General features: G+C 42.2%; 5 protein-coding genes across 13 annotated transcripts; all 5 read left to right on the top strand.

The window, feature by feature from the left end:
* The first annotated feature begins 21,230 nt into the window (after positions 1 to 21,230).
* acvr2aa (activin A receptor type 2Aa) lies at positions 21,231 to 69,440 on the top strand. The gene is given in 12 exon segments (XM_046363099.1): positions 21,231 to 22,266; positions 41,627 to 41,849; positions 43,269 to 43,359; positions 43,361 to 43,382; positions 47,434 to 47,588; positions 61,098 to 61,241; positions 62,797 to 62,940; positions 63,243 to 63,388; positions 63,627 to 63,741; positions 64,317 to 64,455; positions 65,370 to 65,500; positions 66,149 to 69,440. Coding segments are annotated over 12 exon segments (1,560 nt in total). The 5' UTR covers positions 21,231 to 22,211; the 3' UTR covers positions 66,344 to 69,440.
* A 1,837-nt stretch (positions 69,441 to 71,277) lies between these two features.
* On the top strand, positions 71,278 to 128,394 carry LOC124043938 (methyl-CpG-binding domain protein 5-like). Of its 5 annotated transcripts, none has more exons than XM_046363100.1 (10): positions 71,278 to 71,622; positions 111,598 to 112,298; positions 114,204 to 114,306; positions 114,502 to 114,670; positions 115,344 to 117,566; positions 121,469 to 121,743; positions 122,781 to 123,827; positions 125,193 to 125,269; positions 125,381 to 125,456; positions 125,607 to 128,394. In XM_046363100.1, the coding sequence occupies exons 2-10, from the start codon at positions 112,189 to 112,191 to the stop codon at positions 125,667 to 125,669; spliced, it is 4,143 nt and encodes a 1,380-aa protein (XP_046219056.1). In that variant the 5' UTR covers positions 71,278 to 71,622; positions 111,598 to 112,188; the 3' UTR covers positions 125,670 to 128,394. The 5 variants fall into 5 exon arrangements, with proteins under 5 accessions (XP_046219056.1, XP_046219059.1, XP_046219060.1 ...); XM_046363103.1 differs by having other exon boundaries at positions 126,513 to 128,394; XM_046363104.1 differs by having other exon boundaries at positions 126,518 to 128,394.
* A 539-nt stretch (positions 128,395 to 128,933) lies between these two features.
* LOC124042908 (enhancer of polycomb homolog 2-like) lies at positions 128,934 to 143,523 on the top strand. 4 transcript variants are annotated; one of them, XM_046361043.1, is made up of 14 exons: positions 128,934 to 129,352; positions 132,348 to 132,507; positions 133,748 to 133,893; positions 134,074 to 134,280; positions 135,204 to 135,352; positions 137,769 to 137,898; positions 138,142 to 138,360; positions 138,479 to 138,562; positions 139,657 to 139,805; positions 139,968 to 140,290; positions 140,967 to 141,088; positions 141,286 to 141,436; positions 141,689 to 141,986; positions 142,171 to 143,523. In XM_046361043.1, the coding sequence occupies exons 1-14, from the start codon at positions 129,200 to 129,202 to the stop codon at positions 142,199 to 142,201; spliced, it is 2,322 nt and encodes a 773-aa protein (XP_046216999.1). In that variant the 5' UTR covers positions 128,934 to 129,199; the 3' UTR covers positions 142,202 to 143,523. The 4 variants fall into 4 exon arrangements, with proteins under 4 accessions (XP_046216999.1, XP_046217000.1, XP_046216998.1 ...); XM_046361044.1 differs by having other exon boundaries at positions 142,202 to 143,523; XM_046361042.1 differs by having other exon boundaries at positions 142,218 to 143,523.
* Positions 143,524 to 145,651: 2,128 nt separating this feature from the next.
* Positions 145,652 to 186,091, top strand: kif5c (kinesin family member 5C). Its single transcript, XM_046363105.1, has 26 exons — positions 145,652 to 146,249; positions 153,835 to 153,922; positions 154,036 to 154,109; positions 158,477 to 158,581; positions 159,150 to 159,198; positions 159,289 to 159,344; positions 159,503 to 159,590; positions 159,761 to 159,885; positions 160,074 to 160,178; positions 160,535 to 160,683; positions 161,046 to 161,194; positions 165,244 to 165,422; positions 165,948 to 166,016; positions 175,230 to 175,436; positions 177,041 to 177,187; positions 177,353 to 177,541; positions 178,579 to 178,696; positions 178,802 to 178,878; positions 179,151 to 179,260; positions 179,411 to 179,512; positions 179,667 to 179,727; positions 179,814 to 179,885; positions 181,397 to 181,501; positions 181,699 to 181,915; positions 182,147 to 182,326; positions 183,262 to 186,091. The coding sequence occupies exons 1-25, from the start codon at positions 146,124 to 146,126 to the stop codon at positions 182,317 to 182,319; spliced, it is 2,940 nt and encodes a 979-aa protein (XP_046219061.1). The 5' UTR covers positions 145,652 to 146,123; the 3' UTR covers positions 182,320 to 182,326; positions 183,262 to 186,091.
* Positions 186,092 to 186,212: 121 nt separating this feature from the next.
* On the top strand, positions 186,213 to 233,276 carry LOC124043941 (ly6/PLAUR domain-containing protein 6B-like). Of its 2 annotated transcripts, none has more exons than XM_046363106.1 (5): positions 186,213 to 186,417; positions 222,960 to 223,100; positions 223,248 to 223,346; positions 231,962 to 232,092; positions 232,261 to 233,276. In XM_046363106.1, exons 2-5 carry the CDS (start codon positions 222,977 to 222,979, stop codon positions 232,456 to 232,458), a joined length of 552 nt encoding a protein of 183 aa, XP_046219062.1. In that variant the 5' UTR covers positions 186,213 to 186,417; positions 222,960 to 222,976; the 3' UTR covers positions 232,459 to 233,276. The 2 variants fall into 2 exon arrangements, with proteins under 2 accessions (XP_046219062.1, XP_046219063.1); XM_046363107.1 differs by lacking the exon at positions 186,213 to 186,417 and adding an exon at positions 211,362 to 211,661.
* Positions 233,277 to 243,052: the final 9,776 nt, after the last annotated feature.

A 243,052-nucleotide genomic window follows, 5' to 3' on the forward strand; every position in this document is an offset into this window, starting at 1 on the left:
GGTGCAAACACTAAGACTGTAACGGCGTTCTTCGTTTGTCGAAAGAGAGTCGGACCGAAATGCAGCGTGGTTGTTACTCATGATCTTTAATGAAGGAAAACGGAACGATACATGAAATAACTCAGAAATACAAAAACAACAAACGGAACGAGAAACCTATTACAGCCTATCTGGTGAACACTACACAGAGACAGGAACAATCACCCACGAAATACAAAGCGAAACCAGGCTACCTAAATACGGTTCCAAATCAGAGACAACGAGAATCACCTGACTCTGATTGAGAACCGCCTCAGGCAGCCAAGCCCATACAACACCCCTACTCAGCCGCAATCCCAATAATACAAAAACCCCAATACGAAATATAACAACATAAACCCATGTCACACCCTGGCCTGACCAAATAATTAAAGAAAACACAAAATACTAAGACCAAGGCGTGACAAAGACCGGAACAATCACCCACGAAAACACTCACAGAATATGGCTGCCTAAATATGGCTCCCAATCAGAGACAACGAAAATCACCTGACTCTGATTGAGAACCGCCTCAGGCAGCCATAGACTAATTAGACACCCCACAAAACCCCAAGACAAAAAACACACCACAATAACCCATGTCACACCCTGGCCTGACCAAATAAAGAAAGAAAACACAAAATACTAAGACCAAGGCGTGACAGTATGAAGTTGGCTGGATGTCCTTTGGGTGGAGACCATACCCCGCTCAAAGGCACTTAAATCTTTTGTCTTGCCCCTTCACCCTCTGAATGGCACACATGCACAATCCATATCTCAATTGTCTCAAGGCTTAAAACTCCTTCTTTAACCTGTCTCCTCCCCTTCATCTACGCTGATTTGAAATGGATTCAATGGGTGACAGCAATACGGGATCACAGCTGTCAACTGTCATGGAAAGAGCAGGTGTTCTTAATGTTTAGTATACCCAGTGTATATAAAAACAAAGGGAAATAATGTTTTTGACTGATCTGCCCCTTTAAATGAAGCATGTCAAATGTCATGGTATAACCTTGTGTATAATAATATAACGTTGACAATTTAATTTAGACAAAGTGTTTTTTATTGTTAAAATCGCCCCCCCCAAAGAAATTGTCAAAAATAAAATGAATAATCTCATAAGTGTTCGAAAAGTAACGTCTGTTCGGATATTCGATTAACCGCGCCCATCCCTAAGTCCGATGCTATTTTCTTCCCCATAGCAGTGCTGATCTCTGTGAGGATGTTATTCTCATCATTGGTTATGTCTATTTTTTGCACACTCAGGTGTACTTGAAATGTCAAACTATAGGCTTGTATTGTAGGTTAGGGATTCAGGCGTAAGTGACAGATGTTCCTGGCCTTGTTGGTACACTTGTTTGTGCTGTAAAATCATGTAAAAGGTCATTTTCGTCTCTGTTAAATGGGGTCATAAAGACTTATGATGCGTTTCCTAAACATGTTTGATCAGGCCTCTCCAAACTCCACCTCATCTGCTTAATTTAATGAGCTGCTCAGAATCAACGAGTACATGAATACCTTCTAGATGGATGCCCTTTGCAGAGCACAATATCAGCAATCAGTATGTGTGTGTGTGTGTCTCTCACTCTCTCCCGTCCCCTCCCAGCCATCATGGAATGTGGAACACAGAACATTGTGATGGAACTTGAAGGACAATGAGTCCCATAAGTTAATTGACCTTGACTTTCAGTTAACGCAATTGCTTTCATGTCAGGTCATCCTTCTATTAAGAGAACACCATCTCAACTCTCGTTCTGCCTTTTCATTACTGGCTTTTTCTGTCTCCATCTCAACTGTATACCTCCTTATTATTTAATTCTCCAGTTTTCTCACCTTTTGTGCTTAAATGTGTCTGTAGACTTCACCTCATCAAAGTGCATGCATCTCAAGTGACACACAGCCAGTTAAAAGGAGGCACTAATAGGAATATGAACGGACACTATCAAACTGTTATTGAGTGCCTACGGTAAGGTAAAAATGGATGGAAAATGTGAAACCCAATACACTCTGATGTCAGGTGTATTGTATATCTCTCAGATATAGGACAGACCCTTAAAAACATACTTCCTTTTAAATCGATTTTTGTTGACTGAATAACAGATTCATTTCTATGGGCTAATAGCAATAAGGCCAAGTCAAATGTTTCATAAAATATCTGTATTTTATATATACACACCTACAGGGGTCTTCAAATTTGTTTTGTATCAAAACACTAACTGATCCTTGGTATGCCCATCTTTAAAACAATTTCATATGTTACCCCGGGCCATTAGACTCTAGGGGTGATATTAATCCAGTGATTGCCCTTATGCCCTTATGTACATTTACATTTACATTTAAGTCATTTAGCAGACGCTCTTATCCAGAGCGACTTACAAATTGGTGCATTCACCTTATGACATCCAATGTAGGAGGAGACCTGAGACTAAAGCTTTCCTTGCAGTTTTCACTACCATCATTTTTACATGCCAAGGACTCTACTATGGAAGTCAATGGTCATTAGCAGATGGAATGGCTGTCCTGCCACTGCTGTTTACTCTGTTTCCACTGCCCGACGCTCTGAAACAAAGGCTCTGTGAGAGCCCTCTGAATGAGTGTGACAAACATGCTAATGCTCACTACACTGCGGCTAGTCGGTCCCATTGAAAGGATTTAGTCCAGCGCTGGGGCCTTGGCTTTGTGTGAGGAAGGGGCCTTTTGGTCCTGGAGAATGAAAAGGATTCCCAGGGATATGGCACAAAGCGACCTGTCCATCAGACCAGCCCCACAGCACCATGGCAGCTGTCACCGCGGTGCCCTCTCAGTTTCAAAACAACATTAGAGATATTAAAGTTAGGCTCATTTGAATCATTTTGAATGGGAGGATATTCAAATACATTAAGCAGGCTATTCATGTTTAAGCGGGCTATGGCCAGGGATAAACACTGGTTATAGAACCGGGAGGAGAAGAGCTGAAAGCGAAAGATGAGAATTGTTTTCAAGTGCTTTCGGGAAACACTTCCCATTTTGAAACAATCCACAAACTGTCCTCAGCGGCGATGGCTAAATTATTGCACACAAACAGTGCACAAATACTATCTGGTTCCTGTTGCTCTGTATCATTATAACTGGTTTCAACTGGTGAGAAATTGACCCCTAATATGAGTAACTCCAGCACAGGGCCAGCTCCCCATGAAAATGTACCTCCCAATGAATCCTTCAGGAAAAGGAAGCAAGAATGAACAGAATGAATGCTTTGTCTCTGCATCAACGGTTTACTTCTTATTGTTTCAACATCCTTCCAGCTCTAAACTATGTATAGCATAAACCAGGAAATAGATTAGCAGTAATGATTCCATTTGGGAGCTTCTTTTCACAGACTAAACTGTGACCGTTACCCTGTATAGTATGTTTTCAGACGTGCTCCTCATATTCCCTGGCCCCTGTGTGGTGATAGGCTCTTTGGCACAGGGCATCACATTTCATTTGCATTTCTGATCGTGATCTAACCACGTAACTATTTGCAGACGCCACTGTACTCAAGATGGGTCCTTTTGATCACATAACGAAGATGGAGAATGTGATATCAGCCACTCGTAAAAAGAGAGGGCCATCATAAAAATGGTAGCAGTGTGGGAGTGTGGTTGTTCAATTGGGAAATGAAAGAGCTGTCAGTGAGCGATCCATACTGTTGTTTAACAGTTAAACTAGAGGCTAGTGTATGAGGACTTTATTTCATGCAACACATGCAGTAATAGTGGTGCTACTCTTAATGAGGGATGATGATGAAATACACTGTATGCTACAGTAGTTCCTTCCAACTTCGGTATTGAGAGATTTTCCCTTAAATAGAACACCTTAACTGACCTCTGTTCTGACCTTTTCTCACCCTTACATCTAGGTTGGCACCTTTTACACACCTCTAACAACAGAATTCTCTAATATGTATTTACAATGCAAGTGTTCTGTCACGTTCTGACCTTAGTTTTTTTGTTATGTCTTTGTTTTAGTATGGTCAGTGTGTGAGTTGGGTGGGATGTCTATGTTAGTTTTTCTATGATTTGCTATTTCTGTGTTTGGCCTGGTATGGTTCTCAATCAGAGGCAGCTGTCAATTGTTGTCCCTGATTGAGAACCATATTTAGGTAGCCTGTTTTCTATCGTGTTTCGTGGGTGATTGTTTTCTGTTGTGTGTCTGCACCAGCCAGAACTGTTTTAGGTTGTTTCGCTTTTATTTTTGTTATTTTTGTTATTTCCGTGTTCATTTGAATAAATATGAACACATACCACGCTGCACCTTGGTCCTCCTCTTCTCCTTCATACGATGACCGTTACATGTTCTTTTTCCATAGCACACACTAGAGGCAGATAAGCAATCACAACCTACTTTGCATGTTAGTTACCAGTAGTTTTGTGTATTTAGTCAAAGTTACACAGCTCACTTCAACACTGCTTCGGGCTAATTGGGCTTCTGTACATGTTCTAACCACAGTATAAACAGAACATGTTCTATCAGCTCTCATTGGCAAGTGTGTTCCTTCCAGATGGAGCTCTTTGATATGCAGTGCATTATTTCCATCTTATTGGAGCCGCCATCATAACGTTGACAAAATGGCCGTTAAAAGGATAGGCCTCAGTGTTTGCCGTGGTACAGGTTAAGCAGGGCTCTGAGAAATTACTATTTTAGCAGCACTAAAGTGGCTGGTGATCGATGGTGGAAGATGAGAGACGCCGATGCTGGCTACGCTTGAGAGTGACATTAGAGCAGCTTGCCAGAATGACTTTCCAGTGTGCAGGAGCTCCCACCAGGCAGATCTGGTATCTGGGTTCACATGAGGACATAAGGGGATAAGGGTTGTCACTGCATGAAGTCACTCAGTCAGTCACCACAAGTTCAACTGTAAGGAGAGATGCTACCATCTATCTTTTAGGTTAATCTGATATGAGACATTAGCAAGGACAGTGGCAAGATATCCTAGTGGTTTTATTGAAAACCTCTCCCCTGCCAAAGCTCAGTGTAAATCTGAATGAATCTGCTGTTTGCCCAGGAGTGCTTCCAAACAGGCGCCAGGAGGGTGATGCTCCTGGAGAGAAGTTGTCCAAAGTCCACCTCTAATAATAGATTTAGGGATAAAACGACCTCCCCTCGAGCACTCGCCTTGTGGACAGCTCCATATTCATGGGTGTGAAGAACTGTGGAAGGGGATGTGAACCTGAATCACACACAGTGTACACCTCTACTCATTGCCAAGGGTAATACACAGTGTACGAAACATTAGGAACACCTGCTTTGACCAGGTGAATCCAGGAGAAAGCTATGATGCCTTATTGATGTCACTTGTTAAATACACTTCAAATCAGTTTAGATGAAGGGGAGGAGACAAGTTAAATAAGGATTTATCCGCCTTGAGACAACTGAGACATGGATTGTGCATGTTTGCCATTCAGAGGGTGAAAGGGCAAGACAAAAGATTGACGTGCCTTTGAACGGGGTGTGGAAGCAGGTGCCAGGTGCACCAGATTTGAGTGTGTCAAGAGCTGCAAGGCTGGTGGGTTTCACGGGAAACATTTCCCCTGTCTATCAAGAATGGTCCATCACCCAAAGCATATCCAGCTAACTTGACAACTGTGAGTTAACATGGGCCAGCATCCCTGTGGAATGCTTTCGACACCTTGTAGAGTCCATTCCCCGACGAATTGAGGCAGTTCTGAGGTCAAAAGGGTGTGCAACTCAATATTAGGAAGGTGTTCCTAATACTTTGTATACTCAGTGTATAACCTACCAATATAATCTAAAGAAAATCATGCAAAAAAGGTAGATATAGCTAGCGTCGTCATCAACCTATAACTGCTCTATATATGTACTTCTTCTGATCCTGTGCTGTCATGTCATTTGATCAAGCAATTAACCCCTCTGACATTGAAATACCCAGCTAATGAGCTAGCTGGTCACCTTCTCATGAAACTTGCATAGGTGCCAGGCAGACAGAGTAACCCTCACTGAGCAGATCCACTGTCAGATCGTTACCTAACGACATTAGGGGATGGAGAAAACCCTGTCTGCCCTTCTACCACCCCCTTTAGCATATACTTGCCCCTCAAACGCATGGGAAGGGGGACAGGGCTCCTACCCTTAATCTAATACATTACATTTAAGTCATTTAGCAGACGCTCTTATCCAGAGCGACTTACAAATTGGTGCATTCACCTTATGACATCCAGAAGCTTAAAGCCCATAAGTGAACCATGCTGGCCTTCCCAAGTTACAAAGCTCAGGGTTGAAGCCTTACAGGGTGATTGTACATGATTACTGTAGAGGAAGAGGTGGAAACTATGCTGTTTTAGGCATCACTATAAACAAATAAGTTCAAAACTCTTGGGTGGTAAGTATATTGGATGGTACTCTGTTTTGAACTTTTCTGGACCCACTGTTGCTTTCCCTCTGACCTCCAAAGTCAAGCACAGAGGTACACATTGGAGAGTTCTCGCAAATAACAAACTGCTTGATGAAATAAAGTGGCTTTTTAATTACTGGAGAGAGGCCATTAGCTGCACCCACCCACACACACACACACACACACACACACACACACACACACACACACACACACACACACACACACACACACACACACACACACACACACACACACACACACACACACACACACACACACACACACACACACACACACACACACACACACACACACACACACACACACACACACACACACACACACACACACACACACACACACAGCTCAGGCTGGCACAGCAACTGCACCTCGATGGAAATACACACAGCAGGGAGCTCATCTCCCAGTCAAGAGAGGAAATTGAATTAAAAGAAAGGGCAAGATTCGAGAGGGAGAGAATTTCTTACCCTTTCAAACATTACAAAACAGTGTTCTGCTTTGTTGAAGTTTACTTTAGCTACACGTATTACTTGGAATTTAATTAAAATCTCCTCACTGTTTTGACAGTGGGGATGTATTTTCATACACACTGAACTTGATTAAGGAACTGGGGTGGTAGAAACAGAGAAGCTGAAGATAAACAAGGAAATATTTTTTACTTACTCTACTTATTTAACACAAAAGTAATTTGTATGCGATTGACTGTTGATTTTCCCCCTAGGAATTCCCTACTGCCCTCTAAATCCTAACAAAGCTTTTGTTTCCATCCTCCCTTGTTATTATCAAATTATTTTAAAGGATGTAGGCTAGGTCCCTGCAGCCTATACAGTATTTCTTCGACACAGACAACTTAACTTGTTTGTTACTTGAAATAGAGCTTAAGTCTACTCTTAGTTATTAGGAGAATCATGGCAAAAGTAAACAACCTGCTCTTGTGAAATGTCAGGCGGCAGTGGCATTAGCTCTAGCAAAGAACAAAGGCCCGTGACAGATGGGTTCAATGGGGGCGAAAGTGGGCGGAATGATTTTCTTTACATCGCAAGGATTTAGCAGTGTTGGGTCTAGCTGGTGTCACAGCGCCCGAACAAACATCAACTTCCTCCCCCAGCGTGTGTAGTCGCCCGTCAGAAAGTTTGATGACCAATGGCAAAGATAAGCACACAGGCTGCTGAAAACACAGACAGTATCGTGAGGTGTGGGGCGACAACACTGCATGACCTTTCACACATGCCTTTGTTTAGTCTATGTCATACTGTCACAACCACTCTACCCACTACTCACTGTTGTCTAAACGCTGTGGGAGGTCGGATTGAAGTTAACACAAATCAGGAACGTCACTAAAGTTAATTTGAAACTTCAGTCAAATAAAAATATCTTTCTCTGAGCAATTGTGTTAGTATCATATCATTTTGCTATTTTTTTAAGCATACAATATAGCTCAGTATTTTTATTATTTTATACAGCCTTTTTTGCTCATCTTTATCAAGGTTGCCAATAATTATGAACCTGACTATGTTAATTACTATAGTATTTTTGCAGAACACAACAATAAACGGATATGTTTTGTGACTATTCATTATCAGAGCTCTATTGACTAACCAAGGCCTTTACTACTTCGGGAGAACTTCTACAGCAGGTAGAACACCATAACGAATTCCGATCCCGTACAGATGTTCTAATTCCAATAGAAATCAACATGATGATGAAAGCCATGCAGTACTGGAGGAGTATGGGATAAGCATGTCCACCAGCAGGTGAATGCCTAGTGTGAGGAATTTATCGCCATGGCACTGCCTTGTCGTCTCTGTGCCAAGCTGCCAGTCCATGGCCACTGCCCCACTTGGCAGGAGCCCTCAGCTTTATATTTCAGTTTCGGGCGAACGGCTAAATCAAGAGAGCCGGATGGGAGCGGCCGTTAGGTTAACATCACTCCTCAAAGTTAAACAGGATGGCTTCCATGGTAAAGATTGATCTGAATACGATCACCTTCTTGGCATTAGCGTTATAGGCAAAAATGATCATGTTTTTTTCCTTTCTTTGGAATACTTGACAGTCCTCATCCACCAACTAGTGCACACACACACACACACACACACACACACACACACACACACACACACACACACACACACACACACACACACACACACACACACACACACACACACACACACACACACACACACACACACACACACACACACACACACACACACACACACACACACACACACACACACAAGCATGTGTGCAAATGTGTGTGCGCGTGCATGCACACACTAAGTTTTGTGATGAGTTTTTTGTATGCAACAGTGCCTTGACAGTCCTTGGACAACACAGAGACCATATATATATATATATATATATATATATATATATATATATATATATATATATATATATATATATATAGAGCACGGTTGTTGAAGAACACTCAATTGTTATATAAAGGCAGCAAGAACTCGGAGGAACAGCTTGTACCACAAGCTTTCATTTTAAATGCTATTCCTCTGCAACATCCCCTGAAGCAATGCTTGCCTGGAGAATAAGTCTCATAGGTTCCCCTAGCAAACAGAATAACTCACCACAGGCTGTACGTCTATGTGTGATGTGCATCTCTGCTGGAGTTCTGTTTACTGTGGGTTGCATAACATATGAAGAGAGAGGAGGTGGTAGGAAATGGGGCTCTCGAAATGGCTGCAGTGTTTGTGTTTATGAAACTCCAGATAAGGATTCCATCCTGTGTTTCTGCCAAGGGAATCAAATTAGAATGTCAAATTACAGGTCCAGCCTTTTATTCCTGGTAGGCCAAATAAGTTCATTTCAAACCTGGTTTCAGTAACTTCTATCAGTATCCTTGGTTTCGGGAGTGCTGGTGGATGACAAGGATTTACTTGTATCCATTTCATACACAGACCAAAATCTAACTCATTTACCATGCCTGCTTCTTTTAACCAGATTTTTTGTATATCTGAAAGGGTAGGGGTTAAAAAACATGATCAATTAAAACCCAGCTAAGTCCTAGTCATGAATCCTGCACTTACACAGACTCTTCTCTCTGAAATGGGTATTGTTGCAGTAAAGATGCTGAATGGTTTTATAAGTAATGGCCTCCTAAGGGCATTGAGACTTCCTGTTCTAGCAGGGTTAATGAAGTATGCTACACTATCGGATTATTCTGGGTTTCCTGTTTCTCAGTGAGATACGGGGGATATGAGGTTATGGGGGAGGGGATGCCAAAATATACATGGAAGAAACTTGATTTGCAAAATATTACAGGAAGTAGGCTACATTGAACTGGCCTTGCAATAAGTGCCTACCAGTTAGGCAAGTACAGTGTAGCCATTGGTACTGTACGTCATTGTATGTCATTAAAGCATGAGGCCCTCATAATCCCTGTAGAGCAACTAACTAGCATCAGCCATTGCCTTCGTTAGAATGCAGGCTAAGTCAAATACTACACCTTTAAAACATTAACACACACTGTACAGTCGTGTCCAAAAGTTTTGAGAATTTTCACAAAGTCTGCTTCCTCAGTTTGTATGATGGCAATTTGCATATACTCCAGAATGTCATATAGAGTGATAAAATGAATTGCAATTAATTGCAAAGTCCCTCTTTGCCATGCCAATGAACTAAATCCCCCCAAAACATTTCCACTCTATTTCAGCCTGGCCACAAAAGGACCAGCTGACATCATGTCAGTGATTCTCTCGTTGTTCCACAAGGTTGGAGATCACTCCGTCATGCTGATTGAGTTCGAATAACAGACGGGAAGCTTCAAAAGCAGGGTGGAGGTTGGAATCATTGTTTTTCCTCAGTCAACCATGGTTACCTGCAAGGAAACATATGCCTTATTAATTTTTTTGCACAAAAAGGGCATCACAGGCTAGGATATTGCTGCCAGTGAGATTGCACCTAAATCAACCATTTATCAGATCATCAAGAACTTCAAGGAGAGTGGTTCAATTGTTGTGGAGAAGGCTTCAGGATGCCTAAGAAAGTCCAGCAAGCGCCAGGACCGTCTCCTAAAGTTGATTCAGCTGCGGGATCGGGGCACCACCAGTACAGAGCTTGCTCAGGAATGGCAGCAGGCAGGTGTGAGTGCATCTGCACACTTAGTGAGGCGAAGACTTTTGGAGGATGACCTGGTGTCAAGAAGGGCAGCAAATATGCCACTTCTCTCCAGGAAAAACATCAGGGACAAACTGATATTCTGCAAAAGGTACAGGGATTAGACTGCTGAGGACTGGGGTAAAGTCATTTTCTCTGATGAGTCCCCTTTCCGATTGTTTGGGGCATCCGGATAAAAGCTTGTCCGGAGAAGACAAGATGAGCGCACCATCAGTCCTGTGTCATGCCAACATCAAAGCATCCTGACACCATTCATGGGTGGAGTTGCTTCTCAGCCAAGGGAGTGGGCTCACTCACAATTTTGCCTAAGAACACAGCCATGAATAAAGAATGGTACCAACACATCCTCTGAGAGCAACTTCTCCCAACCATCCAGGAACAGTTTGGTGACTTTTTACAGCATTTTACACCATGATGGAGCACCTTTCCATAAGGCAAACGTGATAACCAAGTGGCTCGGGGAACAAAACATCGATATTTTGGGTCCATGACCAGGAAATTCCCCAGACCTTAATCCCATTGAGAACTTGTGGTCAATTCTCAAGAGGAGGGTGGACAATCAAAACCCCACAAATGCTGACATACTCCAAGCATTGATTAGGCAAGAATGGGATGCCATCAGTGTGTGGCCCAGAAGTTAATTGACAGCATGCCAGGGAGGGTCAGCACTGCACCCATACGTAGAATGTATGCACACATGACTGTAAGTCGCTTTGGATAAAAGCGTCTGCTAAATGGCATATATTATTATTATATTATAAATATTGACTCTTTGCATCAACTTCATGTAATTGTCAATAAAAGCCTTTGACACTTATGAAATGCTTGTAATTATACTTCAGTATTCCATAGTAACATCAGACAAAAATATCTAAAGACACTGAGACAGCAGAATTGGTGAAAATTAATATTTGTGTCATTCTCAAAACTTTTGGCCACGACTGTATACATACACAGCAGCACTTGGTAACGTCAGGGAGGATATGAGATTAGAGGAACAGGGAGGCGTGTCACAGCTGCCCAGATCACACTGCAATCTGATGTCACCTCTATTCTCTCTGCCATCAAGCATGGCAGGCAGGTGCACCCACACACGCTCTCAACTTCCAATGGTGACAGAAAGTTTTGCATTGACAACGCACATTAAAACCAGTGCCAGATAATAACTGGCACACAATCTTTATCACAGCAATACTTCTCTAACCTATCATAATCCAAAACGGACTAAGTATTCTGTGGTTTTAATGTGATTTCATTGAAATATTGAAAAAAAGAAAATCCAACATCAAAATGTATGTAAATAAAAAACACATTTAATGTATTCAAATGTATGCCATTTTTAAACAGCAATAGCAAGTGAACTAGCTGAAGGGCGCCTACTGCAGCTCCCTCCCTCGAATGACTTGTCCTCTGATAATGATTCAAAATTAAAGAGGGTTTATGTTATGAACATCCCGCCCAGTAGTATGGAGGTATTAATCATGCAGGAATGGTGCACAAACAATCTTTGAAATAGTAATTGTATGCGTCAGGATAAAGTCTAGTTTATAGGCTGGCAGTAAGATAAGAAAGGACAGCTGTATTTCACTATGCCTAATTTGTCTTAGTGTGAATGAAAAAGGATATGCTTTTAACATGTGCCAAGGCGCAACATTAATGTGAATTAAGAGGACAGGGTATAATGTGATTTACTAGTGCTTAAACCAAGTGATTACCTACAGTTTGCACAAGAGCTAGGGAGAAGTAGGCCTCCGTTGAGTAAGTGTGTGGCTTAGCATTAAGTACAACATTGGTTAGAGGTCACATTTACATGAACCCAAAAGTGTAATTTAAAAAATGGAAATTGCCTTTTTAAAGTATTCAAATAAGATTTTGCAGATTGTCAAGGCACAGTGGTCATTTTGAGTGAATTAAACTTTGTACAATAGGGGCTAGGCTGCCTGGCAGAACCAAATCATGGGAAATGGTAGAGTAATTATCTTTACAGGAGAGAGCTATGTGTACACTCGCTCAAGGACGTTAGCAGCCTGACAGGGACGACACTAACAGATGCATCGCCTGTCTCCTGACATATGCCTGACAAATCACACAAACTCTTTGAAATACATTGGAATAATCTCTTGCACTTTTAGAACTTTGATTAAAAGCTAATGAGCTCACCCTGGGGGGAAATGCCTGGCACCTTTGGTATTCCTGTGATGCATAGACCCCCTTAAACCAAATAATTCCCATGTTTTAGTGGTGTTGGAGTGGTTTAGCGGATAGACTAATAGACTCATAAGTCGGTGGGGGGAGGCCTGCCTTAAGAGTTAGTGTTGGTCAGTAGTCCTTTGAGTTCAGGATGAGTTTCCAGCATGTTAATATTGTTCAAGAGAATGTCCACTCACTGTTTGGTTTGCTGCTGCCAAGCACAAGCTTAATTGAGAAAGTACAACATAGTTTTAACCATAATAGTCTTTATCAGGTATTAGGCCCACTGTAGATCAGACCTGATAAAGACCATTGCAATACCTGTATTTTAAATAGGCCTCCTTTCCCATGTTTAGATGTGGGCAAATTCTGGCTTTCTATCCTCTGTTAGTGTCCTTAATATCTCCACATGCTTACTGAAGCTTAGGTCACAAGCGCCAGGACTTTTCTTTGGGTCAACTTAGTGACCTGGCCTGTGTGTTTGCAGAAATAAGTGATGTCAATAGTGATGAAAATGTGACATTGCAGGGACCTCATTCAGGAACAGGTTACCTAATTCAAGAGGCAGCTCATGGAAAAGTTATGTTTACACCGACACTCATGTGCAGCATAGCATAGGCCATAGCTCAAATAAAATAACATGTATTAATAAAGCTATTTTTTACATCAAGTAGAATCAAGAATTCCTCAGGGCAGCTGTCTAAGCCCCTGACTTGTTTTCAATCTTTACTAATGACATGCCACTGGCTTCGAGTAAATCCAGTGTGTCTATGTATGCGGATGACTCAACACTATACATGTCAGCTATTACAGCGTGTGAATTTACTGCAACACTTAATGAAGAGCTGCAGTCAGTTTCAGAATGGGTGGCAAGAAATAAGTTAGTCCTAAATATTTCAAAAACTAAAAGCATTGTATTTGGCACAAATCATTCGCTAAACCCTAAACCTCAACTAAATATTGTAATGAATAATGTGGAAATTGAGCCAGTTGAGTTGACTAAACTGCTTGGAGTAACCCTGGATTGTAAACTGTCATGGTCAAAACATGTTGATGGAACAGTAGCTAAGATTTGTTCTTAACTGACTTGTCTCGTTAAATAAATACAAAAAATAGGGAGAAGTCTGTCCATAATAAAGTGTTTCTCTGCCTTCTTAAAACACTATCAACAAGGCAGGTCCTAAAGGCCCTAGTTTTGTCGCACCTGGACAACCGTCCAGTCGTGGGGTCAGCTACCACAAAGAGGGTCTTAGAAAAATTACGATTGGCTCAGAACAGGGCAGCATGGCAGGCACTTAAATGTACACGGAGAGCTAACATTAATAATATCCATTTCAATCTGTCATGGCTCAAAGTAGAGTAGAGATTGGCTTCATCAATACTTTTTTATTTTTGAGATGTATTGAGATGCTGAATGCACCAAGCTGTCTGTTTAAACTACTAGCACACAGCTCGGACACAAAAGACATGCCACCAGAGGTCACTTCATAAACCCAAAGTCCAGAGCAGACTATGGGAGGTGCACAGTGCTACATAGAGCCATGACTACATGGAACTCTATTCCACATCAGGTAACTGATGCAAGCAGTAGAATCAGATTTTAAAAACATACCTTATTGAACAGTTGAGACTGTGAAGAGACACACACACAGGCACAGACACATGATAACACACACACACGTACACATAGATTTTGCATTGGAGATACAGTACCAGTCAAAAGTCACAACACACCTAGTCATTTTTCTTCATTTTTACTATTTTCTACATTGTATAATAATAGTGAAGATTGGGTTGCTTCTCAACCCAACTGAGATGGGTTGGGATGAGTTGTACTGCAGAGTGAAGGAACAGCAGCCAACAAGTGCTCAGCATATGTGGGAACTCCTTCAAGACTGTTGTAAAAGCCTTCCTCATGAAGCTGGTTGAAAGAATGCCAAGAGTGTGCAAAGCTGTCATCAAGGCAAAGGGTGGCTACTTTGAAGAATCTCAAATATAAAATATATTTTGATTTGTTTAACACTTTTTTGGGAACTACATGATTCCATATGTGTTATTTCATAGTTTTGATGTCTTCACCATTACTCTACAATGTAGAAATAAAGAAAAACCCTTGAATAAGTAGGTGTGTCCAAACTTTTGACTGGTACTGTATCTACAATACAAAATCCATGTGTGCGTGTGTGCCCGAGGGCACACACTTAAAACTTCTTGTGGCTGGGGGGCAGTATTGAGTAGCTTGGATGAATAAGGTGCCCAGAGTAAACTGCCTGCTACTCAGGCAAAGAAGCTAAGATATGCATATTATTAGTGGATTTGGATAGAAAACACTCTGGCGTTTCTAAAACTGTTTGAATTATGTCTGTGAGTATAACAGAACTCTTATGGCAGGCAACAGCCTGAGAACAAATCCAACCAGGAAGTGGGAAATCTGAGGTTTGTAGTTTTTCAACTCTTTGCCTATCCAAGATACAGTGTAAATTTGGTCCGATTGCACTTCCTCAGGCTTCCACTAGATGTCAACTGTCTTTCGAACCTTGTTTCAGGCTTCTACTGTGAAGGGGAAGAGAATGAGAGTTGTTTCAACTAGAGGTCTGGCAGAAGGCCATGAGCTGATCATGCATGCTCCCGTGAGAGGTAGTTGCGTTCCATTGCATTTCTAAAGACAAAGGAATTCTCTGTTGAAACATTATTGAAGATTTATGTTAAAAACATCCTAAAGATTGATTCTATACATCGTTTGACATGTTTCTACGAACTGTAACAGAACTTTTTGATTTTTCATCTGGACCTAGTGCTCGCGCCTCATGAATTTGGATTTGTGAACTAAACGCGCAAATAAAAAGGAGATATTTGGACATAAATTATGGATTTTATCAAAACAAACATTTATTGTGGAACTGGGATTCCTGGGAGTGCATTCTGATTAAGATCATCAAAGTTAAGTGAATATTTATAATGCTATTTCTGACTTCTGTTGACTCCACAACATGGCGGGTATCTGTATGGCTTGTTTTTGTGTCTGAGCGCTGTACTCAGATTATTGCATGGTGTGCTTTTTCCGTAAAGTTTTTTTGAAATCTGACACAGTGGTTGTATTAAGGAGAAGTATATCTATAATTCCAATCATAACACTTGTATCTTTTATCAATGTTTATTTATGTTTCTGTAAATTGATGTGGCTCTCTGCAAAATCACTGGATGTGTTGGAAGCAAAGCGTTACAAAACGTAACATTTTGAAATCGGACACTGTGGTGGGATTAACAACAAGTTTATCTTTAAAATGGTGTAAAATACTTGTATGTTTGAGGAATTTTAATTATGAGATTTCTGTTGTTTGAATTTGGGGCCCTGCACTTTCACTGGCTGTTGTCATATCAATCCCGTTAGCGGGATTTCAGCCGTAAGAAGTTAATATGTTGTGAAAAGTATTATGAAATATAATGTAATGTACTATTTTCAACTGTATATGTTGCTGGACCCCAGGAAGAATAGCAGTGGGGGGATCCTTAATAAATACAAATACAAAAGTGCTTATACAGAAACCCAGCATAAAACCACAAACAGCAAGCAATGCAGATGTAGAAGCATGGCCAACCATTCAGAGGTCAAGAGAGAGGACGAGAGAGAGAGAGGTTGAGAGAGAAAGAGAGAGAGAGTCGAAAACAGCAGGTCCAGGACAAGGTAGCACGTCCAGTGAACAGGTCAGGGTTCCATCGCCACAGGCAGAACAATTGAATCTAGAGAAGCAGCAAGACAAGGTAGCACATCTGGTGAACAGTTCAGGGTCAGGGCAGGGAGGAAGGACAATTATACACTTATATATTATATTATATCAAATTGTTAATAACTGACATCCAAATGTAATTCATCATCACAACGCATTCATTAACCTGTTTTACATAATTCAATATAACATAGAAACAAACCTTGTAGGAATCCTTTCCTGACGTTGGACTTTCAATTTCACACTTCAAATGGAAAAGCACCTCAGTAGGACCTCAGTAGCACAGGTTATTGGCTACAGTATCTTGGTTTCATAATGCATTAATTAGCTCACATGTTACATCCATGTGCTCTAATTGGGCTGGTTGTCCTAATGAATAGGCTATAATAAATCAAATAAAATTTGTCGCATGCGCCGAATACAACAATACTTACAATGAAATGCTTACTTACAAGCCCTTAGCCAACAATGCAGTAGTTAAGAAAAATACATGTTAAGTAAAAATAGATAAATAAAAATAAGAAAAGTAACAAATAATTAAAGAGCAGCAGTAAAATAACAGTAGGGAGACTATATACAGGCGGTACTGGTACAGAGTCAATGTGAGGTGGCACCAGTTAGTCGAGGTAATTGAGGTAATATGTACATGTAGATAGAGTTAAAGTGACTATGAATAGATGGGGGGGTGCAAACCAAAACGTCTGGGGAGTCATTTGATTTGCTGTTCATGAGTCTTATGGCTTGGGGATAGAAGCTGTTGAGAAGCATTTTGGACCTAGACTTGGCACTCTGGTACCGCTTGCCGTCTGGTAGCAGACAGAACAATCTATGACTAGGGTGGCTGGAGTCTGACAATTTCTAAGGCCTTCTTCTGACATCACCTGGGATAGAGGTCCTGAATGGCAGAAACCTTAGCCCCAGTGGTGTACTGGGCCGTACGCACTACCCTCTGTAGTGCCTTGCGGTCGGAGGCCGAGCAGTTGCCATACCAGGCAGGGATGCTACCATACTCTCGATGGTGCAGCTGTAGGACTTTTTGAGGCTATGAGGACCATGCAAAATCTTTGCAGTCTCCTGATGGGGAATAGTTTTTTTTGTGCCCTCTTCACGGCAGTCTTGGTGTGCTTGGACCATGACACGTTGTTGGTGATGTGGACACCAAGGAGCTTGAAGCTCTCAATCTGGTCCACTCATTGAGAATGGGGGCGTGCTAGGTCCTCCTTTTCCTGCAGTTCACAATCATCTCCTTTGTCTTGATAACGTTTAGAGGGAGGTAGTCGTCCTAGCACCACACGGCCAGGTCTCTGACCACCTCCCTATAGGCTGTTTTATCGTTGTCGGTGATCAGGCCTACTACTGTTGTGTCATCAGCAAACTTAATGAAGGTGTTGGAGTCGTGCCTGGCCATGCATTCATGAGTGAACAGCGAGTACAAGAGGGGACTGAGCACGCACCCCTGAGGGGTTGAAGATCAGCGCGGCGGATGTGTTGTTACCTACCCTTACCACCTGGGGGAGGCCCGTCAGGAAGCCCAGGATCCAGTTCCAGAGGGAGGTGTTTAGTCCCAGGGCCCTTAGCTTAGTGATGAGCTTTGAAGGCAGTATGGTGTTGAACTCTGCGCTGTAGTCAATGAATAGCATTCTCACATAGGTGTTCCTTTTGTCCAGGTGGGAAATGGCAGTGTGGAGTGCAATAGAGATTGCATCAACTGTGGATCTGTTGGGGCAGTATGCAAATTAGAGTGGGTCTAGGGTTTCTGGGATAATGGTGTTGATGTGGGCAATCACAAGCCATTCAAAGCACTTCATGGCTACAGACATGAGTGCTATGGGTCGGTAGTCATTTAGGCATGTTACCTTAGTGTACCTGGGCACAGGGACTATGGTGGTCTGCATGAAACATATTGGTATTACAGACTCAGACAGGGAGAGGTTGGAAATGTCAGTGAAGACACTTGCCAGTTGGTCATCGCAGCTCGGAGTACACGTCCTGGTAGTCCGTCTAGCCCTGCGGCCTTGTGAATGTTGACCTGTTTAAAGGTCTTATTCACATCTGCTGCAGAGAGCGTGATCATACAGTCATCAGGAACAGCTGATGCTCTCATGCATGTTTCAGTGTTACTTGGCTCGAGGCGAGCATAGAAATAATTTAGCTCGTCTGGTAGCTTGTTGCACTGGGCAGCTGGCGGCTGTGCTTCCCTTTGTAGTCTGTAATAGTTTGCAAGCCCTGACACATCCAACGAGTGTCGGAGCTGGTGTAGTACGATTCAATCTTAGTCCTGTATTGACACTTTGCCTTTTTGATGGTTTGTCAGAGGGCATAGCGGGATTTATTAGAAGCTTCCGGGTTAGAGTCACGCTCCTTGAAAGCGGCAGCTCTACCGTTTAGCTGAGTTCAAATGTTGCATGTAATCCATGGCTTCTGGTTGGGGTATGTACGCACAGTCACTGTGGGGACGACATCATTGATGCACTTATGAAACCAGGGACTGATGTGGTGTAATCCTCAATGTGATATCAAAACAGTCCTGTAGTTTAGCATCTGCTTCATCTGACCACTTTTTTATAGACTGATTCACTGGTGCTTCCTGCTTAAATTTTTGCTTGTAAGCAGGAATCAGGATAGAATTACGGTCAGATTTGCCAAATGGAGGGCGAGGGAGAGCTTTGTACGCGTCTCTGTGTGTGGAGTAAAGGTGGTGTAGAGTTTTTTCCCTCTGGTTGCACATTTAACATGCTGGTAGAAATTAGGTGAAAATGATTTAAATTTCCCTGCATTAAAGTACCCGGCCACTAGGAGCACCGCCTCTGGATGAGCATTTTTCCTGTTTGCTCATGGCCGCATACAGTTCATTGAGTGCGGTCTTAGTGCCAGCATCGGTTTGTGGTGGTAAATAGACAGCTACGAAGAATATAGATGAAAACTCTCTTGATAAATAGTGTAGTCTCCAGCTTATCATGAGATACTCTACCGCAGGCGAGCAAAACCTCGAGACATCCTTAGATATCGAGCACAAGCTGTTGTTTTCAAATATACATAGACCGTCACCCCTCGTCTTACCAGAGACTACTGTTCTATCCGGCCGACACAGTGTTTAACCCACCAGCTGTATGTTATTCGGTGAAACATAAGATATTACCATTTTTAATGTCCGTTGGTAGGATATACGTGCTTGTAGTTTGTCTATTTTGTTATCCAATGATTTTACGTTGGCAAATAGGACTTATGGTAAAGGCGAATTACCCACTCGCCGCCGGATCCTCACAAGGCACCCCGATCTTCATCCTTGATATCTCTGTCTCTTTCTCCTGCTGTCCTGATTTCTGTCCTGATTTCTAGAAGCTATTTTCGGTCATAAGAGACAGTGGCAGAAACATAATGTACAACATAAGTTACAAATAATGTGAAAAAACAAACACAATAGGTTAGGAGACTGGAAAGCAGCAGTCATTCTCTCCAGCGCCATTGCATAACATCACCACCTGTGAGAAAGTTTTTTTTATCTCAACTTCAACTATATTTTTCATTTATCTGTTATTTTACCAGGTAAGTTGACTGAGAACACATTCTCATTTGCAACAACGACCTGGGGAATAGTTACAGGGGATGAATGAGCCAATTGTAAACTGGGATTATTAGGTGACCGTGGTGGTTTGAGAGCCAGATTGGGAATTTTAGCCAAGACACTGGGGTTAACACCCCTACTCTTACAATAAGTGCCATGGGATCTTTAATGACCTCAGAAAGTCAGGACACCTGTTTACGCAGGGCAGGGCAGTGTCCCTGATCACTGCCCTGGAGCATTAGGATATTTTTTTAGACCAGAGGAAAGAGTGCCTCCTACTGGCCCTCCAACACCACTTCCAGCAGCATCTGGTCTCCCATCCAGGAACTGACCAGAAACAACCCTGCTTAGCTTCAGAAGCAAGCCAGCAATGGTTTGCAGGGTGGTATGCTTCTGGAAAATATCATCTAGGTCTTATGAAATATAAAATTCCTAATGTGATAAGTAGATTCTGTAATAATAATGACATAACTCACTCATTGTTTGCGAAAAAATACCTTTCTGAATTGGCCTAGGCCTCCAAAATGGAAGACGGAGTACCACATTAACTAAATTTGGCCTATCATTGATAAAGGGGAATGAGTAAATATACAACATTGTGGTAATTGTTTAGGGAATTACATTAAATATCACTTGTAGGAGGTGTAAACAATAGTCCTAACTTACCTTTGTTTTTGCTTGTTCATTTTGTCCAGCTGTGACCACCAAATTATCTTCATAATAATTCAAGTGCACATAAGTGGTCTTATTAACAGCACAACACTTTTTGCTGACCAAAACCTGACATCTATCAAAAATATTTGAAATGTAAAGACTAGGATAGCTATGAACCCCCACGGCAAAAACACACGCGCCCCATCGCATTATTTGTGATCAAAAGGGGTGGAGTTCTTGTGGGAAACAATTACCAAAACTATAGCTCCTACGGCCTTGTCACAGAAATACAGTCATTGTATTGATCAGGGTATCTTCAGCCATCCCTTCATCGATACCTCTACTCGCGATACACTGGGCGTGTTTATTGTCTGTCAGTCATGGTCACAGAAAGAGAATGCCTAGGATTGGTAGAGCTGTAAAGCTGTGGCGCATAGTGCTATTTTTTCGCTCCCTATTGGCCATTATTGATGTCAGTCAAGACTTTTAGCCGCTTAGTGACAGATGAGTATGGAAAAAAACAAAAACAATCTGTGCAAGCAGCCATCTTGACTACAGTCCGCTCAGGAAGAAGGAATGAGAATTATATCGACTGGAGTCGGTCAAGGAAAACCTCAACATTAAACCAAGAAACCTCGACGAAAGAGACTAGTTACTTCTAACGGATTTATTTAGATTATTTAGTTTGTTCTCCTTTTCGTGAATGCCACACGCCTTGTTGCGTTATTTTCATGTTGTGGACAAACAGAACGCTTGGAATCCACACAGCCTTTGGTAGAATCTCTGGCTAATGTTTTCTCCAGCGTTAACTTTCCTTTGGATTGATCGCACGTGATTTGGGAAAAGAGGAATGTTGTTAGCATGGAGCACGCTTCCTGGAACAATTTTACAAGCATGTATCTTGGTCATTAAGGTGTAATTACACAAACTCTACCCATTGCATTGGAGCTATAACTAGTGAGGTAACCAGTAAGCAATTTTGGCAATCAAAAACTTATGCAAACCATAGCAGTCCAGCTGAAAGGTTATCGCTAGTTAGCTATCTAGTCGGACAGTTGCAACAAAGTAACAGTTTGTGATTATTTTTGCTAGGAGCTACTCTAGGCAATACATTGGTTCTAAAATGCGAAAATGTTGCATTATTGTGTGCGGAATGGATACACCATGCAGCAAGTGCACTAACCAGTAGCCAGACAAGCTATTCGTCGGTGTAATTTGGTATTTTTTTGCAGTAACTTTCTGCTGTATTTAGATCCATTCAAGACAAGTTATTTTTTTCTCCATATGATGCAAGCCATGTCACATCCCACAAGAATACAATAAACACCAAGGACTCTGATGTGGATATTTTAATGCAAACGTTTCTGTGACCCTACTCCATGTTGCTGGCATTGCAGCTCTTTCAATCAGGCAATCATCCGATGCATTTGCTGTAAAAAGGTACTCTGATAGGTTGGACGCTAATCCCTAGGATTTGTGACACCGGGATTTAATCGAAATAAAGGATTTGACATTTGATTTGAAAATGGGAGCAGCAACGAAACTGGCATTCGGAGTCTTTCTCATCTCATTTTCCTCAGGTGGGTATTAGATAGGAAACTGTTTTAAAATATCGACAATTGATTACGTTTTCAGGCATGCAATCAACATATCTTCACACGCATCGATATCACATTGTAGGTCTATGATAATGTTATAGTTTATCCTACTTCGTGCATGACAGAGCCTAGGCTACTGTCCCTGTTTGGTGTTCTCAGTGCTGCGGGTCATATGACGCGGGAACGCGATCGAATGTACAATATAGCTCTTGACACAGGACAGTTTTTCTGAATGGAACTGACTGTACACAATGTCCACTATTAGATTATTTTTAGCCCTATGTTAACATTCTATACAACCATAGCCATTTCTAGCCACTATAGTGAGATCAAATGGAAAGGGAGTTTACGTGGAGGAAGGAGGCAACGTTTGCATCAGATTGTGAGCATCTAGCTGTATATATAATGCATATGGTGCAATGATTAATGCAATGTGTGCTTTGCATGCTATGTCAAAATTGCTACATATTTTATGACAACCTGGACTCGGGGTTAGACGTAACATATTAAAGGTAAATCCGGGACGTAACAATTAGTATGATATGTTACATTTCGTATGATATGTATTGATTCGGTGATGTCCATCATCCATTTAATATATGTTACGAATTACAATTCATATGATATGTTACAAATTGGAATTCATACAATATGTTACGAATTGGAATTTGTAAAATATATGTTACAAATATGGCATATGACAATCCAATTTGTTGTGGCTAACGTTAGCTAGGTGGCTAATGCTAACATTAGCTGGGTGGCTAACGTTAGCAAGGCTAGGAGTTAGGTTAATGGGTTTGGGTTAGCTATCATGTTAAGTAGTTGCTAAAATGCTAAAGTTGCCTGTGATGAGATTCAAACATGCAACCTTTGGGTTGCTAGAAGTTCGCATTATAGGCCCACCCATCCACCCCGACCAAACAGCCTACTTTAATTTTTGCATTACTTTTCATGCGTAAGTTCCAAATATCTCTAATGGTCGCCCCAGTGGGAGTTTTTTAAATTTTTTGTTATTATAATGTCATAATGCACTCAGTTCCAAAATATGATTGTTACACAGCAGGACAGTTAACCCAAGCTGCCCTCATACCAAGGCACACTGCCTGCTAATTACAGGCTAGGTTTCAACTTTTAATTTCAAATGATTTTCTAACCAGTTTTATTTTCTAACAACAGTTTGAATATAGGTGTATTCCGTCTCCTCTTTAATTAATATAGAAGTAGACCATTTCACTGTTGCGGACAATTTACATATGAGGCTTTACTGAGTTGGATAAACTTTTTCCTCCCTGTCACATTTTCCGGCTGGTGCTGGCATTGCCTTCACTACTAATAACAACTTCGAACATCTGTGCGTTCCTTTCAAAGTAAGTGCCTTATTACGTTATCATTTTAGTTTCTGTATATCGTGTTGTCGTTTCTACTGTAGCATACCGTATGTACAGTTGAAGTCGGAAGTTTACATACACTTAGGTTGGAGTCATGAAAACAAGTGTTTCAACCAATCCACAAATTTGTTGTTAACAAACTATAGTTTTGGCAAGTCAGTTAGGATATCTACTTTGTGTATAACACAAGTAATTTTTTCAACAATTTTTTACAGACAGATTATTTGACTTATTTTTCACTGTATCACAATTCCTGTGGGTCTGAAGTTTACATAAGTTGACTGCTTTTAAACAGCTTGGAAAATTCTAGGAAATTATGTCTTGGCTCATTTACATTATTTGAGTCAATTGGGGGTGTACCTGTATTTCAAGGCCTATCTTCAAACTCAGTGCCTCTTTGCTTGACATCATGGGAAAATCAAAAGAAATCAGCCAAGACCTCAGAAAACAATTGTAGACCTCCACAAGTCTGGTTCATCCATGGGAGCAATTTCCAAATGCCTGAAGGTACCACATTCATCTGTACAAACAATAGTGTGCAAGTATAAACACCAACACTCAGCAAGGAGAAGCCACTGCTCCAAAACCGCCATTAAAACAAGCCAGACTATGGTTTGCAACTGCACATGGGGACAAAGATCATACTTTTTGGAGAAATGTCCTCTGGTCTGATGAAACAAAAAATAGAACTGTTTGGCCATAATGACCATCGTTTTGTTCGGAGGAAATTGGGGGAGGCTTGCAAGCCGAAGTACACCATTCCAACCGTAAAGCACGGGGGTGGCAACATCTTGTTGTGGGGGTGCTTTGCTGCAGGAGGGGCTGGTACACTTCACAAAATAGATGGCATCATGTAGGGAGGAAAATTATGTGGCTATATTGACGCAACATCTCAAGACATCAGTCAGGGAGTTACAGCTTGGTCGCAAATGGGTCTTCCAAATGTACAATGACCCCAGCCTGCTTCCAAAGTTGTGGCAAAATGGCTTAAGGACAACAAAGTCAAGGTATTGGAGTGGCCATCACAAAGCCCTGACCACAATCCTATAGAAAATTTGTGGGCAGAACTGAAAAAGCGTGTGCGAGCAAGGAGGCCTACAAACCTGACTCATTTACACCAGCTCTGTCAGGAGGAATGGGCCAAAATTCACCCAATTTATTGTGGGAAGCTTGTGGAAGGCTACCCGAAACATTTGACCAAAGTTAAACAATTTAAAGGCAATACTACCAAATACTAATTGAGTGTATGTAAACTTCTGACCCACTGGGAATGTGATGAAAGAAATAAAAGCTTTAAGAAATAATTCTCTCTACTATTATTTTGACATTTCACATTCTTAAAATAAAGTGGTGATCCTAACTGACCTAAGAAAAGGGAATATTTACTCTGATTAACTGTCAGGAATTGTGAAAATCTGAGTTTAAATGTATTTGGCTCAGGTGTATGTGAACTTCATGCATTCCGATTCTTGAATAGATTGTAATTGGACACATGATGTGTGTAAAATACTTTTATGAAGTTTGTACTGATTATGATGAGCTAATGCTAAGCTAATTGCAAGCTATGTGTGGCACCATTTTTGTTGACATCATACAATTCATTCTGGTTGTCACGTAATCTTTGCGACCAAAGATGTTATAACAAAATGAGGTGAAGTGATGGTTTGCTTCTCTTTCGAGTAAATTTCCGGAAGTGAATGGTGGAAGTGAATGATGGTAGACGACACTCCCCCCATCAACATGCATACTGCAAACTAGAGGTCGACCGACTATGATTTTTCAACACCGATACCGATTATTGGAGGACCAAAAAGGCCAATACCGATTAAATCGGCTGATTTTGATTTATTTATTTGTAATAATGACAATTACAACAATACTGAATGAACACTTATTTTAACTTAATATAATACATCAATAAAATCAATTTAGCCTCAAGTAAATAATGAAACATGTTCAATTTGGTTTAAATAATGCAAAAACAAAGTGTTGGAGAAGAAAGTAAAAGTGCAATATGTGCTATGTAAGAAAGCTAACATTTCAGTTCCTTGCTCAGGACATATGAAAGCTGGTGGTTCCTTTTAACATGAGTCTTCAATATTCCCAGGTAAGAAGTTTTAGGTTGTAGTTATTATAGGAATTATAGGACTATTTCCCTCTATACCATTTGTATTTCATTAACCTTTGACTATTGGATGTTCTTATAGGCACTTTAGTATTGCCAGTGTAACAGTATAGCTTCCGTCCCTCTCCTCGCTCCTCCCTGGGCTCGAACCAGCAACACAACGACAACAGCCACCATCAAAGCAGCGTTACCCATGCAGAGCAAGGGGAACAACTACTAGAAGGCTCAGAGCGAGTGACGTTTGAAGCGCTATTAGCGGGTGCTAACTAGCGAGCCATTTCACTTCGGGTTACACCAGCCTCATCTCGGGAGTTGATAGGCTTGAAGCTATAAACAGCGCAATGCTTGACGCACAACGAAGAGCTGCTGGCAAAACGCACGAAAGTGCTGTTTGAATGACTGTTTACTCGCCTGCTTCTGCCTACCACCGCTCAGTCAGATACTTAGATACTTGTATGCTTGTATGCTCAGTCAGATTATATGCAACGCAGGACACGCTAGATAATATCTAGTAATATCATCAACCATGTGTAGTTAACTGGTGATTATGATTGATTGTTTTTTCTAAGATAAGTTTAATGCTAGCTAGCAACTTACCTTGGCTTACTGCATTTGCGTAACAGGCAGTCAGTCTCCTTGTGGAGTGCAACGAGAGAGAGGCAGGTCGTTAATTGCGTTGGACTAGTTAACTGTAAAGTTGCAAGATTGGGTCTCTCGAGCTGACAAGGTGAAAATCTGTCGTTCTGCCCCTGAACAAGGCAGTTAACCCACCGTTAACCCAAGGTATATTATATAAAAATTAAAAAACTGCAAATCGGCGCCCCAAAAATACAGAGTTCCGATTGTTATGAAAACTTGAAATAGGCCCTAATTAATTGGCCATTCCGATTAATCGGTCGACCTCTACTGCAAACCTCATGTTATTGGTTGACCTCATTGGTTGACGTGAAAAAACAAACATGGCGGCGCGCACTACCCATCGATTTTTATAAAGTGTTTTACTAAATTATTTAGGTCACTGGTGAAGTGACCTGTGATGTGATTAATTGTAAATAGTAATTGCTATTAGCTAACTCATATTATGGTTTCTGTCAGCCGAAAGTTAGCTAAATATGACCGCTTGTGTTAGGTCACTCTTACTTCAGTTGGCGCTATGACTAATGTAGCCCACATTTTCTGGGTTTGGATGAGAATTGTGTTATGCTGTTGTTTCTTCTGTGAATGTCTGACCATTGCATCCAAAAATAAACTGCTCGCATTGAGGATATAACGTTGTAAATACTGTTTGTGCAAAAAAATGTCTGAAAAAACAGTGTCCTGTTCAAACGCTGACTGTTGCATCAATCGTAACTGGACTTTCTAAATAAGTGTTCTAATCACATCGCTTTGAGCGCACGCTGCAGGGACCACTGTAGAATGATCACACCTGTGTGTTCCTACATGTCAAAGGGTTAAGTAACCGGTCTCGTGTAACCATACCAAACGTAACACATCATACTAATTTACATTTACATTTACATTTAAGTCATTTAGCAGACGCTCTTATCCAGAGCGACTTACAAATTGGTGCATTCACCTTATGACATCCAGTGGAACAACCACTTTACAATAGTGCATCTAAATATTTTAAGGGGGGGGGGTGAGAAGGATTACTTTATCCTATCCTAGGTATTCCTTAAAGAGGTGGGGTTTCAGGTGTCTCCGGAAGGTGGTGATTGACTCCGCTGTCCTGGCGTCGTGAGGGAGTTTGTTCCACCATTGGGGAGCCAGAGCAGCGAACAGTTTTGACTGAGCTGAGCGGGAACTGTACTTCCTCAGTGGTAGGGAGGCGAGCAGGCCAGAGGTGGATGAACGCAGTGCCCTTATTTGGGTGTAGGGCCTGATCAGAGCCTGGAGGTACTGAGGTGCCGTTCCCCTCACAGCTCCGTAGGCAAGCACCATGGTCTTGTAGCGGATGCGAGCTTCAACTGGAAGCCAGTGGAGAGAGCGGAGGAGCGGGGTGACGTGAGAGAACTTGGGAAGGTTGAACACTAGACGGGCTGCGGCGTTCTGGATGAGTTGTAGGGGTTTAATGGCACAGGCAGGGAGCCCAGCCAACAGCGAGTTGCAGTAATCCAGACGGGAGATGACAAGTGCCTGGATTAGGACCTGCGCCGCTTCCTGTGTGAGGCAGGGTCGTACTCTGCGGATGTTGTAGAGCATGAACCTACAGGAACGGGCCACCGCCTTGATGTTAGTTGAGAACGACAGTTTGTTGTCCAGGATCACGCCAAGGTTCTTAGCGCTCTGGGAGGAGGACACAATGGAGTTGTCAACCGTGATGGCGAGATCATGGAACGGGCAGTCCTTCCCCGGGAGGAAGAGCAGCTCCGTCTTGCCGAAGTTCAGCTTGAGGTGGTGATCCGTCATCCACACTGATATGTCTGCCAGACATGCAGAGATGCGATTCGCCACCTGGTCATCAGAAGGGGAAAATTTGAGTGTCCCGGATTTACATTTGCTATGTTACGTCTAGTCTATGAGACCAGTCTTTTTATTCAGGAAGATTGTTAATGTGAGAATCCCCTCCACTAGATTATTTGAGTATTTCTGTGATGTAAGAACAAAATGAGGCTATATTTTACCGTATTTTGGTTGTTGATGTTTCAGTATAGGTTTGCTTATGAAGTGATTCTGACCTGGGCTCTGAAATCACAGTTGTATTGCCTGGATATTTTCTTATGTAGATAGGTACAGGTAAAATAAAGGAAATGCTTGACTAAATGAGGGATATAAAGTATATTAAGAGCAGCTGCTTCCACACAGGTGTGGTTCCTGAGTATATTAAGCAATTAACATCCAATCATGCTTAGGTTCATGTATAAACATGTGCCCAGTTGCCCATTATTTTGTCAACCATGGCTAGAAGAGATCTCAGTGACTTTGAAAGAGGGATCTCAGTGACTCTCAAAGGATCATAGGGGGTTTAAAGGGTGTGTTTCAGTCACCAGATCTCAACTAAATTGAACACTTATGGGAGATTCTGGAGCGGCACCTGAAACAGTGTCTTCCACCACCATCAACAAAACACCAAATGATTGAATTTCCCATGAAAGAAAGGTGTCGCATCCCTCCAATAGAGTTCCAGACACTTGTAGAATCTATGCCAGGCGCATTGAAGTTATTCTGGTGGCTCGTGGTGGCCGATCGCCCTGTTAAGACACTTTCTGTTGGTGTTTAATTGATTTTGGCAGTTACCTATACGTTCATGCATAGATACTGTATGGCATGTTATTTGCCTATCGTTATGCAAAGGCCTATATAATGATATGTTGTACAGTAGATTTCACTTTTGTTTTCTTTAACTGAACAACAACACAGATACTTCTTTTTCCGTTACATCCAAAAGAAAGCAGTTAGTTTGACAAAAATATGTTTTTAGATATTCCTTGTTGGCACTCCGTGTGTGTGTGTATGTGTGTGTGTGTGTGGCGGTTTTGTTTGAAACAAGGCAAATGCTGCTGGCATCTGCCCTGAGAGACATATGTCCTTAACACTCTGCACTCCAAAAAAACTCATTTGCACAGAGCAAGGAGAGGTGGGGGGCAAAGACTCAAGTCATCTCCTGAGTCAAAGCTTCATTTCATCTCCTGAGACAAAGCTTAATTTCCTTAGTATTAGGCAGAGTGCAGTCAGTGCATAGTAAACAGGGCCTAGCTAGGCCACATAACAGATGAGATTGAACTAAAGCAATCTACTCGCTTTACCTGAATGGGTTTCCCCCAAGCAGGACTTTGACCTCAACAGAGGGTAAATGTCAGTTACACAAACACCTCACCTCAATGCTACTTGATCCGCACCTGGCACACCGTCATGGCGGAGCTATGTTGATGTTATTTTGAGGAAGTGGTAAGTTTCATTGCTCGATTGCCTGGGTCGCAACGTTCTGCAGGTTGCAGATAGAAATATCACGAATAGAGCAGCTGACATATGTTCTACATAATATAGGCCTATTCCTGTCTGAACACTTCACAACACTGTGTCCTACTGATCACATCCCTTAAGTATAATGCTAGCGGTTTTGGAATTTTGGTGGCATGTTGATAGGAAAGGCCCCATGCAAAGGTTGTGGCATGGGCAGATTGCTTGTGCAAAGGATACCATAGCTGGATGAGTGCCTGGAGAACGGTTAATTACACTGCCCCTGTATCTTTTAAACTAGTTGTACATTTGATTGGAGGGAAGGAAGAGAATGTCTGCTGGGTTGTTGTCACACTTTCAAAGAAACTCTCTTGTCTGTTGAATTATGTCTTAATTTGCCAGTTTCTCAGAATTAAGTCCAGAATTAAATGTTTTGTTAAAAAGTAGTAAGGGAGTGCACGCACACATACTTTCTCACTTTCTCTCTCTTTCTCTATACAGGCTTATATCTATAGGCCTACGTCTCACACACTCACACACACACATCATGAAATACACCAACTAGACTATGGTGTGTTAAGTCATAATGCGTGTTCAAAGGTTTGCCAGAAAGGCCATGTTTATGGGCATTACCTGCTTTGCCCATAGGCATGTCAGACTAAGGCCAATGGGGCCCAGTCACACACAGCTGGCTCTGGATGGGGAGCCAGTCTGCGTCCCATATGGAACCGTATCCCTACTCCAAATGTGACCTTTTGACCTGGTCAAAAGTAGTGCACTATATATCGATTAGGGTGATATGTACATTGTAGTCTATAGAGGATTAGGGTGTGTTGTTTCCCTTTGGGGCTCAACATATGTTCTTATCTGTCAGTTGTACAACAAATAGGTTGTTGTTAATATTTGGTAAAAACTCAATTGGCATTTAAGGGGTTGGCTATGTTTTGTCATAGATAAGTTGTTATCCCCTTTGTTCTCCTGAAGTAGACCTAGACCGAGCAGACTTTTCAACAAATTTAGGCTTACCCAACCAAACTCTATGCACCATTGGGCTAACAACCAAGCAACGGGCATAGAAATTGAACTAGTTGTTATATTCTGAAGTGCTGTGACCAGCGTGTTTTTCTATGCAGAAAAGGTCCATTTCACTCATAGGCCTCCACTGTTTCATATGTAAATTTGATTCTGTATTGTACAACAAAAGCCCCAAAATCCTGCCCTCTCCTCTATCTTGAATTTTAAGCAGTTCCTCTCTTCGACTACAATTATCGCATTAGTCTACCCTTAGTGGCTCTTACAAGAGGGGCCCCTCAAAAGAGCGGAGTTAGAATGTGTACTGCTCATTACCAAAGGTTCTCTGGTCACATTAGGCAGCAACGCCCCTCATTGTGACGGCCTAACCTTGAATCCTGAGCAGGGGAATGGAGCAGCACCCCATTCCATTTATTGTTGCCTCCAAGCTAATGATCAAACAAAGTTCACCAGCCAGAAACAAGCTACAGTAGAGACAAGCTACGTTAGAGACTAGCTGCAGTAGAAACAAGCTAAGGCCTCCTTAAGCTACAGTAGAAAATGGTCTTCACAAAGATTCTGGGCATGAAACCAGCGACATACCTAGGGTTGAAAAAGTCTGGTAACTTTCCCCAAGTTCCCAGGTTTGACAGAAATCCTGGCTGGATAATTCCCGGAATTGGGATGGCATAAACAGGAAAACTGGAATTCTCCAACCAGGATTTCTGGAAAGTTACCGGAATTTTGCAACCTTACACATACCATATTTGTCCGTCTCCCCTTAGTGTCCCCCTCTGTAGGGTGATATTAGGTTGATCTCCTGCATCTTTCTACCCTTTACTGTCAGGTGTAACTCTGTGTACTGCACTGTACCTCACCATAATTACAGAAAGGTCTTTCCACCCCCATGTGCTCGCTATCCAAATATAATCTCTCTATGTGACCTGCCTCAACATGATTCATTAATGGCTCTCTGATGGAAGTTTGTCTGCCTCCGTATCACATATACCACCATAGAACCCCCATCTTGCGGTTAGATCGCTTCCTGGGGTTTGTTTGCTCTCTCCCTTTTCTCAAGAGTTTTAAAACTCAAAAAAATACCCACCGTATATCAGGTAGTGATCTCCAAAAGGGACGCTTGTCCGACAAAAGACCTGGCCTCTCAGTCAACAAAACGAACCACCATCCCACTCGTAGCATGCTAAAGAGTTGCCATAACAAATAGCAGACAGCGGTACGGGACCGGTTTGTTTGTTGTTTCTTCAGATCATTATCAGAACTCTTACAGTGTGCTCTGTGGGACAGCACTCGCTCGATGCAATCGACTGCGGATTTCACAAATGAAAAAGGTGCATGGATGACTTTTCTACAACTGGTTTGTTGACCTTTCTTTTAACACAGGTTCCATAACCGGATAAATACTTTGACCTCAAATTGGATTGTCTGACTTTTTTATTATCTTGCAGTGCTCACTGAGGTGGATTACAGAAACCAAGATGGTGTTGCAGGCCATAGCACTGTGCTTGAATGAATTATTTACATTCAACAGTTGTAACGGTGAAGTCAAAATTGTTCACTTTAAAAGGGCAAATGATTTGGAAATCATACAAATGCCTTGTTTCCCCATGGTTTGCTCCTCCATGCTCCTGTTGTTCCTCCTGTCAGAGAGAACATTCTGTTCTCATCTGTACTTAGAATAAGGCCCAAAGGAGCATGGAATTTAAAGCACTCATCAGACTCAACCTGCAGCCACCCATGGCACACACTGGGACCAAATGTAACACAACAGTTGGAGAAAACTTTCCTGTGTTTCTATGGAGAAGTGCTTTATGGTTTGGCATTCCAGGCTCATTTCACAAGAGGGAGTTTGATGTGACTCAAACTTAACTTTAGGGTACTTAACTCTATGGACTGCACTGGAGTAGCAATTACAGTCAATCATTATGCTAGTAATTAGCCCACCAACAGGTATGAAAGTGTCAAAGGGGTACTTACCCCAAACCCCCCATAATCAGCTGTCAGACTTTGGCATCCCGCCCTGTGTGTGTAAAGTCTGGGACCCCTTTAATAACAACAGGGTGCTGTTTTGAAAGGCCTCCAAAACTAAGCACAATAATACACACACAGAGACAAAGAGACACACACACAACTGCATATCCTGGAAATGCGGAGCCACAGAATATACACAGAAAGACAAAGAAATTGTCAAACTCGAATAGACGGAAAAGATCCCCCCCTCTCTGAAAACAAATGGCCCGTTCTAAACCCCATGTTGTTCATCAGACACAAAGACTGCAGACTGCAGGCCCATTCATTCATACTGTAAAACAGCTAAACACAGTGATGAAGTCAGATCCCTTAATCCTGGCTGGAATGTCTGTCCAGCTCCGGCACCCTCATTGGTCTCAGCACCAGTTTGCTGCTTATCACCAACTGCAAACAAATGTGATGTTGTGGACTCTAAAAGAAATCAGGGGGAAACAATCCAATTTTCACCTGAAAACAGTCCTGTTTTGTTACAGTTTACTTTGATAAACTATTTGGCCCCTTGTTTGTTCCCAGGAGTAACAATTAGGCCTAAATGTTCAGAAATGAGGTGAGTGCTATTCATGCAAATGCCATGATATTAATTGAAACTTTACTAGGGTGAAGAAAGAATGCACAAGTACTACACAGACTTCCATGTAGCCTACTTGTTTGGGTCGTTCCACCATTTCGGTCCCTTTTGAGATCTGTAGAAAAACAACTTTAGATTTCACCTAATTTTAACATTCTGTCAAAGAGCACGTTAAACTTAATAAAAATACAAAAAAACATGTTTTCCCATCTCAAGACGTTAAATTAAAAAAATACTATAAATAGTGCCTATTAACCTTTTCACCCAACAAACGGGTGTGATCATTCTACAGTGGTCCCTGCTCCTGCTGCGTATGCTCAAACTGGTGTGATTATTTAGAACGTCCAGTTTCGATTGACGCAACAATCAGCATTTGAGCTGGCCACACTGTTTTTTTCACAGAAACATTTTGCACAAACACAGTCCTTACATAGTTATGTCCAGAATGTGACCAGTTTATTTTTGGATACAATGTTCAGAGAAGTAGCTGTCATCCAAACACAATCATCCAAACCGGAAAATGTTACATTTGTCCTAACAATAACTGAGGAAAGATTGACGTAACACAAGTGGCCATATTTTAATTCTCGGCTGACAGAAACTAAAATATGAATTAGCTAATAGCAATTACTATTTATAATTAATCACATAACGGGTGAGCTCACCATTGATCGAAATAATTGAGTAAAACACTTTCTAGAAATCGAAAGTAATCCGACGATGGGGTAGTTTGTGCGCGCCACCATGTTTTTTTTTCTTCGCATCAACCAAAGATGAGAGTAGACAAGATGAGTTTTATCTGTTTATGGTATGCATGTTGAAGGGGGTGTGTCGTCTACGATCATTCACTTCCCTTCATTCACTTCCGGAAGTTTACCCTAAAGATGAGTGAACCATACCTTCACCTCATTATAACATATTTGGTCTGACAGATGTTTACGTAACACCTAGAATGCATTGTATAATGTTAACAAACATGGCACCACACATACACAGCTGGCAAATAGCTTAGCAGTAGCTCATTATCATCAGTACAACCTTCAAAAAAGTATTTTACATACATGCATACTGTATGCGCCAACGACAACACGATATACAGAAAATAAGGAACTTGCCTTGTATGTTGTAAAAGCGTTACATGGTTGCTTCCCGTATCATTTGCATAGTGCAGAAAATACCCGAGAGTTCAGGGGCCTTGCTTTAACAAAGTTAACCATTTTCACTGTAGTGTCCAAAACGTCTTTCCAGCTGTCAGACATTCCCTTGGCAGCAAGAGCCTCTCGGTGGATGCTGCAGTGTACCCAAGTGGCATGGGAGCAACTTCTTGCACGCGCGTTACCACTCCACTATGTCTCCCTGTCATGGCTTTTGCGCCATCAGTACAGATACCAACATGAGCAGCAGCTACGCTCGGCTGCTTGGCTGCATACGGACCGTTAGGGGAATTCCCACGAGAGAGTAATGGTTAATGTGATTGGATGTTATTTATTTGACTAGGCTACCTGTATTTGACATTGTGTTGTTATTATTTCGCTGAACACTAGATGGTTTAATTGTATTTTTGGCAGTGAAATGAGGCTACTCGGGCGAGAGAAAAAAACTCACCCAAATGTATAGCTCCATTGGAAAATATAAATGGACTGTTTGAAAATGTGAAGGAGAAAAAATTGCAACCAGGAAATGGCTGAGCAATTTCTGCATAATGTACCTTTTTAAAGCTAGTTTCCTGTAAATCCACACCTTTTGTCATAGGGCTGAGAAAATAATTGCACCTTCAAAGCAAATGTTTTGCAATTCTACACCATGGGGCTGAGAGACAATTTGCTTTTTTAATGCTAATTTAATGAAATGATACACATTTTTACCATGGGTTATGCATTGTTCCAATGCGATCTGAGTGACTCAAACATTATAACAAAATCAGTGGGGGCCCCATAACATTCAATTTTTTGAATTTTTGATTCTAACTATACTGACTATACCGTTTTTATTTTGGTGATTGTTAATTCTCAAAGATTATCTTCTTTAAAAATAGACTGTTCCTTTTTCTACATGCTTCATATCTGGATTTAGGTGTTTAAGTTTAAATAGAAAACGTTTTGCCACACCCCCCCCAAAAAATGTCTCCATTATTATTTTCTTAATTTTTTGTAATTATGTTTTTTTTGCAGTGGCACCCCCGATTTAGAAGCAGCGGTGCGCTGCTGCTAAATGCATATAGGGGAAACACTGTTTAAAATGCTGTTAAAATTCAATATTGATGTTGCACAATTTCTGTTAGGGGACTCAAAAGGCACTGATTTTGTGGAACAACCAACATAGCCTAGGCCAAATGTTATAGTTGATGAGGTTATCAAAGCCATAAGATGGGGCGGCTGATATCCTAGTGTTTAGAGCATTGGGCCAGTAACCGAAAGGTTGTGAAATCGAATCCCAGAGCTGACATGGTAAAAATCTGCTGTTCTACCCCTGAACAGGGCAGTTCAGCTACTGTTCCTAGGTCATCATTGTAAATAAGAATTTGTTCTTAACCGACTTGCCTAGTAAAAATAAAGGTCAAAATAAGATGAGTCATCTATTTTGATATCAGTAGTTGATTGTATGTGTGGATCTCTAAATACAAGCTATATTTATAACTGCACTTGTTTCACGTCCATGGGAGGAGTAGAGTGCCTGTTACACCCTGTGGAGATGGAGCACAAGAGAAAGTATCTTTGCTCCCCCCTTTGGCATAATTTCAAATCACATCCCCCTCCCACTTAATCCGGGTTGCCCAGCCTGCGCTGGAATGGACAAGATAATCAGAGGAGTCTGCCACAGACTTGATGAGCTGGCAAAGTTTTTTTTAAGCCATCTTGGTTGTGCCACCAAATCTGAGGAAAATGCCTACAGTATGACTCTTCAGTTGTTTAGAACCGGCACTTGGGCATTCTAATTGCATTGCTGTAGTTTTCAATTAGGGTTTTGAAAGATTATTTAGATATTCTGTCGACTTCCTGTTCGGACCAATGGATTAACCCCTAGTAAACCTGCTGCTTGTGATGAGGGCCAAATATTTTGAGGAGTATAGTATACAGCAGCTCCTATGATGGAAGAAGGTTTAGGCTAGGGGTTGTCTAGAGTGAGTCTATTCAAGCCTATTTGAGATTGTCAAGATGGAATGATGTTTATGTGTTGGCTCCCCGTCCATACAACATTGTCAAAGGTCCTGCCCAATCCAACTATCCCCCAGTAGTCAATAGACAAACTGACTTTTGAACAGGGCCCTTTTGTGATTTGTGCTGGCCCAGATCTGTAATCATGGTATTGGGGCTTCGACGAATGATGTGCATCTTCGGCTGTGCCTTCCTCCTCCTCCACCAGGCATGGATGTGACAGTAATTCCGGCAGATTCCCTGTAATCCTGATAATGGCGATTTGTGTCTCCGGAACTAATCCCCTGGATTTATCCCCACGAGGGGCAATTAGCAAATTAATTCCCCCCAAAAATAATTTTCTTCATCCATCCAGTCAGACACACCACAGCACCATTGGTTTTTTAAAGAGGCATTATGCTGTTTTTATTGTATCGTTTACACTTTTATGAATATGAATTAGGAAAATGGGTCTCTTCTTTGACTAGGGCCATGACTGAGTAATGAATTTGATGTGTTCAATGTAAGCAAAATGTCTTCATGTGGGCTATTTTGGAATGCATACAGTCAGTTAGAGATGGGCATTTGAATTGAATAATATATATATTTTTTTGGGGGGGGGTAGTCACACAAAAAAGACAAATGCCACAGGGTGCTATACCGCTATAACAGTAGCCTAGGCTAACAGCAACAGTGAAAGAGAAGTCTGATGTTTGCCATCATAAAACTGATTCTGTTTCAACATTTTTTGATGAGTGTTTTGTATTGATCTGTGTCAGGTCATGTGGACCTTCCGTTGGTGTACGCCTGTAGGCTAATCGCTGAGGTGGGGAAAATAGCATACTGTTGTCAGGGCTGACTGGAGGGCTACATGCAGTATGATAGTAAAATGCCTTTTTATATAAAATGCAACCCATAACCTATAGCCCATGAGAGAAAATTTGCTTGAAAAATCAAACAAATCACTTTGTCCGTCCCCAGAACTATAGGCTACATTTACTGTATACATCTGAAAACATTCTGAAAACAATATCAAAGCCACATAACGTCTGAAGCAGCAGTAGCTCAATGCACCGTAGGCTACATAGCTAAACACTACATTCAAATACAAGTTTGTTGTTTTATTAAAAGGTCCAATGCAGCCATGTTTATCTCAATATCAAATGATTTCTGGGTAACAATTAAGTACTTTACTGTAATTGTTTTCAATTAAAATGGTAATATATATTTTTTTAAAGCTTCTTAGCTAAATGCAATTTCTCATGCAAGAATTTTGCTAGGGGTGGTTTGAGACAGAGGCCTGTCTCAAATGTGTAATCTGCAAACTAGCTGTTTTTGGCAGAGAGGAGGGCAAACTATTTGTTATTGGTCTATTAACTTATCTAGTGAATTTATCTAGTGAAATCACCAGGTGGTCCAAAAATGCCATCCAGCCAAACAAGCAGAAATGTTCAAACAGCTCTTACACTAAATGTACATTATCATAACTTTTTCACAGTATTATTCCAACCTCATAGTGTGGAAATATATATAAAAAACAAGGAAATTACATTTTGGACTGCTCTGCCCATTTTAATTTAAGCATGTCAAATGTCATGTATATCTTTGTGTCTAACGATGTATCATGGATAATTTAATTTGGACAAAGATGTTAATGTTTAAAAATATATATATATATATAAAATTAATACTCTCACAAGTGTTTGAATACTGAACGTCTGTTCGGATATACCCGGATATTCGATTAACCGCACCCATCCCTAAGTCAGATGCTATCTTCTTCCCCATAGCAGTGCTGATCTCTGTGAGGATGTCATTCTCATCATTGGTTGAGGCAAAAAAAAATGTGAAGAAATGTTTGGGAATAAGTGTCGAAGATGTCCCATTGTCAGGATCATTAGTGAACAGACTGTAAACACATGGACAAACTGTGACCCCACAGAGGTAGCCTACAGTAAATGGTGTCTGTACTGTATGCCCAGTCCAGCTTGTTCAGCACAAGCAATTGTGGCACTCCAACTCATCCCCGGGCTTGTTTCTTCCTTGGCGCTAACTAGAGGATTGACCGATTATGATTTTTCAACGCCGATACCGATTATTGGAGGACCAAAGCAGCCGATACCAATTAATCGACCGATTGTTTAAAAAAATGATTTTTAATAATGACAATTACAACAATACTGAATGAACACTTATTTTAACTTAATATAATACATCAATAAAATCAATTTAGCCTCAAGTAAATAATGCAAAAACAAAGTGTTGGAGAAGAAAGTAAAAGTGCAATATGTGCCATGTAAGAAAGCTAACGTTTAAGTTCCTTGCTCAGAACATGAGAACATATGAAAGCTGGTGGTTCCTTTTAACATGAGTCTTCAATATTCCCAGGTAAGAAGTTTTAGGTTGTAGATATTATAGGAATTATAGGACTATATCCCTCAATATAATTTGTATTTCATTAACCTTTGACTATTGGATGTTCTTATAGGCACTTTAGTATTGCCAGTGTAACAGTATAGCTTCCGTCCCTCTCCTCGCGCCTCCCTGGGCTCGAACCAGCAACACAACGACAACAGCCACCATCAAAGCAGCGTTACCCATGCAGAGCAAGGGAAACAACCACCCCAAGGCTCAGAACGAGTGAAGTTTGAAACGTTATTAGCGTTTGCTAACTAGCTAGCCATTTCACTTCGGTTACACCAACCTCATCTCGGGAGTTGATAGGCTTGAAGTCATAAACAGCGCAATGCTTGACGCACAACGAAGAGCTGCTGGCAAAACGCACGAAAGTGCTGTTTGAATGAATGTTTACGCACCTGCTTCTGCCTACCACCGCTCAGTCAGATACTTAGATACTTGTATGCTTGTATGCTCAGTCAGATTATATGCAACGCAGGACACACTAGATAACATCTAGTAATATCATCAATCATGTGTAGTTAACTAGTGATTATGATTGATTGTTTTTTATAAAATCAAATCAAATCAAATTTATTTATATAGCCCTTCGTACATCAGCTGATATCTCAAAGTGCTGTACAGAAACCCAGCCTAAAACCCCAAACAGCAAACAATGCAGGTGTAAAAGATACGTTTAATGCTAGCTAGCAACTTACCTTGGCTTATTGCATTCGCATAACAGGCAGTCAGTCTCCTTGTGGAGTGCAACGAGAGAGAGGCAGGTCGTTATTCCGTTGGACTAGTTAACTGTAAGGTTGCAAGATCGGCCCTAATTAAATCGGCCATTCCGATTAATCGTTCGACCTCTAGCGCCAACAGTCTCTTTTACTCAACTTGCCTGACCAGTTTCCAGAACTCTGGCCCCTGGGCTCAGAGCATTCCATGTTTAGCTATCCTATGTTTAGTTGTCCCTCATAATTGATTGTCAGAACAAAACGGCACTGTAGGTCCCGACTCCCTTGTCCCTGGCCCTGTTAGATATGAGCGCGGAATGAAGAGACTAAGAGAAGCCCCTCTGTGTCTCAGGGGGCCCTTGGCTCTACTAACATGTGGCAGGTGACTTCTTTCTTTCTTCTCACTCTCAGGCTCTATCTTCTATGTCTCTTTTCCTGTCTCTTGCTGTGTCCCTGTCTCTGATTCTCTGTCCCTTTCTCTCTGTCTTTCTTTCCGTCTCACTCTCAAAATATCTCTTTGTACTTTTTAAATTATGCATTTCTTCTTTTTAATTAAGGATGTGTGTGTCATTTTACACCCCGAAGACAAAATGTGTTAAGAATAGACTTTACAATAGATTACGTAGGCTAAACAGTAGCATTTTATCCTATCGGAGCTGAATCAAGCCGGCAAGCCTATTTATAGAAAGCTCTCTAAACGGTTAGTTCTCCTATATTTGGCACACGTAGAGATGAGAGAGAAAGACCTTTGCATGTTCATTGGTTTGTGTCAGAGCCTCTCTTCCCTGCCTTAACAAGCAGAAGTGTCACCATTGTCAAACCACACCCACCATATCCTTTTGTTTTCAGTCACTGTTACCACTTGAGGTTTTGTCAGAGTTAACCATAACCACAACCTCATATTGTTGTGGTTTCTTAAACCATATGGCACTCTCAGGCAATGTTTTGAACTTTAAATTCAAAATCCTTTTTCCTGTTGTTTAGATAAGACTCAAGGATTATACTTAAAATATAAATGATTTTTGTCTAGCCTTTTTGGTGTTTGAAATGATATAGTGAATACATTCCTTAAGCAGTAGGGCCTAAATCTTATCCAGGGATGAATCAACCTGTGGTGCCTGGCGCCTCGCAGGTTCATGTTTATATTTTGAGTTCATTGTCATGTCTATGGCTCAGTGAACGAGGATAGGCTGACTATGCGTTACAGTACATTATTGGCAATTGTTTGATTGACTTGTGTGTAGTGTGCTTTGTACAGCTCGGAGCATACTGTCAATAGCTCGGAGCATACTAGCTGCAGACTAGAAGATTTCATGCCTAGGTTACTTCTCAAAATGGATGAGGTGAGGGTGCAGTGGGCTAAATGATTGTCATGTGTTGTGATTCAGTACAGTAAATGACATTCGACTTATTTCAACCCTGCTGATTCGGTTGAAAACGAGACTGTTCTCTCTGAATGGGAATTCTATCCCATTACCCTCCTGGACCTATCAAACATAATCATTAACAAATCATATCACAATCAGCCAAGGCCAGAGATTTTCCCACACAGAATTTGAAGACTGTGTGTGTCAGTTTCTAGAGGCACTCGAGTCATCATCACTGGTTAATTACAGGGCTGTGGTAAGGCTTCACACTGTGGAGGGAGGCTGGCTGATGAGAGATGGCTCTGTTCGTGATCACTGCAGCCCTGGAAGTGGCCTTTAATGCCTCCGTCCTGTAATTGTCCTGCAGTGAGTGGAGAGTTACTTCATCCGTGCATTGCTTCACGAGAGCAATAGATTAGTAGTAGATTAAAAGGACATATGATGTTACACTGTAGACAGGGCTGTCCCAAAATGAACTATGTTGATGTGCAGGACACAGTGGGCTTCTTTTATGTATTCATTCATGTCTGCGGTTTGGTGTTTGAACGCCCTTCAACCGATTCTAACCAAATGATTTATTAACACATTCACCTTACAACAGGAATGCTGTTCGACCTTCACCTCAAAAGTATTTTGATCTAGTGTCTCCATCTCTCTGTTCCTCAGGGGCTATCCTGGGCCGGTCAGAGACGCAGGAGTGTGTCCACTACAACTACAACCCCAACCCTGCTGCCATCCAGGAGAACCGGGGTAACCGCAGTGGCATCGAGACGTGTGCCGGGGAGAAGGACAAGCGGAGACACTGCTTTGCCACCTGGAGGAATGTGTCGGGAACCGTAGATATCGTCAAGCAGGGCTGCTGGCTGGATGATACCAACTGCTATGACAGGTAGGGCCTATTGCATCAGGTCTCTGTGGGGGTGGATTGGATAACATCTGTTACAACACGCCAATGACACACGGGGGAATAACTAAGTGTATCATTGGTGTTTTGCAATGGATGACAAATGTTATCAGTATAAATCAGTGAAGACGACTCTTATAGGCCTATCTAGTACCTCCATTCTGTGTGAGGACTTGGTCGTCCCATGAAGATAATGTGAAAGGTGTCGAATGTGGAGGATGAAAAATCATCATGAACGTGGTTCCTTGCAGGCTAGACATTTTAAAAAAAATGTCAACATTAGCAGTCTCAACTTGTTCTAACAGCTACACTACTGCGATAAACAATTGAGCTTCTTCAGGTAATTTAACATCTGCAGTGTTTTTTTAAAACAATCTAGGCCTAGATGTTTGCATATTGCACATTTGCCCTGAGAGCCAGAACAGACAGATCGAGATGGATGAAATGTTTCCTCACTCAGAGTTATATATATATATATATATATATATATATATATATATATATATATATATACCTGATGTTTAAGTGTAACACTTTAGCACCTCTTCACTTGTGTAAACATGTTATTGCTGTTAAGCTTTGCTCCCCCTCCATTCCACCAAATTGTGATGTTATCTGCCCAGCTATCCATCCAGCATGTCAGCTAGCGTTGCCAGAAACATTCTCTGTCATAGCGTGCGAGAACCCAGGCCCAGAAAGGCCGATTTACATGGCGGGTCTTGTCTTAGCATGCCGATGAACCCTTTTACCTTCCATCTGCAGTAACCAAATCGATGTGTTTTTGAAGTGTGGCATGCTGCCATGTGATTACTCAATGTAGAGCAATGTAGAGCAACAGGTAGCTCCGGCCGTGCGGCAACATACCAACGCGTGTATACTCTCCATGTAAACAACAGCCAAACGTTTTTTTCAAACATCGTTTGGAGTGAATACTGCTCATTTTGTTTCAGCTTGGGTTAATCAGCTTGTTTATCTAGTCAAGGATGTTTAGAGAACGGAGTGTAGCTTTGATATGGTTTAACTGCCATGGAATGTCAGTTTGCCAGTTAAATATAGAATTCATTCTTTTTTTCCTTCGTTTTTTGTTGATTTGACTGAGTTCCAAACGTACGAGGTGAAACACAAAAATACTTGTTTGCAGGAAGTAGCCTTCTGTACCTACAGCAACATGAACTACAACATCATATTTTTACATCCATTACTATTCCTGTAGAGCTCCAGTCTAAAGCTCAAGGACGGTTTCCGAAAGATCATATTTTCCTTAGATATACAATTGTAACCTAAAGAAACAAAATAAGTTGCAAAAATACTTTAGAAAAAGGGAAGGTTTGCTAAGCTATTGGGGCCTGAAGGGACCAACATTTTGCTACATTGTTATGACAGCATTGTCTCTCTCTTTTCCAGAACTGAATGTGTGGAGACGAAGGAAAGTCCAGATGTGTTCTTCTGCTGCTGTGAAGGAAACATGTGCAACCAAAAGTTATTCTACACCCCCCGACAACACACAAGCTGTTCAGAGTAAGTTGTGTGTGCGTATGCTTGTGTTTCTGTATGTAGTAACACCATATCAACTGAAAAATATGTTATGCTCAAATCTGACGTCCTTGCCTTTGTCCGAAGCGTGACCTTTTTGCTTTTGTTACGACATGAAACAAAATAAATAACACAATATGTTAGTCATCTTTATTCTCTCACATTACATAACGCTGATGCTCTGCATAACCGCTCTGCTTCGTCAAATCTGCTCCATATTCCGGGAAGTGTGCAGCGTGATGTGGTGTTCCTAGTTCCAGTGAGTGTGCAGTGAACTCCGGCATGTGCCATGGTGTGTCTGACCGTATCCTGTGTGGCTTCCTGTGTGTCATTCATCAGGGATTGCTGTATCTTTAAGATTAAAAGGGGATGATCTGTCCTCCTTATCCCCGTTGAGCTAACGGGCCTCACTGCTAAACAACCTCTTAGCAGGAGGAAGAATGCAGTGACTCAGAGGAGGTGTAGCTAGCTGGGTCTGGGCACACTGACATCAGCTTCCTCCATTGGTGCTGCTCGCTCTGCCAAGCAACAATCCTTCCTGGAAATCAATCTACATTCTTCCCGTAATTGTTGATTTAAAAAAAAAAAGATATATACTAATCTGAGCACATCCTCAAAGAATGCAGAATAGAAACATCTAATCAGACATCTCTTAATGTTCCTTGGTTCTGGAATTTCTTGGTCCTGGCAAAACATGTTTTTTATTACCACATCCTCAGTTGAGTATAAAGAACAATCTAATCAGTGATCAGAAATGCCTTAATGTTGTGGTTGGGTTACTCCTTTTCCTCTTGTGCTATTGTTGCTCAACAATTAACAGAATTGCCCTTTTCAGAATAGTCATATTAATTCATGGGGAAAACATTTGTGTGTTCTTGCATTGGAGTCAGATAGAGGTTATATAATAGCTACACTCACTGGTCATTTTATTAGGTACACCCATCTAGTACCGGGTCGGACTACAGAACAGCCTGAATTCTTTGGGTTGTGGCGTTCAGTAGTTGCTCAATTGGTGTCAAGGGACCTAACATGTGCCAGGAAAACATTCCCCACACCAGTACACCACCATTACCAGCCCGTACCATTGATACCAGGCTGGATGGGTCCATATGTGCTGCTTACCCCAAATCTTGACTCTGCCATCAGCATGACGCAAAAGGAACCAGACTTTGTTGGAACATGTTTTTCCAATCCTCAATTGTCCAGTTTTGGTGATCACATGCCCACTGGAGCCGCTTCTTCTTGGTTTTAGCTGACAGGAGTGGAACCTGGTGTCTGCTGCAATAGCCCATCTGTGACAAGGATCGAGGAGTTGTGCATTCTGAGATGCCGTTCTGCACACCACTGTTGTACTGTACCATTAATTGTCTGTTTGTGGGCCCGCCTGTGAGCTTGCACGGTTCATGCCATTCTTCTTCGACCTCTCTCATCAACCAGCTGTTTTCGCCTACCTGACCGCTGCGGACTGGATGGTTTTTATTTGTCGCTCCATTCTTCGTGAAAAGCCCAGGAGGGTGGCCGCTTGGCAGGTGCGCCGGATCAAGTATTCTGAAATACTGGCTCCGGCGCGCCTGGCACCGACTATCATACCACACTCAAAGTCGCTTAGGTCACTAATTTTGCCCATTCGAACAGTAGCTGAATGCCTGTCTGCCTGCTTTATATAGCAAACCACGGCCACGTGACTCAATGTCGGTAGTAGCAGTGCATTTTCATGAATGGGGTGGAGTACCTAATAAACTGGCCACTGATTGTATATTAAAGCTTTGGGTGGGGAGATGGGCTCTACTACAGTACATTAGGCATGTCTTTCTCCCTCTGCTTATTCAACTAAACACGTACGTATTTGCAGCAGTGACTAACTAGATGTGGAATTCCCTGGATATTTGGAATTAAAAGCTCGGTCGGAGCCTTACTATCATATTGAGCATGAGGCTCTGCACATGCTCACAGCTGCTTTTTTTAACCTAACCTCTCTGGGGATGAACCATGCAGGAGTGAATAGAAAGAGGGAGAGAACGGGAGAGAGCTTGACCTTCTGACCAGAGCGGCTCCATGCCTGAGTGGCGTGTACAGTGTGGTGATCCTATTGCCCTGGGGGCGAGGTGTGGGCGTGGAGAGCAGGGAGCACGCAGCAGGCAAGAGGAGGCATGTTGGAGAGTGGGGGGGGGGTTGGGTCTGATGTATTTTTCAGCTCAAAGAGGCTAATCCGGGTTCTTATCCCACTTGCAGCTAAAGTGGAGCACTGGGCAGAGAGCTGGGAGAGGGGGAGGGGAGCAATGTGTATAGAGGGGGAGGGGCATGGCAAGGGGGGGTTGTGGCAGGCAGGCAACAGCAGCATCACAAACATTGCCCCCTCTTTAACCACGCAATGTTACTGCCTGTTGCCAGTTCAGCTGAGGTCCCCCACATAGAGCAGTAACGATACACACATACACACACAGGATTTCACGCTGGCAGGCGAGGGAAGGGGTATCCACCGCAGCGGTGAAACGAGTCCGTGTTGAGATTACTGGAGCTGCTGCTTTGGCAACGAGTCACAATCAAATCTTATCTCTCTTTCATGAAGCCCTGTAAAGGGACTGTGCCAGGATGGGTGCCTGCGAACCAAACAGGCTTTAGACAGATACACTAACTCACTCAATCACCAAGCCTGTGGCTCCACAGTTAACAGGGCTACAAGATTAAAGCTAGTTTTTACTGAATCGTTAGGGATCAAATCATCGGACTTCAGAGTATGCTCTCTGTGGTCAGGTTTCGTGTGTGTGTGTGTGTGTGTGTGTTTGTTTAACTATTCTTGTGAATACCGGAAGTCCTCACAAGGATAGTAAAGCAAGGATAATTCGGACAAGTGGGGACATTTGGCCGGTCCCCACGAGGAAAAATTATATTTTAGACTTAGGTTTAGGTTACAATTAGGGTTAGACTTAAAGTTAGGGGTTACGGTTAGGAGTAAGGGTTAGGTATAGTTTTATGGGTTTGCTGTTTGCGATTAGGTTAGGTTAAGGTTAAGGTTAGGGAAAATAGGATTTTGGCTGGGAATCAATTATTTGGTCCCTACAAGGATAGCAATACAAAACAGTGTGTGTGTGTGTGTGTGTGTGTGTGTGTGTGTGTGTGTGTGTGTGTGTGTGTGTGTGTGTGTGTGTGTGTGTGTGTGTGTGTGTGTGTGTGTGTGTGTGTGTGTGTGTGTGTGTGTGTGTGTGTGTGTGTGTGTGTGTGTGTGTGTGTTAGAGCTGGGCGATATGGACAAAGCCCATATCAAGATAAATTGACTGAATTATCACAATGAAACATTAAGTTTATAACGATGTACACCAAAGTTATTTTGTTTTATTACATTACCCTTTAAACTACTACTATTACTTTGAATGTTGTAGCTATCAATTGTCCCATTAACAAGCACCCATATTAGCAAACGTATTTCATTTCAATCATTTCTCTAGTAGGTTATTTTTCTTAATGAACAATTTCAGCACTATGTCCACGATAAATGGTCGGTTTGGTCAGTTTATCATTCCAGCTCTAGTGTGTGTGTGTGTGTGTGTGTGTGTGTGTGTGTGTGTGTGTGTGTGTGTGTGTGTGTGTGTGTGTGTGTGTGTGTGTGTGTGTGTGTGTGTGTGTGTGTGTGTGTGTGTGTGTGTGTGTGTGTGTTTTTGTGTGCGCATGTGTGTGTGACTGAGAGCGAGATATCCTCTTGATTTAACCGTCACACTCATTGACACTAAGCCCAGATAGATTTGGCTGATTCCCAGCCCCAGAGAGACCCAGCTAGAAATGCATTTTATAAAAATGACATCAGCCAGCTAGAGTTGAGCCCATATCAGCCCTACATTATGAACACGGAGACCGCAACACATAACCCATTTTGTTTTTCACATTCTTGGCAAAGTTATTAACAAAATGCACTTTCAGCTCTCCTTGATTTTGAGTACATCCTACAATAGTCCTTTTGTCCAGGCGTAATCTAGATTGATCTCATTTTACTCTCTCTGTCTTTCTTTCACTCTCTTTCCCACGCCCTTTCCCTCCATAGCAACGTCGAACCCGGTTACGCCGAAGCCTCCTCTCTTTACCACCCTGATGTACTCGTTGGTGCCCATCATAGGCCTCACTGCAATCATCCTCTTCTCCTTCTGGATGTACCGCAATCACAAATTGGCATACCCGCCAGTCCTGGTGCCCACACAGGTAAGAAAATACACAGCACTAATGTACAAAACCCTCTTTAGTTGCAAAAACTGTTGTAGCTAGCTATGCAATGACTATTTGATAGACTAGCTACTGTATATCAATGAGAGTTGTTCTCATTTGAGTTCCCCTGTAGCTAGCATTTGATCTATGTTGGCTGGATGGCGGAAGCAAGGTATTCCAAGTGTCCACAGATATACCACTGTAGACGCAACACCTCTTTGTTTTGACTGTGGCCCGCTTTGTTGATAAACGTTTTTTTTCTCCATCATGACTAAAGTTTGTGAGAGCAATACTATGACTTTCAAATCACCTGTATGACACAGATCAGTTGCTATGAGTTGTATTTGTACTTGAGCTTGTGCTGTTGGTATCCTGAGAGTCTGTATTTGGCAACTGTGCTCATGTTCTCTTTTTTTCCCCCCTCCATCCCTTTTTTGGAAAATTTTCTGAGAAATTACACCTTTTCAGGAAATGTAGTTCCCTTGCTTTGATGGGACAGAAAGTTTACGTGATCTATCTGCCATTGACACACACACACACGAATGCTCACAAAGTAGCATGTGAAATCTCCATGAAAGCCTGGCTGTGCCAAAGCTAAGGCTCCGAATACTTGGCAGTTTGGCAGAAATGTTAGTACATGACGCACTCAAAGAAGTGAATTCTAATAACATAAGTCTATTATAATGTCTTCCATTGCCTCAACTAGCATCCAAAATCAGTGAACACAATGATTTCTGAAAAAAGGTCGATGCTCTTTCTTTACAGTATAGTACCTCTACCTTCTTGGAAGTGATAGGGATGCATAAAAGTATGGACACCTTTCACACATAGTCAGCTTTTTGGCATCAAGCCAGTGAAGCCATTCAAGTAGGCCACTGTATTCTGCTCATGTTGGAGTTAGTGGGGGCTGTGAAGTGGATGTGAGAAACCATGCTGTTTTTTATGTTCTGCTATCATCTTTATTTACCCAGCAGTGTTGTGGCTGTCTGTGTTCGATGTGTCCTTTCAGATTTGACTGAGGCTGTGCCACAGCTGCAACAGCAACAGGCTCAAGTTAAAGGACAACTCTGCCACTTTTAACACGTGGGTTGTTATTATGATGTATTTAGTGATGTCCTGCACAGTTTTAGTGTAATTTTCTGTTTTCATGACTGTTTAGTGATTAGCAAAACAGGAAATTGCTTCTCTGTTACGTTTTCAAGTAGGAGCTGACTAATACAAGAAGTTATGGACAGTCATTTTCAGCGATATATGTAACCCGTCTGTAGTTTTCTGATCATACTGGAACTCCCTGCTCTATGTTGCTCTGGTTGTCTGTCTAATAACATCTGTAAATATTTTTAAATAGACGGTCAAGAACCTATAGAATGATACTCTACATATACAAAAGTATGTGGACACCCCTTCGAATTAGTGGATTCGGCTATTTCAGCCACACCTGTTGCTGCCAGGTGTATAAAATCGAGCATACCGCCATGCAATCTCAATAGACAAATATTGGCAGTACAGGGCCTTGCTGTAGAGCTCAGTGAGACTTTCAACATGGCACTGTCATAGGATGTCAATTTCTGCCCTGCTCGAGCTGCCCCAATCAACTGAAAGTGTTGTTATTGTGAAGTGGAAACGTCTAGGAGCAACACCGACTCAGCAGCAAAGTGGTAGGCCTCACAAGTTCACAGAATGGGACTGGCGAGTGCAGAAGCGCAAAGTGCATACAAATCGTGTGTCCTCGGTTGCCACACTCACTGTCGAGTTCCAAACTGCCTCTGGAGGCAACATCAGCACAAGAACTGTTCGTCGGGAGCTTCATGAAATGGGTTTCCATGGCAGAGCAGCCTAAGATCACCATGCGCAATGCCTAGCGTCAGTGGTGTAAAGCTCACCGCCATTGGACTCTGAAGCAGTAGAAACGCGTTCGCTGGAGTAATGAATTACGCTTCACTATCTGGCAGGCCGACGGACAAATCTGGGTTTGGTGGATGCCAGGAGAACGCTACCTGCCCCAATGCATAGTGCCCACTGTAAATTTTGGGGAAGGTCATTTCCTGTTTCAGCATGACAATTCCCCCGTGCACAAGTGAGGTCCGTGCAGAAATGGGTTGTCGAGATCAATGTCGAAGAACTTTACTGGCCTGCACAGAGCCCAGTGAACACAAGGATAACGCTTTTTCTTTACAGTATAGTACCATACCAATCGCCCAACATTAGCGCCTGACCTCACTAATGCTCGTGGCTGAATGGAAGCAAGTCCTCGCAGCAATGTTCCAACATCTAGTGGAAAGCCTTTCCAGAAGAGTGGAGGCTGTTATAGCAGCAAAAGGGGGACCGACTCCATATTAATGCTCATGATTTTGGAATTAAATGTTTGACAAGCAAGTGTCCACATACTTTGGGTCATGTAGTGTATTTATAGTCAGCCTATTCCAATATTTTTCTGTTGTTCAAGACTCAAACTCCCATGATTCCATTCTACAAAACTATTCCCACAATCACCGACTGAAATTGCAGCTCCAGCAGCCATTGTGCCCTTTCCAAATGTGTTCTAATTGAATTACTTGTAAACGTCATACTTTTTAATAGTTCCAATAGGGCTCCAGTGTTGGATGGTAGCTTGGTCACTGAGGCTGTATTTGTCTGTTAGCGTAGAAAACACTTTAGCTACTTAGCTAGCTAGCTTTGCTGCACTCCCGAGTGGTGCAGTGGTCTAAGGCACTGCATCTCAGTGCTAGAGGCGTCATTTCAGACCCTGGTTCAATTCAAGGTTCTATCACAACCAGCCATGATAGGTCAGCGCACATTTTGCCCAGTGTCGCTAGGGTTAACAGATTAAGATTAAACTGTTATTTTGGATGCAGCAGTCAGGCTAGCTTGCATTCTAACTAGTTGAAGTTACTCTGTGTTATGGTGGGCGTAGCTAGCTAGTCAGAATCAACATAAAATGATATTGCAGTTTTTTGGTGACAATGACATGGACATATATTCAGCACGGCATTTATGCATGCATTATAATATATTTTCAACCCAAAAATAATGTGAAATGTACTTATATTTTATGATATAAGCAATATATTTAGACTAAACTTTCTTCTGGGCTTGATAGCCAGCTAGCTAAGTGGCTGACTAAGCTGAGCATTGCTTCATGGGTGACAAAATGCACCCTGGGAATCGTAGTATGCTGTAGACGAGGGCAGTACAGAAGCTTCAAAATGACAAAAAATAGGAATCGTGCAGTATGACTAACAAAAACTATAAAACATCAAAATGTGCATTAAATAGTAATGTATATACAGTATACTAACAGCATAATAACTGGTTATAAAGTGGCAGAGTTGTCCTTTACAGTTATGCCCATTTCCGTAAGTCAGAGGTCACATTGACACCTTCTGAGGTTCCTGGGGCGAGGGGCCCTCAACCTCTCTTTACAATGAGCCCGACTTCTCTGACAATGGAACATCAAGGCTGCTTTTAGAACCACCAAGCCCACTTCATGGGTTTTTATAATAGTCAGAAGACACAGATGGACATGCTGTACATGAGATACTATCTATCTTGGTATGAGTGTACAGTGTATCTGGTTAGGCCTCCCTATGATGTGATGTTTCTCAGTATGGCCTGGCCGTTCTATGCAAGTACAGTACCTGATAATCATTGGGGTTTAAAGTGTGTGTGTGTGTGTGTGTGTGTGTGTGTGTGTGTGTGTGTGTGTGTGTGTGTGTGTGTGTGTGTGTGTGTGTGTGTGTGTGTGTGTGTGTGTGTGTGTGTGTGTGTGTGTGTGTGTGTGTGTGTGTGTGTGTGTGTGTGTGGTCCTCGCCCACTCATCATCACCCGCACCACAGCACAGAACACTGAGTACAGGAAAGCGTTCGCTCCTTCGGAGAGGAGAGGGGGAGGGTTGGATTAATAATGCATGCTCTCGCTCTCTTTTCTTTCCTCCCTCACTCTCTCCCTCTGCCCGCTCACTCCGCTCTCTTCATCTCTACACCCCCCCGGTTATAAAAAGGCTTGCTGCACGCAGGTCAATGAGACATGCCTGAATTTGATCAATAACAAGCCATGTTTTCGTTAATGCTGGCTTCCCACACCCATACTGCAGCTCTCTCTTATCTACTGGACCATCTACACCAAGCAGGAGTCATATATATATATATATAGCTGCACATGAAGTGCTTTTCATGCCATGCATTCTTCCCCAACAAGTTGAGCTATGCATTTACACTATTCATGCTGGTCCATTACCATATATCACATCGATTGCACAGCAGCGACAAAGGAGAACCATGGTAAAGATTAACACTAAATCTCTGCATTGCGTGCACTATCGACTAGCTGAATGCTCACACACACAGTCTTGTTTAACTAACCTTGCGGGGACACAATTCATAACCATTCTAAATTCTATTTTCCCTATCCCTAACCCAAACCTCAAAACCATTCCTTAACCCTAAACCTAACTCTAACCCTAAAACTAACCATAACTCCTGTTGTGTCTGGACTATCATTAAATGTGAAGACTGTATATTATCAAATCAATTATCTAGGTTTAATTATTACGCGATTAACCTTTTTGGGATAGGGGGCAGCATTTTCACTTTTGGATGAATAGTGTGCCCAGAGTGAATTGCCTCCTACAATGTCCCAGATGCTAATATATGCATATTATTATTAGTATTGGATAGAAAACACTATGAAGTTTATAAAACTGTTTGAATGATGTCTGTGGGTATAACAGAACTCTTATGGCAGGCGAAAACCTGAGAAAAATCCAACCAGGAAGTGGGATATCTGACGTTTGTAGTTTTTCAAAGCTTGGCCTACCGAATACACAGTGTCTATGGAGTCAAGTTGCACTTCCTACGACCTCCACTAGATGTCAACCGTCTTCAGAAACTGGTTTGAGGATTCTACTATAAAGGAGGGGCTCTTGCAGAGTGTCTCAGGCTCGTGATGCGCGCTCCCGACAGAGTTAGCTTTTGTTCCAGTGCTTTTCTTCAGACATAGGAATTCTCCGGTTGGAACATTATTGATGTTTTATGTTAAAAACATCCTAAAGATTGATTCCATACATCATTTGACTTATTTCTTTCGACCTGTAACGGAACTTTTCGAGTTTTTGTCTGGACGAAGTGCTTGCGCGTCATGAAGATGGATTACTGGTCTGAACACGCTAACAACAAGTGGCTATTTGGACATAAATTATGGACTTTATGGAACAAATTAGTCATTTATTGTCAAACTGGGATTCCTGGGAGTGCCTTCTGATGAAGATCATCAAAGGTAAGTGAATATTTATATCTTTATATCTAACTTCTGTTGACTCCAAAATGGCGGATATCTCTCTGGCTGAATTGGGCTCTGAGCGCCGTTCTCAGATTATGCTTTTGCAGAAGAAAAAAAATGAAATTTGACACAGCGGTTGCATGAAGGAGAAGTCTATCTTTAATTCTGTGAATAACAATTGTATCTTTTATCAATGTTTATTATGAGTATTTCTGCAAAATCACCGGATGTTTTGGAATCAAAACATTACTGCACGTAACGTGCCAATGTAAACTGAGATTTTTGGATATAAATATGCACATTATCGAACAAAACATACATGTATTGTGTAACATGATGTCCTATGAGTGTCATCTGATGAAGATCATCAAAGGTTAGTGATTCATTTGATCTATATTTCTGCATTTTGTGACTCCTATCTTTGGCTGGGAAAATGGCTGTGTTTTTTTTGACTTGGCTATGACCTAACATAATCATATGTTGTGCTTTTGCTGTAAAGCATTTTTTAAATTGGACACGATGGGTAGATTAACAAGATGTTTATCTTTCAATTGCTGTATTGGACTTGTTAACCTGTCTAGGACTGGGGTTCTGCAACAGTGGAAAGTGCAGGGCGTCAAATTCAAAACAACAAAAATCTCATAATTAAAATTCCTCAACCATACAAGTGTTTTATACCATTTAAAAAATAAAATTATCGTTAATCCAGCCACAATGTCACCACCAAGCCACAGAATAAACACAGCCATTTTTTCCAGCCAAAGAGAGGAGTCACAAGTAGTTCTAAAACATGCAGTGATCGTGCAGAAAGCCACATTAATGTACAGAAATACTCATAATAAACATTGATAAAGATACAACTGTTATTTAGATAAACTTCTCCTTAATGCAACCACTGTGTCAGATTAAAAAAAAAAAAACTTTACGGAGAAAGCAAACCATGCAATAATCTGAGTACAGCCTTTAGACAACAAAGCAGCCAAAAACATACCGCCATATTGGGTAGTCAACATTACTCAGAAATAGCATTTTAAATATTCACTTACCTTTGATGATCTTCATCAGAATGCACTCCCAGGAATCCCAGGTCCACCATAAATGTTTGATTTGTTCGATAATGTCCATCAGTTATGTCCAGATATCTTCTTTTGTTAGGGCGTTTGGTAAACTAATCCAAAAGCGTGTTCAGGTCGCGCCGAACGTCGAACGAAAAGTTCCGCTATAGCCCGTAGAAACATGCCAAACTATGTATGGAATCAATCTTTATGATGTTTTTAACATAAAACTTCATTAATGTTCCAACCGGACAATTCCTTTGTCTGTACAAATGAATTGGAACGTAGCTACCTTTCACGTGAGCCCGCCAGACCGAGGCTGTGGCACTCTGCCAGACCAATCACTCAAAGAGCCCTTATGAGTCCCTCCTTTAGAGTAAAATCCTCAAAACAGCTTCTAAATACTGTTGACATCTAGTGGAAGCCTTGGGAAGTGAAACATAACTAATATCACCCTGTATCTTCAATGGGGGCTGAGTTGAAAAACTACAAACCTCAGATTTCCCACTTCCTGGTTGGATTCTTTCTCAGGTTTTTGCCTGCCATATGAGTTATGCTATACTCACAGACATCATTCACACAGTTTTAGAAACTTCAGAGTGTTTTCTATCCAATACTACTAATAATAATATGCATATATTAGCATCTGGGACAGAGTAGGAGTCAGTTCACTCTGGGCACGCTATTCATCCAAAAGTGAAAATGCTGCCCTCTATCCCAAAAAGGTTCATGTGTGAAAGTTACATATTTCTAACAAATATTTTTGAATTTCGCACGCTGCCTTTTCAGCTGAACTTTGTCGAGGGGTTCCGCTAGCTGGAAACGCCTACGCAAGAAAGATTAATGTGTGAAAGTGACATATTTCAAAAAAATATTTTTGAATTTCGCACCCTGCCTTTTCAGTGGAATGTTGTCGAGGGGTTCCGCTAGCAGAACGCCTGCCCTGGAAAGGTTAAACTAATCATGTAAATATTAACTAGGAAGTCGGGTCACCACGGGAAAATGTTTAGCATTAGAGTTGTAATTTCCCGGAATATAATTCTTCAGATATTTTAATATCTTATCAATTAGTCTTCCATTAATGATTATTAATTGCCTCATCAATTCTCATTACTGAACGTCACAAACCCTTGGATATCTGCATGAACCCTAGTTAAAATCATGAATCAAAGATATACAAATTGGTTTAATTATTTATTTACTAACTAACTAAATAAATAAATAATCACACAGAATTACATAACAAGCAAACAGTAGATATTGGTTACTAACAATGATAGAAAAGACTCTAGTGGGCTAAGCCGATATGACGGCTTGGTAGACAAAGGAAAGGGGTGGGGACTGAGAAAGAGTGGGAAAGACAAGATGGATTCACTACACATAGTGGATAATTATAATCATTGAAATGCTAATCCTTTGCACATGAACGGCCGCTCATTCGAGAATAATTGCAATGTATATATTTTTGCCCGTATGCCGTTTTTGTCTCTCCGTTGAAAACACTTGATCATCCTGTAGAGTTCATCAGAGTCTCTGGTTAACTTTCTCAGAAGTCACAATATATTTCGTGGTTATAGGTGGTTAGAATGGATACTTCAGAGTACCATTTGGAAATGTTATCATAGAATAGATGCTTCGGCGGTTGTCGGTATTCTCGTTCTAGACTTCTAGCTGCAGACTAGAAATTATACGTCTAAGATTTGCTCTTATTCTGTAGTGATCGATAGTCTATGAGTTTAACCGTTTTCAGCCGTGTAGCCAAAACTACAGCTGTATGGTCTCTGTGGCCTATAGAATTGTAGCCATTCCAACGTGGGGACTCCTGTCCCGGCGTTCTCTGACTTGTTCTTTGGTAGAGTTGTAGTTTAAACCATTTCACACACCAACGTCACCCGGCATGTTTTGGTCTGGTGTGAATTTTGTCAGGATTGGATTTTATACACTTCAGAGAAAAGGGCGGTCCATGATGCCGACTTAATGTCTATGCTCACGTGGTTGTGGTTACTGACTAGGTTAACTTTGTATGAAAACCCATATTTTCTCATTTAGAAGGTTAACATTACATCTTTTCACAAATAGTTTCATGTTGATTCACTTATGTTTCACAATATTTAGATGTAAACCTGACAGCTGGGAAATGTATCCTTTAAGAGATACAGTTGTGTGTTTCCCGTCCTTCATGAGATCACCAAATGAAACACACTCGTCATGACTGTCCCTTAAGTGTCCACGGACCATTCCCACATTCTCAAAAAGTAGAAATATTGTTTAATATTGTTCCCCCACTTTGGTGATTAGGAGTTTTGAACTAAGAGAAGCTCTTTGTTCTGTTAGACTCTCTCCCTCAATACTGCATGGCAGTTTCTACCAGGTATTTATGACCTGTCGTAAAGTCATAAAACTGTGGAGAGAGAGGGGGGGCTACGATCCTCCCCCCAGGGCAAGTCATGACACTCCTAAACCTAATTCTAACACAATTATAACCCCTAGAAAATAACATTTGACCTTGTAGGACTAACAAAATGTCCCCAGTTGATCACATTTTTGTTTGTTTACTATTCTTGGACACACACACACACACTGATTGGTCACTCCTTTGGTTTGCTGTTTGGCCAGGGCTCAACCTCCATTCCCGGAGTGCAATGTGATCCGAGAGGAAAAGAGCGGGATAAGAGAGGAGAGGAATGCTTGTTCATTATTCATCAGCCTTCTAAAGGCACCCTCTGAGTAAGCATGTCCTTCAGCGGAGAGGGAGAGGAGAGAGGGCGCAAGGGCTTTTAACCCTACTTAATGTCCTTCCAACACTTGCTTTCTCTCCACTACCAAGGTCTCACTGAAGTGACAGACAGACAAATCAAGCAGAGTGCACCTGTCTTGTCGTATTTCGCTTACTGCCACCTGGGACCTTTTAAGTCCTTGGTCAGCTTTATTTCACAGGCGTTACCATTGCTTGGAATTTTATTTTATACTCTTATTTATACTCTAGTCTTGACTCTCTGACATTCTCATGAGCTTTATGTCTTGTGCAGGCTCTTACGTGCTTGCACACACATACACATGCATCACTTGCTCGCTCACTCACACACTTACTGAGTCATACACACTCACTCAAATTCATTTACATGCTACAGTAGCATTTAGCTGCAGCAGTGCTGCCAGGGGTGTGTGTTTGTGCACATTTGCGTGCGCATGCTCATGTGCTTGTGAGAACAGTGTGTGCTCGCTTGGCGGTGTGTCAGGGGAGGGAAGGGACCAGAAGCGTAATCACACTCTCTAACAGCCATTGCGAATTCTGGGGGAATTGTTGGCAGCCACTGAAATGCTTACCGTCAACTTGTCATTTTTATAGCATCCTGGGGCTGAACACTCTGTCATATGCACACATAGCTGGGCTTGAAAACCTGGAGTTAGCAGTAGCCTATCTCTTCACACACACGCTAAACGTAGTGCCATTGTGACACACACCATTAGTATGTATGATTTACCCCGTGAGTACTGTTACTCACTCACTTCACCCCTATTGCCTTAGCCGTGAGTACTGTTACTTACTCACTTCATCCCTATTGCCTTAGCCATGAGTACTGTTACTCATTCACTTCACCCCTATTGCCTTAGCCGTGAGTACTGTTACTCACTCACTTCACCCCTATTGCCTTAGCCGTGAGTACTGTTACTCACTCACTTCACCCTTATTGCCTTAGCCGTGAGTACTGTCACTCACTCACTTCACCCCTATTGCCTTAGCCGTGAGTACTGTTACAAATCAAATCAAATCAAATCAAATTGATTTATATAGCCCTTCGTACATCAGCTGATATCTCAAAGTGCTGTACAGAAACCCAGCCTAAAACCCCAAACAGCAAGCAATGCAGGTGTAGAAGCACCTGGTGTGAGTTACTCACTCACTTCACCATTATTGCCTTAGCCGTGAGTACTATTAGTCACTCACTTCACCCCTATTGCCTTAGCCATGAGTACTGTTAGTCACTCACTTCGCCCCTATTGCCTTTAGCCAGTTGTGTGTGAATGGTGTAGGAATGAATTGGCTGGCGCTTCAATATGATGGTTTTGTAACGGGGTGTAAAGTAAAGAGAAATAGAAAGCTTTCTCAGGCAGACAGGCGGCCTAATGGACTCTCAGATGCTGTCGTGACTTGAAAACTTGGCTGCAGGTGAGCAGTGGAACTCAACGGTTGACTGGTTACTCATTCCAGATGTTGCTTTGTAAAAATGGCCCACTCCTGTTGTTCGCCTCCACAGCTTCCAGTGAACTGAATTGAGGTCAGTTGAAGGCATGGTTGACTCCCAGGACAAACCATGGTGTCCCTGATCCTAGGTCAGGTCATAACAAGGAGAGGAGTGGTGTTATATCCTTGGTCCATAGGTCATCAGCTCAATTGTCATTTATTTTGCCACTCTCTGTGCATCCATGTCTCTCATGCTGGAAATGTTGTTTTCTTTCCTTAACTAGCACGCCTTTCATATTATGATAGAGGTAAGAGAAGTCTCTCTCATTCAGCAATTGGCTACAATCTGTTCACTGAGGACTGTTTATTGGTTGGATTTGTTTTTGCATCTCTTATGAATATGATTTATCATATCCCTCAAGCCTGAGCCTGCCACCTCCTCAAATAAACTATCCATTTCTATTTCAGTTGTAACGGAGCACTGTATTTTACTTTCCTTAATGGTGTTTTATAGTGCACGGATATATGTTAAATCCACTGTCCTGCTTGGGATTCTGCAGCAGAGTCGAAGTGCATGGACCGATGCCTCAGTGGTTGGAACGCAAGAGACCGAGCATGCTATGAATGCAGCCAAAGAACGTGATGGTGAATTAATTGATATGGTGGCTAATATCAATGTGGGATGGAAGGGAGAGGTGGGAGAAAGGTGGCTAAGAACACACACAGACACAAAGTTACAGGCTTCTTAAATATAAAATAACCAAATAACCATTTTGAACAGAAGCAAACCACCACCTGCTGGTATGCTTTAAAACTAAGTCAGTACAAGGATAACCATTATCAATATCTTGTAAAGAACAGTATTGATTTGCCTGTTGAAGACAAAAGAATGACTCATAAAGATGATAAATGTTAGCCTCTCCGCCCTGTCCCAGCCTACAGGGACAACTGGACCATAAAATTGCATTGTTTTCATTTTTAGCAGTGCCTGTGCAATGATTGACACTTGAGAGAATGGAAATGTAAACATGACCTTGAACATTGTGAACACAGCTGGAGGTGCAGGGTGTAGCTGGAGTTAGGCCTGAGCTGCATGCTTTAGGCCAAGCCTATACATCCTGCCCTATATGTTTCCCTCTTTCACTTGGTGTCCCTCCTCCTTCCTGTTCCACCCGTTGCTGTCATTAATCAGTGTATTCTTTGTTCCCTTCCCGTTGTGGCTGTACACATACAGTAGCAATGTGCATGCAGGCCATTATGTGTACACCCCATGGGGAAAGACAGCCATTCTGTATAGATATAGAGGTTCACTACTTTCCTTGCTGTTCAACTCAACCATTAGAGGACAAATAATGAACACAATATTATTATGTGACCTGCAGGCTGTAGATATTGTGGTCCTTCAGGTCTGTGAGTGAGTTTTTTAAATTTTTAATTTTACCTTTATTTAACTAGGCAAGTCAGTTAAGAACAAATTCTTATTTTCAATGATGGCCTAGGAACAGTGGGTTAACTGCCTGTTCAGGGGCAGAACAGCTCGGGGGTTTGAACTTGCAACCTTCCGTTTACTAGTCCAACTCTCTAACCACTAGGCTACCCTGCTTTATAACTAAGCAGGGTAGCATGCTATGAATGCAGCCAAAGAACGTGATGGTGAATTAATTGATATGGTGGCTAATATCAATGTGGGATGGAAGGGAGAGGTGGGAGAATGGTGGCTAAGAACACACACAGACACAAAGTTACAGGCTTCTTAAATATAAAATAACCAAATAACCATTTTGAACAGAAGCAAACCACCACCTGCTGGTATGCTTTAAAACTAAGTCAATACAAGGATAACCATTATCAATATCTTGTAAACAACAGTAGGTAGTAGCAGAGATGTTCTGCTTTGATAAGAGGCCCAGAAACTCACCACCCCACACAGACAATTTACATGGGAAACAGACCATCGCTTCTGCTGACAAATGTTTTTTAGCTGATGGAAAAGGTCACCATTGGCCTATAGGTCCTGGTCAGAATCATTCACACACACAGCCATATGACCACCCCACCTACACCTCCAGACATAAACCCATAGGTTCAACATACAATAGTCTGTAGACCTACACCACATTCCGTAGACACAGAAAGGTTATGCTCAGTCAGTATTGCGACCAGAACACCCCGGTCTGTCATCAACATCATAAGCCTGCCTTTGTAGATCTCTTCCTTGATGGAATCAAGGTAAAGTTCTCTCTTTAGTACTGTCTGTAGCTATGAAGGATATGTCTATAAAACATGATCTATGGGTAGCACAGACCAGAGCTGTATAGACATGAAAGGCCCAGACTAGTCCATGTGAACTCCTAGTTACAGATCAGGAACTGTAGTCCCATTACTTTACCTCAAACTAGAAAATCAACCCACCTCTGTTATCTTTCAAAGGGGCTATTGACGCACCTGGACTGGTAGATCCTTTTTTACAGTACTGAGCCAAACCGAGCCAGAAAGAACCATGTGAAAAGAAAATATCCTAGCCAGCACGGTACGGTTTGACCCGGCCCTTTAGTGTGAATCAGGTACTAGATTCCTTACAGACCAGGACTGTGCATCCCTGTTGAATAATTACGTGCTGCAGTAGTCAGTCAGTCAGAGTAGTCCGTCCCCTGCTACTCTACATTAAGTAGGTCAGGCCTCATCCAGTAGTCCAGAGAGGAGACAGAGGTTGGTGATTAAGTTTAACAAGCTCACCACTTCCCTAGCCCCCATAAGCCCCTTCTGTCAAAGCTTCATAGCGCCCAGCCCAGCAGCTGCTCTAAAGTTTCCCTTTTCTTTGACTTGAGGTTATGGCCCAACCATTGACCGTGCTACACTGCAGCCATTTTGTATCTTAGTTCTTTAGTCACTGTAGTTTGCCGACATGCAAAGCGTTGCACTTGATGCTTGGCCTCTGTGTAATAAACAGTGAGGTTGATGTGTCTTTTTCTCTCCTCTCCTTTGTAGGACCCAGGGCCCATGCCCCCTTCCCCCATCCTGGGTCAGAAGCCATTGCAGTTGATTGAGATCAAAGCCAGGGGGCGCTTCGGCTGCGTGTGGAAGGCTCAGCTACTCAATGATTATGTGGCTGTCAAAATCTTCCCCATTCAGGTACAGTACTGTTAGCCACTAACTAACCACCTGCAGCAGAATGCAGGGCTAGGGGAGGGTAGCTTTCCCTGCTTCTTTGGGAGAGAGAGGAGAGCGTCATCTGCCTTAAAGTTCCAGGCCCTTACTAATCCTCCTGGGCTGACCAGCCCTTTAGCTTAGAGGCCAATCACTAAACCCACAGTGGCCTCGATTGACCACTAAGCACTAACTAACATAATGACAGAACATGCATACAGTAAGGTCCATAATTATTGACACCCTTTATAAAGATGAGCAAGAAAGACTATAAAATAAATCATCCAAATACTGAGCTATATTGTATACTAAGATTTTTTTTTTACATTATACTAATACAATTGCTCAGAGAAAAATATTTAGTTTAACAAGTAATGCAATTTTTATTTTTTTATTTTAATGACATGTGAAAAGAGCTCTATTTTCATCATCCATAGCACCAGTTCCAATCCAAGTGCCAATGCCGTTTAGCAAACTCCAGGCGGTACTATGGTCAGATGACTTGAAAATAGAGTTCTTTGACCACACGCACCAGTGGTAGGTTTGGTGTCGAAAAACAGATGCATATGCAGAAAAGAACCTCATTCCTACTGTAAAATATGGTGGTGGATCTTTGATGTTATGGGGCTACTTCCACTGGTCCAGGAGACATTGTTAAGGTCAACGGCATCATGAACTTTACCAAGTACCAGAACATTTTAGACCTGGTTAACTCTGCCAGGAGACTGAAACTTGGCTGCAAGTGGATCTTCCACCACGCCGATAACTCTTAAGCACACATCAAAATCCACCAAAGGTTAATTGACCACAAAATCAACTTTTTGCAATGGCTAGCTCAGTCTCTGGACTTGAACCCCATTGAAACCCTGTGGTTTGAATTGAAGAGGGTCATCCATAAGTGCAGACAAAGGATATCAAGGATCTTAAGATTCTGTGTAGAGGAATGGTCTAGGATCACCCCAATGTGTTCTCCAATCTCATAAAACATTTTAGAAAAAGCCTCAGTATCGTTATCCTCACAATGTGAGGGTGCTGGATAATTGAAAAACAGGGGTGCCAATCATGTTGACCCCTATCTGTTTTAGATAGATCGTTTTTTTGTATTACTTTTTAAACCTAATCTCTTTCTCTTAGCAATTGTATTAGGATAAAATGATATAATTTTCAAAAATATTGAGCATACAATATAGCTCGATATTTGAATTATTTATTTATACTGTCTTTTTTGGAAAGAAGTGGAGGGCACTGAACCAACTTGAGTCGAGGTGTAACTAAAAAATGCAATCATGATTGAAAAGGAAATGTCGCAGCACCCGCTCGTCTTTTTTGCTCATCTTTATCAAGGGGAACAATAATTTTCGACCTGACTGTATATTATACTGTTTTAACCAGTTAAATAAATGTTTTTTTGGCGTCTTTTGACAATTTGTTTACCCTACCAAATACTTTGCAATCTAATAATGAGGGGGAAGTCCAATACTCACTAGTTGTTATACATTTCACTTTGTAGTGAATCTGTGGCCTTGTTTGTCATCCTCAGGACAAGCAGTCATGGCACAATGAGTATGAAATCTACAACCTGAGCGGGATGAGGCATGAGAACCTTCTTCACTTCCTCGGAGCAGAGAAGAGGGGCACCAACATGGACATAGAGCTGTGGCTGATCACAGCCTACCACGAGAAGGTACAGCCCCCCCTGCTGGCCAAAGGACCACAGCACAAACACAAAGCACATTCAGCTGAACTCATTCAACGTTCTCATGCTAGAATTTAACAATTATCCCAATAAACATGTAGAAAGTGATGTTTCTTCCTAATTTTCAGAGAATACTTGAATGATTTTTTACCTATGTTGAATAAACATGCCCTCTAGTGGTTAGAAGTAGAACAATCAGCTGGCGTTATGTCAGACTGTTGTGGCATGTTGAAGGTGAGGCACATTGCTAGGTGCTGTTATATTAACTGGCTGTATGCCTCCATTTCCAGGGCTCGTTGACAGACTATCTGAAGGCCAACGTGTTGTCATGGAACGAGCTGTGTCACATAGCCCAGACCATGTCCCGAGGCCTGGCTTACCTCCATGAAGACATTCCTGGTCTGAAGGATGGACACAAGCCTGCCATCGCCCACAGGTCAGCTCCCTGCTCTTCTATCTTCCCCAGTCACCTATCCTATCTATCCTTCATGTTCTTGTCTTCCAATAAACCTATTATATTATATTATATTTCATTCTATCCACGTCCTTCCTCCATAAACAAAATATCTCTGCTCCCAGATATGATATAATATTATTGTAAGTGATGGGTAGCTTTCCTCTCCCATGTTGTCTGTTGTCTCATTGGTGTGTTTCTGTTCTTCTGTGAGCCACAGGGACATCAAGAGTAAGAATATCCTTCTGAAGTCCAACCTGACGGCCTGCATCGCTGACTTTGGCCTGGCCCAGAGGTTTGAGGCTGGGAAATCAGCTGGGGACACGCACGGACAGGTGAGTGATGGGATGTAGGTTGTGGAGAGACTGTCTGATAGGTTCCATGATGTCAAAATGACTAGATCATTCTACATCATAAAATCCACTTGTCAATAGTTGTGCTTTGTATTGCCTGATGCCAAAATAGACACTGTATTCCACAATTGACTGTAAACTGTCCAAAACAAGCATGACCATTGATTTATATTGATATCTGGCCTGCTCGCCTCCCTACCACTGAGGAAGTACAGTTCCCGCTCAGCCCAGTCAAAACTGTTCGCTGCTCTGGCTCCCCAATGGTGGAACAAACTCCCTCACGACGCCAGGACAGCGGAGTCAATCACCACCTTCCGGAGACACCTGAAACCCCACCTCTTTAAGGAATACCTAGGATAGGATAAAGTAATCCTTCTCACCCCCCCCCCCTTAAAATATTTAGATGCACTATTGTAAAGTGGTTGTTCCACTGGATGTCATAAGGTGAATGCACCAATTTGTAAGTTGCTCTGGATAAGAGCGTCTGCTAAATGACTTAAATGTAAATGTAATGTATATATCGAACAAATCAGTGTGTGTTTGTCTATCATTTCCAGGTTGGCACCCGGAGGTACATGGCCCCTGAGGTCCTGGAGGGGGCGATCAACTTCCAGCGGGACTCATTCCTGAGGATAGACATGTATGCTCTGGGACTGGTGCTGTGGGAGCTGGCCGCACGCTGCAAGGCTGCCGACGGTAAGAGCACACTCCCTTGAAGGACCATACATTAGGGGTGACCAATCCTTCTCCTGGAGAGCACGATTCTCTTCCAACCCTACTCTCAGACGAGCTACCCTACTGCAGGATTTAGTTCTAACTTTACTTGGCACCTTGATTAGCTGAATCAGGTGTGCACGTGTAGGGCTGGAGCAGAAGCCTGTATACCCAGGAGCTCTCCAGGAGGATTGTCCGCTAATGCCATAGTACTACCATCGTCCTGGACAAGGGCCACCACTGTCTAACCAGGGGCCAGTCGGTTGTTATGGATTTTGTCTGTCTGGTTCCATGGAACAGTAGTGACCTGGCCTAGCCTGGGTAGTTGTGTCGGTGGTCAGCATGTGGAACACTCTGTGGTTATCACTGGAGGTCAACTTGGAGTTAGAGCTTGGTCAGAGCAACTCACCGGCTCGGAGGGAGACCTCCACTGGTCAAGAGCTGTTATAGACTAGGTGGTTCGAGCCCTGAATGCTGATTGGCTGACAGCCGAGTTATATCAGACCGTATACCATGGGTATGACAAAACATGTATTTTTACTGCTGTAATTAGGTTAGTAACCAGTTTATGATAGCAATAAGGCACCTTGAGGATTTGTGGTATATGGCCACGGGCTGTATCCAGGCACTCTGCGTTGCGTCGTGCGTAAGAACAGCCCTTAGCCATGGTATATTGGCCATATACCACATCCCCTCGTGCCTTATTGCTTAATTAGACCACAGAAGGCATCAGCTCTGAATTCCTTATGAGAAACTCAGAGCACTGATTGAGATGACCACTGATTTATGTTCTTTATTAGCTCAAAGAAACTATTGTTATATTGATTGCATTTTGTTTTGTGAATGGGTCACTGTGGTGTGATGTGTGTGTAACATTGTGCTGTGTGTATGTTCAGGCCCAGTGGATGAGTACATGCTGCCGTTTGAGGAGGAGATTGGCCAGCACCCATCCCTGGAGGACATGCAGGAGGTAGTGGTCCACAAAAAGCTGAGGCCCACGCTCAGGGAGTGCTGGCAGAAACACGCTGTGAGTAGATCATATACGCTATGTATCTTAATCTATAATGTGACTGAAGGGGCAGTACAGTGACTACCACAAACTACCAAAACCCATCATCATGGAACAGTAAGGACATAGAGTACAGAGAAGCACTGCTGAGCAGAAAAAATAGCACAAATACTGAACAGCTTTTGACATTTACATTACAATGGGCTATTATAGCTCCATGTTAATTTCCCTGAATAAGCCCGTCTCTTCCTGCCATGGCCCAGGCCACTGCTTACCTCACCTGTTTATGTCTTGACTACGTTTAGCTAAGACGGTTTGTCTGAATCCCGACTGTCTACAGAGCATCCTAACTCGAGCCCAACGCAGACGCAGAGACTTATTGATCGGAGAATGATACCGTCTTTGTGGCCTGATTTCTCTCCCCCCCAGTCTAGAAGATAGCGGCCATTTCTGAAATGTCTGCTGAGTAGCCTCCTTCTCACAGTTTCTGCACTATTAGTGTCTCCTATCGAATCTGTGGATCTCTAACAGTAGATTAGTTAAGCTAATAGTGTCTGGTCTCTGTCCACCATGCTGCCACACGGGCCTCGTTTGCTGTGTGTCATTGTGCCCTTGTGTCGCAGAGGATAAACGTGTGTGCTAATGTGTGTGCTCTGTCCCTCACAGGGTCTGACCATGCTGTGTGAGACAATCGAGGAGTGCTGGGACCACGAGGCGGAGGCGCGCCTGTCGGCGGGGTGCGTAGAGGAGCGAGTGGTGCAGATGCAGCGCCTCAACAACGTCACTGCGCCCGAGGAGATTGTCACAGTTGTCACCATGGTTACCAACGTGGACTACCCCCCTAAAGAGTCCAGCCTATGACTAGGCGTATGAGTTAACACAGGACAGGAGAACAGACCCCACAGAGACTCACCTCCCTGAGCAGAGGGTCAAGACTCGTTCCACATCCGTCGCTGTGATTGTACACAAGGTGGCGGCAAAAATCAGTCAGTGGACCTAGGTTCATGGAGAACTATCCAGGTCTGAATTGGTTCCTATTGCATTTAGCTACAAGTGTGCCTAAAGACTTCCTCACGCCTGGGTCATTTTAAAATGGGAGGGCGTGATGGGAAAACAAACTAGCAATCATCTAGATCCCACACTGGACGCACCTTGACAATGGACAAAGTCATTTTAAAGTTGACCTTTTGGCTGATATTACAATTTTTTTGTAAAAGAAAGGAAAACATACTTCCTGGACTGACTTCAGTTTTTTCTCTAAGAAAAGGAGGAACAGGAGAGAAGAAGAATCCTGACACAAACACAGTTAATTTAATTTCAGTATAAAAAAGGGCAACTTGGTTTTTAAACACATTTGCTCTTTGTGTTTCTATGAATGACTATTGTAATGCCAATAAGAAACAGCTTCTGAATGTCTGTGTATCGCTGCTGTACATATATCAACAGAGAGAGAGAAAATAGCGTAATCAAGGTTATTTATCCGGACCTGCCTCACAGCATTTCTATAAAAATAACCATCAACCTCTTGAGTCTCTTAACAAGGTATACCTCAGTTTCACATCCTACAAATGATGTTTTCCTTCATAACACTAAAACCACTACAGGACATCGACATTCAGATGACATGTTTGGTATTGAAGCTTTTTCAAATGATGGAGTATGCCAACAAAAATGGCCATTCACAAATCAGTGTTTTTGCCTTGTTAAGTCCTTAGTTTGTGTATTTTATATGTTGCCCCAGCTATTCAAATGTGACTGTAAGCGTTGTTGTTAACATTTTTAGACCGTTTAAACATGTTGAGAAGAAAATCCCTGAAAATATGAATACATTAGAGAAAAAATATTTAAAAAGCATTTCCCTTATTAGATTTGCGGTGTCCACAAAATATTTAAAACGCATGTTTCCCCCCCCCCCCTTTTTGTCTATGTAAAAGTGTGTGACACTGGTGTCAGGTGTTCGAAACCCTCTATTGATTTTAAAATGAAATGTCTACAAACCGCTGTAACGGTATTGCTCTTTCTCCCTGCCCTGGTTGTAGTATTTTCTGTTTGTAGTCTGCTATTTCCATAATATTTCAATACGTCTCAGGAAGCACACATTACTCTATGACCCCGTCCTCTCTGCTTTTAGGCGCTGACTGATTCTCGTGCCATTATTTTGGAGACATCTTAGTCAAGGGGTACCTACATGAGGTCTTTACAGCTGGTGTGGTTTTCAGGTAGATGGCCATATAGAGGGGTTATTCAGATCATGTCAGGTGTTCTACATTACTAAAGTAGCCATCATGATCAAATCTATATGTGTTCCCCTTGAATCTTGTATTCCCCATCACTAACAGCATGTCCACCACTTTGGCTATGTGCTCCTTAGACAAGACATAAAAATATTAAAATGGCCAATTGCAGCTTTCAGATTCTAACCCGGAATATGTCCTGTTAGTAGTCCTATTGTACTCAAAACATTGGTGACTCAATTATATGCTTCTCTCCATCAGACATATTTTGTTATAGCCTACCACATAACATTCAGGGATATAGTAACACTACGCTTTTACTCAGTTAACTGTATGCAATCAAAGTTGGGGCTGACAGTGGCTTCTTGCCATGGCACCAACTTTCAATCCCTATGTAGCGTTTGTTTTTTAATCAATGAAATCAGCTGTTTTTTGTTTATTCTCTGACTATAAACCCGCACATCCTCTCTGGCAATAACTGTATGCCATCTCAATAGTACAATGATATGTAAGTTATGGATTTAAATTGGTCATTGCATCTGTAGGACTAAGCCTGTAGCTCGGAGGGTTTATGATTCTCTCACTCACTGACATCTATGCTACTCTTGCTATTCCTCTCTAACCTGAGCCACTGATTCAGGAGTGTAGATATGGGAAGCCAACAACAGAGGAATCTTCAAAAGCAGGGGAGACAGATTTGCAACTGCTGCCATTTTGGTATATACTTACTGTATTATCTGTAGCACTGGTGCCAAGGAGGAAAGTCAAATCCAATCTTTATGTTTCCATATTCTCCATATTTAAAAAAAAAAAAAACACTGCTGCTGTGCAAATGCTCCATCTCACTAAACAGATGCTCTCCCTCTGGCCTCAGATGGTTTCTAGGTTTATTTTATGTAAAAAAAACAAATAGTACATTACTTGTTTCTATGACACCATTATGTTTCTAAGGAGGCACACATTACATTTAGCCTACATTATACCCCCTTAAAAGCCAAACCCCTCTGACATTAGTAGATGACTGGATGGAAAATGCACAGTATGTACATATGAATGTTGTTTTAGATTGTGATTTTAGCATGATATTGTTTTATATGGTCTCAAGGCAAAAAATGAATAAAAAAAAATCCTTTCTATTGTTAATAATATTCACCCAAAATATTTTTGTTGTTTATTTTATATGTAATTGTATTTTACAATGGTTTTATTAATTTATGTCAAGGCCCAGATAATGCTAACTTCTCTTTCAGAAGAAGTATTGTTATTATATATCTTTATGCTAGTAAAGACTCCCTGGATTGGCTCATAATTTACCTCAGACAGACATCCTAGCTGTCACTCAACGTTCCTACAACATTGATCAGTGTTGAAGGCGAGTTGTATGGTGCAACCATAGACTTGTATAATTAACAATGTTGTGGGAATATGACCTGAGATATGATCAGCTATGGCGTTTTTATTTTCTATGTTACGGTGACATTACTTTGTCATCACACAATAGAAATTGTGTCACTGTTAACTGAGGTTTGTGTTATCTACCGATATTCTCACCACAAGCATAAATGGCCATCTTACAATCAAGATAAACATGCCATCTTTTCCTTTGTTTTGCAAGTATTTAACAAACAGTTTCAGGGCTTGGTTGGAAGTGATTGTTAAATATTGTACAGAATAAATTGTATGCTATTTCTCCCACTAAAATAAAGTATAGTGACTGCTCTGAACAATGTGTACTGTCTGTTTTTGAGGTTCTGAGTATGAAAACACAGGTACACTTACTCCCGAGTGGCGCAGCTGTCTAAGGCACTGCATCTCAGTGCTAGAGTACAGACCCTGGTTCGATTCCCGGCTGTATCACAACCGGCCGTCATTTGGAGTCCCATAGGGCGGTGCACAATTGGCCCAGCGTCGTCCGGGTTAGGTTTGGCCAGGGTAGGCATCGTTGTAAATAATAATGTGTTCTTAACTGGCTTACCTTCTAAAACAAAGGTTAAATAAATAAAAAAATATATACATTTTTTGTTGTTGTTGTAATATTCCTAGGAAGACAGGTTGCCTCCCACAATGTTAAAACTTCTTCAGGATCGGTGGGTCCCCTGTGGGACGATTGAGCTAATGTAGGCTAATGCGTTTAGCATGAGGTTGTAAGTAACAAGACAATTTCCCAGGACATAGACATATCTGATATTGGCAGAAAACTTAAATTCTTGTTAATCTAACTGCACTGTGCAATTTACAGTTGCTATTACAGTGAAATAATACCATGCTATTGTTTGAGGAGAGTGCAGTTTTGAACATGAAAAGTTATTAATTTACAAATTAGTCACATTTGGGCAGTCTTGATACAAAATTTTAGAACAGAAATGCAATGGTTCATCGGATCAGTCTAAAACTGTGTGCACACACTGCTGCCATCTAGTGGCCAAAATTTTATTGCACCTGGGCTGGAATAATACATTATGACCTTTCTCTTGCATTTCAAAATGATGGTACAAAAAAAGACTACTTTTTTTCCTTCTTTGTATTATCTTTTACCAGATCTAATGTGTTATATTCTCCTACATTCCTTTCACATTTCCACAAACTTCAGTGTTTCCTTTCAAATTGTACCAAGAATATGCTTGCAAATTGTACCAGTATATCCTTGCTTGAGGGCCTGAGCTACAGGCAGTTAGATTTGGGTATGTCATTTTAGGCGAAAATTGGAAAAAAGGGGTGGATCCTTAAGAGTTAACAATGTTAGTCTGGAATTTCAGAGACCACACTGTCCTGGGAGCATTGAAGAAGAGGCAGCAACATTAATCCAATGCTTACCCTCCACCTGTGTAAACCCATTAATGTGCATATGGCTGTGAATTAATGTTACAACTGTGCTGCTGATTTAGGATAGATTGTGAGAATAGGATGATTCGTGCAGTCTCTCATCTACCAAGCTGGCAGAATTTCTGATGCAGTGCTTAAGTACAGTATGAATGTGGTTTGGTAGATCTCAGCACCCTAGGGAGCTGGAGAGCTCCATCTGATCACTAGATGGCAGCAAAGCCCATTGCATCTCAGATTCCCTTTGTCACACCTTGGGCTGCATGAACATGAATTGAACATCCTGGGCCTGATACACTAAATATGTACGCACATCATTTACACTACCTATAGAAAATACAATAAGGCCATACATTGTGATAGAACGTTGTGGAGAAAATCTTTCAAACGAAATGCATTCAATGGATGCATTATGAACAGCTGTCTGGCAGTGATGTACTATAAATACAAACTAATCACAATTTATTCAATAATCAGAATATGCCTGCATTATGGAATGTATGCACCATAATACTTTCGAAGATACACGAATGTTTCATCATGTCTCCTGCTAAATAACTACATTTAAACTTCAATGGCATATGGACGTCCCAAGGATCTCAGATAGCACAGACCCTTTCTCTAAACCTTGCTTGCGCACCATTTACATTGTGTTGCATGGTGGGACACCTTTTTTCCAGGCTCCAGCTGTGGCGCATGCGCGATTTATCTCTCCCATATTTCTATTCCCAACAAGCTCGATAGAAATCGAGCAGTGGCACTTGTACGTGGGAGCGCATTAATCTTGATTTTCAAAGGAATAGCTAACCTGAACCTAGACTTATTTCAACATTTCTCAACACATAATCCTTAAAAGCTAAATGTGGACTATTTAAATGCAAGGCATGGTATTTGGGATATGCTAAAACCTTATTTCTGACTCCTGCCTCTCAGCAACAGACCTCTGCCTGGTCTCTGGCTGTCTCAATTTTGGCCCTGGCTCGACTCGACTGACATTTCTGCAAAGGGCTTCGGTTCATGGTGTTATTTTTACTAAATTCTCGGTTTGCTGGGTGTCGTTTTTGTCATCTGAAAAAGGTAACTAAGGTAAGAATGTAATATTAGTTTACAAATTTAAGATATATATTTTTGCAAACTCTACTGTAGCTGGTTAGCTAGCTAAATGGCTAGCTAAGTTAGCGACTAGTAGCACAACAAAGATGTGGGAAAAAACATGTATTCTGTCATGCAGGGACTACTGTTGAAGTTGTAGCTATCTTCACTAAGCGTGTTCTTGGCTGTGAAATTGTTCGTGCTGTGTTTATGTTATGTCATCGTCAATAACAGGGTAGTAAGCGTAGCCAGCAAGTAGCAAGCTCCTTAAGTAAAGGCAGCTAGGTAACTAACATTAGCTAGTAGCCCAATATGTACTCTTAAAGAGCCTACCGTTACTCCTTATTAAAAAGGTCCAAGGACCTTGTTATTTTCAGATGTAAACAGCCAAGTAGTCCATCTAAACGTGTATCTATTCTCAATTGCGATATGATTTTAGAAGCATAAAGCCCTTTACTTTCTTATCATATCAAAAATAATTTTACAAATGAAAAAAAAAAAAAAAACACTGTCACCAGTGGAGGCTGCTGGAACGGCGCATCAACACATGGAAACCGTGTGTTTGATGTATTTGATTCCAATATTCCTATCCAGTCAATACCACGAGCCCGTCCTCCCCAATAAAGGCACCACCAACTTCCTGTGCTTGGACATTGTTTCATCTGGCTTTATCACAGTTGCAGCCGATATTATTTTTCAGTGACGAAGTTTCTGGAGCATGCTAGATAGCAAGGTAATTAACACAGGTGGTCCCTTGGTCTTCGGTATGTCTTCTGTAAAGTTCTGTAACTTGGAGATGGGGCCATGTGGGAACACTAACCCTATAAAAGATGTGTCCATTTTAACGTTTATTTTATCGCTGATACTATCAAAACCGTATCGCAAGCCATGCGTGTTAATGTTCAGATGGAGCGTCTGGATTTAACACAACTCACACACACTTATGCTGTATTGTACTGTGGTTTCAGAGGAGTGTGGCACAGTAGTAATTTACCTGATTTTAATATCATTGTTTTCTGGATAGTCCTGGATAGTGATGACGATCTGTAACCGTTTGGGTTTTGTGCTGTTTGATTTCTAAACCAGATGAGTTTTCAAACGTAAGCATTTGCCCAATATCATGGTGGGCATGCATGATGTTGGATGCGTTGGAATATAAAGCATGGAGAAGGATACATTGTCAGCAGGATTATAGTAAAATTAGTTGGGGGAATTAATGTTTACGTTTCAAGTACTAAATGTTCAGTGAATGTGAATATATTTAGGTGGTTTAAATGATTAGCCTAACTTTGTAACTAACCTTGTAAAAGTTGACGGTGGCAAGTTCTATTCTGCTCCTAACTATGAGTGTGAGACATGTTTTCCATAATGTGCCCATTTTATGCATATACCTTCGAACAAAGAACACATCACATTTAGTGTTTCACCATTTATTGAGAATGGAGAGATGGCAAACATGTATCAGGCAGTATTTTAAGTATCTAAGTATAGTGTAACCTACCAATCTGTGTACACTGAACAAAAATATAAATGCAACATGCAACAATTTCAAAAATCTGTCAATTGAAATAAATTCATAAGGCCCTAATCTATGGATGTCACATGACTGGGCAGGGGTGCAGCCATGGTTATGCCTTGTAGCCCCCCCCCCTGCAGGTGAAGAAGCCGGATATGGAGGTCCTGGGCTGGGTTGTTTGGCTGGTAAGATGTACAGCCAAATTAATATTCAATTCTCAGGCAACTGCTCTGGTAGACATTACAGCAGTCAGCATGCACTCTCCCTCAAAATTTGAGACATCTGTGGTGATGTGTTGTGACAAAACTGCACATTTTAAAGTGGCTTTTTATTGTCCCCAGCACAAGGTGCACTTGTGTAATGTTCATGCTGTTTAATCAGCTTCTTGATATGCCACACCTGTCAGGTGAATGGATTATTTGGGCAGAGGAGAAATGATCACTAACAGTGACTCAAAATATTTGAGAGAAATAAGCTTTTGGTGCGTATGGAACATTTCAGGGATTTTTGAGTTCAGCTCATGAAACATGGGACCAAGACTTTACATGTTGCATTTTTAAATCTTTGTTCAGTGTATAGGGTTCTGCATTTTGGGAAATATTCAGAGGTGGGAATTAACGGAAATTAATATTAATTCCATTTAAATGTAGATGTTTTTTTACATTGGATATATTTACCATATCATATGTGGATAGAAACACAAAACTTGTCATAAGTAGATATACACTACCGTTCAAAAGTTGGGGGTCACTTAGCCTTTTACAATTATAAACTTGGATTAGCTAACACAACGTTCCATTGGAACACAGGGGTAATGGTTGCTGATAATGGTCCTCAGTATGCCTATGTAGATATATCATCAAAAATCAGCTGTTTCCAGCTACATTAGTAATTTACAACATTAACAATGTCCACACTGTATTTCTGATCAATTTGAAATGGACAAAATAAAATGCTTTTCTTTCAGAAACAAGGACATTTCTAATTGATCATTAGAAAACCCTTTTGCTATTATGTTAGGACAGCTGAAAACGTGTTGTGCTGTTTAAAGTAGCAATACAACTGGCCGTCTTTAGACTCGTTAAGTATCTAGAGCATCAGCATTTGTGGGTTCGATTACAGGCTCAACATGGCCAGAAACAAAGCACTGTCTTCTGAATCTCGTCAGTCTATTCTTGTTCTGAGAAATTAAGGCTATTCCATGCAGGAAATTGCCAAGAAGCTGAAGACCTCGTACAATGCTGTGTACTACTCCCTTCACAGAACAGCGCAAACTGGCTTTAACCAGAATATAAAAAGGAGTGGGAGGCCCCGGTGCACTACTGAGCAAAAGGCCAAGTACATTAGTGTCGAGTTTGAGAAACCGACGCCTCACAAGTCCTCAACTGGCAGCTTCATTAAATAGTACCCGCAAAACACCAGTCTCAACGTCAACAAGGAAGAGGCGACTCCGGGATGCTGGCCTTCTAGGCAGAGTTGCAAAGAAAAGGCCATGTCTCAGACTGGCCAATAAAAAGAAAAGATTAAGATGGGCAAAAGAATAGACACTGGACAGAGGAACTCTGCCTAGAAGGCCAGCATCCCGGAGTCGCCTCTTTACTGTTGATGTTGACACTTGTTTTGCGGGTACTATTTAAAGAAGCTGCCAGTTGAGGACTTGTGAGGCATCTGTTTCTCAAACTAGACACTCTAATGTACTTGTCCTCTTGCTCAGTTGTGCACCGAGGCCTCCCGCCTCTGTATGCCTATGTAGATGTTCCACAAAAAAATCAGCCATTTCCAGCTACAGTAGTCATTTACAACATTAACAATGGCTACACTGTATTTCTGATCAATTTGATGTTATTTTTTTAATGGACAAAAAATGTGCTTTTCTTTCAAAAACAAGGGAATTTCTAAGTGACCACAAACTTTTGAATGCTAGTGTAATTGCAATTGATTAAATCCTTCCAATATAAATAATTAAAAAACTATTTAGTTACAAATTGTACTTTAATTAAATGAGTTGACTCTTGCCGAAGAGTTGACTCTATACATTATTGAATGATCCCCAATGATTTATCGCATCTCCCCAAAACATTTTCGACATACTCTAGTATCTAAATGATACTCTAGAAATGAAAGCTTTGGTTGTCTTCCTCTCAGGCTTCCATGTCCTCTCCCTGGACCTCCTCAATGTCCACCTCTTAAACAACAGACTCTGAGGCATCATCTTTACTGTCACTTTCCAACCTTGTTGAGGGTGGCTCGTTGTCAGGATCAAAAAGCCTCAAATATACCCGGATGGCCATCAATTTTTCAACCCATGTATTGGTCAGTCTGTTGCGTGCTTTGGTGTGTGTGTTCCCAAACAAGGACCAGTTGCGCTCTAAGGCGGCTGATGTTGGTGGGATTTGGAGGATGATTGAGGGGAAAGAGCCTCAGATCCACAAAGTCCCTTCCACCAGGTGGCTGTGATATGTTGGCACGACTGCCACATTGCATCTCCATCCCAAAGCCCTTGGTCGAAAGTGTACTTCGCCAGACTGCCAAGAACCTTGCCCTCATCCAGACCAAGGTGGCGAGACACAGTATTGATAACACCATAGGGCTTGTTGATCTCTGCCCCAGACAGGATGCTCTTGCCAGCATACCTGGGGTCCAACATGTACGCTGCGGCGTGTATGGGCTTCAGACATTAAACATGTATGGAAACAAACAAATTAACATTCCTCAGTTAGCAGGCTCAAGCAAGCTAAAACCTATATGGTAGCAAAAACGAACTAGCAGAAATTGTTAACAAGTTAGAAATGATTTCAACACACTTTGCTGTAGGCTACCATTTAACCAGTTAACAAAAAATCATGTATGTCATATAAAATATATTCGCCCCACCCAGTATTGTAATCCAAAATTTACCAGAAAGCATGTAGTCATTGGCTCAGACTGTGTTGAAGTGTGGGCTCAATAGCATCTCATTAGTTTGCAAGATTTTGAGAATCAGTTGTACATGTGATGGAAGAGTGCACTGCACATGTGATGGAAGAATACACTCTGCAAGTAAGGGTTGCAATTCCATTGATTTTGGGATAGTTTTACCAAAATATGCCACAAGACCTAAAATTGCCTTGTGTATCCCACAAAATAGGTTAACTGTTAATTTAAGCAAAATTACCAGGCTACCCTGGGAACATTTCCCATTGAAAATGTCAGAAGAAAATCTGGAAATTTCCCGGACAGTTTCCCACCATTTGCAACCCTATCAGTGTATATAGAGCAGATTCCTAAACTCGATCTTTGGGTTTAGCCTGAGCCTCTAATGAAGACTGTAGAACTGTCATCAACGCATGCTTCAGTATCCCCCCCCCTCTCTTGTGGAGCATTTCTGTAACCAGGCCACATAGATGTATCAAAATGATCCCACCCTGGTCACCAGTGTAGCCCATGGATGTAGAGTGAGAGAAGTGCCTTAACATAAGGCAATTTTAAGATCATGTGGTCCAGAGATGAGAACTCTGCTATCTACGGCAAAAGCCTGTACTCCTGACAGGGACAATAGAATTTATCACTGCATGTTACAATAGTACCGTAATTTCCGGACTATAAGCCGCTACTTTATTCCCACGCTTTATACAAGATTATACAATGACGCAGCTAATTTATGGATTTTCCCTGCTTTCACAAGATTCATGCCGCCAAAAAACTGAGCACCGTCACATAATGTGACGTAAATCGAGCGCGCTCAAACTTCCCATCATTCTGATTACGGTAGTAATTTTGTCACCCTCATCATGGCAAAGACACGGAGAAATGCATATGATGCAGCTTTCAAGTTGAAGGCGATCGATCTGGCTGTTGGAAAAGGAAATAGAGCTGCTGCACGGGAGCTTGGCCTTAATGAGTCGATGATAAGACGTTGGAAATCAGCGTGAGGAAGTGACTCAGTGCAAAAAGACAACAACAGCTTTCAGAGGGAAGAAAAGCAGATGGCCCAAAGTATTTGCAGCCTCTCCACATCAGTGTAAATCGTGCATTTAAGGTGGCGCTCCTTGTTCAGTGGGAAGCTTGGATGACAAGTGGGGAGAAATCCTTCACTAAAACGGGCTGCATGCGAAGAGCAACTTATGGTCAAGTCTTCCAGTGGGTCCTGACAGCGTGGAGCATTGTCAAAACATCCACTATCATCAACTGGTTTCGAAAGGCTGGACTGCTGTGTGATGAAGGGGCAGCATGAGCTCAGCGGGGTATTTGCCTCCGGATGAAAGTGACGAGAGCGACAATGAAAACGATCCAACATTGGATGAAGCAATTCTGAGGCTATTCAACTCCGACACCGAAGGAGATGGCTTCAGTGGTTTCAGTGCACAGGAGGAGGAAGATAGTGACCAATGACTTTCTTGGTAGGCCACTGTTTAATTTTTGTTACAAGCCGTGTTTCGTTTAAAGGCTGTGTAAAGTTAATTTGTTTCAATGTACCGGTAGGCACCTGCGGCTTATAGACATGTGCGGCTTATTTATGTACAAAATATATATTCTTTTATAATTCAGTGGATGCGGTTTATATTCAGGTGCGCTTAATAGTCCAGCAATTACGGTAAATATAATTTGTCACCTCAACCTAATTCTCTATGGAATTTAGTCTTTGATATGCTCTAACAAGCATTGTTTGCATGGTCAACTTACACAAAGTTCTGACACAAACATTTACCCCTCCAGACATGTCTTTTCACAATCCCCAAATCAAGAACAAATTCAAGAAAGCATAACAGTATTTTATATAGAGCCATTATTGCATGGAACTCCCTTCTATCTCATATGAACATGAAATGAAAATGCTAAAGCAACACTTCAGCACAACGCCTCTCCCCTAATTTACCTAGATATTTTTTGTGTGTGTATTTACATGGAGGCTATGCGTGCAATAGGACCCCAGGAAGAGTAGCTGTTGCTTTCGCAAACAGCTATTCTAATATAATACCAAGCATGTATATCAGTAGTTGATGGGTCTTCAACTCTTAAAAATTCACTAGACTATGTAAGACAGGCTGTGTCACAACCGGCCGTGATTGTGAATGCCATAGGAAGGCGCACAAATTGGCCCAGCATCGTCTGGGTTTGGCCGGTGTAGGCCGTCATTGTAAATAAGAACTTGTTCTTAACTGACTTGCCTAGTTATATAAATACAATTAAACTAAAAAACAACAACCCAGAAAGAAAAGACAACAGGCAAATGCATGTGGTCTCAATGTCTAATAGTGACATTAGGGCTAGTTCAAACTGCAGTAGGATGGTTCTCCTCACAGGTGAGTGAATCATCTAAGCCAATGCTTGGTGAATAGCAATTGGTTGATATCTGGGAGCAGGAAACAGGAGAGGAGAGCTGAATAGATCATGGGAGACAAAAGAAGAGAGAAGAATAAATTAAAGAAATCATCACTGAAAAGGGTTGTAGTTGATGAGCTTGAAATCAACATCCTGACAGACTAAGAAATTACAACAGCTAGGATAAGGATAGAGGCAGGGTGCTCTGCAACCTACTTTAATTTAGCTACAGATAATGTGATATAACCAAATATTTTGGTATCATTACTGATTCTACAAGTTTACCTATATAAAAGCAGCCATAGATTCGTCAACTAACCTGTTATTGGCGATACTCTCTTCGTTCTCGATTCTGGAAAACAATTATCTTATCGACTGCCTTCAGAATGTATTCATACCCATAAACTTATTCCCCATTTTGTAGTTGCAGCCTGAATTCAATATGGTTAAATTAAATGGTTTTTTTTTCACAACCATTCATACCCCATAATGACAAAGTGAAAACATGTTTTTAGAAACTTTAGCAAATATATTGAAAATTAAATGCAGTTATAACTAATTTACATAAGTATTCACACCCCTGGCGGAAATTACAGCTGAGTGGGTATGTCTGTATCAACTTTGCACATCTGGATTTGGCATTTTTCTCCCATTCTTCATTACAGATTTTCTCAACCTGTATTAAAGGGTAACTTTCAACCCCAATTTCAGCCTTTGCCCAACTCCTTCAAATTTTCAGAAAAAATGTATTCAAGTGAGACGGGGGGGGGTTGCTCATAAATATACATTTTGGGGGTGGGTAATCATATATTTGTACCTCATCCCAACACTTTCTCACTAAACAATACTTACCACTGGCATGCTCATGCTCTGATAATACAATTATGTGCCTCGAGCAAATATTACTCTGGAAAGTTACAGTGGTATGGCACCAAGTTCCTGACATCTATCGCCACTCGTGGTGTAAGTTTGAATCCTCCATGGGACACAAAAATAATTGAAATGGGCCGCTAGGGGCGCCATGTGCAACTGACGTGTTTTCCGTTTGCTCCCGTAGTATTCTTAAAGTTTATGGGAATTTTGCAGCAAAATCATATTTATTTTCAAATATTAGTTTGGTGATCCTTTTACGTAATACCCAAGACTACTTTGCTTTCAAATGTCAGCATGTTGACGAAACACATAAGGCAAAAAACACGACTTTGAGAGAACCTGGCCTACAAGACCCATTTTTACCACTGCCGTCTAAGGGCCCAGATACTCACACTTTACTCGGGGATGCGGCTTTGCCAGGTGGCACTGAAATTAACATTCTCGAGGCCATCAAGCTACTACGCTCGGAGATAGTTGAGATGGAAACGGAGGTAGTTGCTACGATTGAGTGAAGTAGGGACCGCTATTCCCGGCCCGTCTATGGCTTTCTCCTGATGGAAAAGACTACACCCTTGATTCTCCGGAAGAGGCTATGGGTCCCATTCAACTCCACATCAAGAAGTCAAATCAAATGTATTTATGTAGCCCTTCGTACATCAGCTGATATCTCAAAGTGCTGTACAGAAACCCAGCCTAAAACCCCAAACAGCAAGAAATGCAGGTCTAGAAGAGGTATGTGACAGGGTCTACAGTCAATCACGGATTACAAAAAGAAAACCAGCCCCGTCACGGACCAGGATGTCTTGCTCCCAGGCAGACTAAACAACTTTTTTGCCCGCTTTGAGGACAATACAGTGCCACTGACACTGCCCGCAACCAAAACATGCGGACTCTCCTTCACTGCAGCCGAGGTGAGTAAAACATTTAAACGTGTTAACCCTCGCAAGGCTGCAGGCCCATACGACATCCCCAGCCGCACCCTCAGAGCATGCGCAGACCAGCTGGCTCGTGTGTTTACGGACATATTCAATCAATCCTGATCCCAGTCTGCTGTTCCCACATGCTTCAAGAGAGCCACCATTGTCCCTGTTCCCAAGAAAGCTAAGGTAACTGAGCAAAACCACTACCGCCCCGTAGCACTCACTTCCGTCATCATGAAGTGCTTTGAGAGACTAGTCAAGGACCATATCATCTCCACCCTACCTGACACCCTAGACCCACTCCAATTTGCTTACCGCCCAAATAGGTCCACAGACGATGCAATCACAATCAGACTGCACACTGCCCTAACCCATCTGGACAAGAGGAATACCTATGTGAGAATGCTGTTCATCGACTACAGCTCAGCATTTAACACTATAGTACCCTCAACTCGTCATCAAGCTCGAGACCCTGGGTCTCGACCCCGCCCTGTGCAACTGGGTACTGGACTTCCTGACGGGCCGCCCCCAGGTGGTGAGGGTAGGTAACATCTCCACCCCGCTGATCCTCAACACTGAGGCCCCACAAGGGTGCGTTCTGAGCCCTCTCCTGTACTCTCTGTTCACCCACGACTGCGTGGCCACACACGCCTCCAACTCAATCATCAAGTTTGCGGACGACACTACAGTGGTAGGCTTGATTACCAACAACGACGAGACGGCCTACAGGGAGGAGGTGAGGGCCCTCGGAGTATGGTGTCAGGAGAATAACCTCACACTCAACGTTAACAAAACTAAGGAGATGATTGTGGACTTCAGGAAACAGCAGAGGGAACACCCCCCTATCCACATCGATGGAACAGTAGTGGAGAGGGTAGTAAGTTTTAAGTTCCTCGGCGTACACATCACAGACAAACTGAATTGGTCCACCCACACAGACAGCATCGTGAAGAAGGCGCAGCAGCGCCTCTTCAACCTCAGGAGACTGAAGAAATTCGGCTTGTCACCAAAAGCACTCCCAAACTTCTAGAGATGCACAATCGAGAGCATCCTGTCCGGCTGTATCACTGCCTGGTACGGCAACCGCTCCGCCCACAACCGTAAGGCTCTCCAGAGGGTAGTGAGGTCTGCACAACGCATCACCGGGGGCAAACAACCTGCCCTCCAGGACATCTACACCACCCGATGTCACAGGAAGGCTATAAAGATCATCAAGGACAACAACCACCCGAGCCACTGCCTGTTCACCCCGCTATCATCCAGAAGGCGAGGTCAGTACAGGTGCATCAAAGCTGGGACCGAGAGACTGAAAAACAGCTTCTATCTCAAGGCCATCAGACTGTTAAACAGCCACCACTAACATTGAGTGGCTGTTGCCAACACTCTGACTCAACTCCAGCCACTTTAATAATGGGAATTGATGTAAAATATATCACTAGCCACTTTAAGCATTGCTACTTAATATAATGTTACCCTACATTATTCATCTCATATGTATACGTATATACTGTACTCTATATCTACTGCATCTTTATGTAATACATGTATCACTAGCCACTTTGTTTACAAACTATGCCACTTTGTTTACATACCCTACATTACTCCTCTCATATGTATATACTGTACTCGATACCATCTACTGCATGTTGCCTATGCCGCTCTGTATCATCACTCATTCATATATCTTTATGTACATATTCTTTATCCCTTTACACTTGTGTATATAAGGTAGTAGTTTTGGAATTGTTAGTTGATTACTCGTTGGTTATTACCGCATTGTTGGAACTAGAAGCACAAGCATTTCGCTACACTCGCATTAACATCTGCTAACCATGTGTATGTGACAAATACATTTGATTTTGATTTAGAAGCATGGTGGCTAGGAAAAAACTCTAGAAAGGCCAAAACCTAGCAAGAAACCTATAGAGGAACCAGGCTATGAGGGGTGGCCAGTCCACTTCTGGCTGTGCCGAGGGGAGATTATAACAGAACATGGCCAAGATGTTCAAATGTTCATAAATGACCAGCATTGGCAAATAATAATAATCACAGGCAGAACAGTTGAAACTGGAGCAGCAGCACGGCCAGGTGGACTGGGGACAGCAAGGAGTCCTCATGCCAGGTAGTCCTGAGTCATGGTCCTAGGGCTCAGGTCACCTGAGAGAAAGAGAGAATTAGAGAGAGCATACTTAAATTCACACAGGATGCCGGATAAGACAGGCGAAGTACTCCAGATATAACAAACTGACCCTAGCCCCCCGACACAAACTACTGCAGCATAAATACTGGAGGCTGAGACTTGCTCATTGATCAGCAACTGTTGCTTGCTAACTGTGGATAGTAAGTAAGTAGCCCACCTGTGGTACCACTATTTTTAGTTATAACTGTATTATTCCTGTTTGAGAGTTGGCGAACCCACTCAGGCTTATTTGATGTGATCTAATGTTTTGATCATCTAGTGTGCTTGCCTTAACACTGGCATTTTTATTTTATTGAATTAAGGGTTTACGTAATTCCTTTGTTTACGTATTCTCTCATTGACCCCAAAACATTTTTGGTTATTTGTTTACCACATCCATTTGTCTCGACCGAGTAAACCAGTAAATGTTCCGAGGCTACACGTTTTTGGGGGTTCTTCACTTCAATGTTCAAGGTTTTGAACGTCATTTATACGCAGCAAACTTTAAACATTGTACAGACATAGTTTTGTGGTCTTGGCTGTACGTTGTCACATCGTCCAACTAGACTATAATGTTTTAATTCATTGTTTTGGGTCGTTTTTACTATGTTCTTCTTACTTCAAATGAGAGGTTTTGGGTTGAGCCTTTATGTTTTATTTATTTTCTCTCTCAATACATGTTCTAATACTGGGAATATAATTTTATACAACTACAAGTGGTGCTTTTCTAATTTCGTTTGCACACGGGATTGACTTAAAAAAAACATGTATTTGCTGCTTGTTTCTCTAACAAAGAACGCTACTTTAAAAGGCTGTACTGTGGGTTTATCACCACACTCTCACAGACATACTGTGTAAAGAAAATATGTTCTATTTAGTCTTGTGCCTCATTGGGGATATATTGTCTGGGATCGGGGGGAGGAAGGAGGTTGAATTGTTCAGTTCTGATGTTGTCATTCTGTCTTTTTCCCAAGTGTCTTACACCGTACATTATTACTGAGACAATTTATCCTGGGGTTTTTGGGTATTCATTGCTTTTCCACTCTGTGCTCTAATGACAGGGTGGTATAACGGGAGTGCTCATGGTGGCCAAAATAATAATAATATATTTCATTGAACATCAAAGGGGCTAACAACCCTGTCAAATGTTGGAGGGTGCTGAGACATTTAAAGGGCAAGCTCGTATGTGTTCTCAATGGTGTCTTAACTCAATTTTACTCTCAGATAAGGAGTTTGTCCATTTCTTCTGAAATAATCTTATTCCTTATTAATTCAACCCCAGGTATGTCCTGCTCTTCCATATGGGAGTCCCTCAAAGCATACCTACTTGTCCAAATTCTACAGCCAACAAAAACAAATCTCACTCTTTGAGAACTGAGCGAAGCCATAGCTACAATGGTTGAGAAGCATGTTACAGATCCTTCCTCTGATCTATATAAAGAACGCCAGCTACTCAAATCTGAATTTGATGAGCTCTCTACCAGACAAGCTGAACAATTACTCTTACGAGCTCGATACAGTGTTTTGAGCAAGGCGACAAGGCCAATAAACTCCTTGCACATTAGATCTGTGAATCTGAGGCCTCAAGTTTAATCCCACAAATAAGGACCCTGTCTGGAGCTACCACAGTTAAACATAAAGAGATCAATTCAAACAGTTTTACTCTGCGCTATACACCTCAATCTCCTCAAGACTCTTTGTTGATTGATTTTTGTTCTTCGATGGTCTGAATATGCCTTCAATTGATAGACTCCCATGATGGTTTAGAAGAAGATTTTACACCTGAGGAGATTGCAACTGCAGTGTTCACAATAAAAAGTGGTAAATCACCGGGTCCAGACGGTGGTCTACTTTGCCCATTCCTGTCTCCCCCCCCACAAATCTTTATCAGACTTCAATTTTATTACTATTTAAAGCCAAAGGTTCCTCTGGAATGTGGATCTTTTGTAGAAAAATAGTCTATTTTGACTATTTTCTACATTGTAGAATAATAGTGAAGACCTCAAAACTATGATATCATACATATGGAATCATGTAGTAACCAAAAAAGTCTTAACCTCTTGCTCCCATCTAGACATCTGGAAATGCAAATGCGCTACGCTAAATGCTAATAGTACTAGTTAAAACTCAAACGTTCATTAAAATACACATGCAGGGTATTGAATTAAAGCTACTCGTTGTAAATCCAGGCAACAAGTCAGATTTTTAAAATGCTTTTCGGCGAAAGCATGAGAAGCTATTATCTGACAGCATGTAACACCCCAAAAGACCCGCAGGGGACGTAAACAATTCGCATAGTCGTCGCTACACAAACCACACAAAGTATAAAACATTCATTACCTTTGACCATCTTCTTTGTTGGCACTCATAATGTCCCATAATCACTATTGGGTCTTTTTTTCGGTTAAATCGGTCCATATATAGCCTAGATATCGATCTATGAAGAATTTGATAAACGGAAAAAAATAGCGTCTTATAACGTAACATCATTTATTTAAATTAAAAAAGTCTACGATAAACTTTCACAAAACACTTCGAAATACTTTTGTAATGCAACTTTAGGTATTAGTACACGTTAATAAGCGATCAAATTGGTGATGTATATTCTTTTGCTGTCCGTCTGGAAATAATGTCCGGGTAAATCTCAACCAAAATATCCGGTCGGAGACCTGAACAAATGGCTTGTCTCTTCTTCCTTTGACCAAGAAACAAAGCCTAGGCAAATGACAAGACTGTTGACATTGTGTGGAAGCTGTAGGTATTGCAACCTCAGCCCCATTTAATGTGGTTCGCCTTTATCAATGGGTTGAAGTGGCGGATGGATATATATTTCCATTTTCAGTGATCAGATTTTCCTGCGCTTTTCGATGAAACGCACGTTCTGTTATAGTCACAGCCGTGATTTAACCAGTTTTATAAACATCTGAGTGTTTTCTATCCACACATACTAATCATATGCATATACTATATTCCTGGCATGAGCAGCAGGGCGCTGAAATGTTGCGCGATTTTTAACAGAATGTTCGAAAATGTAGGGGGTAGGAGTAACAGGTTAAACAAATCAAAATATATTTGAGATTCTTCAATGTAGCCACCCTTTGCCTTGACAGCTTTGCCTTGACAGTTCCTTCGATGGTATGGTTTCTGCTTTGACATGCACTGTAAAATGTAGGACTTTATATAGACAGGTGTTTTTTTTCTAAAACATGTCCAAACAATTGAATTGGCTACAGGTGGACTCAAATCAAGTTATCGTAACATGATCAATGGAAACAGTGACACCTGAGGTCAATTTGAAGTGTCATAGCAAAGGGGTGTGAAAAACCTGAGAAATCCAAACAGGATGTGGAAAATCTGAGGTTTGTAGTTTTTGAACTCAGCCCCTATCGAATTCAGTGTGATATAGGTTATTTTGCACTTCCTAAGGCTTCCGCTAGATGTCAACCATCTTTAGAACGTTGTTTCCGGCTTCTACTGTGAAGTGGGAGCGAATGAGAGCTGTTTGACTAAGGGGTCTGGCAGCAGCCTCGTTCTCAGTCACACGCGTTCACATGAGAGGTAATCTCTCGTTACATTGCTTTTCTACAGACAATGGAATTCTCCGGTTTGAACATTATTGAACATTTATGATAAAAACATCCTAAAGATTGATTCTATACTTAGTTTGACAAATTTCTTCGACCTGTAATATAACTTTTTGAACTTTTCATCCGACTGGACCTGAATGCGCGTTTGGATTTGTTTATCTAACGCCCTAACAAAAGAAGCTATTTTGACATAAATGATGGACATTATCGAACAAATAAAATATTTATTGTGGAACTGGGAGTGCATTCTGATGATCATCAAAGGTAAGTTAATATTTATAATGCTATTTATGACTGTGCAACATGGCGGATATTTCTTTTGGCTGTTTTGGGCTCTGAGCGCCGTACTCAGATTATGCTTTTTCTGTAAAGTGTTTTTGAAATCTGACACAATGGTTGCATTAAGGAGAAGTTTATCTATATTTCAATGGAAAACACATGTATTTTCATCAACATTTATAGTGAGTATTTCCGTAACTTCATGTGGCTCTCTGCAATATTACTGCATGTTTTGGAACTACTGAACATAACACGCCAATGTAAAATAAGATTTTTGGATATAAATATGAACTTTACCGAACAAAACATACATGTCCTATGAGTGTCATCTGATGAAGATCATCAAAGGTTAGTGATTAATTTTAGCTCTATTTGTGCTTTTTGTGACTCTCTCTTTGGCTGGAAAAATGGCTGCGTTTGTCTGTGAGTTGATGGTGACCTAACATAATCGTTTGTGGAGCTTTCGCTGTAAAGCATTTTTTAAATCAGACACTGGCTGGATTAACGAGAATTGTATCTTTTTAAAATGGTGCCTAATACTTGTATGTTTGACAGATTTGATTTATGAGATTTCTGTTGATTTGGCTAGCATAACCCCAGTCCTAGACAGGTTAAATTACTGGATTTGGCTGTTACAGCTACACCTATACGGACTGGTGTATTAAATCGAGCGCACAGCCATGCAATCTCCGTATACGAACATTGGCAGTAGAATGGCCTTACTGAAGAGCTCAGTGACTTTCAACGTGGCACCATCGTAGGATGCCACCTTTCCAACAAGTCAGTTCGTCAAATTTTTGCCCTACTAGACCTTCCCGGTCAACTAATTGTTGTTATTGGGAAGTGGAACCGTCTAAGAGCAACAACGGCTCAGCCACAATGTGGCAGGCAACACAAGCTCACAGAATGGGAATGCTGAGTGAGTAAGCATGTAGCGCATAAAAATCATCTGTCCTCTGGAAGCAACGTCTGCATGAACTGTTCGTCATTAGCTTCTTGAAATGGGTTTCCATGGCCAAGCAGCCGCACACAAGCCTAAGATCACCATTTGCAATGCCAAGTGTCGGCTGGAGTGGTGTAATGCTCGTCGCCATTGGTCTCTGGTGCAGTGGAAACCCGTTCTCTGGAGGGATTAATCACGCTTCACCATCTTTCAGGCCGACGGATGAATCTGGGTTTGGCGGATGCCAGGAGAACACTATCTTCTCGAATGCATAGTTCCAACTGTAAAGTTTGTTGGATGAGGAATAATGGTCAGGGGCAGTTTTTGATGGTTCAGGCTAGGCCTGTGAATGGAAATCTTAACGCTACAGCATACAATTACATTCTAGACGAGTTTGTGCTTACAACTTTGTGGCAACAGTTTGTGGAAGCCCCTTTCCTGTTTCTGCATGTTACCCCCGTGCACGAAAAGGTCCATACAGAAATGGTTTGTCCAGATCATTGTCAAAGAACTAGACTGGTCTGCACAGAGCCCTGACCTCAACCCCATCAAACACCTTTGGGATGAATTGGAACGCCGACTGCGAGCCAGGCCTAATCGCCCAACATCGGCGCCTGATCTCACTAATGCACTTGTGGCTGAATGGAAGCAAGTCCCCGCATCAATGTTCCGAAATTACTGCGGGGGAGTCTGTTATAGCAGCAAAGGGGGGACCAACTCCATTTTATTGCCCATGAATTTGGAATGAGATTGTTTGATGAGCACATGTCCACATACTGACATACACAATATGACCAAAATGTATGAATGTTTTTGAGTCCTGCCCTGATGACTCTTATTAGCTTGATAGTTCTTGTCCTATAGATTTTGTGGTCTTAAATTGTTTCTTGGAATAATGATTGCTAATGTTCCCTGTCCCGGAATGACATGCTAGTGATAAAGCTAACTGCTCCTGCTACATAGCAACAGGTCTACTTGTTGTAGCTAGCTACATTAGTAAGGTTGCTTCATTAAGGTGCATTCGGGAAGTATTCAGACTCCTTGACTCTTTCCACATTTTGTTACGTTACAGCGTTCTAAAAATGGATTGAGTAGTTTTTTTCCCACACAAATCTACACCCAGTACACTTTAATGACAAAGCGAAAAAAGGTTTTTAGAAATGTTTGCAACTTTATACATACAAAAAGATACCTTGTTTACGTAAGTATTCAGACCCTTTGCTATTGTTAGCAGTTTATTTTATTCTTCAATAACAGACCCCAAAGCAAATCATGGGGAGAAAATATATTTATTCAAAGAAAACAAATCATAGTTTATGCTGGGAAGTAGATGGCAGATGTTCATTCTTCCCTGTCCTCAATGGTTTCTCCTCTGAACAAAGAGACAGGATGTAGTTTATAACCCAACCCTAGCCTGTGGTTGTTCAATTAGAATTCCTTGCATTAAAATTGGGCCAATGCTCAAATAACAAGTATCCCATTTCAGGCTCAATGTATAGGGGATTTGGACCATTGAGAACTTGCCACATGTAGCTATGAGTCCTGGACTGATTCCTCCCGTGTCCCTGACCCATTAATCTTCACTTCCCCATTACAGAAAAACAACTATTTCCATTGATCATTAATTCCCTCTTGACCTTTAGTCCTCTGCGTTGTGTATTTATCTTAGAATATTCTTACACTTCCCTTAGACCATTTAAAAAATATATATACTTAAAATGTATTTTCAGAAAACATGAAAAAATACAGGATAAATAACATTAGCAGGGAGCATAAAATCATTCCCATAAAACACCTTGCATTACTATAAAACACACAGGGCATATTTTACTTGCTGTTGCAGTAAGAAATATATTTCACACAAAGTTATAGAAAATAGGTATTAACAGGTTTAATGATGATGACCCTTACGATTCCTACCACAGCCTGTATTGGGAGGAAACTCACCCAAAAATATTTGTCTGCAAGACAATAATATTCAATCGTCCTATTGGCAAGGTAATCATTCAGAGTCCTTTTAAGAATGATCAGCTGTTCGTTTCCCCCCCCCCCCCCCCCCCGGTATCAGCCCCACATAGATAACTATTAGAGAATATGTTATGACAGTCTGTCGGTAGTGAGGAATTATTCTTCCGTTCCACTGGTTGATAAGGATGTCTAATGAACACTTCACCGGTGATCTTGTATCGTTTCATGTACAGGCCTTGGGTGAAGGGGTATTGCTGCAAATTCAGACGGTAGATTCTCATAACCTGTAATGAAGAAGAACAAGAAAAGTGAAAGTAACATGTCCTGGTTTCAAGAGAAATTGATATTTCACATATATTTCCCTAAGTAAGCACATTCCAATTTTCAGGAAAAAGTTGGACATTTCACCTAGATATCCCTAATATGATGACTGCGGTGTACAACATAGAAAGCGATCAGGTTCTGATCATCTTACTATACTTCTTCATCTGAGATTGGGCCCTGATTGATTAGCAATCAGTTCATTATTCTCCAGGCTCCGCTTTGTCATCAAAATGGACTATCTTGCAATGAGTGACATGTATCCATTGTGATTTTCCCTGGACTTTCACTGCTGACCTCGTTATAAGCAAAATTTTATAAGGACCTTCCCATTTTGGCCTTAATGTGTCTGTTACATTTTTTTTTGTTAACCGTCACCCACTGTCCTGGCACTACGTCATATCCCCCCTCGGGAGTTATTCCCCATGCCTCTACTGAATTAGAAAGTTGTATGCAATTGTTAAGCATTGTGTCATTCAAAGTGTACGTCTGCCTTTTTCAAATCTATGGTGCCTGGTTGACCTGTGATGACCTCAAACGGACTCAACCCTGTGGTTTTGTTATGTGTTGCCCATTGTCGTGTCTTTAGTAGCATTACCTGTGAAGACTTATTTTATCAAGTCAATTATATGTGTAAATATTATTACATGATTTAAACTAATCATGTGAACTTGAATCAACTAGGAAATCGGGGCAACACTGATTTTTGTTTTGTTTTATAGAGTCTCTGTTTCCTGAATTGACTTCAGATATTTTCATATCTTATCAATTAGTCTTCCATTAATGATTATTAATTGTTACCTTCCGTCAGTCTAATCTGAACGTCGTAAAATTCTTGGTTATCTGCAAAAACCATAGTTTACATAATGAACCAGAAATATACAAATTGGCTTAATTATTTATTTACTAACTAAATAATCACAGAAATACATATCAAACAAACAGTAGATATTGGTTACTAACAATGATAGAAAAATCCCTAGTGGGCTAAGCCAATATGACAGCTTGGTAGACAAAAGGAAAGGGGTGGGACTGAGAGAACGGGAAAGACAAATGGATTCACTACACACAGTCTATAATTATATTCATTGAAATGCTAATACTTTACACATGAACGGCCGCTCATTTGAGAATAATTGGTATGTATGAATGTATGTATGTATGTATGTATGTATGTATGTATGTATGTATGTATGTATGTATGTATGTATGTATGTATGTATGTATGTATGTATGTATGTGTGTGTGTGTGTGTGTATGTATGTATGTGTGTGTGTGTATGTATGTATGTGTGTATGTATGTGTGTATATATGTGTATGTATGTATGTATATTATATATATGTGTGTATATGTGTATGTATGTATGTATATTATATATATGTGTGTATATGTGTATATGTATGTATGTATATTATATATATGTGTGTATATGTATGTATATTATATATGTGTGTATATGTATGTATATTATATATGTGTGTATGTATATGTATATATATATATTTATTATTATTATTATTATTATTTTGCCCATATGTCGTTGTTGTCTTCTCTTTTGGAATCCTCAATCGTCCTATAGGGTTCATCAAATGTGCAATTTCCCACGACAGCCTCAGCCTCTTTCTGCACTCCAGGATTCCACCATTTGCCCACAAAATGATAAACTATCTTGTCCACACCAAGGTATCCCAAAGAGTGGCTCTGTGTCACCAAGTAGGGTAAGAGTGCCTTTGGCGCTACACATCTCAAGTTGTATTTGCACACACCTTCTTGATTGAGTTTGCACCCTGCAGCCATCCATTTTCACACTTCATATTTTGGTGCACTGCTTTGCGTGTCCTTAATATGTTGCAATGTATCCAATGTGTATTTCCTAATCAGTTTAGGGGACAGAGGTGTTCTCTTGGCAGCTCTGTCAGCCAAGTCATTACCTTTACTCTCGTCTGTAAAGATTTTTCCACGTGCTTTCATTCATTTTTTTAAATTGCAACTTGTCCAAGTAACTGGAGAGCATTCAGTAGAACCATCACCTTTGGTCCATTCTTCACAGGAGCTCCCAGTGATGTTATGAATCCTCTGTTTTTCCACATTCTTCCAAAATCATGGGTAATGCCAAAAGCATACCTTGAATCTGTGTAGATATTAGCTGTTTTTCCTTCCCCCTGTTTGCGTGCTTCTGTCAAAGCCACCAATTCCGCCACCTGTGCTGATGTTTCTGTAGGTAACATGCCTGTCACTATCACATTGCCCAATGTAGTGACTGCCCAGCCTGCCTTCCTCACACCCCCCTCCACAATGCTTGAACAATCTGTGTATAAGATAAACTCAGGGTTTTCCAACAGATTACTTTTAGTAAACCAATCAGAGCTGATCCAAAACCAACTCAGTCGTGTTCAAGTAATGTGGTATCTGGAGGAAATATCAGATTAGCTGGATTACATGGTGTGCCACATTGTATGATGATGTTAGGAGCCTCCAACACAGTTAACCACTTCTTCTAACAAGCAGCTGTTACCTGTGCAGCTCGATTCATTGTCCACAAAGTATGTACAGCATGTGGACACTTGATGGTAAGATGTTGGTTGAGATCAAGCGATGCCACCATCGACACAGCAACGTAAGTAGCCTGCATAGCTCAGAGAGGGACCCCATCCCATCCCCATCCAGTTTCTTCTAATAGTAGCCTACAGGTTTCTGGCAATCGCCATGGTCTTGTCAGCACTGAGGTCATGTAGCCATTTTTTTCAGCCACAAAGAGGGTGAAAGGTTGGCCTGAGTCCGGAATGCCGAAAGCCGGCACTGATGACATAGCTAGTTTAAGCTTGCCAAAAACCTCTTTCTGTTCTTCCGTGAAGGCTACAGAGTCTTTTGAATCAGGGTCTCCCTTGAGGAGGTGGTTAAGGGATTGTGCAATTTCAGCGAAGGAGTCCACCCAGCATCTGTTGTAGTTGCACAAACCCAAGAAGGAGCGAAGTTCTTTAACTGTAGTGGGCTCCTTGGCAGCAGTACGACATTGGCATCTCTTTTTCCCTGTAAGGCCAGTTGACCGAGATAGATAACCTGTGATTGCATGAGTTGGGCCTTATCAGGGCTAGCTTTATGGCCTTTGGCATGCAAGTGATTTTAGATCCTTGGCATGCGTTTCCTCATCTTCTGACGCTAACAATATATCATCAACATATTGAATGACAAAAGATTACATCAGAGGAAGATCTTAGATGTCTCCGCAATGCCTGATGGTAAATCGAATAACTATAATGAAGGCCCGTAGAAGTCCTAGTCCACTTGGGGGGGGTTGTCAGCCACCAGTGTAGTGAGCTTGGAGATGGCTTCATTTGCATTTCTGTAGTCCAGTGTCACTCGCCAGTAACTACTTGATTTTTTTTCACTGGGCTATTGGAGGTAGAATGTGTCTTTTCAACATTTCACATAGATCTCTAACCCCCCCCCCCCCCCCCAAAAGAAGTAGTGGCCATAGCTTCCTTGATAATGGGATATTGTTTTGTGCAAGGTGGGGCAACACCTATCAAGCACACTGGTTCCATATCCAAAGTTTCACACTCGTTTTTCTTCGTAGTCCAAATAGGATGGTTCTGAACTGTTGATCCCTACAGTTGTCTAATTTGCCACGTCTCCTTCCCTTCAGAAACGTTCAGTGTAGAGTCAAGTTGCATAATAACCAATAGACATTGATTATTGGTCACATACACATGGTTAGCAGATGTTAATGCGGGTGTTGCGAAATGCTTGGGCTTCTAGTTCCGACCATGCAGTAACATCTTAACAATTTCACAACTACTACCTTATGCACACAAGTGTAAAGGAATGAATAAGAATGTATACATATAAATATATGGATGAGCGATGGCCGACCGGCATAGGCAAGATGCAGTAGATGGTATAGAGTACAGTATATACAAATGAGATGAGTAATGTAGGGAATGTAAACATTATATAAAGTGTCATTGTTTAAAGTGACTAGTGATACATTTATTACATCCAATTTTTAATTATTAAGTGGCTAGAGATTTGAGTCAGTATGTTGGCAGCAGCCACTCAATGTTAGTGATGGCTGTTTAACAGTCTGATGGCCTAGAAGCTGTTTTACAGTCTCGGTCCCAGCTTTGATCCAGCAAGCTCTTCTGCTTAGCTTCTTGAAAGCTTCTTACATTTCTGACTCAGCATTGTGTTGTTGGGGCTATTGTCCTGTTTCCATTTTCCCCTAGACTGACCGTGCTTCTCCTGGCTATTCCTAATAAGAACACGTTTTCTTTTCTGACATTCTCCTTGACAGTGACCAGAAATCCTGCAATAATGACATACACCAGGTTTCTCTTCCGTTGAACGGGTAAGGTTGTTGGTTTTACTTGGAATCTGCACAACTCTGATAACAGCTGTTTTATTATGTTGATTGATTGTCTCTGTCCAGTAGTGACAGCCTGTCAATGATGTCGCTGTAGTTTTGTCTCTCCCAGTCAGTAGTTATGGAACAAATGTTTTGTGCAAATCATTGTGTATGGTTTGCATCAACTGATGTGTGATTGCCCCATTTTTGGAGGAGTTGAGTGCATCTTTATATTCCATGCCGGGTAACCCACTGTGTCTAACCATCTCTGCTCTGAACCTTTTTTCAAATTCAACAAACTGCTCTTTTGCTTTTTGGGCACATTTGGTTATCTATCCCCAATTGGTGGTTGTATTAGTCAGACCCTTAAGGAAAACATGTATGGCTCGCCATCCATCGGCCACATCTTGCTCTTCACCACTCACAGCTCTATAAACCTTTTCTTCAAGTATGCCAGGTTCATGGTTGTTCAAAACAAAGGCAAACAACTATAATGTAGAGTTTCTGATATCACTTTAAATGGTCCCATGTCTTCATACCCTCCCCCCCTTAAAATATTTAGATGCACTATTGTAAAGTGGCTGTTCCACTGGATGTCATAAGGTGAATGCACCAATTTGTAAGTCGCTCTGGATAAGAGCGTCTGCTAAATGACTTAAATGTAATGTAAATGTGGATGATTCAAATCCAACTGTTTTGGAGATGCTGATTTGTGTGTGATTTTGGTCACCGGGGGTTTGTCTTTACTCTGTTTAAAAGCCTGTGTTCTGGTTGGCCTAAGACATCATTTGTCACCTCTGTCAGAATCTGTTGACTCAAAGCCAGGCCGTGCTGACCAGATGCTTGAAACCTGATCTGCTTTGCGCAACTCAGCCTGAGGGTAGATTGAGGGAACAAAGGATCGACAGGTGGGGGCCAAGTCTGCCTTTATCACCCTTGCCTCCTGTAATTGTTGAATTTCGCCTTTAAGGTTTTTATCTGTTCACCTAGAGCCATCAAACTATCTCTCTGCAATGTCCTATCATGTTTATCAAGAAATAATTTCTCATCTCGTTTTCTTACTTTGGCTAATACAGTTAAAGACCATTGTGTCTTTTTTAATGAGTTCTACTTTTTTGTATGTATTTTTCCCGAAGCTTTTTGTATATCAGACAAATTACATATTGTCAACAATGACAGGATATTTATTTTATCTCAGAGTATTCTTGCACTGAGACTCAAAATTGAGCTCCGGTGCATCCTGTTTCCATTGATCATCCTTGAAATGTTTCTACAACTTGATTGGAGTCCACCTGTGGTAAATTCAATTGATTGGACATGACAGCTGTGTGCCTTCCCAAATCTATATAAGGTCTTTCAGTTGACAGTGCATGTCAGAGCAAAATCCAGAATTTTCTGTAGATCTCCGAGACGACATGATTGTGTTGAGGCACAGATCTGGGGAACGGTACCAAAAAATGTCTGCATCATTGAAGGTCCCCAAGAACACAGTGGCCTCCATCATTCATAAATGGAAGAAGTTTGGAACCACCAAGACTCTTCCTAGAGCTGGCTGCCCGGCCAAACTGGGCAATCGGGGGAGAAGGGCATTGGTCAGGGAGGTGACCATGAACCCCGATGGTCACTCTGACAGCGCTTCGGAGTTCCTCTGTTGAGATGGAACCTTCCAGAAGGACAACCATCTATGCAGAACTCCACCAATCAGGCCTTTATGGTAGAGTGGACAGACAGAAGGCGCTCCTCAGTAAAACGCACATGCCAGCCTGCTTAGGATTCACCTAAAGACTCTCAGACCATGCGAAACAAGATTCTCTGGTCTGAGGAATCCAATATTGAATTATTTGGCATGAATGCCAAACGTCACGTCGGAAGGAAACCTGGCATAATCCCTACGGTGAAGCTTGGTGGCAGCAACATCATGTTGTGGGGATGTTTTTCAGTGGCAGGGACTGGGAGAAGAGCATAGCAAAGATGAGCGGAGCAAAGTACAGAGAGATTCTTGAAGAAAACCTGTTCCAAAGCGCTCAGAACCTCAGATACACAACCAAGACAATGCAGGAGTGGCTTTGGGACAAGTCTCTGAATGTCCTTGAGTGGCCCAGCCAGAGTCTGGACTTGAACCCAGTTGAACATCTCTGGGGAGACCTGAAAATAGATGTGCAGTGACACTCTCTGTCCAACCTGACAGAGTTTGAGAAGATCTGCAGAGAAGCATGGGAGAAACTCCCCAAATACAGGTCTGCCAAGCTTGTAGCTTCATACCAAAGATTACTCAAGGCTGTAATCGCTGCCAAAGGTGCTTCAACAAAGTACTGAGTAAAGGGTCTGAATTCTTATGTATGTCATTTTTTTAAATATATACATTTGTAAATATTCTAAACCTGTTTTTGTTTTGTCATTATGGTATATTGTGTGTAGATTTGAGGGTGGGGGGGAACAATTTTAATATATTTTAGAATAAGGCTGTAATGTAACAAAATGTGGAAAAAGTCAAGGGGTCTGAGTACTTTCTGAATTCACTGTAAGTAAAGTTGGGAGTTATTTTACAGTCTGCATTGTTGGTTTCAATTTTCTATAACTAAATAGGTTACAAATATAACATACTTTACCCATGTAATCAGCTGTGTTTTGTACCTTCGATACGGAGAACGTGAGTGGCAGACGTGATCAGCAGAGAGGGTACCTGGATAGTACACAAGTTTTGATTGGTTTGCTGTTTAGTATTTGGTAGCAAACATGAAGTAAGTATTTTGAGAAAATAATTGACTTTGCCAACAAATGGATATGTGGTCGGAATAATAAACAAGTAAATATACATTATGTAAAAACCAGCGTCAACTGCAGGGCATATAGCACATTTTAGAAAGTTAACTTAATAGTTATAAGATATCTAGCAGGTAAAAAAGTTGTGACTTCCATACTTTAACATTTTCCAACGTACCAACAAACGGGTGTGATCATTCTACAATGGTCCCTGCAGCGTACGCTCAAACCGGTTTGATTAGAACATCCAGCTTCAATTGACCGAACAGTCAGCATTTGAGCTAGCCACACTGTTTTTTCACCAAAACATTTTGCACAAACACAGTCCTTACAAGGTTATGTCCTGAATGCAATATTCAGACATTCACCGAAGTAAAGACAGCATAACGCATTCATCCAAACTGGAAAATGTAGGTTACATTAGCTAGCGCTAACTGAGGAAATATTGATGTAACACAAGGTCATATTTAGACAAATCTTAGCTGACAGAAACCACAATATGAATTATCTAATAGCAATTACTATTTAGAATTCATCATATCACGGGTGAGCTCATTGATCCAAATTGAGTAAAACACTTTGTAGAAATGGAAAGTAATCTGACGATGGGTAGTTTGTGCGTGCCATTGTTTTTTTGTGTCAACTAAAGAGACAAAATGAGTTTGGTCTGTTTGCAATATGCATGTATGTCAACTACGATCTTTCACTTCCTGAAGTTTACACCGGAAGATGAGTGAACCATTCCTTCACCTCATTATAAAATCTTTGGTCTGTAAGTTGCTCTGGATAAGAGCGTCTGCTAAATGACTTAAATGTAAATGTAATGTAAATGTCTGACAGACGTTTACGTGACACCCAGAAATCATTGTGCAATGTCAACAAACATGGCACCACACGTAGCTGGCAAATAGCTTAGCATTAGCTCATTATCAGTAAAACCTTCAAAGAAGTATTTTACACGCATCATAGGTGTCCATTACAATCTATGCAATAATGAGAATGCATTATTTGCCACCAGTACTTGAAAACATGAATAGAACTGTAAATGCATACATACTTCATGCTACCGTAGAAACGACAACATGATATATACAGAGAATAATGCACTTACTTTGATAGGAAAGCATACATGTCCAAAGTAATTTTTTCGTTACAAATAATAAGTAAGGCAACGCAAGCGCCAGCCAGAAAATGTGTCAATTCGTGCAAGACTGTGCAAATGTCTTGATCAGCGGAAACATTAGTGAAGTGCGTGGGCTCTCTTCGAAGAGAGAAGTTTGTCTGGTTCAGTAAAGCCTCAGACATAAATTGCCCTCAATGCTGAAATGGGCTACTTCTATGCGAATTAATGAGCAGGTGGAACACACCTCAATTCAAACTGTTAGAAAATAAAACTTGTTAGAGAATAATTTGAAATTCACAAGTTGAAACAGTCTATAGATAATTAGCAGGCTGCGCATGTTAACTGTCCTGTTGCGTAACAATCACATTTTACAATACTCCGGTATACCCACCAAGCCTATTGGGAGGAAGTTTAACCTCTCATAGCACAACAAAAGGCTACATCCCACCGGACCGCTTATTACTTTCCCTGTTTCTTAAATCTTAAAAAAGGATGCAGAATCCTTTCCAATTATGGCACAACACAGCAAAACCAATTCAATGACATTCTGTTTATGGGAGATGTGGGAATCCTTCATGATACACAAGGCAGAGGTGCTCTTTCATACGTACCATGGAAACTAATGAAACTGAGGCTCTGCTGTCTGTTGATGGAAGGGTGTCTCAATGTAATCTAGTTAAAAGGTTTGACTCATTACCTCACTTGGCTTTATTTTCTGGGCAGATGGGCAGAATGCTATCATTTTGCCGTGATACAATGAGAAGATGCTTCAACCATGTTATTAGAATGGAGATGGCACTGAGTATTGCATTCCTAGTTGTCTCTACGGCTTTCATTTTGCTGTGGTAACAGCATCCGTTGACCAGTAAAAATGCCAATTAATTTACAAGTACCTCATAGGCAAGTCCCTTCTTGACCTCAGCTCACTCCATCTCCACTACCAATAGCAACCTGTGCTCTGGTAGAGATCACACTGGTCATTCCTTTGGCCGTCATTGATTCCAGTTTTCTGCCGCAAATGACTGGAATGAGCTGCAAAAGACCCAAAAAAACTTGACACATTCATCCCACCACACTCCTTCAAAAACATATTACCCGAACTGGGCAATTCCACTTTAAGAGACTCAGATTTTTCACTTTAACATTATGTGAACAAAAACCATTGATTGCAACGTTCAACAAATCATAACTCTATGCACAAGGACTACTTTTAACAACTTGCACTGAACATTTTTACAAAAACACACTTACTCAGAGTGCATATGTAAAGTTTGGTAACAGAATGATGGTAAGATCTCAGTTTGACCATGTTTACCAAGAACTTAAAAATCTACTCTGAAATAATGCTCTAAGATGTCCACAGAAAGAATGGGGTGTCCGCTATGAAATGAAACTTTAGAAAATATCTATTTTGGTTATTGATCTAGATTAAGTAAAGTGGAATAACACCTGGTAACAGAATGGGTCCCCGATCTGTACTATACAGAAATGGATCATTTGTGAATGTCATTCTCCATGGTTATACAGTTGAAGTTGGAAGTTTACATACACCTTAGCCAAATACATTTAAACCCAGTTTTTCACAATTCCTGACATTTAATCTTTGTAAAGATTCCCTTAGGTCACTTAGGATCACCACTTTATTTTAAGAATGTGAAATGTCAGAATAAGAGTAGAGTGATTTTATTTCTTTCATCACATTCCCAGTGGGTCAAAAGTTTACATACACTCAATTAATATTTGGTAGCATTGCCTTTAACTTGTTTATCTTGGGTCAAATGTTTCGGGTTGCCTTCCACAAGCTTCCCACAATAATTTGGCTGAATTTTGGTCCATTCCTCCTGACAGAGCTGGTGTAACTGAGTCCAGGTTTGTAGGCCTCTGTGCTAGCACACACTTTTTCAGTTCTGCCTACACATTTTCTATAGGATTGAGGTCAGGGCTTTGTGATGGCCACTCCAATACCTTGACTTTGTTGTCCTTAAGCCATTTTGCCACAACTTTGATTTGCGACCAAGCTTTCACTTCCTGACTGATATCTTGAGATGTTGCTTCAATATATCCACAATTTTCTTTCCTCATGATGCCATCTATTTTGTGAAGTGCAGCAGTCCCACCTGCAGCAAAGCACCCCCACAACAAGATGCTGCCACTCTCGTGCTTCACGGTTGGGATGGTGTTCTTTGGCTTGCAGGCCTCCCCCTTTTTCCTCCAAACATAATGATGCTCATTATGGACAAACATATCTATTTTTGTTTCATCAGACCAGAGAACATTTCTCCAAAAATTGCCATCTTTGTCCCCATGTGCAGTTGCAAACCGTAGTCTGGCTTTTTTTATTGCGGTTTTGGAGTGGTGGCTTCTTCCTTGCTGAGCGGCCTTTCAGGTTATGTCAATATAGGACTTGTTTTTACTGTGGATATAGATACTTTTGTACCTGTCCTCCAGCATCATCAAATCAAAGTTTATTTGTCATATGCTCCAAATACAACAGGTGTAGATCTTAGTTAAATGCTTACTTACAGGCTCTAACCAATTGTGGAAAAAAGGTATTTGATGAACAATAGGTAAGTAAAGAAATAAAACAACAGTTAAAAGACATACTACATACAGACATCGGTTAGTCATGCTGATTGAGGTAGTATGTACATGTAGATATGGTTAAAGTGACTATGCATATATGATGAACAGAGAGTAGCAGTAGCGTAAAAGAGGGGTTGGTGGGTGGCGGGGACACAATGCAGATAGCCCGGTTAGCCATTTGATTACCTGTTCAGGAGTCTTATGGCTTGGGGGTAAATACTGAAGCCTTTTTGTCCTAGACTTGGCAGTCCGGTACCGCTTGCCATGTGGTAGAAGAGAGAAGTCTCTACTAGGGCTGGGGTCTTTGACAATTTTTAGGGCCTTCCTCTGACACTGCCTGATGTAGAGGTCCTGGATGGCAGGCAGCTTTGCCCCTGAGGGTAGTGCTTTGCCGTCCGCACTACCCTCTGTTGTGCCTTAGTCAGAAGCCGAGCAATTGCCGTGCCAGGCAGTGATGCAACCAGTCAGGCAGGATGCTCTCGATGTTGCAACTGTAGAACCTTTTGAGGACCTCAGGACCCATGCCAAATCTTTTTCGTTTTCTGTGGGGGAATAGGCTTTGTCGTGCCCTCTTCACGACAATATTGGTGTGTTTGGACCTTTCTAGTTTGTTGTTAATGTGGACACCAAGGAACTGATGCTCTCAACCTGCTCCACTTCAGCCCCGTCGATGAGAATGGGGGCGTGCTTGGTCCTCCTTTTCCTGTAGTCCAGTCATCTTCTTAGTCTTGGTTACGTTGAGGGATAAGTTGTTATTCTGGCACCACCCGGCCAGGTCTCTGACCTCCTCCTTACATGCTGTCTCGCCGTTGTATCGTCTGCAAACTTAATGATGGTGTTGGAGTCGTGCGCTACCATGCAGTCGTGGGTGAACAGGGAGTACAGGAGGGGACTGAGCACGCACCCCTGAGGAGCTCCAGTGTTGAGGATCAGCGTGGCAGATGTGTTGCTACCTACCCTCACCAACTGGGGGCGGCCCGTCAGGAAGTCTTGGATCCAGTTGCAGAGGGATGTGTTTAGTTCCAGGATCCTTAGCTTAGTGATGAGCTTTGAGGGTACTATGGTGTTGACTACAGCTCAGCGTTCAATGAACAACATTCTCACATAAGTGTTCCTTTTGTCCAGGTGTGAAAGGGCAATGTGGAGTGCAATAAAGATTGCATCATCTGTGGATCTGTTTGGGCGGTATGCAATTTGGAGTGGATCTAGGGTTTCTGGGAGAATGGTGTTGATGTGAGCCATTACCAACCTTTCAAAGCACTTCACAAGGTCCTTTGCTGTTGTTGTTCTGGGATTGATCTGCACTTTTTGCACCAAAGTACGTTCATCTCTAGGAGACCGAACGCCTTTCCTTCCGGAGAGGTATGACGGCTGCGTGGTACCATGGTGTTTATATTGCGTACTATTGGAAATTCTGAGGTCTTGGCTGATTTCTTTTGATTTTCCCATGATGTCAAGCAAAGAGGCACTGAGTTTGAAGGTAGGCCTTGAAAAACATCCATAGGTACCTCTCCAATTGACTCAAATTATGGCAATTAGCCTATCAGAAGCTTCTAAAGCCATTACATAATTTTCTGGAATTTTCCAAGCTGTTTAGAGGCACAGTCAACTTCTGACCCACTGGAATTGTGATATAGTGAATTATAAGTGAAATAATCTAGTCTATAAACAATTACTTGTGTCATGCATAAAGTAGATGTCTTAACCGACTTGCCAAAACTGTAGTTTATTAACAAGAAATTGTTGAGTGTTTGAAAAACCTAAGTGTACTTAAACTTCTGACTTCAAGTGGCCTGCCTGCCTGCCTGCCTGCAATTGTGACCCACAGCCTCGATTCGGTCTTATGTAGCAAAATTTGAAATGGTCTTTTTATATTTTGGATACAATTTTGTTAATAAGGCACATGAAAGTTCACATGTTCCGGAAGAAAAAACACATTTTGAAAAGCAAAAAAGGAAACATGTTTTGCCTCTTGTAAGATAGTGGCGTCCGACCTACGCCTAGCTTCTTGAGACGGGTCACAAATTAACTAAATATTTAAACAAAACTAAATATAAAAGACATTAGTTGCCTAAATGTTTTCTAAGACCACCTTATCCAGTTTGACAATAAATCACAGCCTTAGCTTATTCCTATTTTTTTAGGATGGGAAAATGGTTAATTTAATTAATTTGACTCAATTTTATGTGCTCCTATGACATTCACATGTTAGCCTATTAATATACCTGCTCATGATTTAAGTCTGCTCTGTTGCCATTTTTTTGGCCAGTTATCGTGGTCTTTTCTCCAACCTACTGTGAATGTGTCTCATTGTATAGTTGATGTCACGCCCTGGTTGTAATATATTGTGTTTGTCTTCATTTATTTGGTCAGGCCAGGGTGCGACATGGGTTTATTGTGGTGTGTTTTGTTTTGTGGGGTTATCTAGCAAAGTATATGGCTGTCTGGAGTGGTGCTCAATCAGAGGCAGGTGTGTATCGTTGTCTCTGATTGTGAACCATATTTAGGCAGCCATATTCTTTGAGTGTTTTGTGGGCGATTGTTCCTGTCTTTGTGTTTGCACCAGATAGGGCTGTTTTGGTTTTCACATTTCATTATTTTGTATTATCTTCATGTATAGTTTTTCCTTCATTAAAATATCATGAATCATCATCACACTGCATTTTGGTCCGACTCTCCTTCACCACAAGAAAGCCGTTACAGAATCACCCACCACAACTGGACCAAGCGGCGTGTCAACAAGCAGCGAAAAGAGGAACGGACATGGGAGGATGAATTGTTCGGAGAAGGACCCTGGGATCAGCCTGGAGAATATCGCCGCCCCAAACTGGAGGTTGCGAGAGCTGAGAGGTGCTGGTATGAGGAGAAGCAACAGCGGCAGCAGGAGCAACCATATCGGGACTACACTACTTGGGAGGAAATAGACAGGTGGGCGGTCGACCCAGAGAGAGTGCCAGAGCCCGCCTGGGATTCGCTGGAGCAGTGCGAAGCAGGTTATCGGAGAATGGAGTTGGCGAAGCAGGTATGGCGGCGCGGACGGAAGACCGAGAGTCAGCCCCAAAAATGTATTGGGGGGGGCTCAGGGAGAGTGTGGCAGAGTCAGGAGTCAGACCTGAGCCAACTCTCCCTGTTTATCGTGAAGAGCCAAGGAGGAGACCAGAGCCGGTGTTAGAGGTGAGCGAAGCAGAGACTGTGAAGGAGTTAATGGGGAAATTGGAGGAGAGAGTAATGAGGGAGTTGCTAGTTTGGTGCTTTAGGTACGATATTCGTCCGACGGAACATGTCTGGGATTTGATGGCACCTGGGTCAGCGCTCCATACTCGTCCTGAGGTGCGTGTTAGTCGACTGGTGAAGATTGTGCCAGTCTCACGCACCAGGCCTCCTGTGCACCTCCCTAGCCTTGCACATCCTGTGCCAGTCCTGCTCTCAGGCTCTCCAGTACGCCTTCACGGTCCGGTCCATCCTGTGCCACCTTCACACACCAGTCCTCCGGTGGCAGCTCCCCGCACCAGGCTTCCTGTGCGTGTTCTCGGTCCAGTACCACCAGTGCCAGCACCACGCACCAGGCCTTCAGCGCGTCCCGCCTGTTTAGCGCTGCCAGAGCCTTTCTCCTCTCCTGCGCTGCCGGAGCCTCCCGCCTGTTCAGCGCTGTCGGAGCCTTTCTCCTCTCCTGCGCTGTCGGAGTCTCCCGCCTGTTTAGCGCATCATCACGCTGCATTTTGGTCCGAATCTCCTTCACTACAAGAAAGCCGTTACAGTTGATGAATTTGTACCTTTTGTATATACAGTGCATTCGTAAAGTATTCCGACTTCTTGACTTTTTTCACATTTTGTTATATTACAGCATTATTCAAAAAAAAAAATTCCCTCCTCAATCTGCACATCTCATCATGACAAATCAAAATAGTTTTTTTAGAATGGTTAACCCTCACCCCAGTCTGAGAACCTGCTCCAGAGCGCTCAGGACTTCATGAAGGATTTCTCTGTGCTTTGGTCTGTTCATCTTTGCCTCGACCCTGACTAGTCTCCCAGTCCCTGCCACTGAAAAATATCCCCATAGCTTGATGGTGCCACCACCATGCTTCACCATAGGGATAGTGCCAGTTTTCCTCCAGACGTGATGTGACACTTGGCATTCAGGTTAAGGAGTTCAGTCTTGGTTTCATCAGACCAGAGAATCTTGTTACTCGTGGTCTGAGAGACTTTAGGTGCCTTTTGGCAATCTACAAGTGGGTTGTCATGTGCCTTTTACTGAAGAGCGGCTTCTGGCCACTCTAGCGTAAAGGCCAGATTGGTGGAGTGCTGCATAGATGGTTGTCCTTCTGGAAGGTTCTCCCATCTCCACAGAGGAACTCTGGAGCTCTGTCAGAGTGACCATCGGGTTCTTGGTCACCTGCCTGACCAAGGCCCTTATCCCCCGATTGCTCAGTTTGGCCAAGCGGCCAGCTCTAGGAAAGTCTCAGTGGTTCCAAACTTCTTCCATTTAAGAATGATGGAGGCCACTGTGTTCTTGGGGACCATCAATGCTGCAGACATTTGTTCTTGTACCCTTCCCCAGATCTGTTCCTTCAACACAATCCTGTTTCGGAGCTCTACAGACAATTCATTCGACCTCATGGCTTGGTTTTGAATTGATTTGACCACAGATGGACTCCCAAGTTGTAGAAATATCTCAAGGTTGATCAAAGGAATACCAATGCACCTGAGCTCAACTTCGAGTCTCAGCAAAGGGTCTGAATACTTATCTAAATAAGGTATTTCAGTTTTTAGACATTTGCAAAAAAAATGTAAAAATCTGTTTTTACATTGTCATTGTGGGGTATTGTCTGATGAAGGAAATGTATTTTAATATATTTTAGAATAAGGCTGTAATGTAGCAAAATGTGGAAAAAGTCGAGGGGTCTGAATACCTTCCCAAATTTTGTTTGGGGTGGTATTGTGTGTTGTCCTGTTCACTGTTGCAATGTTATGCCATTTGGCCTGGTCATTATTCCAAATGAGAATTGGTTATCAATTTACTTATCTGGTTAAACAAAGGTGAAATAAATAAAAAATGTATGAAATAACATAAGGTTAATAGTTAGTGTTAGGCCAGTAACTGAAAGGTTGCTGGATCGAATCCCCGAGCTGACAAGGTAAAAATCTGTCTTTCTGCCCCTGGGCAAGGCAGTTAACCCACTGTTCCCCTGGCGCTGAAGACGTGGATGTCGATTATGGCAGCCCTCTGCATGCACCTCCCTGATTCAGAGGGGTTGGGTTAAATGCAGAAGACACATTTCAGTTGAATGCATTCAGTTGTACAACTGACTAGGTATCCCCCTTTCCCTAATGCTAGAGTTTTATGTAGCCTACATTAGGCCTCTGCTAAACCTTGGGAAATGTTTTAATGAATTCTACTGGTTCCCTTGAGGTAAAGAGTGTGTACTAGACTAACTTCTTTCCACTCTGACTGTGGCCTTGAAATCCTTCCAACCTCATACTTATCACAGACAGACTACTAATGTCCAGTAACGCGTCAGGCTGTCAGGTAAATGTAGCTGGCATGAGCCAGCAATGGAATTCCACCTTCTGTTTTTATAACCATGTGTCATTTGAGTCTGTCATTAAACATTGAAGCAGATTTCTGATTAGGCAGAGTGTGCCTGCTTTCCATTATTTTTGGCTAAGCTCTCAATGGTTATTAAGGGTTCATTACATTTTGTTCTACTATACTTGGTCAACCCTTTTTCTCATCTGGCATGGAATTGGATTGTTTGTTCACAATATCACAGGTAGAGATACTGTGTCCATGTACTGTGTCTCTGAAACTATACACTGACAAAATATTTGGAGCTGTTGAATCTACCACTGAGCCCTCCCACTCCCCCCTTTGGGACTGCTACCTTGCATCCAAGACAGACTGGCCTATTTTTCAACTCGCTCTGTTTCCCTCCAAGCTATGGAACAGTGGTGGAACACTAGAGAGCTATGCACTCTTTTGTGGGTGATTTATCATGTGTGGAGGGAGTAGTAGGCCCATCGGGCTCCACAAATGTGCCTTTTTGTTTTCAGGCCCACATACTATGTAGGGTAAAACATGGTATAGCCTCAAATTACACAAACATTCAATGTTTGTTGTACAATATTATTTCCATACTTGTGATTATATTGACATTGTGCAGGTTTCAGTCACACTGTGCCATCCTTTATTTTCACAGTTATCTAGGCTAGCAATCAGATCTGAATATTAGCCTTTGCTTTTCTTGGTTTGTCCTCTTTCAGACATCCCAAGGGTGACTGACTGTGCCACAGTTCTGACGAACACTGCTCTCATACATGGAGCAATTCTATATGGATGTGTTATGTGAATGCTGTACTCTGATTTAATACCAAGGCATTTGGTATTGGTATCTAGGCGAAGGAAGGAGCCCTAGCCTTAATTCCAAGCGTTTTCTGTGCACGCTTGGCTGTGTGGATGAGTCATCCGTCACAGGAAGTGCACAGCGAGTGTGATTCACACTCTCTGTAATGCAATACCAGAGTGCTGATGTTTATTTTGCCCCAGAGTTATGGATAAGTTGTCGGTATGACAGGCCAGGCGGCGAAAACCGAGCACTCCACAGTCCAGCAGACACAAAGGGCTATCGAGTGTTTCAACCCGTGGGCAGCCCATTGTCACCCTTACACTTTCAGCAAGGGAATTCACAATGTCTTTTTGGCCCAAGGTTTCTGATGGTTATGAGAGATATGAGACCGATTTGACCATTCATATGACAGTATCACAAGTATCCTGTTGAAATAAGAAAATTAAAAAATATAAAAAATCAAATACTATGCCCTCCAAATCCACCCACCTAGAAATGGCTGTGGTAAACAGAAAACTAATAAAGACTGCACAGTCCCCCTGTATATTACCATCTTGTTGCCACTGGTGATCTCATCATAAGGTATTGGCCCGTGGAGGGCTTGATTAAAAAGGGGGATGGGAGGAGGTAGATCGTCACCACGGCGAAGTGCCTGTCTAAGTATGAGTAAGCCCTATAGCGGTATTCAGAGTGACATCAGTGCCTGAAACGATGGCATCCATTATGATTTTCTAACCATTCACTCAGCATATACCCTAATACAGCTACCACTACAGTACTACTAAAACACTACAGTACTTCAAATTGCGTGTAAATTTGCATACGGATCCTTGTGTACACCGCCCCATCCCACCTAGCTCAGGGCCCTGGGTCTGAACTCCCTGGGCAATTGGATCCTGGACTTCCTGAGGGGGTGAGGGTAGGCAGCAACCCTTCCTCCATGCTTATCCCCAACAAGGGGGCCCCACAGGGGTGTGTGCTCAGGTCCTCCTGCACTCCCTGTTCACCTATGACTGCGTGGCTACGCACAACTCCAACTCAATCGTCACGTTTGGTGACGACCCGACAGTGGTAGGCCTAATTAACAACAACAATGAGACAGCCTACAGGGAGGAGGTTAGAGCCCTGGCGGTGACCGAAGAGGGAGCACGCCCTTATGCACATCAATGGGCCAAAAGCTTCAAGTTCCTTGGCGTACACATCACTGAGGACCTGAATTGGTCCCACCACACCGACACCATGGTCAAGAAGAAGCAACAGCGGTCTGTTCACTCTGTTACCATCTAGCAGACAGAAATGGTACGGGTGCATATGAGCCAGAACTACACTTACATTTTGATCATATAGCAGACACTTTTGTCCAGAGTGACTTACAGGAGCAATTAGGGTTAAGTGCCTTGCTCGAGGGCACATCGACATATTTTTCTCCTAGTCGGCTCTGGGAGTCGACCCAGCGACCCATTTGGTTACTGGCTCAATGCTCTTAAAGAGCAGGAAGCATGAGTTTTTCTCACCCATGTGGTCAAAGACTTGAGTTGTAGTACCATCTGATTACCCAGAAGTACAAACATAGCTATGTTTTTTGGTTATTACATATTTATTGACTTCCGGAAAACATCTAAACTACTCACAATGCACTATTTCTTGACGTCATATGGAGGATCTACTCTGCTACCGAGTTCATATTATGTGCTACCGAGCTCACTCAAGCTGGCTTACATTAGCTACATCCCATGCTATACACTGACTTTATGGCTGTGCTTTCTAGCGGGAACCCATTTGCATGGCATGCTCTGGTGCTTTCTTACCATTGGGCTCAAAACGAAAGAGAAAATCATACCTGCTTGCTCTCTATGTAGTACCTCATCTATTCTCCTTTTGATTTGTCAACTTTTCTGCATGTTCTCTGTGAAGTAGGCTATGGGAGATTTCTAACTTTTCTCAACTTTCCTTCGTGCTAGCGCACTAGCTGACTGACATCTGGATTCTATCCATTTTGTATTTTGGCCAGGTGAAGCACCCGCCTCCCCTTAGCTTTGGTAGCTAACTCAGCCTGCACTCGTATTTTGTTTTTAGTTTTAAAAGCACCAACCACCAGACATCTGGAAATGCAAATGCGCTACGCTAAATGCTAATAGTACTCGTTAAAACTCAAACGTTCATTAAAATACACATGCAGGGTATTGAATTAAAGCTACACTCGTTGTGAATCCAGGCAACAAGTCAGATTTTTTAAATGCTTTTCGGCGAAAGCATGAGAAGCTATTATCTGATAGCATGTAACACCCCAAAAGACCTGCAGGGGACGTAAACAAAATAATTAGCATAGTCGTCGCTACACAAACCTCACAAATAAAATATAAAACATTCATTACCTTTGACCATCTTCTTTGTTGGCACGCCTAGATGTCCCATAATCACTATTGGGTCTTTTTTTTTATTAAATCGGTCCATATATAGCCTAGATATCGATCTATGAAGACTGTGATAAACGGAAAAAAATAGCGTCTTGTAACGTCATTTTTTTAAATTAAAAAAGTCGACAAACTTTCACAAAACACTTCTAAATACTTTTGTAATGCAACTTTAGGTATTAGTAAACGTTAATAAGCGATCAAATTGATCACGAGGCGAAGTATATTCTTTAGCTGTTTGTCTGGAAATAATGTCCGGGTAATCTCAACCAAAATATCCGGACGGAGACCGGAAGAAATGCGCTGCCTTGCGTCTGTTTGACCAAGAAACAAATAGTAGGCAAATGACAAGACTCTAGACAACGTGTGGAAGCTGTAGGTATTGCAACCTCAGCCCCATTAAATGTGGTTCACCTTTATCAATTGGTTCAAGTCGCACATGGATATATTTTTCCATTTTCAGTGATCAGATTTTCCTGCACTTTTCGATGAAACGCACGTTCTGTTATAGTCACAGCCGTGATTTAACCAGTTTTATAAACGTCTGAGTGTTTTCTATCCACACATACTAATCATATGCATATACTATATTCCTGGCATGAGCAGCAGGGCACTGAAATGTTACGTGATTTTTAACAGAATGTTCGAAAAAGTAGGGGGTAGGAGTAACAGGTTAACTGACTTGCCTAGTTAAATAAAGGTTTAAAAAAACTGTGTACAAAACATTCAGGACTACTGCTCTTTCCATGACAAACTGACCAGGTGAAAGCGATTGATCCCTTATTGATGTTGCTTGTTAAATCCACTTCAATCAGTGTAGATGAAGGGGAGGAGACGGGTTAAACAAGGATTTTTAAGCTTTGAGACAATTGAGACCTGGATTCTGTATGTGTGCCATTCAGCGGTTTCCCATGTGTATCAAGAATGGTCCACCACCAAATGATATCTAGCCAACTGTCGAAATCATTGGAGTAAACATGGGCCAGCATCTCTTGTGGAACGCTTTCGACACCTTAAAGAGTTCATTCTCCGACAAATTGAGGCTGTTCTGAGGGCCTCATGGGGGAGTGAAAATCAATGTTATGAAGGTGTCCTTAATGTTTTGTACAGTCAGTGTAGCTAATATTCTTTGATAACTGGTTAGATGGCGTTATGCATTTCCAAAACTTTGGTTTACTTTAATGTAGCTGTAAACTAGGTGTTGATAGCAACTGGCTGACTCATTCCATGCTAACGTAACGTTAGAAGGCTGGCAGGGCTAGTGTTAGAAGCTTAGTTGGCTAGCTGGTTTGTAATAATACATTTATAAAGTATTGGCTTGTAAGATGGCTGAAAATAAATTGAAACGAGTAGTCATTGAGTGCAAAACATTTGGTTTAATTTGAAGTTATAGATTTGAAGTTATTTCTGTTGGAGTTTACATTATAGGGAATAGGCTGGCTTGCCGGGTCCTCAATATTACAACACACCGGTAAAAGCGTTTTTTGACATGACTTTCACTAGCCGGGCTACCTACCTGGTACTCAGCCCTGCTCAGCACTGCTCAGCCCAGCCCATTGAATGCTGGTTACCTCCTATTCTGTTTATATAATATATTCTCGACATGGCACATCCTAATATCCCTACTTCTGTACATAGCATTTTCTTTTCCAAATTATATACTGTCTATACACACCCCATATTGTGGATTTTCATCCATGCTCACTCTTATATATCTACTTAGGATTGTTGTTTCTTGTTTTCGGTTGATTATATATATATTTTTTATTTTATTTACGAGACATTGGAGCTAGTAACATAAGCATTTCCCTGCACCTGCTATAATGCCTGCAAGTCTGTGTACACTGACCAGTGAACTTTGATTTGACATTATTGGGTACTATGCAAATGTTGTGGAACGCCTGTGAGTCCTCACGAAATCCAGACAAAAACTCACCATATTTTGGGGAATTTTCACAATGTATTCAATAGAATAGTCCTTTGGAAGAAGGATATATATTTTAAATGTTTATGTTAAAGCATAATTGAGAAATAATTACTCAAGAGATTGTATATTTTGGACATCTGGGTGTGTTTCTCCATTAAGACTCCATGTTTCATCTGTAAATGCTACAAAGTAAAAATTGGTGTCATGTGACGCTTTACAGCTTGCTCTGTAATATTAGTAGTATTTAGATAAATAATATTAATTTATGAATATTGAAAAATATAAACATCTATATAAAAAATAATACAAATGTTTTAAATATATTGTTGAACATAATATACTCTATGGACATATCAAAGTTTGAGTGGGATCTCTGATAGTTTAAAAGTTATGGCCCATTTTATACAGATAAATTGTCATAGTAGGTAATGTAACCAACCACAGCCCTCCTTTGCGCATCCTGCAAATCACCAGCAGAGGGCATCTATTTTGAATCCATTTTCACATTCATGTAGGATATAAATTTATTCCCAAATGTTTTTGGAGTCAATTTGATCGTGTTACTTTTGACTTGTTTTACAGGTTGGAATATATGGGACAGTGTCTGCTCTTATCCGTTATCAACTCTGGGATGATGTCATGCTGACGGATCCTGCAACTATGAGTTCTAAGGTCGCAGCAGCTGCAGTTAGTGTCAGCCAGAACTCACGTCATCATATCATGACCAGATCCATCCAGATTTGTCCAATAGAAGATTCTGTGAACTGAAAGTGAAACGTCTCCATTGGTCTGTGAGAGAGGTAACTTGGGCAACTCTACTTCAAGTTCCCTCAGACCATTCATCCCAATGTCCCCAGGTCCCCCCACGACTACCATGGCCTCCTCACAAAGACTGATGAAAATGGGGTTTTAAACATGTCGGCAATAAACAGGATGGGGACGAAGGGCCTCAAAAGTCTGGTTCCACAGTGAACCTGTCCACGAAAGAGGCAGGCGACGGTGGGATTGGCAGTTGGCAGTTCCGGCAGCGAAGCTGTTGTAGCTCATCCTCTCTTGGTTGGTCAGTTTACTCCTGAGAGACCCCAGGATGACGCACACTAGTCTGAGCGCTCTGACAGACTTGTGATATCTCACATCGCAAGGGTGTAGTTGTGCGGACCTAAGGAGTGGACAATGAACAGAATCAAGAAGGTGGGGCTCCGTGCTGAGGGGAAGCCGCCCCCGGCTGAAGTCCCTATAGGTTGGCAGCGCAGAATCACCCACAGCGGGGTTGTCTACATAAGGTAAGACCTGCTCTACCTCTATTTAAACTAGCCTGTGGTCTCTAGTCTCCCCAATCGGAACTTAGGGTAATGAACTCTTTCCTTCTACAGTACCAATTTCTAATATACACCCAATTTTCTACTGCTCAATCTTTTCATGTAACTTACCATTTGATATGGTGTGTTTATTGAGAGAGAGAGAGAGAGAGAGATTGAGAGAGAGAGAGAGAGAGAGAGAGAGAGAGAGAGAGAGAGAGAGAGAGAGAGAGAGAGAGAGAGAGAGAGAGAGAGAGAGAGAGAGAGAGAGAGAGAGAGAGAGAGAGAGAGAGAGAGAGAGAGAGAGAGAGAGAGAGAGAGAGAGAGAGAGAGAGAGAGAGAGAGAGAGAGAGAGAGAGAGAGAGAGAGAGAGAGAGAGAGAGAGAGAGAGAGAGAGAGAGAGAGAGAGAGAGAGAGAGAGAGAGAGAGAGAGAGAGAGAGAGAGAGAGAGAGAGAGAGAGAGAGAGAGAGAGAGAGAGAGAGAGAGAGAGAGAGAGAGAGAGAGAGAGAGAGAGAGAGAGATGTGGCAATAGCAGGAACAGTGGCATCTAGAGGGCAAAACCTGGTACTTTCACACTAATTTATGGGGGGAAGCAAGTGACTTCTATGACAAATTTCTCTGAACAGTGGGAGGGGAAAACATCACCAAGCTCACTATGAATACATTAAATACTATGAATAACCAGTACTCCAAGCCGGAGCTTTATACTACTTGTCAAACATAGAGAACTGATAATGTACAACTCTGGGATGATGTCATGCTGACGGATCCTGCAACTATGAGTTCTAAGGTCGCAGCAGCTGCAGTTAGTGTCAGCCAGAACTCACGTCATCATATCATGGGGTTTGGTGGGTCCATGGGTAGCTTTTGTCCATTAATTTGGAATCCTCACGTCTTTGTTTTTGTTAAGATGTTCGGTCCAAATCGGATGACTGGTACTATGTTTATTGAGTAGTTTACGAATCCAACAAATTGAAATGGGCAATTTGTCTGCAATCAATTAACTTAATTTTTCAGGGATGGAATTATCTTTCAACAAAGTAATGTTGCAGAAATGCTTATCTGTTTCTAACTACAGAAACAATTTCAGATGAATCTTGGATAGTGGGTGGCAATCCTCTTTCTTGTGCTTTGTGAGGTGGAACGACTTGTCATATCTGTCTTTTACCCTAATAGGGCCAACCACAATAACGCAGTAGTCCATTACCTTTATTGAAAGGCAGAAAAAGTCACTTCTATCCATTTTCTGTCCATGGGGTTGAAGGGAAATGTTTCAACACCAGAGCTAGTCAAGCATAACACCTTCCAGAGAGTCTAATATTACCTCCCTCCCTCTTCATATGAAGTATATTCCCTCTCTGGTGGGCAGATCTGGGCTACATGGCCTTGAGGAGAAGAACGTTTGAGATCAGTGACTGTCTCAAACAGAGAAAATTGTCCTCTGAAAAACTATGAAATGCTGTCGGGAGCCATGTTTTATGGCACCATAATTCCACCCACCAGCTGCTTTTCTCTCCCTTTTAGTTTCATTGAGTTTGAAATGAATGTGTTTTTTTTTTCTTTCGAACCAAGCCTTTTAAGCTGATGGCACTTGTCATTATAAAGGTGAGCTGTTTTCATGGTATTGTGTTCCTCCTATGTTTTGGGAGATTTCCTTTTTTGCTGTGACTGACTACTTTATCCAGGTCATTTGATATAATTGAATGTGTATGGTTTAGTCCGAAATGGTACCTTATTCCCTGTATAGCGCACTACTTTTGACCAGAACCACTATAGATCTACTGTGGGAATAGGGGGGCATTTCAGATGAAAACTGTCTTTTGTTTGGCTGTGGTTGTGCTATGATGTTACATTAGTCACTCACAATCTCTCCAATTTCCACATTCCAGTCCCAGTGGCTTAGTCCTAGCCTGTCTGGAGCAGGTGAAGAGCTACCTGCTGACTGATGGCACCTGTAAGTGTGGCTTGGAGTGTCCTCTCATCATTCATAAGGTGAGCAGGCCTGAATGTGGGGCCAATCCTGGTAGATGGGGAATTTAAGTTCAAAGGAAAATGCACTACACACACTACTGAACACAAACACACTTCTTACTGTAGCCAGGACTGGAGGAGAGAGGAAGTAATACATGCATAGTGTATTGATAAGAGTAGGCACACCCAGACGCTAACATCTTTCACTCCCCTCAGATATTCAACTTTGACACCGGGGCGGCTGTCAAGCAGAGGACTGTTGAGGATGCCAGAGCCGATGCTAATGTCACCAAGCTGTGTATCCACAAGAGGAAGGTCATCACCGTGGCAACCCTGCACAGGAGCATGGAGTCACCACACCCCACTCTGGCCAGTGTTGGCACTGGTATGTGAAAGAAATATTGTCAATTTGAGATGCAACTAGCTCCCTAGGAAAGATCCATCCATTTGTGTGACTTATTGATTATGAAGTTCAATGTCTCATATCTGATCAAATTCTGAAATAGGCCTAAACACCAGTTATTTATGATATTTTGCATAAGGGTGTCATTTGATGATGAAAGCCAATGTCACTTAATGGCTTTTACTCTCTAATCGGTGTAACTTGATATAATGACATGACATTCTGTGCATTCTCAGCTAGTTTTGTTCTGTTTTAACATATTACCATATAGAAATTTTAAATTAAAGAGAATAACCTTATGACCTATTGAGACCAGCTCAGACAGAAATCATCTGCTCTGTGCAGTATTTTCACAGCAAAGGACTGCAGTGAATTGCTGCTCTGTCAGCATGTTATAAAAAAGAAGCGAAAATGTGACGCTGTCTGAAGAACATGCATACACATAATTTAGATTCAACTGTCTGCTTAGCTGCTGTTTTATGTTTTCTCTAAAGATTGGGTTTCTGTTGTCAATTCAGAACTGTTAATGGTTGATTTGTTTTGGGATTTTCTGTAAGGTCTGAATTGACGATGCTGAATTAATTACATATAATTATCTCATCTGAGATGATAAAAGTAATTTCAAAGATTGATACAAGTTTACTTTGCTTTGCAGGCGCTGCAGCTATGGGTCCTTTGAGTCATCAAGCAATAAGGAACAATATGCACAATGGTCCACCCAACTCTGTGGCTCTTGATGGCAGGAATCCCAACAAGACAGGAATGTCAGTTTCTGGTCAACAGTACTATAACCATGAACTGGATTCTCCCCCTCAGAGGGATCTGTACTTGGGGTACAGCAGGACAAGGCTGGGGGGCAGCGAACACAGTAGCCAACAACGGTCACCCTATCACAGCCGCCACAGTGTCCTGCTCAGCCCCTCCTCCTCCAATTCATGTTGCTCACAGCATTATGGTGATAGGGCTCCCTCCCCAAGGACTGAACCTCTGGGGAGTCCTGACCCCAATATGCTTGGTTTTCATGGAGCTTGCAGCCCAGGCTCTGTCCATATGAACGGTGATCGTTTTACCCATCTCTCACCACCCAGTATCCTGCACCACGGCTCGCCTTCGGCCTCCCAGCCCTCGTGTGTCATGTCAGGAAGGACTAATGTACCAAATTCCCCTGCCGTCAATGCCAAAAGCCTCAATATGCAGCCCTCCTGCAGCTTCCCCCACGACTTTCAACACAAGCCCCAGCCTGCATGCCACCCACAGTCGCACTTTTCCCTGTCTCAGCTCCCTCCCTGCATCCTGCAGAAAAAGCAGGTGACCTCTGAGAAGGACCCTCTTGGTATCCTGGACCCAATTCCAAGCAAGGCTCCTAGCCAGGGTCCCTTAGTGCCAAACATATCTGGCCTCCAACACAATGCCCAATCTCAGGTACCACCAATGAATGTAAACATCGCCCCTGCCAGTGTCCCTTTGCCCAGCAACCTGCCCTTGCCAACGGGGAAGTCTGGACCTGTTGGGCATGGCCATAGGGTCCAGCACCACCCTACCCTGTCATCCGCCTCATCCTCACCTATCATGTCCCCAGCACATATGGCCGGGCCTGTCCTCGCCAAGGTGGAGTCACCCCACCGCTCACGTTGCTTATCCAGTTCTTCTGAACATGGTAGCTTCGCTCACCCCACGAGGGGGCTCCAGGTTCCTTGTGGGGGTTCAAAGCCACTTCCCCGGTCCTCTCAGGCCTCCTTGGGGTCCCCTCGACCTGCAATGCTACAAGGTTCTGTATATAAAATGGACAAACTCAATCACTTGAACGATACCCCCAACCAACTGCCAGGGGGAATGAACATTGGTCTAAGCAGGCATGCCAACTCCATGTACCGTCCAGCTCCCGGATCTGATAGTATCCTTCAAAAGAATCACTCTGTAGGAATGCCCCTTAACCAGATGTTAGATCAGCAGAATCCTGCTTCCTTCCCAGCAAGTAGTCTTCTTTCAGCAGCAGCGAAAGCACAGCTAGTTAATCAAAAAAAACATACCGACAGCACATTGGGTGCAGGCGCAGAGGCTCGCAGTGGCAGCAGTTTGGGACACCCAGGGCTAGTTGGTGGAGGAAGAGGTGGGATCCTAGATGGACATAGCACTTTAAACCAGAGATATCTACCTAATCCTGGGCCGTTGGCGAGCGAATTTCAAAGCGGAAGAGCAGCACTAAGAGACAAACTCATGGGTATGGTTCAGCAAAGAGAGGCAAACCGCAAGCGCAAACTGTCCAGTGATGGCAGCAGTGGTGGCATCAACAATGACAGGGCTTTCGACGTGCTCAAGCATCCGATGGGTGGCTCTGGATCTAGTTCATCTAGCTTTCCAGAGACTTTGAGGAGAATGTTGCAGCAGGGTTGTTTGCCCCCAAACACCTCCATGGCCCAGCTACTCCAGTCCATGAGCCACCAAAGTGCCCACAATGGGCCAAGCCACGTGGGCCAAAGCCCGGCCAAATCTGGCAAATCTCCCTTCTTGGAGGAAGCTTTGCCTCAGATGTCGACTTTGCAGGGGCATCAAATCCAGGCCAGAGCGAAGATCTGTGGCTTCCAGAACATGAACAGTGATGGTCAGATTTCAGGCCAGGATCTAAACATGGAGCAGTTCAACAGGCCAATAAATCAAATGCAGGACCCCACCTTAACTGGAAACTTTGGGGTGTTGGGTTACAATGGTGGACAACATGCAGCCATGGGGTCGATGCAGGGAAACCCTCACCAGCAGCAGCAGCAGTTTGGACTTTATCAGAAACCATCCCAGGTGCAAGGCAACCCCCACTTCAGAGGCAGGGCAGGATTGCCTCCCATGATTTCCAATGGCGGGGTCCAAGCCCTCTCTGAGTCAGGTAAGCAGCTGTTTATCATAGATTTATATTATGTTTTAAGTCAATAGTCTCTATTTATATACATTATATACATGTGATAAAGCAAGGGCTGTAATGTGTGTTGTGCCCCCTTGTGGCGATCATTGGTAGTTTTTGTCTATTGAAAATAATTGGATATAGCCTACTTTATTACAATGATCCATCTAGATGTTTGGGGCCAAAAAAAACATCGTGAATTAGGCTACTACCTTACAAATATGAATATGACCATCTTTTTGCATGTAACTATTTGTCCTTGTCATTAAATTCAGTCTCATGTTGTTGCCGTCTTTGTCACTTGCGCTCTTTAAGCATCTTTCATCAAAGTGCTGACTGCAAAACATTTTCTGCTGCGCAGCCAAATGAAAGTGAGCTATTTAAAGCCAGCGTGCAAGACCTCTTTAAAGGCAAAAATGTTTTACAGGCAGGCAGACAAAAATGTTCAGATATGTTTTTCTACTTCTTTCTCACATCATACCTTATTTTTCCTGCTTTTTTGTTCTTGTTCTTATTTATTTAACCCATTTTCAGCTAAACTAAGTCATATTCTCAAACAATGATTTAACTTAAAGGATACTGGTGTGTTGTCACAGCACAGATCAACCCCCTGGATAAGCCTCGTTAAAAATAGTCCAGACCACAATGTGGCAGTAACTTTCTTAACATAAAACATCAATAAGCTTCCAACCGGAGAATTACTATATCTGAAGAAAAGCACTGGAAAAAGAGCTAACTCTGTCGGGAGCACCCGCCACGAGCCTGAGACCCTGCCAGACCACTGACTCAAACAGGTCTCATGAGCCCCTCCTTTATAGTAGAATCCTCAAACCAGTTTCTAAAGACGGTTGACATCTAGTGGAAGATGTAGGAAGTGCAACTTGACTCCATAGACACTGTGTATTCAGTAGGCCAAGCTTTGAAAAACTACAAATGTCAGATATCCCACTTCCTGGTTGGATTTTTCTCAGGTTTTCACCTGCCATATGAGTCCTGTTATACTCACAGACATCATTCAAACAGTTTTATAAACTTCATAGTGTTTTCTATCCAATACTAATAATAATATGCATATATTAGCATCTGGGACAGAGTAGGAGGCAATTCACTCTGGGCACACTATTCATCCAAAAGTGAATGCTGCCCCCTATCCCAAAAAGGTTAATAAGCGATGTTTGGCTTGTGTGCTGTAGATAGCGAATGTTAGCTAATAAGCAAGTTGTGCTACCTAGAATTTGTATTAAATCCTTTTTGATTCTAGCCACAACTAGATAACCAGTGTAGATAGCAACATTATTAAATAGCAAGGGATTTATTTCTGAATTAAACAACTGCCTGTTAGCTGCCGAGTGCCAGTGCAGTAGCTAGCTAGCTATCTTGTGCTAATTGTCAAATGGTGATGCTAATCATTTAGCTAACTTTAGTTTAGCTAGCAAGCGAACTGACATTGGTAGTATGGGGTAATGGTGAGTGAATTAAAGTATTTATTCATCTTGCTAGATAGATAGCTTGGTAAAGCATTTAGTGTTGTGTGCAATGTGCTGCACTTACCACCCCATTTGTTTCATATGAAGTGTGTGTGACTGCCTGGCTCATTTAGCAAGCTAACGTTTGCTAGCTAGCTAACTGATGAGCAAGTTCACATTTATCAAACTTAACAACAACAACAAAAAGTTCAAGCACAAAACGTATTATCTAGATGTAAAAGATGTAGACTTTCTCTAGAAAAAAAGGTGTATTATGCAGGTTTAATGTTTTAGTAAAAACAATATTGTTGAAAACGGGGTGGATTACACTGGGAAAAGTGCCCTCTTGTGTAATATTGATCTAATTGCTGAGATGGTTTGCTCTTAATGGTTTTAGGTGGTTGGGAGGATGAGTGGGATATAAACTCTGCCTCCAGATTAAAATACACCGAACAAACAAAAATATAAACGCAACATATAAAGTTTTATCCCTTGTTTCAGGAGCTGAAATAAAAGATCCCAGAAAATGTCCATATGAACAAAAAGCTTATTTCTCTCAAATGTTGTGCACAAATGTGTTTGCATCCCTGTTAGTGAGCATTTCTCCTTTGCCAAGATAATCCATCCACCTGACACATGTGGCATGTCAACAAGCTGATTAAACAGCATGATCATTACACAGATGTGGCAAGTTTTGAGGGAGTGTGTAATTGGCATGCTGACTGCAGGAATGTCCACCAGAGCTGTTGCCAGATAATTTAATGTTAATTTATCTACCATAAGATGACTACAGCGTCATTTTAGGGAATTTGGCAGTACATTCAACCAGCCTCACAACCGCAGACCACGTATATGGCGTTGTGTGGGTGAGCGGTTTGCTGATGTTCACAACGCTGACAGAGTGCCCCATGGTGGCGGTGGGGATATGGTATGGACAGGAATAAGCTACGGACAACGAACACAATTTGGATTTTATCGATGGCAATTTGAATGCACAGAAATACTGTGATGAGATCCTGAGGCCCATTTTATTTTTTAAGTTGTCTGTGACCAACAGATACATATTTGTATTCCCAGCGGTGAAATCCATAGATTAGGGCCTAGTGAATTTATTTCAATTGACTGATTTCCTCATATGAACTGTATACTTATTGTTTCTGTCATTTACTTTTTGGGTGATAAGTAATATGCAACGACTAGTCAGTATTTGCCCTAGGATTTCTTTCAGCATCGGTGTCGAGGGTAGCTAAATGAATATAAGGGGAATCACTGCAGGTAGTGGCATCTAGTCTAGATACATTCTCTTAGCTCTAGTTTGATGTACGCAATGGCTTGGGATTGTTGTGATTGCAAATAGCCGGCAGTAGCACAAGAAAAGGGAAATAATATATTTGAATTGGGACTCGTGAGCTGCACTCCACTTGAATGGAGCATTCATTTCCTTTTGATATGTGCACTTATCAGGAGTCAAATGTATCTAGACAGCTGAGCCTTTAGTGTAGACTAATTACATTAGGGGGATCTTGTATTTTATGCACTTTCACAGTAATGTCAAAAAAGTCACGAGCGAGCTACCAGAAAGTAGAGAGCGTTTACCCTTACAGTGAGAGCCACTCATCCATAAACATGGGATGCATTTCTGTTTCGATACAGGAGCTCCACACAAATGATCACATTCACTTCGTGTCCAAGCTCTGTGGATTCAGGAAATGTCCTCCGAAACCGTCAGTTAGCGGATCATGGTGGCTACTGGCTACTTTGTTGAGGTTTGTCAACCGTTTTTGTGAAATGAACCTTTATTTCAAAAGCATTAGAATCCTAATTTTGTTACTCACTGCTACTATTGGCTACTTCTCCTGTTCTACACCATATCCCTTGCTGACGATGTTGAGGTAATGTATGGATATCTATCTATGGCTGGGCTTCAAGAAGTGTACATCCAAGATTTATATACTCATAGATTTTTCTTGATTTAAGAGTCAGGAGCAATATCTTGTCTGAAATACCTATAATTGGCCTGAGGTTTCAGTCTGTAGTCAGGGAAGCCCAACTGAACCACAGTTAACCACAGTTGACCACTTTGGTTTACATTTCAACAACATAGTCTTCTTTATTTTCTCACTTATCTTGTATGTTTCATTTTACTGTCTTATTTGTTCAATCAAGTCCTCACAAATCAAGGGAAGTAAATGGGAGTAAACTTTGGGCAAAACTACTTTTTTTTAAAACTTCCACACTATTCTCTCTTACTGTCCCTTTGGTTTGCTTATCTTTGAAAAAACTCAATTAGCTTGGAGTGGTGTTGTCCTCATGATCAGATCTTCCTCTACTCCCGCTCCCTCACTTCACTTTTCATTCTCGCACCTTTCTCACGCCTCTCCTTTCTCTCTCTCTCTCCTTTCTCTCTCTCCCTTTGTGCAGGTGAGGTCAGTAGTTCTCTGAGCTGTGAGCTGAGGCAGGCCCGAGAGGAGAGTCTTCAGTCTCTCATCAGGAACAGCCAGGCCCATACACTGCAACAACAGAGACTGCAACCACTTGTTCAGGGCCAATATCAGGGTCTGGCCCAGGGTCCTGGTCAGCACTACATGCAGGGCCAGCAGCAGCACAGATTCCAGTGCCAAGGCTCCCACCCTGATGCCCCTCTCCCTGATGATGCCTCCTCCAACCCCATGAACAGCCTCCTTCAGAGCTTCCAGGTCAGTTTTTTTCCAGTTCAAGCCCCAAAATAATTGTGGTGACTTTCTGTGTATTTGGATGTTTGTTTGGCAGTTTAGGGATGTTTATTGTTTATTTCCATTCAACATTTCTTGAATGACGTATGAAAAAAGTTACCACTGGGCTGACGGAAACATGAAATGCCGGTACAATTTAAAAAATGCCAACAGACAATTTGTTTGTTTGACATGGTGGGACATTTTTGTGTTGGAAAAATATATTATGTAATAATAATAATAATAATAATAATATATGCCATTTAGCAGACGCTTTTATCCAAAGCGACTTACAGTCATGTGTGCATACATTCTATGTATGGGTGGTCCCGGGGATCGAACCCACTACCCTGGCGTTACAAGCGCCATGCTCTACCAACTGAGCTGTGTGAAATGGCAGTGGAAATGTTGATATAATAACCATTATATCGAAGTAAACTTGGAGTCACATAATGATATGTTGTGTGGTCCTCCCACTACGACTTGGGAAACCATGCAGTTTATTAGGCTACAGATTAAATTAATTATGATTAACTTCACAGGGTGGTGAATGTGCAAGATGATACACTTGATGCTCCTTTCCAATAAATATTGAGGGTCATGTTCTGGTGACATGATGATCAATGCTTGGCTGCTGTTTGACAAATACAAATAATATTGCTCTTATCCATAATAATCTCATAATGTAGTTAGCCTACCCACAGTATCTGTGAGGTGTTGGCTACAAGCGCATGTGACAACACCTCGCACATTTTGCTATATAACCTAACCGTTTTGTTGACAAAACCATCAGTAAAGATGAAAATGCGATGGAAACCCTTCTAACTTGTATTTTTCTTCTGGTACATGGGAATTTAACAGCAAAAGTTGTTTTTTTTATGTGCGTATGTCATCACGCACAGCTTTTATCCACAAAAGGTCTGTTTGATGGGAACATCTTTTGCATGAAAATCTGTCGCAAATTGGATGGAAACCTAGCTACTTTCAACATGTTTGAACCTCTCCCTCTCTTTTTGTTACAGGTGGATTTGCCTGAGACGATTCCACTGCCAAACAAAACTATGATGAGTCGACCGGGGATGATGTCCATGTCCCAACCCGGTGCCCCTTGTCGCCAGAAGGGTCATCAAGAATACCAGGCTGCCGAGGACCTTCCAGGTGGTGGGGGAGAAGTTATTGATACCATCCACAGGGCAGCGATGGGCACGGCCAGCAAGAGCGCGTTTAATGTCATCACATCAACAGGTGCTAGCGGTACCTTCGCTGCTTCTGTTGTCGGCGAGCCTGTCGACCTCTCCCATGCGGTTAACTCTGTCATTCATGGCCCCCTTCGCTCATATCAGGAGCCAGTAACAGAGCCCCGACACCAACCCAAGGTGGGTCGGCCACGCAAGAAGACCCCTGAAAGGAACAACAGCTTCTCTCCTGTTGCTATGGAAGCTCCTGCCAGATTCCGCTCGCTGCGACACGGAGCCCAGAGAAGACAATGGGATGGGCAGGCAGAGGGCCAGGAGCAGGCTGGTCTGTGGCGTAATGACGAGCTCCTCCAACCGTTTTCCTTAGCCCAGAGCAGAAACGGCACCTACCCAGAGAGGCCCAAAAGTCAGGCCCAGGTCCACTTTGGCCCTCAGGACCAAACAACACTGCACTTCCCCAGTGACTTGTATGCCCATATGAACGGCAACGGTAGGGCCCTCACCTCGGGAAGACTACATTCCAGACACCCCAGCCTGTCCCCTGGTTCTTCCTCTGTCCCACCAGAGGGCCTTTTTACCAAGGATTACAGCCACTACAACGAACATATGAACGGCCAACTCAATGGGAACCACTACAATGGGCATTACAATGGGCACCTGAACGGGAGCCTGAGCGGCGAGGAAGACCTGAGGCCTGGGGACTCTCCCTCCTCCAGTGAGGGTCTCCCGCTCCACCACAGGCCCAGAACTCCGGCCCACTACCCAGGGGATCTACTCTGGGGCCAGGGCAAAGGCTTCCCTCCATGGCCAGGCAAGATTGGGAGCGAGGGGCACGTGTACTCCCCTGGGATGGTGAATGACATGCAGGGAAAGGTGAGCTTGTTGTGTACACTGTTTTAGTGTCATCAATTATGATTGGTCACATGACTACATCAGATAAAGAAGTGGAGGTCTCTGCCACAATTCCAGCCTCAGTTTCAACACAATTTTACATTAAACCTTTGCTGCTAGTACTACTGTATACATTACCGTTGCAGTTTTTTTATGGCAAAATAATGCTTTGTATAAGAGGGGAGTTTAAAAATGTGTAGGGCACCAGGCATGGCAAGTCCCTGAAAGATCATATATTCCTCACGAAGAGCATGAGAGGGAGAGGGAAGATTTCCCACGGTGTTCTGCATTAAAAAACACCCCAATTCTGCCCTGCGACACTCTCAAAAGCATTTGAGACGCCAAGGAATTAACATCAGGGTAAAACAGCATAATGTGTTTGACACCTTCCCAGAGGTCATTCTACCACCATTTTCACCTGTCTGTCGATATCCATTGCTTGAATTTATTCACTGCCTACTGTGTTTTGTTCTTTTTTTTCTCGAGAGCTACTGTTCAGGAACTTCAGTGTGGGAATCCTTGGGGGACTGTACTTTATTAAATTTTTCCTGGATTTACCCATATTATTTAAGCTAACATTTGGCTAGGTGATATTTCAGTTTGATTTCATGCCTTGTTTGACTGTGCAGATAATATGCAATAGTGGATGAATTTGCCATATCCATCCCTTTTACAAGCCTGTGTGGACAGCTATTTTAATGAATCTGACCCATTGTGTTCAGTAAATACAATTAAAAGCCGTTTGGAAGGATAGGACAAGATGCTGATTCATTTTTTTATTAGAAAATTATTGAATGCTCTTTGTCTTACCTGGCGTTACAGTAACTTGCAAGTTAGTCGTTCGATAATAAAGCTTTATTGAATTTGAGTCATTATAATTATGAAATGTGAAATAAAGTAATTGATTGCTTTGACCGGAGTCATTCTGCAAACTCATTTAGAACTTCTGCTCTGTGGACAGGGTAATGTACATTTAGAACTTCTGTTCTGTGGACAAGGTAATGTACATTTAGAACTTATGTTCTATGGACAGGGTAATGTACATTTAGAACTTATGTTCTATGGACAGGGTAATGTACATTTAGAACTTCTGTTCTATGGACAGGGTAATGTACATTTAGAACTTATGTTCTGTGGACAGGGTAATGTGCTTTTGGTTTCACTTGGCTGTGTAATATGCCACTTAGATTAGTCATTCGTGCATACATTTTACGTATGGGTGGTCCCGGGAATCAAACTCAATGCCCTGGCATTACAAGCGCCATGCACTACCAACAGGTGATCCTTTGGTAATGTTTTGGTTTCATTCCCCCGGTGTTTGGTAATGTTGTTTCTACTTGCCTTCAGGTAGAGTCAGAGAAGTTCCAGAGGACACTAACAGAGGATCTGGACACACTACATAAAGCAAACAAGATAACCAGAAAGTAAATGACCCTATATTAATATGCTATTATTCTTTATTCTGTCCCTGCACATTGTTTTTATCGGATGAAGGATGAGGATGAAGTAATACAAATATGTTCTCTTTCTTACAGTGGTCGAAAATGGAATAACCACCTAGAGGCTGCTATACAGGAGGCTATGTGTGAGCTGGATAAGATGACAGGCAATGTGAGTATTCCGATTTGGTTATTGTGTGTACTGTACACACCTCTTTAGAGATTACCTTTGGGTTCCCAAACGTGTGTGAGCCTCTCATTATGTCTACAGTCTATCTAAAGATGGTGTTCCGACCCCTCCCCCATTTCTTTGGTGCACCAGATATCACAGAGAGACAGACAAGTCAAGACCACTAAACCCAAGAGGAGGAAGATCTCCAGATGACAGTAAATGTGTGGACCCGTTGGTGTCCTGCTGGGTAGCGGTCCATCTAGCCAATGGGTCGTGTGTAGCCGATGTAGAATCGCTAGCCAGTGTGTGCAATAGTAGTGACCGTTATCTTCTCTTTTGCATCAGCTTGGTACTTAGTCCAATTGGATTAGTGCTACAATCAGAGTCAACCCTCCCACCTTGACCACCACCAAGACACTGACAGTGAAGAAAGTACCAGAAAGGATGGAGAACCTAGCTGCAAAATAATAGCTGTGATATATCCACAGCTAGCTTGTCCTTATGGAAAATGAGATTCTACATATAAGGAAATAGTTGGTCCAAATATTTCTGATGCATTTTAGATTATGCACATAGACAAAGGAAAACAGTACATTATTTTCAGTGGTTAATTGTATATATTGTTCAGTTTTATCATTGATGAGTTGACTTAATGCTAATGTCTTATGTACATATCAATACAAAACTACATCTGGTTCTCCAATGTTTTTATTTTTCACAAAACGGTGAGGCCAGAGATTTCATTTTTCAAAAGAAAAGCAGCATAAAGGAATTTCTATTACAGATCTATTGAAACATGCTGTTAAGCATTGAACAGCTGAAGGATTATAATGTTTAACTTCAACAGACACTATTCTCATTTGCATGCAGCCAGTAAGGATGATCTTGTCCTGCTGGGAAGGCATACATACAGTGTGTGTCCCAAGAAAGGGAAATTGGAAGACTTGAAGATAGACCCACAGTATAACCTTTATCTGAACATAGGACATGCAAATACTTTCTCTTTGTCTTACGTTTCCTTTTTCCTTGTTCTTGTTTTTATCCATGTTATCCAAGAAAAGAAAAAGCCATCAAGGGAAGGAGTCTGAAATATGCCTCTAAGTTACATTATTTGTACTCTCAAAGTAAAATTTATTTTCTCTGAATATTTTTGATAAACAGATTTCCTGTGTTATATCTGCAACATGACTTTGACAGTATATGTTTGTTCATTAAAAAAAAATATATTGTTAAGTATAGACTAATTTCTGTGGTATACAGTACATGCATTCTGAAATGAAGTATTCAATAGCAACAGTTGTAATATACGGTTCTGCCACTAGTGTTTAATCTACAATTATGTTCATATTTAAATGGTGCAAAAAGTATTAAGCTGTTTATTTTCTCTATCAAATCATGTAATTGAGTATTTCTCTGTGTTTTACCCTTGAATGTGTCATTTCAAGGGTCAAAATGCCTTAATAGTAAGGACTGCACATTTACAGGCCAGAAGAGATCTGTAGTATACTCATTGGTTTCCTTTGCTCTGCAAAACCATTTTAAACGACCCAAGAAAGTATGAGTGAACTTTGATCCGAGCCTTATTTCCAATGCTACAATCCCCAGCTGCCAAAGCTATGCCGTATCACAAGTTAGGACTTTAAGTTTCTATTATTTATCTTTTTAATATTCTATTGAATTAGTGGCCTTCATTTTGTTCATTTTCATTGTTTTTTGCTTTTGTACTTTATAATTTATTTATGAATCACATATTTATTTGTAGATATACATTGGTTACTTAGCAATAATACTAATGAGAGTTGTACACTCTGAAAAGCCTTAGAGTATTATATATTTTTCTCTTAAAACAAATGAACAGCCTATATATGGATAAATATTCCATCAGTGGTTTATAAATATACATTTATATATTTGTGTTTATTTATGAAGTGTACAATTTTGAACACACAGTATGTGCATATAGTGTTCTTTTTTTCTTACTTGTGTCAACACTGAGTATATACCTACGGCCTGAAGAAATTGTAAAATGTTCATTTTAAAAGAGTGAACTTCATTTTCTGTACTTAATACCCTGACTCAGGAGGGGCACCTTCTGATTTGATCAGTCTTGTGAAAATCTGAAATTGTAAAACTGACAAATGTACATGTTTGTCTAATTTTTATTATTTAACATACAATATCAAGTCATCTGTGTTCAATCCTAACAGAACAACCCGGCATCCTAAAATCTAATACTCATTTTAACACTTGGTAACCTAGCTATGTCATCAACATTATATGCATTCTGTTATTAATTATATTGCACTCTTAATCCTAAAATTGGGGGTATATGAAGAGAGCCCACCACTAGTCCATGGACAAAGTAAATGTTTATTTATGTCTTCCATTTCAAACTTGTTGTCCATTGTAGTGATCTTGAGTGATTGTGTTTAATGGAATAAATGTTTTGCCCTCCTTATTGAAACAAAATATATTCTAATATTGTTTTGGAATGAGTTATTTATTGAATGTGGTTTTAAATGTCATTTTTATGCTCTTTATTTCAAAACATATGGTAAAAGCTGAGTGGCCCACATTGTTTTTGATGGTTTTACAGTGGAAAAAGATTTTACATTTTTGTAAAGTATTTTAATTTTAAATGTGATATGCATTGTTAGTCAATTGGTAATGTAACAGTCACTTAGCACCAACATCAAAGTATATTTTGTACTTATAGTTTTCAGTACATCTTTCTGAATAGATAACAGCTGTAGCATTTTCCTTTCCTGCTTCTCTAGCAGAAATGTTTTACAATTAGAAAAGTGTGCCTGAAATTACACGCAGTAAAAGGTGGCTATTATGCTTTGTTCAAAATCTTTTAATGGTGTTTGTTCGAAAGGGATTTACAAATTTGACAAAGTATTGCATTCATTTTGCAATAAAAAAAGTATTCTATCAACTGTGGCTTACGTTGTTATATTGTACATGTATGTTATAGTCTCTTCCAGTCATTCCATCAAATTGTCCCCTTCAAGCTACTAACTTCAACCCACCTACCCTAAATCAACATTTCCAAACACATCTGTATTTTATATTGCCAGTTTAAGTGTGAAAGACACAATCATATTAGATTTTGTATCAAAAGGATATGTTCTACACACTTAGGTGATCTGTCAATTCTTCGAGAACTACCCTCTAACATTTGAAATGATTGGCAACATTTTTATTGAGCTTAAACCAGCTCATTCATACTGGGTTCAACTCTTGCAAAAGACATGGGAACCTGAAATTGGCCTACTTGAAGTGTACTAGTGTTTGGTGTAAGTGAACAATCCACACAATTTTATGTTGTACGTGTTTTTCAATACAACTTAAAAGTAATAATTTACTCTACTAGGCAAATATAAAAGTGTGGAGTTTAATGACTTTTTCATGCATGTTGTATGAGATGCGCGCGCAACATCCAGGGCCCATGTTTTTCAGATGTCTCGCGCTGGCTGTCGGGATTGCTCAGGCGCTGTGGACATGTCCGCCATGTTTTTCATGGCACTGGGAGTGGATCACCCGAGAAAAATAGCTTCTAAATCCAGTTAAACTCGACCAGAAATGGCTTTTCGCATTTGATTTCGACCGAATGGTTACCAATGAATCCTACTATTGTGAAATCAACCGAGTCCCTTGTGGATTTATACCGATTTTCTTAGCGAATTCTGGCGGGATACATGTTTCCTTCGCGTTCTATGTGAGTGCGATAGGGGCAAACAATGAGTAAACTATCGTTCCGAGCGCGAGCGCTAGACGCCGCCAAACCTCTCCCCATATACCGCAACAAAGACCTTCCAGACCTAAATGACTGCGTTTCGATCAACCGGGCTGTGCCGCAGATGCCTACGGGGATGGAAAAAGAAGAAGAATCGGTAAGAAAACGTTTTAAATATAAAAAGCTTTAAATGATTTAATGTGCACAGTAGTGCGATTGTATTCTTGATGTATTTACGCAACATTTTGTACGTATGTTTGTTTATTTATGCTGAGGTCCCGTCATTTCACGCTCGTTGCGTAGCAAATCGTAGTCTTTACGCCATGCATACTCTCATAGCGTAAATGTCTAGGTTTGCTTATGATTGGTAGTGCTTTTTTCGACTACGTACATTTTATTGGTGACTTGCGCAATGTTGCGATTGATAACAAACGTACGTGCGATGTAGTAACAAACTAAGCAAACTTGCGGTCAATGCTTTCTCATCCAACCTTTTTATAAACTCCGCAAAAAAAAGAAACGTCCTCTCACTGCCAACTGCGTTTATTTTCAGCAAACTTAACATGTGTAAATATTTGTATGAACATAAGATTCAACAACTGAGACATACACTGAACAAATTCCACAGATATGTGACTAACATAAATGGAATAATGTGTCCCTGAACAAAGGGGAGGGGGTCAAAATCAAAAGTAACAGTCAGTATCTGGTGTGGCCACCAGCTGCATTAAGTACTGCAGTGCATCTCCACCTCGTGGACTGCACCAGATTTTCAAGTTCTTACATTTCACATTACATTTACATGCTGTGAGATGTTACCCCACTCCTCCACCAAGGCACCTGTAAGTTCCCAGACATTTCTGGGGGGAATTGCCCTCACCCTCTGATCCAACAGGTCCCAGACGTGCTCAATGGGATTGAGATCCAGGCTCTTTGTCTTGCAGGAAATGACGCACAGAACGATCAGTATGGCTTTGTCATGCTGGAGGGTCATGTCAGGATGAGCCTACGGGAAGGGTACCACATGAGGTAGGAGGATGTCTTCCCTGTAACGCTCAGTCCGATGATGCTGTGACACACCTCCCCAGACCATGACGGACCCTCCAAATCGATCCCGCTCCAGAGTACAGGCCTCAGTGTAACGCTCATTCCTTTGACGATAGTCGCAAGTCCAACCATCACCACTGGTGAGACAAAACCGCACTTTGGTGAGGACCTGCCTTACAACAGGCCTACGAGCCCTTAGTCCCGCCTCTCAGCCTATTGCGAACAGTCTTTGTACTGATGGAGGAATTGAGCGTTCCTGGTATAACTCGGGCAGTTGTTCTTACCATCCTGTACCTGTCCCCCAGGTGGGATGTTCGGGAGTACCGATCCTGTGCAGGTCTTGTTACACGTGGTCTGCCACTGCGAGGATGATCAACTGTCCGTCCTGTCTCCCTGTAGTGCTGTCTTAGGCATCTCACAGTATGGACATCGTAATTTATTGCCCTGGTCACATCTGCAGTCCTCATGCCGCCTTGCAGCATGCCTAAGTCCATGCAGCATGCCTAAGTCCATGCAGCATGCCTAAGTCCATGCAGCATGCCTAAGTCCATGCAGCATGCCTAAGTCCATGCAGCATGCCTAAGTCCATGCAGCATGCCTAAGTCCATGCAGCATGCCTAAGTCCATGCAGCATGCCTAAGTCCATGCAGCATGCCTAAGTCCATGCAGATGAGCAGGGACCCTGGGCATCTTTCTTTTGGTGTTTTTCAGAGTCTGTAGAAAGGCCTCTTCGGTGTCCTAAGTTTTCAGTTAAAACCAAATTCTTATTTACAATGATGACCTACGCTGGCCAAACCCGGACAGCGCTGGCCCAATTGTGCGCTGCCCTATGGGACTCCCAATCACGGTCGGATGTGATGCAGCCTGGATTTGAACCAGGTACTGGTTGCACTGAGATGCAGTGTCTCAGATCACCGGGCCACTCGGGAGCCCCAGTGCCTACCGTCTGTAAGCTGTTAGTGTCTTAACAACCGTTCCATAGGTGTATGTTCATTAATTGTTTATGGTTCATTGAACAAGCATGGGAAACAGTGTTCGAACCCTTTACAATGAAGATCTGTAAAGTTATTTTGGATTTTTATGAATTATCTTTGAAAGACAGTGTCCTGAAAAAGGGTTGATATTTCTGAATTAGTAGTTAACTAGCTTACCAAATATAGTCCCTAGCTAGTTAATTTAGGGGTCAATGAGACTCTTTTCACTAAGAAAGTAATGTTAGCTAACGTACTACTACTAAGCAAGAGATGTGTGGGTGACAGATAGGAAGCCAAGGCGCCCATAAATGAACCATGGCACATTTGTAGACTAATGTAGCTAGCTACTTCTCTTTGATCTGTATTATTGTTATATCGGTGCAGATTTAGTATTGCCTGCAATTAGTCCAACAGCACTAAAATGAGCCCTACACCTTTCAAGTTGTTGCAGGAAGTTTCATCACCATACCGCTGCAAGCCGCTGTTGGTTTGCCTGTGCAGCCTATGAACCCATTCCATACAGGGTGTTATTTGCTGACGGGTGTTATTTGCTGACTGTACAGCATATGAAAGGCATCCTTGCAAACATGGTAGTTTTTGATTGAAGATTAGATGTTAGTAGTGGCCAATTCCAGGGTAACAGAATGCTACTGTGACTCAGATCTTTCATTTTAAAATGTATGCCAAAAGCCAATAATTGCAAAATTAAACAAACTGTGCAACTCACCAAAAACACTACTTTTAAAAATGTCCACAACATTTAACAAAAAAACAAACATTTTACTTAAAGAACAGTGGAGATTCAAAGATTGGTAACAGAATGACAGCATAATCATTCTGTTAACAAACTTTGGATCTGCATTGGTTTTTGTTGGACATACGTTTTAAAGTTAAATCACATTCTCAGCATCATTATGTTACCATGTAATAGTCCTAGGTTTTTACTATTAAGTAAACACAGGATCAAGCTTTCTACTCACTCTTCCTTCTACCTCTTCTCTCCCTTACTCCCTCTCTCAATGTCTCCTTCCCTCTTCCTCTCGCCCTCTAATGCACTGTCTGTCTCTCTCTTTTTGTCTGTATTGTGCCAGTATAGGTTTTCTAAACATGTCAATCTTTCTTCTCCCTCAGGAGCACCATCTCCAGAGGGCCATCTCTGCTCAGTCGGTTTTCAGGGAAAAGAAGGAGAACATGGTCATCCCGGTGCCGGAGGCGGAGAGCAACATCACTTACTACGACCGTCTCTATAAAGGAGAGCTCAGGATCCCCAAACAGCTCTTCCACATCCAGCGTGAGTAGCATTTTCTTGGCAGCAGCTTCTGTAGGCTGCTTATAGGTTCTCCTAGGAAACACTAATCAACCCTTTAGTTCCTATCCTGTCACAACTCCTCCCTGGCTTTTTAATTCATTGTCATCTCAAATAACACTGTATTCAAAGTGCCTACTATTATATTCTAACTATAGAATTAGAATAGTAAGTCAAATCACAATTGCAACATTTGGTTAAAATAAGTCCATATATACATAAGGTATTTGTAATACAAATACAAGTATTCAGCCATGAGGTTGAAGGAATTGTTCTTAGAGCTCCGAGACAGGGTTGTCGAGCCACAAATCTGGGGAAAGGTACCAAAAAATGTCTGCAGCATTGAAGTTCGCCAAGAAAACAGTTTGGAGGCAGTTTGGAACCACCAAGACTAACTAGTGCTGGCCGCCCTGAATCGGGGAAGAAGGGCCTTGGTCAGGGCGGTGACTAAAAACTCGATGGTCACTCTCACAGAGCTGTGGAGATGGGAGACTGTTCCAGAAGGACGACCATCTCTGCAGCACTTCACCAATCAGGCCTTTATGGTAGAGTGGCCAGACGGAAGCCACTCCTCAGTAAAAGGCACCCGACAGCCCGCTTGGAGTTTACCAAAAGTACTCTTAAACCATGAGAAACAAGATTCTCTAGTCTGATGAAACCAATATTTAACTATTTAACTATTAACTATTTAACTATTAACTATCCCAAGTGTCACACCTGGAGGAAACCTGGTATCGCACCTAGGCAATACCATCCCTATGGTGAAGCGTGGTGTTGGCAGTATCATGCCTGGGAGACTAGTCAGGTTTGAGGGAAAGATTAACTAACTGAGCAAAGTACAGAGAGTTCTTTGAATACTTAAGTAAATGTGATATTTAAGTTTATTAAAAAAATTAACTGTTTTTGCTTTGTAATTATGGGGTGTTGTGCATAAATGCATCTAATTTAGAATAAAGCTGTAATGTAGCAAAATGAAGGGGCCTGAATACTTTAAATGGCTAAAATTGGGTTGTTTGAAGTGTGATTTTTTTGGGGGGCCCACCAAGCCCAAAAGTTTGAGCCCCCTGTTATAGAGCAATTGATGTAAGTTGTTAACAAATCACTTTCACAAGATGAAATCTGTCCTCAGCCAACCAGCTGTAATCAATTAGAGGCCCTACACTAATGAATTTGCACCAAGAAGACCTTTTTTCTGACCTAATCTCATCCTCTCTTCCTCTCATAGCCCTGGGTCTGGATAATGAGCAGCCAGACTATGACATGGACTCAGAGGATGAGACTCTCCTCAACAGGCTCAACCGCAAGATGGAAATCAAACCCATACAGTTTGAGACCATGGTAGACAGGTTGGAGAAAGCCAGCACAAACCAGGTAACATAACACCTTCCATCTAGACCAGCAGCAGTTATCAAGAGAGCTTCTCTGTGCTAATAGAATATTTACCGTTTTAATGCCAGAGGGCCTGGATGTAATGTTGCTTTAAGAGGCTTTGCTCTGGAAAATAATCACAGGAACACTGTAATAAACTAAACTTCCATCTCTTGCTCACAGCTGGTCACTATCACAGAAGCCAAACTGCTACTGAACGAGGATGACTACCTCCTGAAGTCAGTGTACGACTACTGGGTGAGGAAGAGGAAGAACTGCCAAGGCCCGTCGCTCATCCCCCTCATCAAGCAGGAGAAGAGAGACGGCTCCACCAACAACGACGCCTATGTGGCCTTCAGACGGCGCACAGAGAAGATGCAGACCAGGAAGGTGAGAAAGGAGAATCACATCGTTTCAGTATTGGGCAATAATTATCTATTCTTTCAAGGTTTGAAGCCTTGCACAATTTAATTTATCATTGTGTTGCAAGTAATTTTTTCATGTTAGTCCTGTTTACATTTTACTTATTTAGCAGATGCTCTTATCCAGAGTGACTTGCAGGCGCAATTAGGGTTAAGTGTCTTGCTCAGGGGCATAACGACAGATTTTCACCTAGTCGGCTCGGGGATTCGATTCAGTGACCTTTTGGTTACTGGCCCAATAAGCTTAACTGCTATACGCCCCATTGATGTGCTCTCCAGGAATTTTTTTGAATATCTCTATACCCTAACTCAGTCAGGACCTCTGCAGACCTACTAACCTGCAGGCATTTTGTGTACCATGCATGCAATTTGAGGTCAAAGTACACCGGTACAAAAAAACTTCCTGCTAATGATGTGATAATAGTCAGTTCACCAATGACAACAAAACATGTTGAATGAATAGTAGTCAGACCTGATGGATGAGGTCAGGGATGGAGATCTGAAACCAGCTCATATAGGCCTTCCGTTCAGTTTCATATTCCAGATAGCCTAAAGTAAGCTAGACAACTGCATTGCATCCTGTAATTTTTCATTCAGGCCAGTTTACTTTTCCAGCAGACTCATTACCCCCAAATTTCACCTAGAAAGTGTGTAGTGTTTATTTTTTTTATTTTACCTTTATTTAACTAGGCAAGTCAGTTAAGAACAAATTCTTATTTTCAATGACGGCCTAGAAACAGTGGGTTAACTGCCTGTTCGGGGGCAGAACAACAGATTTGTGTGTGCCGGTGGTACTCTTAAATTCTTTACGGTTGGCAAGTCTGCCTCTGTGTCGGCTTGATGATCCTGAGGGTTTGAATAGTTGTTTGACCATGTCTCTCTCTTGTTCAGAACCGTAAGAATGACGAGGCGTCCTATGAAAAGATGCTGAAGCTCCGGAGGGAGTTCAGCCGCACGGTCACCATCCTGGAGATGATAAAGAGGAGGGAGAAGAGCAAGAGAGAGCTGCTGCACCTCACACTGGAGGTGGTGGAGAAAAGGTGAGCCTTAAAAGCATTGGGGGGGAGGGTTAGAGGGATGGTAGTCAGTATGTGTGTTAGATTGTTTGCCTTGTTTCTTGTGTGTGTGTGATTGTAGCCAGTGCCTTATTAGTGTTATATGGTGTAACCCAGCAGGGCTTCCTGTGTCAGAGCAGACTAGAGGTCATGCCGCGTGATATAATTTATTTATTTTAGCAAGGCAAGTCAGTTAAGAACAAATTCTTATTTACAATGCCGGCGTACCCCGGCCAAATCCTAACCCGGACGACGCTGGGCCAATTGTGGGAACTCCCTGTGGGAACTCCCAATCACGGCCGTTTGTGATACAGCCTGGAATTTAACCAGGGTTAGGTTTTGTAATGACGACTATAGCACTGAGATGCAGTGCCACTCAGGAGCCCTATATTGCAGTATTCATTTAGTTTCTAACACTGTAACAGACTTCTTCTAGTCCTGGTGATAAAAGAGAACAGCTTGTCCTTACATGTTGTTGATGAGTACTGTCAGTCAATATGAATGATGGACAAATTACTGCAAATTGCTGCCTTTTTTCCCTCCCTTCTGTCTTTTTTACCCTGTACAGTGGCTTGTGAAAGTATTCACCCCCTTGGCATTTTTCCTATTTTGTTGCCTTACAACCTGGAATAAAAAATAAACATTTGGGGGGGGGGTGTTGTATCATTTGATTTACACAACATGCCTACTACCACTTTGAAGATGAAAAATATTTTTTGTTAATCAAACAAGAAATAAGACAAACTGAACTTGAGCGTGCGTAACTATTCCCCCCCCCGAAGTCAATACTTTGTAGAGACACCTTTTGCATCAATTACAGCTGCAAGTCTCTTGGGGTGCATCTCTAAAAGCTTGGCACATCTAGGCCATTCCAACACTATTTAAATGTTTCCCCTTAAACCATTCAAGTGTTGCTTTAGCAGTATGCTTAAGGTTATTGTCCTGCTGGAAGCTGAACCTCCATCCCAATCTCAAATCTCTGTAAGACTGAAACAGTTTTCCCCTCAAGAATTTCCCCATCCATCATTCCTTCAATTCTGACCAGTTTCCCAATCCCTGACAATGAAAAACATCCCCACAGCATGATGCTGCCACCACCATACTTAATATATAATAATATATAAATAATATATGCCATTTAGCAGACGCTTTTATCCAAAGCGACTTACAGTCATGTGTGCATACATTCTACGTATGGGTGGTCCCGGGAATTGAACCCACTACCCTGGCGTTACAAGCGCCATGCTCTACCAACTGAGCTACAGAAGGACCACTTAAACGTGGGGATGATATTCTTGGGGTGATGAGGTGTTGGGTTCATACCAGAAATAGTGTTTACCTTGATGGCCAAAAAGCTCAATTTTTGTCTCATCTGACCGGAGTACCTTCTTCCATATGTTTGGGGAGTCTCCCACATGCCTTTTGGCGAACACCAAACATTTTTGCTTATTTTTTTTCTGGACACTCTTTCGTGAAGCCCAGCTCTGTGGAGGGTATAGCTTAAGGTGGTCCTATGGACAGATACTCCACTCCCTGCTCTGGAGCTTTGCAGCTCCTTCAGGTTTATCTTTGGTCGCTTTGTTGCCTCTTAATTCCCTCATTGCCTGGTCTGTGATTTTTGGTGGGCGGCCCTCTCTTGGCAGGTTTGTAGTGCAATATTCTTTCAATTTTTTAATATTGGATTTAATGTTTCCTGTGGGATGTTTTTTTTATAACCCAACCCTGATCTTTACTTCTCCACAACTTTGTCCCTGACCTGTTTGGGGAGCTCCTTGGTCTACATGGTGGTTGCTTGGTGGTGCCCCTTGCTTGGTGGTGCCCCTTGCTTGGTGGTGCCCCTTGCTTGGTGGTGCCCCTTGCTTGGTGGTGCCCCTTGCTTGGTGGTGCCCCTTGCTTGGTGGTGCCCCTTGCTTGGTGGTGCCCCTTGCTTGGTGGTGCCCCTTGCTTGGTGGTGCCCCTTGCTTGGTGGTGCCCCTTGCTTGGTGGTGCCCCTTGCTTGGTGGTGCCCCTTGCTTGGTGGGTGCCCCTTGCTTGGTGGTGTTGCAGACTCTGGGGCCTTTCAGAACAGGTGTATATATATTGAGATCATGTGACAGATCCTGTGACACTTAGATTGCATTACTAATTATGTGACTTCTGAAGGTAATTGGTTGCATGGGGCTTCATAGCAAAGGGGGTGAATACATACTCACGCACCACATTTCCTTTTTTTTTTTTTTTTTTAACAATTTATTTTATTTCACTTCACCAATTTAAACTTTTGTGTATTACATGAAATTCAAATATCAATCTATTTAAATTCCACGTTGTAATGCAACAAAATAGGAAAAACGCCAAGGGCGATGAATACTTGCAAGGCACTGAATGAATGTGTTCCTATTATTTGTCTGTTTCCATGTAGATATCAGATGGGTGACTTTACGGGTGAAGTCCTCAGTGAGGTGACGGCCCCTCTGGCTGAGAAGCCCGTCTACACTGCTCCAATCACTCTAACGAACGGGAACCGCCATAACCATAAAGCTGAGATCAAGGTAATATAGGGGCTTATATCAACCATAACTTTACCTCTACTTTTACCTGATGTTTTTACGTTTGACATTGAAGCAGTTCAGAAGAGGGGATGATGCAGGATGCACCGGCAGCACACTGATTACGTTTAAAGTACTTGAATACAGCAATGACCTCTTTTCACTCTGAACATTTTACCATGAATAAATCTGGTCTCTGGCTCTTGACACTTCACAACTTCTAATTCCATGATCTTTCTCTTTCAGACGCACAAGTCCGGTAGTCTCCAGCACCATGGGCACCACCACGTCTCGGTGAAGGACGAGGATCCCTTTGACTTTGTCAGACCAAAGAAGAAGTACGCCAGGCGGGACCCCCTGTGCCGCCCTGGCAGGCCCACCAAGCGCCAGCACATCGTTAACAAGGCTGATATTAAACAGTATGACTTCCACAGCTCTGGAGAGGAGGAGGAGGACTACCCACTGGTCAGTACCTCTGAGAACAGGGTCCTGATGACAGTTTCATGGTGAAGTTCATACATCGTCTTAATTGGTTTGTGAGCAAGTATGTATTTTGAAGTCTTGTTTTTTTTGTCTCTTTCAGTCTCCACCATCAGAACCAGATGAGGAGAATGATCCAGATGGTGCATTTGCCTTCAGAAGGAAAGCAGGCTGTCATTACCTTGCTGTGAGTCTCACTGCAATCAGAAAGAATTGCAATTAAAATATATTCTCTCACATTCAGTTCCGATTCCACACATCATTACAGGGGGGCATTTGCTTCCAGAAAGCTGCATTTTCAAAACGTAGACATGACAAAAAATCTGCATCTTAAACAATTTAGTTTGTGTTTTATACCAATTCACCTGCGTTTTATATTGAAAGTGTGTCCGAATCTCCCTAATAGTTTGACATACTTAAACTGCATACTATGTGCTCATCGCCGCATTCTATTTAGCATGTACCGTTGAGTCGAAAGTATGCTGTATGCCACGGCCGCAACGCAGAAACGACTCCTGGCTGGCTGAGTAGGTGGTGAGGGGCCTGTATGCGGGGTGGTTTTTCCAACTTCAACAGACATGCATCACATTAACCAGCCTGATAATAGCTCATTTCCAATTAGATTTTCTTTAAACTCTGAATAGAATAAGAATGGAATTATAGGCCTATTTAGGTTGGTTACAGGCAGACTCGGCCTATACCCTGGCCCATATAACCAGGTAGGCTAGTTGAGAACAAGTTCTCATTTATAACTGCGACCTGGCCAAGATACAGCAAAGCAGTGCGACACAAACAACTCACTTACGTATGGAATGAACAAACATGCTGTCAATAACACGATAGAAAAAGTCTATATAAAAAAGGACTGACGACGGAACCAAATGATCGGTTTCTATTTCAACGTATTTATTAGTGAAACCAAAGTTCTGTAACATGTATACATTACATCAAATAGCCTAATACATACAAACTTTTCAAATGTTCAAATCAAAAGGCTTACTTGAGAAGTGCAACTGAAGCACTAAGTGATTCCTTTTGCATTTGTGATTTGGAGCAAACCTTGACTGTATCTGAGCAGAATTTACAATAAGAAGCATTTTAGCATTTCTTTTCTACATGAAAATGCAAAATCCTGTGTTAACGCGAACCCTGTTATTGGATTGTGGTAATATTGTGGTATTGGGTCTAGTCTGTTGGTAAGATGGTATTTGGACCGGTCTGTATGATACTGTGCTATAGGTAGCCCAAATGAGTAACCGTTTCCTCTGCCTGTCTTTACAGCCCATTGTGGACCAGAGCTCTGGCCTTCTGTGGGATCACCCTGAGCTAGCAGGGCTGGATGCCCTGCGGCACCGTCACTCCCTTACTGCCCTCTCTGTACCCAAACGCTGTGTGGGACTGGCACGCAGGAGGGTGGGGCGAGGTGGCAGGTAACCAACTCCTCTTATCATCCACCTATCTATCTCCTTTTTGGTTAGGTATTCTGTTGTTTTATTAAGGGCCATTGATACGTGTTAACTCGCATTGTGATTTCTCTGAATGAAATCTGATTGAATTGTCACTAAGATTCCACAAATTCCCCCTCTCCTCAGGATCCTTTTGGATCGGGCTTCATCAGACCTGGACATCGCATTAAAGCAGCTGGACTCAGCCGTCGCCACATCCTCCCCCTTCACCAGGCCTTGTGCTCCAGACCTTACTGATCCCTGGCCTTCCTCACAGAACCACAGAACTATGCCTGGCTCTGCCTCGTCACTGGCAGACATCGTGAGCAACATCCAGGCTCTGAGGTGGCGCTGTTTCAGACCTAGGCCCACCCAGGGTGATGGCAGTGGTGACACGAGGACGGGCAGATCTTCCATGGATACCATGTTGTCTGGAGGGCTGTTGGTTCGCTCCAAGAGAAGTGGCAAAGGTAAGCTCCTCCTCAACCCCACCCCATGGTGATTCTAAAGTCCACCCCTCTGTTTCTATGTCACAACGGCCTCTGCATTTATCTGTTGGAACCAAGCCAGTCCCAAACATAATTTAACTGTATAGGCCTAGTTTCCATGTTGGCTGTATTTTTTTATTGTGCTGCTTGTGGAACACATTTGGTTCTCCATTGAAAATAGGCAGGTCAGATGGGGTTTGTTTGTATTTGGTGTTTTTTTTTTCTCGTCAGCCCCCTGGTTGCAGCCTGTCATCTCGTTTCTCAACAGTAACTGTTCTTAGGACTGTCAGAAAGTGTTGATTCATAACTCCCAGTCAGACATGATTTGTGCAGGGAAGTGGAAAGGCTGCCACTGAACCGTAGACTGTTAGGGGGGGGTTGCACTTCAAGGAACTTCCAGTCAATCAGTTGTGGCCTTCACTCACTCCTTGCTGCATTTTCTGCCACTAGGACCCCTAGTGTTAGGGAGTGGTAACCCAGGCAGTCTTTATCTCCTCGCCATATTTTCCTCCCTTCAAAGGTTACTACAGTTCTCCATCTGCTCATCTTCCCTCCCTCTTTGCTGTGTACTTTCCCCCTCTCTTTCTCTGTCACTCTCTATCTCTCTCTGTGTCTGTGTCTGTCTGATGGTCTTGTCCCTATTCTCCTGTACTGACAGGAGGCATCACAGAGGAGCAGTACCAGGTCCATCAGCAGGCTCTGGCCCAGATGCAGAAACAGCAGCTGAAAGCTGCTCCTCCCCAGCAGCATTCCTCACTGTCAGAGCGACAAAACACACAAGTACACACAGTCTTTCACCTCTTCAAAGATAACTGTATATACACAGAATTCCTAATGACTTCAGTCCAGTAGGTGGGGCAGAAAACATTGTCATATCCATTTATATGTTGGTAGGTTTCAAACAGCTCAGTGTATGTATGTTTTGATGTATTTTATGGCAGTGTTAGACTCTAAAGACTACTAATATTGTGTTGTAGACTTCTGGCTCCACTGATTGCATCATATCGAAGACTCTGGACTCGGCTAGTGCCCATTTTGCGGCATCAGCTGTCATCAGTGCATCAGGCCAGGTCAACAATGAGAACAAATCACACAATACCAGCGTCAATGGGGTCATCCAGACTTCGGGTGAGCTTTGGATGAACATGTTGTCTAGATTAGAATGTCATACATTTTAAATCTATGAACTTTTCTCTGATATTCTATTGTAGTTGGGTACCATAGTGGAGGCAAATATTGGAGGAATTAAAAAATACTTATTGTTTCTGATCGGGGGATGCTAAATGACCATCCCACCTCATTAATTTACATGTAAGGTATGTGCTTATTCAGGTAATAGGCCTACTCAGGTTTGACGGTGTCATATCACCTCTCCTGCAGGGACCTCCAGACCTCTTCACTCCACCAGCACATCCCAGAGCGGCACAGGGTTGGACAGGTCAGGTCTTACCTCCTCCAGCGGAGGCCCTCTGCTACCTGCCCACTCCACCTCCTCCCCGCCTCAGTCTCTGCCCAACCACCGAGGCCACGGCAGTGCTGTCTCCCCTGCCCATCACCACCACAGCGCCAGACCCTCTGCCCCCTCGCCGTCTGCCTTAAAGCTGGCCACCGTGGCTGCCAGCAGCCTGGACCGTGTGGCCATGGTGACCCCCGCCTCTGCCATCGGCAGCATGGCCAGGTAAGCCCAGAATACATTTCAGTTGTATGTATTTTAGTATGTCCATAACTTCTGCCTCATCAACACACCAGAATATATATCCGTATGTTCATTACTTCTGACCTGTCCAGCAATTACTAGATTCTTAATTTCTTGTTTTTATTGTATTTAGAATGGCTGATATTCGTTTGTTTTCATTTTCCAGGCATATGTATCTGAATAATGAATTACTATAGTTATTCATTTTTGTAGGGATACTCACGAACCTGAGAGACATACTTTGAACGGCATATCAGAGACCACAGTACCAATGGAGGTGACATAACCCCCTCCCTTCCTCCTCCCTCATCGCCATTCTGCTCAGACCGGTGAATGTGACAAACAGAACGCAAGCTCCAGCCCCAGCCACCAGAGGGCACGCGTATACAAGGACCTATACAGAATCGAGCATATCAAAAAAATGATAATGTGTCAATATTATAAATGTACATTTTGTAAATTGGGAATATCACTACCTTGTAAGATAGTATATTTGTATCATTAGTATGTTTTCTTTTTTTCTGTTACGTGAATTCTAGTAAATTTGACATCATGCTTTTGCACTTGAAAAATGCAAACAATATATAGTACATGTAAAAATGCAAAAAACGTTTGTTGGGATCATGAGCATGAACCACGGATCCTGTATCACTCATTTTACCACTATTTATTTTGCAATGTTTACATTTTTGTATCTCTACAGACGAAACAAATCAGCAAAATATGGACATCGGTCTTGCTAGTATATTTGGTTCTTGTGCTTTTTTTCTAAAGATGGGAAATGAGCCTGATTTTGATTTGGTTTCACAAATTGAAAAGTTATGGTCTTTTGTAAGTAGATTAGCAGTGGCATTTTTTCCCCCTTCAGACAAGTATTTTCTGTTACTTTGTCAGTTGTAACAGGAATTGATTGTCTTTTTAATTTTTTATTCTGTTTTCTTTTCCTTTTTCATTCAATGCCGAATTTTCCAAAACAATGAAGAAATCTTAAAAATGAGCCATTCTCCATACAAACCTATTTATTTACATTTAAATCCAAATGACAAATAAATGCATCCTAAAATCAATCTGCAGATGTAAAGCAAGAATTTTTTATAATATATTTGCCTTTTTTAAACGGGTAGGGAGTTTAAGCCAATGAACAGTACACAGGAATATTACCATTCTATCTGTTATGTATTGCGCTGTATAATCTTGCACATTACTTGGTAACTCTTTGAACGACTACCCCTTTGGATTAGGGGGTGCACATCAATATTTTGGGGTATTTTTTTTCTTCTTTGGTCAAGGGGCAAGTAACATGTTGAAACGTTGTCTGATGGTCAGTGATTGACCTCCCCTGTAGATTATATAGTTGATGTAGTGATGTCCTGTAGAGATATTAGAAACATGTTTAGATAATTAGTAATGCCTAGTGTTCATGCACTATTTCTTCAGACATACATTTTTCCCTGTTACTTGTTCTTGGAGTGTTTCAGAAAGAAATGCTGGGAAATAAATATATCTATACATATCAGTATAACAACTCTCTTTCCTTTGGTTTACGCCATTTCTTCACCACTCTTCTTTTACAGTGAGTTACAGTACCAGTCAAAAGTTGAGACACACCTACACAGTCCAGGGTTTTTCATTATTTTTTACTATTTTCTACATTGTATAATAATAAAGACATCAAAACTATGAAATAGCACATGGAATCACGTAGTAACCAAAAAAGTGTTAAACAAATGAAAATATATTTTATATTTGAGATTCTTCAAAGTAGCCACCCTATGCTTTGATGACAGCTTTGCACGCTCTTAGCATTTTCTCAACCAGCTTCATGTGGTAGTTACCTGGAATGCGTTTCTATTGACAGGTGTGCCATGTTAAGTTGATTTGTGGATTTCTTTCCTTAATGCTTTTGAGCCAATCAGTTGTTGTGACAAGTAGGGGTGGTATACAGAAGATAGCCCTATTTGGTAAAATACCAAATCCATATTATGGGTAAGAACAGCTCAAATAAGCAAAGATAAATTACAGTCCATCATGACTTTAAGACATGAAGGTCAAGTGCAGACCCAGAGTTACCTCTGCTGTAGAGGATAAGTTCATTCGAGTTACTAGCCTCAGAAATTGCAGCCCAAATAAATGCTTCATAGAGTTTGAGTACCAGACAGATATCAAAATCAACTGCTCAGAGGAGACTGTGTGAATCAGGCATTCATGGTTGAATTGCTGCAAAGAAACCACTAAAGGACACCAATAATAAGAGACTTGCTTGGGCCAAGAAACACAAGCAATGGACATTAGACTGGTGGGAATCTTTCCTTTGGTCTGATGAGTCCAAATTTGGACCACTGTGTCTTTGTGAGACGCAGAGTAGGTGAACGGATCATCTCTGCATGTGTGGTTCCCACCATGAAGCATGAACGATTTGGTGTGGGGCTGCTTCGCTGGTGACACTGGGATTTATTTTGAATTCACGGCACACTTAACCAGCATGGCTACCACAGCATTCTGCAGTGTTACGCCATCCCATCTGGTTTGTGCTAAGCGGGACTATCATTGGTTTTTCAACAGGACAATGACTCAAAACCACCTCCAGGCTGTGTAAGGGCTATTTGACCAAGGAGAGTGATGGAGTGCTGCATCAGATGACTTGGCCTCCACAATTACCTGACCTCAACCCAATTGAGATGGTTTGGGATGAGTTGGGACTGCAGGGTGAAGGAAAAGCAGCCAACAAGTGCTCAGCATATTTGGGTAATCCTTCATGACTGTTGGAAAAGCATTCTTCATGAATCTGGTTGAGAGAATGTCAAGAGTGCAAAGCTGTCATCAAGGCAAAGGGTGGTTACTTTGAAGAATCTCACATATAAAATATATTTGGATTTGTTTCACACTTTTTTTGGTCACTACATGATTTCATATGTGTAATTTCATAGTTTTGATGTATTCACTATTCTACAATGTAGAAAATAGTTTTAAAAATAAAGAAAACCCTTGAATGAGTAGCTGTGTCCAAATTTTGACTGGTACTGTATGTATTTAGCCTTGATTTAGGTTTTGTGGCTCTGGAAAGTTATTGTATGCTACACCTGTTGCTGGGGTTTAGTCTTCAGAATCCTATAAACCTAGTAGTTATCCTTCACTGCAATCTGTACATCTGTCGTTCTGCCCCTGAGCAAGGCAGTTAACCAACTGTTCCCAGGGCGCCGAAGACGTGGATGTCGACTGTGGCAGCCTCCCGCACCTCTCTGATTCAAAGAGGTTAGGTTAAATGCGGAAGACACATTTCAGTTGAACAACTGACTAGGTATCCCCCCTTTCCCCTAAAATGTATTCCAATCGAGGTCAGGAGTGAGGTTGTAGTATAGGCTAAAACAAGCTTTTCGGCGCTAGAGTCCTCTCTATGGGACACCAGACGGCCGGCCCATCATTCACAGCAAACCCACTAGAGGGGAACATCGAGTTGAGTGATTAGCTTCCATGGAATATTGGACCATCAATTCCATTTTACACAGAAATATATGTTCTTATGGTGATGTTTAAAAATGTAACCTACCCGTGTAACACTTATTTACAACACATGCAAAGTAAAATTATCTCTACAATCTTTTGTTTTATATCGTTTATCAATATGATTTGAATACTCCTCCCAGAATACCATAGAAGTCCCGTTCGGGCTGCAAGCCTCTTAGGCTACCGCAACATCAACATCCTCACCATCAACATCCTCACCGTGGACCAAAGTGGGATTGACAGCATTAGAGCAAGGAGCTTCAAATTGGTCGATGCTGGTCCTGATGCAAGACGCATCGGTGAATACGGGAAGTCTTTAACCAATGTTTGACCACGAAAAGGGGAACTCGCATTCAAATCGACGCTATCAAACGATAGCAGCCAGACCATTCGTCAATCTATTGTTTTCCTTTTAAGCAGGTAACGTTAAACTAGGATTCTGCCCAGCGCCAATCGTTGAATTAACAGGGATGTCGATCGAGATTGAATTTCAGCGAATGACAAAGGAAAGAAGTGCTTAATTCCATCTCAGTAAAATTGCAGTAAACTTCGCGATAGTTAGCCTAGAGAAAGTTATTTGGGTTATCTGGTTGGAAATAACCTAGTGCTGTGGACATGGCGGATGCTGCTGAGTGCGGTGTAAAAGTGATGTGCCGATTCAGGCCTTTGAATGAATCGGAAACCAACAGAGGAGACAAATACATCCCGAAATTCAAAGGCGAAGACACGGTGGTAATAACGGTGAGTAAATCTTAATAATTTCATATATATATACGCCTAATATCCATGGTGTATTCTACAAACAAAGCCATGATACAGGTGCCTAAATTCACCCAAATTCAGTCTGACAAAATAAATGTTGATGTGCAAGGTCATCATAAACATTGTTTTATACGAATGAATAAATAGGCGGTTAATGGGCATTTGTTTTGAAGAATAATGGTGGAAATGCCAAATAGAGTGACCAACATTTTGATCAATGATTCCTGTACTCTGCTATCAATGGAAACGTCTCTCCAATTTGGGTCTGGATGGATCATGATCGAGCTACAGGGGCATAATTACCCATGATGTACGCGTGGTGTCAAACTGCCAAACGAATAGATAGTAAGATAGTACGCTGTGAATGTTTATCTCGACATCATCATTAATTCAGTTTGCCTAGTGGTGGTCAATGGTCACCGAATGGACGGTAGAATTCACACCTTTCCCCCAAGGGTCTGCGAGTCTGTAGACTGTCAGTGTGTGCTGTCATCAATGGCATTACCAACCTATTACGTCATCAACGTTAAATTGAAATGAATGTAACCATCTTCGCTGTAGGTGAAAATTAACTTTCATTGAAAGTTCGTTGTATCGTATGCTTAGTCATTTCAATGTCATTACATTTCCATCCTGATGAGAAAGCAATGGTCTCATAGCTTACAGCACAACAAGAATAATTCCTTAATGTCCCTTCATCTTTTTACATACTTTTCACTTCACCCCTACCTACATGTACAAATGATCTCGACTAACCTGTACCCCCTGCCTCATTATTGTTATTTTATTGTTTTAATTTAAAATATATATGTTTTTATGTTAATTAAGGGCTTGCAAGTAAGCATTTCACGGTAAGGTCTACACCAATTGTATTTGGGGCATGTGACAAATATAATATGATTTGGGTTGATCTCAAAGGTTATTCATTTTAAGGTAGATCATAAAACAACCTCTCTGAAAGAACAAATAAAAGTCTTCTATTGTCAGTACGTGGAATCAAATGAAAACACAGGCTCATGTTTGAAATCAGAACGAGAAGTATCTCCCTCCCTCCTTTGTAGTGGCCACCCTAAATCAAGGTTTGATTCTATTGCTACTACAGCTAGAGGCTCCCAGCATGAAGCCAGTCAGAGTCTGCATGAGTGGAGCCCATTACATGGGGAACAGCCTAGTTTGTCTTAGTTTGGCCTGTCTAAACCCATAGAGACATCATCATTGACCGGACAGTAATTGGAATGGAAAACCTATGTCATCCCAGGGAGGGGAAGGCAAAAGAGGAAATGACCATCAGAAGAGAGAACTGCTGGCTGAGTGAGTTTAAGTAGCGTAAATAAGGACCTTTTTTTTACCGGTAATGGAAAAAGGGAGGGGGTTGCGAAGAAGCTGATTGAAGCATTACCTAGGACATCAGACGTGTGTGTGTCTGCTGTGTGTTTGTGCGCACGTTTAATTTCCCAGTTAGTGCTAGAATAGAGCCTGTGTTGAACTGATAGTATTGTGCTCAGGAGGATTTGTGCAGGTAGTCAGTGTGTCTCGTTTGCCGTTCTCCTAGGCTAAGCTGTGCTGTGAAATACACAAAGCCAGCATACCTATTTCCTCAGTTCTGCCACTAGCCCGCTCCTCTCCCATATGCTAGCATCATCCTAGCTGTGCCCCTCCTCCTCCTCTTCCTTAGCCTTGGGGGAATATACATGGTTCAGTGCCAGGGCAGCTTCACTGATCTCTAGCTCATCTTAGACTGAAAGATGACATCAGTAAAAGACCCATGATGTGTATTATTTGACTGGAGAAATGGATGACTAGACCTACAGTACATCCTGTTTTTGGAGGCCCAGGGATCATTGCTCACCCTGCATGCTTCTGCGAGAACAGGTGCTCAGTCGGAAGTATAGTATAGGTGCTAGGGATGGTCACTCTCAGTGAGTGTTTCACACGCCCAGAGGGTTACGATCCCCAACAGTGCAGCATCTTAACCTCAGATCTCAATGAAATATTGAAATGTTTTGCATTGGACACTTGAGATTTGGGGAAAAAAAATTGATATTTATATTGAGATATTATTTTTGACGATATATTGGATTGTTTTGACAATGTCGCAATATTCTTTTTGCGCTAGTTTGCTGTAGCTGCACCATAACGGCAATACTTTTCCTTCATAGCTTGTTCTCCGTCTTGTTTTTAAATCAGGAGCCCATTTGTTTTCAGTACTCTTATTTCCATGACTGATCAATATGTTTAGAACATCAAATCGCAATGAAATCACAGTATCGAACCGCAACACATATAGAATCGTGAGAATCGCAATACATATTGTATCGGCACCTAAGTATCGTGATGACATCGTATCGCGAGGTCCCTGGTAATTCCCAGCCCTATTACACCCCCTTATCTTAAGGCTAATATCGATCTGGGATGTTTTTTTTTCATAGGTTAGAATATCTAGCTAAATGTCCCCTCCCTGCTATTGTCCCAAGTTATTGGGTTACTCATCACAAGCGTTACGCTGGAGGATCGGATCCAGTATGAACAGTTGTTACAAACTGTGGACACAGTAGCTTAACACATGCACATATATTATAGGCCCACTGTGACTGCATTTAACTGAACTCCCTTCATTATGGACTGTTAAATAATGAATCTGTTTAGAACCCATGCAAAGCAAGGCAGGTTCCCTTTGTGCCGACACGTCCGACATTAGTGCTTGCCTTAGCCCAGGGGAAGGTGTGGGGGTATGGTTGCATAAAGCCAAACCAGACAGAGCAACATTAATGCATGGATCGTTTGTAAAGGGGGGAAGGGGAACGTGTTCGGTAACAAACACACACATTCAGGCCTACTCTTGTTCTTTCCATCTGTTACACTAAATCAGATAGAAATACATTACATATTTACTAGAAGCCTAGAGTAGATCTACATATCATGTCAAATAAAGCAATGCACCATGTATTCCTCTTATTCTTGCCCTGACATTTAGATGTATTAATTTGCAGCATCCTTTCCATTTTGTAACCTACAGTAGTCTAATTGCTTAACAGAGAGAAGCTGATGATTTCATGCACATAATTACAAAGCTTCAAACAGCCATGTACTGGTTGCGAAATGAACCGGTGCGCCTGGCACCTTCTACCAGACCCTTTTTAAAGGCACTTCAATCTTTTGTCTTTCCCATTCACCCTCTGAATGGCACACATACACAATCCGTCTCTATTGTCTCAAGGCTTAAAAATCCTTCTTTAACCTGTCTTCTCCCCTTCATCTACACTTATTGAAGTGGATTTAACAATGTGACATCAATTAGGGATCATAACTTACACATGGATTCACCCTGGTCAGTCTATGTCATGTTTTGTACACTCAGTGTTTTTCCCCGGGACATTTTGTATGCACACATGACTGTAAACCTCTAAATGGCAAATCCTCCAAATCCTCATACTCTCTGAGGCTGGGGGGGGGGCTCTGCTGTGTGTAATATATATTTTTGTGACTCTCCATTATAGCGAGGATTAAATTGCCTGTGAAATCTGTCATTGGAAAAATCACAGCAAAACACAATTTATGACTGTGTCCCTTTGATTTAGTTTGATCCTGTGCATGGTTGGTTGTCAATGTCCACATACAGTGATCTTTATCAACATGTTGCCCAGATAAGATCTGTGATGTGCTGCAATAAGGTTAACCTCTCAATCTCTGTTTCTATTGTGTGGGGTGTGGGTGAACACATGAGCATATGGGGGTGGGGCAGGACTGGCTTTGGTTGAGACATTCATGTCACCGATTTAGACAAAGCCCCACTACAGAATTCAATGGTGAAGGTGCATAAAGATGGAGGAATTCCAATATGACATCATTGTTTTTAGCACTACCAACAGAGTTCTTAAACTACGGTGCGTGACATGGTTCAATGTGCCAGCAAATCAGCACAATCTACTTTTTAGTCTTTTTAAAAAATTCCTGCTGTTGGAGCTTGAATTTGGATAATGTATACTGTGCTAATTACGATACAAAAAAAAACATTAACAGAAAGTTATGTACAATATGGCGTACTGAGCAAACGAGACATTTGTTGTAAGTACATGGGGGCCGCCATCTTTATGCACCGTCGCCATTATGCATTTTCACCTTACCCAAATTTGATTTTGTATGAGTAGTAATGGTGTTTGACACCATGCTTATTTATACAAATCAATACTACGAGCCCTTCTCAATGATGTAGATTTTTTAAAATATAATAAAAATAAAATGTGTAACACAAGGAGTAAAATACACAAGAATGGAGGTATATATAGGCAGTACCAGTGCCAGATCAATGTGCAAAGGTACACGGTAATTGAGGTAGATACAGTATGTACATGAAGGCAGGGTAAGGTGACTAGGCATCAGGAGGATGAATAATAACAAGAGTAAATTCAGAACAGAGTACCAGCAGTTTATGAGTGTAAAAGTGTGTGTGTATCTGTGTTTGCTTTGTGGCGGTATGCTTGTGTGTGTTATGTGAGTGTGTGGGTTTTGTGGGAGAGTAGTGTGTGTGTGTGTGTGTGTGAGTGAGTGTGTTTATACATGTATAGTCTTATGCGTGTGCATCGAAATCAGTGCAGAAAGTCTGGATAACCATTTAATTTACAATTTAGCAGTCATATCATGGCTATTTAGCAATCTTATGGCTTGGGGTTAGAGGTCGTCTTTCATGGACAATGCACTGCACATGCTGCTGGCTGCTCTCTCCAGCAGCACTGGTTTAAATTGACACAACTTACGACTATAGCCTCAACCTGTTTTAGACAAACATATACACTACATCACTTATTTATTCATGTGCACAACAATGATGTATTAGATTACAATGTGTAGTGTATTTATTAAGGGAATAGCGTGTTTACGGTATTAAGCAAACAAGCCCAGCCTTGTTTCAGTTCTATTGCTGGTTCTGTGTGTCTTTGTTTGGTCGAGATACAGGGCCGTGGCTGGAGCGATGCAGCTGGGTCTCTTGGGTAATTTTGTCTCCATGACGATGTATGCCGGATGTCATTAGAGATGATTGAAAGGGGAGCAGGAGGTCACAGGCTAGAATCATCGTCGCCAATTACAAACACACAGTCCAACACACCCTTTACAAAGAGAGTGTATGCATGGTCACACATGCATAAAAGTGTATCTCTTTCCTACACCTGCGCTCTCTCTCTCTCTCTCTCTCTCTCTCTCTCTCTCTCTCTCTCTCTCTCTCTCTCTCTCTCTCTCTCAAAATAAGTTAGGTACCAGTATACTCTGCTAAAGACCCTCGTCTGGTGGTCCTCCAGCATAATGATGTGCACACAGTGAGAGCATGTTCACTTAATAATGCCTGAGACCTCATGCAGTCCAAAAGAGCAAAGGCCTTGGCCTTCCTTTGGGACAGCACATCAATTATTGAGAGGTCTAACATGGCATTTAGAACACGTGTGTGTGTGTGTGTGTGTACCTGCCTGCCTGCACGTGCGTGAGTGTGTGTTTGTGTCCACACATGATTTATTGAGCTTGTGGAATAGTGTATGTGTGGTCACGTGCGTTTGTAAATCTTGCAGACTGCTGCAATACTGCTATGGGTTTTCAATTTGACTTTCAAGCTTGGCTAAAGGTATTGCTCATAAGTCATTTAGAACGCACGGAGTGTATTGAGCTGTGAGGTGAATTTATGGGAGACGTTATGATACAATTTCATTCCATATTGAAATTTCATATCGACTAACCTGTACCCCCGCACATTGACTCCGTACCCCCTGTGTATACGCGTTATTGTTCTTTTATTGTGTTACTTTTTCTTTTTCTTTCTTTCTTTATTTAGTAAATACTTTCTTAACTCTATTTCTTGAACTGCATTGTTGGTTCAGGGCTTCTAAGGAAGTGCTTCATGGTACAAGGTTGTATTTCTATTTGTTGTATTTGTATTTGTTGTATTTGTATTTGTTGTATTTGTATTTGTTGTATTTGTATTTGTTGTATTTGTATTTGTTGTATTTGCCACATGTGACAAATACCATTTGATTTGATTTGAAACGTTCTCGTAAAAAAAAAGACATTGAAATTGTTGAGAGTGGCTACCTTATCTCTTTTAAATGTTTGGTGGTTGATAACCTTCATAAAACACACAAGTAGTGCCCTACGATTGCTCAAAGGATCTTGCTGAGCAAGAGATTACGACATAGCCGGCCGCCTTCCTGTCAGCGAGAGAGAGCGAGAGAGAGAGAGAGAAGTCTACAGCACTCAACAGCAATCATGTTTCCATCCTCCTCCTCCATCCGCTGAGGGACACCTGGAGCCGGCCGACATCCAATCAGTGCAGGCCTCTCCCTGTGGGATGCAGTTCCCATGGCAACCGGGTCATCGTTGGAGCTTACCGCTGTTCGGGTTGACCCCAAGCCTGCGCTATAAAGGCCTGGAAATAACTAAATCGCTCCTCTGTCAGAAAGCCGGTCCAGAACAAAGAGAGCCAAACATAAAACAAGCCGCTTAATAGCCTCCTTGGGTTGGGCTTGAATCAAACTGGACCACACACAGATACACAGGTGGTAGTGGCAGATGATGTCATGTGTGGGGTCTTTGTTTTCACTGGACCAGGCTATCATTGTCACATTGCCCCATGTCTGTTTCATATTGAATGATTTCTTATTGTCTTTTCACCATTAATTCAGTCAGTCAGTGTGATAGGAAAATAGTGTGGTAGGAAAACAAGATGACCTCATTTAAAAATATATATGTACTGTAGCTCCATTATCTTTTCTACATACTCTATATCTTGTTACAGTCATTTAAATTTACACTCTAAATCCCAATTTCTTATTTTTTGCATATTTTTGAGTGGTGGCAAATTAGTATAGGGGAAACATTGCACAGAACCTAAATATTTCGTGCCTCCCCTCAACTTCACATTACTCTCTGATGTTGGGCAATAGCTGTACTAGAGTTTCAAGTGCGTCGTTGTATGATCTTGTTTATTTATGGTCGCAAACCATCTGTAACTACAACATGTCAAATGTATGCGCGCATGACTGTAAGTCGCTTCGGATAAAAGGGTTTTCTATTATTATTGTAAAAGTATTTGATTAACAGAAAAATGTTCAGTTGTCTCTGTCTCCAAAGTAACATAATAACGTCCAGGCCCATATTGTAAGGTTGAGACAGGTGACCTGTCCTGTATTCTTGTGACAGGAGAACTGATCCCATGTCAGGCTAGCGGTGCCACGGCTCTACCTCAGAGCAGGAGGTGACTGGTTTAGTGTGACACCTGCTAGACTGACTGACTCTGAAACAGATCTGGAGAGAACAAGGTCACCAGAGTCAAAGCACCTTGCTTGATGTAATACAGACCCAATTTGATCACCTTGTCAGATTGTCAGACCCAGCTAGCAGTCAAAAGACTTGACGAAACAGTGAGAAATGCCTGTGATGAAAAGTGTTTAACTTCCATTCAGTTTTGTTGATATGAAAATAACTCAAGGCTTTAGCTTGACACTGATTTCTCAGGGGCAAATAAAAGGTGGAATGAGATGGGGACTCTCTTGACAGTTTCCTTCCTCCTTTTTCCATGCAGGGCAAGCCTTATGTGTTTGACCGAGTCCTGCCACCCAACACAGCCCAGGAGCAGGTCTATGATGCCTGCGCCAAGCAGATCGTCAAAGGTAAACGCTGTGCCCTATACAGCCCAATTCATCTCACATCCTCACCGTCGTCATGTGAACTCAGTTTCAGACCTATTTTGAAAGAGTTAACCCCACTGTGTTTTGTTTTGCAGATGTGTTGGGTGGATACAATGGAACCATCTTTGCCTATGGCCAGACCTCATCAGGCAAGACTCACACCATGGAGGTAAGTCTGGAGGACATTTTGAGTCCTCATTGGGATTTGAATGAGAGCCAAAGAGATTCGGTCAGAGATTAGATTAAGGATAGCAGTATTGAATAATGATATACGTAATCACAGGACATGCGAAGCCACCGTGCAAGTATGGCCATTAGCAGCTAGTTTTAAGGAGCTTTACAAGACAGCACGACGGAGAGGCCCATGGAACATGAAACTGTATAAAGAGGAGACAGAGGTGCAGTCTAGAAGCAGGGTGAACCTTTGGCCTCACTGCCTGCATCATCTGTAGAGGGTCTAGGGACCCATTGACTGAGCAGGGATTGACTGGAGTTTAAGCCATTTCCCTCAGTCATAATCCTAACATGGGAGAGAGTCGCACAAACATGATTTTTTACAGGCGGATCGGAATTGTGCAGTGGTTTCTACTGAGGCGGCATGACACTTGAGATTTCACTGACAAACACATTTGAAGCTGTATCTGTCAAACACGTTTGTTTCATTAAAGGGAGGTGCCAGTCAGGCAGCATTCAAACACACACACACACACACACACACACACACACACACACACACACACACACACACACACACACACACACACACACACACACACACACACACACACACACACACACACACACACACACACACACACACACACACACACAAATAAATATTTTCAGTAAAAAATCTTCTTCAAGCTTGTGAGAAATGTAATTCCTAATTCTCCTCAGATGGGAACATTCACCAACAGTCCCTCCCTGCTGCTGCGTCTTCCTTCCTGGCATACCTTTATTTAGCCCGACTGTCTATGCCAGACGGCATGCCAAAATAGCAGCGAGGTGCTTCTCTGCCACAGTTCACACGATGTGCCTCCATGCGATTTACACATACAGTATAGCCTCCTATTCAGCTGCAGCCGTTCCCCTGGTAACAGCCCAGAGATTCTTCAGCAAGCTTGAGGATGAAATGGAGAAACATTTATACCATCCACAGGTTTCCTTAGCAGGTGATGGAAGGGTGGGGAAAGCGATGGAGGCAACGTGATTAGCTTCCATGAAAGCTCTGCCAGCCTGACCAGAATGTAAAACTATCCCTGTTTTGTGTTTCATCTAAAACGCTATTATACATCTCCCCATACCTGGAATCAAATTACAGTATGAAGGACGTAGCAGCCCAATCCACAGATGGTGAATACAATACAAGGAACCGACGGGAGAGAGGGACTCTAATCAGGGGATCGGGAACAGAAGACTAAATGATGATTAGGATGAGGCGAAGGACAAACGGTAATAGTCCATTGCAGAGTAAATTATTGCAGAGACAATAACATTTTTAAATTGCAATTTGGCTGTTTAAGGAAGGGTCAGACTGAATTAAATGGGGATTGGGATGGAGATGAGAGGACTACATTTTTGAAGGGATACAGGCTGGCCGAGGAGTCTGTAATGAAACCCCCTTGAGGTCCCATGTATATTTCATTTTAATATGTGGACATAGGCCTTATGTAGACTAAGGGTGTTTTCACACTCGGTCCCTTTTAGACAATTGTTTTTAACTCATCTTTTGAGGTGGCCTGAGTTCGTCTTGCTTGAATTCCTCTGTCCAGTTCCCTTTTTTTTAGGTTAATGTGAACACAAAGCTCCCCAGGCTCACTTGTCATAAATCCCGCACCACACACTAGAACACTGCAACACCGTTTCCTCTGCCGTGAACCCTCACATTGGTGCCACAAAAGAGAGAAGATGATGATGTGCAGGTTCGCAGAAAACAATGTGTGCTGTTTCTGGATATTTAATTATCGATTTTCAAGGATGCCAAAATATGTGTTGAGTTTTTAGGTCAGATAATTGTTTTGCAATATGTGGTATATAAAGAGCCGTTTATTCTCTTGTGGGATTTGAATAGTGGGAGAAGAAAACAATACATTTGGTGAGAATCACAGCATAGGGTACAAAATCAATTCTAGTTCTTAAAGGAACAGTAGCCTAGATTGGATGTATTATAGCATTATTTAGTCTGTAGTTATTCTTCTACTACTTATTCTGTTACCAATAATATTTACATGTTGATAGTATCTTCTGGTGGCAATTATTATGTTTAATCTTTTAACTCAATGCAATCTATTAGCTCCCAAACTGTAAGGTACTTTATAAATAGGTAATAAGATGTTCTGATGGAATGGGTTGTCCTGCACTTTGTAAAAACACAGAATGCATTGATTGAATTTCACCAGAATAGGTGAAGTGAACTGGCAAAAGAGTTGAGTCCTCATTCAAAGGCAAAGGCAGTGTGAATACAAACCGAGTTCTTTAGCTTTTTTTACCCTAGAGTTCACTTTAAAGAGGACCGAGATCGGTTCTTTTAAAGAGGACGATACAGTGCATTCAGAAAGTATTCAGACCCCTTGACTTTTTCCACATATTGTTACATTACAGCCTTATTCTCTAATGTATTAAATTGTTTTTGCCCTCATACACCAACAGACAATACCCCATAATGACAAAGCAAAAACAGTATTTGTTTGTTGTTCTTGCTAATTTATAATCAGAAATATCACATTTACATAAGTATTTAGACCCTTTACGCAGTACTTTGTTGAAGCACCTTTGGCAGTGATTACAGTCTCGAGTCTTCTTTGGTATGACGCTACAGGCTTGCACACTTGTATTTGGGGAGTTTCTCCAATTCTTCTCTGCAGATCCTCTCAAGCTCTGTCAGGTTTGATAGGGAGAGTTGCTGCACAGCTATTTTCAGGTCTCTCCAGAGATGTTCGATTGGGTTCAAGTTCGGGCTCTGGCTGGGCCACTCAATGACATTCAGAGACTTGTTCCGAAGCTGCTCCCGCATTGTCTTGGCTGTGTGCTTAGGTTCGTTGTCCTGTTGGAAGGTGAACCTTCGCCCCAGGCGGAGGTCCTGAGTGCTCTGTAGCAGGTTTTCATCAAGGATCTCTCTGTACTTTGCTCTGTTCATCTTTCCCTAGATCCTGACTAATCTCCTAGTCCCTGCCGCTGAAAAACATCCCCACAGCATCATGCTGCCAGTATCATGCTTCGCCGTAGGGATGGTGCCAGGTTTCCTCCAGACGTGACGCTTGGTATTCAGGCCAAAAAGTTAAATCTTGGTTTCATCAGGCCAGAGAATCTTGTTTCTCGTAGTCTGAGAGTCTTTAGGTGCCTTTTGGAAAACTCCAAGTGGGCTGCCATGTGCCTTTTACTGAGGAGTGGCTTCCGTCTGGTCATTCGACCATAAAGGCTTGATTGGTGGAGTGCTGCAGAGATGGTTGTCCTTCTGGAAGGTTCTCCCATCTCCACAGAAGAACTCTGGAGCTCTGTCAGAGTGACCATCGGGTTCTTGGTCACCTCCCTGACCAAAGGCCCTTCTCCCCCAATTGCTCAGTTTGGCCGGGTGGCCAGTTATAGCTCTATGTCTGGTTCCAAATTTCTTCCATTTAATAATGATTGAGCCCACTGTGTTCTTGGGGACCTTCAATACTTCAGAATTGTTTTGGTACCCTAACCTGGATCTGTGCCTCAACGTAATCCTGGCTTGGTTTTTGCTCTGACATGCACTGTCAACTATGAGACCTTATATAGACAGGTGTGTGCTTTTTGAAATCATGTCCAATCAATTGAATTTACCACAGGTGGGCTCCAATCAAGTTGTAGAAACATCTCAAGGATGATAAATGGAAACAGGATGCACCTGAGCTCAATTTCAAGTCTCATAGCAAAGGGTCTGAACACTTATGTAAATACATTTCTAAAAATCTGTTTTCATTTTGGCATTGTCTGGTATTGTGTGTAAATTGATGACGAAAACAATACATTTTAGAATAAGGCTGTAACGTAACAAAATGTGGAAAAGTAAAGGGGTTTGAATACTTTCAGAATGCACTGTATAGGAAAACACCCTATGAGGGTTAAGGCTGAATGATTTGTAAGAGCTTGATAGCAGCCTGTGATAAACCTTTGTCGCTACTTCACAGGAGGTTGGTGGCACCTTAATTGGGGAGGACGGGCTTGTGGTAATGGCTGGAGCGGAATGAGTGGAACGGTATCAAATCCATCAAACACATGGTTTCCAGGTGTTTGATGCCATTCCATTCGCTCTGTTCCAGCCATTATTCTGAGCCGTTCTCCCCTCAGCAGCCTCTACTGCGCTACTTGTAGTAACCTGACAGAGAGACTGAATATTTGTTGGGTTGTTTTAAAAATACTTTCACTTTTCCTTCTTGGGTCAGATGTATCATTTTCTTCACATACATTTTGTGAGCAGCGTATTTGTTTTGCACAAGCAGTTTTTTTTTTATATTGTCATGTTTTGAAAATGTTGGATGTTGTTTGTGAAAGATGTTGTGTTCTCCATCTCAGGGCAAGCTCCATGACTCCCAGCTGATGGGTATCATCCCCCGTATCGCCAGGGACATCTTTGACCACATCTACTCCATGGACGAGAACCTGGAGTTCCACATCAAGGTAACAGACACATCAGGGAATGGCCCCTCTGAACCCTGGGCTAGTTGCTCAGTGAGTCTGTGTCCATGCGTTGTAGCTTAGCTTGCCTTCAAAGGAAATAGCCTGTGTTTATATAGCAGGATTTGTCGAAAGTGTAAGCTGAGTGTAAAATGTATGCAATAGCTTTTGTGAATATAACACTTGAATATAAAAAAAAAGACATGTTTGAATGGCATTTTGTATTATACTGTTACCAAACCACCAGGTCCATAACAAGTGAATGGAACCGGTGTTGCGGTGACTGAGGATTAGTCCAGTGCTCGTTGCAGTGCTCGTTGACAGGACCCACAGAGGTGCCAGTTCTGCTGGGGTGGCCTACACGTACCATATGGTCACTGCAGTGACACCTTCAGCCCGTGACTCTGTGGCTGTGTGTCCTCGCGGCCTTGCCTCTAGCAACTCAAGTGGAAATGTTACAACACAAGTGTTCATCTGTTAGAACAGTGAATCTTTCACGGAGGGCAAGACTGGCACAGGATCAATTCTGTCTGTGTGTTTATGCTGTGTGTGATATGTTTTGTGTTTATAGGTCTCCTATTTTGAAATCTACTTAGACAAGATCAGAGACTTATTGGATGGTAAGTAAGGCCTTTATTTCTAGTTTTACTAAGTTCAGATTTCTAAATAGTGAGGTGGACAATTTTGATGTATATATTTTTCATTTTAAGTGTCAAAGACCAACCTAGCAGTGCATGAGGACAAAAACAAGGTGCCCTATGTTAAGGTGGGTATCCAATCGCTGTAGCTCAAGTTCTATAAACAGGAAGGTGTTCAATTGTTGATACTATGATTGTTCCTTCTCTTAACACAGTAATATTTCAGATCATTGCCCAGCAATCTTGTGGTCCTCACCTTCACACATATTCCCACTTTTCCACAAAGGGCTGTACGGAGCGCTTTGTGTCCAGTCCAGAAGAGGTTATGGATGTCGTCGATGAAGGAAAATCCAATCGTCACGTGGCTGTTACAAGTATGGGCTTCTCTTTTCCTCCGGAATCACTAAAAGTGCATGTTTAATAAAGAAATGTTGCAAGAATGTTGCTAACTACCCATTGATTTCCAGTGATTCAGCAAAAAGCTGTCCGCTTCCTGTGCTAGCACGGACTCAAATGTTGCTCTGCTTTTTGTTCGTCCACACAGACATGAATGAGCACAGTTCTCGCAGTCACAGCATCTTCCTGATCAACATCAAGCAGGAGAATGTAGAGACAGAACTGAAGCTGTCAGGAAAACTCTACTTGGTGGATCTGGCTGGCAGTGAGAAGGTCACAGTGCTTTCCCCTCTTTCTACGCTTATCTACCCTCCCTCTCCTTCTCTCACTCTCTTCAATAAATCATCATTAAAATAACCTCTTCACACAGCATTTTGATTGAAGACCCATTAGACCTATCTGTCCACAGAACTTGTTGGTGGTGACATCCTGCTGTGGGTATTTATTATCCTCTCCTTCAGGTCAGTAAAACTGGGGCAGAGGGATCTGTGTTGGACGAGGCCAAGAATATCAATAAGTCCCTCTCCGCCCTGGGGAACGTCATATCAGCTCTGGCCGAGGGAACTGTAAGTTATAAGTCTGTTTCACTGTGTTGAGGTTCTTTCTCTCTCTCTCTCTCTCTCTCTCTCTCTCTCTCTCTCTCTCTCTCTCTCTCTCTCTCTCTCTCTCTCTCTCTCTCTCTCTCTCTCTCTCTCTCTCTCTCTCTCTCTCTCTCTCTCTCTCTCTCTCTCTCTCTCTATCTTTCCCTCTGTCTGTCTCTCACTCTCTCTCTCTCTCAGATCGATTATTTCCTTGTCCTATTTTACTAACATGTCCTTTTGTCTGTGACGTGAACAGGAAATATTCTGTAAAATAGCATTTGGTTACAGATGTTGCCTTATTTGTGAAGCTCCTCTTGATTTTCCTTCTTCCCGTCCTGTAGAAAACCCACGTGCCCTACAGAGACAGTAAGATGACCCGTATCCTGCAGGACTCTCTGGGGGGAAACTGTAGGACCACCATCATCATCTGTGCCTCCCCCTCTGTCTACAATGAGGCTGAGACCAAGTCCACCCTCATGTTTGGACAGAGGTTAGCACTCATACTACACACACTGTAGGGGGGTGTTCCGTGTATCTCTTCTAGTCAGTCGGCAAGGAGGGATTTATTTGTGTGCCCTCATGGGGATGTAGTGAAAATAGAGATTAGATCTCTAATGAGTCTAGGAAGATCAGCTGTGACCTTGTTGCAATGCTGCTGTTTAGCCCACACCCAACAGCAAAGGTGATAAGAAATCAATGGAGATTATTGGAGTGTTGTAGTTCAGTGTCAGACCTTTGACCTTCAGTACACACACACTATTTGTGCATAATACTACCATATGCCCTCTTCCATCCATCAATTCCAACCCCTGATGGAACCCCCCCCCCCCTCTCTCTCTCTCAATGTTGCAGAGCTAAGACCATTAAGAACACAGTGTCAGTGAACCAAGAGCTGACAGCTGAGGAGTGGAAGAAGAAGTACGAGAAGGAGAAAGAGAAGACTAAAGGCTTGAAATACGTGATCCAGAAGCTTGAGACCGAGCTCAAACGCTGGAGGAAAGGTAACAAAGAAAGAGAGTAGAGGAGTGAAAGAGAGGGGGAGACAGAAAGAGGGGGGAGAGAGGAGAGGAGAGGAGAGGAGAGGAGGAGAGGAGGAGAGGAGAGGAGAGGAGAGGAGAGGAGAGGAGAGGAGAGGAGAGGAGAGGAGTGGAGGAGGAGAGGAGAGGAGAGGGAGAGGAGGAGAGGAGAGGAGAGGAGAGGAGAAGAGAGGAGAGGAGAGGAGAGGAGAGGAGAAGAGAGGAGAGGAGAGGAGAAGAGAGAGAGGAGAGGAGAGGAGAGGTGAGTGGTGAGTGGTGGTGAGTGGTGAGTGAGTGAGTGAATGAGTGAGTGAGTGGTGGTGAGTGAGTGAGTGAGTGAGTGAGTGAGTGAGTGAGTGAGTGAGTGAGTGAGTGAGTGAGTGAGTGAGTGAGTGAGTGGAGAGGAGAGGAGAGGAGAGGAGAGGAGAGGAGAGGAGAGTAGTGGAGAGGAGAGGAGAAGAGAAGAGAAGAGAGGAGAGAGGGAGAGGAGATGGAGGAGAGGAGAGGAGAGTGAGAGTGAGTGAGTGAGTGAGTGGTGAGTGAGTGAGTGGTGAGTGAGTGGTGGTGAGTGAGTGAGTGAGTGAGTGGAGAGGAGAGGAGAGAGAGGAGAGGAGAGGAGAGGAGAGTGAGTGAGAGAGTGGGAGTGGAGAGGAGAGGAGAGGAGACAAGAGAGGAGAGAGGGAAAAAAGAGACAGAGACAAAGACAGACAGTAGCTTGAGAAAAATAGAGAGAGAGAGGATAGGAAAGGAGAGAGAGCAAGAGAGAACAAAAAGAAAATTGAGAAGCTGTGTAGCAATTATGGTTAAACCAGACTAGAACCCTGATAAGCGCATCTCGAATGCAAGGGCCTCCCAGTACATGGAAATCAGTATGATCATTTACACAAACCCACTGTCATTTATTTGACTGTGCTCCTAGTTACTCTACTACAGGAGCATCAGAGAGACTATAGATGTTTGCAGACATCTCCCAGCTACTCCTGGAATATGGAAGCTAAGGACTTCACTTGTATTCAGAGCTCATCGGGTTGTAGGGGATTGTTGAACCATCATTGTTACTACTGAAACTCTGTTTTTATTTGATGAAATTGCTTTGATGAAAATCATGAAGAACTCTGGATGACTCAAAGGAGGTTTGTTCATCGTATTCACTGAACACATACAGTGTATTCGGACAGTATTCAGACCCCTTCCCCTTTTCCACATTTTCTTATGTTCCAGCATTATTCTAAAATGTATTAAAATATTTTTTTTTCTGATTAATCAACACACAATACTCATAATGACAAAGTGAAAATAGGTTTTTAGAAATTGTTGCAAATGTATTAAAAACAAAAACAGAAATACCTTATTTACATAAGTATTCATAAGTAAGTAAGTATTCCTTTGCTATGAGACTCGAAATTGAGCTCAGGTGCATCCTGTTTCAATTGATCATCCTGATCATTCTTCAACTTGAATGAAGTCCACCTGTGGTAAATTCAATTGATTGGACATGATTTGGTAAGGCACACCCCTGTCTATAGAAGGTCCCATAGTTGACAGTGCATGTCAGAGTAAAAACCAACCCATAAGGTCGAAGGAATTGTGCGTAGAGCTCTGAGACAGGATTGTGTGTAGAGCTCTGAGACAGGATTGTGTTGAGGCACAGATCTGGGGGAAGGGTAGCAAACCATTTTTGTAGCTTTGAAGGTCCCCAAGAACACAGTAGCCTCCATCATTCTTAAATGGAAGTTTGCAACCACCAAGACTCTTCCTAGAGCTGGTGCCCGGCCAAACTAAGCAATCGGGGGAGAAGGGCCTTGGTCAGGGAGGTGACCAAGAACCCGATGGTTACTCTGACTGAGCTCCAGAGTTCCTCTGTGGAGATGGGAGAACCTTCCAGAAGGACAACTATCTCTGCAGCACTCCACCAATCAGGTCTTTATGGTAGAGTGGCCAGATGGAAGCCACTCCTCAGTAAAAGGCACATGGCAGCCCACTTGGAGTTTTCCAAAAGGTACCTAAAGGATTCAGACCATAAGAAACAATATTCTCTGGTCTGATGAAACCAAGATTGAACTCTTTGGCCTGACTGCCAAGCGTCAAGTCTGGAGGAATCCTGGCACCTTCCCTACGGTGAAGCATGGTGGTGGCAGCATCATGTTGTGGGGATCAGGACCTTAGACTGAGCGTAGGTTCACGTTCCAACAGGACAATGACCCTACCCAAGAAGACTCAAGGCTGTAATCGTTGCCAAAGATGCTTCAGCAAAGTACTGAGTAAAGGGTCTGAAAACCTACGTAAATGTAATATTTCAGTTGTTTTTATTTTATTTATTTATTGCTTTGCTTTGTCATTATGGGGTATTATTATGTGTGGATTGATGAGGGGGGAAAACAATTTAATCAATTATTGAATAAGGCTGTAATGTAACAAAATGTGGAAAAAGTCAAGGGGTCTGTATACTATCAGAATGCACTGTATGTGTAGAATAGGCTTCTCTAATGGGGTACGTTGGGGACTGAAGATGTTTTCCAAAACCACTCATCCGTTCACTCATTCTGTTTCCAGTTCTGTCATTCACTCACTGCTTAGTTCTCCCTTTGCCCGGCTTTGTTTTTTCGAAATAAAACCTGTGTCAGAATAGATATCTTGTTGATGTTAGGATTTTGCCCAGCAGGCAATTTGGCATCTTAGTTTGGGCTATGTTCTGAGTGAGTGACCTGGACAGAGGATGTTGTCTCTCAAAGGACTGGCCTTATTTAGATACAGTTTTCATCAAACGTATGTTCATCGTGAAATGCATTCTGAATGCGATGTTTGCGTCCTCCACTCAGTCAGTACTCCTGCAGCAACCTGCTGTGCCTATATGCCTCCTTTTGTACTTTTGTATTCATGAGATTGTGCAGATTGTGAATAATATTAGTAAGCACACATTATCTCCTATTTGCATTGCAAAATAATGCAAGCTGTAAGGCATCAACAGATTGTTGATACTCCCAGATGGGTTACATTGTATACCCCTGCAGCGTGTGAAGACCAGTATGGTCAGGGTTCTCCATTGTGGTGTTTAGAGAGATTTAATGTCACAATATTCTAGCTGTGTGTCACCTACCACAGTATACGGTAGGTATACGGACGGTGCGGACTGACGGTTGCCACGGCTACCCATCATTTCTTTACTGAAAGTGTATTCCTCTCTCTCTCCGAGATAAGATAACACATTCATGCGCTGCATTGTAGATTAGCCACAGCTACAAATGCCCAGACAGTCCTTGAAGATGGCAGAGTGCGGTCTGCCTCTGGATCTCTGAAGTAGAAGTCCCCCTCCCCCGAGCTCTGTCCACTTATAACTCTACCCCCCCCCATCCCTTTTCCGCCTTATCTTAAAGTCTCCACGAGAGCTGCCCAACACAGATTCATCCATCTTCCCCCCCTTTCTGCTGTGAGAGGATTATCTCTGGGTGTGGTGATGTTTGGCTGGTCGGCACGGTCGGGGGCTAAGCCGCTCGCCTGGGTTCTGCCAGCGGGTATCAGCCTCATCACCTGTCACATTATTCATGTCCCATGTTTTATTTATTTATTTTTTATTTAACCTTTATTTAACTAGGCAAGTCAGTGAGGAACAAAAACCCGGACGATGCTGGGCCAATTGTGCGGCGCCCTATGGGACTCCCAATCACGGCCGGCTGTGATGCAGCCTGGATACAGCCTGGATACAGCCAATATCCCTGTCTCCTGTGGAAATGGGTTTGTGCTGGGCTGTGTTCTGTTTATGGGATGGAACGAAAATAGTTACACAAAGATAATAGATATTATTCTCCTCTGAGCTAAGACAATTTCTGTACAATTTGTTTGTTTCTCCCTCAGTCTCATGTTATGAATGTGATAAGGACGTTTAGGCACATTTAGTGAGCTAAAATCTGTCAAAGCTGTCCATGCTTTCCCTCTCCATAACCCACAACTGTTTGGTTGAGGTACATCACTCTAACCACTGCTCCTCCCCCCCTCCCTCCCCCCTCCCTCCCTCCCCCCCTCCCTCCCTCAACCAGGTGAGGCTGTTCCAGTGGAGGAACAGCTGAGCAGTAAGGAGAAGAAGAGCAACAGTGGTGACGCCATGGCCACGCCCATGATTGACACCATCGCCCCACCCCCTATCCCGCTATTGGACGAGGAGAAGATCCGATACGAGGGGCTCATCACCGACTTGTACCAGCAGCTGGATGACAAGGTGGGCGGGGCCAGAGAGGAATGGATGGGGCTTCCCAGTATTAATGTTTACAGTTTCCGATAATGCCGAGAGCACATGAATGCAGCATGATGACTCACGGAGGGATGAGGGGTCATGGCCATGGATGACTGAAAATGGGCTGTGTCTGTGGTTAATTGAGGTGGGACAGTTTGTAGTTTTTATGAACCACAAGATGATTTTAATCAAATGCAAATGCTATATAATCACATACATGCATAATTCTGTGGAATTATTGTAAATCTGGTTTAATGACCCAGACATTTACCTAATAAGGGGTGATTAGATTGATTATCCTCAGGTCATAAATCTCAAGTCAATTAAATGTTGGGAAAATAAACATTGGTGTGCACACAAATCCGTCTCACACTAGCAGCCATAGCCCTGCTTTAGCTACACCCCCCCCCCCAAAAAAAAAAAAAAAAAAGTGGATTACAGAGTCTTGGTCAATCCAAACCTGAATGCAACATTTTTGTATTGTATTTTTCTTCTTTCCTCCCATCTCAGGATGATGAGATCAACCAACACAGTCAGCTGGCGGAGAAGTTCAAAGAGCAGATGATCGATCAAGATGAGGTGAGCTTATCCAACCCTATACAACACATCTCCTTCATCTAGATGAGGTGAGCTTATCCAACCCTATACAACACATCTCCTTCATCTAGATGAGGTGAGCTTATCCAACCCTATACAACACGCTCCTTCATCTAGATGAGGTGATCTTATCCAACCCTATACAACACATCTCCTTCATCTAGATGAGGTGAGCTTATCCAACCCTATACAACACATATCCTTCATCTAGATGAGGTGAGCTTATCCAACCCTATACAACACATCTCCTTCATCTAGATGAGGTGAGCTTATCCAACCCTATACAACACATCTCCTTCATCTAGATGAGGTGGACTTACCCAACCCTATACAACACATCTCCTTCATCTAGATGAGGTGAGCTTATCCAACCCTATACAACACATCTCCTTCATCTAGATGAGGTGAGCTTATCCAACCCTATACAACACATCTCCTTCATCTAGATGAGGTGAGCTTATCCAACCCTATACAACACATCTCCTTCATCTAGATGAGGTGGAGCTTATCCAACCCTATACAACACATCTCCTTCATCTAGATGAGGTGAGCTTATCCAACCCTATACAACACATCTCCTTCATCTAGATGAGGTGAGCTTATCCAACCCTATACAACAAATCTCCTTCATCTAGATGAGGTGAGCTTATCCAACCCTATACAACACATCTCCTTCATCTAGATGAGGTGAGCTTATCCAACCCTATACAACACATCTCCTTCATCTAGATGAGGTGGACTTATCCAACCCTATACAACACATCTCCTTCATCTAGATGAGGTGAGCTTATCCAACCCTATACAACACATCTCCTTCATCTAGATGAGGTGAGCTTATCCAACCCTATACAACAAATCTCCTTCATCTAGATGAGGTGAGCTTATCCAACCCTATACAACACATCTCCTTCATCTAGATGAGGTGAGCTTATCCAACCCTATACAACACATCTCCTTCATCTAGATGAGGTGGACTTATCCAACCCTATACAACACATCTCCTTCATCTAGATAAGGTGAGCTTATCCAACCCTATACAACAAATCTCCTTCATCAGGTTGAGATGTGCTTATCCAACCCTATACAACACATCTCCTTCATCTAGATGAGGTGGACTTACCCAACCCTATACAACACACCTCCTTCATCAGGATGAGGTGAGCTCATCCAACCCTATATAACACATCTCCTTCATCTGGATGAGGTGAGCTTATCCAACCCTATACAACACATCTCCTTCATCTAGATGAGGTGGTGAGCTTATCCAACCCTATACAACACATCTCCTTCATCTAGATGAGGTGGCTTATCAACCCTATACAACACATCTCCTTCATCTAGATGAGGTGGAGCTTATCCAACCCTATACAACACACCTCCTTCATCAGGATGAGGTGAGCTCATCCAACCCTATATAACACATCTCCTTCATCTGGATGAGGTGAGCTTATCCAACCCTATACAACACATCTCCTTCATCTAGATGAGGTGAGCTTATCCAACCCTATACAACACATCTCCTTCATCTGGATGAGGTGGCTTATCCAACCCTATACAACACATCTCCTTCATCTAGATGAGGTGAGCTTATCCAACCCTATACAACACATCTCCTTCATCTAGATGAGGTGAGCTTATCCAACCCTATACAACACATCTCCTTCATCTAGATGAGGTGAGCTTATCCAACCCTATACAACACATCTCCTTCATCTGGATGAGGTGAGGTGGGCTTATCCAACCCTATACAACACATCTCCTTCATCTAGATAAGGTGAGCTTATCCAACCCTATACAACACATCTCCTTCATCTAGATGAGGTGAGGTGAGCTTATCCAACCCTATACAACACATCTCCTTCATCTAGATGAGGTGGACTTATCCAACCCTATACAACACATCTCCTTCATCTAGATGAGGTGAGCTTATCCAACCCTATACAACACATCTCCTTCATCTAGATGAGGTGGCTTATCCAACCCTATACAACACATCTCCTTCATCTAGGATGAGGTGAGCTTATCCAACCCTATACAACACATCTCCTTCATCTAGATGAGGTGAGCTTATCCAACCCTATACAACACATCTCCTTCATCTAGATGAGGTGGACTTATCCAACCCTATACAACACACCTCCTTCATCTAGATGAGGTGAGCTCATCCAACCCTATATAACACATCTCCTTCATCTGGATGAGGTGAGCTTATCCAACCCTATACAACACATCTATTTCATCTGGATGAGGTGGGCTTATCCAACCCTATACAACACATCTCCTTCATCTAGATGAGGTGAGCTTATCCAACCCTATACAACACATCTCCTTCATCTAGATGAGGTGAGCTTATCCAACCCTATACAACACATCTCCTTCATCTAGATGAGGTGAGCTTATCCAACCCTATACAACACATCTCCTTCATCTAGATGAGGTGGGCTTATCCAACCCTATACAACACATCTCCTTCATCTAGATGAGGTGACTTATCCAACCCTATACAACACATCTCCTTCATCTAGATGAGGTGAGCTTATCCAACCCTATACAACACATCTCCTTCATCTAGATGAGGTGAGCTTATCCAACCCTATACAACACATCTCCTTCATCAGGATGAGGTGAGCTTATCCAACCCTATACAACACATCTCCTTCATCTAGATGAGGTGGGCTTATCCAACCCTATACAACACATCTCCTTCATCTAGATGAGGTGAGCTTATCCAACCCTATACAACACATCTCCTTCATCTAGATGAGGTGAGCTTATCCAACCCTATACAACACATCTCCTTCATCAGGATGAGGTGAGCTTATCCAACCCTATACAACACATCTCCTTCATCTAGATGAGGTGGACTTATCCAACCCTATACAACACATCTCCTTCATCTAGATGAGGTGAGCTTATCCAACCCTATACAACACATCTCCTTCATCTGGATGAGGTGGGCTTATCCAACCCTATACAACACATCTCCTTCATCTAGATAAGGTGAGCTTATCCAACCCTATACAACACATCTCCGTCATCTAGATGAGGTGAGCTTATCCAACCCTATACAACACATCTCCTTCATCTAGATGAGGTGGACTTACCCAACCCTATACAACACACCTCCTTCATCAGGATGAGGTGAGCTCATCCAACCCTATATAACACATCTCCTTCATCTAGATAAGGTGATCTTATCCAACCCTATACAACACATCTCCGTCATCTAGATGAGGTAAGCTTATCCAACCCTATACAACACATCTCCTTCATCTAGATGAGGTGGACTTACCCAACCCTATACAACACACCTCCTTCATCAGGATGAGGTGAGCTCATCCAACCCTATATAACACATCTCCTTCATCTGGATGAGGTGAACTTATCAACAACCCTATACAACACATCTATTTCCTTCATCTAGATGAGGTGGGCTTATCCAACCCTATACAACACATCTCCTTAATCTGCATGAGGTGAGCTTATCCAACCCTATACAACACACCCTTCATCTTCATCTAGGATGAGGTGAGCTTATCCAACCCTATACAACACATCTCCTTCATCTAGATGAGGTGAGCTTATCCAACCCTATACAACACATCTCCTTCATCTAGATGAGGTGAGCTTATCCAACCCTATACAACACATCTCCTTCATCTAGATGAGGTGGAGCTTATCCAACCCTATACAACACATCTCCTTCATCTAGATGAGGTGGAGCTTATCCAACCCTATACAACACATCTCCTTCATCTAGGATGAGGTGAGCTCATCCAACCCTATATAACACATCTCCTTCATCTGGATGAGGTGAGCTTATCCAACCCTATACAACACATCTCCTTCATCTAGATGAGGTGAGCTTATCCAACCCTATACAACACATCTCCTTCATCTAGATGAGGTGGGCTTATCCAACCCTATACAACACATCTCATCTGGATGAGGATGAGGTGAGCTTATCCAACCCTATACAACACATCTCCTTCATCTAGATGAGGTGGGCTTATCCAACCCTATACAACACATCTCCTTCATCTGGATGAGGTGAGCTTATCCAACCCTATACAACACATCTCCTTCATCTGGATGAGGTGGGCTTATCCAACCCTATACAACACATCTCCTTCATCTAGATAAGGTGATCTTATCCAACCCTATACAACACATCTCCGTCATCTAGATGAGGTAACATCCAACCCTATACAACACATCTCCTTCATCTAGATGAGGTGGACTTACCCAACCCTATACAACACACCTCCTTCATCAGGATGAGGTGAGCTCATCCAACCCTATATAACACATCTCCTTCATCTGGATGAGGTGAGCTTATCCAACCCTATACAACACATCTATTTCATCTGGATGAGGTGGGCTTATCCAACCCTATACAACACATCTCCTTCATCTAGATGAGGTGGGCTTATCCAACCCTATACAACACATCTCCTTAATCTGGATGAGGTGAGCTTATCCAACCCTATACAACACACCTCCTTCATCTAGATGAGGTGAGCTCATCCAACCCTATATAACACATCTCCTTCATCTAGATGAGGTGGACTTACCCAACCCTATACAACACATCTCCTTCATCAGGATGAGGTGGGCTTATCCAACCCTATACAACACATCTCCTTCATCTAGATGAGGTGAGCTTATCCAACCCTATACAACAAATCTCCTTCATCAGGTTGAGGTGAGCTTATCCAACCCTATACAACACATATCCTTCATCTAGATGAGGTGAGCTTATCCAACCCTATACAACACATCTCCTTCATCTAGATGAGGTGATCTTATCCAACCCTATACAACACATCTCCTTCATCTAGATGAGGTGAGCTTATCCAACCCTAACCCTATACAACAAATCTCCTTCATCAGGTTGAGATGTGCTTATCCAACCCTATACAACACACCTCCTTCATCTAGATGAGGTGAGCTTATCCAACCCTATATAACACATCTCCTTCGTCTGGATGAGGTGGGCTTATCCAACCCTATACAACACATCTCCTTCATCTAGATAAGGTGAGCTTATCCAACCCTATACAACACACCTCCTTCATCAGGATGAGGTGAGCTCATCCAACCCTATATAACACATCTCCTTCATCTAGATGAGGTGAGCTTATCCAACCCTATACAACACATCTATTTCATCTGGATGAGGTGGGCTTATCCAACCCTATACAACACATCTCCTTCATCTAGATGAGGTGAGCTTATCCAACCCTATACAACACATCTCCTTCATCTAGATAAGGTGATCTTATCCAACCCTATACAACACATCTCCGTCATCTAGATGAGGTAAGCTTATCCAACCCTATACAACACATCTCCTTCATCTAGATGAGGTGGACTTACCCAACCCTATACAACACACCTCCTTCATCAGGATGAGGTGAGCTCATCCAACCCTATATAACACATCTCCTTCATCTGGATGAGGTGAGCTTATCCAACCCTATACAACACATCTATTTCATCTGGATGAGGTGGGCTTATCCAACCCTATACAACACATCTCCTTCATCTAGATGAGGTGGGCTTATCCAACCCTATACAACACATCTCCTTAATCTGGATGAGGTGAGCTTATCCAACCCTATACAACACACCTCCTTCATCTAGATGAGGTGAGCTCATCCAACCCTATATAACACATCTCCTTCATCTGGATGAGGTGGACTTACCCAACCCTATACAACACACCTCCTTCATCAGGATGAGGTGGGCTTATCCAACCCTATACAACACATCTCCTTCATCTAGATAAGGTGATCTTATCCAACCCTATACAACACATCTCCGTCATCTAGATGAGGTAAGCTTATCCAACCCTATACAACACATCTCCTTCATCTAGATGAGGTGGACTTACCCAACCCTATACAACACACCTCCTTCATCAGGATGAGGTGAGCTCATCCAACCCTATATAACACATCTCCTTCATCTGGATGAGGTGAGCTTATCCAACCCTATACAACACATCTATTTCATCTGGATGAGGTGGGCTTATCCAACCCTATACAACACATCTCCTTCATCTAGATGAGGTGAGCTTATCCAACCCTATACAACACATCTCCTTCATCTAGATGAGGTGAGCTTATCCAACCCTATACAACACATCTCCTTCATCTAGATGAGGTGGACTTACCCAACCCTATACAACACATCTCCTTCATCTAGATGAGGTGGACTTACCCAACCCTATACAACGCATCTCCTTCATCTAGATGAGGTGAGCTTATCCAACCCTATACAACACATCTCCTTCATCTAGATGAGGTGAGCTTATCCAACCCTATACAACAAATCTCCTTCATCAGGTTGAGGTGAGCTTATCCAACCCTATACAACACATATCCTTCATCTAGATGAGGTGAGCTTATCCAACCCTATACAACACATCTCCTTCATCTAGATGAGGTGATCTTATCCAACCCTATACAACACATCTCCTTCATCTAGATGAGGTGAGCTTATCCAACCCTATACAACAAATCTCCTTCATCAGGTTGAGATGTGCTTATCCAACCCTATACAACACACCTCCTTCATCTAGATGAGGTGAGCTTATCCAACCCTATATAACACATCTCCTTCGTCTGGATGAGGTGGGCTTATCCAACCCTATACAACACATCTCCTTCATCTAGATAAGGTGAGCTTATCCAACCCTATACAACACACCTCCTTCATCAGGATGAGGTGAGCTCATCCAACCCTATATAACACATCTCCTTCATCTAGATGAGGTGAGCTTATCCAACCCTATACAACACATCTATTTCATCTGGATGAGGTGGGCTTATCCAACCCTATACAACACATCTCCTTCATCTAGATGAGGTGAGCTTATCCAACCCTATACAACACATCTCCTTCATCTAGATAAGGTGATCTTATCCAACCCTATACAACACATCTCCGTCATCTAGATGAGGTAAGCTTATCCAACCCTATACAACACATCTCCTTCATCTAGATGAGGTGGACTTACCCAACCCTATACAACACACCTCCTTCATCAGGATGAGGTGAGCTCATCCAACCCTATATAACACATCTCCTTCATCTGGATGAGGTGAGCTTATCCAACCCTATACAACACATCTATTTCATCTGGATGAGGTGGGCTTATCCAACCCTATACAACACATCTCCTTCATCTAGATGAGGTGGGCTTATCCAACCCTATACAACACATCTCCTTAATCTGGATGAGGTGAGCTTATCCAACCCTATACAACACACCTCCTTCATCTAGATGAGGTGAGCTCATCCAACCCTATATAACACATCTCCTTCATCTGGATGAGGTGGGCTTATCCAACCCTATACAACACATCTCCTTCATCTAGATAAGGTGAGCTTATCCAACCCTATACAACACATCTCCGTCATCTAGATGAGGTAAGCTTATCCAACCCTATACAACACATCTCCTTCATCTAGATGAGGTGGACTTACCCAACCCTATACAACACACCTCCTTCATCAGGATGAGGTGAGCTCATCCAACCCTATATAACACATCTCCTTAATCTGGATGAGGTGAGCTTATCCAACCCTATACAACACATCTCCTTCATCTAGATGAGGTGAGCTTATCCAACCCTATACAACACATCTCCTTCATCTAGATGAGGTGATCTTATCCAACCCTATACAACACATCTCCTTCATCTAGATGAGGTGAGCTTATCCAACCCTATACAACACATATCCTTCATCTAGATGAGGTGAGCTTATCCAACCCTATACAACACATCTCCTTCATCTAGATGAGGTGAGCTTATCCAACCCTATACAACACATCTCCTTCATCTATATTCCTTAGTCTCGTAGATTGACATGCAATAACTTGATAAAAGTGAAGTTATTCATCAACTTGAATTAGTGCAATGAGCAAAGGAGTATGTTTTTACACTCATAAACAGAACTCATAACTTGAATGTGTGTTTATTGCCATCTGGTGGTGACATATGGATCTGCATTTGATATACACCGAGTATTCCAACCATTAGGAACCCCTTCCTAATATTTACTTGCCCCTCCCCTCCCCATTTTAACCTCAGAACAGCCTCAAATTGTCGAGTTATGAACTCTACAAGGTGTCGAAAGCGTTCCACAGTTATGCTGGTCCATGTTGATTCCAATGCTTCCCACATTTGTGTCAAGTTGGCTGGATGTCTTTTGGGTGGTGGACCATTCTTGATACACACATGAAACTGTTGAACGTGAAAAACCCAGCAGCGCTGCAGTTCTTGACACAAACCGGTGCGTCTGGCACCTACTACCAGACCCCGTTCAAAGGCACTTAAATGTTTTGTCTTGCCCATTCACCCTCTGAATGGCACACAAACTCAATCCATGTCTCAATTGTCTCATGGCTTAAAAATCCTTATTTTACCCGTCTCCTCCCCTTCATCTACACGGATTGAAGTGGATTTAACAAGTGACATCAATAAGGGATCATAGCTTTGAGCTGGATTCACTTGGTCAGTCATGGAAAGGGTTCTTGTTTTGGATACTCAATGTACATTTTGTAGACCTTTGTTTCATCACGCACATCGCATGCTATGCAAATTCTGTAGTAGTAAGGACTCCGTGTCAGCTGCCTACTCTGTGAGTCATATCAGATACAAGTATTCTTTCCTTAATGGTTTTTAAAGAAGCAATTATAGAAAGGGATTTGAATAAGAAAGACATTGCCATGGTAACACGTCCATTACGCTCTAGGCAAATAGTCAAGGGTTTGAAGGCTGGAGCAGGGCACAATCTAACTGCTGAGAGAAACAATTGCTTTAATGCCATTCTGTCACCTTGTCCACCTCCTGTGAAGTGCATTTTTGCTTTCATTTTGGGATGTGGATTTATAATACATCGTCTTGTGCCAGAGACTGTAAGATGCTCCTATCATGGTGTTATATTTGGGGGGTCTAAGCACTGTGCTGGAAATGTATTATTTGATTGAATTTAGTGTGTGTGTGTGTGTGTGTGTGTGTGTGTGTGTGTGTGTGTGTGTGTGTGTGTGTGTGTGTGTGTGTGTGTGTGTGTGTGTGTGTGTGTGTGTGTGTGTGTGTGTGTGTGTGTGTGTGTGTGTGTGTGTGTGTGTGTGTGTGTGTGTGTGTGTGTGTGTGCGCGCGCGCGTGTTTACCGTCCATCCAGCTGCTGGTTTCGGCCCGTAAGGACTATGAGAAGCTGCAGGAGGACCTGTCCAGGCTGCAGAGGGAGAACGAGGCAGCCAAAGAGGAGGTGAAGGAGGTGCTGCAGGCCCTGGAGGAGCTGGCTGTTAACTACGACCACAAGAGCCAGGAAGTGGAGAACAAGAACCGCTCCAACAACCAGCTCAGTGAGGAACTCAACCAGAAGAGCGTGAGTCATATTGGGAGGAAGCTTGGTCTCCAGGGCTGTTTAATTCCAGGAAGATCCCTCCCCTCTGAACACAGTAACCCTTTACAGTAGCAATCATCATCAAAATTGTTAAAAGATTTTTAGAACAGTTGTAATGAACACAACAGTTGTATAATGGATGAAGATACTCCAAACGTTTAGAATATTTTAAACAAACAGAGTTGCTACGGATACAGAGTTTCTGTATCCCAATTTCCCCAGGCTAAAAATACATATATTTCTGCACATTTACAGGATTTCTTTTTACGTAGCGGAGTGCCCAACTCCACTGCCTAAGTTGCTGTGGTGCTGAGTGCTCTGTTGCCACTACCCCTTCCTTGCCTATGTCTGACTGGTGTAGCCTACAAACTTAATGTTGTGCACAAATCTGTTCCAACTATTGCATTCCCTCAGTAAGCTGTTAAGCATAAGTGTGATTTCCTACAAACTTCATGTTGTACACAAAACAGTTGTAACTTCCATGGTTCAGTAAGCATAAGTGTGATTTCATATTATTTTGGTGGTACCGGGGGGTCATCTCAAAACACAGACACAGACACAGTCTAATTAACGATTGAATGTTATTTTTTCATCATCATTGCAAACATTGGCTAAGCTGCGCAAGAAGCAGACTGGCAGTCAGGTAGTGTTATCTTTTTCAGGAACTACGCTACGGCAGCAACTGTAAAGACCACCCTACATCATCACACAAAACACGGATTGTTTTTGCTCCAACTAGTAGGGACTGCGTCCTGCTTGTGCAACTGCAATCTCCGTTACGACAGACAGAGAAGATTGTAGCCTTCATAATATATATGTTTTGGAAGGTTCGTTCAAATCCCAGCAGGATTTTTATTTCAGCTGTTCAGAAGTATGAGGCAGAGACATAGGTTACATCCCCATGGTACCGAAGAGGGTGTGTAATGAGCTAAGCATGAAGCGAGGGGGAGTGTGAACAGCAGCTATGTTAGAAAAACGAATGTGTGATTAAAATAACACATGGGCCGAATGTGATCCGCATCCTTAGCTTTGAGAACGAGGTTCACCGAGGGGCGGGCGTGGGGTTTGGGGGGGAACTTTGTATCCGTGGCATTTAAAAAACAAATCCTTCAGATATTGACTGAATTATTGCACATACAACATTTTACTGGCATGGACAGAAAATGAATGAAGATCAGGTATGACATTTATTGTCAGCATTTTCTTAGAATGTGGGGAGAAACGACAGGCACAAGAAAAAGTATGAAAGAGTGGCAAGAGTGAAATGAAAGCAATCAATCCAGCGAGATGGAAGTGATTTTTCACCCTCGAACACGGGAAATAGGAAAAGACAGATCCTTAGGTGGGCGGGGCATCCGCGTTGCTACAGATCTCAAGGGACAGGATATGTACATCTCAGGAACTATTGCTTTCACCTACCCAGTTGTCTCAGATCCGTGAAGGAGAGTGAACAAGGGCAGAGGGAAGGGAACCTTCCTGGAATGAAACTCAGACAATTTCTCTAGCATTCCTCTGCCCCGTTCAAAACATATTCTAAAATATAGATTATGACTGGACTGTGATGGTAAAATGTGTGTGCATTTCAGACCACTCTGGAGGGGGTGCAGAGGGAGCTGTCCAGTCTACAGGAGCTCAGCAGTCACCATAAGAAGAGAGCAGCAGATATCCTCAGTCTACTGCTCCGAGACCTCAGTGAGATAGGAGGCATCATCGGCACCAGTGACCTCAAGGCTGTAAGGACACACATTATACAAACATATTACACACTTACACTCATACACACATATACCTGTACACACTCTGTCATTGAGACACACTACCTGTGACAAACAGTTTTCCATACAAGCACATATTTCATACACTATCTCACTCACTCCTGATCTCTCTCTGCTCCTCAGATGATGGAGGTGAATGAGGTCATCGAGGAGGAGTTCACCATGGCCCGTCTTTACATCAGCAAGATGAAGTCGGAGGTCAAGTCTCTGGTGAACCGCAGCAAACAGCTGGAGAGCTCCCTTGTCGACACCTCCCGCAAGATGCAGGCCAATGAGAAGGAGCTGGCCTCCTGTCAGTTACTCATCTCCCAGGTAACCAGGAAGTGGATTTAACATAATTTTCTATATACTGTATATATTTTTTTTTAAACTGTCCACTCATTGCCCTTCAAGACTTGTTGAATATTTTCCTTTCTTCAGTTAACTATTCTGTTCATGCAGCTTGTTTGGAAAGTGAGGTAGTAGCTAGGTTTCAATCCAATTGGCGACAGATTTTCATGCAAATATTTAAAAAATCTGCATAAAAACAATATGCGCATTTCCTCACCAGAGATGTGTTTCCATCAAAATTACTTGTTGCAGATAAAAGGCTGTGCGTGATGACGTAGTGCACATAAAATTCCTTTTTGGGGTTAAATTCCCATGTATCAAATAAAAAATACAAGTTAAATGGGTGTCCTTCGCATTTTCAACTCTACTGATGGTTTTCTCACAAAAAATGTTGCATTATATAGCGAATGTGTCCACTCTGGTATTGGCACGTGTGCTATCTGAGCGCCATATAGAGCATACTTGATGAGGACAAAAGAGCGAGATTATTTGTATTTGTCAAACAGCAGCCAAGCATTGATCATTATGTCACCAGAACATGACCCTCGATATTTATTGGAAAGGAGCATCAAGCTTATCATCTTGCACATTCACCACCCTGTGAAGTTAATCATAATTTATTTAATCTGTAGCCTTATAAACTGCATGGTTTCCTGTTGAGTCTTAGTGGGAGGCCCACACAACATGTCATCGCGTGACTCAATGTTTACTTCCAGACGATGATTATTACAGTATATCAATATTTGCGCATATTTTCACCAACATTTTCACCGACAATAATGAATTTTACAGACACAAATATATGTCAGACACCCTGTCTAGCGTGTAAATGTTTTGTACAAATTTGGAAAGTTTACGGAAAATGTTCTTGTTTTCATCAGACCTGTCATGACATTTTTTTAAATCCGACATACACTTCACCTGCATTAGAAAATTGGATGGAAACCTGGTTAAAGAAAATATTATTTTGCACTGTTATTAACCCCGTCCCTGCCTGATGGTGTGTGTACTCCATGCAGCACCAGGCTAAGATCAAGTCTCTGACAGACTACATGCAGAACATGGAGCAGAAGAAGAGACAGCTGGAGGAGAGCCAGGACTCCCTGATGGAAGAGCTACACGCACTACATGCACAGGGTGAGACACTCAGACACCGACACAAACATGCCTGTCACCAATCAGTCCATCACACAAAGGGAAAAAAAAACATGTCTCTTGTTTGTTCATTTTTCATCTACACAGAGAAAATGAAAGAGGTACATGTGATGGATAAGCAGAAGGAGCACCTGACCAAACTGCAGGATGCAGTGGAGATGAAGGTTAAGATCTCTCTATTTCTCTCATCCCTCCCTCTCCTCTCATCTCTCCCTCTCTCATCCCTCCCTCTCCTCTCATCCCTCCCTCTCCTCTCATCCCTCCCTCTCATCCCTCCCTCTCCTCTCATCCCTTCCTCTCCTCTCATCCCTCCCTCTCCTCTCATCTCTCCCATTTTTGTTGCACCCCCTCCCGCTCTCATTCAGGTTCCTGTGAAAGGTAAATAAAATCAACAAACTTTGACTCTTGACCCTGTGTTCCTTTCTGCACTCTGTAGAAGACCCTAGAGGAGCAGATGGAGAACCACAGAGAGGTGCATCAGAAGCAGCTGTCTCGCCTGCGGGATGAGATCGACCACAAGCAGAGGGTCCTGGACGAGCTCAAGGAGTAACATCATTTTTATTTATTTCAGTTACAGGTCTTTTTTAAAAGTCCCATTTCAGGTAGTAAACATAGTCCCATGCGATAATGACAGTATGTACAGTGTAGCATTGATTTATACTATACTGAATAGTGACCACTGTGCTCTCCCCCTAGTCTGAACCAGGGGCTGCAGCTGGAACAGAGCAAGCTGCAGTCAGACAATGACAAACTGAAGGCCGAGGAGCTGGAGAAGGACGAGCAACTGCAGAAGCTTGTGTAAGTCTGTCTATTACACTATCTACCACAGCTGTGTTCTGTTCTCCTCAGACATGTGTGTAGCATGGTTATAACATGGTCATAACATGTTTGTAACATGAAATGAATCGCCAAGCCCTGAACACCACGTGTCCTCTCTTTCTCTCTGCTGTAGCTTCTTGAATGAGAAGAGAGAGCAGGCCAAGGAGGACCTGAAGGGGCTGGAAGAAACTGTGGTGAGTGGATGGAGTTATTATAGCGTCCGTCTCAGGTGTTGATTGATGTTGAACTCATTGACCATGAGATGTATCATTTCCACCAGGCCAAGGAGCTTCAGACCCTGCACAACCTGCGCAGGCTTTTCATTCAAGAGCTCACCTCCCGCGTCAGCATGGTAAGTACAGGAAGGATAGGTTATTGGGGGAGATATCTCCTTAAGGCTCAGCTGGAATGTTTCCACTCTGTAAACCTTCACATATGCACTCATTTATGGGCTTATTGTATGCCTTTACATCCACCTTTTCTGCTAACAACTAACAAGGCTGTTGCCATTGTTTGGTGAGGTGTTATTGGTTACTAAGCCCAGAAGGCGAAGGCAACAACAAAACAAGTCGACTTTAAGAACCAGTTTCCCACACTATGTACCATATACTGTAAATGTCAGCAGTTGTCGAGTCACGAGTCATGACCCAGTCAAATTCCCTCTTGGTCACGGTAATCCCATCCAAAACTGTGCAAATGAATGGAGCTGATGGGTAGCCTACCGAACTTGCTAATGGCCCCCGCTAATGGCCTGGTACTCGGCACTATATTGTCCCTCTAATCATTCGCTGAACACTTCTTGATTTAATTTGAGTAATCGGAATAATGAGGACAAATGGTGATGGGGTAGAGCTCCAGGTCCGAAATGGACATAGGAAAGCTCCGGACCCAAAATGTGTGAATACATTTTTAAAACACGTTCCCGAAATGACCTAAAGAACAACTGGTCTGATCCGAGTGAGGGAAGCAGCAGAAAAGGCAATTGTTTTGTTGCTTTATTAAACCGGAGTGATGGAGAAAGGGAGAGAGAGAGAGACACAGCGCTAGCAGCTGTAGGTTAGGGAGCGGAGGACATGCTGTGTGTTAATGTGTGAGTGTGAGTAAGACACTGGAGGCTCGGAGCACCTGAGCAGAGACATGGAGGGAGAGACCGCAACTACTGTTACCTCGTGCTAAACTAACTTCTTGCAAGTTATTTATTATCCCATTAGATTATATAGTATATCGTATAGTACCTGTCTTGACTGCATCAAACTGAGAGACGCTAGCTAACTATGCTAATTGAGGCTAGCCATAGCATTACTGCTCTTCTCACTGTCCTACAGTTAGCCTACACCTAACAACAACTTGGCCGTCGTAGCCTTTCTTTCTCATTTCACTTTTAATACTGTCATTTTAATTCCATCTTCCATTGATTACATATCCCCTAACTTGCGTGCCACACAAGCAGAGCAGCAATGCAATTGTCTCTGTCTGCGCGGGGAGCGCAAGGATCAGAGCGCATTCCTTTTTTGCAACTTTTTCCAAATCATCAATATAGAGTCGCATCATGCAGCGCATATGTTTTGATTTCTAAGACATTCCCAGATATATTGGTCTATTGCAATTAAATAAATAGTGGATTTTATTGTGATGGTGTAGGCTATGTTAAATAGATATATTAAACTTAGTAACATGTAGATGTTTTAAAGCCGTGCATCAGCAGCTTCTATGCAAAGAAGCCCGGAGATGATAAACATGTTTATGTTAATTAACAGTTAATTACCTTGAGACTGGCAGTCATTTGCCACTTACCGTCTGACACCATTTTGTGACTGCCACAGCCCTATGTGTGATGTCACTTCCCTGTTTCTGTCCAATCAGAGTGCAGAGATGGATAATGATGAGGCTGGGGGCAGTCTGGCTCAGAGACAGAGGATCACCTTCCTGGAGAACAACCTGGAGCAGCTCACCAAGGTCCACAAACAGGTAGGAATCACACACACACACACACACACACACACACACACACACACACACACACACACACACACACACACACACACACACACACACACACACACACACACACACACACACACACACACACACGCACAACTACATATCCTCCTCTTCCCTACCTGGTTAAATAAAGGTGAAATAAATTCCCTGTCTCTCCTCTCCAGTTGGTGCGTGATAACGCCGACCTGCGCTGTGAGCTGCCCAAGCTGGAGAAACGTCTGCGGGCTACGGCTGAGAGAGTCAAGGCCTTGGAAGCAGCCCTGAGGGAGGCCAAAGAGAGTGCCATGAGGGACCGCAAACGCTACCTGCAGGAGGTGGACCGCATCAAAGAGGCCATGCTCTCCAAGAATGCCTCCAGGAGGGGGCACTCTGCACAAATAGGTGAGAGACAGTGGTACACAGTAGAGAATGTTGGGAGAAGTTGCCCCCTACATGTGTCTCAGGGAGCATCATGTTTCATACTGTATCCAGTGATAAGTGATTTCCAGGTAACTCCAATTTAGCTGACATATCTCTGTATTCATATATCTGTGTGTGTGTGTTGTACAGGAAATTGTATGGAAAGTTTCACATCAGTGTATATTCCCTGTCTCGCCCCTTCTCTCTCTGTAGCTAAGCCCATCCGTGCTGGACATCAGCAGCAGTCCACATCCTCTCCCTCAGCGGGTCATTCCATCCGTGGAGGCTCTATCCGCGGGGGTGGAGGGGTGTCCAGCCCTCACCACCACCGCCACCCGGCCTCTCCATCACCCCACCGCCAGCAGCAGCAGCAGCGCAGCAAATAAAGCACAGGTTAGTACAGGACACATTGTCATTAGTCATTGATCAATTCATGAGTCGTCTTATTTTCATCATTCTGTATGGGAAAATCAAGTGTTTGGTGGGAATATATGTACGATTTCAGTGCTTAAGTTTGAGGTCCGACAAGTGGATATGCCTTGCGTCTGCTCCAGAACGCTGAGTAGTTCCCGTCTCTCCAATTACCTTTCCTACTTCCCACACTGCTCTATTTTTAACCTTACAGCCATTCCTTTACAATTTATTCACATCTGAATTGAAACAATACAGCTGGTGAATGCTTGATTCAGCCAAATCACATCTTAGAGGAAATGCCCATGGTAACCCTGAGCCCAGCTGTGTGGCCGTTTCTCTTTTTGTCACGCGTTTAGCATGACTTAATCACATTGGGCTAATTGGTGATGGGGTCTGGTATTGGCCCACTCTGGTGCTCTTGTCCTTTGAGAAGATTAATGACAGCCAGGAAACCAGCCATTAATTAATGAAGTCTCAAAAGCTTTCATTCAGGCTTTAATCAGCCCTGAGAGAACTCTGGGAATCACTTGAGGTTTACAGAGAAAGCCAAAGGCCTCAATGACATCTGTGTTGGGGCCAATATCTATGTCAGGACCAAAGCATTCACTCTATTCTACAAACTAGTACACAAGACCTGAATCTTAAAGAGCATTAGGGTCCCTAGGAAAGTGTTTCCGAGGCCCTTTAGTCTCTACATTTCAAATGTAAAGTTCAATATTGGTCCTCAAGGGGGCAGCACATATGTATGTAAAATCAGAGCTTTGTGTTTTTTTTGTCCCTTTCATGACCTCATGTAAGCTGAATACACCCATCTAACACTATTACCTCACACTTACAATGCGTACCAGGCAATCAAACCATAAACAATCTCTTTCTGAGTCTCTCCCTGAGTCTTTCTCTCTTTTTTTTCACAGCTGCAGGTGGAAGCTGGATTTTCCAGCTGGATGTACAGACCATATCTCCTCTCCATTTGGGACCGGACCCCACTCCAGAACTGTCTGGGATATTCTCTTTCCCCATGGACCTTGCTATCTCTCTCTCTCTCTAACCACTGGGACCAATCCTCCTCTCCTTCTCTCACCACTCTGCCTTTACTGGGACTCCAGACTCCTCATTCCTGAAAATAAAACACACTCTGTAAGCCAGATATCTTTATTAATAGGTCTCCTATCCTCATGGTCAAGAGGAAAGAGAGGCTCTGTAATGCTGAACAAGTGCTTTTCATCTTTCGCCTTCTTGAATCTCTCTCAATCTGCTTCTGTTTCTGGTGCTCTATCGATATTCCTCTCTCTCTCTCTCTCTCTCTCTCTCTCTCTCTCTCTCTCTCTCTCTCTCTCTCTCTCTCTCTCTCTCTCTCTCTCTCACACACATGTGTAATGAGCTCCTATATGTTGTTGAGGGTGATGTCTCTCTGGTGCTTGTTCAGTGTTGTATCTTGTGAAACAAGCTGGTTTTCCTTTAAGATAAATTATGAGAAAAAGGTGGTTTAGAGGGTAACATTGAACATGGTTGTTTAGGGGTTTCCGTCTAACACCAATACCCTCAGAAACAATAGAAGGGACACGTTGTTAAGGGTGAACGTATGGAGACACAGTTAGTATTGTATTGTGTCTTAGAATCGACAGTGTTTTTTGATGAATGTTTAAGATCACCTTTAAAAGTAGTGGTTTTGAAAGTAGCACTCTGTTTTGTACTGAATTTTGTTGATTTAATTATTATTATTTGCGCAACTTTGATGAAGATATCTGCTATTTATTTTACACATTTTATTTATGCAACATTGATGTTAGTTATTTGAACATGTGCTTTGACAATATCACACACTACTGAAGTCACGTGAAGATGCTATGGTCATACTTTACTAATCTACTCTGCTTGAGATGCATATTGTTAAGATACAGATCACCTGTCTTATTGTAAACATTTCTAAATCAGGGTATGTATCCCATATGGTTTTAATAATTGTCAAGCCACAGTAACAACATTTTAAGACCGCATTGGAGCAGATTGTTGAGACAGAACTTTGAATTTCCTGCAAATATTTTATATATACTTGGTTTCCGGGGCTTTGAGTCTTTTCATTTGTGTTACATGCAGACCAAATCGAATACATTAATGAGGTGCTATGAAGCCAAAACTGACGGATCGTACAGTTTATGAACATTTCCAAGAAATGTGAGGAATTAGACCTAAAAGATATATAGGTATTTTGTAATGCCTAACATGGTTATTATACCGCATTTCCTTCCTTTGCTGGGTTTCGTGTTTTGCTGCTTTAGACTGAATGTCTCACATGCCAGGTTGTTATTTTAAAAGAAGGTGTATCGTCAATTATCTTTATAAATGAAGGTGGAGAAAAAGAGGATGGAATGCCTGTGGTAATCTGAAGTTGAAGAGATGATGAGACGTGTGATTGGTTGTTTCCCCACTGCAATGATGCTGATCAGCCCATCAGTAGATCTGGCAGTGTATGGGCTCGTCGGAACTGAAGTGTTTTGAGTTCTAGGGTTTATCAGGGATTTCATGTTTGGTCTTTCTGGATTTACTCTCTCCACTCTAAAGAAGTAACACAATCAGAATGGTTTACAAATTATATAAGGTTGTCATTGGTCTGGGATCTTGAGTATTTCCTCCATGTCTACTTGTGGTCCACCTGTATTCATGGTGCTAAAGGATATTCAGACTCATGTTTTTGTATATATCTGCTCTCTGTCATATATCAAATCAAGTGCTTTTCGACTGCCTCTTTCATTCTAGTTCACAAAGTCTAAATAAGTGTTTTTTCTGAACTTCGTATGTGTTAAGGAAAAAAATGAAGTCACATTTCACATGGTTCGTAAACAACAAGTGTAGACTAACAGTGAAATGCTTACTTACGGGTCATTTTCCAACAAAGCAGAGTTAAAAAGATAAAGATTCAATGTTTTTTTTTAATAATGTCTAAATACACAGTGAATAATGAGTTCTGCTGTTGTGAAATGTGTTCTATTAAGGTGTCTTGGAACAGGGTCTTGCATTCGTTCACCTCTCATACTGGTTTCCTGTTGAAAGTCATGCATTAATTTACTTACACATATGAATGACCCTTCCTTAAGGTATTATCATGATGACTGAAGGATGACTGTTGGCGTCTGTCAAATTCCTGAGCTGAATGTCATTTCCTGTTTTAAATGTAATTTATCTTATCGCTTCTCTCTCGCTCTCTCTCTCTCTCTCTCTCTCTCTCTCTCTCTCTCTCTCTCTCTCTTCTCTCTCTCCATCTGTCGCTCTTGCTTCTGAAGTGTCTTTGGTCACTGTTAGTAACTCTTAGTCTGAAACATTTGCAAAGAAAGCGCTTGTGAGTCAACTATCAATGAGGTTTATTGTACAAGGGACAATCTTGTTCAGACAACGGTTTTCATAAGTTAAAGAGAAACTCTTGACATAAATCATATTTAGCCATTTGTCTCATCATACGCCATATGTTCACCACAAGATGTATCCCTGTCCTGTACCTAATAGGCTTCCACACTGTTCTGTTCAGACAAAATAGTGCTGTTGATGATGACTGCATGGTGTAAGATAGCAATTTCAGATGTCAAGATTCATTCAAATAAAGACAGATAAAACTGAACAAGTCTGGTGTTAGCCAACATAATAGCCTATTTCTTTCCCTTTACTTATTTAAATAGGCCTACATGATAATCTTGGATCCATAGACTGAACACTTTGTTTCAAACACAATAAAAATATTAATATAATCTATATCAATATGTTGTTGTTTTTCTTCTGGGAAATGGTGTAATTTTTTTAACAGCTATGATGAACAATTTGTGTGGGGGTGTGCGAGGGTGCCCACGCAAGTTCCCCATATCCACTTCTCCTCGAGAGGGAAACTTCACCTGCCCTTCAACCCCGCCCTCCGGTTGGCTTCCCCGCCTCTTCCCGGGTCCCGCTGCGTCTGCTGCCCTGTCAACCACACCGAGACGAGGCAACATGGGTCATACACCGAAGTTTTAGGCGACGAAAAAGATAACTACCTCACCATTTTCAACTAAATCCAGAAAGAAACTGACCAAACATTGCCAAAGGTAAGTCAATTGCACGGTTACACGGTTTTGCAACGAAGGAAGGCGCAATAAGTGATTGATAGTGTAGGCTACAGATTTTTGCATAGCCTAATTCATAGGTTACATCTAGCCATTATTGTAAGTATTACCGAAAACGTACTAATAATCATTCATCGAATATGGAAATATTCATAGTAGTGGCAAATGGTGGGATGTATTTTTTTCTGCTTCTATCGGCGCAAATCTTGTTATCGATGGCAACGTAGTAGTCCATGGTCGTGAACTGTTGTCCATTCAGCAGACAGCTGTTGGTGACATGTTTAACCATCGAACAAAGGCCATTGTATTGGTCCATTGAAAATGTGTGCGGAACACTCATGCCCAATAGTTTCCAATGGTTGAGCCATAGGAGAAACAATGGACATCTTAAGTGTCTGTACTGTGTACTCTTAACTATGGGGTACTGGTAACTGAGAAACAGAAATGTTTATCTGTCACTCACTGCCCCTAACTGTGGTCCAAACCACAACAGAGATCATTTGATCATTCAACTTAGAGATTCCATCACTAAGTATGATCCAGAATTATGTAAAACGATATGCATTTAGCCCCATAATGTTTGGAGTACAGTAGCTGAGCCTACAATTGCATCTTTTTTTGTTTGTTTTTTGTAGTGGTCAGGAAACCACACACCCAGCCACTTATAGCCCTCCTCGCTCCATTAATGTTCGGCTATGACAGTTGCAGTGCCACATAAGGCTAGCCTGTTTGTGTGTGTCCTGCCGGCCCAGGGATCCACTGCTGAGCCCTGTCTCAATCTGTCACCCAGGGACTAGCCAGGGCCACACAGGTTCCAGGAAAAGGAAATGCACAGCCAACAGAAATGTATTGCCATTGTCAGTTTCCCAGATCCCAGTTTCTATTCGTGCATATTTCTTTGGCATTTCTTGAGTATTGCTCTCACTCATCATGTAAACATATAGCCGACATATATTTATATCCAATTATTTACATCTTTAATTTAGTCCAAACAATTACCTCTTCCCCTACTGTATTTATTTATTTATTTTGCTCCTTTGCATCCCATTATTTTTATTTCTACTTTGCACATTCTTCCACTGCAAATCTACCATTCCAGTGTTTTACTTGCTATATTGTATTTACTTCGCCACCATGGCCTTTGTTTTTTGCCTTTACCCCCCTTATCTCACCTCATTTGCTCACATTGTATATAGACTTATTTCTCTACTGTATTATTGACTGTATGTTTGTTTTACTCCATGTGTAACTCTGTGTTGTTGTATGTGTCGAACTGCTTTGCTTTATCTTGGCCAGGTCGCAATTGTAAATGAGAACTTGTTCTCAACTTGCCTACCTGGTTAAATAAAGGTGAAAATGTATGTTACGTCATTGTCATTAAACACACAAAATATTTGAAATATGATAACAAGGACATCATTTTGAATGAAATCTAAGCTACCCATAAAGCATCACTCACCAGAGGGTACTTACTTTCGGTTGACTTTGTCCGGACAGGTGGTTCTCAGCATGGTCCCGTACACACCAACTGCTGCCACTAGTCCACCAGTGCACAACCAAAACAAGTTAAAAACAGACTGCCTACCCCCTCTCTTCAAGTCAAGGCTCCATACTTGTACAAGTCTGGTGCTCGATGTGTGGGAAATGTAGGGGGGCACGGTGCTGGCATTTGTATTATGCCCCCCCCTCCCCCGGCCTTTAAATCCCAATTCTTCCAGACTAGGCCTAATTTAAGCTACACCTCTCATTCTAGCAATGCGCCAACTTGATACTACAACCTATGCAGGATTATGTTAGGCTTCTCTCTTTCTCTCTGTCCTTGTCATCCTGTTATCTTTCTCTCTTCCTTGATCAATGCACCCAGCAGCCCCATTTCCTCCACTCTGGCCGTCTTCCATTTTCTAAAAAAAAGTATTTTTCCTCTTTCTCTACCCATCTCAAACTTGTCAGCCCCTCTATCAGTTGTGTCCCTCTTCCCTCTGTCTCCTGCCATCAGTCATTTTCCGGGGTAGTCAAGAGTGAAACTGAGCCCTCCTCCCCCTTCTTATCATGTCTGTCTGTGTGTTTGTCTGTCAGTCTGCTGTCAGGACAGTGGGAGATCACAGGGGAATTGGGTGATGAGCTGTTTGAAGTGGTGCCCTGTTCTTGAGGGCCTCGGCTGATGATGGCCTTAGAGTGGAAAAGGCAGAGAAGAATCCATCCATATGTGTCTGTTTGACTGGTTTCATCAAGGGCCCTCTCCAGTAAGATAGAATAGAGTTTCTAAATAAAAGCATTAGCTTGGGTTACCTGGGTAGTAGGGCTGTACAATTCATCTAATTCACATCAACATCGCAATATTGACCTGTGCATTATCCATACAGCAAGAGATCCATATCACATGCAATATTTTGAAATGCAACTCAGCCGTGTGTAACGTCTGTAGTTAACTCCGTCTTGTCAGTTTTCAGGCTGTTCTGTTAGGTCAAATGCAGTCTACAGATTGTACCAAACAAGAACAATGCTGTTTTTTTTCTCACTTTGTTTCTTAATATAAATCATTCTATTTCTATGTTTCCAACAGTTCACCCAAGTGTTTTGATCTATATCGCAAGTCAAATCGCAATAGTTGGTGAAAAAAAAAATCGCTGATATCATGTAGCTATAGCCTACTGCTGCAACACAGAGATAAGTGTTACAACCCTGAGCTCTGGTATTGCTCAAACAGTGCTGCTGCGCAATGTTTAAAGTTTGACTATCATTTAATTTATTGGGCTCCGGTCCTTGGCAGTAAGATCTAGCTCACAGACTCTTGGGTCAGTGTGTTTATAGTCGAGGAGAAGCACTTGTGAAGACATACTACTGCTAATGCTCTGGATAGATAGCACAAGTTGTGTTTTCTATTATTGGATTACGACTCAGTCAGAACATATCTGATAAGGACCCACCTGATATTAAGCATGGGTAATAACGGTTTTTACCATATGAAAAACATCTTTTGCCACATTCTGAGTCCTGATCTTAATCTTGAAAGTAGACGTTGATCTTTTTTTTTTGTCTTTTCAGAAAAACAGTAAATAAGTTCAATTCCTGGTTTCAAAGAAAGATACCGAAATATATATAATTATTTTTTTTAAGTTGGATGGATGTAATGTACAATAGAATCAACAAAATGTGCCTGTTATCAACAGTAACTAAATGTGGCTCCAAGCACATGTGTTCCTTTTGTTAGTTGCCAGTTTGTTGCAGAAGGTTCTTCATTAAATCATTTGGATACTGGCCAAGGTTTTAAGTTGCTTTTTGGTGTTTTTCTCCCTCTGTGTCGTATAACTGACTTCATCAAGGCCGACCCAACTCGAGGCAATTACACAGGAATCTGAGACTGGTCACACACTACCAATTAACTTTTTATCACTCTGCTGAAAAGAGGGGGCCTTGTTCACTGGCCTGCTTTGATTCAGCAGCCACCCCCCCCCCATGAAAAGAGAGCAGAGAGGGAAGGAGACAGATGGATAGACAGAGTGAGAGAGGGATGGATGGTGGTGGGGTAAGACGACCAGGTAGATGGCAAGAAGAAAGGTGGAGAGGGAAAAATGAGTCTTCTCAGTTCTCAATGTTTTCTCTGTTTTTTCACCCCCCCCATTATATCACCCTCCAAATAAACCACTGCAACAAACCTACTGTTATAAGCACTAATAAAAAAGCGACATATTATATAATTGGATGACAAGATGGAAACTGTTTTGTTCAGAAGGCATTTAGATAAACTCCCCTGCAGCTAGGATTTAACCTTAGTGAAAAACTCCAACAGGAGCTAAGTGAGAACATAGCATTACATGAATGTCATATGATTATTATACGGGAAGACTCCATATGTTGTGAATGCAATGACGTCAAGGCTTTGAGGTATAGGGTCTTAATATAGACATGTAAAAAATGTCAACCTTCAGGCTATAGTACACCTCCATCACGTGTCATCTGAGCGCCATGTCATTATGTCATGCAGCCTCCCTACAGGTTTATGTCATTGACAAGATGAGGACAGGCTATCATTGTGTGTAGGGAGAGATTGATGGATGTCATCTACTCAGGCTTCCCCCCCATACTTAAACAGAGTTACCTCAAGAAATCTGCCTTGCTGTGGAGTCTTGAGAAATTCCCAGTTGAATTAAATGCATATGAGATCATGTACAATATTTCCCCATTATTTTCATTGGACTGGCTGTTTTCCAACCCATGGTGTCAAAATAAATAATGCCAATGGAATGCCCCATGGTTGAAAAAGGGGAGTGTCAGTGGTTCCCTGGAGGCTAGTCTTCTGATTGAAGGGGCAGGTCCAGAACCACAAGGGATGGTACCTGCACTAATAAGGCCTGGTCTGAGGCACCTGCTCTTTTCCCGGGTTGATGTCCCTGTCCAGAGATTATGTATGACCCAAAGACAAACAGGTTGCCACAGTGACTGATAAGAGTTGCTTATGAACATTGGCAGATTGCCACTGTGTCCTACCTGAGGAAAACCTTGTGAATTCCAAGTTATCTTGAATCAACATTTTAAACTAGGTAGGGTGAGGCAGAAAGAGAGGTGGGAGAGATTTGTCTGTAAACAAGAGCATTTCATTAAGGTACAATTTTCACATCTCTGTGTTCTTGCCATACTGACTTCTGACTCCTTTAAGCAACTCTGTCATGGATTTATTTCCCTTTCGAAGTGGTAGGCGCTCTCTAGTTAGTCTCCGAGGTGATGAATCACACATGTGGTGTGGACAGACCTCATTGCCATAAACAGAACACCCAAGGCTTCATTTCTAACCCGCTCCCAAATGAAGAGTTACGAACATGCTGATCTTTAACGTTGGCACCTGTGACCAGAAAGGGATTTGCCCAGGCCAAAGATGAATGGTTAAAGCAATGGTTCCTTTTTGGACTGCTGAGTTAAGGGAGAGCCCTACGCAGGGCATTGTGTGATTTAATCTCTGCCATGGGACATGTCTTAATAAACAGAAACTGGCACTGCCCCATAGAATGTTCAGGCAGGCTGCACCACCGGCTCTGCACTCAGGTGACATATCTGAAACCATGGGAGAAGAAGGGATTACTATATTCAACCTCGCTGGATAAAACTTCCAGGCATCTCTATTCAATTACCTTGGCCCAAGGCCCAGGTGGGACAGCTAAAGGAGTTTAATTTAATCTTAACCTGACAAGAGAACTCCGGGATAGGACCCAATCTCTCATCAGCTCTACAGATTAGATCTCCAAGGAGCAAGGTCGACAAAGGCACAGGCAGACTAACTGGGGCAGTCGCCCAATGGCCTGCTCTGGTTCTATTGATTCCACTGTAGGTTCGGAGAAGGAATTGTGTCTCATTAATTAAAACGATCGAAGACCCTCGACCATTAAGGAGAAGCTCTCAAAGCTTTAATGAAGATAATCGCCAAGTTGAATGGTCCAATTATACAGCCTATTAAACCAGGTACTCCTTTACAAAAAAAAAAGTGAAAGTGACTCCATCCAATTGTATAGTTCCTCATGGTACTGAGTGAGTCAATGCACATGAAATGTTTATATTTTGGTGTGACTGTCGAGTTTGACAAAGGATTTTATGTTTAATCTACACTTTTTAATTACATTTTGGCCTGTTTCCGCCAGTGCCCCAAAAACCGATGAGAGAAGACAGAAGAAGTAGGCACGTAGTGACCCAGTTCAGAGTAAGTTAGTTGGCACATTGAAAAACTATAAAACCGAATTGTTTTACTGTCAAAATGTATTTCCCAGCTCTACCTGCGTCCTCCCCCAGCTACAAGAAGCCTTTTGTCCATGAATAAAGTGCCTTCTATTGGAAAACACCTGCAATTCCAGGCTCACCTTTTTCATTGAGACTCAGTATCTGATGTTTGAAAGACTGCTTTGTCCTCCTGAGGACCTTTTATGCTACCTATATAAGCAAAGCTTAAGCCTAATATAATTCGGCTTTGTCATGTTTTTTAAAATAATTTTAAACTCTTAAACCCTGGATTTTTACAGTTTTTTAAATGTTTGCCAGTTAACAGTTCATGGGGTCAACTGGCTTAGACAGGCTATAACTATGTGCTGAGTTTCACACATTCCTGCAGAATGTAGCTGGTTGAACGTAAACTGTATAACACACTAGGTGGGTGGAGTAGTAGACCATTTGAAACCAGTTGAAATCTAAGATGAATAAGCCTGATCCTGTAAATCACAGTCAGATCTAACTGTCAAGACACAATAGACATAGCTCCACTCTGAGATACCTCTGTCAATAACGGTCTGACACAGCACAAATACGCATTAGTCTCACTATTCTTTCTCAATCTCACAATAGCTCTCAGTTCTTGTGTTGAAGTTGTTAGATAGTGTGTTATTACCTACCACTTGTGGGGCTACAGGTACATTATATATACAAAAGTATGTCAACATCCCTGTCAGCCATACCCGTTGCTGACAGGTGTATAAAATCGAGTACACAGCCATACAATCTCCATAGACAAACATTGGCAGTAAAATGGCCTTAGTGAGCTCACCATCATAGGATGCCACCTTTCCAACAAGTTAGTTTGTCAAATTTCTGCCCTGCTATAGCTGCCCCGGTAAACTGTAAGTGCTGTTATTGTGGAAACGTGTTATTGTGGAAAGTGGTAGGTCACACAAGCTCACAGAACGGGGTGCTGAAGCGTGTAGCGCGTAAAAATCATCTGTCCTTGGTTGCAACACCCATTACAAAATTCCAAACTGACTCCGGAAACAACGTCAGTACACAAACTGTTCGTTGGGAGCTTCATGAAATGGGTTTCAATGGCGGAGCAGCCACAGACAATGGTCTGGGGCTGTCTTTCCTGGTTCGGGCTAGGTCCCTTAGTTCCCTTGAAGGGAAATCTTATGTTCTTCCAACTTTGTGGTAACAGTTTGGGGGAAGGCCCTTACTTGTTTCAGCATGACAATGCCCCTGTGTAGAAAGCAAGGTCTATACATAAATGGTTTGTCGAGGTTGGTGTGGAAGAACTTGACTGGCCTGCACAGAGCCCTGACCTTAACCCCCATTGAACACCTTTGGGATGAATTGGAATGTCGATTGCGAGCCAGGCTTAATCGCCCAACATCAGTTTCCAAACTCACTAATGCTCTTGTGGCTGAATGGAATCAAGTCCCCGCAGAAATGTTCCAACATCTAGTGGAAAGCCTTCCCAGAAGAGTGGAGGCTGTTATAGCAGCAAAGGGGGGGACCAACTCCATATTAATGCCCATGATTTTGGAATGAGACGTTCGACAAGCAAGTGTCCACATGTCGCATATATTACCCCTAGTGGATCACTTCTGGAGAGTCAACAGCATACTGCCTTCTTTACAGCTGTCAGGCAAGAATTTGGCTACTTTATTTAGCAAACATTTAGCATTTTGTGTAGCCAACCCCAATGGTGAAGAGACACACTTTCCCCCTTCTGATGACCAGGTGGCGAATCGCATCTCTGCATGTCTGGCAGACATATCAGTGTGGATGACGGATCACCACCTCAAGCTGAACTTCGGCAAGACGGAGCTGCTCTTCCTCCCGGGGAAGGACTGCCCGTTCCATGATCTCGCCATCACGGTTGACAACTCCATTGTGTCCTCCTCCCAGAGCGCTAAGAACCTTGGCGTGATCCTGGACAACACCCTGTCGTTCTCAACTAACATCAAGGCGGTGGCCCGTTCCTGTAGGTTCATGCTCTACAACATCCGCAGAGTACGACCCTGCCTCACACAGGAAGCGGCGCAGGTCCTAATCCAGGCACTTGTCATCTCCCGTCTGGATTACTGCAACTCACTGTTGGCTGGGCTCCCTGCCTGTGCCATTAAACCCCTACAACTCATCCAGAACGCCGCAGCCCGTCTAGTGTTCAACCTTCCCAATTTCTCTCACGTCACCCCGCTCCTCCGCTCTCTCCACTGGCTTCCAGTTGAAGCTCGCATCCGCTACAAGACCATGGTGCTTGCCTACGGAGCTGTGAGGGGAACGGCACCTCAGTACCTCCAGGCTCTGATCAGGCCCTACACCCAAATAAGGGCACTGCGTTCATCCACCTCTGGCCTGCTCGCCTCCCTACCACTGAGGAAGTACAGTTCCCGCTCAGCCCAGTCAAAACTGTTCGCTGCTCTGGCTCCCCAATGGTGGAACAAACTCCCTCACGACGCCAGGACAGCGGAGTCAATCACCACCTTCCGGAGACACCTGAAACCCCACCTCTTTAAGGAATACCTAGGATAGGATAAAGTAATCCTTCTCACCCCCCCCCCCCCTTAAAATATTTAGATGCACTATTGTAAAGTGGTTGTTCCACTGGATGTCATAAGGTGAATGCACCAATTTGTAAGTCGCTCTGGATAAGAGCGTCTGCTAAATGACTTAAATGTAAATGTAATGCATTAGTTCCTTGCCTGAATTTCTTCTGTTTAAGGGATTTGATGTCTTTTCAGATCAAACACATCCCCAAATGGTTGCTCCACTGATGCCTCAGTAGCGCTCACCCATTTGGACTTGTTGGCTTCACCTGCAGAGTGCTTTACAGACGATACCTGAGACCGCTCAGGTGGTTTTCTGGGCCCATATCCACCCCTTTCTGCGGCATCCGCGGTGAAAGCGGTTTCGATTTCCTGGCAGAGTGGGGAGATACAAAGACAGTCCTTGTTTTGGAGACTCCCTTTCCTAGGCCTAGCGGGCTGGAACCTGGGGAGCAGGGTGGGAGTGGCAGGGGGTGGGTGGTGGGGTAAGGGGGTGCAGAGGGGCATAATCTGACGGTCAATTAAACTGACCCTAAAACTCACACCCATGTAATGACCAGGAGGGATGGTTCTCCAGGGGACCGAAGCACTGACTTAAGGGAGGCCGTCTACCATGGGCAGACAGCATAAAATCTCAATATTACATTGTCTTTTCCATACTGTAGGACATTATGGTCAGAGTCTACAGTGTTAAATTTTGCAATTGCTCAGCATCCGACCTATATACTATGCAGTGACAGAGGAAGGCCCCAAAAATGGTCAAAGACTCCAGTCACCCAAGTCATGGGCTGTTCTCTGCTATCGCACCGCTAGCGGTACTGAAGTGCCTAGTCTAGGTCCAAAAGGCTCCTTTACAGCTTCTACCCCCAAGCTGTAAGACTGCTGAACAATTAATCAAATGGGCCACCAGGACTATTTACATTAACCCCCCCCCCTTGTTTTTACACTGCTTCTATTGTTTATTATAATAATAATAATATATGCCATTTAGCAGACGCTTTTATCTATGCATAGTCACTTTACCCCTACCTACAGGTACAAGTTACCTCGACTAACCTGTACCCCCGCACTTTGACTCGGTACCGGTACCCCCTGTATATAGCCTCATTATTGTTATGTCATTTTATTGTTCATTTTATTACATTTTTTCCTTTAGTTTATTTAGTAAATATTTTCTTAACTCTATTTCATGAACTGTTTTACCGATTAGTCGGCCTATTTATATATATATTTATATATATATTTGTAATAATGACAATTACAACAATACTGAATGAACAATGAACACTTATTTTAACTTATAATACATAAATAAAAATCTATTTAGTCTCATAAATAATGAAACATGCTCAATTTGATTTAAGTAATGCAAAAACACAGTGTTGGAGAAGAAAGTTGAAGTGCAAAATGTGCCATGTAAAAAGCTAATATTTAAGTACATTGCTCAGAACATATAAAAGCTGGTGGTTCAATATTCCCAGTTCTTCAATATTCCCAGTTAAGGAGTTTTAGGTTGTAGTTATTATAGGAGTTATGACGCGTTGACTATTTCTCTCTATACCATTTGTATTTAAGAAACCTTTGACTATTGGATGTTCTAATAGGCACTTTAGTGTTGCCAGCCTAATCTCGGGAGTTGATAGGCTTGAAGTCATATACAGCGCTGTGCTTCAAACATTGCTAAGAGCTGCTGGCAAACGCAGTAAAGTTTGAATGAATGCTTACGGGCCTGCTGCTGCCTACCACCGCTTAGTCAGACTGCTCTATCAAATATCAAATCATAGACTTAATTATAATATAATAAATAGACCGATTATGATTTTTCAATAGCGATACCGATTATTGGAGGACCAAAAAAAAGCCGATACCAATTAATCGGACGATTTTTTTATATATATTTGTAATAATGACAATTACAACTATACTGAATTAACACTTTTATTTTAACTTGATATAATACATAAATAAATATATTTAGTCTCAAATAAGTAATGAAACATGTTCAATTTGGTTTAATAATGCAAAAATGCAGTGTTGGAGAAGAAAGTAAAAGTGCAATATGCGCCATTTAAAAAAGCTAACGTTTAAGTTCCTTGCTCATAACATGAGAACATATGAAAGCTGGTGGTTCCTTTTAACATGAGTCTTCAATATTCCCTGTTAAGAAGTTTTAGTTTGTAGTTATTATAGGAATTTATAGGACTATTTATCTCTATACATTTGTATTTCATATACCTTTAACAATTGGATGTTCTTATAGGCACTATAGTATTGCAATCCTAATCTCGGGAGTTGATAGGCTTGAAGTCATAAACAGCGCTGTGCTTCAAGCATTGCAAAGAGCTGTTGTCAAATGCAGGAAAGTGCTGTTTGAATGAATGCTTACGAGCCTGCTGCTGCCTACCACCGCTCAGTCAGACTGCTCTTTCAAATAACAAATCATAGACTTAATTACAATATAATAAACTCACAGAAATACGAGCCTTAGGTCATTAATATGGTCAAATTCGGAAACTATCATTATTATCGACTAAAAGGTCATACGTGTCTTTTATTTTAATTCTGGTGCCCCTCAGCACACACAAGCTTGGTAGCTAGCTAGGTGGTTTTGGTCCAACGTTAAAGCAACTCTCTGAAGTTCAGTAAACCGTAAACTCTTTGGGGTTTGAAACTTTTCAGAGCTTAATTTCCAACCCCTGATTGCAATACATATATAATCTTGAGAATCACAATACATATCGTATGGGACCTAAATATCAAATATCGCGAGGTCCCTGGCAATTCCCAGCCCTAAAATGTGGCCAATATGTAGAACATGACATCATCTTGACATGATGCAACTGGAATGAGTCAATTACAGTAGAAGGGTGTTTTCTTTCCCTCTCTTTTTCTGTAGAGTCATTCAGAATCAAAATGACCCCAGATTCTGCACACAGAAAAGCAAACCTATACCCAAGGGTCAAACAATCAGGTTCCTTTCCTCCGCTCCGCTCCACCCCTCGCCTCTCACTGAGGCACGACAAGACGAGATCAGATAACAACCACACATTAACCTCACCACTGTATTACCTCAATACATCACCTCTCCTCCACTATATCTCTGTATACCCACCTGAAATGGCCAGGGGGAAGGCAAGGCAATTTTAAGTGTTGGTTTGACACTATACCACTGTTCCCCCCCTGGGGCTGTGTTTTCAATGAGAGGGATGTCTTTGGTACGCCAATAATCCATTTATGCACAAATGTTGTACCACAGTGATTCCCCAAGCCTATTCACTTGACTGATGTCATTTTTTTGTTGTCCAGTGTAAAACAATGCAGTGCATGTAGGCCAGAGGTGCTTTGCAAAATACCTACATAGAAGTCTTTCTACAGGAAACTGTACAGTACAAGAAAATATAGAATGCGTAAATTGTATAGCCTACATAGATTTAGGGTTGACTCCATTTAGTCGACTGGTCGATTGTTTGGTCGATAGGCTGTTGGTTGACTGTGGTTTGTTTGGTCAAGCAGTTGCAAAACAATAAAATGTGGCACACGAGACACCTGTCTGATTCGTGCCTGTCTCAGTGGCCTATTCCATTGCGGAATGGCTTAGATGCACAAAGCGCGTCTCTCTCCAGAATGCTCTCTCCTGTAAATGTGTGCGCATTCATTGTTTTTTTAAAACTCATTGTGTGAATTGTTTGCCCTTTGATTGTTAGTGTCTATCAATTGACCATTATATATATCACCAGTAGTACATTTCCCATTAATAATTTCTAATCAATAATGTTTGTTTGGTTTCGGTAGTTTCTGTTGAAGGTGCTCAATGCACCTGCTAAAATTCAAATCGCCTAATTTCGGTTTGTGACAAAACAAGCAAGTATATAGTAGAGAATCCTTGTACAATCTAAACAGCTGTGAAATATATTTTCCATAACCAAAAATATTGTACTTTCAGCTGTTTGAATCTGGTGTACAAAAACTGACAGTAAAACAAGCAAAAACTGAACTTAACAAGCATAAAAATAGCGCTGCCCACATAGAACAGATCTACCGCTTCTTAGACTTGGACTTAATGAGAATGCCATATCTATAACTTACATTTCTATGTGCATTTGTTTGGGTCACCCAAAAAGTTATATATTGCAGCTTTAATGCATTCAATATATTATTATTACAGTCATTATTACATTTACCCTTCTCATTGTTGGAGTGGACACTTTTTTGCAGAGCTCACAACCTATTGTACACTTGTGAGAAACAAGTGTTGGTTTATTTAATTCCATTTATGAGTTTTGTCAATTGATTAATTGTATTTTGTTTGGAGTGCTCCTGTCAATGTTGAGTAAGGATACACACCTGATTATGCATAGAAGTATGCCTAGGCTACCTGGCCTGCGCACACGTATATATATTTGGGGATGTCTGATAGTATTTCTGATTGCCCCGAGTGTTCTGGGGTATGACACGACAAGCTTGGCACACCTGTATTTGGGGTGTTTCTCGCATTCTTCTCTACAGATTCTTTCAAGCTCTATCAGGTTGGATAGATATTGTCGCTGCACAGCTATTTTCAGGTCTCTCCAGAGATGTTCAATTTGGTTCAAGTCCAGGCTCTGGCTCTTGGGGACCTGCAGACATATTTTGGTACCCTTCCCCAGATCTGTGCCTTGACACAATCCTGTCTCGGAGCTCTACGAACAATTCCTTGGACCTCATGGCTTGGTTTTTGATCTGATATGCACTGTCAATTGTGGTACCTAATATAGACAGGTGTGCCTTTTTTAAATCATGTCCAATCAGTTGAATTTACCACAGTTGGACTCCAAGTTGTAGAAACCTCTCAAGGATGATCAATTGAGCTCAATTTCGAAGTCTCATTGCAAAGGGTCTGAGTACTTATGGAAATAAGGTAAACATTGTTTTTATACATTTGCAAAAAAAACTTTTGCCTTTGTCGTTATGGGGTATTGTGTGTAGATTGATATATTTAAAATATATACATTTTTAGAAAAGGCTGTAACGTAACAAAATGTTGGGAAAAATCAAGGGGTCTGAATACATTGTATTTGCACTGTATTTTAAAAAGAATCTCCCTTTCGATAACCACCAACCCTCTGGAAAAATGTCATGCTCTGATCCAGTGGAAACGTCATAAAATACCTAATCACTTCTTATCCCTTGCACAAATACAGCTGTGTCTGTCTGGAACTCACTGGCATGGGAAACTCTGATGGCCCAGAATAGTTGATACAATGTTGCAAGTTTTCTAGCATGAGCTGTGGGCCTGACCTAGTTGCTAGTTAATACAATTAGTCAAGTTCATTACAGACAGGCAGAGTAGAGAGATAAATGTGATTGAAGAACATGAACCAACCTCCATGCGTATCCCTATAGTGTCTAAGGCACTGCATCTCAGTGCTAGAGATTGAAGCATCAGACAAGCTCAGTGCATATAGTTTGTTTTTATAAACACCGGGAATAAGGGCACAAGGCGAAACCCAGATGCAGACACAGGAGGCAGATGGTTAGAGTCCAAGATGTTTAACCATCCAAAAGGGGTAGGCAAGCGAATGGTCATGGACAGGCCAAAGGTCAAAACCAGTTCAGAGATCCAGAGGTACAGAATGGCAGGTTCGAGGTCAGGGCAGGCAGGAGGGAATGGAGTCCAGAAAACAGGTAAAGGTCAAAAGCGGGAGGACTAGTAGAAGAGAAATAGAAAAGTAGGAGCACGGGAAAACACACACCAGTTGACTTGAACATACAAGATGAACTGGCACAGAGAGACAGGGATAAATACACCAGGGAAAATAAGTGACACCTGGAAGGACAGGTGAAACAGATCAGGGTGTCTATATATGAAAAAAAATACACGTTTAAAAATTGACCAAACAATTGTTTTTTTGTCGGGGCAACCCTAGTAGTTTTAGTATCAGCCTTCGTAATCAAAGGCAACGGTGGAACAAACTCCCTCACGACGCCAGGACAGCGGAGTCACTCACCACCTTCCGGAGACACCTGAAACCCCACCTCTTTAAGGAATACCTAGGATAGGTTAAGTAATCCCTCTCACCCCACCCCCCCTAAGTTTTAGATGCACTATTGTTAAGTGACTGTCCCACTGGATGTCATAAGGTGAATGCACCAATTTGTAAGTCGCTCTGGATAAGAGCGTCTGCTAAATGACTTAAATGTAAATGTAAATGCAACGTTGAGAAGTTTTCTGCATCTTTTATTACACGTCAAACTATATTTGAAAACTGATGAGCATCACTCAATGGATAAATGAATACAGTTATTATCAGGACTGAGGATAAGACCCAGATGCAGACAATAAACATCTGTGATTCGAACTAACAAAATGGGTCAGTAATCCAGTGCAGAGTCAGTAAGGTACAGAACGGCAGGCAGGCAGAGGTCAGTAATCCAGGGCAGTGTCAGAAAGGTACAGAACAGCAGGCAGGGTCAGGGCAGGCAGAAAGGTCAAAACCGGAGGGACTAGAAAACAGGGACTAGCGAGAACAGGCGTACGGGGAAAAACACGCTGGTAGTCTTGATGAGACAAGACAAACTGGCAACCAACAAACAGAAAACAACACCGGTATAAATGCACGGGATAATGGGGAAAATGGGCAACACCTGGAGGGGGTGGAGACAATCACAAGACAGGTGAAACAGATCAGGGTGTGACAGTTATCTCCTAGCTAATGGTTGACTCTAATCAGATGGTTGTGTAATGCTGCGTGTAACGCTGGGTCCCATGCAGAACACTTAGGTTAGCTTTTATATGGCCATTACCAGGCAGTGAAAACATAGTAAACTCCATCCACCTGGATTGGTTTAGGTCCTGTATTATAACTTCAAAGCCCTCAGAGAAAGCTGTGTAGATGAGATCTTGTTTAACATAATCTGATTTAGAGAGAAAAAGTGAAAAAGGAGAGATGAAGTTAACGTTTTTCACAGACATAATATACATTTCTGAGCAGCCTTTGAGGCTAGATGTTTGTTTTGCTTCCAGCTATTCTCTAGATAGGTCCTTTGTCACACTTCACTGGCTTTGTTTACTATAATCCCCTGTCCTCAAGTCATTACTGAAATGCCACCAGTCATGTGAACCAACATAGTTTCACCTTCTGAGTGCAGGCTCATCTGACTGTTAAACTTTATAGTACAAGCAACTGGCAAATGAGGAAAATACAGATGTTTTTGTTTGTTAGAACAGTGATTTCTATAATGATCAGGTATTCTTCATTCAATTTCTGACTTGCTTTTAAAGGCACCCAATCCCTCTGCAATTTGGTCCTCACACATAGTCTTTTTCCAAAGCGTTCAGCCCAGGCTATATAGCCCTACCAAAGGAGGTCGACCTCCAGTCTAGACATGCTAGACCATCCACAGCAGGAGACACCTCTCGATGGCCTTCTCGAAGCTCTGGTGTTGATCAGAGGGTTGTCGACAGCCTGAGTGGTTTTACAACCAGTGTGTCTACCTGGGCTCTGACTGCCTGATATTGTCAAACAAGAGGGAGAATGACCCATGCACACAAAAGAGCAGTAAAGCCTGAAGAAAAGGCACCTTGGGTTTTATAGGGCCTTAGGCCTGAGGGGTTTGTGACAGAGAACTGACCAGCCCCTTAGTCACTTCCTGTGTTGGATCTACATAGTAAAGCGTGTGTGTGGGAGAGGATGAGAACAAAGAACAAAGATGGGGAGATGTTTAAACCACACTCCAAAGGAAGCGGGAACTTGGTTTTGTTTAGAGCAGACAGTGACCGAACCTACTTATTTGGAGAACAGTGGGGGTACTTTTCTCACCACTTCTCCTTTTCTTTTTATGTAACAGAAGACAGAGGCACTCTGATTGAAGATTTTATCAGGATATCGCAGGTAGTTCTGTCCGTATGCTCTTCGTGGATGTTCCTCACTCTTCTTCTCATCTCTGTTTTCCTCCTGTGCATTCTGCAACATGTTTGTACTTGTTTGTGATTGTACCCTAACTGTTATAGCTATTGCATTATTGGAATGCCTTCCACTTAAGTAAGTGATACAGCAAAACAAAACATGCACAGAGACGGTGAGTGAGAGCACATTTTTCCTGAGCCCTCTGAAGTATAATATGACCTCCAGTGGGAGTTTTATTGAAGATGAGTTCTGTGGCATCCCTTTGAGTCGTCGCAACAGGCTCAGTGGGACCTGGTGCGCTCCAGCCACACACACGGTAACCTGAGCCCCTCTCTCTACCTCCTAATGGGGGCTGCTAATAGCCAACGCATTCCTGTGGGCAGCACTTCTTAGTGGTGGTTTCTCTCTGTGCACGATGGCTTCTCGTGCTAGTAGGATGCTGAGGGAAGTTCTCTTTCTGCCTGCCATGCGGGCCTGATGCAGCCAGCACCACTCAACCACTCAGGGCTGTTTGCTCACCTGCCCACGGTGAGGTCGACATGGCCAGCTGTTTCTGTGTGGCTGAGTTTGTGGGAATGGCTTATAGAACACCCTGCTTTACACACAATACTCCCCCCAATGTTGTAATCAAATCAAATCGTATTTGTCACATGCGCCGAATACAACAGGTGCAGACCTACCAGTGAAATGCTTACTTACAAGCCCTTAACCAACAATGCAGTTTTAAGAAAATACCTATAAAAAAGTATGAGATAATAAGAACAAATAATTAAAGAGAAGCAGTAAATAACAATAGCAGGGTTATATACAGGGGCTACTGGTACAGAGTCAATGTGTCAATGTGCGGGGGCACCGGTGTTGAGGTCATTGAGGTAATTATGTACTGATGTGGTCTACTCCTCAATGCCATCGGAAGAATCCCGGAATATATTCCTGTCTGTGCTAGCAAAACAGTTCTGTAGTTTAGCATCTGCTTCATCTGACCACTTTTTTATAGACTGAGTCAATGGTGCTTCCTGCTTGAATTTGTTTCTTGTAAGCAGGAATCAGGAGGATAGAGTTATGGTCATATTTACAAAATGGAGGGCGAGGGAGAGCTTTGTACACATCTCTGTGTGGAGTAAAGGTGGTCTAGAATTGTTTTCCCTCTGGTTGCACATTTAACATGCTGATATAAATGAGGTAAAACTAAATGCAGGCATTAAAGTGCCCGGCCACTAGGAGCGCCACCTCTGGATGAGCATTTTCCTGTTTGTTTATGGTGGGATACAGCACATTGAGTGCTGTTTTAGTGCCAGCCACAGTATGTGGTGGTATGTAGACAGCTACTAAAAGTACAGATAAACTCTCTAGGTCGATAGTGTGGTCTACAGCTTATCATGAGATACTCTACCTCAGGCGAGCAAAACCTTGAGACTTCCTTCGATATTGTGCACCAGCTATTGTTTACAAATATGCATAGGCCCCCGCCCCGTGTCTTACCAGAGGCTGTTGTTCTATCCTGCCGATGGAGTGTATAACCCGCCAACTGTATGTTCTTAATGTTGTTGTTCATCCACAACTCAGTGAAACATAAGATATTACAATTTTTAATGTCCCGTTGGTAGGATATACTTGCTTTCACTTCGTCCCATTTATTTTCCAGCGATTGAATGTTAGGAAGGCAAGGGCAAATTATGCACTCGTCGCCTGATCCTCACAAGGCATTCAGATCTCTTTCCGCAAAACCTACGTTTCCTTTTCCAGCGAGTCACAGGGATCTGGGCCTGGTCGGGCGTCTGTAGTATATCTCCTGCATCTGACTTATTGAAGAACTCCTCGTCCAATTTGAGGTGAGTAATCCCAGTTCTGATGTCCAGAAGCTCTATTCGGTCATAAGAGACAGTAGCAGCAACATTATGTACAAAACAAGTTATGAGCAACGCGAAAAAACAAACAGAATAGCAAGGATGGTTAAGAGCCGAAAAGACGGCAGCCATCCCCCTCCGGCACCATCTTGTACATTTTAGATTGTGTTCAGAATAACTGAGGCAATAGAGATGCATGCCAAAAACAAAAGACAAAACTTTCCATGATTCAGCAGCTTGTTACACCACAGGGCATCCTTGCCCCACCAACATCCTACCCTATAACACCTCCAAAATCCATGACTTTCTCCCTTTCTCCTTCCCCACAATCAACTGCAGCTACAAAATAGGGACTCTCATTGTATTCCATGTCCACTCAGGTACCCACAACCCTCAAGGTGTCACTGAGTATTGTCATACAACAAGCCATGCTGACACTAGTGATGGGTGTGTCCACTTACATACAGTCCCTCTCATGAAGCGACTCGCCCTCTTTCTACTTCTCTACCTTTAACAACATTGCCTACTGTAGAGTCCAATACCCGGCTGCCAAAAAACAAAACTATAAATCTGTCATTTGTATTGGCCCAGGGCTTTCCAAACTGGTAGAGTGTAACAGTATACAGACAATGGCTGAAACATTTCAGTTTAAAGCTGTCAGAAGAAGATTTTTTCTCACTCTTTCTCTCTCTGTTTTTCTGTTGGTGTCACCTTGATGTAGATGGTCTGAAGAGAATTTCACCGCACCACAAACCTCTTGTTCGTCTCTCCTTAACTGATACAGACACCATAAACAGTCATTACCCTATCAGTTCATCCAACCACAGGTAGCTTCATGATTGATCAAATAAACCAGAAGACAAATATGAGCAGTTGATTAACTTCCACAGTTTTAATGAAAGTCAAATTAAAGCAGACACTTCATTCTAAGAAGTCATGCCCTATTATATTGAGTCTTCAGTCATGTGTATTGTGAAAATATCTGCATATCTTATTAAAATCCAGTCTTACTGGTCTATTAAGTGTCTTAAAAGGTCTAATGCAGCCGTTTTGATCTCAATATCAAATCATTTCTGGGCAACAATAAGGTACCTTACTGTGTCTGTTTTCAATTAAAATAGTTTAAAAAAAATAATTGCCTCTTACAAGGGTCGGTGTCCCGCTAGCGGGACAACTTCCGGTGAAACTGGAGGGTGCGCAATTCAAATAAATATTCAGAAATATTATGGTACATTTAGGTACATATGTGTCTTATATCGGCTGAAAGCTTAAATTTTTGTTAATCTAACTGTGCTGTCCGATTTACAGTAGCTATTACAGCAAAAATATGCCATGCGATTGTTTGAGGAAGGCGCCCCACATCACAGGTTTCATACATTCACATATAACCATTAAATATTCACTTACTTTTTGAAAATCTTCCTCTGATTTGTCATCCAAAGGTTCCCAGCTATAACATGTAGTGTCGTTTTGTTAGATAAAATCCTTCTTTATATCCCAAAAAGTCAGTTTAGTTGGCGCCATCGATTTGAGTAATCTACTCGTTCAACTTGTAGAGAAAGGAATCTGAAAATCTACCCCTCAACTTTGTTTCAACAAGTCAAAATATGTTTATATTTACTCCTCAGATACCCTAAAATGTAATCAAACTATAATATTTATTTTGGAAAGAAGTATGTTCAATAGGAAAATTATTTTAGCAGGTGCGTAATTTCTTCATGGTGCGCGCAAACATGAATTTCCAAGACTGTGTCCTTCTACTAAAACTGTTATTTCTGATTTGTTTTTTAAAAGTTACAAGCCTGAAACCTTGAACATAGACTGCTGACACCCTGTGGAAGCCATAGGAATATGACATTTTACAATATGACCTTTCTCTTGCATTTCTAAGAGGATGGTCTCTCAAAAAAAACTTCAGGTTGGTTTTTCTTTGTATTTTCTCCTACCATATCTATTGTGTTATATTCTCCTACATTATTTTAACATTTTAACACACTTCAAAGTGTTTCATTTCCAATGGTACCAATTATATGCATATCCTGGCTTCAGGGCCTGAGCAACAGGCTGTTTACTTTTGGCATGTTATTCAGACAGGAAATGGAGAAAAAAGGAGGCTATCCCTAAGAGTTAAAGAGCAATTTCTCAAGCTAAGATGTAGCTAGGACTGTGTGGGAGTGGTTTAAGTGAGGAGGGAAAACAGAAAAGTAGCTGTTATTGGCAGAGAGGTTTCTTATTGGTTTATTAACTAATTTACCTCATTGTGAGGTCCCCGTGCAAGGCTCAAACTCTCTCCCACCGAAACAGTAAAAAGGTTTTAGCATCATTTTTACCATTTCACAGTATTATTCCAACTCCATAGTGTGGAAATATATACTGAACAAAAATATAAACGCAACATGTAAAGTGTTTGTCACGTTTCATGGGCTGAAGTTAAAGATCCCAAAAATGTTCCATGCGGACAAAAAGCTTTTTCTCTAAAATTTGGTTGACATCCACCTAACAGGTGTGGCATATCAAGAAGCTGATTAAACATCATGATCATTACACAGGTGCACCTTGTGCTGGTGACAATAAAAGGCCACTCTAAAATATTTTCTCACACAACACAATGCCACAGAAGTGTCAAGTTTTGAGGGAGTGTGCAGTCGGCATGCTGACTGCAGGAATGTCAACCAGAGCTGTTGCCAGAGAATGTAATGTTAATTTCTCTACCATAATTTCTCTACCGCCTCCAACATCATTTTAGAGAATTTGGCAGTACGTCTAACCGGCCTCACAACCGTAGACCACATGTAACCACGCCAGCCCAGGACCTCCATATCCTACTTGTTCACCTGCAGGATCGTCTGAGACCAGCCACCCAGACAGCTGATGAAACTGTGGGTTTGCACAACGGAACAATTTCTGCACAAACTGTCAGAAATGTCTCAGCGAAGCTCATCTGTGTGTTGGTCGTCCTCACCAGGGTCTTGACCTGACTGTAGTTCAATGTCATAACCGACTTCAGTGGACAAATACTCACCTTCGATGGCCACTGTCAAGCTGGAGAAGTGTGCGCTTCGCGGATTAATCCCGGTTTCAACTGTACCGGGCAGATGGCAGATAGTATGTATGGCTTCGTGTGGTCGAGCAGTTTGCTGATGTCAACGTTGTGAACAGAGTGCCTAGTGGTGGTGGGGTTATGGTATGGGCAGGCATAAGCTACGGACAATGAACACAATTGCATTTTATCGATGGAAATTTGAATGCACAGAAATACCATGACGAGATCCATACCAGACACTGACTGGTTTTCTGATCCAATGGATCTTTGACCAACATGCATATCTGTATTCCCAGTCGTGAAATCCATAGAGTACGGCCTAATGTTTTTATTTAAATTGACTGATTTCCTTATATAGACTGTATCTCAGTGAAATCTATAAAATTGTTGCATGTTGCATTTATATTTTGTTTCAGTGTTATTTAAAAACACAGGAATATCACGTTTTTGACTGCACTGGGCCTTTTACTGAAGTGAGAATGCTGTTCCCCTCAGGGCAAACCACACCATAAAGTTTAGGTGGATAGTTTAGATTGCATTCCCAGTTTCTCACTGAATGATACCATTCTCATATATTAATGTTTGCCACTCAGTTAGTAAAGCTTTTGCCCACCTTCCATAGTCCCTTGTATCACTGTGATTTAGCCACATCACATTGTAACACTGTGGTCTGGACTCTACTGCTAAGACTGCACATGCAACTTTCTGGGACCATTACCAACAGGCAGTCCCTCCAGGATTTTGTGATCATAACAAATTTAGCAGAAATATATGCGAGGGCTTTCAAATTTGACCAATCACTGCACTATTACTGCATAAAACAGTAAAATCATTGCAATATTACCGCATATACAGTGGGGCAAAAAAGTATTTAGTCAGCCACCAATTGTGCAAGTTCTCCTACTTAAGAAGATGAGAGAGGCCTGTAATTTTCATCATAGGTACACTTCAACTATGACAGACAAAATTAGAAAAAAAATCCAGAAAATCACATTGTAGGATTTTTAATGAATTTATTTTCAAATTATTTTCAAATTAAGTGGTAGATGTTTTCTCTGTTTAGATTTTAAGAATCAGCTTCTTGCTTAGGGTCCCTTCCTAGTGGTATACAGTACACTGCCAGGTCTGTGCCAAGTGGTGTGAAGATATCTCTCTACCTCCAGTATCCCTTCTCGCGCAACCTTTCATTTAAGGCTTCTGCTTGATGTCAAACTGTGGAGGCCACCATGACTTAAAAGTAAACCAAGCACCATTTGTTTAAAACCTGCAGGCATAACTTGGAGGTAATGGTATTTATGGGGTGACAGGTATGGTTATTTACATTGAAGTGTCTTTTTTAGTCTGTAAGAACCAATAAAACAGAAATACAGGAGGTTGTCTGCCAACTCAACAGTTTCACGCAATAAATAGAAGAATCCTTTATGGTGGCATCATATTTTTACTGCTGCAACATTTTAACAAGTAAGTCAGGTATCAAAGAGACCTCAACTCTCTTTCAAATGTTTTCTTCAAACTTTTAGACATATATAGGGGGTGAAATACCATGAGGTTTTTGTCTTGTTGTTAGGGAAATGTCTCGTCATTTAAAGTAATGCCCCAGCATAGATGGTTTGTACAAAGGTCTTCTGATTCAGAGGGGTTGGGTTATTATTAAATGCGTGAGACACATTTCAGTTGAATGCATTTAGTTGTACAACTGACTAGGTATCCCCCTCCCTTTCTTTAGAAGATGCTCCAAACTTCCACTGTGTGTTGTGATGTCTCCCCTGAATTTAGTGTGTCAGTCTTGAGAGAGCAGTTTGGCAATCGTAGGAGTTGTTAGTAGGTGAAGGCTTTGAGCATTTCCTCATCAGATTACACTTACAGTACACTCTCCCCTCTCTTGGCCCTAGGCTATCAACCATTTAAATGACGTATAATAGCCGTTGCAGTTTGGAAATATTGTCTATGATTTGTATGACTTGAATTGAATGGTCATATCTCATAGTTTAGTTTCTCTGTTAAAACAGCCATAAGTGGTCACGGTAGGAAAGATATGGGAGCCATGAGGTTGGAAAATTTACAAATATATGCATACAGTGCATTCGGAAAGTATTCAAACCCCTTCCCCTTTCCATATTTTGTTACTTTACAGCATTTTTTCTAAAATAGATTAAAAATATAAATGTATATCCTCATCAATCTACACACAATATCCTATCATGGCTTAGCGAAAACAGGTTTTAGTTTTTGCAAATGTGTTAAAAATAAAAAAGTATTATTTATTTAAGTATTCAGACCCTTCCCTATGAGACTCGGAATTGAGCTCAAGTGCATCCTGTTTCAATTGATCAAATCAAATTTATTTATAAAGCCCTTCTTACGTCAGCTGATGTCACAAAGTGCTGTACCGAAACCCAGCATAAAACTCCAAACAGCAAGCAATGCAGGTGTAGAAGCACGGTGGCTAGGAAAAACTCCCAAGAAAGGCCAGAACCTAGGAAGAAACCTAAAGAGGAACAAAGCTATAAGTGGTGGCCAGTCCTCTTCTGGCAGTGCCGGGTGGAGATTATAACAGAACATGGCCAAGATGTTCAAATATTAATTCTCTGGTCTCATGAAACCAAGATTGAACACTTTGGCCTGAATGCCAAGCGTCACGTCTGGAGGAAACCTCGCACCATCCCTTCGGTGAAGCATGGTGGTGGCAGCATCATGCTGTGTGAATGTTTTTCAGAGGCAGACTGGGAGACTAGTCAGGATCGAGGGAAAGATGAATGGAGCAAAGTACAGAGAGATCCTTGATGAAAACCTACTCCAGAGCACTCAGGACCTCAGACTGGGGTGAAGGTTCATCTTCCAACAGGACAATGACCCGAAGCACACAGCCAAGACAACGCAGGAGTGGCTTCGGGACCAGTCTCTGAATGTCCTTGAGTGGCCCGGACTTGAACGATCGAACATCTCTGGATGTTCGACCGGGATACTCCCCATCCAACCTGACAGCGCTTGAGGGAATCTGTAGAGATGAATGGGAGAAACTCAAGCTTGTTGCGTCATACCCAAGAAGACTCGAGGCTGTAATCGCTGCCAAAAGTGCTTTAACAAAGTACAGAGTAAAGGGTCTGAATACTTATGTAAATTTGATATTTCAGTTTTTTATTTCAATAAATTTACCAATATATTCTAAAAAAAATGTTTTTGCTTTGTATTTATGGGGTATTGTGTGTAGTAGATTGATGATGGGGAAAAAGCAATTTAATCCATTTTAGAATAAGGCTGTAACGTAACAAAATGTGGGAAAAGTCAAGGGGTCTGAATGCACGGTATGTTCTAGATCAACATTCAACATGCTGTATACATTTAGTGTGACTGCAGCCCTTCACTTTGGAATTCACTCGAAAGCCATCTGCCTTAAATACTAAATTAGCTTCTCATGGTATATAACCCACATGGAGAACTGTGGCGGTTTGCACTCACAGGGGGAAATTGTGTGGACACAAATCCCAGGACATAAAAAATAATAAAAAATGCTGCTATGCATTTTGTGGATGTGGATGTGTACTGTGTTGTTATCAGAGCCCAGTGCCTGGTGAGTTAGCTGAACGGAGCAGCCTGGTGAGTTAGCTGAACGGAGCAGCCTGGTGAGTTAGCTGAACGGAGCAGCCTGGTGAGTTAGCTGAACGGAGCAGCCTGGTGAGTTAGCTGAACGGAGCAGCCTGGTGAGTTAGCTGAACGGAGCAGCCTGGTGAGTTAGCTGAACGGAGCAGCCTGGTGAGTTAGCTGAACGGAGCAGCCTGGTGAGTTAGCTGAACGGAGCAGCCTGGTGAGTTAGCTGAACGGAGCAGCCTGGTGAGTTAGCTGAACGGAGCAGCCTGGTGAGTTAGCTGAACGGAGCAGCCTGGTGAGTTAGCTGAAAGGAGCAGCCTGGTGAGTTAGCTGAACGGAGCACCAGTCAGCTGCACTGCTTCTGGAATGGAATGTGTTTTCCAGACATAGCTGAGCTTAACCGGAACTCAGAACTCTGGAAGTAGTTAAGTCCTCTTAAAAATGTCTGCACCCCTGCAGAGACTGCGCTTGGAAGTGATTGTGCCCCTTCCCGACTCCTTTCCTTCCTCGTCATGGGAACTACACTGTTCCCAGTGACCTCCAAGGGGAAAACCTACTGATTTCCTAAAGCAAGCGAGGAAGACCAAAATAGGGTTCAAGGAAGGTGAGGTTATTTTGTAGTTTGTACTAAAACCAGAGATAGCCTAGTCATTTCGAAAGAGCACAAACTCGGTCTTATCGTATTGTGTTTCAACTCAGTGTTTGATAAGGGAGTGTGCTGCAGGGGAATATACCTATGCTAAGATGTTTGGAGACGGACCTCAATAAATTGGTTGTTGCCTCCAGAGACCTAGCTGTTCATGTGGACTTAAATCAATACTTGAGTGTGACTCGGTAACAGGTACAGATATGCACTAATATGTTCTCTGGCTAATATGTAACCTTTTCCCAGGCTACCAACTGGCGTTGCTTTGTGAAGGAGGAAATTACTTGTGTCATAATATGATAGGCCAGTAATCCCTCTCTCCAAGGCACATGTTTAATATAGGCTGCCTTTAGCTGCTTAATGGACACACCCACTAGATAAGGGGTATTTTGGAGTACTCCCCTCCCCCAACTGGTGTGTGTGTGTTTTGATGTGAATGCTAATGAGGGGCTTGGACAGGAGACTAGCTGACACTCTCCTGACAGATTGTGACTGTTTCCATCACTACCCCCAAATGTCATCCAATCAAGTTGCTGCGGTGTCACGAAGTTGGGGGTCACTGGCCCTTCATGAACCCTGGGTTAAGGCGGCAGTGGCAGGGAAGGAAATGACTTATAGTAAACCAGGGATCCATCTCGTCAGTCACCCTCACCTGAAAGGATCTGTTAAACAGGGCTTTTACTGATCTCTGTTGATACATACATGTTGATTAGATTTCACTTCATTTTAACTTTAGGAGGTAAGCCTTACTGTTCACATTTGACTTACAATGCCATTTTGGTAGGAAAACCCACATTCACAGATGCTATTATTACCACGTTGTATAGTGATCTGTTTGTTTTCAACACCATTACACATTATATTTCTTATCAGTCAGTGGGCTTGGTTAGGCAATAGCCTTCTAAAGAAATGTGATTAAATATAGATGATTTTTCTTGTTTATGGGAATGCTACTTTAACTAGCTCATCGTATTAAAAAAATATGTATAAAAACAAAAACCATCTTCAGAAATGTCAGTGTAGTTTGAATCTGTCTCTATGCTAATCTGAAATAAACTTCCAGTGTGTTGTAAAATGGTAATTGTGTTTGGCCAGGATGGGGAAATGGGTCTGATCTGAAACCTCAGAATATAATGTTTTTGCATCATTACTTGACAAATACTACAATATGGACTATCAGCATTTTCTAATGCTGACAGTCCACCCGCTTGTGACACCCGTTTGTGACACCCGCTTGTGACACCCGCTTGTGATTTTGAAATGCCAAAATGTGCGTTTGCTCCACTCCGTCTAAGCATTGCTCCTGTGAGAGAGAATTCCTGGGACTGAGGACAGTTGGAGATGAGAGAGAGCCTAAATATAGCGACTCGCAAGGCACAACAAGTACATGCATATTCCAGCAAATACCTTGGCCACAGGGTCACTTGACCTGTAAACCTCTTGCATGCTATGAAGTCCAACTCCTCCAAATTTCACAGAGGTACAAAAAGGGTATTTACTCAAAAGCTCTGCTCTGCCCTTACCAAGACCTGTGGAGTATGACTCTTGAGAGATTGATGGTTCTGTTTTTCTGGGTTTGTTCAGAGATGGTTTGTTTTGTAAAGTGAGATAAGAGGGGTGTTTGTGTTCAGGTATTGATTTAGCTGTATGTCAATGCCAGAGTGTGATTTATGTCTCCACAGAGGCAGATAATCTCAGGTTAACACAGGTTAGTGTTGATTTAGTGCTGACATAGTAAAAAAAAAAGCTATTTGCTAATGATTTTGAGTATAAGATGTTTTCAGATTTAAAAAGATCTCCACACCATCAATCAACAACACAATATTCATTATGTCACTGGGAAGGGATTGTAATGTTCATGAATTGTTTATCTGTCTGTGCAACACAAAATCCAGTAACATTGTAGAATGTTATGTTAGAATGGTAATTCCACCTGGTTATTTATTAAACCTATTAGATATTTGAATCATGTGCCTTGGGGGTCATGCCTGCACCCAACTGCCTGCAGAAACGTCTGGGCCCAAAATACTTGCCTTCTTGATCTAAGATGATAAATTGAAGGCATTTGAATGTAATGATCTAAGAATCACAATTATCTGCTGTTAGACTTTCTCTCTGGGATGTTTCACATGTGACACATGGCTTTTGTTCAGCTGAAGCTGCTTTCTGTTCAGACCATCTCCGGTCTTCTGTTTTGCCTGTTTTTGTCATTTAAAATGACCAAGTTTCAAGTTTTAATGTCACATGCACAAGTACATTAAAATGCCTTTCTTGCAAGCTCTAAACCTAACAATGCAGTAATCAATAACAATATATACTGATCAAAAATATAAATGCGGCCTCCGGGGTGGCGCAGTGGTCTGACTCTGGGTTCGAGCCCAGGCTCTGTCGCAGCCGGTCGGGACCGGGAGGCCCATGGGACGGCGCACAATTGGCCAAGCATCGTCCGGGTTAGGGCAGGGATATCCTTGTCTCATCGCCCACTAGCGACTCCTGTGGCGGGCTGGGTGCAGTGCACGCTGACCAGGTTGCTTGGTGCACGGTGTTTCCTCCGACACATTGGTGCGGTTGGCTTCTGGGTTGGATGCACGCTTTGTTAAGAAGCAGTGCGGCTTGGTTGGGTTGTCTTTCGGAGGACGCATGGCTCTCGACCTTCGCCTCTCCCGAGTCCGTGCAGGAGTTGTAGCGATGACAAAAGACAATAACGACTAACAATTGGATAACGTGAAATTGGGGAGAAAAAGGGGTTAAAAAAAGATATGCAACATTAAACAATTATACTTGTAAGGGTTCTCATCCTCCTCTTCTGAGGAGGAGTAGCGAGAAGGATCGGAGGACCAATGCACAGCGTGGTAATTGTCCATAATGTTTTTTTAATAAAGACAATAGAACACTCGAACAAAACAACAAACCATGATGTGAATATACAAAATCTAAAACAGTACCGTGTGGACCAAACACTCACACGGAAAACAAACACCCACAACTCAATAGTGAAATGATGCTACCTAAGTATAATTCTCAATCAGGGACAACGATTGACAGCTGCCTCTGATTGAGAACCATACTAGGCCGAACACAGAAATCCCAAATTATAGAAAAAACGAACATAGACAACCCACCGAACTCACGCCCTGACCATACTAAAACAAATGACAAAACGAAGGAACTAAGGTCAGAACATGACAATACTGAGTTACAAATCATGTAAGCTTTTTAGAGCTTTTTATGTCTCTATTTTGGTTTGGTCAGGGTGTGGGCATTCTGTTCTTTTTTCTATGTTTTTGTATTTCTTTGATTTGGCCGGGTATGGTTCTCAATCAGGGACAGCTGTCTATCGTTTTCTCTGATTGGGAACCATACTTAGGTAGCTTTTTCCCCACATGGTTTTTGTGGGTAGTTAATTTCTGTTTAGTGTTTGCACCTTAAAGGACTGTTTCGGTTATTCTCTTGTTTATTTTTGTTATAGTGTTCAGTTTTAATAAAACAAGCATGAACACTTACCACGCTGTGCTTTGGTCCGATGATTCCTCTTCTTCAGACGACAAATACCATTACAATTAGACCCTAATATACGGATTTCACATGACTGGGAAGGGGTGCAGCTCCCACTGGGGAGCCATGCCCAGCCAATCAGAATGAGTTTTCCCCCACTAAAGGGCTTTGTTACAGACATAAATACTCCTCAGTTTCATCAGCTGTCTCGGTAACTGTTCTCAGACGAACTCGCAGGTGAAGAAGCCAGAAGGGAAGGTCCTGGGCTGGCGTGGTTACACATGGTCTGTGGTTGCGAGGCTGGTTAACGTACTGCCAAATTCTCTAAAACAACCTTGGAAGCGGCTTATGGTAGAGAAATTAATATAAAATGATCTGGCAACAGCTCTGGTGGACATTCCTGCAGTCAGCATGACAATTGCACGCTCCCTCAAAACTTGGCACATCTGTGGTATTGTGTTGTGTGACAAAACTGCACATTTTAGAGTGGCCTTTTATTGTCCCCAGCAGAAGGTGCACCTGTGTAAGAGAAATACATTTTTATGTGAGTATGGAAAATTTCTGGGATAATTTATTTCAGCTCATGAATCATGGGACTGACACTACATGTTGCGTTTATATTTTTGGTCAGTGTATTTAGTTAGCTATTTAGCAGTCTTGTGGTTTGCGGAGAGAAGCTACTCAGGAGTCTGTTGGTGTCAGACTTTATGCACCGGTACTGCTTGCCGTGCGGAAGCAGAGAGAACAGTCTATGGCTTGGGTGACTAACGATTTCCCTTGCCTTCCTTTCACACCTCCTGATATAAAGGTCCTAGATGGCAGGGAACTTGGCCCCAGTGATGTACTGGATTGCTTGCACCACCCTCTGTAGCGCGATGTGATCGAGGGTGTTGCTATTGCAATACCAAGCAGTGATGCAGTCAGTCAAGATGCTCACAATTGCACACATATTGAACTTTTTGGGGATTTGAGGGCCCATGCCAAACATTTTCAACCTCCTGAGGGTCGAAGAGGTGCTGTTGCACCTTCTTCAAGTCTATGCGCGTGTGTGGACCATTTTAAGTCCTCAGGGGTTTGGACTCCCAGGAACTTGAGACTCTCGTCCTGCTCCACTGCAGCCACTTCTATGTGGATGGCGGAATGCTGCCCCCCCCCCTTTCCTGGGATAAATAACAGCATGAGGTGAAATAGAACTGTTCAATTATATGCCATGTCTAAATCTGCCATCTCTATGGACCACGTTTATTCTATGCTGTCTTGATGATCAATCATCAACGCTCAGGGTGGGGACAGAAAGCGCATCTCAGTATGGAGCGCAGTTAACAGTGCATGTATCATCTCATCATGGTAACTTTTTTTCTCATGAAAGGTAGAAACATCTGCTGTAGCATAGCCTATATTACAGTAATATAAGGATTGAATGTATGTCTAATTTACACATTTCCATCTGGCTTTCAGGAGTCACCTTATTTTTTAATTGTAAAGATGTTTGTTTTTTCAATTGCAGCTGCAGAGTTTTAAAACAGCCTATCACTTGATTATCGTTGCTTTAAATCAGTATGCATGCGAGCACTCTCACATATCTATAAGGGCACAGGATGCAGACACGGGAGGCAGATGGTTCAAGTCTCTGATATTTATTAGTATCCCAAGGGGCAGGCAAGAGAATGATCGTGGACAGGCAAAAGATCATAACAAGGTCAGAGTCCAGGAGGTACAGAGTGGCTGGCAGGCTCGAGGTCCGGTCAGTATGGTCAGGCAGGCGGGTTCGGAGTCAAGGCAGGCAAGTGTCAACACCGGGAGAACTAGCAAAAAAACCAGAGAAAAGCTGTTAAGGAGCCTTTTGGTCTTAGACTTGGCTCTCCAGTATTTTTTAGGCCTTCCTCTGACACTGCCTAGTATGTATGTCCTGGATGGCAGGAAGCTTGGCCCCAGTGATGTACTGGGCCGTACATGCTAACCCCTGTAGACCCTTACGATCAGAAGCCAAGCAGTTGCCATAGCAGGCTGATGCAACCGGTCAGGATGCTCTCGATGGTGGAGCTGTAGAACTTTTTGAGGATCTGGGGATCCATGCCAAATCTTTCCAATCTCCAGGGGGGGCAAAAAGTGTTTGTGTCACAGCTGTCTTTGTGTGTTTGGACGATGATAGTTTGTTGGTGAAGTGGACGCCAAGGAACTTGAAACTCAGTCGATGTTTATGGGTGCCTGTTCGACCCACCTTTTCCTGTAGTCCACACCGCCAGGTCTCTGGCCTGGTAATCAGGCCTACCACTGTTGTTTCGTCAGCAAACTTAATGATGGTGTTGGAGTCGTGTTTGGCCATGCAGTCGTAGGTGAACAGGGAGTACAGGAAGGGACAAATCACGCACCCCCGAGGGGCCCCAGTGTTGAGGATCAGTGTGGAAAATGTGTTGTTGCCTACCTTTACCACCTGGGGCAGCCCGTCAGGTAGTCCAGGATCCAGTTGCTGAGGGAGGTGTTTAGTCCCAGGGTCCTTAGTTTAGTGATGAGCTTTGTGTGCACTATGGTGTTGAACGGTGAGCTGTAGTCAATGAACACATAGGTGTTCCTTTTGTCCCGGTGGGAAAGGGCAGTGTGGAGTGCGATTGAGATTGCATCATCTGTGGATCTTTTGAGTTTGGAGTGGGCCTAGGGCAGGTATTCCCAAACTGGGGTACACGCAATGCCACCGGGGGTATGCCAAATAAAAATGTGATTCACATTTTCAAACAGTCAATTTATATTTTCCAAGCGGACTATACATTTTTTTTCTACCTGAGTAGTTTTTTTCTACCTGAGTAGCCTTGATTCACTGCCAAAAATATAATTAAACCATCTAGTGTTCAGCGAAATAGCAACACAATGTCAAATACAGGTATCCTAGTCAAATAATTAACATAAAATCACATTAAACGTTACTCTCTCACGGGAATTCCACTAACGGTCCGTATGTAGACAAACGTAGTTGCTGCTCATGTTGGTATCTGTACTGATGTTGCAAAAGCCATGACATGGAGACATCGTAGAGTGGTAACTCAGGTGCAAGCAGTTGCTCCCAACGTCACTTGGGCACACTGCACCGTCCACCGAGAGGCTCTTGCTGCCAAGGGAATACCTGACAGCTTGAAAAACATTTTGGACATGACAGGGAAAATGGTTAACTTTGTTTAAGCAAGACCCCTGAACTCTCGTGTATTTTCTTCACTATACAATGATATGGACAGCGACCATGCAACGCTCATTTAAAATGGTTATCAAGGGGCAAAGTATTGACATGTTTTTTTAAATTGAGAGATGAGCTTAAAGTTTTCTTTACTGACCATCATTTTCACTTGTCTGTCCGCTTGCATGATGACACGTTTTTCACACGACTGGGTGATGTTATTTCTCACCTGCATGATCTGAATCTAGGATTACAGGGACTCTCCGCAACTATACTCTAAACTAAAATTGAGGCTATGATTAAGAAGTTGGAGCTCTTCTCTATCTGCATTAACAAGGACAACACACAGGTTTTTCCATCATTGTATGTTTTTTGGTGTGTAAATGAACTCAAAGGAAGCTTACGGACTATGTCAAATGTGATATAGCAAAGCACCTGAGTGAGTTGAGTGCGCAATTTTTTCTTTAACTAGTCAAGTCAGTTAAGAACCAATTCTTATTTTCAATGACAGCATATGAACAGTGGGTTAACTGTCTTGTTCAGGGGCAGAACAACATATTTTTACCTTGTCAGCTCAGGGATTCGATCTTGCAACCTTTTGGTTACCAGTCCAACACTCTAACCACTAGGCTACCCTGCCCCCCCAAATCAGTTACTTTCCTGAAACGGATGACACAAACAACTGGATTCGTTATACCTTCATGCCCTGCCTCCAGTCCACTTACTGATATCTTCACAAGAGAACCTCGTCAAAATTGCAACAAGCGGTTCTGTGAAAATGTAATTTAATCAGAAGCCACTGTCAGATATCTGGATAGGACAGCACTCTGAGTTTCTTGCCTTGGCAAATCGCGCTGTTAAGACACTGATTCCCTTTGCAACCACATACCTATGTGAGAGGGGATTCTCGGCCCTCACTAGCATGAAAACTAAATACAGGCACAGACTGTGTATGGAAATGTATGTAAGACTGAGACTCTCTCCAATACAACCCAACATTGCAAAATTATGTGTGTCCTTTCAAGCACACCCATCTCATTAACCTGAGAAGGGTGTAAATTATAAACAAATAAGCTTTTTAAATGTAAGATGGTTAAATAAAGAGCAAAATTATTGATTATTATTTGTGTCCTGGTCCTATAAGAGCTCTTTGTTACTTCCCATGAGCCGGGTAGTGACAAAAACTCACACTCATTCTTATGTTTAACCTGTTGCGACGAGCAATCCGGTATTCGGGAGCGTAATTATAGCCTCAAGCTCATTACCATAACGCAACGTTAACTATTCATGAAAATCGCAAATGAAATGAAATAAATATATTGGCTCACAAGCTTAGCCTTTTGTTAACAACACTGTCATCTCAGATTTTCAAAAAATGCTTTTCAACCATAGCTACACAAGCATTTGTGTAAGAGTATTGATAGCTAGCATAGCATTAAGCCTAGCATTCAGCAGGCAACATTTTCACAAAAACAAGAAAAGCATTCAAATAAAATCATTTACCTTTGAAGAACTTCGGATGTTTTCAATGAGGAGACTCTCAGTTAGATAGCAAATGTTCAGTTTTTCCAAAAAGATTATTTGTGTAGGAGAAATCGCTCCGTTTTGTTCATCACGTTTGGCTAAGAAGAAAAAAATGAAAATTCAGTCATTACAACGCAAACTTTTTTCCAAATTAACTCCATAATATCGACAGAAACATGGCAAACGTTGTTTAGAATCAATCCTCAAGGTTTTTTTCACATATCTATTCGATGATAAGTCACTCGTGGCAGTTTGGTTTCTCCCCTGTTCAAAATGGAACAATGCACGCACCTGGAGATTACGCAATAGTTTCGACGGAGGACATCGAGCAGACACCTGGTAAATGTAGTCTCTTATGGTCAATTTTCCAATGATATGCCTACAAATACGTCACAATGCTGCAAACACCTTGGGGAAAAGACAGAAAGTGTAGGCTCATTCCTTGCGCATTCACAGCCATATAAGGAGACATTGGAACACAGCGCCTCAAAAATCTGGCTCACTTCCTGTATGAAATTTCATCTTGGTTTCGCCTGTAGCATTAGTTCTGTAGCACTCACAGACAATATCTTTGCAGTTTTGGAAACGTCAGAGTGTTTTCTTTCCAAAGCTGTCAATTATATGCATAGTCGAGCATCTATTCATGACAAAATATCTTGTTTAAAATGGGAACGTTTTTCATCAAAAAATTAAATACTGCCCCCAGAGGTTTAAAAGGTTAATAAATGTATCCTATAGTGTGTGTGTGGCAGGCAAAAATCAACATTTGAGATTGCGCTGACACTGGTGATAGAGGGGGTACGCAGCTGGAGGTTGAATGTTTTGAAGGGGTACGGGACTATAAAAAGTTTGAGAACCACTGGTCTAGGGTATCCGCCATGATGCTGTTGATGTGAGCCATTACCAGCCTTTCAAAGCATTTCTTGGCTACCGACGTGAGTGCTACGGGGCAGTAATCATTTAGGCAGGTTACCTTCACTTCCTTGGCCACAGGGACAATGGTGGTTTGCTTGAAACATGTAGTTTTTACAGACTTGGTCAGGGAGATGTTAAAAATGTCAGTGAAGAACCTTGCCAGTTGGTCCGCTCATTATTTGAGTACACATCCTCGTAATCCATCTGGCCCCGCGGCTTTGTGAATGTTGACCTGTTTAAAGGTCTTGCTCACATCGGCTACCGAGAGCGTTATACAGTCTTCCGGAACAGCTGGTGCTGTCCTGCATGCTTCAGTGTTGCTTGCCTCGAAGCGAAAAGGCATTAAGCTCGTCTGGCAGGCTTCCGTCACTGGGCAGCTCGCAGCTGGCTGGGTTTCCCTTTGTAGTCCGTAATAGTTTTCAAGCCCTGCCACATCAGACGAGCGTCAGAGCCGGTGTGTAGGATGCAATCTTAATCCTGTATTGACGGTTTGCCTGTTTGATGGTTCAGTTCATCTGAGGGAGTATCGGGATTTCTTAAAGCAATAGGATTAGTGTCCCGCTCCTTGAAAGCGGCAGCTTTAGCCTTTAGCTCAATGCGGATGTTGCCTGTAATCCATGGCTTCTGGTTGGGATATGTACGTACGGTCACTGTATAGATGATGTCATTGATGCACTTATTGATGAAGCCGATGACTGGGATAGTATACTCCTCAATGCCATTGGATGAATCCTGGAACATATTACAGTCTGTGCTAGCAAAACAGTCCTATAGCGTAGCATCTGCGACATCTGCGTCTTTTTGACATTAATATGTGTCACATATCAGTTTGCAAACAATGTAAAAAAAAAAATATATATATATATATATATATATATATATATATATATATAATTGATGTATAAAGCCGCATACAAACTTTTTCTCTTTTTTTGCTTTCTTGAGTAATGCATCTCCAAAATTCTGGTGTTTCAGGCTAGCTCAGTGCTTTCTATGGTGGTGGAAATGGGAAATCTGACTTCAGTGAGTTCAAGACAACTGGGAACTCTGGGAAAAAAACGGGTTTTGAACGTTCATCCTATTCGGAATTGCAAGTCCGGAACTCGGGCCTCTTTTTAGAGCTCCGACCTGAAGATCACTGATGTCATCATGATTTGACCTTGTTTATCCAGAGAATGCCCGACTTTGATGACAAAGTTTGTTGACAAAATTTGCCCACGAAGGACCGCCACGGACCGGCTGCTTGTTTATTGCCTTGTGCAGTTCGTTAATTGCCAGCTTGTCATTTTTCTTGTCCTAAGGTGGAATGTATACAACAGTCACAAAAACAGATGAAAACTCCCTTGGGAGGTAGAAGGGTCGGCTTTTGACCATCAGGTATTACAAGACGGGTGAACAATGGGTCGACACTTCCAACACGCTAGAATCAGCAAACCAGTTGTTGTTGAAGAGGCAAGAAATGATAGCGTATACATTTCGTAAAAATAGATGACGGAAGAATCACAAAATAGCAAAGTGGGGTCGGAGTTTGCAAATCGGCGACAATGCAGTTTGGCTACATTCATGATGCTTGATGACAAATTTGATAATAATAATTTGTGATATAAACAACAATTAACAATAACGTTAGGCTTATCAAAAGCTCTCCATAGATCAGCCATCGAACGCCCTTTCCTCTTCTCATAAGTGGCTACTATCCATTGTCTGCTCAAATAGCAGCTTTAGACAGGGAAGGATCAGTCTCTTTAGCCCCTCTATGGACTCCTCTGGACCCCAGTGAGCCAGTTTGCTCTCTCAGCCGTGACTCTCTGATTTACCCCGCCCCATCTGGCCAAGGGTCAGAAGTCAAGGTTCAAAGATTTGATAGAGACCAGAACCATTCAGCAGCTCTCTGAGGTCCTCCCTCTCAGGATCAGGTAAACGTGGTCAGGGCATGGCATGGAGTGACTCAATTCCATGATAATACAAATTCTCAATGTCCCAGAGAGGGCCAACCTATTCCTTCTTCTCGTTCTCAATATCCACTTTAGTTTATTCTTCTTTTCCTCATCTTCTCCTTTCCCATTCACTTGGTGCTATGTTACATGAGCTTGCAAAGGCTAAAATGATACTTGATTATATGTCCATTCCTGATTCTTTCTGTTACTGTGGTTCAGGTTGCTGATAGACTGTGATGATGTCATTCTCCATGGCCCTGCACCTCACCGCTGTTATCCAACTCCTGGCGCTGGTGGCCATATGTGACCAGGTTACAGCTGATCGCATCAACTTCTACAACGTCAAACCACCTGTGGAAGGTATATTTTGCTTACTCATTGAAATTAGGTCATGTCTTCAACAATGTCGTGAACTTTTTATACTTGAATCCATCATAACAAAAGTTATGACAGAAGCAATGTGAGCGAAAACATAGATTCACACACAGTGTGGGAATGTCTTCACAGCCACTCCATTCCCTAAGAGCTTCAAGTGCTTCACCTGCGAGCAAGCTGCAGACAACTACAACTGTAACCGCTGGGCTGAGGACAAGTGGTGTCCACAGAGTGAGTAGTACCCTCTGTTGTTTCACACAGATACTGTCAGATATTAGTTTTTATTATTGGCATGACTGATAGGGTTAACCAGTACTTAATAATCATTGTTATTATTGCTGTTACACTGTTATAATACCTCATGATTATGCTGTTATAGCCAGTGCTTGAAAGAGGTGCAGAAGCAGTCATTTTCACAGAAATTCCCAAATGACATTATGCTATAGAAACATCTGATTATTCACTGTTAAGGGTTCATACACATTTTGATTTCATGACTTCCATGACTTCTCCGTGACTTTTAACCAAATTTACATGACCAATAATTGGTGGCATCTCTATGTAGCAGAGTTTCTGTTAGCCGGGGAAAAAAAGAAAAGCCGATTAAATTAAATTGGCTCCAGCCAATTGTCCAGGAGAAGAAAAACAATTGAATTGGCACGTAGGTATATTTGTTGTTTCTTATTTATCACATGCACAGCATACAGATACAGAGCCTTTTTGTAGAAAATCTGTCAGACAGAACTTTTATAAACCCAATCATTGCGCAAAAATTCAAAATGCAATCCTGTGTTAAAAATAGATTTTGGGCCACGATTAAAAATAGCAAGTATTTTTATTTCTCAACTGGTAATTCATGCGCGCTTGAAGGCAGGCTTCATCAGACCGTCACACATCTTTGCAATGAGCTGGAGGCAGTATCCATTTTGAAAACATAAAGCTACTTAATTGTTTGAATCCTGAACATTCAAAGTAGCCTAGGCAAAATCGGACCATATTCGGAGAGGGAATTATTTTATACATGCCATGAAACCAGTAGCCTATTTCTCTCATGTTTTATTGGTTTTCAACTTTCTTTCATTGTCCGGTAGCCAAATGAACATTCGAGCCTTGTGTGCACTGCTGGACTAATAATGTTAAGAAATAATAGTTTAGCAACATTTTAAGCTAAATGTTCTGATCTGTTGCATCAGGTACAGCTGAAGTCGGAAGATTACATACACTTAGGTTGGAGTCATTAAAACTCGTTTTTCAACCACTCCACAAATTTCTTGTTAACAAACTATAGTTTTGGCAAGTTGGTTAGGACATCTATTTTTTGCATGACACAAGTCATTTTTCCAACAATTGTTTACAGACAGATTATTTAACTTATAATTCACTTTATCACAATTCCAGTGGGTCAGAAGTTTACATACACTGAGTTGACTGCCATCAAACAACTTGGAAAATTCCCGAAAATTATGTCATGGCTTTAGAAGCTTCTGATAGTCTATGTGACATAATTTGAGTCAATTGAAGGTGTACCTGTGGATGTATTTCAAGGTCTACCTTCAAACTCAGTGCCTCTTTTCTTGACATCATGGGAAAATCAAAAGAAATCAGCCAAAACCTCATAAAACAAAAATTGACCTCCAAGTCTGGTTCATCCTTGGGAGCAATTTCCAAGCGCCTGAAGGTACCATATTCATCTGTACAAACAATAGTACACAAGCATAAACACCATGGGACCACACAGTCGTCATAGTGCTCTGGAAGGAGACTCATTCTGTCTCCTAGAGATGAACGTACTTTGGTGCGAAAAGTGCAAATCAATCCCAGAACAACAGCAAAGTACCCTGTGAAGATGCTGGAGGAAACGGGTACAAAAGTTTCTATATCCACACTAAAACGAGTCCTATATCGTCATAACCTGAAAGGCCGCTCAGCAAGGAAGAAGCCACTGCTCCAAAACCGCCGTAAAAAAACAGACTACGGTTTGCAACTGCACATGGGGACAAAGATTGTACTTTTTGGAGAAATGTCCTCTGGTCTGATGAAACAAAAATAGAACTGCTTGGCCATAATGATCATCGTTACGTTTGGAGGAAAAAGGGGGAGGCTTGCAAGCTGAAGAACACCATCCCAACTGTGAAGCACGGGGGTGGCAACATCATGTTGTGGGGTGCTTTGCTGCAGGAGGGGCTGGTGCACTTCACAAAATAGATGGCATCATGAGGTAGGAATATTATGTGGATATATTGAAGCAACATCTCAAGGCATCAGTCAGGAAGTCTTCCAAATGGACAATGACTCCAAGCATACTTCCAAAGTTGTGGCAAAATGGCATAAAGACAAAAAAAAGTTAAGGTATTGGAATGGCCATCACAAAGCCTTGACCTCAATCTATAGAAAATGTGTGTGCATAACTGAAAAAGCGGGTGAGAGCAAGGAGGCCTACAAACCTGCCTCAGCTACACCAGCTCTGTCAGCAGGAATGTGCCAAAATTCACGCAACTTATTGTGGGAAGCTTGTGGAAAGCTACCCGAAACCATTTAAAGGCAATGCTACCAAATACTAATTGGGTGTACAGTCATGGCCAAAACTTTTGAGAATGACACACATACTAATTTTCACACAGTCTGCTGCCTCAGTTTGTATGATGGCAATTTGTATATACTCCAGAATGTTATGAAGAGTGATCAGATGAATTGCAATTAATTGCAAAGTCCCTCTTTGCCATGTAAATTAACTGAATCCCCAGGAGACATTTCCACTGCAATTTAGCCCTGCCACAAAGGGACCAGCTAACATCATGTCAGTGATTCTCTTGTTAACACAGATGTGAGTGTTGACGAGGACAAGGCTGGAGATCACTCTGTAATGCTGATTGAGTTTGAATAACAGACTGGAAGCTTCAAAAAGAGGGTGGTGCTTGGAATCATTGTTCTTCCTCTGTCAATCATGGTTACCTGCAAGGAAATACGTGCCGTCATCATTGCTTTGCACAAAAAGGGCTTCACAGGCAAGGATTATTGCTGCCAGTAAGATTGCACCTAAATCAACCATTTATCGGATCATCAAGAACTTCAAGGAGGGCGGTTCAATTGTTGTGAAGAAGGCTTCAGGGCGCCCTAGAAAGTCCAGCAAGCACCAGGACCAAGTTGATTCAGCTGCGGGATCGGGGCACCACCAGTACAGAGCTTGCTCAGGAATGGCAGCAGGCAAGTGTGAGTGCATCTGCACGCACAGTGAGGCGGAGACTTTTGGAGGATGGCCTGGTGTCAAGAAGGGCAGCAAAGAAGCCACTTCTCTCCAGGAAAAACATCAGGGACAGACTGATATTCTGCAAAAGGTACAGGATTTGAACTGCTGAGGACTGGGGTAAAGTAATTTTCTCTGATGAATCCCTTTTCCGATGGTTTGGGGCATCAGGAAAAAAGCTTGTCCGGAGAAGACAATGTGAGCGCTACCATCAGTCCTGTGTCATGCCAACAGTAAAGCATCCTGAGACCATTCATGTGTGGGGTTGCTTTTCAGCCAAGGGAGTGGGCTCACTCACAATTTTACCTAAGAACACAGCCATGAATAAAGAATGGTACCAACACATCCTCCGAGAGCAACTTCTACCAATCATCCAGGAACAGTTTGGTGACGAACAATGCCTTTTCCAGCATGATTCAGCACCTTGCCATAAGGAAAAAGTGATATCTAAGTGGCTCGGGGAACAAAACATCGATTTTGGGTCCATGGCCAGGAAACTCCCCAGACCTTAATCCTATTGAGAACTTGTGGTCAATCCTCAAGAGGCAGGTGAACAAACAAAACCCCACAAATTCTGACATGCTCCAAGCATTGATTATGCAAGAATGGGCTGCCATCAGTCAGGATGTGGCCCAGAAGTTAATTGACAGCATGCCAGGACGGAGTCTTGAAAAAGAAGGATCAACACTGCATATATTGACTCTTTGCATCAACTTCATGTAATAGTCAATAAAAGCCTTTAACACTTATGAAATGCTTGTAATTATACTTCAGTATTCCATAGTAACATCAGACAAAAATATCTAAAGACACTGAGGCAGCAGACTTTGTGAAAATTAATATTTGTGTCATTCTCAAAACTTTTGGCCAAGACTGTATGTAAACTTCTGACCCACTGGGAATGTGATGAAAGAAATAAAAGCTGAAATAAATCATTCTCACTAACATTTTTCCGACATTTCACATTCTTAAAATAAAGTGGTGATCCTAACTAGGCCTACTGGTTGTATAAATTTGGGATTTTTCGTCCCACAACTGTCCCAGAGTCTGTTTGGGCTATTTATTATAGTAGATTGACAGCCTATTCCTGTCTAAACAGAAATAAATAAAATAATAAAAAATAGGCTACTAAAGCATGATTTGGCCACATAGGATCATGTAAAAAATAAAATAAAAAAATAAAAAGTGCAATTTCGGCAGCGCGCGCTGCAAATACCAAATAGATGATTTTTGAGTTCAGGCTGTCAGTGAAAGTAGAGAGCCCAGCTAGGTATATCACAATATTTAAAAATTCATCCTGGGAAGACATAGTTTGGAAAGCAAATGGCTATTGCTGTAAAGAGAGATCTGTCTTTTAGTTATCTAAAGTCTCAACTTAGGCAATTAAGTTATCTTATTGGCACTAGTGGAGAGCATCAGCCCCAGTGAATACACACATATTCACCACTGCACATATTCACTCTTAATCATTGTTGGGTCTGTGTCACTGTGACACATATTTTCTTTGTGTCTCCCCTTCTTGTAGTAGGCCTATTATATGGACATTGTTTTTATTGATTGTTTGTCAGTGTCAGCAGAGTAGGCTACCCTGTAATTTGTCATATTAAAATAGATTCTACTAATGTCTCCAGTCATATAAAGTTTCATAAAGTAGAATTGCATGAAATGTGTTTTTCCTGTGCAAGGGAAGAAGAAACCTGATATAGCCTAAATCCCAGGCCTCTACAAAATAAGCTCTCAGCCATGCGTTGAACAGTATTTTTTGAGAGCAGTGATTGAGTTATATTATTAGCCTAAATTATGACTAGCGAATCTACTCGTCACATTATGAATAGTAGGGTTTACATCTTACATAAATCTGCAAATGCAATGATGCATGAAATGCTTTATTATAAAGCTGCATTCTGATCCCATTTGGGCTACTATCTCCTGCCAATGTAAAAAAAAAAAACATTTAGGAAACGTTAAGTTGAAGTTATGAAATACCAAGAAGTTTTTTTTAAAGTTCCTTAAATGTGCTAATAATGTTCCAAAGCCAAGCAGCCATCTTGCACCATTCCCAGAAAGTTGTGGGAAGGTTGTATGCAAAATAACCATAGGACAACCACGCACCAGGCAGCAGGTAGCTTAGCGGTTAAGAGCTTTGGCAAGGTGGAAATATCTGCTGTTTTGCCCTTGACCAAGGCAGTTAACCCACAACAAGAACTGCTCCTCGGGCGCCGATGACGTGGACAGCGATTAAGGCAGTCCCCGCAGCTCTGATTCAGAGGGGTTGGGTTAAATGCGGAAGACACATTTCAGTTGAATGCATTCAGTTATGCAACTGACTAGGTATCCGTTTTCCTTAAAAACATATGGTTCTCAGAACGTATGTGCTAACTGGGAGGCACTTAACCCCCCACAAAGTAGAATAACTGCACTGTTCAGTCAGCATGCTTCAGTTCGACTGGCGGCTAGCCGAAGTCGGCTAGGCGAACCGAACAGCATGCTCCGGTCAAACCTTCACTTGAAAAACAAGAAACAAGAAATAAGCAGCAATAAATAGTACTGTTTGTCCATTTTGAGAAGCCATAGGAAGTATGCTGTGCATTTGGAAAGTATTCAGACCCCTTGCCTTCTTCCACATTTTATTACATTACAGCCTTTTTCTAAAATGTAAAAAATCTGCATTAATCTACACACAATACCCCATAATGACAAAGCAAAAACAGGTTATGTGGAAACAGTTAAGGGGTCTGAATACTTTCCGAAGGCACTGTATATGTATGTGTACAGTATATCACAAAAGTGAGTACACACCTCACATTTTTGTAAATATTTGAGTATATCTTTTCATGTGACAACACTGAAGAAATTACACTTTGCTACAGTGTAAAGTAGTGAGTGTACAGCTTGTATAACAGTGTAAATTTGCTGTCCCCTCAAAATAACTCAACACACAGCCATTAATGTCTAAACCGCTGGAAACAAAAGTGAGTACACCCCTAAGTGAAAATGTCCAAATTGGGCCCAAAGTGTCCATATGTTGTGTGGCCACCATCATTTTCCAGCACTGCCTTAACCCTCTTGGGCATGGAGTTTACTAGAGCATCACAGGTTGCCACTGGAGTACTCGTCCACTCCTCCATGACGACATCACGGAGCTGGTGGATGTTAGACCTTGCACTCCTCCACCTTCCGTTTGAGGATGCCCCACAGATGCTCAATGGGGTTTGGGTCTGGAGACATGCTTGGCCAGTCCATCACCTTTACCCCCAGCTTCTTTAGCAAGGCAGTGGTCGCCTTGGAGATGTGTTTGGGGTCGTTATCATGTTGGAATACTGCCCTGCGGCCCAGTCTCCGAAGGGAGGGGATCATGCTCTGCTTCAGAATGTCACAGTACATGTTGGCATTCATGGTTCCCTCTGAACTGTAGCTCCCCAGTGCCGGCAGCACTCATGCAGCCCCAGACCATGACACTCCCACCACCATGCTTGACTGTAGGCAAGACACACTTGTCTTTGTACTCCTCACCTGGTTGCTGCCACACACGCTTGACACCATCTGAACCAACTAAGTTTATCTTAGTCTCATCAGACCACAGGACATGGTTCCAGTAATCCATGTCCTTAGTCTGCTTGTCTTCAGCAAACTGTTTGCGGGCTTTCTTGTGCAACATCTTTAGAAGAGGCTTCCTTCTGGGAAGACCAATTTAATGCAGTGTACGGCGTATGGCCTTGATAAGCTCCTTTCCTGAGGACGGCTCACCTCTCACAGTTCTGGGCGACTTTAACCTCCCCACGTCTACCTTTGACTCATTCCTCTCTGCCTCCTTCTTTCCACTCCTCTCCTCTTTTGACCTCACCCTCTCACCTCCCCCTACTCACAAGGCAGGCAATACGCTCGACCTCATCTTTACTAGATGCTGTTCTTCCACTAACCTCATTGCAACTCCCCTCCAAGTCTCCGACCACTACCTTGTATCCTTTTCCCTCTCGCTCTCATCCAACACCTCCCACACTGCCCCTACTCGGATGGTATCGCGCCGTCCCAACCTTCGCTCTCTCTCCCCCGCTACTCTCTCAGTTTCATCATAGCGCTTGATGGTTTTTGCAACTGCAATTGAGGAAACTTTTAAAGTTCTTGAAATTTTCCGAAATGACTGACAATCATGTCTTTAACGTAATGATAGGCTGTCATTTCTCTTCGCTTATTTGAGCTATTCTTGCCATGTTATGGACTTGGTCTTTTACCAAATAGGGTTATCTTCTGTATACCACCCCTACATTGTCAGAACACAACTGATTGGCTCAAACACATTAAGAAGGAAAGAAATTCCACAAATTTACTTTTAACAAGGCACACCTGTTAATTGAAATGCATTCCAGGTGACTACCTCATGAAGCTGGTTGAGAGAATGCCAAGAGTGTGCAAAGTTGTCATCAAGGCAAAGGGTGGCTACTTTGAAGATTTTCAAATATTAAATATATTTGGTTTTGTTTAACACTTTTTTGGTTAAAACATTTAAATAATCTGAATGGAGATGTTATTTGTAAATGTAGGACAGGAAGAAAGCGCATGGCATTATCTAATTGTCATATTTTGCTAATGATTGTTAAATTGTAAAAAATAAAAATGCCAATAAAGATATATTTTTTTAAATATATAGAGATAATTATATTTACATTTGTCAGATATAGGCCTAAATGTCTAGAGGGGAATCCCAACCGTGTCAATTTATTTTCTCAACGGTGCTGGTGGAAAGGCAACAGAGGCAACAACATTAATGCTTATAGCTAAATATGTATCTAGCGATGTAGTATGGCTAGTTATGTTTTGAATTGGCTATATAAACTCAGCTAAACAAGAAATGTCCCTTTTTCAGGACCCTGTCTTTCAAAGATAATTCATAAAAATCCAAATAACTTCACAGATCTTAATTGTGAAGGGTTTATACACTGTTCCCCCTGCTTGTTCAATGAACCATAAACAATTAATGAGCATGCACCTGTGGAACAGTCGTTAAGACAGATTACAGACGGTAGGCAATTGAGGTCACAGTTATGGCTGAGAGAGGCCGGACTGAGGGCTTGTAGGCCTGTTGTAAGGCAGGTCCTCACCAGACATCACTGACAACAACATCACCTATAGGCACAAACCCACCTTCACTGGACCAGACATGACTGGCAAAAAGTGCTCTTCACTGTCGTCTCGGTTTTGGGTCCTGTTGGATCGGAGGGTGAGGGCTAGGGTCATTCCCCCAAAAAATGGCCGGGAACTTGTAGGTGCCTTGGTGGAAGAGTGGGGTAACATCTCACAGCAATAACTGGCAAATCTGGTGCAGTTCATGAGGAGGAGATGCACTACAGTACTTAGTATCTGCTGTGGCCACCAGCTGCATCGACTGTTAATTTTGATTTTGGATATGAATGCCCACTCCCCATTGCTATTCAATGCAGATCCCGCTTTCATTCTGCTTTGATCAACCTTTTTTTGACTCTGTGTCTGAATCTGGGCCGTGATATGCAGTTCCCCAAAAATATGGCGCTCCGGACAGCTCCGGCCCATGTCAAGCCAGCTAACCAGTTGAGTAATGTATATTTCTTTGTTATCCTTTCCTCAGATACACAGTTCTGTATGACAGTGCACCACTTCACCAGTCATGGCAAGACCAAGTTTGTGACCAAAAAGTGTGCTGCCAGGGAGGTGTGTCACGCTTCAGGCTGTAGACATCACAGGGACATGGGTCACACAGTAAGTCCATACACCAAAACCCATCCACAATAACCCACCATCATCTGTCTCCTCAGGAATTTGTAGAATCAGCTGAAAAGTATTTGTCATTACTGCTGCCTTTGTGTTTTGATTTTGTTGTCGCTCACTCCTCCGCTCTGTCTCCTCTGTCTCCTCTCCCTCTTGTAGGAGTGTGTGTCGTGCTGTGAGGGTATGATCTGCAACGTGGAGGTCCCCACCAACCACACCAATGCTGTGTTTGCCATGAGGCATCAGGCTTACAACTCAGCCCCACCCCAGGCCCCTGTGAGGACAGCGTGGGGCTGCTGCTGGATGACATTACTCACCACCCTGGGCCTGGGGTTGACCAGACTGGTCCTACTGTGACACTGCTGTCCCTCAGAGCATGTCCCCATAGAGGGGACCAGACTATACCAGACCAGCATGTTCCTCTGAACATGGAGGATGTGTGTTGTTACAAGTGTGGTGGTAATCTGTGTTAAAGATGTCACATAGATCAATCGAACAATCACGAAGGACTACAGTAGTGTCCTAATGAATGATGCTTGGTTTGTTAACATTGGTTGCATCTACATAAGCCAATGGGACTGGAGAAAGCATCCATGGAATCAATAGAATTGGACAAAGACCAATGGTCAGTTGATCTATAGAATTGGATGTAGCTTGCCAGCTAGTGGAGTTGGCAAGCAGAGGAGTTAGCCGGGAAGGGTTCAAGGAGGATCATGCCCATCATAAGTCTAATGTCCATTGCTGATTCAAAGATGGATGCCCAGTGACCGATCCTTCAATCAGCCCTGGCCAGAGCCCAAAACTACTATACGGAGCATGCCGAATGAGAGGCTGGAACCTGGAGACTTTAAATGTTCCACAGAACATTCCCTAGGATTATTCATGGTCCTGAGAATGTTAATCGTGTGTTCTCTGTGGGATTTTGCAGCACTGCAGTGCACACATGGCCCAGGAATGACTGGACACATAGGCATGCCCCATGCCCATTGGATCAGGGAGAACTTTGGGAGATGATGATAGACATGGAATCTGGCGTAAATGTATTAGTACTTGATCCATAGTATGGCACAAAATGAAAGCATTTTGCACTTGAATGGTTTGTTAAGAAATATTGTTGCTTGTATTTTTGTTAGCATAACTTGTGAATATCCTTAAATAAAATGGAAAGAACTATACTTTTGGAAAGATGTACTTTTCTATATATTTAGCTTTTCTCGACAACATGCATTAATGACATTACAGTGTTACTTTTACCAAAATGTATTATCTCTTTGCAGAAGTCCCATGTCTGTGGCCATATGACAACATGGTGCTCATTATGACCGTTATGTAGTTCCTAGCATGTGAGACTGATTCACCAAGCTGTGTGCTGGCCCTGTTTCTGCCGCATGTTGTGAAGAGGTCTTATCACATCTGTTCTTCGATCTGGAAATCTCAGAAAAAGATGGAATATGATATTTATTTACATAAATAGTTGCAATGTCTGGTGATGTAATATGGCATAAACTATCATTGCCATGAAGTTGTGAGAGATTAACAACAAAGTATTTTATGACTTTCCATGTCAGCAACATGAAAAAGTTGACCTTTTTAAAGGTTAACCTTCTTATCGTGTTTTATTGACATTTAATGAATATGTCAAGAAACCATGGAATGTTCAGTTATTTATGGCATATTATAGGGTGGGTCTAATCCTGGATGCTGATTGGTTAAAACCGAGTTCCAGCCGGTGTCTGATCCCCATGTTACCACCCACTAAGGATACATTGAAATGCCTATTTACTGTTCCACCTCACTGCTCAATCCGCCATCGCATCAGCCCAGCCAGGCAATTTAGGAACTTGATCTCTCCTGTAAAAAGCATCTAGACATTATCTCCCATTTTCTTTTTGACTAGCATTTTGTTTTCAAATGTGGTGGCTTGTAAAAAAAGTGCTGTCTGTAACGTTGTTTCAATATGGAAATTTGATCTCCAACTGTTTCATAGTTTGAAAGTGCTGGGAAGAGATGGACAGGCAGGCAACTTTTCTCAGCCAGTTGAAATCATGAATCGGCATAATGTTTATGGATACATACAAATACATTTCAATAGAAAAACAGGTCAAACTAAATGAAACACAGCTAGTTTGCTGTAATTCCAGATGCCGTTTCAAGTGATTGCGTTAGTGTAGTTGTCTAGCTCCTCTGAACTGTGTCCTGGAGTTGTCACTAGTTACCACAGCCACAAAGTAACACTTGGCTATTTCATAAATAATTTTTGGAACAAAAAGCTTTTTGGTCATAATTTAAGGTTAGGGTAAGGCATACAGTTAGCAGTGTTGTTAAGGCTATGACTGAGGTTTGGTTTAAAATCAGATTTTAAGAAGAGAAGATCGAGTAGAAATAGTCAGGGTTATGACTTGTGTTTGTGGTAACTAGTGACAACCGTGTCCTGGCAAGAGATCAAATTGTCTATGCCGGGCAAAATCGTGTATCATTAGCTCATTGTTATGGATGTATCCAAATAAATGTCACTAGAAAACAGCTTAAACAAATGCAAATGCAGTTCATTTCTGTTATTCTGGCTGTACTGTTTGATGTGACGACTGTTTTAGTGGAAGTTGGCTAGCAAGCAAGGGATAAGAATGTTTGCCAGACAGCATGGCGATGGAACATTTAGAACGAACGACTGGCTCGCGTCCATAGATATCGAACAAAAAGACTAAGCTACTGGGTCTCTGGCAACCTAACCGATAGAATGAACGGCCAGCCGGCTAGGGTTGCAACCCTAGATTTGTGTCAGGGCTATATTTTGTGGAAGCATGAAATAGTATGAATATATTCATCCAAATGATGTTTTTATGAAAATATGTCAATCATTATTTGAATATGTTGGTAACCCCTTGTATAAAAGGGATAATGCCCTCAAAGCCGGTGTTTAGAGGATATATTGGCACGGTTTGCTAACAACAACACTCGTGCCAATATATCCTCCAAGCACCGGCTTCTTGGGCATTATCACTTAAGTAATAACTTTTCCTATGAATTTCCATACAATGTTTGTTCCTTTATTTCTCTGTGCTTGGTGACCATGACTGCCTGTCACCATTTAAATGGTAAATTCTCAAAAGTTTCAAACTAACGCAATTAGTTTTATGAAGAATCGTAAAGGGCAGTTCACATTTGCAGAATCTCCACCTTACAGGGTTCATATTGTACAATTACCAATTTCCTAATGATCAGAGAGGTCATCTGTATTTTGCTGTGATAGTGTTCATGGGAGCTAGGGGGTCATTATCAGAAGCTCTTTTGTTTGCCTTGTTTTCTCAGGAGTGTGTTTTAAGAAAGCCACTCGGCTTGCAGCCTGATGCATGATAGATTAGCATGGTTGGTTGTGAGCTACCATAACACCCCTATCCAGTGAGAGTATAGCCAGTAGGGGCCTCACCTGCACCTAGCCCTTGGGTGCACCATGAAGGAGGGTGTTGAAGGGACTGTCAAAACAGACACTCACTTCCTGAAATTAGACCCTGGGGGAACATTCTCATTTCTGCCTTGTCATGTGTTGTTTTTTTTTAAACCAGACTATTACAGAGATAAACATGCTCTAAAAACAGTACAGGTCATCTAGAACAGTCAGGGTGTGTGTGTGTGCGTGCGTGTGCGCAAGGAGGCACGATACGTTGGGGGATGGGTTTCCATTGTCCAAGACCAGTGAAAGTGTGTGTTTGGCTGTTTTGGCTTCACAGAAGAGGCCTCACTGGACAGCCGTTGACTTGGGACTGTGTGTGTGTGTGTGTGTGTGTGTGTGTGTGTGTGTGTGTGTGTGTGTGTGTGTGTGTGCTGTTTGCTCTGGCCGCTGCTCGCTTTGTTCTGGCTTTATTAGGCATGGAGCTGCAGCCTGTTACTTTCCACCCTCTCTGGAGTCATCGGTCTCACAAAGACCCAGTGACGCTCTCGAGCCACCCCACATACCCCCCTCAGATCGGCCCCCGATGGCTGCTTTGTGTCTCAGCCGTTTACTGTCAGTGGTTGGAGCAGATTGCAAAATGTATTGCTGGCTCAGATTAAAAACACTTGCTTGATCAAGACATTCTGATGCACTGGAATACATCTTAACTAAATGCTATTGATAGATATGTTAGATCCACAGGATACAATTCTGTGACTGTATGGGATTAATACTGGATGAAGTTGCATTGTAATGCTTCACATGGACCGCATTTAGCCCCTGCTTTACTATGCCATAACAATTGTCTTTATGCAATCTTCTATTGAATTAAACTTAATCCAATTCTGACATTATCATCCACTGAAGCACAGTATTAGATTATATGTCACTTTTAAGTTATTAAAAATAAATTGATGGATTGAAAATAGAAAAGCATTGGTTTAGTATTGGGACTCATGACTTCTATCAATGGGCACATTTGAAGTGGTCTGGGCAATTAGGTAACCAAACCACATTTATAACTGAGTTAGGCCAATCCCATAATGCTTCTGTAATGAAATGGTTGAGCCAAGACGCCAATGATCAACTAAGTACGGTCAAGACTTTCTGCTATGCTTGGTTGACCAGCAGTATGCATGCCAATCATATTCACCTCTTGTCCCCCTTTCCTTCCTTCCTTCCTTCCTTCCTTCCTTCCTTCCTTCCTTCCTTCCTTCCTTCCTTCCTTCCTTCCTTCCTTCCTTCCTTCTCTCTCTCAACTGTATACTCTTCCTCTGATGTTGCAGGTAGGCCTCTAAAAGGGGATATCACTTACCTCGTTCTCATGTTTAATAGCAAATCTGACCATTTCCCCTCTGTGAACAATTTTTGTTTCCTCCCCAGGCCCCTAGTTGTCCTTCTCTTACAGTCACAGTATTGGTTGGTGGTAGGTTTTGGTTACCTAACATGAGTCTTTGTCCGGGTATGTTTACACGGCGACGGCCAATCGGGGATTAACATTCCGATGTGAGGGCAGAGTTCACATTGCTAATTGGCTGACAGTATTTCAGAGGGAGAAATCCCAGCACTTTATTCTGCTATGGGGATCTTAGCCCCTTGATACAAGGTTAAGCTGAGTCTCGAAGGGTTGGCCAAACCCCAGTGAGACTCTTACCAAAGGAGAGACAGGAACTCTAATGACTCAAAGGAAAGGGTCTGCTGATGGATCGAGGTGGTGTGGCTGGCTAGTTTTTTCAACTAAGGAGATTAGTGTTGAAAGTGAATGAAAGAAGTTATTTAAAACTGTACTCTTTTGTTTTTCTTGTTGACTCTGGACAAATCTTTCCATTTCATAGGTTACATGTTCTAAGAAGAACCCTTTGAGTAGACTATATCAACTTCAAATTGTCTGTGCAGCCTGGGAGATTTGGATCGCCAGACTAGTTTCAAGTAAAACTGAGCCAGTAGTATTCTAATATGCCATCCTAGTACCCTTGGAATGTCTTATGCATAGTAATTGTGCCGGGAGGGTCAATTCTCTTTCAACCCAGTGTCTTTTTAAACCATTCAATGTTTGATCAGGGTGTGTGGATGGGGACATCCCCAGGTTAAACTATTACTGTCTCCCCAATCCTAACAATGTCTCAGGTGATACTGTATGTCTCAGGTACAAATGTTGACAGGTTACACACACCTTTTGACTATATTATGTGTCCAGTTGTATACCATGGCATTGTTGAATACTCATTTCTGATTAGCTTGAAGGGACTTCTAGAGCGTGCGTTTTCCCTTATAACAAACTGTATATCAGCACGGTATAATTCAATGGCTATAGTTCTTACTTGTTATATTGTTTGAGTTGCTTTTGAAAGCAAAAGTCAAATTAAAAACATTATTGACATTGTTGAATACGATTTTCATAATATCCAGCTAGGACTGATGGTTTGGTTAGCTAAACTAGCAAGTCTGTTTGTTTGGTTACCAGGCAACTACTGTTGCTATCTAGTAAACTTGCTAGATACTTCAGTGGATGTTGAACACATTTCTACCGGCAAATGAACACATTTATAGTGGTAAATGTGGTAAATTATAGCTATGGTATAAAAGGGATTAATCAACTCAGGGCTTTATGCGTTTTCTGGAAAATAATTCAACTCCGTGGAAAGTTAGTTCCACTCTGTTAGCGTGTCGTTGAACACACCTTCCAAGTCTTTCAATATTTTCCAGTATTTTCGTTGATTTTCCCTTACAGTACATATTCTGGTGAGACTGAATTTACTACTGTGCACTGATATAAATGTGTACGTGAAGTATATGTACGATTTCCTATGATTTCCCGTAGCTCAAGTACAGTGAAATGGTTTGTAACATGTAGCTGTTATGCTCAATGATTCATGTACAGTAACATGGGAAGAATTGAAACCTTTGGCTCCCACAATGTTGTCATTGCTTAGGGTTTGAGTTAGCTCTCAACATCAGTTATACTGAATGGCTAGGCTGGCATGTTTAATCTGGTTCTACAGGTCCTCTCATCATGTGTCACCAGCCTCATAAACCTACCAGCCGTTGACACATGTTGTCTGAGTTAGTCATTATGCCCTCTCAGATCTGAAGCCCAGGGAGGTCCAGCAGAGAGGGTCGCGGCCCTCCAGACCACCCCAAAGACACCCCTTCATGTCCGGGGTGGTAACGGCAGGTCAGGCTCTAGCCTTGGAGTAGGTATGGAGGCCCTCCTCCCATGTAGTGTAGTGAAAACACTGATCTCAAGGCTCCTCAGACCAGCCCTGTGATCTGCTTTCCACATCCCATTACTCAGTCACAGCAGGAGAGGCCCTGTGATGCCAAAGAACCTGCTGGGATCTCACACCTCCTGTTTACATAAGACTGGTTATGCTACTAGGGCTCCATTCGGAACTGGATAGGTGGCTGTTGCTGCAGGTGTGAAAAGAGAGACCGTAGCAGCTCCTCTACAGTTCACAGGCATCTCTTTCTCTCTTCAAAGAGATTGTTGGTGAAGCCTGGTCCTGGATATCCAGAACTTCTGCTATACTAATAAGGGCGACTTCTGAAGACTTGACTACGATAAAGGTTTACATTTACATTTAAGTCATTTAGCAGACGCTCTTATCCAGAGCGACTTACAAATTGGTGCATTCACCTTATGACATCCAGTGGAACAACCACTTTACAATAGTGCATCTAAATATTTTAAGGGGGGAGGGGGGTGAGAAGGATTACTTTATCCTATCCTAGGTATTCCTTAAAGAGGTGGGGTTTCAGGTGTCTCCGGAAGGTGGTGATTGACTCCGCTGTCCTGGCGTCGTGAGGGAGTTTGTTCCACCATTGGGGAGCCAGAGCAGCGAACAGTTTTGACTGAGCTGAGCGGGAACTGTACTTCCTCAGTGGTAGGGAGGCGAGCAGGCCAGAGGTGGATGAACGCAGTGCCCTTATTTGGGTGTAGGGCCTGATCAGAGCCTGGAGGTACTGAGGTGCCGTTCCCCTCACAGCTCCGTAGGCAAGCACCATGGTCTTGTAGCGGATGCGAGCTTCAACTGGAAGCCAGTGGAGAGAGCGGAGGAGCGGGGTGACGTGAGAGAACTTGGGAAGGTTGAACACTAGACGGGCTGCGGCGTTCTGGATGAGTTGTAGGGGTTTAATGGCACAGGCAGGGAGCCCAGCCAACAGCGAGTTGCAGTAATCCAGACGGGAGATGACAAGTGCCTGGATTAGGACCTGCGCCGCTTCCTGTGTGAGGCAGGGTCGTATTCTGCGGATGTTGTAGAGCATGAACCTACAGGAACGGGCCACCGCCTTGATGTTAGTTGAGAACGACAGTTTGTTGTCCAGGATCACGCCAAGGTTCTTAGCGCTCTGGGAGGAGGACACAATGGAGTTGTCAACCGTGATGGCGAGATCATGGAACGGGCAGTCCTTCCCCGGGAGGAAGAGCAGCTCCGTCTTGCCGAAGTTCAGCTTGAGGTGGTGATCCGTCATCCACACTGATATGTCTGCCAGACATGCAGAGATGCGATTCGCCACCTGGTCATGAGAAGGGGGAAAGGAGAAGATTAATTGTGTGTCGTCTGCATAGCAATGATAGGAGAGACCATGTGAGGTTATGACAGAGCCAAGTGACTTGGTATATAGCGAGAATAGGAGAGGGCCTAGAACAGAGCCCTGGGGACACCAGTGGTGAGAGCGCGTGGTGAGGAGACAGATTCTCGCCACGCCACCTGGTAGGAGCGACCTGTCAGGTAGGACGCAATCCAAGCGTGGGCCGCGCCGGAGATGCCCAACTCGGAGAGGGTGGAGAGGAGGATCTGATGGTTCACAGTATCGAAGGCAGCCGATAGGTCTAGAAGGATGAGAGCAGAGGAGAGAGAGTTAGCTTTAGCGGTGCGGAGCGCCTCCGTGATACAGAGAAGAGCAGTCTCAGTTGAATGACTAGTCTTGAAACCTGACTGATTTGGATCAAGAAGGTCATTCTGAGAGAGATAGCGGGAGAGCTGACCAAGGACGGCACGTTCAAGAGTTTTGGAGAGAAAAGAAAGAAGGGATACTGGTCTGTAGTTGTTGACATCGGAGGGATCGAGTGTAGGTTTTTTCAGAAGGGGTGCAACTCTCGCTCTCTTGAAGGTTAAAACAGGAGTAGCTGATGATTGAAAAGGAAGGTGGGAAAGTGAGAAACAAGCTTTCCTGAATGCTCTATTGCAGACGGTCTTGGCAGTCCATCTTTTATATAAAAGGTATGAATGACTTCCGAACGTGGCCAGTATATTTTTAAGAAACAGTTTTTGATGGATAGATCATATCCTGAGGCTTTATCATTTTTCTTATTTTCCTCATAGTATCCCATCAGAGCCAACCCTTTAATTCAGCCTTAAGTGGCTCATTGACTATTTACTCCAACCTCTTCATCTCAGTGTGTGTTGTACGGACCCTGTTAAATCTAAAGCACAGTTGACGGGGAATGTAACTAAGACCCTGCAGGGGGGCAACTCCTCAACATCATCTTAGCACTTTAAGATGAGATGCTGTCAAGCATCGACAGAACATAAGCTGAAACCCATCAGAGCAATTAATTGAATACCTGTATTTAGTCTCTCAGGTTGACTGAGCTGAGAAGATATGTCCAATTATCAACAGTCAGAGGTTGGTTGTGTCTTGTGCTTATAGATCTAATGTCAAAGATCTTCTCACTAGTTGTTTCCCGCCTCTTGACCTCGGGCAGTTTGCCGAATATTTGATTAATTCAATCAAATTTGTTTTCTGTTATCATCAGCCTCAATTATGTAAAAAGTATTATTTTTCTGTGGATAAACATCAACAAACATAGCATAAGACAGGGGTTCAGTTTAAGTCACTATCTTTCTGTCTCTGTCTATCTTCCCCATGTTTTGGGATATGTCCTTTGATGTCCATGGACCGGGCGTAGGGTGGCCACAGACTAAGCTCCCCCTGTAGGGACCACAGGGTGGCATGACCCTGCCTCTGATCCAGGTCACAAGACAGGTGGATCCTACCATTCACAGTTTGGAGAGGGTGACTTGTTAAGGCTCTTTAGATCTTCAGGGTGTTTGAAGTAAAGGTGCTCTATTACACAGATGTAAATGTCTGGAATCTCTATATACAGACTAGATTGTTGATAACTGTTGCCTAAAAGATGTACACTAATGGTATTTTAGTGGGACCAAAGTAGATTGTTCACTGTGTATTGTAGCAATGCTGTATCAGGACAGGGTCACAAGTCAAAGCAGGTAAGGTAATTTCCATTAAGTCCCCAAAGGGTTGGAGTTTATAAAACATTTGCATTTGTGTTCAGAGTAGTCTCTCGTGAGTCGTGACATCGAGTATCAGATTTGGTTTGGGTGCCGAGATTATGATTACAGTAATGTGATTATTTGATTGATCATGCATGGCTATGGTGCATGACAGCAGACGTGTGTATTTCACTGTTTAGGATATAGATGATTGCATTTAGTCCCAACATGCTACCCTGTCTGAGGTGTTGACGGAGAAGACGAGGGGTTGTTGGCAGCCTTGTCTCTACAGCTCTGCTCTGATGTGTGGACAAAACACTTACAGACTCGACATTAACATACATACACATACAGTCCCACACCGCTCTGGGCTAAAGGCTATTATTTGGGTATACAAATGCATTAGAAAGGTGTGGAAATCAAACAGAAGATACAGTAAAACTCACTTGTAAGGGCTCTTCAAAGATAATGTCACAAATACATTTTGCAGTCAGAATTTGCTAACTTTATATCCACATGACAAATACCAGAGAGTTCTAGAGAAAAGGTCAAGTTACAGCTTCAGTTTTCTTTTATCATGAGGCCATTTCCAAAGTGCACTTTAAACAGGCGGATGAGATGGGATGAACCCAGCTCTAGTGTCTGATCTACTGATAATGGGTGTAATGCCTATATGTAGTCATCCAGGTCTCAAGTCTTTAAGTGGAGGGGTAGAGCCCTGGCCCCTGCTCTATGACTGCAGAGTTGATGTTCCCCGCTATATGAATAGGCCTCTGTCTGTAGACGTGTCCTCTTCACTATCCCCATTGTCTCTTCTGATTGACAGGCCTTCATTTGATAACGTTAATGGATGTGATATCCCAGACTGCATTGCATGCAGAGCAGCGTCTCTGGTCAAGAGGAAGAGGTATAGTCCTATAACTTTACTCAGTTGTTATTTTTCAGAAAAAAAATGGAATGAACAAAATATGGCCTAAAACTGTTGGCAGTGGGATACTTTTTGGATGATTTAATGAATCCATAAAAGTCTAAAAATAAGCAGTCAAAAAAATACAACATTAATATGCTTTGATGGTTTTCCTGAGCCTGAGTGTACTGTGAAATCATTGCAGTGGGTTTTCTGTAGGCATTCTGTACACACCATCACAAATAAATCTAGCTATGACATGCCACACTGAGTGATGTCATTAGTCCATAGGATTTGATTCAATTAGTGGAAGTGTGTGTGCTCTCTCTCTCTCCACCCCTTCTGTCTTTCATCCTTTTTTTGAGCTAATATTTT

Source organism: Oncorhynchus gorbuscha, linkage group LG09 (genome assembly GCF_021184085.1).
Source record: "Oncorhynchus gorbuscha isolate QuinsamMale2020 ecotype Even-year linkage group LG09, OgorEven_v1.0, whole genome shotgun sequence".
Taxonomy (NCBI): Eukaryota; Metazoa; Chordata; class Actinopteri; order Salmoniformes; family Salmonidae; genus Oncorhynchus; species Oncorhynchus gorbuscha.

What these genes read in the sequence shown, in the direction of transcription:
- LOC124043941 (XM_046363106.1), top strand. Translation starts at nt 222,977, where the DNA reads ATGATGTCATTCTCCATGGCCCTGCACCTCACCGCTGTTATCCAACTC. An exon ending in GGACAAGTGGTGTCCACAGA is followed by an intron (nt 223,347 to 231,961) that starts GTGAGTAGTACC and finishes TCCTTTCCTCAG; the next exon opens with ATACACAGTTCTGTATGACA. An exon ending in ACAGGGACATGGGTCACACA is followed by an intron (nt 232,093 to 232,260) that starts GTAAGTCCATAC and finishes TCCCTCTTGTAG; the next exon opens with GAGTGTGTGTCGTGCTGTGA.
- LOC124042908 (XM_046361042.1), top strand. Translation starts at nt 129,200, where the DNA reads ATGAGTAAACTATCGTTCCGAGCGCGAGCGCTAGACGCCGCCAAACCT. An exon ending in CAGGCTGTCATTACCTTGCT is followed by an intron (nt 138,563 to 139,656) that starts GTGAGTCTCACT and finishes CTGTCTTTACAG; the next exon opens with CCCATTGTGGACCAGAGCTC. An exon ending in CTCCAAGAGAAGTGGCAAAG is followed by an intron (nt 140,291 to 140,966) that starts GTAAGCTCCTCC and finishes CTGTACTGACAG; the next exon opens with GAGGCATCACAGAGGAGCAG.
- LOC124043938 (XM_046363100.1), top strand. Translation starts at nt 112,189, where the DNA reads ATGAACAGAATCAAGAAGGTGGGGCTCCGTGCTGAGGGGAAGCCGCCC. An exon ending in TCTGGCCAGTGTTGGCACTG is followed by an intron (nt 114,671 to 115,343) that starts GTATGTGAAAGA and finishes TTTGCTTTGCAG; the next exon opens with GCGCTGCAGCTATGGGTCCT. An exon ending in GCAAACAAGATAACCAGAAA is followed by an intron (nt 125,270 to 125,380) that starts GTAAATGACCCT and finishes TCTTTCTTACAG; the next exon opens with TGGTCGAAAATGGAATAACC.
- kif5c (XM_046363105.1), top strand. Translation starts at nt 146,124, where the DNA reads ATGGCGGATGCTGCTGAGTGCGGTGTAAAAGTGATGTGCCGATTCAGG. An exon ending in GCAAGACTCACACCATGGAG is followed by an intron (nt 154,110 to 158,476) that starts GTAAGTCTGGAG and finishes TCTCCATCTCAG; the next exon opens with GGCAAGCTCCATGACTCCCA. An exon ending in TCGTCACGTGGCTGTTACAA is followed by an intron (nt 159,591 to 159,760) that starts GTATGGGCTTCT and finishes TCGTCCACACAG; the next exon opens with ACATGAATGAGCACAGTTCT.